We start from the raw sequence: 287,112 nt of genomic DNA on the forward strand, positions 1-287,112 counted from the left end.
GCTGCACGTTACCTTTCCATGGGGTGCGTATTGTCCTGACTTAGTGCAGAGCCTTACTCAGAGCATTTGGAAGTGTGTGTGGCATTGTTCGGTGGATGTGAGATTATATAATACCCAGGCTCCCTTCTGCCATGGGGGAGAGCCCGCACACTGACTGTTCACTGATTTTTTTAGTTTAATTTCCCTCCCGAAATGCAACTGACTTGTGGAATAAGCCAAATTCCGTTCTTAAGCATGGTTTCCTCAGTGGGCTTTACGAAACAGGTTTGATTGTTTCATGCACACTTTTACTACCTCTAAGTCCTCCATCAGCTAGTGCGGCAGTGGGTGCACCTCAAAGATTTTACGTGTAAGGGCAGTGGCTTGGAAAGTTGGAGCCTTTCCTCCAAGCGGGCATGCATTCTGCATCTCAGAGGCAGCATCCACAGTGTGACTGAAGTACCCCCTGTACAATGTTCCTCCATATTTTCTTAGCATCTGATGTTCTGACGCAGAATCCGCTCCCTGGCCCCCATCCTTGGCATTTTCTGCTTGAAGCTCAGCTGATTTTCTTGTAATCTGCAGCAGGATGCTTTCAGCAGCAGCCCCTTGAGATTTGTCTAAGCCGTTTGAGAACGAGAGGGCAAGAACTATAAACACTCATTAACTCTTCCAGTGGTTTCCCCAGGGCCAAGCTATGGCCATCTGTGTTCAATGAGCATTCCCTTTAAAAGGAATTCAGATTTATTGTCAGTTACGATTTCAGTTGGTGTTTCCAATAGCAAAGAAAACAGACTGCTTTGATCAACCCCAGTGCTCAAGCAGCCTTTCTTTCTTAGTCTAAAAATCAAAACATAAAAATAAATAAATAAAAATCGGAACATAAAAAAGCATAATGTAACATACAAATTGTTCTTATCTGTTAATTAAAACAGGTCCTTCAGCACCTTAGTGTTAAGTGCTGTGGAGTCATGATCCTGTGTACTCATTAGGTTCCAAAGTTCAGAGTGTGCCCTAAAGGAAGAATCAAGCAGAATCAAAATCACCCTTGAAAAATCCTTTAGAGCACCTGTAAACGACAGTGTCCTTGTTTGTTTTTGGACTCATCACAACCAGTTTCCTTAGAAGTGGGAACTGATCGCCCTTTTTCCATTTGCTCCAGATCAAGTAATTGGCTTGCCTTAAGTTTTTTGTGTGTTTTAAACCAGTGCATATAGTTAGTTTGCATTTGTTAAATGTCAGTTAGAAGCAACTTTATTGTGACTTATCTCTTCAAAGGTATCAAGCCTCATAGAATTCATGCTTTTATTGTAGCTGTTGTCAACGCAGTCTGCCTTCTCTCTCTCTGAGATTTTATTATGCAAATAATTTATGTTCCCTGACCACCTGTCTCGTTTCTTAGTTATACGCCAATGCTTTCCTCTAATACAGAGATCAGCAACTCTTTTGTAAGTCCTGTAGGCTCTGCAGGCCACATGATCTCTGTTGCAGCTACTCAGCCTCGCTGTTATAATGCAGAAACACTCATGAACAATACCTAAACGAATGAGTGCAGCTGGTGTTCCAATAAAACTTTATTGACAAAAACAGCCTGCCTTGGGGTATAGTTAGCTGACCGCTGCTTTAATCCTGACTAAGAGCTACTGTACTAAACCCTGAGGGCAAGAGTATCTCAATTTTTTTGGTCTTCAGTGCTTAAAAACAATGCCTTGGCACAGAGTAGGCACTCAAATTCATAAACAGTGAGAACCAGCACTCTTTGTGACTCTAGTTCCTCCATCCAATTAATGATTCATTGTCTGTATCGAGCAGTCACCACTCACCCACATGGCCTCAGTGTCAGCAGGCAGTCCCCGTCTCCTGCAGGAGGCTGGGATGGCCTGGATAGCTAAGCAAATGCTTCTGTAAGGACCACAGAGCAAAATGATCTATAAGATACTGAGATTCTTCTGAGTCAGCAGAACCTCAAAAGCTAGTTCTGGGCCTTCTAAACCTGGTTAGGGCATCTTTTTCCTCCACAAATGCTGGGTGTGTTACAAAGAAAACCAAAAAGCAACAAACAAACAAAAACCCCCAGGATGTTCCAGTCCAACTGGGAAGACATCAGAGACAATCTTCAAATGCAAGAAGCAGATGAGGGTCCAGGAGATTAGCAGAGTTGAAGATATAATTGGTACCTTCAGTCACAGATGGGGAATCCAAGGTTCTGAAAGGGAGACTCTTTCCAAGTACCCTGCTGGTTAGAGGCAAAGCTGGAGCTAGGATTTGAGAGTTGCTCTTACTTAGAGGATCCTAGGAATAAAATTTAAAGTTAACTGGAGTGTAATATCTCTCAATTTTGTTATAGATTTTTTTTTAAAGCAGGCTTTATGGATGTAAATAGGAAAAAAAAAATTCCTAACCCCGGTGTGCCTGAACATCCTCGGCCCCTCTTCCTCACCTGAGGCTCTGTGGGAATTTATCATCAGATGCAACCCTGATGAACCAAACCAGGTAGTCTATGGTTGTTGCTATTTTCGTGGCTTCTGACTTCCTTTCCTTTCGTCCCAGCACATTTGTCTTCAGTACTAGCCATGTTTTACAAATCAACAAATGTTTACACAAGTATATGCAGCTTGTATGGGGGGGAAGGTGACAAAATATGCATATTCTCTAGATTTGTGCCTGTTACTTATCTAGTCTCTGAGGTAACCATTTAACCTAGAGGTGGACACTGGGTGGGACCCAGAGAATGGCTTGCTTTATAGATTTATTTTTGCATATGTATTAAGTTCCATTTTGCCTTTCCAAATAAGGTGGGGTTTTTTTTTCTTTCTTTCCAGTCTCAAATTCACATGTTTCCTGATAACACACAGTGAGGTTGCTGGGTGGAGGCAGGCGAATTAGAGGGCTCAGCCCCACCTGAAAGAGGCAGCCAAGATTCAGCTCTGAATGGTGATCACCTTGGGGAGTGTGGGCCCAATGCTGCCCCATTTTCTGATTTTTCAAGATGCTGAAAATTGGATTTTTTAATGCAAAATTTCTTAATTTTTAACATTTCTAGTACTTATTTTAAAAAACCCTTCTAGATATGGTGCATATGTTATCTATTTGCTTTAAATAAAGGATGTGCACCTGTCTTTTTTCTTCTTTTCTCATGTATTGAACAATAATCTTTACTGTTAAGAGTTGTCATCCGTTTCAAAGCAGATAGTATAAGGGGTAGGATATAGCTTAAGTGGTAGAGTGCATGCTTAGCATGTACAAGGTCCTGAGTTCAATCCCCAGTACCTCCCCCCAAATAAGTAAACCTAATTACCACCCCCCAAAAAGAAAATAATGCATGTTAAAGATGCTTTATGATCTAAAGCTTAAGAAAATTTTGGTTACTGGTTCCAAGGTGATGGCCTTTTATTTTTAAGAAATTCAAAGGAGAATCAGTATAACTGCATGGTATACTGAACACACATATTTAGGTCCATTTACTCCTAGGTCTACACTAAAATGACAAGAAAGATTTTCCTAATGGCATAAAGCCATGAGGATGAAGAGGAAGAGGTATCAATAGCAACAAAGTTTTGGGTGCTGGAAAGCAGGCGAACTGTGTTTGAATCAGCAGACCTAAGAAGGCTGGATCCTAGGTCAACAATAGGAAAGTCTGAGAATCCAATTTTCCCCATCAAAGAACCCTCAAAAGGCTGAGGGATTGGCACAAGGAATCTCTGGAAGGAGGAGTGAAATGAGGCTAAAAATGTAGGTTCCATTGAAGGACATCAGCCCACTAGCTCCACTTAACTGCCCTGTGTATCCAGCCAGCTGCCCTGCGGAAGCCTGGGACGCCAGGTGCAGTAGAGAGTGAGGCTACTCTATTGAAAGGAGGGTTAGTGGCAGTTTCTGTGTTGGAGTCTCCACCAGCCTTTTCCCCTGTCCTCCCAGGAACTGGCAGCTGATTGTCCTTCCTGGGAGAATGCAGGCAATTGGAGAATCTAGAGAATCTGACCAGCCTAAGATGAAAGACAAAAGGTACTTCCCCTAATGGAACAGGCTGGCCAGAGCACCTCACAAAAAAAAGCCTCAGCCACCAGGTCCCAACCATGTGCATAGAAATTCCCAGGCAACGTATTAGAGCCTCGTTCTTAAACTTGGTCAGCCAAAGATCCACAGGAAGGCATTCCATGTAACAGACAGAGTGAACTAACAGGAGAAAGCATCTTGGAGGAAACAATTGGCTGGGAGAAGAAAACTTTAAATAAACAAAAAGCTATCAATATCTTTAGATAAAATATTGCATCCATGAAAGAACGAGATGTGATTCTAAGAATTTACACAGCAAAGAGCGCTTGTAAATTGACTATACCCTTATAAAAATGAGTAACTTAATAGAATGATTGGAAAGTGAAGTTGAGGAAATCCCCCAGGAAATGGAACAACAACAACAAGAAGTTGAAAAATAGGAGAGGAAATTCTCCTAGGAACCAGTGGAGCAGGCAAACTTGACTGCACAACTGACCCACAGTGGAGTTACAACTGTTAACCAGTTTTGCTTTGCAGAGAAATGAGCTAAGAACAGCCTAAGATTGTGTATGTATAGCTTTTTAATGATCTTTCCTTAGCCTTTTAAAATTTGGGACCAGAATTTTAAGATCTTAGTTTGATAGTCAAAGTTTTCCTATAGCCTTTTAATAAAAATTGAACTTGCCTGTAGATAGATCATTTTTACTAAATTATATTCATCATATACTGATTAAAATGTAAAGAAATGTAGTTCAGTTCTATAAGTATGCAAATCATTTAGAAGAAAGCAAATGCTTTTTCTTGTAATACAATGAGGGTTCTAAAAATATTTGGTTTATTTTCTTCAACCTTGACATACATACCAGTATTTAAGATCACCGAAAAGAACTCTTAAGTCTGATTAGGACTAAGTTTGCTTTTTTCCCTTTTATGAGCCATTTGAGGTATTCACTTGTTTTTCTTCCTACATACTTGTATTTCTGACTTCATGCAGAATTTTAGTTTTCCCAGTCATACACTGAATTCCAAAGAATTAAAATTCTTAATACGAATCTACTGGAAAAAAATAAGTGTAATGGTCTCAATTAAAACAAAAGAAAATAGGTTTTTTGTTTGTTTGTTTTTTTAAGTCTAGGAGCCTAACTTAGGAATATGAGAAAGAACAGAAAAAGTATAGGGAAGAAATCTTTTTAAAAATTTGAGAACATTTCTCAGGACTGAAGGATGTTCCAGAACAATAGGGTCCATTAAGTATTTAGCATAGAGTTAGACCTATGCCAAGCTTCATCTTCATGAAATTTCAGAACATTGAAGACAAGGAAAAGATCCTGGTAATTTTCAGAGGGAAAGAACGAATTTCATCTAAAAGACTGAGAATCAGAATGACATCAGACAACTCAACAGTAACTCTGGAATTTGGAAGATGATGCCTCCTAAATTCTGGGAAAATACTCTTTAACCTAGAATCATATGCCCAGACTATTAATCACATTTTAAGAGTGGAATAAAGACAATCTCAGATATGTAAATTCTCGAAAAAGTAATCTCTCATGTACTCTTTCTCCAGAAGACACTGGAGGAGTTGCTCTATCAAAAGTGGGCCAGTGTAGGGGGTACTAACAAGAAATGTATGGGGTCCAGTGTAAGCGTCAGGCCAAGTCATTCCCCGGATAAGGGTGAAGGGCCATAGACCTAGAGTTCAGAGCCTCTGTCGGGAGGCAGTGGGAGAAATGTCTTCAAGAAGCGGAAGCAGAATGCCTCATGTTTTTGTGTGGCAACTGAAGTTGAATTAGGGATGAGTTCATAGAAACGAGGTCAAAAAAAATTTTTAAGGCAATTACTAAGTAAAATAAAAAGCAAACAGGAGCTCAGTGGGTAAGTGTGTGCTTAGCATGCATGGGGTCTTGGGTTCAATCCCCAGTACCTCCCTTAAAAAAACAAAGAAAAAAATCTAGTTACCTCTCCCCAGCCACCGCCCTCCCAAATTTAAAGTAAATAGTATTTTCTAGAAAAGGAAAATCAATCATAGTTGAGTGCATAGCTAAGCTCAAGCTTAGTGAGTAGCATTTACTAATTGCTCGAGAGAAACTACAATATCACGCTATTTGGAGGGTTGGGGTGTTGTCATGGTAGAGGTGGGGTACTTAGAGTTAAATTCTTATCTTCCTTAGTGGAACTGAACTAGAACTGAAAGGCAAAAAGGAGCAATATAAGCATATTGTTTAGACATGGAGATAAACACGAGAATCATTTCAAAAGGAGAGGGTATAATTCCATGGGTAGAGTGCTTGTTTAGCGTGCATGAGGCCCAGGGTTCAATACTCACTCCCTGCACCAAAGCTGAAAGAGGTCCTCTTCGGCAGTGAGGGCCAGGTATACCATACTGCTCACCTTGATAAGAAGCCCTGTAGAATTTATATTACACACATATATAACCTTGATGACTTTCAAAGTAAGAATTTAAAATGTTTACTAGGCTAAAAATACTAGATTAAATTTGCTAAGTTAAAAATTCATAATACTCATTAATGTTTTTAGCATCTGCTACTGTGTTTTGTTGAATCTAAGACACCATTGATCTTAAGATGCATCACTATTCTATGTATTAATAAGGAAAAAAATAGTAAAAATAAACTATATGCCACTGATCATAATAAGATGCAGGTCAATTTAAAATGTGAAGAAAATGTGTCAGACATTTGGCTGGGCAGTTACCTCTAGCCCTGCAACAGGCCTCATATTATTGTGACCATTTTACAGATGAGAAAAGTGAGACTTACAGGTGTCCTATTACTCAAGCATTTGCTAAAAATGTTTTCATTAATGAAGAAGGTGAGCTGGAGGTTCAAAGATCAGATACCATCATAGTTCAACACAAATGATGCCAACTGCTGCTACTGCTGCATTATTCCCATTGTTGCAGAAAAACGTGTTACAACTCAGTGTTACAACTCAGTTGTGACAGCAACCTGGATCCAGGGGAGAGACCAAGCAGCACTCAGAGAGTTGGAGAATTCAGGTTTATTACGCCAGCAGGCCTACAGGACTTAACACTCCAAGCTCTGGACCCGGTCTGTAGGTTTACACAGGCTTTTATAGGCTGCCAGTTTACACTTTACAACATCATATGCAAATAAGGTATAACAAAAGTTGACTAATTAGGAACAAGCTTTGTAGAAATGGACCAATTAGGAGGGAGAGAAATAACCAATCAGGAGTGAACCCACTTTCCTAGAAGTTAGCTGTTTCAGAGGCAAAAAGTGAGATAAAGCTGCTGGGCCAGGAAACCAGATGGTGCTGGCAGGAGAGTAGTGGCCCTGCCTGGGGGGTCCTGCCGGTCTTTTTTTATGGGGCTTCCCACCTCACCATGACCTATTAGCAACTTCCCAGGACACAGAAGTGTGTTTGCAGAGCAGAAACTGAAAGGTATTGAGGGAAGAGTGCCACCAGTAGTGGAGGCTGCACCTTAACCTGACTCAAAACAAGGAAATCTCACTCAGGTCTGTCGATTTGGGTGGATCTTTGAGGGTCAAGATGTAAGCTGAGAGAGTCCCAGTTCACCCTATGTCCCAGTTCTTCCACTTAAGCATTTGTTCCAGACAGAAGTGCCCTGGTCACCCAGCTGAGGGTGTATGCTCTGCACATAACTTAAGTGTGTCTCCTCTGCAGGAGCAAGGTTCCTTTGGGGGAGGTCTAGGTGATCAGGGCGGGGGGGGGGGGTTCCCTGGTTGTAGGTAACAAAAATTAGCGTAGAGTAACATTAGCAAAGAAGCAATTTTTTGAGCAGTAGCTTACATATTGAAAAGTAAAAGGGAAAGAATCAGGCCTCAGAAAGGGAGGTCCCTCCGAGGGCAAGTGTGGAGATATAGCAGAAGGTAATATCTGGAAATTCCCCTCCCAGCCCCACTAGTGAGCTAAATCATTATATCTGGTATCCAAATTCAGATTCCCAAAATAAAGCACCTGATTGGCCTAATTTAGACCTTGTGCCCGCCCCCTTAGTGCTTTGAGTGACAGTTTCTCCAAGACCACAGGGAGGAGTGTTTCCCTGAAGGAAAATCAGTATTGGAACCAGAAAATGGGGGAAAGAATTCTGGGAAGGCAAAAACAACAGATTCTCACCCAGAGAGAATATTCCCTTTGGGGAGGAAGAGGAAAGGGGCCCTGAAGGGAAGCGTTAAAGAAAACTTTTCATATGTTTTTGTTGCAAGCCTGTGCCAAAATTTTATTACAGTCTTCCTGTAAGTGTGAACCTTCAGGAAGGCAAGTTCAAAGATCCATACTTGGTAGGGACTTTTTTTTTTTAATTTACTTTTTATTACAGAATCACCTACATAAACTGCACAGTCTTAAGTGTACAGCCTGATGAATTTTAGAACATTTACAGCACCCCAGAAATCTTTCTCAGGCCCTCCAGACAGTACACCTCATCCTACCCTGCACAAGGGTGACCATTCTTCTGACCTCTATTTTGGGACAGACATTTTATAGGACAGGAGAATGATTAAACAATCACTGTTAGGTAAGAGAGAAAAGAAAAAAGAATGTTGGGTTAAAGTTCACTACTCTCTTGATGACAGTCAACTGGCTGGGTAGAAAACTAGTTTCCTAGGACAAATTTCAATGCTAGTAAATTTCATAAGAAAAATTGTTAAGCATATCAGGAATGTTAATTTTTTTTCCAGGAGATTCATGCAGTATGATTTGGTCTTAGGCCAGGTTTGAGATAATTTTCCTTTTGCAGGGGCAAGGGAGTGAAGATTGGAGGGGATCCAGGACTGAGCCCCCGTCTCCATCCCTGCTGCCCACTGAAGGGTTATAGCTGGAGACCGACACCCTTCACCTGATGGCTTCTAGGTTGGGAGTAGGGGACAGATGGGTAGTGTTTGATCTATAGTCCTTGCCTTTCCCCCCTCCACCTGCCCCATGAGCCATACCAAGAGGCAGAGTAGACAAGCCAAGGGACAGAGTTTCAGTCCTTCCTTCTCTCACCCTAGATAAAGCTGTGTGTCCAGGAGTTCTGCTTCTCCTACTTGTTAGTGTCACATCTGATTGTCACAAGACAGCTGTGTAATGGGCTGCAGTTCTGCAAGAAATGCCCAAAAGGAGGTCCTGGGTTCGTCCTTCCGGGATCAGCCAGCATCCTTGCAGCTTCTTGTTAAGCATTGCATCCTGTTCAATATGTATTGATAGGGACAGCCATGAATTGCTCCAGAAAGTTCTGACAGAAATGTCTTTAGTTTTCTTTGAGCCCTTACCATGCAAGGGGGTTCACTGGTTGCAAGTGATAGCTATGAGGTAGGGCTAGCTTTCGCAGAACAGAGGAATTCATTACAACGATAAAAGAGATGTCTCCAAGAATGAATTCCACTGGGCCCCAGAAAACCATCAGGATTTTTTTTATGACTCTCTGCTCTTCTCATTTTATCATTAAAAGAATGTTTCCATACAGTGGCTTTCTCTACTTGTCCAGCCCATCTCATAGAATATGGTCACCCCAAATTCCACTTTCTCCCTAGTTCCAGTCTCAGAGTAACTCCAGTACTTAACACAGTCAAGATAACAAATCAGGGACTCACTATGTCTCTGTTTAGATTCTCAAGAGAACCTAAAGGGTCCCACCTGCATCCTACGGTTATCACAGAGCCCACTGGCCATGGTCGGGGGGCAGGGATGCATAGCACAAAGGTGGCTGCCAGGGACCCACTCTCTGGGCTGTCAGGCAATTCCTAGAAAAGTGAGATTAGGCAGAGATTCCAGCAATTATCCTCCACCATGGGGATATTTCCTTTTGGAAAACCCAGCACACAACTCACAAACAAAGTCCTTACTGTTACTAAAACACCATGACTACATCAATGCCTCTATTGGTCTCAAGGACTATTCATCACTTCACTTAAAAAAAAATTAATTGATTATTTTAACTGAAGTATAGTTGATTTACAATGTTGTGTTAGTTTCAGGTGTACAGCAAAGTGATTCAGTTATATGTATACATGGATATATATTCTTTTTCAGATTCTTTTCCATTATAGGTTATTACAGATATTGAATATAGTTCTGTGTGCTATATAATAGGTCCCTGTTGTTTATTTTATATATAGTAGTGTGTATATGTTAATCCCAAACTACTAAATTATTCCTCCCCCTGACCTTTTCCCCTTGGTAACCATAGTTTGTTTTCTACGTCTGTGAGTCTATTTCCAATTTGTAAATAAGTTTATTTGTATCATGTTTTAGATTCCACATATAAGTGATATCATATGGTATTTGTCTTTCTCTGTCTGACTTCACTTAGTATGATAATCTCTAGGTCCATTCATGTTGCTACAAATGGCATTATTTCATTCTTTTTTATGGCTGAGTAATATTCCATTGTATAAATATACCATATCTTCTTTATTCATTCATCTGTCGATGGACATTTAAGCTGCTTCTCTCATTTAGCTTTGAACCCCACACAATGCTTGGCCCGGTCTCAAAAGATAACTGCTTCCGTATTCTAAAAAAAAAAAAATTCCTTTAAAAGTAACAAACTCTCCCAGTACAATGGAATCTTTGCATATCAATACTTATGTTAAAGATGAATGGAGGGAAAAAATAGGTTAAGGAGGAATTGAAGAGGAGGAATATGGAACGTCCAAATGTTAGTTTGTGGGCCAATTGGATATTAACCAGACACGTGCATATAACAATTTAATACAAACAGCTTAAATGTCCAGGTTCATAGCATGGAATAAATTAGATCTATATGTATCACAATAGCCCCCAAACAGAATGTTGGAGTAGAATAGCAAGTTGCAGAATGGTATTGGTATAATGTAGTAGTTCGTGTAAATGAAAAACAAACAGAAGACCATACTATATATTGCTCATGCGTGTTTGCACACACACACACACAGGGATAGATAGATAGATAGACAGATATAGATGTGAAAGTATAAGAAATGAATTGAAAGGATACATATCAGATTTATGATAATAATTATTGTCAAGGGAGGATGTTTGGGAAGGGGCTTTATTTTTATTTGTAATGGTCTGCTATATTTTAATGACTTTTTAAAAGGACAACATATTCATACTTTTAATAAAAAGCATATACGTAGGAATAGAATTGGAAGTGAAATGCCACAATATTAACTGGTGTGAATATGGATGATTGTTTTTTCTTTGCACTGTTTCTGTATTTTTAAATGTCTACCTGCATCAACATGGATAGATGTTTAAAAAATGGCTGGGTGAAAAAACAGTTGCTGATAAATACTAATAGTATGATAATATTTATATTTATGTAAAAACCCATAGCAATAAAAACAAAACATCTGTTTTCTATGGATATTATGTACTCACGTGAATATGTAAACAGCTTTTGGCAGGAAAGAGCTCTCTGCAGGAGGCCCCTTTTGTCTTGTCACCAACCTTACACCAGGAACCCCAAATGTTCTACTCATCTCTGGTTTAACAAACCTTTGAAATGTTTTGATCACACAATACCTTGTCTAACATGTTGGTTCTTTCCATAGATCAAATAGGTAGAAATGAAGAGTAAGTAATTAACAGATGACTGGATCTCTTCCCTAGCTTCCCCTTCAGTAAGCTGGCCAACGAACTTTGTAAACAAGATAGCATCTAAAGAAAGATCAGGAGAAGCCGGCAAGCCTGCGTGCAGTGGGGGTTGGCAACGACTCTGACCCTTATCTCAATGATTAACTAAGATTACTTCCCTTTTTCCCTTTAAGAACTTTCATGGCCAAGCAGACTCTTCGGAGATTGTTTTTGGGGGACCCAGAGTCCACCATCTCCCCAGATTGCCCGCATTCTGATTAAAAGCAACCTTCCTTTCTACCAACAGTTGCCTCTCTCTCAGGTATTGATTTTTGAGCAGCAAGCAGCTGGACCTGATTTCGGTAACAAATAGATCTCTAAACATCCGTATAAATTCACAGAAGATCCAGAAGGATATGCAATTTACTATGCTGATAATAAATGATTACCTCCCCAGAGGAGACTTAGGATGGGGGCCAAGGGTAAAAGAACATTTGTACTTAATCTGCGAAGTTTTTATATTTTGCAATAATTCACATATTATTTATATAACTGAAAATTAAGACGTTAATTTCTTTAGAGAAACCTGCCCACACCAGTTCCCCTGGTTTGGTCTTTGGATCCTCTGGTGAGGGTTACTGCTAAAATTTCTGCCGTGTCTTAACTTGAAGTCTTCGGGTTAACGCCCGACTCGGAATACAGATTATTAAACTGCTTTTCACTCTAAGATTTGTTTGGAATAAGTATGGGTCTAAATATTGGAGTGAACATTTTCTTTTCAGTACATGGCATGTTCTAAATAGTTCTATCAGGATGAGGTGAAGCACATACTAGGCAAAGAAATTCTGAAGCATTGTACTGCAATTGCATATAAAACTATTTAAGTAGCTTCTTGGAGGAAGTTGCTGGCATCCAGGTAGCGTGGCCGAGCGGTCTAAGGCGCTGGATTAAGGCTCCAGTCTCTTCGGGGGCGTGGGTTCGAATCCCACCGCTGCCAGAAGTTGTCTTTTGTCCCTCCTGCCTCAGCGCCCAGCTCTGTTTTCAGCTGTTTTTGCGGCCTCATCAGCGCCCCCTGCCGCCGGCTGGGCTGGCGTCCCGCATGAATGGAGCGGCGGAGGGGGCGGGTCGCGCGCGCCGGGGCGGGGCATTGTGGGTAAAAGGAAGCGCGAGGGCTGGCCCCGCTCCCCCCACGTGTCCGCTGGAGTTTCTCTACCAGCAACATGGCCGCTGCCTGAGAGGAGAGCCGGGCCGCCGCCGCCTCTGCAGCCTGCGGGTACCTGGGCCGTTGCCGCCGCCCGCGCTCGGGCCTCGCGGAGAGGTGAGTGCTGGATTGGCAGCGCCCACCGGGGTGGAGCCTGGCCCCACTCATAAGGTGGGCGCCTGGGCTGGGCTGCAGGGTAGGCCGGGAGGCCCGCGCCGCACAGTCCCCAAGGGCTGGGGGCCTCCCGAGACTCGGCGGGAAGGACGGGCAGCCTGCCCCAGTAGACCCGGGCCTGCCCTGGGGTCCCGACCCCGACCGGGCCCGGGAGTCGGGAAGGCCGCGGCCGGGGTTGCCGGCGGTGACTCAGGGTCCAGCCGCCTTGCCCCGCCCGTCCCAGGCGGGCCTCCTACGGGAGCACCTGTCCGAAGGCAGCCGGTGTCCTGCCGGCGTGGCGGCTTTTGGCGATGGCTGCGTGGTGGGCGTGAGAAGGGGGCCTGACCACCCGCGAGGGAGGCGAAAGCCATTGGACAGTGTGGCTCGGGGCCGGCGGCCCGCCCTGATGGGCAGTGGGAGGGTGCCCGGGCCCCCGCCTCGTTGCTCTACCAGATCAGCCTCCGCCCGGCCAGGTCCGGAATTCTTCATTCATTTATTCCGCCACCATTCAGTGTTAATTGGGAGCCAGCTACGTGCCGCAGATACGGCCCTGACCATTTGGTCAGAGGAGGTGTCAGTAAGCACATAAGCTAAACCAGTAAATAAACAAGGGCCTTCCATTATGATCGCTTTAGAATCGTTGGGCTTGCGGGCAGAAAGAGATCTTAGCAGTCGCTACAGTTTCTTCATCTGTGAAATGGGGATAATAGAATTTCCTATCTCATAGGATCGTGGTGAGGGCTAAATAGGGTTAGACGGGAGAAGCCCCAGTTTGCAGCGTTTGATTGGTGACTGGGTCTCCTACCCTCTTATACTGGAAGAAAACATGTTGCTAAGGAGTAACAAACCTTCCTATGGGTTGCACTTAGACTTTATTTAATCCTCACCACAGTTCTTTGGAGGTCGGTAGTTTTATTATCCCCACTTTAAGGATGAAAATAGTGCACTATATCAAGATCAAGCAACTCCAGGTGGGCGCTGCGTAGGAAGTAGCAGACCTGGGATTTGAACCTATGTAGTTCTGCTCCGTAGTGCGAGCTCTTACCCACTATACTATACTGCCTTTTATTAAGGGAGCTTGCAGCATATTCGTTAAGAATGAGAATAAGGATCTTTGACACCAACTAGACAAGACTTCTGTCCTAGCTCTGCCATTCTCCAGCACTGTGACCTTGGGCAAGTTACTTTCTCAAGTTGTTTCCTCACTTCTTAATTGGGGATGATAACTGTTGATTTTTAGGGCTATTGAGCAGATTAAATGAGAATGCATGTTAAGTCCCTACAGAAGGGAGGATCTGACTCTTGAGAGTTAATCCTTCTTGCCCCTAGGCCATCTCTGCCTTTAACTTAGATGAACACTGAGGTGATCCAGAGAGGTAAAATGCCTTGTCTAGGGGGCACACAGCCAGTAAGAGTACAGACTTTGAGACTGTTTGCCGTGGGGCACTCTCCCCTTACGCCCATTATATTTTGTCCTCACCCTCTCTAACTCCCTCCTGTATCTGAAGATTATTTGGAGTTGCCTCTGCTTTCTGACTGGCTGACAGGTTAGGTTCTTGGATGTAGCAAAGATGCACCTAGCTGTGGCCTTCAGAAACCACCTTAGATTCTCCTGGTTTCCTTGTCCCCTACCCATTTGTTGAACAGCCACCCTTTGGAGGATGTTTTCTGTGCCCAATGCCATGGAGCCACTGCCACAGAGTACTCTTGTGGTCACAGGACATCCTATAGAGGCCAAAGTAGTCATTGCTGCTGGGGAAGTTTGGCTAGTGGTGGCTGGGAGGCCTGTACCTGCCTGTAGGCCGCACCCCTCTCCGTTGTCAGGTGTCCAAGAGGCCCAAACCATGAGGCCGGCAGGCTCACTGGGTTAAAGTCTGTAACCGCCTGATTTCATGCACTCGTTCGCTCATCTATCCTTTGTATTGAGTGTTTACTTCACGCCAGGCACTGATCTAGCTATTGAGAAAATAGCATGGATTTTTTTAAAAGGTAATAATCCCCATATCAACTTTACGAAGTAAATATAATCATCTCCATTTTATGGTTGAAGCACTGAGAGGCCCTCATGAGGCTTCCATTCCAGTGCAGAAGACAGACAACACATAAGCAGATAGACTAGGTCGGTCCTGATTGTGATAAGAACCACGAAGGAAATAAAATGGCATGTGGTAGTGACTGGAAACAGGTTTGGGGTGACCTGTCTACTCCTGGAGGGGGTGAGGGTGTTGATATCCAATGAACAGGAGCCAGCCTTGAAAACCCTGAGGACAACAGATGGTGTGCAGAGGTCCTGAGACAGGCTGGGGCTCAGCTTGTTGGAGGCCCAACAAGATCATACAGGACCTTGGGGCCATGCAGAGGAATTTGAGTTTTATTCTATGTGGCAGTGGAAGGATTTTGAACAAGGAAATGATGTGACTTACTTTTCTGCAAGGACAATTCTGGCTATTTCTGGGAGGACTGGAGGTAGGAAAGACTTGTTGGAGCAGGACTTTTCAAATTACAGGTCAAGAAATAAATTATTAAAAAAAACAAATTACAGATCAGGATTTATTCGTGGGATGTGAAATCAACTTAGGGGGATTGTAACCAGTATTTTCAATTTTAATGAGTGAGAGTGAAAAACATCACAGATAGTAGTGGCAGTTGCTGGTTACGAGAAACCTGGTTTTAGTTAGGTCATTGTCTGTATATTCTGGGTCATTTATATGGAATTGATTTCTTACTGTGGGTCTTAGGCTGAAAAACGTGAAAGCCACTGAGTTGGGTGATGTTGGCTGGGACGGTGAGGGTTCCTGAAGCCCTCCCTGACTGAGGAGAGGCCAACAGGGAATGGCCGAGAAAGCCTATCTGTCAGGGATGATTGTGTCTTGGGATCCTCCCAGGCCACACCCTCTTAGTACTTCTGGTCTGTTCCCTGGCTCACCTGGAAGTCCCCAGTCTCCCACTTGTCCACAGAGCCAGCTGCAGAGAAGGCAGGTTCCTAACATACAATTCTGGCCCTGGGCAGCTGGTGCAGATGGGGTGGGGTCCCTCTGGGCAGTAGCCGGCACCTAAAAACTGCCGACTTGGGGCTTGTGATTTTCATCCAGTCTTCTCACCCCTGACTGTCGGAGGTAGCCTGCTTCCCTCCGCTCTCTTCCTCTGCTCCGAGTGCTTTGGTAGCTCCCTAAAAACGGCACTCGTATATTCAGTCTACATACACGTACTGAGTGCCTGCTGTGTGCTAGGCACTGGGGGGTACAGCAAGGGACAAAATAGACGAAAGTGTCTGCCCTCATGTAGCTTACCGCTTAGTGGGGGTGGGGACAAATACTAAACACAGAGCTATGTAAACTGCCACGTGGTCATAGTGCTGTGGAGAAAACCAGAGCGGGGAGGAGCTGGCAGGGAGGAGCTGGCAGGGAGGGATGCTGCAGTTCTGAACTGGGGGCACGGGGAGGGTCTTAGCCATCAAGTAACACCTGAGCAGAGGCCTGAAAGAGGTGAAGGAGGGAGCCATGAGGTGATGGGGGTAGAGCAGCTTCAAAGGCCCAGAGGAGAGGCGGGAGGGTGGCCTGTGGGAGAGGCAGTCTGAGAGGAAAGGGGCAGGAGAGGGTTGTTGAGGGCCTCACGTGGGATGGAAAAGACTTGAGCTTTCGTTCTGAGTGCGATGGGAGGACTTTGGAGTGACATGACCTGACGTGGCTTTCAAAAGAACGGCTGGCTGTGGGGTGAGCAGAGACCTTAAGGGGCACAGGTGGGAGCAGGGAGACCAGTTAGGAAGCCGCTGCTGGAAGGTGGGCGGAGATGGAGCTGGCTGGACTGGGGCGCTGGCGCTGGGGGCAGCCGGATTCCTGACATACTTTGAAGGCAGAACTGACAGGATTTGCGGCTTGGCGTGAGAGGAAGAGAGGTATGGAAGATGACGCCCATGCTTTGGCCTGAGCCATCTCAGAGTCTGGAAAGTGTGTCTGGAACAAGAGCGATGACTGCACCTTGTGGCTGGGGCGGTGTGGGGGGAGCTCACAGGATATTGAGTCCCCTGGCGGAAGTATTACGCTCGTTTAAGTATTAAACCATTCAGATGGTGAGTACATAAGACAAAAATCCAGCTGGTCTTACCCAAAAGGAGAGGTCTGGGAAGAACTGCTGAGATCTGAGGTGCCCAGGTGCCCTTCCAGCTGTGACCATCCCCTCCCTGACGTGGAGGGTCGGCCCAGCTGAGCTGCAGTCAGCCCTCCGTCTCCATGGGTCCAGCCAACCTCGGAAAGTTCCAAAAAGCAAAACTCGACTTTGCTCTGTGCCTGGCAACTATTTACATAGCATTTACGTTGTATTTCTACATGTAACTATCTACATAACACTTACATTATATTAGGTATTGTAGATATTCTAGAGATGATTTAAAGTATGGGATGTGTGGGCAAGTACGCAAGTACTGCGCCATTTTATACAAGAGACTTGAGCATCCATAGAATTTAGTATCCCCGAGGATCTTGGAACCAGTCTCGCCCGCCCCTTCCCCACAGGGACAGTGTGCTCACCCTCTGTCACGGAGACCTGCAGCGTTCCCTCCTCCAGGCACTTGAAGTGCTTCCTGTTGTTCCTGGAATCCCTCCTCCCCTCTGCAGTCCTGGCTTGTCCAAATCTTTCTGTCCTTCAGGGCCCAGCCCGAACGCCCCTCTTCTCTCCTCTCAGCTTCCCTACCTCTAGCTGTGACCTGAAGTTGGATGGCCTGGCGTTGACGTCCAGTGGGTCCTCTTGCTGTGGGGATTTGAGTAAGACACAACAAAAGTGTCTCCGAATCCCAGTCTCCTTGTTATAAAACAGGGGCAATTAAGAGGAAAGTATGTGAAGAGGGTCATTTTTAGACATGAACACACACACAAAACCACAGAAAGGAGGTCATCTCACTCAGGGTTGGGGTTAAAGTCAGCTTCAAAATCAAACATAAGAGGTGGAGTCACCTGGGAACCCAAGCCTTGGGACTGTCTGCTCATCCTGCTGCGCCTCAGACTCTTGAAAGCTTCCCTGTTACTTCTCCAGTGTATTCATCATGGTTGTGGACTAGCCAGCCTCCATCCTCCTGCCTGGCAGTGAATTCTTCGTGAGTGATCAGAAAACCCCTAAAACCAATCACATATTCTTTCCCGTGGGTGTAGCTGACATGTGATGACTTGGATTTACCTGTTTGCACCCATTGCGTAGTTGCTTCTGCCCCTTTTTGGGGGGGCCAGTGGGGTATACAGTGGGCTGCCCACTTTTGACTGTGTGATAGATGTAGAAATAAGATCAGTTTATGTTTGTCTTAAGCACCTCCCTCCCAGAGCAGGGCTGGTTGCAGAACAGGTGCCCAGGTTACATGGCTGACTGACTGACATCCAGGCCTCTTGCTCTCCTTGCAGATTGAGTCCGAGGACTGCGCGGCTGGCTCCGCCCTAGTATGGCCAATGAAGAAGATGACCCAGTCGTGCAGGAGGTAACTGCTGTTCCCATCTTCTGCCAGGGTGGGGTCCCTCCCATCCATCCATCCTCAGGCCAGCCTGGGACCTGTGGGCATCCGCCATGCCTAGAACCTTCTTCCCCATGTACCTCCCTGGTTGACCCTTCACTTCCTTCAGGTGTCTGATCCAGTATCACCTCATCGGAGGATTCCCTGACCACCCTGCCTCGTGTGACCTTCTCCTACATACCTTTCCTAGCCCCTTGCTTTGGCCATGCCTTGCACTTGACCATAGCACTTCTCAGCCCCCAAACATAAGTCTCCTTCCACTAGAGTATAAGCTTCATGAGGGTGGCGATTTTGTTTTGTTCACCACTGTTTTTGCAAAGCCTAGCACTTAATAGATCACTCAGTGACTATTTGTTGAATGAATGAGCATTCATTCTTTCTGGGCTTACCCAGGTTTAGTCATTTGGCAGTTCTCTGGATCCATTGTGTGCTGGGGGCTGTGAGCAGTGAGCCAGGCAGTATCCCTGCCCTTAGGAAGCTTAGGATCTGTGGATTGAAACTGACAAAGAACGAGTCTTAGGATGCAGACACTGGGGAGGTATGTTCCAGAGTCAGCCCAGACAGGAACACACCCTGGAGCCTCCATGCCTTTGCACATGCTGTTCCCTCCACCTAGAATTCCCTTCACACATGCCTCCCATGTGGCTGATGAGCCTTCTCTCATCCTTGAAGCCTGGAGGTGGGAGAGGGCATGGTTCAGAGGAAGAGCTAGGAAGCTGGAAGGTAAACTGCAGTGGGGCGGGGGCAGTAAGGGTTGAGAAGAAAGCAAGTAGGGCCATGAGAAGAAAGCAAGTAGGGCCAGGTCGGTGCACCTTAAGACAGATGACAGGCTGATCCAAGACAGGTGATGGAGGCCCAGGGAGGAAGCCCTCCCCTGCCCCGTCCTCATCAGATAAGCCTTTAATCAGGCTCTAGGGTGCATCCTGATCTGGGCAGCCCCAGGGAATGCATTTTTTATTGGATTACAGTGAACCTGGGCTGGTGACCCTGGACATACCTAGATTGGAGACTCAGTTTCCTCTGTTTTTAGCATCAGCAGATTGATTTCCTCCTCCCCGAAACTGCCTCTAGGGGCCACTACCCCTTACCTGAAATTTGAGGAGCATGCGCATGCCTGGGGCAGATCAGGCACTGGTTTCTGTCTCCTGGTTAAGTCTTCTTCCCTTGTTCCAGATCGACGTGTACTTGGCCAAAAGTCTGGCAGAGAAGCTCTATCTGTTTCAGGTAATTATGGGACATAAAGGTAAAGGGGGGAGAAAGCAAGTGTTGGTGGGTGGTGGAGACTTAGTAAGCGATGGGCGAGGAACAGTGGGAGTTCTTGGCGCAGAGGTTGTGATAAGACAGTCTGTTTGCTTTTACGGGCAGGTCGATAGTAGTCTCTCATTTTTAAAGTGGGAAAGCCAAGGCAACTCTGAGAGGCAGACCGCGTAGTGGATGAACTTGGGCTTGCCAGCACCGAGGCCCAGCTCCAATGCGACTTAGCTGCAGGCCCTTGCCCGGGGAAGTTCTTTAAAAAAAAGCCTCCCTGTGTCTTAGTTTTTTTGTCTGCAAAATAGTGATAGTAGCAATACCCGATGACAGGGTCCCCTTGGGGATTGGATGAATCAATTTTTTGTTCGTTTTATGATGAGTAGATGATTAGGTTTATTTGTTTATTTGTAACAGAGGGGCTGGGGATTGAACCCAGGACCTCGCACATGCTAAGCATGCTCTCTACCATTTGAGCTATACCTTCTTCCCTGGATAAGTCTATCTTGAAGTGCTTTGAATGCTGCTTGAGAATGAGGACCACCGCTGTTATTGAGGCTCAAGGAGGGGCTTTCAGGGGCAGCCTCTGGGCAGCATGGGTGACCCTTGATTTCCAGCTGTGAGTCCCCCCAGTTTTTACGCCCGCCCCCTCCCCTGGGCTGGGCCAGTAGTTCATCATGCTCACGAGTATCACTCACAGACTGTATGCAGGCACTTGTTTAAGCATTTTACGTATGTTAACTCACTTCATCCCACAATACCCCTGTGGTGGTGATTATTATTGTAATTTTATAACAGCTTCATTGAGATCTAATCCACACCATGCAAGTTCCCCACTTAAGTGTAAATGCAATGGATTTTAGTCTAGTCACAGGGGGTGTGACCAGCACCAGTCTATTTTAAGAAGTGTTTGCAGCTGCCGCCTGGACCCCCTTCCCTACCTGCGGTCCTAGGCAACCGTTAACCTATTTTCTGTCTCTGTGGATTTGCCTGTTGTGGACATTTCACAGAAGTGGAGTCGTATAATATGTGGCCTTTCTTGCCTGGCTTTTTTATGTAGCATGTTTTCAAGGTTCACCCATGTTATATCGTGGATCAGTCCCTCACTCCTGTTTATGGATGAGTATACTCCAGTGTGTGGATATATACACACCACATTTTGTTTACCTGTGCATCAGTTGATGGATATTTGGGTTGTTTCCATGGCTGGGCTATTATGGATAATGCTGCTGTGAACATTCCTGTCCAAGTGTTTGTGTGGGGATGTTCTCATTTCTCTTGGGCATATACCTGGGAGTGGAATTCCTGGGTCCTATAGAAACAGTGTTTAATATTTTGAGGAACTATTATGCACCACTTTACATTCCCAGCAGTCAGGTTATTAAGTGTTTTTGTCCCCATGTTGCATATGAGAAAACGAGGCACAGGGAGGCTAGTAACCTGCACAGGGGGCCTGGGACAGGGTGGCAGGAGCCGCCGTGTGTGCTGGGGAGAGGCCTGGCACCCGTCCCCAGGCGTCTGTCTTCACAGGCTTTGGGGCTGGGGCCTGGCTGGCCTCGTGCACCTGCTTCCTTGGCCAACAGCAGAGTGATGGTGGAAAGGGTGGTGGTGACAGTGGACCCGTGTGTGTTCATGGGGTGCCGGGCCCCGTGCCGGATGTCAGCTCCATTTGCCTCTTTCCCTGCTCCTAGTGGCCTTGGGAGGCGAGGACACCCATGCTTGGGGAGGCGAGGAGCTTGCCTGAGTACCCAAGGAGCAAGTGGCAGTTAGGGCTGGAACCCAGACTGGTCTGATTCCAGAACCTGTGTCCCTCCCTACCATTCTTCCCAGAGACCGGGAAATTGCATAGCTGCCCCGGACCTTGGCAGACCAGGGGCCTCCCGGGCTGTCATGGGCCAGCCTGTCCCAGCCTAGGGCTCAGTCCAGACCAGCTGTGCCTCAGGCCATTCCTGGACCTAAGCTCCAAGTTCCTGCCCCAAGCTCCAGCCCAGGAAGCAGGAAGGAGTCACTGTGTTGCTATTTAAGTGAGCTTTTAGGAAACAGCCATTTCCGTGAGATGCAATGTAGCTGATCTCAAGCAGCCCCCACAAAGGAGGGCGTGCTTTACACACTGCCACCCCTCCACCAGGCTCATTCTGAAGGCTATCGTGGTGGCAGCAGTGACAGCCACAGCTTTTTGAAAGTAGCCCCAAACCATGAGTCATCCACGCACCCAGTAGTGTATGTGCAGCACGAGAGAAAGAAAGGAAAAGTGTGTCTGTGGGTACTGATGTGGAAGGATGTCCCCAGTGTGTTCAGAGCAGAGAAGCGATTTTCAAGCAGTATGTTCAGGTGTGACATAAAATAACCTCACCCCTAATGACGCTGTGTCTCAGAGAGGGCTGTCTGAGCAGGTCAGTTGTAGACCAGCTCCCTTTCTGTCTTCAAATTGTTATTACGGAAAAGCCCACACACCAGCAACAGGAGAGAGACCTTCCTCTGCCCACCCACTTCTGCCCGGGGGTCCCGTTCATCCAGCGGGGCTTCGCGAGAACCCCACCCCTGCCCTTACAGTAGAGTGTAGAGCCCCCTCCCTCTTGGCTGGTGTAGAATAGCCAATATTGTATGTAGTGCGGCGTGCTTTTCCGTGATGGCGAGTGGGTAGGGGGTGGCAGGCTTCGCGCAGCCGTCTGTCCCCAAATCTGCCTGCGGCGGCCCGTGCTGTGTTTCGTGCTGTGTCACGCGCTGCGGCGACCCCCTCCCGCGTACTGACTCCTATAAGCGCTTCTCTTTGCATAGTCACGTAGCTCCCCACCCCCCTTCCTGTATCTCACGCAAGTTTTATACTCTAATATAAATTAGAGAGAGAATGAGATGGTGGTTCTCACAGATCCGTCGCCCGGCGTCAGTAGTGAGTGGCGTTTGGGCCTTGTTTTCCCTCTTGGCTTCCTGTGGTCTCCTGTCACTGGTCCTTCTCTACCTGCATGGCCTGTAAACTGGCAGTTAGACCTCACCCTCTTACCCTGACTCGCCCAGCGGTGCTCTGGGGCCACGTGCGCCGGGGCCTGCTTGGGTTCCTGATGCCTAGGCGTATCCCTCTGAAGCCAAAGACATCTGACAGCCGCCCTTTGGAAGGAAGCTAGGTGGAGCTAGGGAGAAGGGGGTGCAGATGGAAACCAGCAGGGGCCTCTGGGCTCAGGTGTGGGGTCGGGGTGAAAGGTAGCTATTGATTCTTGGCCAGAGGCCCAGAGCCCAGCTCTGGTCAGGCAGACTGACGACTCCCTTCCCCTCCCCAGTACCCTGTGCGTCCAGCCTCGATGACCTACGATGACATTCCTCACCTCTCAGCCAAGATCAAGCCCAAGCAGCAGAAGGTGGGGCTGCCTGTTTGATTGGGCGGGTGGGGGGCCAACAGGGTGGGAGCTGGAAGAAGCCAGGAGACAGGCCTTTGGGGACTGGAAGCCCAGAGGAGTGATTGGAGAGATAGGAAGAAAAAGCAGCCGCTTACAGGGCCTTGAAAGCTGAGGAAGGAAGGAATTCCAGAAAGAAAGGGAGTGGGCAGCCCTAGAGAGGCCAGGGAGGAGTGAGGCTTCAGATGAATTAGAGAACGAGATGGCGTGGACAGAATAAGGCCTGATGGGGGATCTCCTGCTTCTGGGCAGGGTCAGGATTGGCAGGGGCTGGGGTTAGGAGGTGGCCATGGCGGGGCTGGGGGATCCCCTGAGGACTGTGCCTTGGGGTCCTCATAGCTGGTGGGGTGCGTGGTGCCTCCAGGTGGAGCTTGAGATGGCCATCGACACCCTGAATCCCAACTATTGCCGCAGCAAAGGGGAGCAGATCGCGCTGAACGTGGATGGCGCCTGCGCCGACGAGACCAGCACATACTCCTCGTGAGTTCCCTGGGCCTCAGGCCTCCGAGCTCCCCTTTCTTCAAGTATGAGCCTTCCAAAGCCCTTGGAGACATCTAGGCCCTGTGCCCCATTGCTGGTCTCCCCACCAGCATCCCACCTTTGCACAACTGGACCTGGCTCAGACCCGTCCCCGTGGGAAACTTCTTCTCTCCTGAGATGGCTCCCCTGACCAAGGTCTTCCTGGGCCGAGCAGAAACCTGGGAGTGGGAGCTGCCACCCACTGCTTGTCTCTTGGGCCACAGACAAGGTTTCCTCATCCCCAGCTTCCCTCCTGCAGCACGTGTAGCCTGTCCTGTGGTCTTGGTCCCTGGCTTTTGGATTTTAGGGTTGGGGTGGAGGGGGCTGTGCCTGCCAGGCCTGAGCCTGGAGCTTCCTTCCTCGCGACATCCGTTCTCACTGTGCTTCTAGGAAGCTGATGGACAAGCAGACATTCTGCTCCTCCCAGACCACCAGTAACACGTCCCGTTACGCTGCTGCGCTGTACAGGCAAGGTACCCACGCTGGGCATCCCGGGCTGCTGGGGTCGTGGCTGGGAATGGTTCTTGGCCTGGTCTGGTGGTCCTATGGCTCTGGGATTGGGGGCTAGAGCAGAGATAGGAGGTAGTTCGGCCGTGGGCTGAAGCCTTCAGGGGAGTCCGAGGCCCTTGGTGACTCCCTTGAGTCAAGCTGGGTGGGTCAGCCTCAGCTCCTAGAGTCAGGTCCAAGCCCATCTTCCTCTGCCAGGTGAGCTCCACCTGACACCTTTACACGGCATCCTGCAGCTGCGGCCCAGCTTCTCCTACCTGGATAAAGCTGACGCCAAGCACCGTGAGAGGGAGGCAGCCAATGAGGGTGAGCCCCCCAGCCCCCAGGTCTGTCTGCATCTTGGTGGGATGGGTGGGTCACGGGGAGAAGTACTGAAGGGATGGACTGCAGGATCCTTAGCAGCACCCCTGGCCTCTGCCCACTGGGTGCCAGTAGCACCCAACCCCACAGCTTTGACAACCAAACACGTCACCATTTATGTCCAATTGAGAACCACTGACTTACACAACTACCTCTGTCTAGAAGGAGAAGTCACAGACACCGCTGCTTGAGCCTGCTTGGTGGTGAGGCAGAGAGCGGGGAGCTGGGAGCTCCTCCAGAGGCTGCAAGCAGGGTTTTTTCTTTTAGCTGGAGACTCTTCGCAGGACGAAGCAGAAGAAGATGTGAAGCAGATCACGGTGAGTTCTGGCCCACAGAGAGAGTGGCCTGGGAGGCAGCAGGGCCAATGGTGTAGCTCAGCTGTCTGGAGGCAGCGAGGGGTGGGAAGGTCTGCACGGAATGTGGGCTCTGGGGTGAAACAGATACAGAAACAGCGTCCATCCTTAGAGCCCTGTTGCTGGGCTACCTGGAGGGATAAGCTAACCTCTTCCCAGCCTCAGCTGTCCCAGCTGTAAACTGGATTGCGGCCCTGGGTGTGTATAAGAAGGGGGGTATCCTGAGGCTTGGTTGGAATTGCCTGGTTAGAGGAAACCAGGGCCCCAGTGAACCCACAGACGTAGTCTGTGCCATAAAGCCTATGTCTTAATGGAGCCAAAACCTTGTTAATTAATTGTATAAGTCTATTATTTCAGGGTGCACAGATAGAAGTTTCTATCTTAACAGTTATTTGTGTGTTCTAAAGCGTCTTAGAAGAATATTGACCTTCCATTTATGGTTAAAATGAGTGTTTAAAGAAAAGTACTGCACATATAATGATACAAATGGTACACCAGTGTGGCTGATTGTGGTGAGTGTGTGCAGGTCCTTGGAGATGGGTAGGCATTGGCTTAACCAACACGGGGCTCATCCTGTTCTCGGGATAGCTTGTTGGATGACCTCAGATGCCTTCTTCCCTTCTCGGGGACCCACTGACGCTTGTTTAAAAAGACGTTCTTAGGCCTGTGTGCTTTAAAGGCTCCGCATAGAATCCCAGGAGTCTGTCAGCTAGCCAGCGCCCCTGCACAGGTGCCTATCACAAGAGGGGGGAGTCAGGGCTTGGCTCCATCTGGTCTCTAAGCAACAGAAACCCAGATCTACCTGGTGTGAGCCAAAAATGGCTGGTCCCTGTTACTGAAAAATGGAACTTTCCAGGGTAGCTTCAGCTATGGCTGGATTCAGGTGCCCAGAATCTGTCATCGAAGCCTGGTTTCTCCATCACTAGGTTCTGCCTTCCTCTTTTGGCCTCTTTCTTAGGCAGTGTGCCTGCCTCCAGCAGTAGAAAGAGTTGTCCTAGCTCACATCCTCCCAGCTTCCAAGACCCCAGAGGAAAAGAAACTGTTCTCTCATTACTTCTCATTGAAGTGCCAGACTGGACTCTTTGACTTGGCCAGCCCTGAACCACCCCTGTGACTAAGAGGATTCGGTGCTCAGACTGAGTCACGTGTCTGCTCCCTGCTGGAGCTGGGAGCACGTGTGGGTGGGACTTGGGGGAGGGATATTAGCGCTCCTGAACTGAAGGGGAAGGGAGTTTTCTAACAAAAAACTGGGAGTGGGGATGGACTGGGTGCTGGGCAGGCAGAAGCCAGAGGACACCACTCCCTGGCTGTGTCGCACGTCACAGAGAAGCACATGGTTGGAAATGAATTCAAAGACCTGTGCCAGAGGTGGAGGGTGGGGTGGGAGCGGGAAATGCCTCAGGCGTGGAGTTCTCTGGCCGCCTGGCGGGCGCTGGACTGGCAGCCCAGGAAGTGTCCCAGGCCTGCAGTCGTGACCCCTCTCCCCGCTCCCAGGTGCGGTTCTCCCGGCCTGAGTCCGAGCAGGCCCGCCAGCGCCGCGTGCAGTCCTACGAGTTCCTGCAGAAGAAGCACGCGGAGGAGCCCTGGGTCCACCTGCACTACTACGGCCTGAGGGTGAGCCGGGGAGGGGTCCTGGGAGACAGGCCCCAGCGCCCAGGATGTGCTACCTGGTGGCCTCGTTGTTCCACCTCTGATTTACTTCAGATGCAGTTGTAGCCACGGGAGAGAGGTTAACTCCTGTGGGTAGCTTGTGCTCGTTCCCACCTTCCCACCTAGCGTGTGCCCCACGGGAGTGAGTCTGCTTTTCCCCTCTTGGGGGTTGTGGCCCCCTGGGCTCTCCCTACGGGTGAGCATCTTGCTGGGCTTGGAGTGGGGCTAGTGTTTGGCTACGTTTTTTTGTGCATCATGGGCCCTGAACAAAGGCTAGACGCTTCATGGGATGCTCCGTGGATAACTGGCCATCTGTACCATGGCCGAGTTCTCTGTGAACCGGACAGCAGTGATTTTTACTATGCTTGACTTAGAACCCAGTCCTTGAAACTATATATTGAGCAAGGGAAGCAATTGAATATTAGCTCACAAAGACACCATAGGCGAAGGCTCCCCAACATATTTCTGGGGGAGGAACAACTCCTGATCTCTCTGGAACCTTCCTGAAAGAGACTTGTGTTGACAGAGCCTTGGACTTTGGGTCAGACTTCCAGAAGCTCTGCTGTTTCCTACTGTGTGGCCTTAGGCTGGTTCCTTACCCTCTCTAAGCCTCAGTTTCCTTATCTGTAAGGTGGAATTAATAGCAGTACCTAGCATCATAGTTCTTGGGGGAATTGGGGGATGAGATGAGTTGGTGTATACACAGCTGTTGGAACAGAGCCTGGCACGTAGAAGGGGCTCAGTGAATGTTAGCTGTTTTGGTCATTGCTCTCAGTGTTCTCGTACCAAGGACAGGGCACTGAGGCACAGATGCTGGGGCTGTGCATTGTAAAGGCAGGAAGGTGGCTGGTGGAGGCCTCATCGCAGAGGCCTTGAATGCCATGCTCAGGAAGTTGGATGTGATCCTGTGGCCAGCCTTGGAGCAGGACAGTGGGTGGCTGGAGCGGAAGGTGACTGAGGGGTGAGACCTGTGAATGGCAGAGCTCTGGCCCCGCAGGCCTGGACTGTTGGCTGAGGTCCCTCCCGCTCCCTGTTCCTCCCACAGGACAGCCGCTCTGAGCACGAGCGCCAGTACCTGCTGTGCCAGGGCTCCAGCGGGGTTGAGAACACGGAGCTCGTCAAGTCGCCCAGGTGGGGTTGGCTGGGCCAGGGTGTTATGTCCTAAGGGCTGCTGAGCCTGACACTGGCCCCAGGAGGGTCCTTCTGGCGTGGGTCCTTCCTTGGGACTGTGGTCCCTTCTGTAGGGTCGGATGGGGCCAGGAGAGGGGGGAAGTGGGAAGACATGGTCCTCCTTTCTCTGTGAATTTGGGGAAGGGTGGGGGGATCTTTGTCCCCCTCCCCCCTAGGCTGGATACAGCCTGGTTCAAGGGCAGGGGTGGGACAAGGACAGCCCTGGGAGCCGCTAACGCTGCCCCCTCTCCCCACAGTGAGTACCTCATGATGCTGATGCCTCCCAGCCAGGAGGAGGAGGAGTGAGTAGAGGCGGGCTGGATGCTCCCCCTTCCCCACCCCGAACCCCCCACCCCGGTCTCCTCTAACCCTTCCCCTTTGTTTTCAACAGAGACAAACCAGTGGCCCCCAGCAATGTCCTGTCCATGGCCCAGCTGCGCACCCTGCCCCTGGCTGACCAGATCAAGATCCTGATGAAGAATGGTGGGTGGGCACCCCTATCCTCCAGGGCACCCCAGCTCTGCCACCTCCTGGGGAAATAGAGTCAGGGACAGACTTCAGGACCAAGGGGCCAGAGGCCCCCAATACCCCGAGCCCACCCAGCTGTACAGCTGTCCTTGAGTGGGTGGTGGGCCGCTCCAGGTCCTTGCCACTCCCCTGCTGAGTGAGCTTGGACAGGTCACTGACCTGCTGAGCCTTAGACTATTTTTCTGTAGAAGGGGTCTAAGATAGCTCCTAGGGCTGAGGCCAGGCTTCTGAAGGGCTTACACAGAGCCTTGCATGTGAACAAATGTGCGCTACGTTCATTTTCATAATGAAGCGTGTTTACTTGCACTGTTTGTGGTACCCTCACCCGGCTTCACACAGTTGGGACTCTGAAGGCCAGAACCTTTGGGGTGGATGTGAGCCTTGAACCTCAGAGCTGAGTCCCAGGCTCTGGGCTCTTCTGAGATGCCAGCAGGAGGGTCTCCTGGGGCCCGAGCAGAGAGGGGTGCTCCCAGGGGGCCAGGCTGCTTGCCTTCCTACAGAAAACGTGGGGCCTTCCCCAGGCCCTGCCCCTGCTCACTTGGCTGGGGATGCAGTGGGTGGGGGTGAGCAGGACACAGTGGCTGAGTGCATGAACTATGGAACCAGACAGCTTGGGTTCATATCCTGACCCTGCCACTCACATCCTGACCCTGACCCTGACCCTAGCCACTTCAGCCATGGGTGTGTTTTGAAACCTTCCTGGGCTGAGCAGTGAGAGTCTTCCTCACAAGACACTCCTCAGTCTTCATGGGTGTCTGCTCCAGGGCTGGTGAGATGCAGGTGCCCACAGGCAATAAACTGCCAGTGAATGTCAGCTGTTCCTGGTGCCAGTGTCATCCTTAGTGTTCACGGGCTGGGCTTGTTCTGTGAGCTTGAAGCTCTAGAGACGTGCTGGGGAGAGGGACGGTCCAGGCCCTTCCCTCTTGTCTGATGTCTCCTGCGTCCTCCTCAGTGAAGGTCATGCCTTTTGCCAACTTGATGAGCCTCCTGGGCCCCTCCATCGATTCCATGGCTGTTCTGCGTGGCATCCAGAAGGTGGCGATGTTAGTCCAAGGAAACTGGGTGGTGAAGAGGTAAGTTCATCCTTAACAGGAGCTCTTAATCCGTTTAAATTTCATGCCGTTACTGATGTTTCGGGTTTAAATCTACCATGACACTTTCTGTTTGTCCTGCCTACATTGCATTTTATATTCATTCTTCTACTGAATTCTTTCCTTATTCAATTTCCCCTCCACTAATGTGGAAGGTACCCTTGATTCTTGGTGATTACCCTACGTACATTTGTAACTTAAAGTTTAATATTAATTGCTGCTTTCTACTCTCATCCATGATAATTCAGTGACCTTAGAATATATATATTTTAAATTTTATTCATTTATTTATTGTATTATTTTATTTTGGCAGGGTGGGTAATTAATTTTTTTTTTTTTAAGAGGAGGTGCTGGGGATTGAACCCAGGACCTTGTACATGCTAAGCATGTGCTCTACCACTTGAGCTATACCCTCCCCTAGAATATTTTATATTTATCTTCCTCCCAAGTCATGTGTCGTTGTATTTGTATATTTTAATTCTGTTTTAAATCCCACGAGACATTATATTATCCACTCACATCTTTGCCTTTTATTTTGCTCATCATTTGTTTCTGCATCTCTGACTTCCTGTCTGGGATAATTTCCTGCTGCTAAGGAATGCTGTGGGAGTTCTTTTAGTGCAGGTCTGCGGGTGATGAACTTCTTTGGTTTTTCTTCACTTAGAAATGGCTATTTCACCCGTATTCTTGAAGGATATTTTTACAGACTTTAGAAAATCTAGGTTGATTGTTTTCCTTCCACACACAGGTATAGTTTCATAGGAACTTGACTTCCATTGTCTCTCTTGTCGGTCTAGTCCATGACCCACCGTCTGATACCTATTCCTTTATTTTTTCTCTGGCCACTTTTAAGATTTTCTCTTGTTTTGGCTTTCCAAGCTCATTAACATGTGCCTAAGTGTGAATTTCTTTTTATTTATCCTGTTGGGGATTCATAGGCCTTGGGTTTGTGGCTTGCTGTCTTTTGGCAGTTTGTCTTCTGTGATTCCTTCTCTAGACTATCTGCCTTCTCCACTAGAGTGTCATTTTCAAGGGGGCAGGGACTGAATGTTTTGACTCTCTCTCTATCCGTGGTACTTAGTATAATGGCTGGCACATGGTAGTCCCTTGGTAAGTACAGTGTGGCTACATTTTATGACCCTTGAATTATACTCATTTTAAATGGTAGAATATAAAGTACATTAATATTCACTTTTTAGAAAGTACGATGTAAAATAAAGTCTTTCAAATATGAGTTATTTTAAATTTTCAAAAAAGTAATTCATTGCAGAAAAGTATCATTCCACAGTTGGTTGGCCAAGTAAACTGCTGAGTATGTTCATGTTACTGCCACATGGTGATGCCTGGGCTTCCACTCGGAGCCTGAGGGAGGGGAGGCAGAGGAACTGAGCCCGGGGACTGACGTGCCACCCCCATGCCGTTGGCAGCGACATCCTGTACCCCAAGGACTCCTCCAGCCCTCACAGCGGCGTGCCTGCCGAGGTGCTCTGCAGAGGCCGGGACTTTGTTGTAAGTGCCCGGGCTCTCTGGCCTCCTGGGGGGTGGTCGTGGGAGGGGGATAGGGGGCAGCACAGGGCATCCAGGACCTTGGCCCAGCCATGGAACAGAGGGCAGGTAAGTGTGATCTGGGGTGAGGGTGGGTGGGGCAGGCGGCACAGAGGTCGGGGCGGACGGCTCTGCCTTTCTCCTTCCTCTCGGATCCTGGAGTCTCCGCCTTCATCGAAAGCTTTGAGTTGAGTTCCTCTAGCCTGGAGGTTGCAAACTGAAGGCCCATAGCCATTTGAGCTGAGTGATTTTATTTTATTTTATTTTGTTTTATTTTACTTTATTTTATTTTTAATTGAAATATAGTTGATTTACAATGTTGTGTTAGTTTCTGATGTACAGCAAAATGATTCAGTTATACATATATATGTTCTTTTTCATTATAGGTTATTATAATCTATCAAATAGAGTTCCCTCTGCTACACAGGAGGACCTTGTTGTTTATCTATTTTATATACAGTAGTTTATATCTGCTAACTCCAAACTCCTAACTTATCCCTTCCTCCCTCTTCCCCTTTGGTAACCATAGCTTGTTTTCTGTGTTAATGGGTCAGTTTCTATTTTGTAAATAAGTTCATTAGTGTCATTTTTTTTAGATTCCACACATAGGTGATATCATATGATATTTTTCTTTTTCTGTCTGGTTTGCTTCACTAAGTATGATAATCTCTAGGTCTGTCCATGTTGTTGCAAACGGCGTTATTTTATTCTTTATGGCTGAATAATATTCGTGTGTGTGTGTGTGTGTGTGTGTACACACCACATCTTTATCCAGTCATCTGTTGATGGACATTGAGGTTGCTTCCATGTCTTGGTTATTGTAAATAGTGCTGCTGTGAGCATTGAGGGGCATGCATCTTTTTGAATTAGAATTTTCTCTGGATATATGCCCATGAGTGGGATTGCTGGATCATAGGGCAACTCTGTTTTTAATTTTTTAAGGAATCTCCATACTGTTTTCCATAGTGCCTATACCAAATTAAGTTCCCACCAACAGTGTAGGAGTGTTCCTATGGGCTGTTTGTCTTCATTGGAGAAATGTCTGTTTATGTCTTCTGCCCATTTTTTGAATGGGTTGTTTGTGTTTTTGTTACTGAGTTGTATGTGCTGTTTGTATATTCTGGAACTTTAAGTCCTTGTCATTGCTTCTTTGCAAGTATTTTCTCCTAGTATGTAAGTTGTCTTTCATTTTGTTTATGATTTTCTTTGCTGTGCAAAAGCTTGTAAGTTTAATTAGGTCCCATTTATTTATTTTTGCTTTTATTTCTGTTGCCTGGGTAGACTGACTTAGGGAAAGATTGCTACGCTTTATGTGAGAATGTTTTGCCTGTGTTCTCGAGTGGTGCTTTTAAAGTGCTGACTTGGTTGTCTGTTTTTACAAATCACAATCATGATAGTCCTGTCTTGTTGTGAATAACTGGACAGCCTGGCATCCCTGGACCCACACCCCCAAACAGCACCGACTTTGATCGGGCCGATGATCCCCAGCTCACCACAGTCCCGGGCGCGTCTGTTTCCCTCGGGCGTGTTCCCTGCACTTGTTGCTGTGGGCTTCTGCAGCTCCTGAGCTGGCTTGTGCCTTCACCCCATGACCCCACCCTGCCTCCCGCCTTCATCTCGAACTGAAGTCCCAGCCAAGGCATCCCTCCCAAGGGCTTGAAGCCTGAGCTGCTGGGACCTGCAGTGCCTCCCTTGACCTCGGCAGTGTGCTTTGTTTGCTGAGATCTGTCTCCTTGGAGCTGTCTGCGGTAACCTTGGTTAGCTCATGTCCAGGACCCATCACACTGGGCGGCCCTTAAGCTGTTTAATAAAAGAGTGTCTGCATGTTCTCTCTTCTCAGCTGGGTGTCCCAGCTCTTTTGGGCACTCAGCATCTACTTGCCTTTGTGGTATTTCTGTCTCTGGAGGGTCAGGGAGCAGTAGAATTGACTCCCAGCCTTGCTAACCACACACATGTGCTGTTCACGCTTAGCTGCCTGTCAGCCCTGCTCTGTTCGTGTAGACACTGTCACATCTAGGGGTCTGGGAGAGGGTCTAGTCAAATCTGCATTGTTGTAGGTGACAGAGGGGGCAAGACATCCCACACCCCAGGGAGCTTTTGTGGTGTGGATGAGGTGGGGTGGGTCCAGCTACCCTCCTGGAGGTTGTTTACAGAGGAGGAAGCGGAGGCTCAGAGTTGAAGTGACTGCCCACAGCCACACAGCCAGGACCCAGACCCAGGCTGGGAGCCGCTACTCTGGAGCCTCATCTTGGGCTCCCAGGACAGTCTGAGGTGCGTTTGTTTCTGCGTCCTGGAAACAGGCTTCTTTTTCTCCCTCAGATGTGGAAGTTCACGCAGAGCCGGTGGGTGGTAAGGAAAGAGGTGGCCACGGTGACTAAAGTAAGTGATGTTCTTGATCTGAGGCCCAGGCCTCACCACTGGAGGGATGTGGGCTGAGCGGGGTGTTTGACCTGGTCATGTCTCACCTTTGCCCCCCTCACCCCAGCTCTGTGCTGAAGACGTGAAGGACTTTCTGGAGCACATGGCCGTAGTGAGGATCAACAAAGGCTGGGAGTTCATACTGCCTTATGACGGGGAGTTCATCAAGAAGCATCCAGATGTGGTCCAGCGGCAGCACATGCTGTGGACAGGCATCCAGGCCAAGTACGAGCTTGCTGGGCGGGGTGAGGGGCAGCCAGGCAGAGGGACACTGGGTTGTGCCCCCAGCCTCCCTGCCTCCAGGGGCAGTGAATGCAAATTTGGGGCTCTGTGCACCCCTCCTCCACTCAGGTGGATGCTTGCTGATCCCAGAACCCCCGGCAGAGCTACTTCCTGCTGATCAGAGCTGACGCGTGTTCTGAGGGGGTTGGGGAGGAGAGGAAACCCTCAGGCGCAAGAGCCCGGGCTCGGGTGGGCCAAGGCATGCTGGCCAGGGACCAGCTGAGGGAGGGAGGGATAGGCTGCCACTCCCCACCCTGGCCCCAGGGAGGCTGTGGGGAGAGACAGTTGGAGCTCTAAGCATGTGGCGTCTGCAGTAACCAGGATGTCCGGGGCTTAAGGGGGTATTTCTGTTGGGAAGCAGATGACGGGAAACAAGGTTTAAAGTTAAGAGGGTTTACTCTTCTTTTCAGGTTAGAAAAAGTTTATAATCTTGTGAAGGAAGCCATGCCAAAGAAGCCAGATGGACAATCAGGTGCAGAGGGGTGTCGGCTGGGTGGGCCCCTAACCCCGGCACTGCCTCCAGCAGGGCTCGGTCTGGAGCGGGGCTGAGGGGGTAGCGGGTGTGTGACTCACCGTTGGCCGCCCTTCTGTACCCGCCTCCCCTGCCCCGCAGGCCACCACCTCAGGGACTGAAGCCGCTGTGCTCCGGGGCTGGGGCTGGGCTCTAGGCCCCTGAGACTTCTCACCCTTTTGGGTTTCCAGAGGTGGTGGGACAGGAGGAGCTGCTGGCAGTAACCCACCTGGCTTGGGCCTCCAATTTCCCCAGTTCTATTCTTCCTTATTTTTGGCCTAGCCAAATTCCTCCTGGGTGGGGTGGCGTGACAGGTGGGCTGGGCCACTTGCTTCTGCTTCCCTCCTGTCCCTCCCTCTGGTCAGCAGGGTGTCCCCTGTTGGGATGGAAGGGCAGAAGGGCCGTGGGTCTTCCCGGCACTTTCTGAACCCTCCTGAGCAGCCCTGCCTCTCCCCACAGGGTCTGCTGGGCTGGTCTCCGGGGACCAGCGGGTCCAAGTCGCCAAAAGACAGGCCCAGCAGAACCACGTGCTGCTGGAGCGGGAGCTGCAGCGGAGGAAGGAGCAGCTGCGGGCGTCCACGGTCCTGCCCGGGGTGCGGATCAAGGAGGAGCCCATGAGCGAGGAGGGGGAGGAGGAGGAGGAGCGGGCGGCGGAGGAGGACGAGGAGCCCATGGACACCTCGCCCAGCGCGGGCCTCCACAGCAGGCTGGCCAACGGGCTGCCGGGCGGGCGGCCGGCCGGCGGGGACAGCTTCAACGGGCACCCGCCCCCGGGCTGTGCCGGCACCCCCGTGGCCCGGGAACTGAGGGCCTTCGTGGAGGCCACCTTCCAGAGACAGTTTGTGCTCACGCTGAGCGAACTCAAGCGCCTCTTCAACCTGCACTTGGCCAGCCTGCCCCCGGGCCACACGCTGTTCAGCGGCATCTCGGACCGCATGCTGCAGGACACGGTGCTGGCCGCCGGCTGCAAGCAGATACTGGTGCCTGTAAGTAGCGCCTGCGGGACCGGCGGCAGACGAGGCCCCCCGGCTCCTCAAAGGGCTTCTAGGCAGGCCCTGGAGAGAAGTCTGGTCACCCGAGTGGCCTGAGCCCTGCCGGCTTTGGGGTAACAGCTGTTTGGGGGGGAATGGCTTGGGGACTTGGGAGACTGTCAGCTTCGGTTTGAATCTTGGCTCCCATGTGGTTGTGTGTGTGAGCTTGGGCTAGACAACCCCTCGGCTCTGCGCCCTCCTCTGACGTGGGTGAGTGTGCGTTGCTGTGTCCCGGGGCTTTGGTCAGGGCTCAGTGAGAGTCTGAAGGCCGGCGCCCGTTGCTCAGTACACAGCAGGGCCTCGGTCAAGCCGGCTCGGCGTCCTGGGTTCTAGTCCCCTCCCCTGCCGGCACCTCACTCACTCCTGTCAGCTTTGCCATTTTTCGGGATGATTTCACTTCTAGTGTCATTTGATCTTCCTTGCAATCGCAGGTGGAGAAACTGAATTCCAAAGAAGTGAAGTGAACTTGTGTAAATGTCACGTACCCAGGAAGTGGCAGAGCTGGAGTTTGAACCCCAGTATAGTGGCTCCAAGTCTTAAATCCTTTCTGCTTCAAGTCAGATGAGCAACCCTCTCACCAGGGCTCCTCCTGTGCCCGGGTCCCAGCAGGCCTCCCTGTCTGTAGAGGCTAGCTGGCCAGTGTGGGCTCTGGCCTTTCGGTTAGCGTTTCTGGTGCCAGGCCTGTGGGTGCAGGGCACGCGACCCCACCCCAGGCTTCTTGTCTCCTTGTCCTGCCATTGGAAGGGGCCTCACAGGGGAGGAAACGTAAGAGCAGAGGGACTACTGGAGACCGTCTCCCTGAGCTGTGAGTGAAGGGAGCCTGGCTGTGGCCCTGGGGGGGCTGTGCCAGTCACTCTCTGCCCAGGCTCTGTCCAGACCTGCAGCAGGCAGAGTGAGGCGGGTCTGTGTCTGCCTCTTAACAAGGGAGCGCTGACATTTGCAGTCCAAGGTCAGAAGCACCTGCAGCCTTGGGTGACCTGAGGCAAAGGCCCATCCCTGAGTATGTGAGGAGCAGAAACTAGGTAGGACAAGAGGCCCCGGGTCTCAGGCTGGCTGGGCTGCCCTGAGGGATCTGGCCCTCATGACAGGGAGCCTCCTTGCTGAGGTCTCTGCAGAAGGTACTAGAGTACTGGAGGCCTTGCCCTATTTGGAGCCACAGTGTCCACCCAGCAAATGGGTCCATTTATCTGCAGACCTGCCTTTCGCTGACTGAGCCGGGCAAGGGAGGGGTGTCTGCCTCATGTGAGCGAGGCCGTCTTGGGCAGCGGGAGTGGACGGAAGGCCCATGCAGTGGGCCGGCCCCGCAACCTGCTCTTGTTGCCGCTTCTCGGTAGGACTGGCAGCTGCAGGAGGCCCTGGCCCTCTCTATAGCTCTCTCACCAATGTCCCTTCTCGTGATCCTGATGTGGGGACCATGTCATAGTCATGTCCAGGTGGAAGATCGCTCAGACCTGTCCAGCCTCGTTTTTTTCACATGAGGGAGCTGAGGCCTAGGGAGAGCGAGTACACAGACAAAGACTTAACTCTTGGTTCTGCTACTTGTTAGCTGTGTGACCATGGACAGTGAGTAAACCTCTCTGAACTGGACTTTCCTCTTGGAGAGTAGAGGGCAGCAGCACCTTGCTACCTCTCTGGTTTCTAATGAGCAAATGAGATTGTAAATTTACAGTCCCACCTGGGGCTTTATGTGGTAGTAACCGCTGCTGTTACTTGTGTTGTGGCACCAAGACCAGGTGCCCCCTTCCTCCAACCCTCTTCTCCGGGTGCCACGAGCCTGGGCCACCCTTTCCTTGGTCCACCTTTGGACCCTGGTGAACGGAGTCAGGCAGGGCCTTTAACCCATTCTGATGTGGCCCTTGTGAGAAGGGATTGAAAGAAATCCCCGGGATATTCCTAAGGAGTTTCGGGGGGCGGGAGTGCTTCTCGGGACACATCTGAGGGTTGGTTTTTAGGGCAGGACGACACTGGATGTTAAAGCAGGGAGGTGAGCTAATGCCAGGCTAATGGGAAAAACAGAAGCACCCGCTCCTCCACCTTATCCAGCTCATCTGTGGGCTTCGGGCCAGGTAGGGTGTGGCTGGCCTCCTCCCTGTGGTGAGGATGAGAAGCAGACGCAGGTGCAATTGCCCACCGCCCACAGCTAGTGAGTGGCAGGAGCTGGGACTGGAACTCCTGTTCCCAGAACTGGGCCGGTACAGACTGGGAGGGCCCGGGGGAGGTGGAGCTGTGTGGGAAGGACAAACGACCAGCTCACACCTGGGCCTTGGTTAGTTTCCCCCGCAGACTGCTGCTTCCCCGGATGAGCAGAAGGTGTTCGCCCTCTGGGAGTCTGGAGACATGAGCGACCAGGTGAGGTGACCTTGGCCGCCATCTTCCCCAGGAGCGGGGAGGTGTTCCTGCAGGGGGTCAGGGCTTTGGAGAGACCCAGAGTGCAGTCGTATACGTTTCAGACGTCCCAGCTACTCCCAATTTTAAACATTCTGGCTCCCTGTCTTCAGAATATGCTGGCTGTGCCAATACTTTGTGCCAAAACCGGTGGTTCCCAAATGCTAATCTGGACCGGCTGCATCAGAATCACCTTTTAAAAAATAGAGAGATTCCCAGGACTGACCTCAGAGACTCAGTTCAGTTCAGCAGAATGGGGCAGGGTCCAGATTCTGATGCCCAGCCAGCCTTGCAAACCCCTGATGGACCACAGTTCTCAGGTGGCTGACAGCCGGAGGAATCAAAAGGATTCCTTATCAGATCTTGGGTGCCGGATCAGATCTGAGGTTAGGGAAACTGGCCGTTCTGCCTCTAGTGACACCCTGTCTAGTGAACAGAGTATGAATTCAGCAAGCAGCGCCCCGAGGCCCAGAAGTTTTCCTTAAATCATGAACTTGCCTGAACTTTAAATTTAGATTAAGATTTAATTGCTAAGACTCCAGCTGGTCTGTCCTTTTCCAGATCCTGTTCTTCTGGTGCAAGAAGAGGAGGGGGCAAAAGCCCCCACTGAGTTCTTTGTTCCCTTTTGCCTCTTAGAAGTGGACTGACCGGCAGGCTGGGAACATCAAAGGGACGGGGCCTCTGCTGCCCCTGGACCTGTGGCGGTGCCAGGGATGGAGAGCAGGCTGGAGCAGGTCTCCCTCACGAGCCTGTGCACTATTGGCCAGAATAGGTGGCATCTGGGTTTCCTGCTCCTAACGTGCTCCAATAATTGAAAGGAATAAGTAGTACAGTGCATATTCTTAAAAATAAATTGTGGGAAGCCATGTCCTTCCCTGCCTGACCTGGTTCCCACTCCTCAGAGGCAAGCTGCTTTTTAACTACACAATAGCACCCAAAGGGTTACCTCCATTTTTTTTTTTAATGTATATACAAACTGAGCTTATACTGCTGTTTGATGTATCAGCTTGTTGTTGTCAGTGGGCTTCCTGTTGCCATGGATGAGGATTTAGTTCTCAGCCTTTGTGAGAATTTTTTAGTTAAATCAGATATTAATGCTTCTAGCATCATGACTGGAAATTTATTCGTTGTAGGGCCAAGTATCAGTAGTAAACTGTGATTTCATTTCTTTTTTGTACTACTTCCTGTTTTCACTTGTATTATTTTCTGGACACCCAGATACCAGCCGTAGTACTGTTCTTGGGTCTGACTCCCTGGACGCCTCCCACCGCCTCTCCGGCGGGGCCGGCTCTGTGTCTGTTGCTGGCTTGTAGAATCTCGTGTCTAACTTTTTGCTTAATTTTAGCTTCTAAGAGGGCAGAGGAGTTGTCTGCATTTTTTCATGTCTTAAAATGGCTTTCTTTTGTCCTTAAGTATCATTGTTTGCCTGGGGCTAGAATTTTAGAGGGCAAATCATTTTTCCTATGGATTTAAGATAGTTTTCTGTTACATTCAAGCTGAGTTGTCACTCAGTGACTTTCTGCTTCTTGGTCTTTTCAGTTTGATCCACATCCTCCCCTTTAAACCAAACTTAGGTTTTTTCTTACCCTGAATATAACACATCAGTGCAATTCCAGACGTACTGTGGTGTGGGACATCCCTGTACTAGACGGTTGAGTCATTCTTAGGAAATTCTGATAGATTTGATAATTCCTTTTCTGTTCTTTCAGAATTCTTAGGTCATATATTATAAATCAGAGCTTTTCTTTGTCATTTGACACCTTTTATACTACTGGGGGATTTTTACTTTCTTCTGTTTAATTTTGGGGGGACGTCCTGCTTTTTGTAGCATTCTGTTTCACGGATGCAACACTCTGTGTGTCAGGACAGCCGCTCACTCTTCGTCCTGGTCTTTGTCTTCACGCAGTGTAGATTGTGGCTTCCCCTGCCTGCGAAATCAGTTATCACTCCTGTTTTTTGTCATCCAAAATTATGTCTGAACTGTTCATCCTGTGCTGATGCTTCACTGGCACTTTTGTTCTTGGCACATACCTTTATTTCTGGTCTTCATTTTATTGGGGTCTCAAAAGATGACAAATTAGCCACATGAGTTTGTCTTTAACCAGAAGTCCTGGGTAGGGACTTTGATCACAGACTGCAGTGTGGAGTTTGGTGCATAGTTTGGGATTTCATATTTGGGGCTGTTTCTCTTTTAGGCGATTGTTTCCCATAATAACATGTTTTTGCTACTAAAGCATCGACAGGTTTTGCTTGAAATTTTTTCCAAAAATTACCGTGTACGCCGGAACATGATCCAGTCTCGGCTGACTCAAGAGTGTGGAGAGGACCTGAGTAAACAGGAGGTGGATAAAGTGCTAAAGGTACATCCGTTTGGCGTATAATCACATCAGAGTCCGGGCTTCTGCACTGACCGTGAGTTTAAGAACAAGGGAGATCACAACAGGCTCTTCCCTGTCTTAGTTGGAGGCTGACAGTGTGTGGAAAGGGATCAGTCAGGGTTTTTCCTGTTACTGTGTTTGTTAAATCAGACTCCTCTGGACCCTTCCCCAGCCAGTTGGATCTTCAGCAACAGATAATAGTTGGCACTTGTGTGGTGGGTATGTGCTAAACTGAATAAAATGTAGGCTCTATCCTGAAAAAATACAGTCTGGTTGGGGTCATCATCCTTGAAAGCGACAAGGCCTATGGTATAGCCCTTGCCTTACTCCTCCTCTGAATCTTGGTACCACTTTTGTGGTTTTTGCCATAGCCACATCTAATTAAATTTAGCTTTAAAAAGGAATATATCATTTGTCTAGTATGTGAAAATACTTAATTCCTACTGGGCATTACTTACAATGCTTTTACGAAATGCCTGTGGTGCAGATACCATGTTTGCAGAAACATGGAATGCTGAAAGCTGCTGACAGATTCCCAGTATTCTAGAATTCTTACGGCCTCTGTTAAGGATCCAGGGCCATAGATACTGACGTTATTTGTGAAGCACCTCTGTTCTGGCCATCTTATTCGGTTTTTCTATTCTGTGTTTATAGAGCACGTTCACTTATAGTTCCTCAGTCTTAAGACTCTTGGAGGAGAGGAAGGGGCCCAAGGCCCATACGTGGCTGACCACATCATGTGCAGGCAGAGCTTGATCTACTTTTTGTGTTCTCGCCATTAATTATAAATCAAGTTCTGAGATGCTGCATAAAATGTAGCAGCTTGCTCTCCTGCTGAAGTCCGCCCTTAACGTGTGTCTCTGTTCCCAGGACTGCTGTGTCAGCTATGGTGGCATGTGGTACCTTAAAGGGACGGTACAGTCTTGACGATAGTTGCAGACCACTAACCAGTGAGTCCAAGCCCAAGGAAGGACGGCAGCGCCGGCAGAGGTGGAAGTGGTCTCAGTTGCTTCAGAAGACACGGAGCAAGAGGAACTGACCATCTCGTGGCCTGTGGCATCGCACTGTCCAGTGGACAGAGGGGATCATACTCAGCCAGTGGCAGGGTCAGCTTAAGTTAGATCGCTCCCAGAAGAAACCAGCCACGACCTTCTTTGCAGTACAGTTTGAAATTCCTGATGTATTTTGCTTATTATTTGGTTTCATTCTCATAATAAAAGAGAGTGTTTACTGACACAGGCAGGATGATGAAAATCATGGTTTAATATTTTACTTTCAAACTTAATGCCAATAAGGTCTAATAAGTTATGTTTACAAGATGAAGAAAACCTCAAGGTTTTTAATATTTAAAATGCCTAGAAGCCAGTTTAGTCTTTGATTATCTATCTGCTAAGACTTCTGCCAATTTCATCAAACAAACCAAATTGAATTGTTTTACTGTTGGGTTTCTGTGGCCATTTCACCTTTTAAAACAACCTACTTTATGTAGCAGTTTCAACTGTTTACATGAACCATAGCAAAAAAATCAGAATCAAATCCATCTGTTCTTAAACGTTTGCACCAGGATGCAAACAAAACCAGGTAAGTATGGAACAATGTGTAAGTGAGGTCATCACGCTTTGATGTAAAAATTTCTATTTTGTGTATTTTTAAAATAAATGCTAACACTAACCTGGCATCATGGTGCTGCTGTCTTCTAATGGTTACAAGAAGGCAATGCCGTCTGCTCTCAAAGCCTTGTATGTGCATCAGAGGGAAGGGCGCTGACAGCCCTGCTCAGTAGAACTGTGCCATTTAAAAAGTTGCTAGTAGACATATTAGGGTAGTAAAAATAAACTGGTTAAATTTTAATATATTTAGTCCAATATCGTTAAAACATCAACATGTAATAAAAAATGTTAATATTTTACCTCTTTTTTGGTACAAAGTGTTCAAGATACACTTACAACACTCTCAGTTTGAACTAGTTACAGTTTAAGCGCTCAGTTGCCACACGTGGCTGGTGGGGACTGGTGGACAGTGCAGCCCTTGGAGGACTATGAACAAAACAAGAGCCAGGCCGCTGTGGTGAGGCTTTTGTTGTGGGCTGCTTTGGGCAATAGAGCCACTGCCGTCTGAGGGTTTAGATGATGGTCTGTGTGTCCTTATGTGCCCCCAAATCCCTCCCCCCATCAAATATCAAAACTAATATTTGGTAATGTAGTTTAACAGGTAGATTGTATATTATGTTCTTGCTTCTAATTGTTAACATACATGAGTCTTAAAAGTAAAAAAGTTTCCAGAGTTTATCGAGTGTGTCCAGCTACCATGTAACTACATTACCAAGGAGAGACCCCCTTGTACGGCAGAGACTGAGCCGACCAAAACTGGGTGTGGGGTGGGGCGGGGTGTGTGCTCAGCTGGGAGCTGTAGCCTTAGACACACTGACAGAGATGAGTTAAACACTGAATTCAAGTAGCTAGGGAAATAACAACATAGGAGGAAATAATTACAAAAATTAAGGAGGTAAAAATTCATGTAAAGTAAGATATACCAGCAGTTACTGATAAAGGAAAATGGCACAAGCCTGAATAGATAGTGAGATGGGGAGAGAGACAGGAATTAGATGATTTATAAGGAAAATACAAATTATTTAAAGTGGTTGGAAAGAAATTGCAACGGATCAATTATTAGAGAAGAAAAGGCCCAGAGATGATGACAGTTGAATTATATCAAATCTTTGTGACATAAACACAAGGGTAAACTCCAGCGTGTAATAAGCCCCCAGATTCTTAACAAAGCATTGATTTAAGAACCTGACAAAGATAGCATGATGTGAATAAAAATCCTAAGTAGTGGATTCCAATGGCATGTTAAAGAAATGATCATAATATATTTATGCAAGGTTGATGACACTAGGAATAACTATTGTAACAAATGCAAGGTTGGAATCAAGACTTTCCCTGTAAGACCAGGAACAAGGCAAGGATGCCTACCTTAACTACTATTTAACACAGTACTGGAAGTTATAGCTAAAGCAATTAGGCAAGAAAAAAAATGAGAACAAAGTACAGTTATCTCTGCAGATGATATATGTAGAAAACTAAAGATTTCACAAAAAGCTTGTTAGAATAAATGAGTTCAACAAAGTAGCAGGACACAAAAGTCAGCACACAAAAGTTAGTTGCATTATCTATGCACTAATAAGGAACCATTTGAAAAGGAAATTACAAAAGCAATTCCATTTATAATGGCATCAAGAAGAATAAAATATTTAGTAATTAACCAAGGAGGTGAAAGAAAGATTTGCATGACGAAAACTACAAAACACTGCTGAAAGACATAAATAAATGGGACATCACATGTTCATGGGTTGCAAGAGTGAATATTGCTAAAATATCAGTATTACCCAAAGTAATCTATAGATTCAATGCAATCCCTATCAAAGTCCCAACAATTTTTTTTTTTTTTGCAGAAATAGAAAAACCCATCCTATAAGCCATATGAATCTCAGGGGACCCTGAATAGCCAAAACAATCTTGAAATAGAACAAAACGGTAGGACTCATACTTCCTCACTTTGAAACTTACTACAAAGTTACACTGATCAAAGCAGTGTGGTACTGGAATAAAGAGAAATAGACTGATGGAATAGAGAACCCCGAAGTAAACCTTCATTGTTGTCAAGTGATTTTTGACAAGAGTTCCCAAGACCATTCAGTGGGGAAAAGATAGTCTTTCCAACAAACAGTGCTGGGAAAACTGGACATCCATGTGCTAGAGAGTTTGGACCCTAACTCAACACCACAGAAAAACACTCAAAGTGGATCAAGGACCTCAATGCAAGACCTGAAACAAAACTTTAAGAACAACAAAAGTTGTCACGATATTGGATTTGGCAATCATTTATTGGTATGACAACAAAGGCACAGGTAACAAAAGAGAAAAGACAAATTGGACTTTACGGAAAAGAAAAATTTTATGTAACAAAAAGAGTATCAACAGTAAAAAGGCAACCCACAGAATGGGAGAAAGACTTGCAAATCATTTTACCTGCTGAGGGAGTAATATCTAGATTATATAGAGAACTCCTAAAAGGCAACAAGAGATTCTCAAAAAGGATGAAAAATGCTGGTTAAGATAGCATAGTAGTAGGGCCACAAGCTTGCGTCGCATCACGGCTACAACAAAACCACAAGTGACTGCTAAACAACTATCAAAAAAAAAAGCTTGGAACCTAGCAAAAAAGATCAATGGGAAACGTAGAGGGAACCACAGCAGGACGGTAGGAGGGGCCCCACACCCCCCGGGTGGGTGATCCACAAACTGAAGAGTAAGTCGCAGAGGCCCTCCCACAGGAGTGAGAGCTCTGAGCCCCACGTCAGGCTCCCCAGGCTGGGGCTCTTGCGCTAGGAGGAGGAGACCCCAGGACATCTGGTTTTGAAGGCCAGGGGGGCTTAACTTCAGGAGCCCCATGGGACTAGGGGAGGCAGAGACTTCATTCTCTAGGGAAGCATACACAGAATCTCACGTGCGCCAGGTCCAAGGGCAGAGGCAGTGATTTCGTAGGAACCTGGGTCAGAGCTGCCTGCTGGTTTTGGAAGGTCTCCTTGGGGAGGTAGGGGACGTCTGCGGCTCCCCCTGAGGACATAAAAGCTGAGGGCGGGCATTCTGGGAGTGTTCATCTACGTGAACTTTCCTGGAGGCTGAAATCTTGACTGGATCATTAGCAGCAAGACCTAGCGCCACCCATCAGCAGACTTCCTGAGTCACAGATGCCTCTGGATGTGCCCCAAGACACAGCTCTACCCACCAGAGGGCCAGGATCAAGCTTCACCCAACAGTGGGGCAGGCACTGACTCCTTCCGCCAGGAAACCCGCATAAGCCTCTTGTCCAGCCTCATCCACGGAGTTGGGAGAATCATGCTCCCTGACTTCAGACTGTACTACAAAGTGACAGTAATCACAACAGTCTGGCACAAAAAACAGACACATAGTTCAATGGAACAGGATAGAAAATGCAAAAATAAACTCACACACTTACAGTCAATTAATCTATGACAAAGGAGGCAAGAATATACAATGGAGAGAAGAGAGTCTCTTCAGTAAGTGATGCTGGGAAAACTGGACAGCTGCCTGTTAAAAACTGAAATTAGAACATTCTCTAATACCATATGCAAAAATAAACTCAAAATGGATTAAAGATTTAAATTTAAGACCAGATATTATAAAACTCCTAGAGGAAAACATAGGCAGAACATTCTTGGACATAAATCACAGTAATATATTTTTTGAACCAGCTCCTGGAGTAATGGAAATAAGAGCAAAAATAAACAAATTGGACCTAATTAAGCTTAAAAAGCTTTTGCAAAGCTAAGGATACCATCAACAAAATGAAAAGACAATGGGAGAAAATATTTGCAAATGATGCACCCAATAAGGGACTAATTTCCAAAATATACAAATAGCTCATACACTTTAATACCTAAACAGACATCTCTCCACAGACATACAGATGGCCAACAAGCACATGGAAAGGTGATCAACATCACTACTTCTCAGAGAAAAGCAAATCAAAACTACAATGAGGAATCACCCCACACCTGTCAGAATGGCTATCATTAAAAAGTCTACAAACAGTAAATGCTGGAGAGGATGTGGAGAAAAAGGATCTCTCCTACACTTGGTGGGAATGTAAACTGGTGCAGCCACTATGGAGGACAATAGGGAGGTTCCTCAGAAAGCTAAAAATAGACTTACCATACGATCTAGCAATCCCACTCCTGGGCATATATCCAGAGAAAAATATAATTCAAAAAGACACATGTACCCCAGTGTTCATGGCAGCACTATTTACAATAGCCAAGACATAGAAACAACCCAAATGTCCATCAACAGATGACTGGATAAAGAAGATGTAGTATACATATACAGTGGAATACTCAGCCAGAAAAAGAATAAAATTACGCCATTTGCAGCAACATGGATGCCATATGGTATCACTTATATGTGGCATCTAGAAAAAAGGACACAAATGAACTTACCTACAAAACAGAAACAGACTCACAAACATAGAGAACAAACTTATGGTTACCAGAGGGTAAAGAGGGTGGGAAGGGATAAACTGGGAATTCAAAAATCGCACCTCTTGGGGACTGATGGAAATGTTAGCTATCTTGATTGTGGTAGTGGTTTCACTGGTGATTACATGTATCAAAATTCATCAAATTGTTAATCTGAAATATGTGTAGTTTACTGGACAGGAACCGTACCACAATAAAGGTGTTAAAAAAAAAAAGAAGAAAGCCATTAAGGGGAAAAACACACAAGAAAAAAAGGCAAAGGACAATGCAAATGACTTTTAACAGATTAAAAAAATTCAACCTTATTAATAAAAGACATGCAAATTTAAACTACAAGGGAACATCATTTTTCTCCTATTAGTTTGGCAAGGGTCAGCAAGTTTACCAGCCTGAGTGTGAGAAGATAGGCATCCTCACATATTTGTGGGAGTTGATGGAAGTGTCTATCAGGAAACTTCTGGAAGATGGTAAATAGCAAAAGGCTCATCTCTTTTACTTCACTTATAATTTATCTTCATAAATATCCAAAGATATATATCCAAGTATCTACCTTATCTATTTACCTATCTATATAAAGCTGTTCACTATAGACTTTTTTGGTAGTAGCAAAAGACTAGAAACAATCTACTCACCAGGGACTACTTGAATATACAGACTGGAATACTATACAACTATCATAAAGAATGTAGATGGTCAGAGAAAAACACATGGTTTCAAAGACACATGGATCAGTGAAAATGGAAGCTACAGTATGTATTTTTGTTTAAAAATATGGGGTGATATAAGCATACACATGTACTAGTACAAGCAGAGTATTTTGGTAGGACATGCCAACAAACTCGTAACTAGTTGATTCTGGGGAGAAGAGTTGAGAGGTCAGGAGAAGGAGAGATGACTTACTCTGCAAACTTTTTGTACTGTCTGAAAAAATAATGTTTTACCCATTTTTAAAAACTTAATCCAAGAGCAAAATTAGATTCAATGCTCATTTTAATGTTTGAATGTTGCAGAATGTTTTTCCTATGACTGAATGATCAAATGTTTTGAGAATCAACTCATCAAATGCTATTAATTCAGAACCAAGTTCAACATTTCTAAAATAGTGAAAATTGTATAAAGCATATAAATTGCAAATGTTTTCCAGCCATATCATAATTTTAATGAACACTCATCAATGTAAGCAGAATTTGCGCTATTCCACAATCCGAAGGAATGGGAAAAAAATCACTATCAATTCTCCTTAGGGATACGTGTTGGAAGAAGAAAAGTGAACAGTTGGTTTTAACGGTCAAATGGTTTAAACTTAAAATAATAAGCAGTCGATCCATTTGTTCATTTCACAGGTTGTTTTATTTGGTTCTTAGAAAAATATATACAATAACTGGAACCCCAGTTCTCTTAAATAGTTTTAAATTAAAAATATGCAGGTGAGAGGATGAGTGTATTTCCAGTCAGAACATGAACACTGTTTAATAAAGTGGCAGATGGGGATTTCTGCAGCCAGTCAGAAACACGTACAGGAATGGCCGGAAGTGACGAGAGCAACCTGACGCCGGCAGGTTCACCAGCTCAGACAACACAGCAGGGCGAAGGGGTTTCATCTCGCCCCTTTAGTTTGAATTTACAAAAAGAGTGAAAGATGTACACATTTGCCTATCGTAACCACTACAGCTTTTTGAGTAAGAACTTTTGAATGTGGGGAGGAGGCCCTCTAGCGCTACGTTCACAAGCTAGCTGGGCAAACCAGAGCTTGCCCTCTCAGTCTGGTATTCCGCTGGATTTACATGTATTAGGATTATCTGTCAGTCACAATTCAACTGGTAGCAGATGTACAAACTCAAAGGTCTGGAATATTTGTTAATGCTATTTATTTTGGATTAGACCCCTGCTTTCTCCTGAACATTCTTCTTAATGAATTCACAGTATCCAACAGTGTTTGCGAAAGGTATTTTCATTTGGCAGCCGTCCGACTTCTACGTAGTTTTGAGAAGTTAAGCAAAGAGGCAGCAGGAATTGCCTTTGCTTTGTTTCAACTCTGCCCTTTCCCCTGTATAACATATCCTATGTACCAACTACACAGCACCGTAATTCCAGGCCTATTCTCCAGGAGCACAGATCTTCCCTCCACTGGTTCCGGGGCTTTTCAAGGAATCGCACCTAAGCATTGCACCAGCCAGAGGCCAGTTTGTCATGGGGTTTCCTGAGGAGCTTAAACGGAACTAGATTTTAGAACTGACCACCTTCCTTCCTCGCTGTATGCATTTGCTCAAAAAGCAAAGCAGTGAGGCAAATGTCAGGAGCCAACATCAGGCTTCGTGGTCTACAAACGCTTGTCTGAGTGGGAGAGAGGTGACAGGAAACACGCCAATCAGTAGTGGAGCTGGAGGTTCACTTAGGAATGGGAAGAGAGAGCTCGGTATTTTGTTCTCTGCTCATCTATTTCCTGTTTAGTTTTCTTGATGCAGCTAAAGATTTCCTTAAAAAGCGCTTTGTATTCGGGAGGCGTCGTGGTGGTGGGGGAGCCAATGGGCTCTGGGGTGACGCAGGCCGGTTCCCAGCCGCTGGTGCCAGGCGTGGACTGGGTGCTCACTGCGGCCGGGTCCTTGGCCAGAGCCCTGGAGGTCTGCACGGCCTTGTGGGACAGGGAGTCCTCCTCCTGCTGGCACTTCTTCAGCAGCTCCTCGTACTTCACCTTCAGGGCGCTGTACTGCGTGTCCACCTCGTGCAGAAGGGAGACGCCCCTCTGCCTCACCGCCTTGGCCCTCCGAATGCAGGTCTCCTCGTGGCCCTTCACGATGTCGCCCCCCAGCAGGCTGCTCAGCACCGTCTCACTGCTGCTGCGCTTGAGAGGCTTTCTGTGTGCTTCGGGCGCCGTCAGGAGCATCTCCTCCAGCAGGCTCTGGCTGGGCTCCTTGAATGGGACAAACAGAGAGTCCGGCACCAGCTTCTCAACCCCATTCATGAAAGGATGCTCCGACTGCAGCATCTGCCGCATCTCCGCCACCTCGGCCTCCAGCTCCTGCGCACGGGCTCGGTAGGCATCCGTGGCCCCCAGCTGCTGCTCCAGTTCACTGTTCTCCTTCAGCACCAGCCCGTACTCCTCCTCCATGGTCACCCGCTTCTGCCGCTCCAGGCTCAGCTGGGCCTGCAACATTGTCACTGTTTTCTTCAGATGCTCGTTTTCTTCTTCGTCAGGGCTTTGCTGACTCTGCAGGGAAGTGATCTTCTCCGCGAACACGTGGTCATACACGAAGTGCCTGGGGAAAACATCAAAAGAATCTATTACACAGGTCCACTGAGAACGCAGAGGGAGACGTGATTTTTTTCAACTACATATTTTTGAGGAGCTGTGACGACCAGTTTTTTGCCTACTTCGCACCAGAGCAGTGGCTAAGATGAATGTGCGAGGCTGGCAAATAAACACATGTAAGAAAACTTAATTTTTCTGACTAGTTTTTTTTTTTTAACATTAACAGTACTACAGAACACGCATTCCCAGAGACCAGCAGTATGACTGATACCGTTCAAGGAAACAGAACGGCCCCGTGGTTCCCAGCCTTGGCTGTAGAGCAGAATCCCGTGGGTAGTCTTAAAATACACTGATGCCTGGGTTCTACCCCCATTGATTCTGACCTCGCTGGTCTGCCACCCGGACTTGGGTTTTGTTTTGTTTTCTTTTTGAGCTCTTCACGTGATTCGTAATATGCAGCCAAGTTTGAGGAAGCATTGTTGCAGTGATTTTTAAACCAGGAATGCACATCAGAATCACCCAGGCAACTTTTATTCACACCTAGAGGTTCTTTAGGCCTGCAGGAGTCACCGGTATCATAGTCACCTTACTTCATACTGACCCAAACTACGATACAGGTGACTTGATCAACAGTCAGGACTGAGACCCACCCAGTGCACGAGCTGGTCTCTCTCCTGTTCAGAGCCCTCAGCAACTTGTAACTGTGTTTATTTGTGATTATCGTTTATCTGCCTCTCCGTGAGGCTGAGAGCTCCATGAACTGTATCTATTTTTCTCACCACTCATCGTGCCTGGCTTAACACCTGCCTACAAATGCTCAAGAAATAGTTCTTAAAGATTCAGTCTCATTAAGTCTAAACTGTCTTTACATTTTTCTCCAGGGTAAAAAAAAAAAAAAAAAAAAACCACCTTGTTTGCCTGGATTTTTGTTTTACTAAAGTTTCACTTTTTTTCCTTCGCAGTCATGTGAAATACAACCCCCAAGTCTGTAGTCTATCGGACTATTATTTTAAACTAAGACTTAACACATTAAAAGCACTAAGTACTCCCAAGACTTTACAGAACAAGTTTTCACAGAATTACTAATACCCAAGAACTCTATCATTTGTATGTTTGAATTAAGTGGTTTTGTTCAAACCACTGGTGGTCTAATAGCCAAGTGGTGTTTCCTAAAAGGGTACTTTTAGTCTCCTGGAGTCCAGAACGTGGCAGTGATAAGGGATGCTCCCCTGCTCGCAAATGCCACGGAAAAGCAGGCTCTTACTGGCGGAGGTCATACAGCTCTTTCAGACACGAGAAGCTGGGTGCCGACTTCTCCTGGTCAAGTTTCCCCTGGCTCCTTCTCCCTTGGCCAGATGCCTTCAACTCCTCCACTTGGCTCTGGAGGTGATCAATGTTGGTTTGCAGGCATTCAATTGTTTCAGTCAGACTGCAAGGAACAGACAGAAGCCAATTGCTGCTTGTCATATTAAATAAGGGGCATAAGCAGTCAGGAGAGAGATTAGTTGCCAGCCACTCAAACTGGGCTTTCTTAATTGGAAAAGACTTCTATTTAATCTCTGTTCTCCACAGAGAATTAAATTAAACCTTACTTCATACTGACCCAAACCCACTACAGCCATGTTCTATTCTGGTTTATACTAAATGACATTTCCCTAGGGCTTCTTCAATGGATTCTAGAAAATTTACCTCAGAATCTTTTGCTGTGAGGCCTTGCTGTCAGCAACAAGCTTATGATTTGTTTCCTCCAGTTCCCTTGCTGTGACATCTAACTGCTCATAAACCTTTGCATGCTGTTCATTCATCTGCCGTAGAAGCTCCACCTGCTTGGTCAGATACTGGAAGAGAAGATGATGGTGACGTGGTTACACATTAAATAGACAAGACACCTGCAGCATTCCAGCACCAAGTCTCTAATTCTCCAACACCAACATCAACTGTATCTTACAATTCAATTCAGTTCTGACACTAACTACCTGGAGTTATAAGGGCTCAGTAACACAAAACTGCCCCCAGTTCAGATGCTAGTGGCAAGTCCCAGGGGCCGCCCGTACTTTTGACCAATCAGCCAGAGATCTGGGAGTTCCCATGACCTCTCAGTTCAATAATTTGCTAGAGCAACTCATGGAATTCAGGAAAGGGCTTTACTTACATTAACTGCTTTATTATAAAGAATACAACTAAGGAACAGCCAAAAGGCAGAGATGCACAGGGCAAAGGCTGGGGATGGGGAGTGGGCGGGGCTTCCCTGCCCTCTGCAGGTGCACCACCCTTCCAGCACATCCAGGTGTTCACCAAACTGGAAACTCCCTTGGCCTCAGAGGTTTATTGACACTTCACTGCGCAGGCGCACTGATGAAAGCACTGGCCATTGGTGAACCAGCTCGATCTCCAGCCCCTGTCTCCGCTCCAGAGGTTGGGGGTTGGGCTGAAAGTTCTAACCCTCTAATTATGTGGCTGGTTCCGCTGGCAACCAGTCCCCATCCTATCACTCAGGAAATTCCAAGGGATTTAGGAGCGCTACACCAGGAACCAGGGACAAAGGTCCAATATATAATTTTCATTATACCACAATACCACAGGTTTATTTTATGAAAAGAAGAACTTTAAATCCCTACTTGTCTTAATAGGAAATGAGTACAGGCTATCCTTTATATGCTTAGTTCCCCTAACGCTTACCAACGTCTTGTGTGTCATGGGGCTGGTCCACTCTTACAAAGCATATAACACACATAAAATTAATACTCAACAGGAAAATCTAAATGAGACATGATAATCCCACAAGAGAAAAAGCATGGAACACACATCAACGTTTAAGCAAAAATACCACGTTTTACAGAAATAAGAAAAGCCTAAAGGGGAGGACTTTAGAAGATTTTTGCTTGAAAAAAATCAGAATTTTTTTCGTCTGAGTGAGACATTCTGGACAAAGAACAGGGGAAAAAAATATTGATTTAGCCAGAAAAAGATATTTTAACTCAATATCATTCAGAGATTCTCATTATTTTTAATTCTTTGGGAATGTCATCACCATAATCCTTATTCATGAGAAATTTCGCAGATTCAGATTATTATTTTGGTACTAAGACTGCTTTCTAGATGGCCAAGCAGAAAGGGGAACAGTCACAACCTTAATGCCTCAGTGTTACGTTATCTTCATTCCTCTTCCTACTCAATTCTACCTGAAGATGCAGAAACACTGTATACATTCCAAATAAAGTAATATTTCTCTGGGGCACACCCAGAAAGAGGAGCAAGGTAGGTCTGAAGCTCTACCAATGACCAAATGGTAATAGACCAAAGACATAACTTTAAAGCACTTTCCTCGAGGCTTCTTCCACACTTATACAAGTATTTGCAAAGCTAACAGACTCCTTTCAAATAAGTAAATGACTTTCAATGTCCTCTTTAAATGGCAGTGTGGCAGAGTTGAAAAAAAGCACACAAGGCCTTTTCCAAGTCTAGAGACACAGCTCACTAGCAACATGCTGAGAAAATACTTAACTCTCATACCTTCTCACCTGAAACTCCTGGGGTCAAGAGTGTTTTGAAAAATTCCTTAGATTTTAGAACAACAACATAGAACACACACCACACACTTTATAACATCCCCAGTGAGGGCTGGGCAGCACCCTGGGATCAAGCACTAATATTCTCATCAAAGAATATGAATAAACGTTATAAACAGCCCCACATAAGCTGAGGTCAGGGTTTGCTTCCGCTGCCAAGTGAATTTGTTGCACACTGAAAATACTGTTTTTTTGAGCTTTGAGGGTTCGGAACTGAAAATACGGAGTTGTGGATCTGTTAGAACCTACCTTGTAGGACTGAAAGTATAAAACGACATGAAAGAGCACACAGCATGGCCCCTTTGAAAGCCCGTGTTTATTCTGTCCTCCCTCAAGCCCCACCAGCTTCTCCTAGGAGTGTGCCCTAAATCCTGCTCTCTGGCTGGCAAAGTCCTGGTAGGTTTCCGTCACTGATGGAAATGTATTCAATCTCTTAGGAATACGGGAGCAGAAAAAAGGTTTAGAATATAGGAATATTTATAACAGCTGCAGAAATTTTACAAGCCAGTTTATTTCAAGTATAAGGTCTCAAGTATTCTTTGGGACTGATTCACAACAACCTAAAAAAAAAAATGGGCTAATGCATAGACCAGACACTAATTATTAATTTACAGCAGGAGCTGTCCCTGCCTAGGGACTGGAACAGTCACATCCTCTGTAGGACACACCCGCCCCATGAGGGTGGGGTAGGCGGGCACAGGATCAGAGAAGAGAGGCGGCCCGATGGAGGCAGCAGGGTAGTAGCCACGAGCACGGGCTGTGGGGTCGGAGTTTGGTCTGAAATCCCACTTTGCCATTTCTAACTGGGTGACCTCCAGCAAGTAACTTAATTTTTCTAAGGTGAGATTTCCTCACCACCCTCAGGGTTGCTGTGAGGTGGATATGTGTGAAGGTTCAGCATGGTATCTGGCAGATGGTAAAACTGCTCAGTAACAGGTAGCTATTTCATTCTCCTCTATAGTTTTTGAACTTCACATGTGCTAAAATTCATCTGGGGGATTTATTAAAAGTATAGGAACCTGGGCTCCTTTCCCCTAAAATTCTGAGTCAATGAGACGGGGGTGGAGCAAGGATTCTGCATTTTTAGTAAAAACCCCAGGTGAACATTAGTACAAGTAGTCCATGGATCACACTTATTAGAGACATGTTGATCTCGGACATGAAAAATCCTGGAAGTCTCTCCCACCCCGCTCCCCCCCAGCCAGTGGTCTCTCTCTTGGGTCTGGGAGCCATGAACATTCATTTGGATCAACAATGACTCTTAAGCTTAATGCTTACCATTTCCCCTCTCAGAACTCAGTTATTCACTAAAATGAGACTATATTTTAACTATATCACAGCAGCATTCTTTACCATGCTGTATTGTGACACATTCTTACAATCATAATTCCTTGAAATTATATACTACGTACCTTAATCTTGAGTGCTCCTTCCTAAATTCTCAAGTCCAAAAACTGACTCTCTGCAGATGGCTAATTTTATCTACTACACTTGAAAAACTTTGTAAATGGATAATTTCAAACATATATAAATGCAGAAAAAATGGTTTAATGAGCCCCATCTACCCATCACCCAGTCTCAACAACTACCAATATACATTCAGTCTTGTTTCATCTGTACTCCTCCACTCTCCTAATCCCCAGTCATTTAAAAGCAAATCCAAGATACCTTGATTCAAGTATACATATTTGTTTCTATGTGATAAAACTTCATTTTAACCACAATTCCAAACATACCTTAAAAAACCCTAATAATTCCTTAATATCATCTATTATGTTTCAGTGTTAACATTTTCCCAACTATCTCTTAAATGGTTTTTCCAGCTTCATCTGTGGTCCTTATTTCAAACTCAGGGGGTACCTTTATCTTGAAATTGTGGACTTGCCTCACTCTTAAGGCAAGCTCCCCCTTTCTTTTAGGGCCTTGATTACCCGAATCCTTCCTCTCCCAGGGGCTGCACTTTCCCTGGCTGCTCCATCTAATCCAGCAGTTCTTAACCTGAGGTCCATGGGAAGAATTGAGAGGGTCCATAAACTTGGATGGAGGAAAAGTTACATCGTCATTTTCACTGACTTCTAACTGAAATTTAGCATTTCCTTCGATTATGAATGGAGGTAGCAAACCACCAGTAGTGTGGGGAGTACTTAGGACTTTATCACCAACAGAAATCACAGTTGTTTCATATCACATGATGGTGGGTGCAGAAATCTTGATTTATTGGTTATACTCATCACTATTTGAAACTACAGCTTTTAGACTGCCATTAGGTCTTGGTATTTAATATATTAATAAAACATATTAATAGATCACAAATTTATTTTTTCAATACTTTAATAGTCGTTTCCATATAACCAATTCCCTTTGTAATTCTACGTATTTTGTGTATTAAGAGGATCATCATAGACTGACTAGACAGCCAAAGGGATCCACAGCACAAAAATGGGTAAAGAACTCAGATTATCCTTTACGCCTCCTTGTGAACATCAAGGCTTCAGAAGCCTTTCCAGATCACCCTGTTTTTAAAGCAGCACCACTCCCAAGGCACTCTATTAATTTCTCCCAAAACACTTAACACTTCATAATAACAATCAAATTGCTCACTTGTTAATGTCGTAGTCTTTCTAGCCCTCTTCTGTGAAAGAAAAATATTGCCAGCCACATCAGTAAACAAAGTATGCTGTGGCCATCAAGTCATTGGTCGCTACCACCCCCCACCCACAGTGAGCAGAGGAAACTCAGGAGGCAGACAGGCAGGCAGCCCCGCCTCTGCAGCCACCCCTAGTGGCACACCCTGAGGGAACTCAGGATGGGAAAGAACAGGACACTGGCCCTAGGTAGCTAGGTGCGTATCAAAGGAATGATTTCGATGAGCCCAGATCTCTCCTTGAGATGTCTGGTTTTCTTTAACAGTAATCTTTTAATGTTCTGACTGCCTGGTCTTTGTTGCGAAACTCATATACCCTGGCTTCTACCTTGCTGCTTTGTAGCAGACCCTCAGAGCAATCTGAGAGGCTGTCAGCCTGGGCTTAAGTCCTCAGAAATGTTCGCGGAACAAAGCACAACTCTCAAGTTTTAGGTTGTGCATTTTATTTCAGTTGACACCTTGAAGAAGGGATGACTTTTACATATTTAGTCCATTTAGCACAATTCCTGGCACATAGTAGGGACTAAAAAATATTGGCTAAACGGCAATTTCTAGACCTCTATCACAACAGCTTCTCATGCTCAGTACACAACTCAGGCTGCTGCAATGTCGAGAGACTTAACTGAAAGAGTTTGAGAAGGGCTTTGGTTATAGCCCTCTTGGGAAAAGGCCCTAGAAGCCACTATTTCTTTCTCCTCTTGCTCCACTTACAGACTATTTCTTTGGGTTTATTACCATGGCACAGGTATACTCAAGCAATCTGAAATAGTTTTTTTTTTTTTTTACCAGCCTCTGTTACATGGGCCCCAAGATGTTGCCCCTTTTAAAGACATAATATTCAAACTGTAGCCAATATAAAGGAAATAAGTCAATATGGAAATAAGTACAAAAAGGCTGTTCAGAGAACTACAGTAGGTCCCCCTCATTTGATATATAAAAACCTGTGTGTGGGGGGAAACACAAGGAAGCCATTTAGGAAGAATTTGTGATATTTTAGTCTTGGAGGACTTGCTTTAAGGACAATCTAAAGAATGGCAGGGAGCTTGTTTTCACCTTGCAGGAGTTTAATCTTATTATTATTAAATCAAAACTAATCAGAAAAGCCCTTCACTTCTCCAAGAATCTATGATAGGCTGCTCAAGAAAGGAATCGGACTAAATTGGCCAGCAATTTAAAAGAAAAATTATTAGCTCTCTCAGCAAGTACTGATAGGAGGCCAGAGTCAGAATCCACACAGTTGGACACTGTTTTAAAGCTTGGCCTCTATAACTTTAAATTAGTATTCATCTTTTTTTTTTTTCTAATTCTAGAAGGAAATGGGTTAGCTTATTTCCTACCCTCCCTTGAAAGGTATGGCCCTGCTTCTCATGTTCTGGTTTTCTCAGTTCAGAGTCTGTGACACAAGGCCTCAAATGATTCTGACTGGGCTGCTGGGACCCTAAAATTCAAGTGCCAACAAAGAGCTCAAGTTCAAAAGTATTCCGCGTATTAAACAGGGGTGGAGGTGAGGGGATATTTAAGCAAAACAGTGGAGGGATGGGAACGTGGGGGTAGCAAAAATGTCAATTTATAGCCAAGAGTATCAAAGTTTAAATTCCATGTGTTATCTGACACGCGTCTTGGAATTTGTACAGAATGTCACCTCAACTAGGCGTACAAGGTTCAGGCTATATGAAAAAAGCTATAAATAGGCCACTTTTACAATTGAGGCAAACCTTTGAAAAAGGCCAGCAGGATTATATTAACACCTATTGGCAATTGTAGAACCTTGACCTGGAATGCAGGAAAAAACAGACACAGCCAAACTAAAAACGCAAAAGGAATGGAATGGAAATTTGGCTTTTATGCAGTGTTGGGATTATCCTTATATTAAGGATTACGGTCCAAATCCTCTGAATTTAGTAACAAAAGGACCTTCCACAATATTGAAGAAATATTTCCCATTGCCTTTGAAAAACCTCCTTTCCCTGGTTAAAGTATTATATTTCTTCTGAAGGGGTTTTAGGAAAAAGTAAAAAAGCATGAATATGAAAATAAAAACCACCTATAATCTCACTATTAAAAGCTTGGCTTGTTCTTAAGATCTATTTTCCAGTAACTGAAAAGGATTTATTTTTTTCAGAATTAAGATCCTTTCATTACTAAAATTCTTAGAACATGGATAAACTGTGCTACAATTTAAACTATCCAAAATATACACTTACATAATCTCATCACCTCAGAACAACCCTGCGCCAATGTCATGCAAGCGTTCTTATCACCAGTACACAGCAGAGCAAACAAGATCTGAGAGGAGGCCTGAAGTCTAGCTATTTGCTATAGAATTCCTTTCAAAATCTCCAGAGGTGGAAACACACAGTTTAGGAATTATTGGAAGTACTTTGTAAACTGCATATCTGTTCTCTGTGAAGATACTGATTTGAACAAGTATTCACTGATTATCTACTATTTTTTTTATTTTTATTTTTTGGTGGGAGGAGGTAATTAGGTTTATTTTCTAATTTATTTTTAGAGGAGGTCCTGGGGATTGAACCCAGGACGTGGTGCATGCTAAGGATATGCTCTACTGCTTGAGTTATACCCTTCTCCCCCACCCATTATCTACTATGCTTGAAAGACCATGAATAAACACTGTAACAGCCTTCAATGTTGCAACAGGAAGTAGGGGGGAGGGGAGGAGAATAAAATAAATCAAGAAATAAGGATAATATACAGAATATTGAAAAGTGTAGCAAAGGAAATGGGTTAATTTATTTCCTACCCTCCCTTGAAAGGTATGGCCCTGCTTCTCATGTTCTGGTTTTCTCAGTCCAGAGTCTGTGATACAAGGCCTCAAATGAATCCGACTGGGCTGCCGGGACCCTAAGATTCAAGTGCCAACAAAGAGCTCAAGTTCAAAAGTACTCCGCATATTAAACAGGGGTGGAGGTGAGGGGATATTTAAGCAAAACAGTGGAGGGATGGGCACAAAATACTTAAAAATTTCCAAGGAAGACATGAGCTCTTCAAAGAAGGGACACCCTAAGGCCTACTTTGACTTCTGTGGGGATAATGCAGGTTTCCAAGCAGAGAAGCAACAGAAAACACAAGGCTGCTTACATGACTATAGGAAATTTTTAAGAGAATCTGATTGTGTTTGATGGTGTCAGATCTCATTACTCTCCAAAGCTTCTCTCCTCCCCATTATCCAGGATAGAAAAACTTGCTCTGCAATCTTGAAAAATGAGATGCTCAGATTAACACTGAGTGAAAGCTACACAGGCTATGGCTATACCTTTATTTAATCTTTTTTTTTTACATTAAAAATGATGCCTAACAAAATACTGATCAATTTTTATGAGGACTGTTCGAAATCCACTGACCGTCTTTGAAAGCATACTTGTAGTTCTACTGACAAAACATCCTTTGACAGTTTCCTAGCTGTCTATTCCCATAATGAGTCACAGTTCTGGGGATTTGATCCTAGCACTTCCACCAGTTCTGCACTATTCTTTTTCTATTGTGAGGGGTTTGTTCCAGGACCATTTTCTGGCTGATTTAAAACTTCTCTGGGTTGGTGGGATAAGAGCTTACTTTTTGATTTTTAAGTATATTTTGCTAAATTTAAAACAATGACGATGTATTACTTTTCTAAGCAGGAAAATTCCCAATAAATATTCTTAAAAATTAGTTTAAAACTGGTACAAGTGATTCCATTCATGTAAAGTTAAAAAAAAAACAGGCTAAATTAATCTAGGGTGTTAGAGTGCTGGTTACTTCGGGTGGTGACTGGAAGGGCTGATGATGCTTGCATTTCTTAGCTGGGTGCTGGCTGCATGTGTATGTTTATGAAAATTCTTTGAACTGTATAGTTGGTATTTGTGTTTTCTCTGTATGTATATTTAAAAAAAAAGTTTACTTAAAAGAGAAAAAAAAAAGACATAAGGTTTTAATCAAGGAAAGAGCCCTCAAGTTTAGGGGGCTCCAGAAGGGCATGATAAGAGGCAGATGTTGCAAGGGTCATCTTTTAGAAGAGCATCGGGCTCTTTGGCTGTCTGGTTACTTCTTCAAGAGCATCCGCACTTCCTTTAGACTATTGGAGAGAGACCCTGGAAGTCTCTGTTGTGCCCTGCAAGTCTGCCCAGGCACAGATGTGAACCGAGCAGGCTGTAAGGCTGATATGTGGGAGTCCTCTGGCTGGTAAGTGGGCTTAGCCAGAACTGCCATTTCGTCTCCCCATTTCACCCCGTTCGTACTAGCCTTCAGGGAGTGATTTATAAAAAGAAAGAAAGAAGAAAGCCAACCATAATAGCAAGACAGTGTTGTTCTTAGTCAAAAAACAGCTTGGGTAAGGAATACAATGTTGAAGGCTACAATGCTTGGATCTATGAACCAGTGGGCCACACAGAAACAAGAGATCCATGGAAATGTCTCTGGAAGTACCCGAGGCTAAATTTGGTTGATTAGATGTATACATATATTTAATCTTATATTTATGTAATCATTAAGGTCAGACCTGGATACTTCATTTCTATTATGCGTTGCATATAAGACACTAGATGGTGGAACGTTATGTGTAGGTTTGGAGAATCTCAAAGATCTTTGGATTTTTTTCAGAATGTCAGTGATCTGTTTTAACTGTTTAATCATCCTCAATACCACAGAAAAGAAAACAAAGGTAGAAAGACAAGTAACTTAGATCATAAAGTATTTGTTTGTTATCTCCTACAGTAAAAAAATAGGCGTTGTCCTCCAATCTAAATATTTGGACTTTTTCATCTATACTTGGGAGATATGCTAAAATAAGTATTCATTATAACATTCAGTTATAGTGATTTATAGGTGCTTTCATAGAAAACATCAATACAATGTATTAAGACTGTTTCTATGTTTCAAAAACAAATAAATACACCTCACAGTATATGAGCGTCTTCATGTATATGCCCTAGGAGCACTCTGAAATCTTCTAATGAGTTGAAAAACAAAGTCTATGAAACAAACAGGAAGAGTTCCTTGACCATGTATTACATTTGCCTAGTTCAGCAGTTTAAAAATGCCTGGCTTCCTGCATTTTTAAGTTTCTGACAAATTTTACAAATAATAAATTCAATTTGGATATAGCATGTTCTAAGCTCTTTTGATATAGAAGGCACTAAAAAGTGACAGCTGGTGACTTAAATATCATTATAAGATACACACTCCTACAATTATAAAAGTGTATTTCAGTCACATCATTGGCTTAATTCATAAATCCTGATGGGGGGATCTAAGTATGCACCTTAATTATGGCTATGTAAAATTAAGGATATTGAAATGATAAATTTGTGTTAGTTTTGATGATAGGTTAATTTGTATTCAAAAATTGAACTCTGTGTAATTTTGATTGACATAGAAGACTGTGTTACTCTGCTCTTCCATGTTTTTAGCACCTGGTTCAGATTATAATCAGAGCTCAGTTAAGTTCTCATCATGATGAATGGCTTCAGTGTTCTAAGGTCTCTTTATATATTTCTGCACATAGACATAAGAGCCCTGGTTCTACTGTGCCAATCTGAAAGGAAACAGTTATAATTTAAGGGCAAGGCTTTTTTGGGGCTGTGAGGGGAGTATGGGGCATGAGGTGTTCTAATGGGAAAATTGTCTGGTTAATATCCACAATCATCATCTTCACAGTCATGTGGCCTCTACACGTAACTGGGGTACTTTAATGGGACCATTTACAGCACCTTCCATTTCAAAACCTTAATCTAGCGTCTTTCATTTTAGTTTGTTAGACTAGGAAAAAATAGTGTTTTAATGTTTAAAATCTACTAAAAATGTAAATAAATCAAGATCACAGCAGGGAGAAAGAAACATCTATTTTATGATTAATTCTTTGAATGGCATAAGGAATTTAAACACATTGTGAAATCAGGTATTACAATTAAAATTTTTTTCATTTAAAACCAAATTTAGGATGGTGTTTGGTAAGGGGAGGGGATGCAACCAAGAGGGGGTTATAGAGGGAGCCTCAACAGTGTGGATCGTTTCCTTTCTTAGCTGGGTGGTGGGTACATAGTTGCTCACTGTATTATTCTTGTTGTACCTGTTTGCATAACTCAAATATTGCACAATTCATTTTTTAAAAGAAAAAAATGAAAAACTAAGTATAATATTCACAGCTTTATTTTGCTACACATAATGGCAAACAATGGACCATTTTCTACGAGCACACGTCACCAAGGGCAGACTTACGTGTTAGGAAAGCTTAGAAAAAGTTAGAAATCAGCCTCTACACCCTTTCCAGTGGTTATTTTCAAAAAAGTCTGTATTAGAAACTAAACATTGCTTTGAATTGCAAGTGTTATTCCAGCAGAATGATTGGTACAACAGCAGCGACACGCCACACCTCAAAGGTTCCTCTCCCACTGAGTAAATTACCTCGATTTCCTGTAACTGCTCCTGATTGGTCGTGTACATCTGCTGAAGAGAATCCTCCAACTCTGTGTTCCGATCCAGTAGTGTCTTCCCAAGCTCAGCAGCAAGCTGGAGATCTAGCACAATAAATAAATCTTAGAATAGTGCGAATGATCTCATGCCAACATTTTATATAACCTAGTCCTTAAAATAAGAATTAACCAAGACTCAACCCAACATATAAAGTTTAAGTCAGATCACACTGGGATGTGGAATGGCACAGAAGGAAACCTGGGTTCTACTGAAAATTCAGTTGGATTGGTGCCTTTTACCAGGTAACATACATGCTTTTATGTACCCTTACTTGTAAGACGTGAAGAACAGTGATCTATTTTATGGAGGTGTATCCATTAGGTCAGGAATGATCATTCAACATTGTGACATCTGAGATCATAATTACTTGCTAACGGACTGACTGGACTTATTCATATCCTGATTGTCTACTTTTCTGGATGGACTGTTAAGCCAAAGTACAGGCAAATCCTTCAACAGTCTCTGAAGTTCCCCTGAATCCGGCTGCTGTGAATGCAACTGTCAAAGCAAAGTGTGCTGTTACAGATTCTGGCCTCCTAAGGGGACTAAACACTAAGTCAAGAAAAGGAAAACTACATCAGTGATAAGAACATGGACCCGGCGCTCTCTCATTTTTCTTACTTGTCTTCATCAAGTCCTTCTCCAACATGAGCAAATCAGATAAGTAAAGCAGCAGGATGGTTTGTGTGGTAACTCACACCATAGCTTATACTTTCGTTTAGCACAGAGCCGTAGTTCTATCTTAAACCTCACTTTTCAACGCTCTCTCTTCTTAGGCATATATGCACTTAAGACAGGATTTGTTTGTGTTATTCACAATCCCAGAAATAAAAATTTAGTGATACAAAAGAGGACAATAGTTTTAAGAACACAGGTAACTGAAACACTTATCTGCATAGTAAATTTCATGGGGGATCTTTCGATATAGTGGGAAATGCACTGAACTGAGTAGGAAGGTCTGGGGTTCAGTTTTGCTGGCATTCACCAGGTTAACACTTTCAATATAGTGACTTTAAAAGTCCCTACACTTAGCATTCTTGTCTAGAGAGATGACTATCCTTGTCAATATAAGACCGTGAAAATCAAATTAAATAATACATAAGGAAGTACTTTACAAACTAAGCTGCCATATACGGGCAAAGTTATTATTAGTATTCACTGATTCACAAATGGAATGATTTTGTTGTTAGGCACCATGCTAAGATTTGGCTACGGAATGGTGAACTAAATGGATAAAGATTGCCTGCTTTCCTGACACTCCCAGACTATTGGGGGAAACCAGATATCAAATGAGCAAATAAACTTGCAAACTGTGATAAATACTATGCATCCGTACATGTATGCATACATTTGATCATACCAGACACTGTTCTGGGCACTGGGGATACAAGAATAAACTCAGCTAAAAAATTCCCTGCCCCCAGGGAGTTTATACTCCATTGGGAGAAACAGCATGATAAAATATGTACTAGTTAGCAAAAAGTGCTAAAGAGGAAAAAATAAAGCAAGGAGTGGGCAGAAAGAGTGTGGATGTGGGAGGCTGAAATTTAAGAACATGCGATGAGGGTGACATTAGAATCAAGATGTGAAGGAACTGAGTAAGTGACCCACGAAAATCTGTATTCAGGGGAACAACATTCCAGGCAGAGGCCAACAAGAGCAAAGACCCTGGGAGGAAGCATGGCTAGAGCAGGGAGAAAGAAACATACAGACAGAGATACAGAGAGAGAGAGAGAGAGAGAGAGAGAGAGAGAGAGAGAGAGAGAGAGTGTGTGTGCATGTGTTTCTGTACTAAGGAGGTTAAGATTCTGGTTTTCACTCTGAGTAAAATGGAATCCAGTGAAGGCTTCTGACAGGATCACTCTGGTGGCTGTACAAACAGACTGAAAGGGACAAAGGGGGAGGCAGGGTGACAGGGATACTGTAATCATCTGGGTGAGAGATGACAGTGGCTTAGACTAGAGTGGCAGAGGTGGAGAATTCTGGCTGCTGTGCAAGTAGAACTAAAAGGATTTGTTAATCAATTGGATGTGGTTTATGAAACAGAAAAGAAACAAAGCTCTGGATTCGGTGATAATGAACAAAGGATCTACTTTAGAAGGGAGGTCACAAGGAAACGCTCTCTGAGGAGACGTTTTAGCTAAAGCTTGATGGATGAGGACCTCACCATGTATCAGCCAGGCAGAGGCCCTGAGACGGAAGAGAACCCGGCAGGCTCAACAACCCAACAAAACGTGGTGTATTAGGCACCCCGGGGGGAGAGTGGCCTGAGATGAAGCTGGAGAAGTTAGGCAGGGGTCAGATCTTACAAAACTGTATCAGCCATGGTAAAGGAAGCTTACATTTCATTCTGCATATGATGGGGAGTCATTTCATTAAGTGTCAAAAAATTTATTATGAAAACAGGGAACCTCACTACATAAGACTTTTAAACTTCATTTTTAGAGGTTGATAAATAAAGTTTAATATTTATTCATTACTATGGATATTAAAACTTAACCTAGAATAAGTGATAACAGAAGAGCAACTTTTGTTCCCTGGTACTGTCCATTTGAGTGCATAATAAACATTCCATTTGGTTAGTTTTCCCTCATCAGGAAAAAACAAAGCAGCCAAACCCACCACACAACACTCTAGCTCATTTTAAAACATTTTATACCTACTTAAAATAAAACAGCATATTGTTGGTAGATAGGTGTCAAAATACACTCTCCTGTGAATTAAATATTGTCTGTTAACTACTTAAGACTTCAGATACCAAGTCTGTGAAATAACATCTTGTACTCACAAGAAACGGAATCATTACAAACCACTCAAAGCATTTAAGACACATTTTACTATCTTTTCAAGGTTGTTAGCCCAGATTTTCAAGTGAGACAACCTGAAGCACAAAGATGCGAAGTGACCTGACCAAATCTACGTGGTGCAGCACACGCAAAAAGACAAACAAACCATCAATAGATTCTTGCATTCTCGTCACGATTCTCTATTATCCACATCCACACCGGTTTAGTTTGCAGACTTTCCTAGTTGAGGTACTTAAGTCTTTTCACCTGTTTTTACAGATGGCAATGAGAAACTAGAGTTGAGCTTTTGGCTTTTTTTGCCTACACTGCCAGTGAAGGCACATACAACCACAGGCAAGTTAATACCTTGTCTTCACTAAAGTGAGAAAGGAACTACATACGGCTGAGATGTTCCAGAAGTACTTATTTCGTGTTCATAGGGTGTGTCACGTATATATATCCCCCCACATAGGGAGCCACCTCACTGAATTATTAAAGACAAAGCATGTAAACATTACCTAGACATTACTTAAGACTCTCCTGGCTGCAAGTGGTGAGTAATTCCTCACTGGAAGGACAAGAAACTCACCAAAGATGTTCTTAACCAGCAATCAAAACCTGAGCCAAAACCTTACCACCTGCTCAGAATCAAAACTGACTTGAGCCCACCTTCTACTCCTTTCACTCAGTCAGGAAACTACCTATGTGACTTAATACACAGCCAGGGGCAGCGCTCCTGCTGCTGCAGGAAGAGATGCCAAGGGTAGCACTCTTCCTTGTAAATAGCAAATAGAGAAGAACTTGAGACTTGTCCTTATCTCAATCCTCATTTTCAGTTAAACAAAGCCCCAACCTGGCTCAGTAACCTGAAGTCTCAGTCTCCTAAATATTTCATCGGATGTTTAGGATAGAATTCTGGCAAAACAAGTCTCAATTACACGAGAGCGTCTGTGGAGTCACACTGTATAATAGGATATTACTTCATCTGTTAGTTTAAAGGCTAGAGTCTTTTTTGGTCTTAAAAAAAAAAGAGTTCATATCCTGTTGTGTAGCATCTGGCTTCCATAACCAAAAGAAGCCAAAAGCTGGCAGTAAGCCCAAGAAGGTTTTCTAAATAATTAGTGGGGCAAATGGGAGAATACTCAATGTCCTTTATTTATATTTTTAATTAAGGCACAAAAGAAAAGGAAACAATATAGTTTTGAAGCCTTATGCAGCTGTTCATCTGTTATACAATAAGCATCTTCATTAAGGGATTATCTTTTCTAAATCCTATTGAACTGGCGTAGGCAGCCACTAAAAACAGCACAGATTTACGGCGGGCTTGAGAACTGCAACCTATCAATACCTTCATGTTTAATAGTCACTAATCCATCTTTGCAAGTGATAATAATCTAGTTTAACAGTGGAAACTGTTAGCTTTAAACAGATATTCTACTCAGCCCTATTCCTTGGGTAAAAAATTAGCTGTAGCAGTCAAATGATTTTCTTTTAAAAAGATCCTCCTTCCAGAATTCTGAAAGCTTTAAATCCCACTGCTATTCCATTTTTCTTATTTTACTTCAGTTTTTTTCAAAACTACGAGGAACATATTCCCATGTTAGCTGTAGTCTCTAGCAGTAATTCAGTAACGTTAAGGCTGAAAGCTTTTCCTATTACAAAACCAAATGCGTCATTTGGTGATGCTTCTGCGTGGCTCCTGTTGTCAACGTTACTATAATTGGGAAAGCAAAAGACCTGAACATAAACATCAAGAAAAATGACGGTGTCAAGTTTTCATGACCCTCCAAAGAGTGATTCAGCAAATTAGTTGCTCACATGAAGAATGCACTCATCTTGAAAGGAAGCAGAAATCTTAGGATTCCCTTAAACTAAGATTTCATTGGCTGATCCACATAGTAGAAACCCGAATCCTTATTCTAAGCTTGCACAGCTCACCAAAGAACAATTATAATAGCAGCTGGTCTAAAAGAAAACCCAGTCTCTGAAGTCTTTCCACCTTGTTCTCAGGGGCACATTTCAAAGCAAGCACCATCATTACCTGCATAGAAGGCTCCTGCTGTCCCAGAAAGGATCTTACCCACAAGAGATCACTGTCAGTATTCTTACCCGTGCCAACTTGTCCCTCTGACAAAAGACAGTCTCTCCATTAAAGTGTTTCGTAAAAAGCAAAGGGTTTTCTCCTTCTGCCTCCACACAGCTTTACACGTTTCTAACAAGGTATGAATAGTAGACCAGAGCTTTTCAAGGTTAGAAGCTATCAGAAATTTTAATTAAAAAAAGAATGCCCCAGCAAACTTTGGTACAAAGATTCAGTCTACTTAAGTAATGCTTCTGTTGCTAAAGGAGAAAAATGTGTAGTTCTACAGCTGTGAGAACAGTCTTTGAAAGTTCTTTTAGCAGCTCTCTCCAAATAAGGCTTTCTCGGTAAAGCTAATAGTGAGGATGTTAAAAAATGAACAGACAGATGTCTGCACTTGATAAAATCCCACCAGATGAGCTTATCAATCTGTTTAAGAGAACAGACCTGCTCCCTAACTTTACTCAGCAGCAAATATCTACTGAGGGCCCACCCTGTGCCATGCACTGTGGTGGGCACACACCAGGAGGCGGCATCTCCAGACTTCTCAAGCCAGCAGATTCCTAGACGGTCAACTCCATGAGCTGATTCCTGCCTATCTTATCTTGTGGACATGCACTGTGGCCCCAGTGCCTAGATGAACACCTGGCACAGCGCAGGTAACAAAATTTTTGAGGAAGTAACAAATTAAACATCCATGAAAATTTTAGGATTTCTTTAACATAATTTAGCGAAACTGGGACGAAGATACCCTTCTTTTCACCCTGCAGTCTTCATTCTTTTACAGGCCACATCCACAGTTGTGACTGTTGGAATTTCACATCTATTCCTATCCCCCACACTTGGTTATGACTTTGACAGGGTTATGTCAAAGTCCACTGTGACAACAGATGCAAAAGTCCTTTGAGAAGCATCGAACAAATTCCAAATGCAAACTGGCATTAAGGAGGTTTGGACCTGTGCTCTTTCAAGGTTTCATTAAAGTGGAACATCTGATGATTTCATTTTGATCAGAGGTCAAAGAGTTCCACATCTAATTCCAACATGTTGCATTTGCATCTCAGTGGACTGAAATATTGCAATCGGTTGTTCTTAACAAACTCCCACGGGGGAAAGTGCAGTGTGGACTAGGGCACCTGATGGAAGAGAGCCATGCAAACAGTAATTCTGTGTGAGTGCCTCAGTCAGTTCAACAAATGCTAAAATCGAGCTTCTATTATGTGCTAAGTATTATGCTAGACTTAAAAAAAAAAGCCTGTACAAATCTACACTTTCTATAAATATAGTAAAGAAAAATATTTAGCTTCGATTATAGGACAAACTGCTTAATTTATTATAGGGAAATGTGGCAACAGCACAGTGGTTGCCTCATATATCCTGGAGAAAGTATCAAACTAGGCCATCAATCCATAGGGGGAATTCTGAAAACAGGTTAACCCGTAAGACAAATTTGCCGTGTGGACGTTGTGAACATGATGGCAAATACTGCAGTGCAGCCACTGAATAGCTTAGACTACAGAAGCAGAACGGTGGACTACTTTGGTTTAAGTGTTAATTTTTCCAGCAAGTTTAGAGCTAACAAAGTTGACTTACACAGAATTGCAGAAACTGAAGACGCCTGAAAAAAATTCCTGAGGATTATTCAGTATTCAGTACAGTGGGTAGGAAAGTTTGTTCTGCAGTTTGGAGTGGAATCCCTAGCTCCCCCAGTAAGAGTACCTACTGCTACCTCTAAAGCATGGTTGGATTAAATAAGCATCTGTGTGAAGGGCCCATTAGCTTCTCGCACACAAACAGCAAGTTCCTGCTACTAATAGGCAACTCTAACTCCAACTGAGGGCCACTCTAAGATTTTTCTCTGGAGACACCATCTGCAAGAAATCCAAGACAGGCCAAGATACGAATGCCCGTTTTTAACTTAAAGGCTGGGTTGCAAAGTCAAAGAAGTGACAGAGTTAGAAGTGCCCTCAAGTCATCTCATTTGGCATCTGGTGAATTACAACGCGTAAGCAATCCCCCCACCCCACCCCCCCGACAGTCTGACACTAACCGAAAAGCTGTAAACTGAGTCTGTGAAGAAGAGAGAGGCTTTGGGCAGTGGCCGTGACTCCTCATTCTGGGTGTGTGGGTTCAAATAACTGCTCCCACACTTAACTGTAAGGAAGTCACTTGGACGCCTTTGCCTCCGCTTTCCCCATCTGGAAAATGGGGCTAACACAAGCTACTCTCTCAGAGTTACCAAATGTGTGCAAAGGGCTCCGTTGCTGCCACCCAGCAGTGCCATCCAGGGACGACCACCTGCAGCAGCTCACATTCGGCGCCGGGCCGGCGGCGGTTCCTCCCGGAGGCAGAGAGGCAGCGGGCCCGAGCCCAGTAAGGGGCCACCCCGCTCTGCTCCGAGGAAGGCCATGGGGATTAAATCAACTAATCCAGGGAACGCGCTTCAAACAGCGCCTGGAGCCCCGTTAGCATTCCACACGCACTGGTGACGGTGATGGTGGTGATTACTGCTTAGAAGCCCCGGCCCCGCGCAGCGGAGTCCTCCCGGGCGGGATGGGCAGGCGCGAGAGTCCCAACGCCAGGTGATCGTCAGACCTTTCCCGCCTCTGGTATCTGTTGGCCACGAGCAAAAGCAACTTTTTATCAGTTTGGCGGCCGGGAGGAGAAGCCGCGAGCCGGCAGCCTTCCCGCCCAGGCCCCGCCGGGCGACCGCGCCCTCACCTTGCTGGAGATCCTGCTGGTCGTACCACGGCTCGTCCTCCTTCATCTCAAACTCCTCCACCAGGTTCTCCGCCAGCATCTCGGCCGGCTCTTCCGGGGGCAGCGGCCCCCACCGCCGCCGGCCCGCCTCAGCCGCTGCCCCGGGCTCTCCGCCGGCCCCTCCGCCCTCAGCCAGAGCCGCCCTCGGGCGGGACGCGCCGCCGCCGCCGCCGCCCAGGCTCCGCCGCGCCCCCGGATCACAGCTACCCGCTGCCGCCGCCACGGGGCGGCCGGCAGCGCACGTCGCGAACCCGCTTCGCGACTCGCCTCACACCCCCCAACGGATCGAACGGCCGGCAACCCGCCGCGAGCGCCCCGGCCGGCGCCCCGAGCCTGCTCCTCACGCAGCAGCCGGGCCCAACGTGGCACTTTGGCAGAATCCTCCCCGACCGGGGCTGCGATTCAAACCCCCGGTGGCTCCTCAACCAATCGCGAGTGGGCTTCCGGCCGAGCGGCGGCGAGGTTGTCCAATCGTGTCTCTCCGAAGGCCCGCGGTTCGCCCGGTCTCAAGGGCAAGTAGCCAATAGCGACTCCGGAAGAAACAAAGGAGGCGGGGAAAAGGCGAAGAGGTGCGGCCGAAGGCCCCGCCCTCTCTCGGGCGTTAGATTGCTTCTGGGCTTGCATTCAGGGTGCTGGGGGTGTCGGGGTGGCCGCCGCCGCAGCGCGTTTGGTGGGTGTCCGGCGGTGCTGACCTGCTGCGTGGGCATGAGGGGCTGGAGTCTGGCCTCCCAGCAGCAGGCGGTTGCAGGCGCGGGGCGCGGAGGGTACCAGGACTCCAAGGACCGCTGCCCTGCCTGTCCCCGCTGGTCTTTTGAGTCCCAGATTTGCTTTCCTTGGTGCAGGGTAATTAAGAGACGGTCGGAAGTTTAGGGTGTTTTCTCCTTGGTATCTGAACCCCCACCTCCAACCTACTGAGCGTTGTACACACTCCCCGTGAAACGGTGGGCCTCAGGCCCACCTGGGTATCTGGGTCCTGAAGGGGTGCAGTTGACGCTAACTCCTCAGAAAAAAATTGCAAGCATTTTCGCATGCGATTTTGAAAAGATTCACACATCACAAGTTAAACATCTGGAGTAATTAAGACCTGACACCTGGAGAGAAGAGACTGCAGCCCTAGCACTCGACGGCCAGCAGGGCAGTGAACGTTGTCTTCCACAGACAATAACAAAATAAATGCTCCTCGTGACGTTTACCATCACCGTGCAGTCAAAACATAGAAAGTTTAAAATATAGTGACAGGACAAAAGGTCAGTGTCCTCAACCTTGATGTAATGATACAGCTGGCAGAAGACAGCGGTGCCCTCTCATAGTAGAATGCCAACCAGTAAACGTAGAAGGAATAATGGTGTTAGAAGTGATACAAGAGGCGTGGTAAACTCGCAAATCCTTTTCTCCCGAATCCAGGTATACTAGAAGGCGGAGTGTTACTGACCCACTTTTTATTGCTAGGTTAGGAAAGAAGCTAGGTCCCCTGTTTAACCTGTACTGCCCTAGTTGTGGATATTCTGGTAGAGCCCAGAGCCAAAAGAAAACAACAAAAACCAGCTATCTTAATTTAAAAGTCAGTCATTACAGATAGAGCTCTTTGAAAGGAAAGATGACTGGCTTTAGGGTTTGCTGAAGGTGATTTGTGGAAACTGAAGGGCTAGAATCCTGCATCTACCTTCAAGAGACTCATCTTCCATAGCCACTAATCTGCAAGATTGAAAGTGCTGACTTTTTTCTCCATGGCAAATAGCTCATTTTGACTACAAATCAAATGGGAAAATGTATAAACGTTCTTTAACATTCACTGTCAAAAAACAAAAACAAAAAATAATGAAAAAGAACAATCTGGAGAATTAAAGTTATCAATGATTTAAAATGGCAAAAAACAAACTAAAAAAAACCCCCAAACACCAGAATTTGTGACTTTCGGTACTAGTGGGTTTTTTAAAGGACACTATTTGGGGAAACTTTTTTTTTTAACCCTAGCTTGAACAAAAATTGCATTGAAAAATACATGTTGGCTTTCAGTGCTAAAAGCCCTGCTCTAGGGGGTGGTCTCCATCATTCTTTTAGAGGCTACATAGTCATAGCTGAGAAGCAATTATAAGCAGCCTCTTTAGTGACATTATTATTTAATAGTAGGTTAGTGAATAACAAAAAAGTTGATTCTAAAAGGAGGGTTTTGGGTTTTCATTTAAGAATGCACCAGTATTTAGTGCACCTGCCCAGCCAAATCATTACACCTTTTTGCGACTTTTTTTAAACTCTTATTATGCAACATTTTGTAGTGAAGAAGAACAAGTTTCAGAAGTCTTTTGTTCCTGGTTGTAAAAGTGTGCATTCTTGTTTTTTGGTGTTTTGTTGCTATAGTAAAATCAGGTAAGGAGCATTTTTATATAGTAGTGGTGGCTTTGAAAAAAATTGTTAAGTGGTGATTTTCAGTTTGATGCTTACTGAAATAAGTGTTTGTTATGATGAAAATAATCTAAAGCAAAATATTGATAGTTCCTTTTTTACAGATGGAAATAAGGAAGATTTTTACTTCCTCCTTTTAATAAATATAAACAAAGAGAAGTTTGGGGTATGGAGTGTTTAATAATGTTATTAAAACCTTATATTCGCCTTATATACTGTGTGCATATTACATAAACCTTATATTTTAGATACAATGGGTGCTTAACTCAAAATCTTTTAAAAAAAATTTGTACTCAACTAAGCAAGCTTATGATCCTTTGCAAAATTCTGAGTTTATAAATACCTGCCTTCTGAGTTAATGATAGATCAGTTCAGAAGGTGTGCCATGCTTCTAATTTTAGCATGCCAGAAATAAAGCTAGGAAAAAGAAGTGTGCCTAGATTTTTGTGGGCTAAATTTGTAACTTGGCTTTTGGTTCTACTGACTCCCTTGTTTTTGGCCCTTTTAGTAACCCTAGCTTCCATCTTCATTCTCACTTGTGCCAAAAGTAACTACCTGGAATGAGGTCTTCAACAGTAGTTTCCAACTTTTCCAAACCTGCTTTAAAGCCAAAAATGTTAGCTGACCTCCACATAATAGTATTTGGATTTTTCAGGTGTTTGACCACTGCATAATGACAAAATAGTTCATATATTTGTATTTTATCCTTACAGCAGAATTTACAAACATTCAGAGAAAACTAGTACACATATGGGCAAAGTATTCTTTATTCTGTTCATTTTTTAAATATTAAAAAAAATTTTTTTGACGGAGGTACTGAGGATTGAACCCATGACCTTGTGCATACTAAGCATACACTCTCCCACTGAGTATACCCCTTTCCCCCCTCTTTAGTCTGTTGACAGACAATGCTTGGTCTGTATATGGGTTTAATAACCGCTTTTGATAATTCTAGGGCCCTATGTCCCATAGAATTAAAATCATTCTTATAACTACCTGATGCAAAGTGAAGCTCAGGGACTTAGGTAATTTGATCATTTGAGCCAAATGCCCACTCCTCCCTTCTAACTTGCCCTCACCTTCCCTAAGAATTTGAATAATGTAGCATCAGGTGACTGCTTAATTCCAAAGGCTTATTTAAGCAAGTAACATCTCTTGAATTATCTGAATATTTGTCTGTTTTTTGCTTCAGTAAGATTTTTGGAGACCTGCCCAATATTCTAGTAAGCCAGGGATAAAACAGGAAAATCAAGACTAAAAGGAAGATGAGTCTATCCCTACCTCTTGCTTAGTTAACCTTTTCCCATTTTCCAGTTGGATAAATCAAATCACTGAAAGGATGAGACAATAGGCCAGATTTAAGAGGGACACCTACATCGGAGCAAGGTCCAAACTGTGCCACTTCTATATCCATGTTAAGTATGTTCTTTGGGCCAAAGTTACAGTCTGTCAGAAGTTCAAGAATAAATCTTCCAATGCAAGTCTGTACTACTGAATGGACAACTTTATACTCAGATGAAATGCTTCCTTCTATTCTTTCTCTCTGATGTTAGCTAAAGGTGTCACTTTGTTGTCCTCTTCTTTCTCACCCTTCTGAGTAGGGAGGATAATAATGCCATAAACACATCTCCCTGGCCACTAGTTAAATATATTCAGACTCTTGGATGAATCTCCTTTTTATAAGTTAGAAGAGATATTCAAGTAGAGGCACACTCTAAGCAAATTAGCATTTCTGGCAACAACTCAAAAACTGTTGAGTAAATGGATAAGAAAGTTAAGTGTTAAGTCCAGTTGCATATTCACAGTTAGTGGCTTTGGACTTTTGTTTAAAATTAACTGGTGTCCAGTGTCCATGGAATTTTTGCCATTTGTCAGCGATTGTATGCAAGTAGTGAATTGTAACCATTTCCTTTTCTTCTTACACTAAAGGAAGAAGAATTTCTCTGCATGGAAAATGACACTTTTAAATATCAAACCCAGTGCTTGGGCATTTTCTATGATAACATTAGGGACTGAAATGCTAAATTCTGTCTTCAGTTTCTATTATGTAAAGCTGTTTTTACATCTGTACAAGATTTCAGAAGTGGCCTTTTACCAAGCCCAGGTGAGGCAGATCCCTGTTGTCCTTTCCCCTAGGACCGAGTTTCTCCTTCCTTCCTTGTGATTTTCCAAAGAGCTGATCCTTCACAAGCTAAAAGTTATCAAGAAAGGGTTATCCATGTCCAAGATCCTCTGTTTGAGGGCAGAGAGTTTTAAAAGATTGTCACTTACAACATAACAGCTTTAGAGTTTAAAGGGTAAGCTTTTGTTATCTGGAAAATTCACTTATGTGGACAAATTAGAATTATTACCAAGATATTCTGTGTTTTGAAATGGCCTATGATATTCACAAATTGTACTGTAACTCATTACCAATTAGACAATCAGCATGGATGCAGTTCATGGTCTTAAGACCCCTTATGTTTTATACTGTCACTCGTTTATTACCAACAACAACATCCTTGATCTAATAAATACTTCTGCCATTTTGAGATGGCAGACACTGATATTTTAACCTTTTCTAATGAAATTATGTAAAACTGTGCCGTGGTCTGTAAATAGGCCATCACTCTCTGCAGAGGCATGGATGTGGCTTGTGGAGAGTCAGTTTAGCACCACGATTGAAAGGCAGACTCTGGGGTCCTCTGCTTTGCTCAGACTCTGCCTCTGTCATTTATTAACTAAGCAAGTTGCTTAAGCTTCTCTAGCCCTCAATTTCCTTGTAAGACAGGGATTAATAATAGTACCTGCTTCATAGGATTATTTTAAGGATTTCATGAAATAATTCATGTAACAGTTTGTACAATGCCTAAACACAAAGTGAATGCACACTGGCTTTTTGGTTAGTATTAACTATTATTATTATTAATATTTCAGCACATATGCCCCTGCTGGTCTGAAAGCAATGAGCTTTTTTTTTTTTTCCCAATCAACTTTGGTTACTTCACTTCACATTAAGTAAAAACACAGGGGTCATTTTCATCAGTATAAACTGCACTAAAAGAATCCTGTGTTTTCTTCTAGGTGATTTTAATGATCTGGAACGCTCTTAATGACCTGACGGGGTATTTTCACAACAACTCGAAGGCCGACTGCTGTTCCAACCATCATACTTCTGTTTCGTATGGCGCCCCTTTATATGCGATAGCCTTTCTGCTTCCTTGGTTCCCTTGGAAAGACTATCGCGAAGGTGACTGGCTCAGTGGGCTTCACCTGGTGGTATCCTTATGTGCTTTTGATAGCACGCTTACCTTCATTCAGCAAGCCCAGTGTGTGCTGTTTGCAGAAATTTTCACTCGCTATGAAAGTCGGCTCCAGCTTATTAAAATGAACCAAGTGGCGTCCCTGGTAGGATCTACCAGTATCCTGTTCTGTGGCCTCATCTCTGATAACATGGAAATTCTGCTCAATTTTCAGGCCACCGCCATTGTCATTGCCATTCTTGCTACTGTCAGCCTCTATACCGGCATGTGCCACATGAGTCGCTTAGAACCTAAAAGAAGCCTTGAGGAAAACCTTTTCTCAGAAAGTGACCAGGATCTCCCCTGGACCTCCGTTGTCTCACTGATGAGACAAATCTTAACCCAGAAAAACTTTTGCCTTTTTCTGATAATGAATTTCTTCCAAGTCTTCCTTTTAACCTTCTTCAATAACTTCATGATGATCTTTGCTGATAATCTCATTCCCAAGGATGTTCTTCCTTCTTCTGTAAGTAGCGTCATGTACGGGGCAGGCTTTATCTACCCACAGGTACGTGGTCATTCTTCATGTATCTTCCTTCAGGGATACCTGTTTAACTCTTACCTGGCTGAGGAAATTAAAAACCTAACTATATCAGTAGTTTGAAAAAAAATGAGTCACAGTTGTTGAGAGACCCAGTGATTATACAAGAGCCCTAGGCATTATACAAGATTTAGTAGGAACATAATAGAAACGAGAGATGAAAGGAAAAAAAGCAAGGGGAACCCAATGCAAACTGAGCATCGTGGTGTTTTAAACATTTTAGTTTTTGAATTTTGTTCTCTGAGCTGCCTCACTTACACCTACACAGAGCTATGGAAAAAAAGCAGATGGCTTCCTGTGAGTGTGTCATTTCGCTTTATCCTGGCATTTAAGATTCCAGGGACTATTTCAAGGGAGGAGAGTTCCTTGATCCTGAATTCCTGAAGCCAGGTTTCAAAACACTTGGCTAAAAGACTGAGTCCTGGAATTTCAGAGCGTCAGTAAAATTCCATGGTCATGACCATTAGTGCAGAGGGTATGTCCATCTTCAAGAAAAATACCAGCCTATTGTTTATTACACCATTTGGAGAGTTGACGAATCAAATTGCTCCCCTTAACCTAAATGCATCCTCCAAAAATATGACTTAACGTAGCCTACAATACAGGCTTTTTCCTGTTTTTTACAATTAAAATCTGTTATCTGTGCTCCTCAGAGAATGAGTTATTCTAGATAAGTTTTTACTATTTACTAACTTTCAAAAATATTTAAACCAGGTTGGGTAGAAATAGTTCTAAAATGTTGTATGTGTTGTCATACTTTCTTAAGCAAAGTATGCAGGATAGATTTTGCCTTTCTGCCATTAGCTCAAGGCCTTTATCATAGTTTGGTTACTGTATATACCCTAATAATGAGAACTCACATTTATTGAGTGCTTACCACATGCCAAGCGCCTTGTACACATTATCACACGTAATTCTCACAATCACCTGCAAGAAAGACTCTTCCTACCCTTACAAGAGAGAAGAGGGAAGCTCAGAAGCCTTACAGTCTTGCGCTCTAGGATCATCTCTAAAGGGTACTGTGTTCATGTGGTCTGTTTAGCAGAGTTTACCAAATAGAGTATCATTTTTGGCTTATCAGTATAATCCCAGGTACTGTGTGTGCATAAGAAAATGAGACTCTCCCTTCTGGGCAGTTTGCAGTTTTTCCAGTTGTTTGCTCCTGGGTTCAACGACCCAGAATGGGGAGCTGTTCTGAGTTCTTTTCTCTGCTTGTTATAATCAGATTCTAGGCTGTACATAAATTCCCAATTTTAATCACGTACTTGCCTATAGGATCTCCTCTTCTCTAGGTTAAAACAAGTTTGTTAAACACTTATGTAAAAAATTGTTTTAAAGGGCAGATAGATATTTTTAAACGGCTGGTATTTCATTGAGATATAACTCACATACCATACAATTAATTTACCCATTTATTTATTTATTTAAACTTTTTTGGCAGGAGTGGTGGTGGTAATTAATTACTTGTTTATTTTTAAAGGCGGTACTGGGGATTGAACGCAGTACCTTGTGCATACTAAGCATACACTCTACCATTTGAGCTATAGTCTCCACCCACTAATTCACCCATTTAAAATGTCCAGTTCAGTAGTTTTTAGCATACTCACACATGTGCAACCATTACTGCAGTCAATTTTAGAACACTTCATCATCTCAAAAAAGTAAGAGTTGAAATAAAGACAGTTTTTTGGTTACAGTTTTATTGAGATATGTTTGACTCTCAATAAACTATACATATTTGAACGGTATAACTTAGTACATTTTGACCTATGTATGCACCATGAAACCATCACCACAATCAAAATGGCAGACATGCTCATCACTCCCCAAAGTGTCCATGTGCCTCTTCGTAATCCCTCTCTGAACCCTTCTTACCCTCTCTCGTCCCCAGGTCACCACCCACCTGCTTTTAGTCACTATAGACTGGTTTGCATTGTCAAGATTTTTATGTAAATGGAATATTACAATACATACTATTTTTTGGTCCAGACTCTTCAGCCATGTTGTTGTGTATATCAGTATTTCATTCCTTTTTGTTGCCAAATAGTATTCCATTCGGTATATCAAATTTATTTACCTGTTCACTTTTTGATGGGGCTTTGGATTGTTCCCAGTTTTTGGCTATTACAAATAAAACTGCTATGAACGTTTGTGTCTTTTTGTGGACGGATGCTTTCCTTTCCTTTGGGTAAACCCCTGGGAGTGGAATGGCTGGACCACATGGTAGGTGTATGTTTAACTTTTAAAGACACTGCCAAACTGTTCTCCAAAGTGGTTGTACCATTTTACATTCCTCCTGATCATGTGTAAGTTTTCCAGTTTTTCCACATTCTCATCAATACTTATAGCAGACTTTTTAGTTTTGGCCTTACTAGTAGGTGTGTGGTAGTATCTTCTTATGGTTTTGATTTGCATTTTCCTCATGACTATTAATGATGTTGAGCATCTTTTCATTTGTTTACTTGCCATCCATTTTTTTTTTGGTGAATTATTTTTCAAATCTTTATTTTTTTAAAGAGTTGTATATTACTGAATTGTAAGGGTTCTTTGTATATTTAATATGTTACAGATTCTAGATATAAGTCCTTTGTTGAATATATGTTCAGCAATATTTTCTCCCAGGCTCTCTTGGCTATTAAATTTTAAGAGAAATATGACCAAAAGATTTCGACAGTCCTTTTACTCAAGCCTTCACACTAACATATGAATTTCTGTTGATCTCTATAAAAAATCATTGTCAACTGGAAATCCAAAGTTGCTTTAAATTTATTCTTAATTTCTAGAGAAGTGACATATAAGTTATTGGGGTCAAAGAATGACAACTCATTGGAATTTGTTGTTATTTATTTATATAAATCTACCTGTTGGGTATGGTAATGAAGGCTAAGCACTGTGTTTTTATTTTCTCAGGCTGTCTTCTCAGTGGCTTTCTTTTTGAGGAGTTGAATAAATGAAAGGAGAAAAGAATGAGCAAGTGCTCTTTCTCTCCAGTAACTGTTTTAATAGGTCTGTGACTCTTCCACATCCCACTCCCCTCAGAGAGGCACAGTAGTAAATGGGTGAGCAGCATGGAGGCTGCCGGGGAGGAGTCTGGCTTCCCACTTATTAGCTGTGTGACCATGGGTAAGTTACCCAAGCTCTCTGTGTCTCAGTTTCCTCATCTGTAAAGTGAGAATAAAAATGGTATCTAAGTAATGGAATTATTATGAGGATTAAATGAATTAAAACATACAAAGTACTTAAAAGGATTCCTGGCACAAAATAGACACTCTAGGAATGTTAGTTTTTATTATTAAGGCTCAGTGCAGCAAATTTATTAGACTTCCACTGTAGACGCAGCACTGGCTTTATCTCTGTTTTGATTTAGGCTTCTTTGGCATGGGTTTGCCAACACGTGTGCCGAGACACACTAGTCACAAACTCCTACTCAATGAACGTATGAATGGAGAGCCAAAACCCTCAGTTTATTGAAGGCTTTAATTTAGTGGAAGAAAAAGTAGTTGCTCTCTCTTTTTTGTTGTTGTTGAGTTACTCATCATCGGCTCATATCTTTTCACCGATTTGACGCGTTAATAATAACTAACAATTTTGAGTACCTTATACTGAGTGTGCCGCAGGTGGGAGAGACAGAGGGAGAGGCAGATGGAGGCACAGAGGGTGGGGTAGTGCTAGCTGGAGGAAATGCCTCTCAGGTACAGTAACTCATCTGCGAATACACAGCTCAAAGTGGCAAAGCTGGAATTCAAACCTAGGGACATCTGATTTCAAAATTTTTCACTTTCCACTTAGCCACATATTTCTTCCATGATTACCTTCTTGCAGTTTGCATAGTATTTATGTATTGGAGATTGAGAACAAGACGCTTCGTTTCAATATGTAGACCTGTGTAATTTTACAATATCATTATTAAAATATAGAAATATAAGGGGACTCTCTGCGGTGTTTTCCGTACTTTATCTCACAGACCTCTAAGAAATGCCTTGGATCACATCAACCACTGAGCCACTGTTTTTAGTTTTCAAAAGAAGTGCTCTTGTTCCTTGAAAGTAGAGAAGTAAACCAAAAAAATCACTCGGGGGAAAAAAACCTTTGTGTTTATTAAAGAACATTTGAATCACACTTAACATCATACAAAATTGTCTTCTAATTGTAATGTATACACATTAAGTTAGTGAAACCGTTTCAGGGCTAAACAATGTACTTCTTAATTGAAAACAAAGCATATCTTTTCGTCTTTGTTAATATACATATATATATTTAGCCCCAAAGTTTCAGTCTAGAGCAATGAACTTTTTAATTGGTAGCAAGAAATGCAGGAAAAAAAATGTGACTCTGAGCTTTCAACATGAATCTATTAGAATTATGAAAATATATAAGATTAGGCAGGAAACAACCAGAAGAAATGTGGAATCACAAACTATTATTTATCTGTGGTTCTTAGTTTTATTATTATAATACATTTCAGACATATTACTATAAGAAGAATAGTGAACTATTTATTCATCTATTCAGTAAATATTTGTTTCAACTCCTATTTCAACTCCTATGTGTTAGGTGAATTCTGGGCTCTAATCCTAAATTTTAAAATCTGGATTTATTTTAGATTTGAGTTGGCTTTTTCACATTACAGTTCAGCAATGCTGATTTTTTCGAAGTGATGTTTTGTTCATGTTTGTGTGAAGATAAAAATGTAGGAAACCATGTCCCAGTTTGTTCATTTTGCAGGAAGTAATTGCTGTTACTTTGTTATTTATAAAATATTACTGTCCTCAGTCAATTTTTATGGATATAAACAGATTGTAACATTTCTAATCATGATAGATAATATTAGTCGTGTGTTTCAACTGGTATTATAATTCAGCAGCAAATGTTTGCTGAGAATGTTTATTTCGTTGTCAGCAAGATCAAGCATGATTCCGGGGGTTCCATCTTAACACGATGCCAATCTGTTTCCATTTCAGTGCCTTGTACTTATCAGCCAGTCCTGGCTGAAGAAGTTTGGTTACTATAAAATTATCTTATTTTCATTCTACCTAGAAGGAACAGCCTACATTGTCATGTTACTTCTTGGACAGCAGTGCTATTACTTTTTGGCTCTTTATCTGACTATCATCATGTAAGTAAATGTCAATGCCAATTCCCAAATTATAGGAGGTCTTGCCTATTCCTTTCAAGCAGTGAAAGATCTCTGATCTAAAATGTGTTTAATATTCATTTCTAGGAAGAGTCATTATGACTTTATGTCAAATTGAATGTTAACTGCTTCTTTTTTGAAGAGATTACAATATGCTAAATTTTGTGGTAAAATTTAAGTTCCTTTTTCTAACCTGTTACAGTGCATCATTTAGTAAATGCTGCTGCCAAATAAGAATCTTGCTCCCAAAACATGGTCTTTGCCTTTGTTTGCCATCAATGTCTCTACCATCTATCTAGTTGCCCAAGTCAGAGACTGTGAAGTTGTGTTTGCCTTCTCTTTCTTGTCTCTTGCATCCAGTAATTATTAGCAGCTTTAGCTCCCTAATATGTCCTGAATCCACCCGTTCTCTGTCCCCGTTGCCATTCCTCTAGCTCAGGTCCTCATCAGCTCTTACGTGGATTTCCATATAGCCTCCCATGTGGTCTCCTTGCCTCTAGTCCCCAGTCCCTCCAACTCCTTCTTCCATATTGCTTCTGGAATAACATGTTATTTCTTTGCTTAACAATCCTAAGTGTCTTCTCATTGCTTTCAGGATATAATCCAAATGATGACATGTGAGATCCTTTGTTATCAGGCCCTGTTTACCTCCTCATCTTTATTTCTTGTTACTCTTCCACTTAGAATGAACTCTCTGCCAGAGAGAAACACTCTGCAGTGCCGGATTCAAACACCTCCGTGCCCTAATGTGCAGCACACTGTGCCTGGAAAGCTCTTCACCATTTCTTATGTGACTCTCTCCTAAGTGTTCCATTAGGCGGCAGCTCAGGGAAGGATGTGCTTTCCGGAAAGCCTTCCTTGATTTCCTCACCTGGAATATGTGTTCCTCCTACATGACTGAAATGGCCGACACTTATTTCTGTGTAGCATTTGTCCTCCTGCCTGTGACTGTCTGTGGCCCCCACTGGACTAAGCTTGTTACGAACAGGGTCCAGTTTCTTATTACTGTGGCCCCATCATCTTATACAGTTCCTGCAAATATTTGGTCCTTAGAAAATGTACATTGGGTGAATGAATGAATAAATCCTACACCAGGTCCCTGCTGGAACAATTTGAGAAAATTTCCAGGAAGACTTAATTGCATTTTGAATAAACTGGTAGTGAAGGGTATAGTAATTAACCCAAAGTATTGAAACTTCAAGATATTAGAACCCCATATAGATGATTCTTCTGTCTGCCTATAATTGTGACCCTTGGCTATATCATATTTAAAATGACATTTTTATAGTGATTTTTAGAGTGAAAAATTTTTGTTTGCTTTTTTTTTGCTTAAATCACTCCCATTTTCATTCTCTTATAAATTAAAATGTTATATGACCTTTTACAGTTTTTTTTTGTTACAGTTCTTAATTTATCCTATCTTGATATTAAGAGACTTACGCATTGGATGTGATGTTGGGCTAGAAGACTTCTAAATGCCCTTCCAGTTAAAATATATTAGAATTTATGTTGTTAAATACTACATATATGATATTTTACTTAGCTTATTTTTTTTTTGCATCGGATAAAGATTGTACAAAAGAACTATAAGAAGATAATATACCTTTCATTAACTTATGATAAAGAATTAGCAAATATAAGTAGTGGATTATAAATTTAAACTGAAAAGAAGTTTCAAAATCTGCTATTCTTGGCTTCTCTTACCAAAGATAATTTTTAAAAATTATATATTTATGTGAATGAGGGAGAATGGATTCTCCTTTCTTCTGTTTGATTGTGCTTTTTACAAAATATTGATTCTATTTAAAATATATACCAAAATCCCATGTCATTATTATCCTGCTCATAAAACTAGAAAGTTCATTTTAATTAAGACAATGATCAAGTATAAAAAAAAAATGGAGAGAAAAATGTCTGATGAATTTCCCTGGCATGTTTTGTTCTTTAGAATCTATCCATAATTTAAGCAGATTTAATGAGCAGGTAGTCATTGGGGAGTGAGGAAAAAGCATAAAAAACATTTTTAAAATGTAGTTATTTTATTTTTAAAAGAAAATTATATATTTATAGCTATATAATAAATATTTGGGGAGGATAGAAGTGTATGCCTAATGTATCTTTACTTTTATAGTATATTATTTCACTTTTCCTTCTTTCAAACCAAATGTCAACTTTTATTTGATGTTTGTTTTTTAAACAAAATCTGTGCCTCCTAGTTATAGAATTTTCATATGTGTATTTCAAAATTGTTTCTAGGATGATCGTGCAAGCTTCTTTTTGCTTATTTAACCTGCCACTAGCTGACATGGTCGATGCAGATTTACTGAAGTTCAATCAGCAGTAAGTATATTTTTTCAAAAATTAGTTTTAAGAAATATCACGTGGAGGCGAGACTTACCAGAGTCTCCATATTTCAGTTATATTGCTGCTATGAATCACACAACTGAGAGGCGACCACTAGGGGCCTCACTGGGAATCAGCAAGCCGAACATAATAGGATATTCATAACTGTTTGCCCAGGGCAACTGTTCCCTGCTTCTGAAAGACATCATGATTTTTTATTCCTCAGCCTCACACAGCCAATGCTTCAATAAGGTTAAATCTCAGAAACCAATATGAAATCTCAGGTAGCTTAATGTTTTACATACTGCAATGTGCATTATTGCACTGGATGATAAGGCAAAATGACCTTTGCTCTATGACATCACGAAAAATAAAAATAAAAATCAAGGACTATCTTATCTTATTTTTACTCAAAAAAGTATATGGTGAGAGGTTTTGTTCTTCCATGTGGTTATTAAGAGCATTTTAGATCAGCTGTAAAATTGACTTGATTGGCAAATATTTTCTAATACATGCCCTGTTTTATGGATTAGAGAGGAATGTGTTATTTTGAGACAAGTACATTCTTTATTAGCTCTGTAGAAACATTTAGACTGCACAGCCTCTTTTTTTTTTCCAAGGGAACTTAAATTGAAGGAATCTTTGCCAATCCAGCTCAGTGATTTCTTCTTTATATAATTCCTTTCCTGTTTCAGACTTCTGTTGCTAAGTCAGGTTTGGAATGATGAGCAGGATGGTGAGCTCTTTATGGTTTGGGACCATGTCCTTAGTGCCTAGGAAAATAACCTGGCTCAAATCACTTTTTAAAAAATGAATAAATTAACAAGAAGAAACGTCAGTAAACATCTCATAACTCTCACATTCTTTTTGAATGAGACTGGGTACAAATGAATAAAATGTCTCAAAACAGTTGGCAAGCGAAGGGCAGCGACCTTTACCAAATGCCAATGTGTGCAAGCACTTACGGCTTTGGCTCATTCAAGTCTCACAGCAGCCTTGTGTGGTAGACATTATTGGCTCAACCAATATTTATTAATTACCTCTTATGTGTCAGGCTCCGTGGTAAGCGCTGGGGGTACCATATGACAGGTCTTGTGACAGATCCCTTCTAAAATGTAGTCTTATGCACCTGCTGTATGCTTCTGACCAAATGACTACTCTTGAAGACTCATGTGCTTTTCTGCTCCCATAAGTTGTATCCTTACCAAGAGTCAGTACTTTTTGTTTCAAATCAGTTAATGTCCAATGCAATTGCTGTTATAATTACATTTCATTACACTTATGGTTTATACATTTAAGAAATAAAAGTGTGAAATGAAAGTTATTTCTATGAAAACTAAGTTGGATGCTTTAGAAAGAATTGAAAAAGATTAAGTGTAAAAAAATTTACCATCAAATCTGATTTGATGAGAACTGTAAATGTTTGGGGAGAAAAATCATAAAAATCTAAAGACATTCTGTACTCAGATTGCCTTGTATACAGCTTTAGATGCTCTCTGTAACTGACAGTAGAAACTGCAGATCGTGTAATAAGGAAACGGTACATGCCGGAAAGATGGCCCAGCAGTTTCATCAGTGGACCTGTCCTCAAAGAAAATACCCAAAGAAAAGATTGATGAATGTATTGCTAAGTTAAAACAGAATGGTTAATGCCTCTTCTTCTGAAAAGGACTTTTTTGCTTTAGCTGTCGTCCTGGTCATGTCAGATCAGAACTTAATACAGGGGGCCAAAACTGAGGTGGCCCTTGCCCTTGTAGCACTGATAGTCTAGTAGGGGAAACAGAAAGAAGTTGTATTATTATATTATTGTGCAATCATAATTATCCCCACTTTCAAGAAACTAAGACTCTTGAGGGGAGAATTTCCCAAGGTAAGAGAAATAACAGGTTACAGAACTGGGAATGAAACTCAAGCTTTTACCATCAAATTAAACTTCTTCAAGTCTCTGAACTCCCCTTTCCTTTCATTTCCTTTCCTTTTTCTTCCCTTTCTTCACCTCCCTTTATTCTTCTCCTCTTCCTTTGCCTTAGTTGCAAACTTTCCATTATTAGCTGAGATATGACAAAATTTCAATTTATTCAGTCAATGCACTTGATTTATTTTTATATGACATAACTTAATTATCAAAAAATGATCTGTCAGGATTCTTACTGAGAACACATTAAAGTAATCCTTTACAAAATCTGGACGATTTAGGTATGAAAGACTTAGGTATGAATCCCAGTTTTACTAGTTGCTAGCTGGGTGACTGTGAACAAGTTAATCTGTCCTCCCATCCCTAAAATAGGAGTGCAAATATCTCCCTCATGGGATTGTTGTGGAGCTTAAATGAAATAATACATGTAGATATTATGGGTTTGGTTCCAGATCCCACTGGAATAAAGCAAATATCACAATAAAGTGAGTTACACAATTTCTTGGTTTTTCCAGTGCACATAAAAGTATTTTTATATTATGCTGTAGTCCATTAAGTGTACAGTAGCATTATGTCAAAAAAAAGTACCCACCTTAATTTAAAAACACTTTATTACTAAAAAATGGTATGTCCAAACAACTATTACAGTAACATCAAAGATCATTGATCACACATCACCATAACAAATATAATAATAATGATCAAGTTTGAAATATTGGGAGAATTACCAAAATGTGACACAGAGACACAAAATGAGCAAATTCTTTTGGAAAAACGATGCAGGTTTGTGGCAGCTTTGTGTTGTCAGATGATGGTTAGTATTTTTTAGCAATGAAGTTTTTTTTGAAATTAAAGTATGTACAGATTTTTTAGACACAATGTATTGCACACTTAATAGACTGTACTCTATTGTGTGAATGTAATTTTTGTGTGCACAAGGAAACAAAAAAACATTCCTGTGGCTAGCTTTATCACAATATTTGCTTTATTGAAGTGGTCTGGAGCTAAACCCACAATGTCTCTGAGGTACGCCTGTACAATTTCTACTGTAGTCTATTTGGGCTTAAGGAGGACTTAATAGACAAAAGGACCTTGATACAGATGGACATATACATATATATGTATATACGCAGACATATATGCACACGTGGAATTTGTACGTGATGTCGATCCATGCTACTTTTTTCTGTTCCAGGTCACCCGTTTCCTCAATGATTTTTGGCATCAATGCTTTGTTTACCAAACCTGCTCAGTCTATAGCTCCCGTGGTGATACTCTCTAGACTAAACCAGTATGGATATGGAAACCCAAACAAAAGGTAGCTTTAAAGAAAACCCAAAACCTTTGAAATACTGTAATAGAAATATGAAAGCAGACTCGGCCTTTTACATTGATTAGTAAGTAGGCAGTTATCTTAGACTTTGAACATGATTAGTCATTGACTTATAGATCTTGAATAAATTACAATAAAAAGTATTATGTCAAAGGAACTTCAATAGGAATATCTTTAAGGGTCTTTAAATTCTGTATGCTACAAAAGTCTATAGAAGTCACACTAAGCTACATATGGATTGCTTTATCTAAGTTATTCATTCATTTATTATTTTTGGAGGGGAAGTAATTAGGTTCATTTATTTGTTTATTTTGGGGGGGGTAATTAGGTTTATTTATTTATTTTACTTTAATGGAGGTACTGGGGATTGAACCCATGACCTCATGCATGCTCAGCACATACTCCACCACTGAGCTATGCCCTCCTCTCTGTTTATTTGGTTTTTATAACGGAGGTACTGGGTATTGAACCCAAGACCTTGCGCATGCTAAGCGTGTACTCTACCACTGAGTCGCACCTTCCCTCCTCCATTTATTATTACATTCCACAGATGTTTCTGAGGGCCTGCTGTTATCTGCCAGGTTCAAAGGTGCTGGGGATACAAGATGAACAAGGAGCCTCAGGGAGCCCCATCGATTGTAAAACACTGCGATAAGGCCCCACCGGCCCTTGGTGATGCATGGGGCACTGTGGTAATACAGAGAAAAGAGTCTCCCCTCGGTCTGCCTAGAGTCAGGGAGTGCTTCACAAAAGAGGGGGTTCTTGAGCTGAGTTTCGGAGGCTGAGTTGGAGTTCCCCTCCTGAATGCAGAGGCAGGTCATTCCTGGCAGAGGAAACAGCCAGACCAATGTCTGGAACCACGAGAGAACTCTCAGTAAGCTCTTCATTTATTCACTCGACAAACATGGTTGAGAGTCTACCACATCCGGGGCTCCGTGATGAGGGCAATGAACAAAACAACAGAAACCTCTGCCCTCACAGAGCTTACACTCTAGTGGGAGGGAGGCAGGCAAGGAGTCAACTAAGTAAAATACACGGTGTTAGTTGGTGAGAAGACCTTCCATGAAAAATAAAACAAGGAGCACAGGAAGTCCTGGGGAAAGCTGGATTTTTAAATAGGGTGATGGGGAGGCCTTACTGCCAAATGACTCACATTTGAATAAAGATGAACCAAGATGGGCGGGGACCAGGGCGGCCCCCCAGGGGAAGAGTGTTCCTGGCAGAAAGCACAGCGAGTGCACTGAGGTGCAGCGTGCCTGGCGCTGGGTCTGACAAGGAGGCTGCCAGAGTGGCTGGAGCAGTGTTAGCAGGAGGGGGCCAGACCCCATCAGTCCTTGCAGCCCTCCTTTGTTACTTCGGTTTCACTGGGAGGTAAGTGGTGATGGTGAGGCAGTGGAGGATTTACTCATTTACTTGTTTATTCGATTTTATTTTTTTGAGCAGTTTTAGGGTCATGACAAAACTGGGCAGAATGTGCACAGAATTCTTATACATTCTCTGCCTTCCCACACGGACAGCTTCCTCCACCATCAACATCCTCCTCCACAGTGGTACATGTCTTACAATGAATGATCCTACATCCTTATCAGCAAAGCCCGTAGTCTACATCAGGGTTCAGCTTGGCGTTATACATTCTATGGGTTTTGACAAATGTACAATGACACGTGTCCACCGTTACAGTGTTACACAGAATAATTTCACTGCCCTGAAATTCCTGTGTTCTGCCTATCTATCCCTTCTTCCCCCTAACCCTGACAACTATTGATCTTTTTACTGTCTCCATAGTTTTACCTTTTGCAGAATGTCATATAATTGGAATCATAAAGTATAAAGCCTTTTCAGATTGGCTTCTTTCACGTAGTAATATGCATTTAAGATTCCTTCATTTTTTTTCATGCCTTGATAGCTCATTTCTTTTTAGCGATGAATAATATTCCATTGTTTGAATGTATCACAGTTTGTTTATTCATTTACCTTCTGAAGGACATCTTGTCTGCTTCCAGGTTTTGGCAATTGTAAATAAAGCTGCTATAAACATCCATGTGCAGGTTTTTGTGTGGACGTAAGTTTTCAGCTCCGTTGGGTAAATACCAAGGAGCACAAAATTGCTGGATCATTTTGTAAGAAGCCAGCCTTTTCTGTAAGAACCATTTTGTAAGAAGTCAACTTTTGTAAGAAGCCAAAGGGACCATACCATTTTGAATTCTTACCAGCAAGGAAATAGGAGTTCTTGTTTCTCCACATCCTCATCAGCTTTTGGTGTTGTTGGTGTTCTGGATTTTGGCCATTCCAATAGGTGTGTAGTGGTATCTCATTTTAATTTGCAATTCCCTAAGGACATATGATATGGAACATCTTTCCATATGCTTATTTGCCATCTGTATGTCTTTGGTGAGGTGTCTCTCCAGGTCTTTTGCTCATACTTTAATCAGGTTGTTAGTATCCTTTTTTGGCAGGTAAATGTCTAGTTGTTCCAGCATCAATTGTTGAAAAGACTGTCTTTTCACCATTTTATTGCCTTGCTCCTTTGTCAAAGATCAGCTGACTGTATTTATGTAAACTATTTCTGGCTTCTCCATTCTGCTCCATTTATCTATTTGTCTATTCCTTTGCCAGTGTCACCCTGTATTTTTATCTTTTCCAGTTTTATTGAGATGTAATTGATATACAGCACTGTACAAGTTTAGGGTGTAGAGCATAATGATTTGACCTACATACAACATAAAATGATGATCACAGTAAGTTTAGTGAACATCCATCCTCTCATACAGATACAAGACGATGTCTTGTTTCTGTAGCTCTATAGTAAGCCTTGATGTCAGGTAATATCCGTCCATTGACTTTGTTCTTTTTCAATATTCTGTTGGCTATTTTTGACCTTTTTCTCTTCCACATAAAATTTAAGATGAGTTTGTTGATATCCATGAAATAATCTTCTGGAATTTTGTTTGGGCTTATGTTGAATCTACAGATCAAGTTAGGAAGAACTAACATCTTGACAATATTGAATTTTCCTACCCATGAACATGGAACAGATGCTTTACTATGGGAAAGACTACTGTAGGTAAAGGAAGTCATTGAAGATTTTTAAGCCTGGGAAAGATATAATCTGAATTTTGTTTTAGAATATTCTGACAGTGGTATAAAATAAGGATTGGAGGGGAGAAAAATGAAAACCTAGTTACTAGTTGCCTTCTATAGAGAAAGAGCTCGTAATACAAAGATAAACAAAATAGGTTGCTGCCACTAAGAAGACTGCAATCTAGTAAGGGTGACAGACACGAGGACAGGTAATTGCAGCACAGAGTGGTAGGTACTATGATTAGAAGTAGATGCAACCTATAGCAGTGGCTACAAGGTGGGTGTGATAGACACTGCCCGGGAAGACTGTACACGGGAAAAGATGCTTCAGCCGTTTCAGTGGAGGAACAGTATCGCAAAGCCTGGACACGGGAAATGACAGGGCATTCATTCAACAAATATTTACTGAACACACAACGATATACCAGGTCCTGTGCTGAGCCCAAAGAACAAAGAGACAAAAGATGCTCTCCCCAATCTGAATAAGTTCACAGTCGATTATAGTGAAAATTGTAACGCTGTGTGTGAGATGTTACTGATACACGTAAGTGTGGGATACTGTGGGAGTACACGCTGGCTGAGCACGTAACTCAGACTGGGTAGCGAAGAAATGATCTCTCAGATTGAATTGTGAAGACATAGTAGGAGTCTGTGCAAGTACAGAGAGATGTGTGATCATGTGCCATGCTGGGAGGAACCGCAAATAATTTAGTGGGGTTTGAGAAGTGTGAATTTAATCCTAAGAGGAATTGACTATTATTGTTAATAAGTCAGGGCTAATAATATCAGATTTGTCTTTGAATAGATCACCCTGTAGTGTGGAGAATGGTTTGAAGGGAGGCCAGCTGAATCACAGAGAGAGAACAGTATGAAGGCCAATGAGTTGGTTTTATATGAGAAGTGCTGCTGTGCACCTGAGCCAAAGCAGTGAGGAGGTCAACGTGAGAGAGACAGAGGCATTAGAGTCAACAGAACTTGCTGGTGGAAGTTATAACTCAGTGGTAGAGTGCATGCTTAGTGTGCACGAGGTCCTAGGTTCAATCCCTGGTAACTCCATTAAAGAAGTAAATAAACCTAATTACCTACCCCTTCCACCAAGAAAAAACAAAGCAGAAGTGGAGGATTAAAAAAAAAAATTGAGGTCTCTAAATAAAGGGAAAAAAGAATCAACGGGACTTGGTGACCTTTCGTTTTGGAAGCCTGATTGACAATTGGGTAATTGCGTATTAAATGAGTTGAGTATATGAAAGAAGTGAATGTGGACTGTTCTTGAACTCATTTTTCTGTTGAATTTGAAGGAACCCTTTCTCAGTCTTAGCTTATCCATCTCCTAAATGAATTATTTTCTGCCTGCAATGGGGAAGTTGCTAGAAATTCAAGCAGTGTGAAAAGCCTCAAGCAGTCTTATAGAAGAAAACTATGGTGGCTGAGAGGGGAGAGGAACAGAATCTGGAGCAGAAAGGACCCAAGGCTCATTGGCTGATAGATATGAGAACAATGGAGGAAGAAAGGGTACACTTAGCTTGTGCCTCTGTCAATTTTCTTTGGGAAACAGAAGCCCTAGAGTAATGGTTCTCCACCATGTTGCACACGGGAATCCCCTGGAGCTTGGAAAAGTCCTGATACCCAGGCCTGCCCCTCGACCTGTTGAATCGGAATCTCCGGGGGTGACAGCCAGGTGTTAGTATTTTTTAAAGCTCCCTAGTTTATTCCAGCGTACAGCCAATGTGGAGAACCTGGAGATTTACTTCCTTGGAAACGGAAGCCCTAGAGACTAATTCCTGTTGACTCAGGCATAGATAGGTTGTCAACCAGACACGTCAGCAGTCTTGTCTCATGACATTGTAAGCATTTTTAGAGGTATAAACCTATTCAGGGCACTCAAGTATCATTTATCTCTGATAATTTCATGTTTGACATCTGGTGGCCTCACATAGCTAATGCTAATCTGAAAGCGTCTGACTGAAGTCCAGAGGCTAACTGTATACTTAGCAGGATACGGTTCGATGATCAGAGAAGCTTTGAGATTCACCAGTATGACGAATTTAACAAAAACATCTATTTGATATAAATTTTATACTTGCAAGAGTGTTTTCTAATATCTGATTAACATTATAATTACTATTGCAATACTGTAATAGACAGTATTGTAACATTATACTTAGTATTATAATATACTGAAATGTGTATTTCAGGGGTGTTATTCTCTCCCTTGCCATTTTTCAAGGATGGTCCGTGATTCCTTGATAGAGCTAGAGAAATGTTTGTTCTGCAGGGGAGATTGTTTTACTTAGTAGTTCTACTCAGCAGCCTGTAAACATAACGGTTATACTTACTGTTAATGGAGATTCCAAGTGAGGTACTTGGGCAAGAGAACCAACATATAATCTCTTCTAATGATAGGGGATAAGGTGTTTTATGGAGTAATATTAGAAATTAATTATCTAAATTAGTTTATACATGTACTTTCTATTAAAAAATTGCAACAAAGTCCACACTTCCCATACAAAATAAACACAATGAAATTTTAGTATATTATAGAAAAAGGACTGCTCTGTCTGGTCAATTAAGCATGCTTGCATGCTTTAGTCAGCAAACATTTCTGGAGTACCTATTGGGTGTTAGCACTGAGCTGGGAACTGTGATAAAGAGTCATACGACATGATGCCTTTTTGCCTTCGGGAGTTCACGTGGCAGGAGTGGGTGAGGCAGACAGGAAAGTCGGGTACAATGAGCCAAGTCCAGGGTTGAGATGAGCACATAGTGCAAGAGGAGCCCAGACCTGGCCCTTGGCGGCTTGGCATTGCGCTGACTCCTCCTTGTGGAAGCCCTGTCTTTTAGCCCTGGCCAAACTCCTGCTGCTTGCTGCATATTCCTGAATAGAAAGATACATTTTCTCAGTGGTCCAAGTCTGCCAATTTATTTGTTGAATTATAGTGTCATCTGTGAATACCTTGCAGGAAACCTAAATAAAATCCATCACTAAAAAAAAGTCTTTTATATATACACACTATATATGCACTATAATATATATATGCTATACTGTATATACAAGTGTGTTTTAAAATATTATATATATGCAGCTTTCCCTTTTCTTTAGTCTGGAAGCCTCACAATAGATACTTCCAAAATTATACTTGCAACAAAAGTTTCAGAAATGACTTTTCTCTTAATGACAGAGTAAACAATACTGTCTTTAACTCCAGCAAAGAAGCAGATCCAAAATGAGTTGCTTCAGGGTGAATAATTGACAAAAACAACCTCAAGCCTTTGTCTCTTAAATAATGAAGACATTCTTGCTGTTTAATTATTTGTAGTTAATCATTAAAATCAATTTTAAAACTGCTTTTTGAAAACAAATTATTTTCCATCAAGATTTACTAAAGCAGCAGTCTGGAAATCCTTAGGCAAGGATCTCTCCTGCTTTTTTAATGACTTCTGTTTCATGTGAGGAAGAAATTAGTGGTTTTATGCAGTGTTAAAGATTAAGTTACCTAGACTAGAAATGAGCTAGTCTTAGGTATTGGTGCTGGTGGATTTTATTCTTTCAAAGTATCAATTCTAAATAATATAGCTGATTCTGCTATAGTTATGAAACGCTTATTGTATCTTTATCAAAATTTTGTGTATTCTTGCTCTATGTGGCAACTCATGAAGCACAGAGACTCAAAATGAAAAAAAATAGCCTCTCTGAGGAGCTCATGCATTCTACTGTAGGCTCACTAGGAGAGCTAGAGATAGTCAGTGGTTAGAGCATGCCATGTATTCAGAGCCTCTAATTTTGTACTTTGGTGAGACATAACTTTTCCCTCCCCCATCTCTGTCTATCTGGGAACAAAAGTTGAAAAATATATACACAATCGTACAGTTGCTTATATGAACTGTGTACATATAAGCATATACATTTGTTGGGGTTGCTAGACTGAATATTGGGATAATTGGTTAGTCTTTAATAAGGTTCTTATAAGTCCATCTGCTAACTATGATGAACATGAGCACTTGTAGCATCTAAATTATTAAGAATATTTGGCCCAAAAGATTCTGACTGAAGCTGAATCAATCACACTATTATTCCTAACAGTGGGTCAGAAATGGGGCTGCAATGTGAAATTTTGTGTAGGGAATTCTATCCGGAATTTCACAGGACCACAGTAATATATAGCCCGTGTTTTGCCACAAAATTATCAATGATGTGTTGATGTCTTCCCCAGAGCTCACTTCTCTTTCTCTGTAAATAAGCATCATGATGTTACATTGCAAAGGGACCACCTGAGGACAAGATTATGTCCAAAGAAGGGGATAAGCAACAATAGTGGGTTTTTTTTTTTTGAGAAATATTTATGCTCTTGCTTTTTTCTATTAAGTCTTTATAGTTGGAAACATTAACAATAGCCTCCAACCTCTGGCAAAGAAAAACAGGTATGTGGAGGGTTAAATCCTTGAGGTTTTTTTGGGGGGGGAGATAACTAGGTTTACTTATTTATTTTTAGAGGAGGAACTGGGGATCAAACCCAGAACCTCCTGCATGCTAAGCATGTGCTCTATCACTTGAGCTACACCCTCCCCCTAAGGGTTAAATCCTTGTATTTCCACATCGGCAGTGTCACCTATCAAGCCATTCTTGTTCTTGATATTTGTTATAAGCCATTGCCTCTCCACAAGAGTCTCTGAATTCATTTCTGCAGAAAGCATATGACTTTCTTTTTAAAAAATGAGGGTTTTTTTTCCTTCTGATAAATTTGTATTATAAATACCTTTTTTTTTTTTCTTGGAGAGATTTTTAGTTTAGATCTCAGTAAAAATCTCAGCTCCCAACTTACTAGCTGTGGAACATGGAGCAATTTAATTAAGCTGGTTAAGCCTCAGTGTCTTCTTCAGGGTTATTGTAAAAACCAGGAGCAATGACAGAAAAGTGTCAAACAGGGCCAGGCATGTAGGAGGCCTGCAAGACATGTTACATGGGGCTAATCAGGCTGACCAGAGAAAGAAGGTTCTTCTTCAGGTAGCAACTGCTTCTGTGGGCTCAGGCTTTCCTGAGTCTATTTTATGGTGTGTGTGTTGGGGGGGGGTAATTGGGTTTATTTATTTTTAGAGGAGGTACTGGGGATTGAACCCAGGACCTCATGCATGCTAAGCATGTGCTCTAGCACTTGACCTATATCCTCCCTGGCTTCTCTGACTCTAATTCAAAGGAGACTATATGGCCATGGAAACCACATTTAGGTGTCTGCCCTTTTTCATCATGGTCTTCTTCTCTTCCATCTCTGCTCCTTTTTCATTGATACTGATTTTGACGGTGACTCCTTTGACAAGATTTGTCTGTTTTTATACTAATGACCATAAACATTTTTCACTGATCCCATCAGGAAGCATCTTTATTAATTTTATACTTTTTGGGGGAGCAATTAAGTTTATTTATTTATTTTTAATGGAGGTACTGGGGATTGAACCCAGGCATGCACTCTACCACTGAGCTATACCCTCCCCCTTATACTTTTTTTTGAGTTTATATTGATAGCAGTAAAGGAAAGTGGAAAGGAGGCAGACTTGGCTTTAGTTTTGAGATGTGAAAGATCCCCAACATGACAGGATTAGAGGTGAGAGGGTGATGATTTATATGACCCTTTTTACCTCACAGAGCTAAATTTACAAATGGTTTAGCAAGTGTACGCTAAGACAAGAAAATGAGGGAAAAGGGCCAGAAAGTAATATTTTAGAATGTAATAACCTATAGGTAGATATTGTTTCTTTTGAAAGTAGCACATTGTGAGAGAAAATTGGGAGTAACATTTTTTTCCATAAGCAGAGGTTTTTATTATAAGATAAAATTAAATATATTTTTGTTATTATCTCTTTGCCTCCACTAGAGTGTAAGGTTTGTTGAGAATAAGGATCATTGTTGATTTATTTACTCTATATCATAAGCACCTAAAGCAGTAAGTATGCAATAAATATGAGTGAACAAAATTATAAGCAGGGCTTAGGAATTATTATTATTATTTTTTTTACCAGAGATTCATTTTAAAATGTTAAGGCTGGAATTGACATTCTGAAAGCATAAAAACCCAGCAGGTCACGAGGTTCATCCATCCCAGTAGAGGGAAAGTAATGTGAGAGAGGAAAAGAAATTCTCTAAATCATGGGCATCTCTCCCAGATTAGAGTAATGTCTTAAAAGAAAGAAGAAATTTTAAGAAAGGATCAGAAGGACCAAGGACGTTTTTGAAGAGCATGAAGTGATTCATGAAATAGTAGGGAAATGAACATGGTTGCAGCTTCAGTAATAACTGTGTAAGCCTGACGGGGGGTTAGACCACAACGTGGTAGTTATCAAGTGGCCTTAATCACTTACATGTTCATTCCCCTGCCTTCCCTTGAACTTCCAGCCTAAGGCTCTCTCTCTGCAGTGTTGTCAGCATGCTCACACCAGGCTTTGCCTCTGCAGATTACCATAGGTGCTCCCCTGCCTCCTGTCACCATGGAAAAAAGAGAAAAAGACAGCTCTGTCTTGGAGATCGAAAATCTCCCAGAGAGAACCCCTGCCAGCTGGAATCCAATTTCTTGATGTTTCTGAAACAGGGATCTGCTATAACTAGAGAACGCCAAAGGATAATGGGCTCCTGCTGCTAGTTAAACACTCAGATAAAAAGCACACAGGTGCCTCAGCCAAGCAGAAAATAGTCTTTTCATAAAACACAGGGCCTTGAGCACATACTTTAGTAATTCCTTGACTGGCAGCTCGTGGTCATGGCTCTGCATTCTTTTTCTCTTTTAAAGCTCTTGGGTTTTTTGTTGTTGTTGTTAGTGGAGGTACTGGGGGTTGAACCCTGGACCTCATGGATACTAAGCATGTGCTCTACCACCAAGCTACCCTCACCCTTCTTCTTCTCCTTTAAAGGCCTTGATTAGGCCGCTTCCTTTCTTCTTTGCATTTGACAAGTGTGTGGTTTAGGCTGCTGCTAAGTGGAACTTGGGTTTCCCTTACCTCTTTGGCATCTTGCAAGGGTGACTGGTCCAGTTTTCCTGTCTGGTCTGTCTTGTGGTTCCAATCAGTGAACAGTCACAGGTGGTGAGAGAAGCATCATGCTTCTGTGCACTTAGAACATCAAGTTCAAAAGTAGTCATGACCTTGTCTTCTCATTCTCGAAATCTGTGCTCAGCTGTTTCAAACCTCCTATGTGTCCTTGTTAGCAGTGGCCAGTTAGAAATCACTGACTTCTTTCCCTGTAGTGGTCAGGGACAGCCAATTTATGGTTGCTGGGACATAAGTGCCAACAGCAAAGGTACATCATTCAGGCCACTTTGGCTACAAGTGACAGAAACCCAGCACAGGCTGGCTTAAACAGAAAAGGAGCTTATGAGCTCATCTAACTAAAAAGTCAGGCAGCGCTGGATCTAGGTAGGTGGTACTCAAATGATGTCAGGAAGCCGTTTCTCTGTCCCTGACTTTCCCTCTGTGTTTAGTGCAAACTTTATTACATGGCAGGCAGCAAGATACCTCCAGGTTTACATAGGCCTTACAGTCTCAGATCCTACAGGAAATGTGTACATTTGTCCCAGTAGCACAGCAAAAGTTCCCAGGTGGACCCTGAAAGGCTTTGCATGAGTCACATGTCCATTCCTGAGGCAGTAGTGGTAGCCTGGGGCTTGGAGTACTATGACCAGGTCCGGGCACGTGCCTGTCCTTGGGGGTGGGAGCAGGGTAGTCAAACCCCCTGCGTCTTTAGCACTGAGACAGGCTTAACTGTGGAAGAAGGGAGAGGATTTCTCTGAAAGGAAAGAATGCGAGGGAGACAAAACACCATGTGCACCCAGAAATGTGGTTTTCCGTAGATAGTTTGGGTGGAGCAGAAGTGAAGCCACATCCTGCCAGCATTCTCGGTTCCTCTGTTACTTCTGGAGACTACGCGTTGGGTGGTCTAGTCGATGGCCCAAGCCTTTGTGGTTGTCTCAGAAAGTAGCAGCAGAAGAACAGAGAATGGGCAGGTCGGAATCAACCACTTCCTGGACTGAGCAGGACTCAAGGTGGAGGGTGGTTTTGTGGAGCAGTAGTTGGAAGGGATGGTCATACCTGGTAAACACAATCCAGTCCAGAGCACTAAAGACTTTCTCAGACTGGCCTTTACAGGTGGAGGTAGTGATGGTTGGAGGTTTTGCACATGATTCTAGGCAGAGGCCTTCTAGTTAACACCTACTTATCCATCCTTCAGAACTCAGCTCAAATCCCACTTTCCCAGGGGTGGGTGGAGCCTTCTCTGGACTCTACTTGCCAAGGGTAGACCAGACATCCTGACTGTGAGCTCCCATCTAGTCCTTTGTTTTTTTTTTTTTTTCCATCTCAGCACTTTTCCTTCCTATGTAATTAAATGGAACTCAATCTTCTTTATGATTACTTGGTTAAGATCTGTCTCCTGTGCTGGGAGGTAAACTCCATGAGGGTAAACTCTTATCAGTTTTTGCTACCATTGGATAACTTGTACTTAACCCAGTGCCTAGCACTTCAGTAATCACACAGTGCTTTTTTTTTTTTTTTAAGATGAGTGAATGATGCATAGGTTCTGGTAATAGCAACTGGTTTTAGTATGAAAATGTAACAAACTGCCCCCCATCTTTATGGTACAGCTTGACCTTTCCGCTTAACTCCTCAGTTGGCTGAATTAATGAGGTGCTTTTCAGATAGCCCAAGTAACCAAAAAGAAGCTGCAGACCAGACAATTGGCCCTCAGATAGTCAGGAGCCTCCTTTTACTGTGTATAATTTAAATGAGAAAATATGATCTACCAAATATAATGGAGAACCAAAGGCATCTTTGGGCTTCACTGAAGTTCTTGGCAGAAAATCAGGCCATGTCACTTCTGAATATTATTATTAACTCTGGTTTCTTCTTGTAACCTCTAATTGTATTGAATGGAAGTAGGTTTAGTAACAAAAATGAATGCCCAGCTCCTACCACTTGGTTTGACACCCACTGGGTGGTCATTTTAATACTAAAGCATTATGGGTATGTACTATCAGGGTTTTAAACTTTTTTCTTAGAGCAGGGAGGTAACTAGGTTTATTTATTTTTTCAAATGGAGGTACTGGGGATTGAACCCAGGACCTCATGCACGCTAGGCATGCGCTCTACCACTGAACTGTACCCTCCTCCCGAAAGTATTTTGAGTATGTAGATGCATATGTGTATGCCCTGCGCCCATCTCCGCCTCTCTCCTCCCATGCCCTGTGTGTATGGTCCTTCACTGTGACCACAGCACTTCTCACCAGGTATGGTGATCAACGGTTTACATGTCAGCCTCTTCTTGTATAAGCAACTAGAAGGTAGAGATTTTTCATTTTTTCAGTTATTTGAAAGACTCAAAGTTGTTTGATAAAATTTTTTACCTTTTTAATGGGTCCAAAAGATATCAAAACTTGTCTGAAACATTTCACTGTATAGCTTTGAATTAATAAGAAAAGAAGCCACTGGAGAAACTAACCAGGTTTTAAATCTTTTTTTCTCTCCCAGTACCGTCTTAGATCTTCATGATGCTATGTTTAATTTGATTTGCCTGGTCCCACTGGGCATTGCAGGAATTCAGATTCTGGTTTGGAGCCCATTCTCCATCAGGAACAAGACAGACTACACAGGGACACTCTAAGGTGGACGCCAAGCCATCATAGGATTCAAGTGAAACTTCAGTTGTTTGTTCTTATAGAGCTTATATTATACCAGAGGGCAAAACTGTTCTTTCTAATCACTAATCTGTTTAGAAAACAAAATAAATAAAACAAAAAATCCAGCAGGTTTTAGAGATTTTTGACTACATAATAAGAAGGTTAAATACGAGTTAAGTTGGCTGTTTCCTAGTGGTCTCATAGCCTGGACACAACCTGTCACTCCTCATCCTTAAATTGCTATGTGGGTCGCTTTGGGGTTCCTGAAGCCCCCCTGACTAGGCATGCCACTTCCTTTTATTATATTTTTTCAGCCTTGTATTGTTTCTTTGACTGATTTTATTAGTGAGATGGCCTTTTTTTTTTCTTTTCCTCTTTTCATTCAGTAATACCGCATCATCATCAGCTGTAGATTCCCTGTGATTAATATAGTGTTCAGACTTGGGAAATTCAGGGACCAGAGTAAGAGGACTCATGAAATCCAAATTTATGTGGCTCATTGTCTTGGTTGCAGACCTTTTGGTTGTGAAGAAACAGGAATTCAACTTTTAGCTATCTTCAACAGAGAGAGGTTTCTTATAAGGGTGGAGTAGGCAAATTCACAGGCACCGGGGACAGGAAATCAAACAGGGCTAGAGCGAGAGAGGAAGGGCCTGCGGTGGCCTTCTCTGTTTCTGTCACCTTTACTTCGTTGTTTTCTCCCTGATCGTCTCTCTCTGTGACACAGATGCGCAACCCCCTCCTCCCCCAGGCACACTCTCTGTTGGTTGAGCAACAGACCTTTCAGTCCAGTCACTGGCCTTCATCTAACTGACTCAGACTCTGTGCCTGTTCAAATTCTCTTCCCCAGGAGTGGTATTGGTCCAGCAAGAGACGTTGGTACACACTCTGCTGTGATAGAAATGCTCAACAACTCGTTCTCTGAAAAAAGAGAAGTATGCAACCAGAAATTGGCACAACATTGTAAACTGATTATAACTCAATTAAAAAAAAGAAGAAAAGAAGTATGCATATATATACATACATACACATATGTAACTTTATTATAAATTTTACTGGTAAAAAGCTGTGTAGCACATGATTTACAAATAATAAAATATTTCTACTCCATATTATGATTCCATATACCTATAATTTCAGTGTGACTTGCTATTTCTTACAAATTCCGCATTCCATTGTAAGTTTTTGTAATTTGCAACAACAGTCATGAAGTCAAGACTGTAAATAAATGCTGGATTACTATTTGGTTCCACAAAGAAGTCACTCAGGTCATCGACCAAGGACTGTACTTCCAATCTAAATACTGTTTTTTAAAAATTTTTGTTTATGTTAACAAGAGAAAACACAAACAATGAAGACACCCTTCGGAACTGCACTCTGTCAGCAATGATGTGAGCAACCTTTGATTAATTGAATGATAGGGTTTGAATACCGGAAAGAATATGACCTGAATTTCTCTGTGTGCTTTTCACAGTGTAACAGCTATAGACATGACAGTTTTGAGTTTAAATAGCATTGTTAACATTTTATTACTTTCTTAAGTCTAGACTGGAGTTGACAAACTATCACTATTGGGCTAAATCCAACCTGTAGCCTGTTTGTGTGCAGTCTGAAATTTAAGCATAATTTTTACATTTTAAAAGGCTTATAACACAAACAAACAGGACTATGCAACAGAAACTGCATGTGGTTTTACAAATATTAACTGGCTCTTTAAGGGAAAAATTTGCTGACCCCTGGACTAGACAATCAATAAAACAAAGCAACAATTTGTACTGATTTCCATGGTGTAAATACATTCAACGTGGCTAATTTCAAGTTACAAAAGTGGTATCACTGAACACAGATTTTTTTTTCATTGAGTTATAGTCATTTTACAATGTTGTGTCAAATGAACACAGATTTAAGAAGAAATGCTCAGTAGCTTACCATTATAATATTGGAACACAAAACAAATAATCATAACCCCATATGCAATATTGTGTCACAATTAAAGGATAAAAATAGCAAAGTGTAGTCATTTTCTAACATTAGAAAGTAATGTTTTGAGTATTTATCACCTTTGTTTTTAATATAATTTATTTAATTATAAACATACATATGCATATTAATTTTTAATAATGGCTGTGTTTAAAAACCAGCTTGAGAAATTCCTATAAAGTTAACAATGGCTCTCATCAGCCAGCTTGCCACTGGATATATTTCACAAGAGTACTCACTGTTGGGGGAGGGTATATACTGGGAGAGCGTGTGCTTAGCATACATGAGGTCCTAGGTACAATCCCCAGTACCTCCATTACAAATAAATAAATAAATAAGCAAGCAAGCAAGCAAGCAAGCTAATTACCCCCCACCCTCCGTCCCAGCCAAAAAAGGGCTTTGAAAAAATAAAAGAGTGCTCACTGTGTTGCTGCTACCTGGTCTGTGGGTGGGCACGTTCAGTAGCAGGTGTAAGGACACTACTATATATAAAACAGATAAACAACAAGGACCAGCTGTAGAGCACAGGGAACTATATTCAATATCCTGTAATAACCTATAATGGAAAAGAATCTGAAAAAAAAATCACTGAATTTCTTTGTCTTACACATGAAACTAACATAATATTGTAAATCAACTATACTTCAAAAAAAAAAAAAGGTAACACATTAGGAGTGTGCTGGCTCAGGGAGGCAATGAGAGATGTGTATTTCCTCAAAACAGGGAAGCCATGGAGAGAATGATTAAAAAATCCACGTGTGTATGTTCATGTGTGACTGAAGCATTATGCTGTACACCAGAAACTGACATATTGTGAACTGACTATACTTCAATAAAAAAAATGTATACAATAAAATAAAAATATCCATGTGGCATATGTAGAGAAGGCAAAGATGTGCTAATTTGTGAAATATTCGACTGCAGTGCATCAGCAATAAATGAATGAGAGCTGATTCCCAAAACCGTGGCACAGACTATCACCTGTTCTTTGACAATTGAATTGAATACAAGGTTCAGTTCATGATTCTACCCTGCTACTAGGATATTTACAATCCCAAGGTATCTATATTATTGTGGAGACAAAGTAGGAAAACCGAAACAGAAGGAAAAAAACCCTGGAGGAGTTCTACCACAAATCGAAAATAACTCTAATGGAAAACTTACGTTTTAATCTTGCTTATGTTTTCGTGATCACTACAAGATTTTCAAATTTTATGAAAATTACAATGAAAGCAAAGTGTGATATCTCTTGCCAAACAATTTTCATAGTCTTATGTCCTCATTTTCTTTGCTGACAGGTGTAGGAAAAAGGCGTAGAATATAATCACTTTTTCACAGTTAGGCCCTTGAAAATGTCAGCTGACGGAAAACAAAATATTTTAAACCTGTAATTCAGAACCACTCAAACTCAGTCTGTTCTCTCTTCTTGTTTTGTTGGGGGAGATAATTAAGTATATTTATTTATTTATTTATTTATTTATTTTTAGTGGAGGTATTGGGGATTGAACCCAGAACCTCGTATATGCTAAGCAGGCACTCTACCACTGTGCTATAACCTGCCCCCCTGTCCTCTTTCTTAATGAGATCAGCTTGTTTGTACATTAGCAGAGAAAGAGGAAAGAATTTTCCACTTTGAGTACGTTTAAGAATAACTGGAGGGGGAGGGTATAGCTAAGTGGTAAACATACTTGTATATTGACTGGGAAACCAGAACATTTGTGTGACTCACTTTATTGTGATAATCCACTTTATTATGGTGGTCTGGAACCAAACCCACAGTATCTTCAAGGTGTGCCTGTATTCAGGCTGAAATACACACATACACACACATGCACACACACGCACAGAAAGAGAGAGAGAGGAGAATAGAATACCCAAGAGATTTGAGGCAATATGGAACAATCAAACACACATTTTAATGAAATGCCAAAACAAAAAGAAGAAAAAGGTTAGAAGAAATATTTGAAGAGACAATAGCTAAGTATTTTTTAAAATAATGAAAGACATCAAACCAAGGGGCTTAAGATCCAAGTAGCTCAGAGAAGCAGGATAAATATCAAAACAAAATACAACACAAAACGCATCATATGATGGACACACCATATTCAAACTGATGAAAACCAAAATTAAGGATGAACTATTGAAGGCAGCCAAAGAAATAAGACACGTTACATAGAGAGGAACAAAAATCAGAATTAATAACAGCAGACTAAATCGGAAACTATGTGATACATAAGACAGTGAAATGACATCTTGCAAATTTTCGAAAGAAAAATACCTGTCAACCTAGAATGTTATACACAGTGCAAAATCTTTAAAAATTAAGGTGAAATAAAGACTTTTCAGTTGAACAAAGGCTGAAAGAATTCAATACCAACAGACCCGTGTTACGTGAAATGTTCAAGGAAGTTAACAGATAGAAACTTGGATCTCCACCAAGAAATGAAGCCCTCTGGAAATAGTTAAAATGAAGATAAATATAAAAGACTTTTTTTTCTTATTTTTAACCATTTTAAAAGATGATTGAGGATCCCTCACATGTTTCTGGTGGGAATGAACTCAAATGTTCTTCAGTCGCTTAATTGGTAAACAAAGTGTGGTACACCTACACTGTAGACTGCTACACGGCAGTAGAAAAAATAGATACCACTGATACAATAGCATGAATGAATGCCCAATATGTTATGCTAAGTGAAAGAAGCCAGCCCTAAAAGGTTGTCTACTATATGATTCCATTTATCTGATATTCTTGAAAAGACAAAACTATCAGGGCAGCAAACCCATTAGTAGTTGCCAGGGCCTGAGGTAGGGAGAGCAGTTGACCACAAAAGGACACAGGGATTCTTTTTAGGTAACAGGAATATTCTGTATTTTGATTGTGATGATGGTTACATAGTTGCATGCACCGTCAAAACTCAAATTGTACATTACATAGGGTGAATTACCTGACTTGAAAAAACTTACAGACCATAGAACTTGTTTTCGTTTTATTTTTGGAAGATTGTCCTGAAATGATTACACAAATGCCATCTGACTTGCTATTTAGAAATGTCATTTTCTTCTTATAGGTTATCTGCACACTTGAAAATAATTACTTCATTAAGACGTAATTTCATGACTTTTGAATACTTTTAATTAAAGTACATATTGCTTCTGCTAAGGACCCTGTCTCTGTCTTCTCCTTGGTGAGCCGTGTTGAAAACTCCTTATTTATGGCAGGATTCTGAATCAGTACACCTGAGGTGGCCCGAGAAACTGCATCTTAACCAGCACCACTGGGGATTCTGATTAACAAACACCAGGAGGCAGTAGAGCTTTGTGTGAAGAATGTGGGTTCTGCAATCAGACTGCCTGCTTTCAAGTCTTTCTTCAACCACTCATTTGCTGTGCAGTGGAAGCTTTCTGTGCTTAGATTCTTCTGTTAAAAAAAAAAAAAGTCATAACAACAGTATCAACCGTATTAGATTGTAATGAGAATTAAAATAGATGACACTTGTAATACACCACAATGTCTGGCATCTAGGACCTGCTGTCCTTGTTGTCAGTTGCATGTGTGATAGATAGTCTTGCAGTGCTGCTGTAGGAAGCTCTTTTTCTTGAAGAGTGAGCCTGTGGTCCAGACTAAGAATTTCATGGGGTAGAAATACACCTATTTTCATTTCTAAAGTATTTTTCCTCCCAGGTGCTTCCCAGGGGACTAGGCAAGCCTCACACAATGAAAGAGCAGGTGGAGGTAAAGGACGGGGTGATGAATATGGAGAATTAAAAAAAATGCAAAGATTTTGGTTTCAGTTCATAAGGAGCTGACAATTTGTCAAGCACATAGCTCTCAAAACAAAACAAAACAAAACAAAACAAAAAAATGTCTCCACTTAGAACTTTGTTGCAGGTATGGACTATATACAGTAAATTGTTTCCCCATTTATTTTATGAACTGTTATGGAACTCTGAATATATGAGGTTCTAAAGTGTGTGGAAAAACAGAAAATTACACCACTTCTCTTGCATACTATGTAGGTACCGATGACTAGCATCTGGGGAAATCATCCACAGACTTTATAATTCACACACACAAAAAAGTAAGCAGGTGAAAAAACAGATCCTGTAACTGGAAGGGACTTTAAGAGTCGCTGATCCAGATCCACGACTTTATGCACAGGTGGTCTTTATTAATAACCGTTTGTACAGACAAAATGATTAAGGTTATGTGATTTTACAAGGTCACATGGAAAATATCAGGGTTCTAACTAGAATTCGAGATTTTCTGCCTCCTGGTGTAATGCTCTTTCTGTTTTTGATGATAAAAATGAGGGCTGGGTAAACTGATGGGGGATTAGGGACTGTGAGTGTGTGGTAGGACGGATCAGACCTTGCACGAGAGCCACAGCCAACCTGGAAAGCCTCATTCCTATATATTGGGTGTTCATTCCTATACATAGTGTGTTTCAGGCAAGCGAGGTTTGATATCTGTTGGGTGAGGGAAGACTGGCTCGTCATCCTTTGTTCCCATAAGGAGTATGATGTAGGTAAATGCATCACTATCTGGGTTTTGCTGCTACGGAAACTTAATATGTTGGTACATTGAGAATCCAGTCATCTCCTTCAGGCACATTAGCATAGATCAAACTCACAAACCAATGCAAAAAAATAAAGCCCCAAACCTATTTATTCCTTTATACTGAGACAGTAACTATCCATGAGAGAGTCGGCTGTGTTCCCTGATCAGCACATTCCCACCCTATATAAGGGATAAGGTGGGCATGGGATGGGGACATGGCAATTCAGGATGATGTTAATGGATGATGTTAGGGACTTGATAAAATGGATGCATCACACAGACGGGCACCTGCCTCAAAGAACAAAGTGGACCAGGGTACTCTCTGGGGCTGGTGATGGAGATCTGCTGCAAATCAGCCTGACTTTCCATTTCCTAAGGCTGACCCAACTCCTCCCCATCCTCCACCTCCAATGAGCTGGTAATTCTAAGAATATGTTATTATGTTTCTTCAATCAAGTTGCAGCCAAGTCTTGGCTTGGGGACCCGCCTTTTTTAAAGGTGACTTTGCATCTCTTTGCTCTAATCCATTATATGCATGCTTTCAAGAAGTGTGATTCTCAGCAATTTTATTTCCCTATTACCAGAATTTTTTTGAGGGCAATTTTATGATGGACTCCATGACCTACCATGTCAAAAACACCTGACTTAAAGTTTTTTTTTTCCTTGAAACATCCTTAAACACATATTTCAAAAATATAATGTATTCCTGATGCTTCTGTCCAGATATAAGTTCTAAATTGGGTAAAAGAACTAATAAATATTAGATGTTCTCAAATATGATGTGAGTTACCACGTGCCAAGATGAAAAGTATGCCCATGTATATGCTGCTAATTATAGACAATAATGGAGAAATTCCAGTCCATGAATCAAATGGGGCTGGAGAGTCTAAAAATGAATTCACTGTATCATCAAAATTTACAGGAATAACTTAGATTTATTTTCCTGAAGACTTATTCCATTGAATAATCATGATGAGCATTGTAGATGTGGTAAAATGATCTATAAATATGTTTTTTTATAAAAGCAAAAAAAGTGCGTGTAACTAACCTAAAGCAATTTGTAAGATGTCTGAAAAACAGCAAATTTGGCTCCACTGTCATTTATAATTTTGGTTATAAAATGGTTCACAAACACCAAACTTCATTTTATTGAGTTTCTTGAGTAAAGCTGACTTCCCCCCACCTGCACCCCTAGGGCTGGTGTGGGAGGCAGGAGGGGAAGGTGGAATCTGAGATCTGTTGGCCAAGAATAAAAGCCTTTGTGGTGGAGGAAGGGCTTCTGGCCTCTGATGGCCGCCCCATCATATCTAAAACTTTTGCTGAAAGACTTAAGCATAGAAAACTAACGAACTTAGAAAAAAAGTTTCTATTGTAGAAGAGTTTAATAGCTGCTTTCAGTACTGACTGTGTCAAATTTAGGAAACTGTATGGAATAATTGTAGGGTTCTCACAACGCTAAGGTTTTGGTTATCTAATAACCAAATGCTCTGCCTCTGGATTTAATGATTTGTTCACACAGCAAGTTCAAGGAAGATCCTGGACTAAGTTGTGACACAAACTCATTAGTTGTGGCTCTTAAAAAAATCAATCACAGTTTCCACCAGAGAAGGGAGATAGTTATGTCTGATTTTCAGGTTGATTGATTGCTCAAGTATCCTCTTTCATAAACGTATTCTTCCTCATTTTCAGACCAGTCTGCAGTTGTGCAAAAATAAAATAGTGGTCTTCTCTATGCCAGCAGAGATGTGGTTCTGTGGTATGTCACGCAAACTATTTAAGATCACTTATGTTTATGTGCATACATACATACTTTGTCTACCATAAAATATTTAGATTTAAAGTTTTAAAAGCTTTCTCATTGTACCATGCAATTTTTTCATGTATTTCATATAAACTGTAAGTTTGAATGTTTTAGAGTCACAATATAATATGAAGGCTTTATAGTTTCAAAGTAAGTATATGAAAACACAGCGGCATGAAGTTACATGGTGAGCTGGGTGGAGAGGAAGCAGCCATTCATAGGACCAAACCCACATGCATGCAAGAGACAGCAATTAAGAGGCCAAGGATAGGGATGTTTTGAAAATACACTTAAAACAAGATGAAAGAAGATCTTTGGGCCTTTGAAAATGCCCCAGAGAGTGAATGAAGACGACAGCCTTCTCTTTTATCAGAGTTCTGCCTTAGACCTGCTAACTAGAAAGACCTCGCTGAGTTGAAATATCTATTTTAAAAAATATATGTTCCTTTAAGTGGCTTAAACTATTTTATGTGCAGATTTCTTTTAGGGATCCTAGGAGCAATTGCATTAAGTGGCCTACTGTGATTCTTCATAGCCCAGAAGGCTCTGAGGGGCACCTCATTTCTTCTCCCACAATTACTGGGTGCACCTGTAATCCAGAGGAACTTGGGCAACTCGGAAGCGCTCCAGCTTAGCAAGGAGGTGTCAAAATGAGGGCTGCAATACTACACTTCCTCAGTCAGCTTTCCCTGCACCCCTCTGCCCCCCAGTGATGTCAGGTCTCTCTGCTGTAAGTTCTAACAATGTACACGTCTTTTCTAGCACTCAGCAGTCTGTATTAACTGTTCATTTTGTGATTACTTGGACAGGTCTGCCTTCCTGCTAAACAGTAAGCTCTATGAGGGTAAGTTATTGTGTTTATTTTGCTTTCCTCTCCATTTAGTCTGGTGCTTGGTGTCTTGCATGTACTCAGTAAGTCTTCATGCCTATGTGAAAGTGGTAGTTTTTTGTCTTTCCAGTGTTATTCCCGACATAAATTGAAACAGGTATGAGATTGTCATGGGAGGGAAGCTGTGGGATTCAAAAGGTTCTAAGCAGGTGAAGTGCCGGTGGCTGGCACAGAGGTATGCAGATGAGCCAGCTGGGAGGAGTTTTGGACAGAAGCAGGGAAAGGCTTTCCTACTAAGACAGGTATCCCTGACAAGTACATGAACTTGAGTGTGCTGCCTGAGTCTGTGGTTCTAGGTTTGGATGTTATACAGTTTTGTGTTTCATATTCCTTCCCTCCACTTTCATTCTCATTTCCTTAGTTGGTTCAAAGTCTCAGGAAGGGGTCTGGGAATAGACACATTATGAGGAGGAGCTCATGGGCTTGTCATGGGCTTTAAGGGAGTGTTTTATGGAGGGGAGCTTAGCAGAGACCAGGCACAATAGGGATGAGCATCATTTTTTATGATAACCTTGGTTGAGTTTTTAGTTTATGAGGCTTTCAGATCATCTGATTCTCACAGATGTATTATCAAGTCAGCAGCTCAGAATCATGGCCCACAGTTTATAGATGAGGAAAGGGAGGTTCAGAAGAGGCTGAATTCTCCAAGTTACAGTGAAAGCAAGAGCAAATTAACACTTTAGGAGAATTTACTACGTGCTGTGGCACTGCACCTAGCCCTTGATATTTAGAATATATAATTTAATCCTCACCACATCCCCATGATGTGATAGGTAACCATTATTAATATCTCCACTTTACAGATGAGGAGACTGATCCCTAAAGAGGTTAAGTGATTTGCCACAAATTGCAAAATCAAGAAATGTAGAACCAGGCCTCAAACCCAAGTGGTCTCTGTTGGGCCAACTAACATCCTTCAGAGTCTGATGACCCCCATTCCTGGGCTCTCAGATGTCTGCCTGCGATCCCTCAGTACATAAAGTACATTCTTTACTGGGTGTGTTTCCTCGAACAACCTAACAGCCCTAGATAATGCCTAATTTCACAATAGCCCAGGCTGGCTTGTTTCAGCCCACTTTATCAGAGTCAAATCCTATCGCTCTTCATAGACCCTAAACCTCTTACCTCACCTACAACCAATCAGAGCCTGAGGACAACCTGATCAGGCACCTTGTGACCCTACCTAATAAAAGGCCCCAACAACTGGCCCTCAGGGATCACACAGACACTTCTTGTGTCTATGACAGTGTACCCCAATAAGCTCCTTTCTATTCTTACACTTAACCTCTGGTAAATTCTTCTACCAAACCTACAGATCACTATGTCACCAATGGGCTGCCATGTTGTGCCCCACAACAGTCTCTTTCAGAACTCAGAGGATAAACCACTATGCTAATACACAGCACTGGGACATCACCAGCAGAGCACATTTCATTATTTGTACTTGCTACTATAGGTCTTCTGACTCCTGGCTCAATTCTACTACTTTATGTTGCCAGGTTTTTTTAACCTGTTTGCAGTTTTACTTTAGCTTAGAATTTATTAGAGACCATAGTGATGTCATTACATATGAGCTGGGTGGAGAGGAACTCACTGAGATTGTATCAACCAAGTTCAGATAAAAAACCTTTACATTTACTAAGTAAAAAAAACAATGTTGCTACTATAGTTAAAATAGATAAACAACAAGGTCCTACTGTAGAGCAGAGGGTATTATACATACAATACCTTGTAATGGCCTATAATGAAAAAGAATATGAAAAGGAATATATATTGTATATATGTATAAATGAATGAATCACTATGCTGTACACCAGAAATTAACACATTGTAAATCAACTATACTTCAATTAAAAAAAAACCCACTGTTGAATACATTTACTAATTTCCTTTTTTAGAGGTGCTCATTGCTTAATAACCACAAGGCACATCTATTGAATACATTGGGGAAAATGTGCACCTTTTTCTGAAACTCTACAAAATATTAAGAAGCATATAAAAATCTAAGTCCATGAAAACATACGATTGTATGAGTTTTTTTTAGACCATTATCTCTTCAAAGAGATGACAGTGAACACCAGTGACGGCATATATAGTGTTTTCTACAGATCAGCTCTCTCTCCCTGCAGGTTCTCTTTGTAATTGAAAACAGAACATGAGAATGCTGTAATTTGTAAATGATAAGATCAATTACAATAAAAAGTGTCCTTGCCTAGAGTTCTAGATAGGAAAGTGTCAAGATTTTGGGCCTGTGCACAGAGGTGTGACCCAAGCTAGCTGGGCCCTGGTCAGGAATGCAACGAGCAGAGCCCAGCACAGAGGGTGTCATTTGTGTGTCTTTTGAACATCACTGCATTTCAAAGCTATAGTAGAAAGAACACTGGCTCCTATTTGGCTTTTTGTGTTATCTGTGCCTCTACCCCTCTCTGTGATGGATAATATAGTAGTGACATTCTAGTAGATGAAGGAAGGAGGCAGTCCCTGAGGGCAATCTGAACTTCTGCTTAGTATATTTACTCTTGCTGTTTTCCTTCCTCCTCATTTGTAATTCAGGAGGCTCTCTGAGAGGAGAGAGACAGCAAGGCTTCTTAGATGGATCGAAGGACCACGAGCTGGGACACCAGGTTCTATGAAAAGGTCTGCTATTGAATTTGTTCTGCTACTTTTAGGCAAATCATTTGATCACACTGTGCTTTGGTTTCTTCCTGTGCTTGCTAAGTGCAAATAACAGGTACTTGAGTATTTTGTGATTATTATAGAGCATTTTAAATGTGTGAGTTTTATTTTTCCAGGCCAGCTGCTCAGGTATCAAGTGAAAATCTGCTCCTCTGAGTTGTTCGGCTTTGTAGCAGTCACCTGACCCCAAATCCTTTAGATGATTGAAGCCATCTCATTGCTTCTTGTTCATCAGTCTCTGAGATGCAGCTCATCAGGCCTACTCTATAGCTGAGGGGCTTACCTTTTGGTCTCCTTTGTAGAAATGAAATATGTCATTTTATATACTCATATACTAATGCTGCTTTCATTCCTCCCAACCCCCCTCCTCTCAAAAGATGAAGGCTTTCTTTGGCACAGAGTTGCTTTATCTGTGACACTGATCCCAAGAGACAGTGGTAAACAAACTGAATTATATGGGCGTGCTACTATTGTTCTTTTTTGATGATTTGGGTCAGTACAACAAGAGGTTTGAACTAGATTAAGTAAGATGCAAGCTCTTTGGGGTTTTGGCAAGAAACGGTCAGGGAGTATTTGGGAAGAGAACACAAGGTATTGTCTCCCTTTCCCTGCCCAGGCTTTTTTTTTTTTTTTTTCTTTTGATATATTAAAAAAAAATTTTTTTTTCTTTCTTGGTGGGGAGGTAATTAGGTTTATTTATTTAGTGGAGGTAGTCGGGACTGAACCTAGGACCTTGTGCATGCTAAGCAGATACACTACCATTGAGCTATAACCTCCCCCCACCTGGTACACTTGTTACAGCCTGTGTCCCATTAGGCAACAAGATGTCCCTGCTAGTGAAAAGTGCTGAGATTTTTCGAAGCTTAGAAAAATGTCTGTGGGCAACGAACCGTTTTGTTCCTCATCAGTATATTATCACGCCATTATTAAATGACAATCTTAGAATTGCACTAATGGAGTTAATGGAAGGGTTTCTTTCTTTTGTCTTGAAGTAAAATAAAATGTATTTATGTTATTTCTAGTGCAGTTAAATTAAAAGCATTTTCTAAACAAATCTAGGAAGGTGTTAAAGCTAGCAGACCCATGAGATATGTTACTCCTTCGTTGTAGTTTGGGTGGCAGCAGGAAGAACTTCAGACACTGGAACACAGTGTAACTTCAGTTCTGAAACGTTGCTAGTCTTCCCGTGCTATTAATGATCAAAGAAACATCCGGATAAATATTGCTCCCAAAGCTTAGTTCGTTTTAAGAGTGTTGGGTCCAACTTCCGTTTGTTAGTTCAAGGATACAAGCAGCCAGGGACTCTAATCTGGGGTCTTCTTTCTTGGACAGGGTCATCAACATCAAAACATTACTTGAAGTTGCCCCAGCTGCAAGTGGCTTCCCACAAAGGCAGAGCTTTCACCGATGCCTCTTAGAAATATGCAGCCAGTAACTTACCAGGCTTGGGGAATGGGGAGCGGGTAGGTGGGGAGGAGTTGGTGGCATGCTTTCCCCGCTAGATTCCTGTCGGCTTTGCAGCTCCTGCAAAGCAGAGTGGAGGACCTTGGGGTGGGGGTTTGGCTCGTCAGCGCTAAATATAAATAGGACGTTACGCAGCTGAGCCTGTAACAGTTAAGAACTGGCAATAACCGTCTCTGGCAAGGACTTGGTCCGAGTGTCTGGACTACGAAAGGGATGAGGGTCACCCTTGGGTCAATCGGCACAATCAGGTGAAAATCCCGCCGGTGGTGGGGTGGATGACGGGCCCAGTAGCAACGACTAAAGCGAATAAAGACCAGTAGTCCTGCGGACACTACCTTGGAGGGACGAGGCGGCTTCAGTTACCGACTTCGGAATTGATCTTCCCTGACTTAAAAACATTAAAATCATTTCGGCCATTAAAGGAGGCGGGGGCGCCAGGCGGGAGGCGGGGACGCGCTCCTGGCGGATGCGCGCTCCCTTTGTCCCGCCTCCCGGCCGGCCGACTCTTTGGTCGGGGGGAGCGCGCCCGGGAGGGAGCGCGCCGCAGCCGCGCGTACGTGTTCCGGCTGGAAACTGGCGCCCGCGGAGGCGGCGTTCCGCGGGCGGAGAGGAAGAGGGAGGCGGGAAGGCTGCGCGCCGCCCGCTCCGCCCCACCCCCCCGCCTCGGCCCTGAAGGGCTGGATGGGCAAGTTGGGCGCGATGGCTCGAGCCCGGGTGGCGGCGGCGGCGGCGGTGGCTGGGGGCGGCGGCGCTTCCTCCTCCTCGCTCCGGCGCCGGCGGTGATCCGAGCGAGCGGCCGCGGCGCCCGATGAGACTGTTCGCGGGCTGGCTGTGCCTGAGCCTGGCGTCCGTGTGGCTGGCGCGGAGGATGTGGACGCTGCGGAGCCCGCTCACCCGCTCCCTGTACGTGAACATGACGAGCGGCCCCGGCGGGCCGGCGGCGGCCGCGGGCGGCCGGAAGGAGAACCACCAGGTACGGGGCCGAACTCCGGCCCGGCGTGGCGGGGGCGTGGCGGCCGGCCTTCCCGCGCTCGGCCCGGCTATTGTGCGGGGCGTCGCGGCGACGGTGCCCCCGGGCCTCGCCCCGCCGCCCCCGCTTCTCACAAAGTTTCCCCCTCGTCTTCCCCGCCGGGCGCCCGGTTCGGACGCCCGGCGCCTTTTGTTCCGCGATGCAAACGGATGACGGCCTCCTCTTCCCCCTCCCGGGCCCCGGCTTAGGCGCCCCGGAGCCCCGCATTGTTCCCGGGTTCCGGGCGGTGATTGCAGGCGCTCGGTCACCTCGGCGTCCGCTCGCGACGCCAGGACCGAGGAACTTTGGGGCCGGTGCGTGGCGACCGGGACCCGTCTGGCACCGGGGCCTGAGACCTAAATGACCAGACCAATCCCACTATCCCGGACAACCGTCATCACCCTTGAGAATCAGAACCGAAAGCCGGTCCCTCTTTTTGTCTGGTTGAATCTCTGAACGTACAAAGGGTCATAAAGAAATACAACTGTGCATCGTGAGCCATTTAACTCTGGGCTCGTTCGGGTGACATTTTCCCTAAGCACTTAAAAAATGTGTTTGACAGGTTATCATTCCCATCCTATGGAACCTTCCCCTCCTATCTAATAGAAATCTCCTTTAAACTTTGGTGTTAGTGTCTGACCCGAGAGATGTAATGAGGAAGATGATGCAAGCTTTTACTGGAAGGGTTGTAAAAACAGAACTGGGAAGGAATGAATTATTTTAAGAGTTGTAGCTGTGGATTGTGAACGATCCAATGTGGCCGGCTGGATAGTCCTTTCATGAGCTTAGTTTTGTGCCACTTAAGTGTGTGCAGGTCAGTTGTAGAATTAAGTGAAATATTTCATATTTGACCGTAATGTAGTTTGCGGTTAACATTGCATTCATTGAAAACAGGCTTTTGAATTCTGCCCGAGTGTTGACTTACATAATAGCTAGTATTTATGGTACATTTTGCCTTTCCAGAGAGCAGTAATTAATTACTCCCCATCTTATGTCTAGTCATTTTTATAGATTTCTCATTTTCCTGTGTTACTTTTCTTATTATGCCAGCTGTTTAGAGAGGTTGCACCCAGGTTGATCTTCTGTGTTTTAATGAAACCAAAGAATTATCTAAGGTGATAAAGCAGTTCATTCAGAGAAGTAGTATTTACTTTTTATAGCAAATATTTGTAGTGGTCCTTTTTCTGTTTTTAAAGGAAATCATAAATTTCCATTTTTTTGTAATCCCACAGCTGTTGTAATTTGTTAGGTAATCACTGAGTGGACATAAAGTTAGTAGGTGATCTTGAAAAAACCAGATTCTTTGCTATGGATTAATTAGTCATTTTTAGAGTTGTAGTGGTACTGTACAGTTACCAAAATGTTACATATCCATAAGGAACATGGATAATGGTGTAAAATAATGAATAGAAATGTCATGTTCAGCAATTGGTAGAAATAAGTTTCTGAGTAGAATGAAAAAGAGGCTTATTTCCATCGACATTGAATTACGGGAGTTTCTTGGCTGTAGGTGTTTGTTACACTTGTGATTACCTTTACTGCAGTAGACTTGATCTGTTTTAAGTGCTCATGAAAGAAATGGGTGTGTTTTAAAAAACTGAAAAACTGTTCAACTTGATTTTTATGAATTCTAGGTAGAATTACAGCTGTAGACATAGCCTCAGAATATCTCCTAACAGAGGATACTTTCTAATTGTGTACCTTTGAAAGCCCAATCTGTTAGGTTCTAAGGAAAACTAATCCTGGTTTCAGATATCTCATTTATTACTTTGTTATGCTCCTGAGATACCGAAGTGTATATGTACGTTAAAACGTGTGTGTTTTAACCATTTGCCCTTAACAACTTGGCAACTAGTTTCTCCAAAGTGAAGACTAATCAGGTGCTTCCTGAATATTGGGCTGGAGATTGGCTCTTTTCCTTAGAATAATCAATCCAAACATTGTTTTGAGTTGATACTTTTGCATTATGAAAGTATTGTCCATGAATAAAGATTAAAATGAGCAAAAGAAAGCATGTGTATAGAAATCACAGTGACATAAAGGGAAATAGGAGACTGTTCCCCCTGCAAGGTGGCTGAGTTGATGATTTGTTATCTGCTTTATAGTCCAGGATCCTGAGTTCGCCTTATAAACTTTGTTGCTTGTGAAGTAACTTAACTCTAATGCGCCCCCCGCCCACCACCCAGCTTCAAATTAATAGTTTATACAAGGTCTTCTGGTGTTCATTTGGGTGTGTGGGTTCCAAGCCAGCCACATCTGGTTCTTTTGAGTTGCATGAAAGTAGGGTTATGGATTTGATTGAACCATACTTAGCACAAGTTTTCCTTATGCTTATTTGATTAAGAAATTATGGTGGTGGATCCTGTGTTTAAAAGAGAGATCCTGGGCAGTGTTTATTCATTAAAAATAGCTATTTAGTTACTAAAGCTTGGAGAGGCACAAAGGGTCCTTTGAGCTAAAACAGCTCTAAAACCATAGTGGTGGCACTATTTTAATGACTTGATCTGGCATGTTAGCTTCAAAACCGGGATTATGTTTCCACTTTGGGCAAGCGGGAAGCAAGGAAGGGCTTCTCTCAGCTTGCAGGCCAAACTGGGCTCACTGACTATTTTGTACAGACTGTGAAGTAAGACTAGTTTTACCCTTTTATATGGTTGCAAAAAGATATATACTATTTTTTAACATGTGAAAATTTCTTCCATGAAATTCAAATTTCAGTATCCACAAAGAAAGTTTTGCTGGAACAGAGCCACCAAATTCATTTACCTTTGGTCTGTGAGCGCTTCCAGCTACGATGGCAGAGTTGCATAGTTGCTGCTTTATGACCTGCAAGCCTAGAATATTTACTATCTGGCTCTTTACAGAAAAAAAGAACTTTCTCCAGCGAAAATTTCCAGCTTCCTTAATCAGCAGCACATTCTTAGTCACAGGTTGCAAGGTGAGTTTGATTTGTTGGGAAGAAATAGAGCCAAGGCAGTGAGAAACTAGGTATGTGACTTTTCGATATTGGCTGACCTGGAACTTACAAAGAAAATAACAACAAAAGCTTTGGATCTAGTCTTTTTGAGGCATTGCATCTAGAAACTTGAAAGGACTCTTAGGCTAAACTAACCAGGTTCTTGATAATAGCAGTCATTCAACAGCTTCTCAGTTGATGGGAGTGAAAAAAGAATTGTTATAGAACTTTCTGGAACCAAGCCAGGACCGTTTCTCCAGGTGACATACTGCAGAGTATTTTTTTTTCCCTAAAGCGCAGGTAACATTTGATATCAGGAATTAGTAAACTGTAACTTAAAATTGCAAATATATGTATATCTGACTTATTTTTTTCACCTTATATAAATTCAGAACTATGCTTTGCTACAAGCAATGATGGATTTAGGATAGAATTTGGGTTTTTTTCCAAATGAACAAATACTTGGATATCACAGTCGGAAGTCAAAAGTTGTGCCAGAGGACAGATTTGGTCTCCTGTTCCTCACTTACCATGTACCTTGTGGAGGTAGACCGAAGCCAGGCATGAGTTAACAGTGCTCAGGGGGATCAGCCAGCCAGCCAGCCAGACACTGATGGATAGGTTCGTGTCCTCCTCTGAACTGCCTTTGAGTCTGGAGGCCTTTGCAGCCGAATACCAAGGAGATTTTGAAAAGAGTTTCTTTCCTTCCTTATAACCTGTGTTGAAACCCTAAACAAGTGTTTGCTTCAGTTTTGCAGAACACTGGGATGCTCTCTTCTGCTTAGTGTCCCAGAAGCCTTTACCTTCTTCTCTGAAGGTGCCTTAGGGGACCCTGGTACTTCCAGTAAAAGACAATTTTTGACAGCATCTGAAGCTTTGTGAAAGTCATAGGATTATAAAGTACTAACAGTGAGTGAGTGTTTGAAATGGAGATTGCCAGTAATTTATTTATTAAATCAAAGCTGAAGCAATTTAATCTGTATAAGTTGTTTCCCTGCACGGACATAAGGGTGCCTTTGTTACTCTGCATGTGGAAGTCTCACATAAAGTGGTTGTTGGTTTAGGTTTGTATCATTTATAGAAAAAGAATGAAGATTTGAATGTTTACTCCTATGCTGTGTTTAGACGCGAGAGGGTGTCAGTAATTATGTGTCCGGATGATATGATCGCACTGGAGAACTCAGAATGTGATTTTTGAATCCTTAGTTGTGGAGGTCAGTGTTGTTAGGCTTGGCCTTACCACCCCCTGTAGCAGGAAAGTTTCTGCTGGGCCCCCTCAGTGGAACCTTTCTGGTTGTTTTTAGTGGTACTGAATGCTTTGGTTACTCATTTCTTTTGAGAGTGGCTGGGTGCCCAGACCTACAGTGTGGTTTTTAGGCATTCCCTTGAACTTCAGTTCTCTGACTGGCTTTTGTGGACCTTGGTCAGGAAGGGGAAGAAAATCAAGTTATTCTGCTTCTATTAAGTGACAGGCACTTTAAATATATTATCCTCTCTAATCCTTATAACAACTCTTGGAGGTAGGTGGTGCACCCCCATTTTACAGAGAGAAGATTGAGGCTAAAAGAGATGAAACTTGCTCATGAGCACAGTTGATGGATGGCAGAGTTGGGTTTGGAACCCCACACTTTCTGGTTTCAAGGCCCAGCTTTTCCCACTGTTTCATGACCTCCCTCCTAGAAGACCTTTTGTTGTCTGAGAGACGGTGAGAGTAGGCAGCCCTTTTTTTTTTTTTTCAGGCTGCCTTCTTAATAGCATACTGTCCCCATTCTGAGGGACCTTTGCATAGACACTGAAATTATATAGCTGAGTGCAAAAAACCCAGTTGGAGTTTTTGCAGTTTGTGAGTTAGATAAAGATGGGACAGAGTCTCGAAGTTCTGACCTTCATCCAGTTTGTGCTTGCTTTGGTTAAGTTTAATGTTGAAAAAAATAATCTTACTCATGCTGCTTCTGACACCAACCAATTCTCTGACACAAACTAGATGTCATACGATTCATTTCTGTTCTGACACTACCTGGAGTAAACCCAGAGATTTAGGGTTCCCTCCTACAAGATTGCCCTCACTCCACATACCAGCTCCAGGTTGGGGGTCCACAGTCTACCCACGCTTCTGTCTGACTTGGTTACAAATTCTGGGGTTTCTGCAGCCCCCCATCAGGTTAGATAACTTGCTGGAACAACTCACAGAGCCCAGGAAAACACTTCACTTACGTTTACTGGTTTACTATAAAGGGTATAACTCAGGAACAGCCAAATGGAACAGATGGATAGGGCAAGGTGTGGGGGGCAGAGGGTGATACAGAGCTTCCATGCCTTGTCCAGGTAAGCCACCCTCCCAGCACATCGATGTGTTCAGACACCTGGAAGCACCCAGAACCCTGTCTTTTAGGGATTTTATGGCAGTTTCATTACCAGGGTGTGATTTATTAAATCTTTGGCCATTGGTGGTTGAACTCAATCTCTAGCTTCTCTCCCCTCCTTGGATGTTACAGGTGGAGCTGAAAGTTCCACCCTGCCCTCCTGGTTATCTCTGGAGCACACAAAAGGTGCTTTTATCACTCTGGAGTTTCCCCAAGCTTTTTAGGAGCTCTGTGCTGGGAACTGGGGATAAAGAACAAATATTAATTTTTTTTATAATACCACATTACCTAAAATGAGGAAGTTGTTTTTAAAAATAACTTTCTAGTTCCGATTCTACTAATGTGCTCAAGTCCTTTGTATTTTGGGAGAAAAGACTGTTACATGGTATGTGTTTAACTAGTTGAGGAACTCAGCTAATTTCAGAAAAACTTTTAACTCTATTCCTCAATCTGATAAGCAAATATAATTTTATAGGAAAAATGCATTTCTACTTTAAAGGAATGATCCATCAAACAAGGTTATGTAAAGATTAGGCGATGTTCATGCGTTTAATGAAATCTATAAGACGTGACCTAATACTTCATTATTTTGGTTAATTGATACTGCCAGATACACATTCAAAACTCATGTCTACCTGATTTGGCTGTTTATTATTTGGCTAATTATTAGTATCTTTACAGTCTTGTTGAAAGTAGAGGGAACAGTGCTTTTACTGTAACATCTTTTAGAAGAGGTTATGCTTAGTTATCACATCCTACTTCACCATTAGCATCAGCGGATGACTGCATGGCATAACTCTGGCTTGATGACACTGTTATTTAAAAGATTTCCCTACTGTGCTCGCTTTGGCAGCACATATACAAAATCGAAACAGTACAGAGAAGGTTAGCATGGCCCCTGCACAAGGATGACACGCAAATTTGTGAAGCATTCCATATTAAAAAAAAAAAAGATTTCCTTGCTTATTTAGATTGAGCAAAATTCAAGTGAACTTTAAAGGAAGATGCTAATAAGATGCTTTTACAGACTCTGTGATCTCCAGCTGAGGAGTCTAGCCCTGCAGTAGGGCTGGCACCCGGTTCTTTAATGTGAACATTTAACGGGCATGATGCTTTGTTCTTGCCCACGCACCTTTGTCTCTGTAGTCTTTGCAGAGCCCACGTTCAAAGAACACCCCTGTTTGAACCCATGTGGGAGCCTACAGACAGCCACCTAGTGTGAGCTCATTACAGCTTTTCACTTAAGCTGGGTTGTCTAGAGAGAGAGGTAACTCCAGGGGGATGGCCAAATGTTGCAGGGGCTCCTACGCTGATTTTCTGTCAACGTCTGAAGGGCAAGGTGACTACTTATTTAAGGCCCGAAGATCCTGGCCAATATCATGACGATATTACTTATTTCTCTTGGTTCTGATTTTTCCCCTTCTCTGGAATGTAAGTTCCTGGAGGCCATTGAGTCCATTGTTAATTTTCCCTAGACCACTGTTGAGCTGGGATGGTTAGGAAGCACTTATGAAATTTCCTGGGTAAGCTCACGTAGGGGTTCTAAGCAGTGCCGACTTTGCACCCCAGGGCAGTGTCTGGGATGTTTAGGGTTGTCATAACTGGGGGTGGGGGAGTGCTTCTGGCATCTGATGGGGAGTGGCTGGGGATGCCGCTGAACGTCCTCCAGTGCACAAGACAGCCCCCGGATTATGTGCTCCAAATGTCAGTAATTCTGAGGTTGAGAAACCCTGCCCTAAAGTAATTTAGTTGTTTTCTAGATCAGATTGTCTTTAGACATATCCAGTCCGGTCTAATTGCGCAGAATAGTCCTGCTTTCTTTTCTAAAAGTGACCCTCAGAGAGACATACTGGGTATAGAGTGAAGCAAAGAGAATCTTCTTTGAGAGAAACTCTTATAAAATCATATGAACCTTAAACAGGAGCTTAAATGAGCTGGAAGTGCTCAGAAACGCCAGGTTTCACATTTATTCAGAAGTGATGAGGTGGGAAATGAAAGGTGAGGCACTTGGCTAGGTGCCTGGTACGGGTAGGTGCCCAGTCCATGTCTTCCTTCATTGCTTGCTGTGCTGATGCAGTTGTGTGGTGGGTGGGTAGCTTAACCACTGTTTGCAGAATTGAGTTTAAGCTAGGCCTTGCAAAAACTTTGGAGTTTTAGAAATTGATGGAAACCTGGTGACAGCTGTCCCCATGGTTATCCTTGTGTTCCCGTTAGGATTTTGCTAGAAACTCTGAATTTTATCTGTTAGACTGCCTTTGATTTTTAAGAATAATTTATTGTTAGACAGATAAACATTTATTGTTCATCTGTGTGTGTGCCTGACACTGAAGTCAGTCATTGTCCCTCACCTTTTATGGAGCTTCCCGTCTACCTGGGAAGATACAGACACTGAACACGCAATTACATACCAGTTTTCAGTTCAGTGGTTATGAATGTTACTGAGGAGACATTAACCAGGTAAACAAGGAGTGGGTTCGGGTGATGGGAAATGTAGGAGACAGAGCAAATACCATGTGAAACAGCCTTGAGAAAGAGCCTTCCAGAAAAAGAAGAGTAAAGTGTGACATGGTGAGTGGCTGGGTGTAATGCATTGGTAGGGAGTGTCATGAGATGAGGCTGTGGACACAGAATGGACAAACCATGTAGGGCCTTGTAAGCCATATTGATTATTTTGTATATCAGGACTTCTGTGAAGCAGGGTGGCGACACGATTAGATTTGCATTTAAAAGTTGGCATTTTTAAAGAGGTTTACTTGGTCACTTAAATTTTCAAACCACTTTTAATTTCTGGAAGATCAAAATACGAACTACATTAAGATGTGTGTATATATTTTTTTTAAATAACAACTTTATCAAGACAAAATTCATGACCATAAAATTGACCATAAAATTCATCTCTTTTTTTGGGAAAATTATCTGTCTTTTTTTATTGTTTAAGAGAGTCACATAGCAACATAATCTCATTGGATCTTTTTAAAAAATTTATATTCACAAAGTTGCATAACCATTGCCACTCTAATTTTAGAACATTTTCATCACTTGATAAATAAACCCCATATCCATTAGCAGACACTCCCATTTGCCTCATCTCCCCACACCCTTGGCAACCACAGTCTGCCCTCTGTCTCTGGATCTTCCTATTCTGGACAGTGCATGGAAATGAAATTGTACAATTTGTGGCATTTTGTGATTGCCTTATTTTACTTGGCATAGTATTTTCAAAGTTCATCCCCGTTGTCTCATGAATCAATACCTCATTCCATTTTATGGTTGAATAATATTCTGTTGTATGGATCAACTACATCTTGTTTATCCATACATCAGTTGACGGACATCGGGGTTGTTTCCACTCTTTGGTAGTTATGGATAGTGCTGCTATGGAGTTGACATTTGTATCATGTAAATGGCAGGAGGAACATGGATTCTAACCTTTACCTTTAAAGAGAAGGGCATTGCGCCTTTTTATTCTTAGCACATTCTGTTCAGTAAGCATTTTCTTTCTGAAAGACTTGTATGGTAGTAAAGGTTCAACCACATGTGTTAATGTTGATGAATTGAGAGAAACGCTATTAAAAAACTTGAGTTTTCCTTTTGGCACTTAAAAGCGTTATTTGCAGTTAACGGTGCCAGTTCTTGCTTAGTTCTGGAAGTCTGAGTCCGTTATTGTTCTGGTTGTCCATTTACAAGTGGATGCCAACAAATTCTTTGCTTCTGTGTTCCACTTGAATGACTTCTTGTCCACATTAATAGAATGTACCTGATTGCCTATTACCAAGGTGATGGCTTTCATCTTGATTAGTCATTTCAGAGAATTAAAAAAAAAAAGTTAGAATGGCCTCTTATTACAGAGTTCAGAATGTGAACCAGGAGGTCAGGAGTATAATAAAAAATGGTTTATGACCTGCACTGGGGCATAACTTCAGGCACAATGAGTAGTAAGAATTAGTTAATGATTAAGCATGAACATTTTCAGACTAAGAAAATTGTAGGCAATGAATGTAAGAAGCTTCGTAGCTTGTCAAGTAGAGTGGGAAAAATAAAAATAGTTTCAAGTTCAAGCAGTTTTAATAACAGTGTTTAATGGTAGATTAACACAGATCAGCCAACAATTGGAAAGATTTAGTTTATTCAGTTCAGGGCACAGGGTTTGTAAAAAGGTTGGTTAATCTTTAAAATTTTAATGTGCCTGTTTGCTTCTTTGTGTTGGTTTATAACTGGTTCCTTTCAGTGTTAATGTCAGGAATGTTACCCAAGATTTCATTCAGTATTTAGCAAGTTTAGGATGACTGTAAAATTGGTCCACCAGTTGTGCAAGCAATTACGGGACACCTATGGTGAATAGTCATATTTGCCGGGGGAAGCAGGTTACTTTTGGCTCCTTATTGGGAGAAATTGATTGTCTCTTAGTAGCTAATAGATTAATAGTAACTAATCTACTCTACAGTTTCATTATGGTACGTAATGGACTTACTTTTATTTATCAGGTCGTGTTAGGGGACTTTATATCATTGCTCTTATTATTATAGGAGTCTCTTGTGTGTCTGGTCCTATATTGAGGATTTGCCTGTGTTATCTTGTTTAATCCTCTCAGTAACCTACCAGAATAGAAACCAGTGACATCTCTGGTCTACAGATGAATTTACAGAGGCTCAGAGATTAAGTGTCTTGTGTGAGCCTACATAAGGAATGGCTGAGCCAGGACTTGGTATGGCTGACTCTAAAGCTGATGCACCCTGCAGTCCGCCTCCCCGCTTCTCTAGTGTACTAACTCTGACTGAAAGTGGGAAACATTTATTATAGAAGATTACATTTCATCTACAGTTGAGGCTCTTGAATTTTGGTTTCAAAAAGTGTGTTCTGTTTAGAGCCTATTCCTGGAAATCTGGTTCTTAGCATGTTACTACTTTGTCTTCTCATTGATTGCAGTATGACCTTAAGTAACTGCTTAATCTTTTTCAAGCACATTTGGCTCCTGTCTGTTAGAATGTTTTATGACCTGGTAAAGCACACCTCAATATTTCTAAAGGGCAGCTTACTCTGGTCACTGGAGTGTTTAATTCTGCTGCTCACTCTGCCATTGATTTGTTTGGGGGTTTTGAGTCAAATCATTGCATTGAATGACCTTTCTTATTTTAAAACAAAGTTGATGTTGGTAGTTACTGCCTTCTTATGTTGAATCTCAGTGAGAGAGATGCCATCCGAGCTTTCCTAGATCTCAGGTTGCAGGGGGTATAGTGACAGAAGTGTTGGGCCTGGAGGCGGAGCTCATGGACTGTGGCCTGGCTCTGTCACTACTGAGCTGCATAACTGCCAGCCTTTCCCTCCTCCCTCACTCTCTCCCTACCCTGAGGGTTATGAGAATTAAAGGAGAAATTGTGTGTGAGGAAGTATGTTGTACCTTATAGGTGGCATATGAATATAAGAGATGATGGTTATCCTCAGAGTGCCAGGAGATTATAGAATTTGGAAATCTTAGGTTTAATTTAATCTTTTGTTTTTTGTTTTGGACTTCTTAGACGATGCTTCAGTTACATGTTTTCATTCTTCTTCTTTTTCTTCTTTTTTTAGTGGTATGTGTGCAACAGAGAGAAATTATGCGAATCACTCCAGGCTGTCTTTGTTCAGAGTTACCTTGATCAAGGAACACAGATCTTCTTAAACAACAGCATTGAGAAATCGGGCTGGCTATTTATCCAATTATATCACTCCTTTGTGTCATCTGTTTTTAGCCTGTTTATGTCTAGAACATCTATCAATGGGTAAGTGAATCTTGGATTTTTTTTCTTTATCCTTAGGTCTAAAAAAAGAAAAGGAAAAAGAAAAGTGACCTTGTTGAAATGTTGACTGCCTCTACAGCTACAGCACTTGTAGTCAGAATCCTTGGTCCAGTGTCTCAGCCTGTGCAGTTATGCTTTTTAAATTCACCATAACTTGATAAATAGCCTCATTGGTGTGTATTTCTGTGATGGGAATTACAATGCTTCCCAACTTTGACATGCACAGGTATCACCTGGGGATCTGGTTAAAATGCACATTCTGAGTTAGAAGGTCTGGGGTGGGACCTGCGATTCTGCATTTTGAGCAAGTTCCCAGGTGGTGTCTATGCTGCTGCTGACCTATCAGAAAGAAGCAGGGTACTTGGAACCAAGCCCTTAACACAGGCTGAAGAGTGAGATATTTGCTTTAAGCACACCTCCCTGGAGCAAGTCTTTTTGGGAGGGATCTGATTCAGCCCAGCAGTGGATGGTGGCTTGTTCAAGGGTCCTCCATCTGTTCTTACATAATTCTGGGCTCACTAGAATTTTGTGAATGTATTGTGGAATTCTCTATCCCTAGAGTGGTTGATTCTCTCATATAAATTTATGGAAAAAGCTCTAGGAATATTTTTATCCTTTCTTGGCCAGATTTTCTAACATCCCCAAAGCCCAAAAATCCAGAACATCAAAGAAAAGCAGCAGGGCTCAGTCCTTCAAAAGCCTGTTGGACTGCTTAATACCACTGGCTTGGCCCACTTTTTCTTCCCTTGAGGTTTGGAGCCAGCATCTAATGAGTGTCTGGATCCTCAGTCTATCATCTGGTCCTTAAATATGTTTTCAAGCACCCTGAGCCATTTCTCAGGGTATCTTACTTGATTTTCTTCATTGTTGATACGAAATTGCCTTAAATTTGCTTCAGCAAACAGTTGTTATTTTTGTATTGATAGTTGAGTTTATACAACTTGGTCTGACATTTTGTTTCTAAAATTGGCTGCATTGAATTTCTATTCTATACCATGTATATTTTTGTTGGGAGAGCAGACAAGTCGCCATAGCAGTGACTTTTAACCTTTTTGAGTCCTGTACCTCTTTGAAAGTGGTAAAAGGTAGAAATCCTCTCTTCAGATAGTCCTTACATTCAACATTTTGCATATAATTTGGGGGAGATTTCAAACTCTGAACCACTTAACCCCTACCTCTACCCCACTGGCTCCTGGTTAAAATTCTCTGCTCTGGGATTTCACAGTTTTGTCAAAGAGAGGCAATATAATTAATAAATCCCTTTTATTTTAACTTCCCTTATCTACAGCTCTTCTGCTTTTTTTTCCCTTTTGAATAACCCTCATCCTCCCCACCCCCAAACAAAACAAAAATATCTCTTGCCCTGTGTCCGGGCCTCAACTGAAAGCTTAATTTTGAGCTCATTGGTATTTTCCATCCCTGGCAATGGTAGCTTATTACCATGAGTGGCTGTCTCTTATAGGAATAATTACTATGGTAACCTTCTTCAATTAAGAAGATAAGATACTTAATCAGACTTTTATGTGGGAAAGGGGAGGGCCAAGTAGAGAGAGGCTTGACAGGTATTTTCAGAGTTTATTTTATAAGGAAGATATTTGTAAGGAGGTGTGCCTCCTCTGTGGACTCTAAATCTAGAGGGAACTTAGACTGTGGCCAGGGAACCTAGGATGGTTATTGCACACCAAAAACACATGGACTGCCCTACACATTGCAGGAAGTCTAACTTTTCTGACCTTGCCTACTAAATGACAGTAGCACCCCCAAGTCATTGTGACAACCCAGAACTCTCCCCACCTATTCTCAGTGCCCCTTAGAGGGCAGAGTCCATCCTGGTTGAGAAATGCTGGGCTCGATGAATTTTGATTTCCTTTTTTTGACAGTTTAAATCTTTTTGTGTAGCCTCTGTTGTTCATGATCTTTGGAAATAGGACAGTACTTCTCTGCCTGGTGCCTTTACACCTGAGCTCTGACCTCAGATGACCTGTAGCTCTAGAATGTTATGATTATCATGTCAAAGGTCGTTAGATTCCAAAGAGATAGCTGAGGGGGCATGTTATGTTGTAATTGGGAAAGTTTAAGTCATTAACTATTTTGCAACGTACTTTTGGTCCTATGGCAGATCAGCACCAGCATTTGAAGTATGCATTCCCCCAAGCCTGTGACCTCCGACCTCTGTCACTTTTCCTTGCTCTGACTCTGGCTTCTGTGTGAAATTTTAAATAGCCGTCTCACTAAGTTCAGATCCTTTTCTCAGATCTTTCTGCAGCCTGTTTTCCTACTAGAAGATAGGAACTACTGAGCTGTAAAACACCTTGTCTTTTAGGAGGTGTGGTTTTCTTGGGGAGGCAGTTGTAGTGGGTAAAAGTCCCTTTGGCCTTCCCCGCTCCCATTTTAGCATTTTTGTGGGGCAGAAGATTTACTGCAGATACATTGGTAGATTTGGTTGACCTTCTCCTAAGGCCTTAATGGGAGAGGGGATGGGGAGTTTTATGTGAACTCTGTAATTCTAATTTTTTCCTGAAACTGGTCTCACCAGCTGGGCGCACCAAGTTACACATGTCTTTCCAGTCACTGTGTAACAAACATACTGTGCTTTATGATTATTTCCAGAAAGCAGCAGTACAATGAAGACCTCCCTGCCATTTCCTAGACCAGTGGTTCTCAGACTTTTTCAGGATCTGAAAAGGAAGCGCCCCAGGAGCTGCTTCAGGCTGCAAAGAAGAGCCTAGGGGTGGGCTGGCAGTGGCTCTGACCTCATTTCAGCAGTACTCTCATTTTACATTATCTATTAAGTAATGTCCACTTCATATAAAGAAAGGGGTCTGCTGCTTAAAGGAAGTCTGAGAACGCCTGCCATATATAAACAAGGGTTTGAGAGCTAGAAAACAAGCCCTAAACAGCGAGTGCATTTTATTTCCTAAGATGGTGCTTCCTGAGACTCGGTTTGATCTGCAGCTGCTTTTCTGAGAGCTCTCTTTCATCTCCATTTTAACCCCTCTCTTTTCAAAGGCATTACTATGTTTTGGATTTTTTTTTGTAGGATTTTAGGAATAATAGGACAAACTGACACAAGTATGAATCTGCTTTCTTAATGCAAATTGACTGATATCACAAGGACCTCTCTTCCTCTTTTCTCTAGTGTCTCTTAAAAAATTATCTAGAGCTATTTTTTCTCACTCATTTTTCAGTTTCATACTCTAATGGCTTTTTTTTTTTCTATTTGCTTTTTCTGCTTAGTTTTATTGGCTAGTGTTATGGTCTGATTCTGTGGGTCTGTCGTTTTTTTAAACCGATAAACATATTTTCTATTACTCTTTCCATCTCCTTCCTTTGTTGGCTTCAATTCTTCACATTCATCTTTGAATTTCTTGCATATTCTTCCCTTCCCACCTTTTATTCCTCTCCTTTCCCTACTCTTTTTGGGGTATTATTTGCAACCTCAAAGACAGATGATGATATCTGGAGATGTTTTCTTATTTTACTAACTTTACTTTTTAATCATAAATCATATAAACTATATATTTTGGTCATATAATTTATAAAATAAACATTTTGTAGATTCAAAGGGCTGTTGAACTACTTCAGCAGGTTCCAAAGGCTGAGTCACTACTTCGTGTGTATGTTGTGGGGGAGTGCTTATGTTGTATAGAGTCATCCATTGTGCTTTTTTCTTTTCCAGGTTGCTAGGAAGAGGCTCAATGTTTGTGTTTTCCCCAGATCAGTTTCAGAGACTGCTTAAAATTAATCCAGACTGGAAAACCCATAGACTTCTTGATTTAGGTGCTGGAGATGGAGAAGTCACAAAAATCATGAGCCCTCATTTTGAAGAAATTTATGCCACTGAGCTGTCTGAAACTATGATATGGCAGCTTCAGAAGAAGAAATACAGGTATAATTTGTAGACATGGTTTGGGGTATATTTCTTGGTTTTAGATGTATTTTTTTTTTTGAAATTATTTAAAGGATATAAAACAGAAACTGTTTTCCATGACGAAGCATTAAAAGAAAATCTTCCTATGTTTTCATAGGAAAAAATTTTGGCAGCATGTTTACCTTCCTCCGTCTGCTTTTACCAAAAAATTAATGTGAAAATTAGTTTACATGATCTGAATGGTAGTTTGTAGATGGTGGAGGAAACAAGGGTGGTGGGGATGGGTTTGGAATGAAATCCACACATACAATTCACATGTGGGTGATCAAATAGAAATTGTGTATGCATTTTTGACACCAGAGAACCACAATCATTAATATAAATTTGAAAGATGCTTGACTTTAATCCATTATCTGTAGGTATGGGATCTTTCTTAAAAAGAAAAGAAAATATTGTAGTTAAGAATTCTATTTCTCATGTTAATATCCTCTTTATTTTATTTTTTGAATGAAAAAATACTGGAGACCGAAGTGATGACCATTTACTCTCAATCCATCACGGTGGAGCATTTGTTCAAAGACTGATTGTCAGATTCTTTGTCACTATACATGGAAGGAGCAAGTTCATTGACCTGAATAACATATTAGGAGAGTTTCCAAGGTGTAATTTCTAGTCTGCCAGTGATTTACAGTGTGACCTTGGACAAGTCACTTCTTTCATTTTTCTCATAAGAAGAGGAAAATTCTAATGCCTTGTTAGGATTCCTGGGCTAATGCCTAGTTTGAGTGGGGCCGATAAATTTGTCTTATCGTGGAATGGAGTTTACAAGTAGAAATCACAAAACAGAAGTTAAGGTGAAGTTGGACTTCTGTAGGTATAGTTTTAACTGTCCCGGTACTAAAGCTGTAATTTTCTGTTATGAGCATGTGTTTCTGTCTTTCAAAATTACCAGCATGGAAACTACCTATCTGTGAATAACTCTGAGATGGATTTAGTAAGATTATTCTAGATGAAAACATGCTGATGATGTTTGACTTCTGCTTCGTTGTACATAGGCCTAAGATTTTGTTGTTTTTTAAAATCAGGTATGTAATTTGTCTTTTGTAAATTTATGAATTTAAATTGGCTGTTTGGCTGAGGCATTAATATACAAATAGTCTTTCTTTAGTTGTTCATTTCAGTTTTTAAAAAGGAAATTGATGACTCTTTTATCCAGAAAGTAGAATCTTCTCTCTAGTTTGAGCTAAATCAGTTTCTAAAATCATCACTGCAGTCGTCATGTCAGTTCAACAGAGTGATTTAGGAGCCCTAATGCCCTACTTATTTCAAGCAACAAAGAAGTCTGACTAGACCCTTGAAGTTTGTCAGAGTGTTGTTTTGGAGGAAGGCTTTAGTTTTTAAAAAATCTAGATTGAAAAGAAGATACAGCTGGGTGGTTTGTGTTCCTTTTTACTCTGCTATACAAAAATGCTCTAAGATGTCATCATACTAATGAGTTTTCCTAAACAGCTCTCATTATGCTTTTAGAATTTTCTAAGATACCTCTACTGTATCTGCTCAGCATGATCAAAGAGTTGTTTACCAAAGGTGCTTTTTCCGGTTTCCTCTTCCTCCTGTCTATCATAACATGCCTCACCTACCACATTCTGACTGGTATAACCAAGCAGGAGTGAGTAATTTATAGAATTGCCTTAAAGGCGTGGCTAACAAAGACTCTTGATATAAGCACTCCTCCCCTCTGTGAGTAAAACTTCCTAGAAATGTTCTTAGGGAGAGAGAAGAGGGGAAGGAATGAGGAAGAGAGAGTGTGTGTGAGTGCGATATTGAGGGCTCAGAATGGTGTGTTAACAATGCTCTCCACTTACTGTTTTAATAGGATGTCCTGTGCTTTATCTTTTTCTATATAATTATTTAGATATGAAGACTCAAGAGTATGAAATAGTATCTCTCTCCTGGGAACAGAGATTTGCTCAAGAGATCATTGTTTGTAAATGGAAATTATCTTACACCACTCCTAGCCAGTCTTAAAAATAGGACCCTAGGAATAGAAAACATGAATATATGATGTATTCTGTGATTACATTCCAATGAGTGTAGAAAGTAGGATTCTTTGTTCAAGAATTTGATGCCCTAGTTTCATAAGCATTTTTATCACCTTAGATCTTCACGCTTATTAAACATGTTCGTTCTTATAAAGGAAATTTTATATGTTTTGAGGTTTGGAAATAGATGAAATGCTAAATTTAAAGAAATAAGTTGCTTACTTCTGCCTTGCCATTTTATTACTGCAAATATAAATTATAAATGAAGATTTTGAACTTACTTTGATTTAGAAGACAAAATTAGAACCTTTACTGGCATCTAATTATTTTAAAAGATGTCTTTAAGGGGGTTTGTATCTTTCTGGTTTTTCCAGAGTACTTGGCATAAATGAATGGCAGAATACGGGGTTCCAGTATGATGTCATCAGCTGCTTGAATTTGCTGGACCGCTGCGATCAGCCCCTGACTTTGTTAAAAGATATCAGAAGTGTCTTGGAACCAACTAGAGGCAGGGTCATCCTTGCCCTGGTCTTACCCTTTCATCCCTACGTGGAAAACGGTAAGTGTGGTCACCAACTTACTGGCCTGTTACCCAGCATTGACATTTATTGGTATTTGTGATTCTGGGCTGTGCACAATTAGACGTGGTCTTGTATTTCTCAGAATAGCCTGGAATTTAACAGAATACAGTTAACCCCTGTAAAGTATCGCCTTGGTTAATGTTCATCTCAGTGTGGCTTTATAGAACTCTAGTACACCCTTTGCAGTGGTAATAATTAATACTCAGCTGAATCTGTCTGCTGGAGATTGAAAACCTAAAATGTGTCCATATTTCCTGCTTTTAAATGGAGCCTGAACCATTAATTTTTTAGCTTATGAGCTGAGTCAAGGAATAAATGATGTCTTTTAATCTATCTGTGTATACCTGCCAAATGTCATAGCTGTTAAGTATTTTACATCTCTTGTCCCAGACTCTAAAATGATAAATGCTGTTGTTACCCGTTTTTTCCTTTTGAAGACCATTTATATCCCAGCATGTATCATTTCTTTGTGTGACATGTGGTTTCTTGATTCCATGTCTTGCTCTTCAGCAATACTGAATGAAGAATATCTCAGAAGAAATGGTTTGATTTCATATTGCTTCATATTTACTGTGACTTTAGGCCAAAAGTCACATTTATTCATGCTTGGTTTTAGTTTATGTGGTTTGCAATTTAGGTCACGTTGAAAGTTACGACTTTAAGCCTCTTTTGCATTTTCGTAAGTTATTGTACAGTAATGTAAAAATTATTTGTTATATAAATAATACACGTTAATACTTTAGAATCTTTACTTTTTCTCTTTTACTGCCTTGTTCAGTTTGGGTTCAGAAACTGTAAGAGCTTGCAGACATTTTTGAGAAATCCACTAATGTTTTGCAAGTATCATAGTTATCAGGTATCTGTGAAAATCTGTGTCTTAAGGACTAATGCTCATGTTTGCTTATAACCCGGGGTTTATGTCGCCACTCACTTGCTCCTTCATTTCTTCTTGTCCTTATTTTTTCCCCCTCAGGTTTTGGTCTGTTCTGATTTAATGCTTAACATTTACCAAATGGTTTTAGATTTGTGTTGATGGTGGGGAAAATGAATTCTTTAGACATAGGTGGGTGGGAAGGAGAACAGATAAGCAGATGTCCCCTCCCCCATCTGTTTACATTCCTGTGTTGAATCCTTTGTCATGGTAAAGAGCGAAACTGCTTTTTGTGTGAGTGCCCATATAGCACATACATATGTTGTACAGGGAAAAACCTAGTAAATGTCGTCCTTGATAATTCAGCAGCCCGACCTTGTTTCGGTGCTGCTCCCTGTGTAATTAAACCTCGGCTCTGTCTCGCTGCATTGCAATCACTAGTCATCAGGTTGTAAGGCCCAGGCTTCCTGCGTCCTGTTGGGCAACCACACGATGGAACTTTAATGCTGCTTCCTGGCATAGCAGGAGGTGGAAGAGCAAGAGAAGAAATGTCAGTCTAACCACGATTTTATTTCCTTGTGTTGCTGACATAAAAATTGAGAGGAAGTTAAACTGGACAAGAGGGCAATCGCCAGTAAAGACTGAAAACAAGCTCCTTGATTGTGGATGCACAGAGTTGACTGTTGAATCCAAGGAGGCTGATGTTTGACATACAGCAAACCTGAGACATGAAACCTTGTTGCTGTGGGTGACCTCTAGTGACCTTTAAGTTTTGTAGACTGCTTGTGGCACTCTATTTGTGCGTCCCTTGTCTGAGTCGTTAATTAGATCCTGATGATTTCCATGTGACACTGTGTAAGGGCTATGAGGGGCAGAGTGATCTTGCTGTGTGAGGTCATGAATACCGGGCTGTTTTAAGGCTTTCTGAGTATACTTTGCATACTTGGCTCAATTAATTTTTTTTAACCAAAGCAGTTGTAGATGAAATAATTACTTGTGTAATTTTTTTGATTCGTCTTGAAATTGAACCACAGTGATTTTGTTGGCATAGGTTAAATTGGGGAAAAAAATGCAAAATATATCTTTCTAATTTCAGTCTGCTTGGTTTACTGACCAAGTTCTGGTGAGGGGCTATTAAATCTAGTGAGAATTGTTTTAAGTATCAAAGAAGGGGAAAGTATGTAATGAAGAAAAGAAGAATTATGTTGCAGTAATGGAAACAGTGATGTTTAATTTTTTTAAATTGTAATTTTTATAAAAAGGTAACTCATGGTTCAAAAGAAAAAGAGCTCAGCTTGCAAGAGAATATATAATGAGACGTTTCTCGTCTACTCCAGTTCCACAGTCTTGTTCAGGTTTCTTGAAAATTCTTCTAAAGATCGTCTATGCAAATACAATTATACCTAGGAAATTATTCCTTACCAGCACGTAAGTATCTACGCCCTTGTCTGGACGTAAGTGGTGTGTTGGAGCTGGTTTTACTGGCTCGTGACAGCTGATTGTTAATTATATTGGGAGGAACTTAGTGAACTGGTTGTTAAACTTGGCCATTATTGAAATTGACCACGATGAGTACCTACACCACGGAAACTGGCAGACTCCACAAATAGCCGCTCCCTTCTGGCTGGTTGGTAAACATTTACCAGCACACTGCGGGACATACGGTAACTTGACTTGAGGAGGCCCCTGTTGACATACTTTTAGATACTGGCAGTTTGCTTTATAAATAATAGTGAAATGAAAACTGTTAGGCAAGTCTTTACACACCTGCAAGTAGGTAGTAGGATGCTCTTTCAAGAAACAGAAGGAGCAACTAAAAGTAACTTTTGAAAATTAAGAGTTTATTTTAGAAAAACGATTCCAAGTTTGGTGAATTCAGTAATGGAAGTGTCCACTGAAGTTTGAGGCTTGCTTTCGTTTCTTCCCCTTCTGTGTGCTGACATTCCCCTCACAATTACGGAACGGCTGATGCAGTGCCAGCGTCATGTGCAGGCATGACAAAGTCTTGGAAAGAAAGGGGCATTTTTCTCCTATACATTTTTCTAAGTGAGGGAAACCTATCCCAGAATCTCCCTGGCACATCACACTTCAGATGCAAGGACTGAGGCTTGTGCCCCTGCCCAGCCTTAGGACCATTGTGATGCGGGTCCCGGGAGGGAGTCTGCCCTGATGCTTGTGCACTGTGGGACTGAGCTCACAGTGAAGGTGGAAGGGATACTCCTATGTCACAGAATAGCTCTGTTCATTTAAAGAGCGTTTACTGAGTGATGCTCGAGATAAGTGAGCAGAAAACATACAAATACCCTTGTCCTTGTGGCGTTTACTTTCTACTAAGAAAGACAGCAAACATATGACGTATTGATGGTGATAAGTGCTATGGAGAAAAATAAACAATAAAAGCAAGAAAGGGGCCTCGTGGAGTTAGGGTTGGGTTTAGGTGCTGTAATTTTAAAGGGAAGGGCCTCACCTAGAGGGTGACGTAGGGAAAAGAGTGAAGGAAATAAGGTTTCAGGTTATCTGTGTGATGCATTTCTAGGAGTGAAGCTGCTTGTTAAAGAGTGAGTTTTCCAAATAGCTACACTGTGATCCTAACACCATTTATTGAATAATTATCTTTTCCCCAGTGCTTTGAATGTCACTTTTATCATAAAGTCCTGTATGTGTTTGGTTCTGTTCTATTAAGATTTGTCCCTCTGTGTGTGTGTCAGTACCAAACTACGTTAATTACTGTAGCTTTGTCATACATTTTAATATCATAACACTAGTCCTCCTTAATCAGTTCCTTTTAGATTTTTCTTGGCTTATTTATTTAACAGATCAGCTTTAGCACTAGCTTGCCTAATTCCCCTGTGTTAAGTTTACAGGTTAATTTCGGGAGTATTTCCTGGCAAATTATAGGATGTACCTTTCAATTTACTCAGTTATGTTCTTTAGTAACAAAATTTTCTTCTGAAGGGTCCTGCATAAGTCTTGTTAGATTTATTCTAATGGTGTGTGATATTAAATTTTTTTCATCATATTTAAAAAAATTTATTTCTCAGCTTCATATAATTGGCAAGTAAAAGTTTGTTGTATTTTAAGTGTACAGAGTGGCAATTTAATATACATATATATACATTGTGAAATGATTACTACAGTTAAGTTAATCAGCACACCCATTACCTCATATAGTTACCTTTTGTGTGTGTGTGAGATGAGAACACTTACGATCTGTTCTCTTAGCAAATTTAAAGTATATAGTTCAGTATTATTAACTATAGATCCCCAGAACTTATTTCTTACAACTGAAAGTTTGTACCCTTTGACCAACATCTTTTTTCTCCCCACCCACCAGTTCCTGGCAACCACCATTCTGTTCTCTGGTCCTACAAGTTTGACTTGTTTCAATTCTACACATGGGTGAGATCATATAGTATTTATCTTTCGATGTCTACCTTATTTCACTTAGCATAGTGTCCTACAGGTTCAAACATGCTGTCTCAAATGGCTCTTGCATCATATATTAGGGTGGATATTATGCATACATACGGAAGCAATTTTTTGTGTGTGTACCCATTTTGAAACCTTGTTTATTACCTTATGGGATTATTTTAGTGTTTCCAGTAGTTTCCACCATTGATTTCTCTTGGGCTTTTTAAAATACAGTTATAACATCTTCAAATGGTTTTGCTATTTTCTTCTCATTTTTAGACTTTCTTTTTGGTCCAAGTGAATTTGTAGTTACTTCCAGAATATGTTAAAAAGAAAAGAGTGGTGGGCATTTTTGTTTTGATTTTCATGAAAAATGTTTTAAATATGATGGCTGTCTTTGGCCTGAGATTGCTGTTTGGCTTGAAATATATATTTTCAAAAACTCCTGTTTTATTAAGAGCTTAAAAAAAATCGGGCATGAGTGTGGAATTTTGTCACCTGTGTTTTGAACACCTGTCTAGATAGTCATCCTGTTTTTTCTCTGTTGGCTTATTAAATTAATAGTACTAATGCATATCTGCTCCTGAATCTCTGGGCTCAAGCGGATAGTCTTTTTGTAACACATCACTAGATTAAATTTATAATAACTCTGAATAAAAGCATTGCCATTAGTATTATTGATAAATGATACTTGGTCTGATTCTAGTCTTTTGTTTATTTGGAGGATGTTAACTTTATCATGTTCTGGTATTTGTGTTCTGCTGGCTTTGTAAAAAGTAATTTCTAAGTTCTTTACTGTGCTTTTTAAGAAGTAGCCCTTGGCAGCCTTCTCACTTTCTTCCAGGGTCATCGTTCGGGTTAAATTAGACATCTTCAGTCTTAAAGCTCCCATCAGTCTAAATAGAAATAAAGAAGACTCTGGCAGGACTGCTTTGTGCAAAGACTATGGGCTTTGAGGGCTGAGCTGTATTTGAAATATGGGTCAGCCCTTATTACCTGAGCCTCCCATTAAGCTTGGTGTTTCATCCGTAAAGATGGGGCTAATACCTACCTTGAGGTTTGTTGTGAGGATTAAATAATGTAATTTAGAAAGTAGTGCCCAGTCACGTCCGGATCAGTATTGGTGGTTGATACATGTTAGATTGATTTCATTGCACCTTATTTTGTTACTTTGGCTTTATTTGTGGCTTCATTGATTATATTTGTTCACAGTTCTTCACTTTGCAGTATTTGTCAATGTTTTTGCATTTTAACTTGGTCTCAAAATCTGAGCCTTCTCCATCGATTTATGTGACTTGACTCCACAGAGGCTTAACTATATGCCCAGGGTTTTAAACTCTCTCAGGTCTTACATATTGGAGAGAAAGAAATTACTTACTCTGAAAATGTTAACACCTTTTGGTATGTGGTTTAAGTGCTCTTGTCTAGAATGGAGGGTGTGTATACACTAGAATTATGTCTTTGTCTGTTTTTCTCCTCAGGTTGTTCATTGTCTTGGGAAATGCAAATCTAAACAGAAAGCTATAGCTTAATCCTTTCCAGTGAAAATTCTAGATGCTCAGATAGCAGAAAAATTAATATGTTAGGGATTCAGTGAACAGTCCTTATGAAGAAGGGTGAGGGTCAATGTCCAGGGAGTGAAGTGTGCTTCATTATATCAGTTGAAATGCTGAAAAAATATTTTTCTATAGAAACATTGTTCAGTTGCATTCATATAAAGACATTTAAGAGCCTACTATGTACCAGGCAGTGCTAGGCAGTAGAAATACAAAGATAAATGAGACTTGTGCTTCCTGTTTTAAAATACAGAATTCCAGAAATTAAACAACATTGTGTATCAACTATACTCCAATTAAAAAAAATACAGAATAGTTCAGAAACTGTAAACAAACAGTGGTAGGATAGTCTGATAAGAAACATGACAAAGTAGTCTGGGTTTAGAGAAGGAATGATCCGTTAGTTGCTGGAGGAGTTAAGGAAGTGTTCAGGTGGGATGTGACATTTGAACTGTGTTTGTATCTGTGGGGCATTTTACCAGGCAGGGGGAACAACATAAGCAAAAGCATGAAGGTGTCAACAAGGGGAGGTTCCCAGGCAAGGATAAGTTCAGTGAAACCCAAGGATAGCATGCAAAAGAGGCCTTTGATTATATAACGGTATAGCTCTCAATAAATATTGTTGGCTGGACGGATGAATAAAAGAATGAATATTATATATACATCAGGCACTCATATATAACCTGAGGGAATATAACTACTTGGGAGAGTGTATTCCAAGTTTCAGCTTAAAAATCAGTCTTTGAAACAGAGTCCTTGATTGTATTGGGAGAGGTTTATTTTGAATCAAATATGAGTTTATCTTAGGGATTTTGTTTCCTTGTTAGCTACACAAAGAGCAGTATATTTTCAGCCCTGGAAGTACCAAAATGAAGCAACTCTCAGAAATGAAGAGGGAATGAGCAAAGCCGACACTTCTATTCACCTGGATGCTGTTAAGTGCTTTATCTTGTTTTGCCATGTGGTTTAGAAGTTCTTTGATTTCAGCCAGGCCAGTGGTCTGGAAGTGGAGGGAGTACACCAGACAATTTGTTTTGGGATACAGAAAGAAAATGGTAGCAGTTTTATTCCTTTTTATGCCAATTGTTTAATGTCTGTTTTTGTGTATACACATATACTCACATACATATATGCATACACTATGCAAAACACACACATATGCATGTGCACTCAAACATACATACATCATACACGCAAATAAAATGAGGTTAGTGCTCCCCCCACTTCCCTTCCCATTTTTCCTGGTACATGTGATTAGAAAGATTAGAGATCACTGATTTAAACCGTCAGTACAAAAGACTTTCAAAGGGATCTTAAAATATTTTAAATTTGATCTGGCTTTTAAAAATAAGAATACACCTCATTTTATACTGGTATAAGAGAAACGCTTTAATGAAATAAACATAGTAGATTTAATAATGAACGTATACTTGTGGCACTTTAAATAGATTTTTTTTTACACAGAAGTAATTTTCAGAGAACAGTCCATAACATGTTTTCTTAGTGAAGGGTAATGAATTCCATAAACATTCTTGCTGTACCCAGCCCTTAACTGTTATTTCCCTCCTAAGTTGGTTAAAAATCAGTATTGCAAAGGCATTGTCAAGTACAGTGCATTGCTGAATCCTTCCCTGGTGCTGTTATTTGGCACAAGACTGACACCTAGGGTCTGTTGTGGCTTATTTGTTCTGAGGTTTTCTCTGTTTAACCTTCTGCGTTGGATTTTCTATACTTCAGTCATTGTATTCTGACTCTAGTCTCGAGTCTCTTCTAGTCTCACTTTTTTTGGCAGCATGATGTAAGTTATTTTGCATATCCTCGCAGGAAAATGTGCTTTAAACCATTGCCCCAGTGCAGTACCCGACGAAAGAAGTTTGCTCCAAAATACTTTTCAAGATGATTTCTCTCTAACTCAAATTCTGGCACTTTCCTTTCTCCCTCCATTCCTCCTTCCTTTCCAACTTAGTCTAATTGGCCTATCCCTTCTACAAACAATGAAGACAGTTCTTCCACTTAAGACTGAGGCACACAGTATGACTTCAGATCTTCTTCAGGTATCAGGCATCAAGTGATGCATCTCGTATGTTGAATGAAACAAATCTAGGACATATGACATAAATTAAAAGTTTTTGAAGATGTTTGCTTAGAATTCTCTTAGCAAATTAGGAAAATACTTTTCAGTTACATTCGGCTTTAAAGTATTTTGGTGATTATTGTCACCAATAGTTTCCTATATTATGGCATCCTTCTTTTAGCCATTGGTCTTTTCCATTTACCTTAAATTGTTTTTTTAAAGCCCTGATGGGTGTATGTCCATTAACGCTTCCATAACTTCTGGAGTTGGATTTTCAGTGACTTAATTGAAAATTAAAAGATTTCTATGGTATCTCATAGTTAGAAAGTCCTCTTCTGTTTTCGTAAGTATTGTCTTTCTCCTGCAATAGTAAATAACAAGCCATATTTAAGGTTACATAACCAATGACACCATGCTGCAAGCAATGTACAAACCACAGCGCCATCTTGTGTCCTGGGTTGTAAGTCCCCTTCCTTTACCTTAAAGGTCCAGTTGCCGTTTTCTCTTTATTTGGAGTAAGATTTGGGAACTGAAAAATAATTTTCTTGTTCAGATGCCATTGTCAAAGCCCTGACTTAGAACTTTAAAATTCCCACCTCCAGCCCTTTCTTCAGACCTTAACTTGGCCTCCTTGCTGAAAAAGATGCCCCAGCGTCAATATGAATAGAGTATGAGCAGGCACTTCTAATTATTCAGAGTGGCGTCTTAGGTAATTAAACCACTTGCTTATGTGTTGTATATACATTGAAGGATGAAGTGGCTACTTAAGACAATATTCTTTCCAGCAAGAAAATCCTTTTTAAAAATTGGATTTTAAAGAACACCTCATATCAGAATTCTGTTTCATCTGGCCTCGTGGCTGCTTTTTAATAGAAAAATATCTCTACTAGTATGTAAGTTCATTATTTTGTATACATTTTAATTTAAATCTGAGCAGTTTGATCATGTGTTATGGAAACCATCTGCACTTCTAGCTCTAAAACAACATCTTCTTTGAAAAACCTGTTTCTATAGGACTTTAAAGAAACACCATCAGAACATGTTATAGTCAATATTAAATTATTTCCCCCATCATTCCAACCCCAAAGACTGAAGAAATGCTCATTTTAAATTTTCATTAGTTGCATCTTTTCTAATGTGAATTTTTCTGCCTTATTAGCAACAAGTGGTTTTTCTGTATAATTTGATCCACAAATGTTTGCAGCATCTCCTTAATACTTAGTACTGCATGCAAGATACTGTGCAAAGTAGCTTTCAATCCACAAAAGCATCCTTGTCTGTATTAAAAACACTGCCTGTATCCAGTGTTTCTGAAAGATTCCATGTCACTAAGATGCCAGCCTGGTGTCTACTTAATGCATCAGATAACCTCTGTTATGTAGTTATCAAAGCAGGTTCTATATAAAAATGCCTTTGTGAAAGTCCTCTTTCAGACTCTTCTAAAGGAAAATTTGACTTATCGACAGCTTATTGGCAGCTTAGGTTTTTTTTTTTTTAAGTTAAACATGCTTTATATCTGTATTACATCTTTTGGATATTTTTACACTTACAGGCTGTTGGCTTCTTTCCGCGTGTCTCTTATTGTATAGTTCTTGAGCAATTTCCTGAAAAATACGCCGAGCACTCTTTTTCTGTAAATACAAATAAGGAAAAAATGTGTCTCTCTCAGGACTAAAAGCAGCTGATTCCTGCACATCATCTGAGACCTCTTCTTTCTTTACTACCACCAGTTACAGAAACTAGCCCCCAGCCAGCACATCTGTACCTGCAGTTAACTCTTGTATTTTGAGTATATCAAGTAGAATTTATGATTGGAAACTGTTTACATCATATTTTACCACTTGAGTTGATCATTTTTCTCAACAGTAGGAAACAGTATCTGTGGTTGAAAGTGACCATGATGTTCGATGTTTCTTAAATTATTTTGGATTTGAAATAGTTACAGTGAACCAGTTTGAAAGATATTTTACAAATATTAGTCTGTACCTTTTGTGAATTCTCTGTTTCTTTCTTTCTTAGAGTGTTAGATTTTGACTGTCAGGAAGAAAAAAAAAGTCTTATAAGACATATTATACACTCACAAACATTATGGCAGGTATCACATAGCATAATAAGGTAAAACTAACTTAATATTTAAATAATATTCATTACTAGTTAATTTTTGTGTCATTTCTGAGATGCTTTTATTAATAAAATTGTTCAAACTGTTACTGATTGTAGGATTCATAGTAATCCTAATATAACATATAGCATGCCCCCTCTCATAGCATGTGAACAGCCACAAGATATTCTTTTTCAAGACCTTTAGGCCTTTTAAAAATCTTTTAAGGCAGTTTCTGACCTCTTTGTTAACCACTTTTTCTCTTAAAGACTGTCCTTAGGCCTTTCATGGATGACAGTAACCCTCCTCCCCTTCCAGCAGAAAGATACCATGAAAGATGGTTATTAAGAAGGATCTCTTATTCTCATATTACTGGGTTTTGAAAAGAAAACCCTGTGAATCATGTACTCTGGTTAATAATAATCTCAGTGAAGAAAATTTGTGCTTTCTTCTGTAGACCTCTTCTGCAGATGCAAAGGAGGGTGTTAATTAGGTGAGCTCATTTCCAAGACTCCCAGTGTGTGGAGGGATGGAAATTATTTCCTTATGATAATATTCAAGGCCATAGGGACACCCAGTGCAAGCAATTTGACTTACTTTGGCGAGGACGATGAAGACCCCGAATACACCAGTGACGTAGACACACAGCAGCGATAAGAGAACCGTCGGTGCTAAGAGTTCCTTGCTGAGAACCTTTGTATCTTTGTTAATTACAGGCACAGAAAGAGCCACAGTCAATATTGAAACGTACTATTGCAAATAACACATGTAAAGTATAACTGAAACTACATGTTAGAGGAGAAACATAAACTTACTCTATGTGGCTATTCATGTAAAAATTTACCCAGGGTCTGTTAATTCAGAAAACACTCAAGTATATGATATGGTTAAAGCCAGTTCCTTAAGCCTTTAAATGTATTATGCCGAAAATGTTGTTTGTTTTTAAAACTAAAAATTTTTAACAATTGAGTTAATTATTTGTCATAACGCTAAGAATCCTTTTTTATATAAGGTGTTGCTTAAAGTTAAACAGTTCAAGACAGTTTGTTCAAGAGTGTTTAAAATTTCTTTGAGTAGATATGATGTACAAATGTCACCAAGAGTCTCTTTATGGAGTTAAGATCCTCTCCCACGTGAATCTCTAACCTTGAACTGTTTCGTACACATGGCTGAATAGTGCCGTCTGTGAAAGAACCTGAGAAGGTGCGCGCTGAGGATCTTAGTGCTCGCTGCACACTTACAGGGCAGGCATTGCTACATGTGCCCCTTCTTTCTAAGGAGGTTCTGGAAGTGGCATTATTGAATCCACTTGCACGTTCTGAATTTCCCCCTCCTTGCAGGGAGTGTCCTGCGCTCCATGTAGGGATGAAGTAACACCGCGTTTTCAAGTACCTGATTATTTGAAGTACAAATTCCAATTAGATTTGTAATCATTATCTGAATAATTTGTACTTTTCAACTAAATATCCCATAGGTGCTTATCCTGTGAGCTCAATTTATACAACATACATTTTTGTTGTGAAACCAACAAAAATGTATTTGTAAAACTAAAAAAAAAGTTTCAAGTGTGAAATTAGGAGCTCTGTAGAAAAGGCAGGAAATTACCTTGTCTTTTTAGCAGTGAGCTCATTTCCACTCCTGGAGTAGAATGTCTGTTCATGTGAGCTTGCAGGTTAGAGACCGTCTTCTCTTTACCGAACATTTTTTCTTTTGGCTAATATTTTTTATAGAAGACTAATGCATACTAATCTCCAGAGTTGTCATGTGTTTGTTTTAATATCTGTGGCTAACATTTATTGAGTACTTGCTGTAAGCCAGGCACCATTAAAAGTGCTTTATGTGCATTAGGTCATTTATAATGTACCTTACAGGTAAGAATAAACTAAGGTTAAATGACAATGGAGTATCAAAAGCCCATTAGAACACTAAAATAAGGATTACAAGACAGGACGATCCAGGCTCCTTAAAATCCTATTTTAAAACCAAAAGGTGGTTAACTTGAGTTTATGTTTTAATGATCTCAGGGCTTATCATACTAGAGTTTTTTTTTTTTTTAAAGAAAAGAGATCCAAACAAAGCACGGAGTACTGCCCTTCTCATCTTTCTCCCAAAATCATGTGAAGCTTTTTTTCTTGAAATTTGTTAATTTCTTACTTTATAGAACTTAGCTGAAGTTCAGTATCCTCATGAAAGTGTCATGGATTTTAGTAAATCTCAAGAAGCCAGAGCCACACCGACCCCCTTTTTGTTCTCTGTCCATGCGGAGGGAGTAGGGTCAGGGATCCCCCAGTGGCTTCTCCTAAAATTTGTGTTTATTCTCCCGAATGCATATTTATTTCTGGGTCCAGTTGACGGATAACTTACGCCTCTCAACTGCTCTGTTCTAGATGGCGCAGTGCCAGATCAGTTCCTGGCAAGGCTGATAGTTAATCATCACATTTCAATCAGTGTGATAAACAGAAAGGAGGATATAGTTGGTCAGCCTTCAGTACTAAAGTCTGGGCGTTGCAAGAGAATATAGCACCTGCCTTAACCCTGACTCTGTGTCTGTGGAGGCTGGGAGATGGGGTCGGAGTAGCTCTTTAATCCAAATTTCACGTTGGCTTGTGTGCAGATCATGTGCTTCACTGACTCCGGTATTAAGGTTAGCAAATTGATCTCATCATCTCTGCATTAGAAGCAGGTAATGCGTTTGAGGGCTGAGCAGAATGCTGTGTACGGGAGTAAAACCTTGACTGACCTCTTACCACCAGCACCGTCCCTCCTCCGGTCCCCTTAGCTCTCGGTCCCGCTGAGCTGGGAAACGCTACTCCGCAGATGTAGATGGCACTGTCATCGAAAGCCACCCTGTTTATAGTGAGGGAAACCTTGTCCTGTGCCAAATTCACAACTGTGAATTTGTCTGTCTCCTTTGTGCATCCATCCAAGCACAGGTTCTCAGGCTGGTGAGCGCCGTAGCGAAACCACAGGATTGTTGGTTGCTCTGCAGGGCACCCCGCTGTGGAGAAGGAGCACTGCATGGTCACGGGCTTTTGGGTGTAGTTCACGTCCAGATAAGGCGGTTGGTAGATTGAGACGATACAGTCGCCTGCAGCACCTGTGGGAGGAAGCGGATGATCCATGTCAAGTGGCTTCTGCTTTATCACCGTTTTGGAGCAGAGGAACCTATTGAAACCCATTGCTTGCTTTTTTTTTTCACCTCACTCCCAGCACAAACAAGACTGTAAAAGTAGACAATGGTGCCAGTGTTTTATATTAACCATAAATGGAGTATAACCTTAAAAAATTACGAATCACTATATTGTACACCTAAAACTTGTGTTGTACATCAACTTTACTTCAATAAAAAAAAATTTGTATAGAAAGAAGTAGACACTTGTGTTCCTCACTTTTCCTGACCGCAGCCTGCTGGTGTGCTGTGATGTCTGGTCCTTGAAGGCAGCCCCAGAGAGGTCCTGGGAATCAGCATCGTCACGAGCAGAGTTGGCAGCAGATCCAGAGTCAGCAGTTCGGGGTCCATGTGTGCACTTTGATGTACTTACGGGCTTTCCTTTGATCTCCCTGTGCAGATCACTTGCCCTGTCAGAGCCTGTTTCCTCATCTGTACCCCTGGCCTCATAGGAGTGTTGTATTTGATGTGGTAACAGGTACCAGAGCCCCTCATGCAGATGTCATGGCAGGTGATTGAGCACGTGAGCAGCAGAGGTTTTTTTGTTTTGCTTTTTATGCCTTGTGGAGATTGTGATTGTTAGGGACTCATGGCAGTTCACAATTGTTCCTTTGTGGTTGTCCCAGTGGGAAGCATTGTAAAAGGCAAGGTGTATATCTGGGAAAAGACAGCCCTGGCTTAACCTACAGCATCTTCGGTTGCTGGTTACTGAGCAGAGGCCTAAAGGTGGTGGTGCTGGGGCCCAGCAGTCTGGATTTCTTCCTGGCATTTGCACACTACTTTGTAGTCACTTGTAGGTTTCATCTTACTTGATAAGCAGTATTGTGAGCATGAAAACACACTTGAGTTTAAATCTTAACTCTGCCAGTTCCTAGTTCCCTGGTCTGTAGCAAAATGGGCATAGTGTTGGGCACCTCGTTGGTTTAGCAAGAAGTTTAAGTGAGGCCATCGATGCATATGAAGCATTTACTTACCTGAATCTTAGTATTTAATAAAAGTTAGCTGTTTCTGCTCCCACCACTATTCCTGTTCCCACTGTGCCACATGCCCATTTTAGAGATAAGTGTGGGCATCTCAGCAAGCTGTTGGCAGGGCTGGAACTAGACACTCAAGCCAGTGCTCTCTCCACTACATGCTGCGTCCATGTCATAGCGGTGGGTCCCCACCTTGGCCTTCTGATTCCAGGCATGTGAAGCTGGAAAGCCATTCAGGTGTTTATAAATTGAAAGGCCTGCCCTCAGCCCTCTTTGGGGCAAGGGAAGCTCTATGTGAAATAGAATTGCTTGAGACAAATCAGAATTTTTGAGTGTTTTCAGTCTGACTCTGCCTAGTTATATGTTTCCAAGTGGTCTTATTTGTCTGAGTTTGTCCTTTGCTCCTGCAAGTGAAATTGAAAAGTACTGCCAGGGGTCTGATGCTTAAGTTTCAGATGGGCTTTTTGTCGCTTAACATTTTTCTTACCTATCCAGAGGAGAAGAAAAGTTAAAACTAGAATCATAGCATTTGTAGTGCAAATTTGTTCCCACCGTGTTTTAATTTTAATATTTGTACAATTGAAGATGAGCTGGGAGCTGTTTGGTGACCTGATAAATATCAACCAGATGAGAGGGTAGAGGCCCCTGAAGACCAGGCTTCTCACTCCTAAGTCTGATAAATACAGCTGCATGTCTCCTACCCAGACTCAGTCACCTTAGAAGCAGAGAAGCACTTTAAAGGTGTAGTGATCACTGTGCATGGGAAATGTGAAATGGAGGTGGGCCTGCCAAGAACGTCACAGTTGACCAGCAGTGTCCCCCGTCCCAGGTTCTCTGTCAGAGCCTTTAAGAGGCAGTGTTAAACTGCCTTTAACTCTTCTCTTGGAGAACTAACGCTCCGGCGGGTAAAATCCGTATTTGCAACTTAGGAGTTTCACATTCCGCTCATTTCTGACTTCCCCTCCGTTAGCCCCAGTAGGAGAAAACCAGTTGCAGTGGTTTCCTGTGATAGCCAGGCTGAGGACACTGTGAGCCAAACCTCCCGCCCCCAGCCACTTTCGCAATGTCTTAGCGGAAAAAGAGGTGTAGATAACATGTCACACCACAGCCCACTCCCCTGAAAAGTTTCTCTTAAAGAATCACATTCCGTAGGATTGTTTTTTTGTTTTTGTTTTTAAAGCACAGCACCTTCTGAAAACCTTCAAAGTTTATCTCGTTGCTGGAGGGAATAAAAAAAGATTACTATTGTTGAAGACCAAGGTAGAAAATATGTAGAAAACTAATTTTTGATACTTAAAAAAATCTTTATGGAAAATTCTGAACATATGTTGAAGCAGCCGCCAGCACAGCAAGTTCCCCGCGGTCACCCGGCTGCCGCCCAGTCTGGTTCCAGCCCTCTGCCCTGCTTGTTCCTTCACTCCCAGACTATTTGGAGCAAATTCCGGCTACATTATCTGCACATCTTTTAGAATATATCTTTCAAAGATAATGATTCTTCTTTAAAATCATATTAATTCAAACAGTCTATAAGAGTAATATGTACTTATTGGGGAAAAAATTGACTATTACTGAAAGTAGGACAAAAAATATCACCCATAGTTTTTTCGCACCGCCCCCATCACTGTTAACATTTTGATCTATTTCTTTACAGATGGGAAAAAATAATTTTAAGAGCTCTTGCTCCCTTTCCTGCCCTATGACCCAAACTTTGTGAGCAAATCTGAAATTGTTAAATTTATGAGAACTGTGATGAACTGTGATGTAGGAAACATTTTCTCTTTCATAGAGAAAAAACAAGTATAGGCAGAATTTAAAAAATAGGTATGTTATGGAATGGTTATTCTCCAAGGAGGGAGCCATTGCAGTTTTTTTTTTTTTAATGACAAGCACTTTAATTTGTAGAAATTCCGCTTTTCAGAAATGCTGTGCTTTAAAAATATTCATCAAGTATTATTTTGTACAGAGCGAATCTGTCTGAACGGGCTCTAAATTGTTGATGACTAGCACGTGATTTTATGAATATTTTCAGCCCTTTGTTTAGTGAGATGCTCTTCTCCAAAGCAGCATAATAGCAAAGAGAATTTTCAATGTTCATCTGAAATTTTTCTCAGTTATTTATTACCTCTTTGTCTGAGGAAAAAGGAAATTTATCACCTTAGACAATGTCTATAATGTTATGCATTTAAAAATTAATCCACTGGGGCTTAAAATATAAATGAATCAGGCAAAAAATAGCAATTGATTTAAATAAAGTGGAGGAGAAAAAAAGAACCTTACCGACAGAAAATAGAATCAGATTGATTCCCAGGCTGAGAATGATCTTGCCTCCGTTCACAGCCTCCATTTCTGTGTGTATGTGTGACGTGGGGGGAGTGTGCGTTTGAAAAGAGTTGGCTTTTTTTTTTCCCCTTTTTTTAGAAAGGAAGAACTAAAGAGAGGAACTCTTATTAAGGAACCATAATCGAGAACGTTTTGAAATTGTGTAAAGATTGTTTGTAACCCAGTTTCACCATTTAAAGTTGAGATTTTTAACCTAGAGCACATTTCTAAATGTTCATATGATACATTTTTCTTGGATTTTACAAATCCTCAAAGATCTAAGATGTTTTGATGTTGATTTACATGTGGTGCATATTCTCAGGAAGTGTTTTTTCTAGTTGTCCTTGAAACTGCATTCCTTCCCCGCCCCCCCCCCATTTTCTTTATTGACGTATAGTCAGCTTACAATGTTGTGTAATTTCTGGTGTTTGTCATACATACATACATACATATATTCCTTTTCATATTCTTTTTCATTATAGACTACTACAAGATACTGAATATAGTTCCCTGTGCTGTACAGAGTAAATTTGTTGTTCATCTATTTTATATAGAGTAGTTAGTATCTGCTGACTAGTAGTTCAGATCAGGAACTTCCAATTTATCCCTTCCCACCCCTTTTCCTCCCTGGTAACCACAAGTTTGTTTTCCGTGTCTGTGAGTCTATTTCTGTTTTGTAAGTAAGTTTTTTTGTGTGTCTTTTTTTAAGATTCCACATATAAGTGATATACGGTATTTTTTTTCTCTTTCTGACCTATCTCACTTAGAATGATGATCTCCAAGTCCATCCATGTTGCTGCAAATGGTATTATTTTTTATGGCTGAGTAGTGTTCCATTGTATATGTATACCACAATGTCTTTATCCAGTCATCTGTCAATGGGCATTTAGATTGTTTCCATGTTTAGGTTGTCTTGGCTATTGTAAATAGGGCTGCAGTAAACACTGGGGTTACATATATCTTTTCCAATTAGAGTTCCCCCAGGAAGTACTGTTTGACAGATAATTCATACTTTAAATTTCCAGAGCAGTTCAGTCGCTGGTCTTGGGGCACCTACTGTGTGCTTAGTGCTGAGCCAGTAACTGCTGGAGATTGAGAAGCAGAAGGAAGGGTCATCAAATAGAGACGAGAGTAATTTGTGAACAGTACATCATGGTGCAATGAAGAAATAAGTTGTGTGTCATTAACTAGTTGTGCCCCAGTTTTGTGTGACCTCTTTTATTTTATTGTGCTGTGAAACAAATGTGTGGAATCTGTCATCCCCAGTCCCTCACCCCAGCCCTGGCTCCCTCTGCTCTTGGAGGCTTCATCTTCATTCTTTGTAAGCAGCGGAAACTGACTCCGCCTGACTTAAGCAAAAAGGGAATTTATTGAAAGGATTTTGGGGTAGCTGAAGAGAGTCACTGGGAGGACTGGGGAATCGTGTATCAGGTCTACAGCCAAGAAAAATGCCCCCAGACACACTGTAAAACCGATCTGAAGATCACACTGCCACCGCCAAGCACTAGCTGTGCCCTGGACCAAAGTCTGTCCTTAGTACCGCTCAACACTGCCCCTGCCGCTTGGTCTCACGCCTCCCCAGAGAACAAGCCTCACGTCCTCACTTCTCTGGGTCACTAGCTCCGCATTCCAGGTCTCAAGGTAGTGTGTCTGAGCGTAGGTCATGTGCCCGTGCCTTAGCTTCAAGAAAGGCGGGAAAGCTGCTTCCCCAGGCTTTGCCTCCCACCTGGACTCTTATCTAGGAAGAGGGGTGCTGGACCCCCAAAAAGAATGAAAAATCTTTCCACTGTAGTGTTTGTACTCTTGACACCTGTTGATTATATATTTTCTCATTTGCAGAAAGTTACTCTCAATCTGAATTTAGTAACACTTTTAATCTTATTGTGTAATTTTTTTTACATCACCATAACATCTAAAAGCACCCCCAAATTTACATATACCATTATGTATGTGTGTTTGTCTGTAGTCGATTCTTGATGTTTCTATATGAACTTGAAGACCTTATCTAGCCCCCCAGTTCCTGGGCATCTGATGCTCATGGATTTGGAAATGACTAACATAGACCTGAGTTACTGTTGCAAGAAATGCTAGGTTGACTCTCCATTCTAGTGTTGTAACCCCCCTCTGGTTCTGGCGTTTGACTTTTATGAAATTGTTCTGAAAAGTTAGTGAGTACGTTAACCTCCCTTGAAAAACAGTGAATGGTCTGTTTTTAGAAGTTGAAATCCTTCATATCCTGTTTTTATTTTCAGCCTGGTAAGCCTCTCCAGTTAATATGGTGCCTAACTTTACTATATTAGTGGCATTTTCTTGCATTTATCCAAAACTCTCTTTCAGTTTTTATGTTTCTCTCTGCTTCAGTATTCCAGTAGTTAATGAGCAGTCTTCCAAATCTATTAACCATTCCACCTCAGTCAGTACAAGGGAGGGGGATATCTGAATGACAGTTTTAAAGAAAAGTGTAGTGTGGGCTTTGGATCCAGTTAAACCAAGGATTACATTGTGCTCCGATGTTCATTAACCTTGCAAGCTCCGGCCCGTTCTTCAGCCCTGCTAAGTCTGTACTCCTCTCTTTGCCCTCCAGCCTCCAGAGTATCTGGGAGCTGGTTCATCAAGGCACCCAGTGCTTGGCACGTACCAAGTCCTTGGCTAATATTGTTCTTCTCTTCTGTCTTTAAGTGATTTGTTTGTTCAAGAATTTAACTTAATATTTTTATTTGTTTTAGTAGGTGGCAAGTGGGATAAGCCGTCAGAAATTTTGGAAATCAAGGGACAGAATTGGGAAGAACAAGTGAACAGTCTGCCTGAAGTTTTCAGAAAAGCTGGTTTTGCTATCGAGGCTTTTACCAGACTGCCGTACCTGTGTGAAGGCGACATGTACAATGACTACTACGTTCTGGATGACGCCGTCTTTGTGCTGAAACCAGTGTAAGCACGAGGAGGTTGAAGTCCTCGGAGTCCACCCCAAGAATGTATGCTCTGGAAGAGGGTCTGCGTTCGCGATTATGTGAAGGGAGGACCTTTGGGGACTGCCATTCTCAATATCATGTAGGAATTTAAAAAGCCAAAATACTAATTATTTCTTTGTAGTGTGTAAAGGGATGTTTTTAAAAAACAAAAACCCCACTCTTTGAGGATTTTTATCAACTCTACCCGGCAATGCAGGTCACACTCCAATTATGGAAGATATTTTTTATACTTAATTGCAGTAGGGACTCATTCCCGGTCAAAGCAATAGTCATGACTTCACATGGAACCAGTAAATACGGATTGTTTTTAATAAAATGAAGAGACTGGCAATAAAACTGTCCATGCAATCGCAAATATTGGTTATAAGATGTAGCCTCTGATACTCTCTCATGTTTAGGAATTCTGTCATTATTCAAGAAAATGTTTTTAATCACGCTAATAAACTTTTTTGGAGATGACTTTGGCATTGTGTTTGAGTTACTGTAAGGCTCCCCTAGCATCTTTCACTGCTTTAGCTTCAGGAGTAACCAAGTATGGTAGCATCATGTGAAAGATGCAGTCGACTTGAGTATGTGGTGAAGGAAGGCTTTAGACTGGGGGTGGGGGCGTTATTGTAAATTGTGGTGAACACTGAGGCAATCTGGACCACCCTCAAAAGAATAACCTCATTCAGCTATAGTACTTCAGGGACCACCTCTACTTCCCCAATTCATGTTGTTTTGGGAAACACAGGACCCTGGGTTCTGACTTTGTGATAGGGTGCATGCTACACTCAGAATTTTGCTGTCCTGGACAGTCTCAGGTTCTCAGAATTGAAACACCCAGTTTTGTCTGCTGACAAAATGCAACTTAAAGATGTTTTAATTCAACTTCTTACTCTACACTTGTATACCTCTTTCCCAGAACTTGGCTCTTCTCGAAATCCTTCACTGAGTTTATTATTTGCCAAGAACATGGTTTGAGGAAACCATGTCAGACTCATGCATCCTAGAATCCACGAGTGCCTCCAACCGTGCATCCAGAAATGTTGCTGTGAGGAACTCATTAGCAAGATCAATAGCCATTGTGAATGTTCCAAAGAGCAGAGCACTTAACCCAGAATCTAAAATCTGAGTAATAAAAGAGATGCCAATTCGAGATTGTGGCTATTAACAATATGTTATTCTCACAACTTTATTTCTTTTTTCAGCCAGGTGTTTCATTAAATATTCTCATTTATGTGCTCGTAGAAGTCATCAAATCAACACATTTACTGCAACACCTGGGTATAAAGGAGAATTAAAGCCTTGAGAAGAATGACTTTATTATTCATTAAGAACAGCATTCCCATATCCTCACACCAATATCTTCCACTGTTATTGTGTAGTCATGATAAGAGTTGGGTTATGTGATTTATGCAAAAGTGTTAACTGATGCGTTCTAATGCTTTTTGCCAGGAATTCAAGTAAGTGAAGCGCAATACTTAGCACCTTAGATTGTAAAAATAGAGGAAATGAGTAAACTTGATGTAGTTCTTGTACAGTTGAGTTTTGCTTCTTTATAAACTGTCATAATCAGGGGTTGCTGTTTTAGATTGTCCAACAAGAGTGCAAGAATGATGGGTGTTCAAAGAGGCGGGTTGTTCCAAAATGTTTCATAACTTTGAAATCAAGAATGGATTTCATGGTCTGTTAAAAAAAAAACCTCATTCTTTACCCCCCCAAAATCAGAAAAAGCACATTCATTTATGCATTTCAAAGATAAAAACAGTTTCTCCAAATCTGAGATTCTCTGAAAACCAAATTCTTAAAAGTGCCGGCTTTTGGTGAAAATTTAAACCAGCAAATCCACTCACATTTCCTTCCTGGTCTTGAAAGTCTTGGTGGTGTGTCACAATTCCACTAGATGGCAGTGTTGCTGAGTGTCAATGGCTCTTTTTTTTTTTTTTTCCCTAAATGGAATCATGTTTTTCCCCTCCAAAGTACAATAAACTGCCTTCTTGTCTGCACCATTTCTTGTGTTTAAGTGCTTCATATCAAGTTAAGGTTGTGCTGGAGAAATTAAGAAGAGCTGTATTTGTGGTCAAAGCAAGCGAACCATTTGACCTGAAAGGTCACAGAGAAAGGAAATGCAAGCTGCACCTGTGATTCAGGGCGTTTTGCACCTGCAGTTGTCAGCCCCTCAAGTGCTTAGACCACTGATTTCAGAGAAGGGAAGGGAAGAAGACACAATGGCCTCAGTCATTTCTCCCTTGTGCAGAATAGGTAAGAGGGACTGTGTATTTTCTACCCTTCTCAATGTCATATCAGATATTACATAAAAGTTGACCTTTAACAGAAAAAGAAGCTGGACTGGGAAAATAAAGTAAAACTTAGTTGTTTCAAGTCATCTTTCTGTGTAGAGCTTTGTTTTCACTGAGTTCCGAGGATAGTGTTTAAATCGACTTGTAATGAAGCAAGATGTTTTCATTAACTGTTTCCCACTGCGTGGTTACTGATAAAAGTATTTCATGATCCTTTTTCTCAAACAGCTATAGCATCTTCAACACGGGCTTCCAGTAGCTAAAGTGACTTACCACGTTTGTGCAGATGCCTAAGTGCCCCACAAAGAAGCTTTTATCCAGTGCACCCATGTTGCAGCTGGAAGATAGTGTGCTGAACCAGGGCTGTCTGGGCTGAGCTGTGCTGCCTAGGAGTGCCCTGAGCACAAACTGGGCTCATAATTGACTTGAAACAAGCAGGATCCTCCATAACTCACAACCAGCTTATCAGAGACACACAATCATGAACTGGTAGAAGGAAGTTCACCCTGTATCCATGCTAAGATCTAAGTGAAAAGATGCACCCAGAATCATTTAGGAGATATTACCACGATACAAAATTAAACAGCCTGCCTTTTTGCAGTTAGTAGATGGTGAGACAATAGCTAGACAGCAGTGAACAGTGCAATAAAAAATTTCATATCCCCTGTAGCTATTGGTATAGGTGCTTGTATTTTGCTGATTACTTTATCAGTTTTGATTGTGTTGTGTTTGTCTTCTATGAGGAATTGATTCTTTTTAGCTGTCACTTGCTTTTTAATTTAATTTTATTTTTTAAACAGTTTTTTACTGAGTTATAGTCATTTTACAATGTTGTGTCAAATTCCAGTGTAGAGCACTATTTTTCAGTTATACATGAACATACATATGTTCATTGTCACTTTTTTTATTTTCGCTGTGAGCTACCACAAGATCTTGTATATATTTACCTGTGCTATACAGTATAATCTTGTTTGTCTATTCCACATTTTGAAATCCCAGTCTGTCCCTTTCCCACCCCCCGCCCCCTTGGCAACCACAAGTTTGTATTCTATGTCTATGAGTCTGTTTCTGTTTTGTATTTATGTTTTTTTTCCTCTTTTTTTAGATTCCACATATGAGTGATCTCATATGGTATTTTTCTTTCTCTTTCTGGCTTACTTCACTTAGAATGACATTCTCCAGGAACATCCATGTTGCTGTAAATGGTGTTATGTTGTCGGTTTTTATGGCTGAGTAGTATTCCATTGTATAAGTATACCACATCTTCTTTATCCAGTTATCTGTGGATGGACATTTGGGCTGTTTCCATGTCTTAGCTATTGTAAATAGTGCTGCTATGAACATTGGGGTGCAGGTGTCTTTTTGAAGTAGGGTTCCTTCTGGATATATGCCCAGGAGCGGGATTCCTGGGTCATATGGTAAGTCTATTCCTAGTCTTTTGAGGAATCTCCATACTGTTTTCCACAGTGGCTGCACCAAACTGCATTCCCACCAGCATTGTAGGAGGGTTCCCTTTTCTCCACAGCCTCTCCAGCATTTGCCATTTGTGGGCTTTTGAATGATGGCCATTCTGGCTGGTGTGAGGTGATACCTCATTGTAGTTTTGATTTGCATTTCTCTGATAATTATGTCATTTGCTTTTTTAAAATTTACTTTCAAATAAATTTTATTTTGGAATAATGTTAGATTTGGAGAGATCTTGCAAAGATAGCGCAGAGAGTTCCCGTGTACCCTTTACCCCTCAACATTATCTTACATAACTGTGGTATATCTGTCAAAACTGAGAAATTAACATCGATACATTAATGTTAAATCAACTACAGACTACTGGAATTTTGCCCGTTTTTCCATTAATGACTTTTTTCTGTTCTAGGAATCAATTCAGCATACCACATCCCATTTAGTTGCTTATGTTTAAACTTGTTAGTGTTCCCTGACACAGTATGATTATTTATCTCTTTCTTCCAATTTTTAAATTGTAAAATCACATAAAATTTACCATCTTAGCCATTTTTAGGTCTACAGTTCAGTGGTATTTAGTACATTCATATTGTGCAACCATCACTGCCATCCATTTTTACTCTTTTTATCTTGCAAAACTGAAACTCTGTACCTATTAAACACTAACTCCCCATTCCCTCTCCCCACCTTGCCCCCCAGCCCCTGGCAATCCCTGTTACTACTTTCTATGAATTTGGCTATTCTACCTCATCATATAAGTGGAATCATACAGTATTTGTCTTTTTTGTGGCTGACTTATTTCACTTAGCATAATGTTCTCAAGATCCATCCATGTTGTAGCATATGTCAGAATTTCTTCCCTTTTTATGGCTGAATAATATTCCATTTTATGTTTTCTTGCTTATCATTCATCTGTCAATGGACACGGGTTACTTCCACCTTTTTGTCCTTGAGAATAATGCTGCTGGGAACATGGGGGTACAAATATGTTTGAGTTGCTGTTTTCGCTTTGGGTATACACTCAGAAGTGGGACTGCTGGATCATATGGTAGTTTTATGTTTAATTTTTTGAGGAATTGCCAAATTGGTTTCCACACTGGCTGCACCATTTTATATTCCCACTAACAATGTACAAATATTCCAATTTCTCCACATTCTCCCTAATAACTTGATATTTTGCATTTTTCTTAATAGTAGCCATTCTGATGGATGAGAAGTGGTATCTCCTGGTTTTGATTTGCATTTCCCTAATGATTTGTTTTTAAAGTATGACTTGTATGGTATTGAGTTTCACTTACTAGTAATTTATACTTTGTGGCTTGCTATCTATATTGATATCAATGAATTGGAAACAGTGTTCAGTGACACCAAAGTACTTCTTTTAGCTATGAAATTGTATACTTTTGGAGAATTAGGGGAATATTATTACATAACTAGAACTTAAGATTTCCCCCTGGATTTTAGAGTCAATATGCTGTATTCACATGAATTAGATACTGGTGTATTTTTGTTACAAGTCCATTTAAAAATTACTTTCAGTACATGTAGAATGAAAAGTAAAGATCCCCTCCCCCACCCCCAAATAAATGACCATGTGAAGTTGGAATGTCTTGTACACCTGCACTTCTTAAGTTCTGGAAAATAATTAAAAACACAATGCCTGAACGCTGTTTTCTTATATCCTATTCAAGAGTCAACACAGAATATTAGTTTTGCCTTTGAACCCTCAACACTTTTCAAATGGTAGAGTTGAGGTGTTTGAGAATAGATTGACAGTGCTTTTTATACTCAACAGAACAAAAATCTTTGCCTGCACTTGATTTTGCCACCTTGTTTTTATTATTGGTTATTTATAAAGTGGCTGTGACTGACCATAAAGCCCTAGTGGTTTTTGCATTATAAGTAGCACATTTGTTACAGAAAATGTAGAAAAATTACAAACAGGTGTAAGAAAAAAATGCAAATAAACTTTACCCATCCCATAACCCTGAGAGCACCACTATTAACATTTTGGTATATACCCTTCTGAACTTTTTTCTATGCATATATGTGCCCACACATACACATTTACAAATTTTCAACATCAAAAATTTTGAAAATAAAAAGATACTTTTATTCTTCCAAGATGAATCATGTGAGACTTGAAGACATCTATTTTCAAAATCAAAAATTGACAAAGGATGGTAGACATTTCCCATCATTAAGGGCTTGAGGGTAAGCTTCTAATTTAAAGGATAAGTTTGTTTAAAGCTTAGCGGTAGAGTGCATGCTTAACATGCACAAGATCCTGGGTTCAATCCCCAGTACCTCCATTAAAAGAATTAAACCAAGAGCCTAGGGACAGACAGGTGTTTTTGAGAATGCTGATAAATGTTATAACTATTTATAAATAATATAAATATTGTATAAATAACTACCAGAACAGTACAGTTGGCCATTTCTGAAGAGAATGTGTAATTTTGCCATTGACAAAATAATGTCAGCATTAGGCATTTCAGTGGTTACTTTAGAATTTTTCAGATCTTGAGATGTGTTTCATTAAATGTAAAGGGTTGTAAGGAAATCTCCAGAGTTCACAATTATGTTTTCAACAGAAAGGACGTAGAACAGTTATGCATATTTCCACCATGCAAACCTTACACTTCAATATATTCCTTTCTGTTTTAATAAAAAATGCATATACATTTATTACTTAATATTCGGCCTTTTCGCATATAAAATAATTTCCTTGTATTTCTATTACACACTCTTTGTTAATGCCCATTTAAATAGCTGTATCAACTATGAAGTTATATACCCACGAAGCTGATGGAGTATAGTTTATGTAACCATTTCCTTAATGGTGGACAGAAGTTGGTTTTTTTCCTACCACCTCTCCCTCTTTCTTAATATTTATATGTAACGCTGCTGCAGTAAATATTTTGGTGCACAAGCCTGCTTAACCTCTAAGGATTTTTTTTCCCGTTAGATACATGTGGTCACATTTACTAATCAAGGGGATCTGAATATCTTTACAATTCTTATTATTTTACAAAAAAGTTTTATTATGGAAAATTCTAAGCACATAAAAAAGATGAAACTAGGTAATACTGGTCCTTGCTCAGGCTGCCCCAAGTACCATCATATGGCCAGCTTTGTTTCACCCAGGCTCCTGCCACTCCTTGGTCCCTGTTATTTCCAAACCCCAGACATCATATTTGAGTTTTGTAAATACATATGTGAAAGATAAGAACTCTTAAAAGACACCACATTGCAATTGTCACACCTAAAAATAACCCCTAACTATTCAACATCCAGCGACCACATCGCTCCAATTGTCCTATCATTTTTTAAATAGTTTGAATCCGGATCCAAAGAGAGTCCCTACATTGCAATTGGTGGATGTGTCTGTAAAGCCCTTCAGCCTCTTCGTCCGCCGCTTGTCTGGGTGAGGGGAGAGGGGCGAGGGAGAGCGCGTTTTGTCTTGCGCGCTTCGGGACTGTGACCCCCGCGGCGCTCGGAGCCCGGGTGTCCCCTCCGCAGGTGCCACCGCAGGGAGGTGGGAGCCGTTCCCACCGCCCGCCCGCCCGCCGGACTCAGAGCAGCAGAGCCGGGCACCGCAGGTGAGGTGCGGGCAGCCGGGGAGGAGGACCCGGCGGGGCCAGGCGCACGGGACGCGGGCGGGAGCAGCTGGTGGCGCTGGGGTCGCCTGGGGGCCGGGGGTTGGTGGTTGGAGAGGGGGGTCGCCGCGGGGCCTCCCCAGGGAAGAGGCACAAGGTGGAGTGGGGCAGCTGGTGACAGAGAATGGAAGATCGGCGAAGGTTTTTAAGGGCCCATGGGCCGGGGGTGTCCGTGGGGTGGAGAGGGGAGGAGGTGATGAAATTTCCAAGAAACGGATCCGAACCCACTGGATGACAGTAATAAGAACAGCAGTGGTGACAACTTTGTAAGGATGTCAGCAGCAAAAACAACAGCGTCAGGACTAATAACAGCTCCTGTTCATTGAGTGTTTACATGTGCCAGTGCTGGGCTCAGTGTTTACATATTCTACATATAAGGAAAGCTTTTTATACATTTTACGTGTTTTATCTCATAGCTGTTGTGAGGAAGAAATGGGAATATACAGGTAGAGCAAATTGCACCAGCTATGCATCGGATAAATCGATGAACTTTACAAATGTTTGCAGCCTGTGTGAAGGAGGGGCCATGGCTGTCCCTCATGGTGCAGGAGAGGAAATGCAGGTGGTGCAGGTGGAGGAACTTGTTCAGGCGCTTGCAGCCAGTATGGGGTGCTTTAAATTAAACCCGGGGCTTCAATCCCCAACGTTGCCCTGACCACCTAGAGTTTTAGGTTCAGGGCTGCGGAGCAGAGGCTGGAGAGCAGAGCTGGTAAGTGTGTGGAGTCATTTATCTCTGCATTTGTGATTCACCTACTAGCTGTGTGACCTTGGGCAGTTCACTTGACCTTTTAGAACTTGTTTCCTAGTCTGTGAAAAAGAAATAATGGTAATGCTTGCCTCAAAGTTTCTGCAAGGACTGAGCAGGGCAATGCGTGTAGCAGGCATGTGCTTTGTTCTCTCTCATTCAACGGTTGCTACTGCCTCGGGTCCCCCTCTCTGCCATTTGCTTGCTCTGAGACCTCTGCATGTCCACTGAACTCATCTGTGACACTTAAGGGAAGTAGACCTTCAGGGCCGGTGGATCAGGTGAGTAAATGAAATGATCCAGTAGATGGAAGATGCTCAGTGAGACCAGTGTCCTCCTCTCGGAGTCTCCCCCTTTCATCACGGAATCCCAAGGCTTCCATTTTGCTCTTCTGAGATGAAAAGAGAGGAAGGGGGATGACTGTCCAGGGTCGCTCACTATCAGGGGCAGAGCTGGAACCAGTGCTCAGGCCTCCATGTGTCTGTTCCAGAAAGCACCCATTCCCTGAGTTCTACAGCACTTGTGAGCCGGGCTGTTCCAACACCACGGTTTGAAATGAAATCCAAACCCAGATCAGTCAGCCTGGTATCTACAAACCAGACAAGTTAGCCCAGTTTGCATTAATAGTAATGAAAATGGTCTTGTGTTTTTTTTTTTTTTGGTAAAAAATCTCCAAGTTAGTATCTATAGACCCGTATCCATATGTATGTATCCATAATACAGGCTTTTAATAGAGCTGCTTTGCAGACAGTAAAACTCCATGTAATTGTGAATTGTTGGTGTATGTCGGGCATGGCAATGCCCCAGCATCTTTGCAAGTTTCATAGAAGATGCTATGTTTCTCATCCTTTTGGTGACCAAATCGGTATCCTGGTTTGCCTGCAACTTTCCAGGTTTTAAAGCTGAACCCCTCAGTCCCAGAAACTGGGATGACTGGTCTCTCTGCTTATCCAAAAGCGTGAAGTTTTTCAGAAAAACATGTTCATTTCAAGATTGTGGTTATTGTTGCTGTTTTCATTCTAAGTTTCTTCAAAGTAATCCTTGCCTGCCTAATTTTCGCCCATCTGCAGGGAGAAGGCCTTTCGGTGAGGAAGGGGTGGGGTGCATGGAGAAAGCTATCCACCGCCAGATCGCCTTTGCCACAGCTCAGCCCTTTCAATCCTCTTGGCCAGTCTCCTGGAAGAGAGTGACCCGAAGGGCTTTTAATTAAAACCAAATCCCATCCTGGCAATTTCGTTGGAACGAAGACTTTGTGGGCAGCAGAAAGCAGGGCTTCTGTTTCAGTAATTGTAAACCTCTCGCAGAGTTAATAGGGAGGCTGCAGCGACAGGCACAAGAAGCCTCATTGTCTGGGAAACTGGAGAGTTGTGAATGAGACCAATGCCCCAGGGCAGCTGACCAAAGGGAAGGGAGGAAAAAGGGCCAGAGGTTCCCCAAAGCCCCAAAGCCAGTGAGCATTATTATGAGAGCTGACCGCACCAGCCTGCCGGGGTAGGACTGATGGAGCAGAACGCGTCTACAAAGTGCTTTGGGACCACGTTCGCTCGAAATCTGTTAGAATGCGCCAGTTTTGGTGTCTGGAGGTTTCAAAAGTTTCATTGGTTTTTGCCCTTGGGCAGTGAAATGAGCAAGTACAACTCTTTTCAAGGCTGGTTGTGAAAGTCCCCTGGGAGATAAAGAATCCGTTTGCATGACAAGCCAGACAATACCAGGGAACTCTGTATTAGAGGATGCTGGGGCACCCAGAAGGGAATCTCAAGAAACCCATGGCCTGCATTATGGGGTCCCTTCAAGTTTCTGTTAAGAGGGTGGCATTCTGTAACTGGGGTGTGGGCGGCCTGGGAGTCAGGGGATGCAAAGCGCAATCCCCAGTCTTCCCCTGACTTGACCCAGGAGCAGCGCTTAAGTGGTCCTCCCCTTTCTGCCTGTGACCTCCAGGACACCATCCACACCTGCTTTCCTCCCAGCTCTCTGGCCACCCCTCTCAGCCCCTTTTCCTGGTTCCTCCTCATCTCTCCACCCTCTTTTATGAAAAACACCGCCTCTGTTGTTTTGCTTTTTCTTTTTAAAAGTCAGTTGTGTGGAAAATTTCAAGCCCATGTAAAGGTAGACACTTGAATATAATGGACCTCGTGTACCTGTCACCCAGCTTCGGTGGTCAACTTGTTTCATCCATGTCTGTTTCCTCCCCTTAGATTATTTTGAAGCCATCTCAGACATCTCATTTCTTCTGTAAATATAAAAGAATGGAGTTCTAAAAGCAGGCTTGGCACACTTTTTCAGTAAAGGAGCAGAGAGTAAATATTTTCGCTTGGTGGACCACACTTCCTTAGTCACAACTTCCCAGCTCTGCCGTTGTAGCATGGAAACAGCCACAGACGATACTTAAATGAATGGAATGGCCGTATTCCAATAAAACTATATTTATGGACACTAACATTTAAATTTCATATGCAAAATTTTCATGTGTCAAGAAATATTGTTCTTTTGATTTTTAAAAACTGTTAAAAAGTATAAAAAACCATGTTTAGCTCATGAGCCACACAAAACCAGGCAGCCTTTGAATTTGGCCCTTGGGTTGTCGATTGCTAGCACCCTTGGAGAGGTCATTGAGAGGATGTGACCGCTGATTGACCCTCAAGCTGGACTTGGGGATCAGAGGCTCCTTACCTGCTCCTTACCCACTCCCCTGTCCTTGGAACGTACACTCTGCCCACCAGTCCCACAGTGGGAGCCCTTTTCAAGGATGCAGCCTTGAAAAGGCTGTGTTGGCCAACCTGGAAGCCCTCTGGGTCTCCTACTGTTGGGACTTTATGGAGGCTTCCTCACATAGGCATAATTTGTTATTAATTCCATTTTCAGCCCCTACCTTCTCCGGGAGATGGGAGGAGGGCTGAAGATTCCAAGTTTCTAATCATGGCTTCGTCTCTCTGGTGACCAGTCTCCCTTCAGGAGCCCCCCCGAGAGCTGCCTCAATAGAACCAAAAGTGCTCCTAGTGCTCTTATTATTTAGGAAATTATAAGGATTTTAGGAGCCGTGTGCCAGGAACTGGGGGCAAAATTAAATATGTATTTTCTCTTATCTCAGATTTTCCCTTCTTTCAGGGATCTCAGTCTTGTGCTATCCATTGACCAATGTCTGAAAACTTTTATTTTGTATATTTTGTTTGTTTTCTATTGTTTAAGGCAGGAGAGTTTATCTACCGCCGATTACTCCATCGCAGCTGGAAGCAGAAGTTCAACTCATTCCTTATTTACTGGTGAGTGATAGTCCATTGAATGGATAGTCCATATTTGTTTAATCTTGCGTCTATAGTTGAACATTTGCGTTGTTTCCAACTTTTGGCTATTATGAATGAAACTGTGCAAATCTTTGTATGGAAATATATTTTAATTTCTCTTGGGTAAATGCCCAGGGATAGAATTCCCGGATCATAGTGTATCCTTAACTTCGTAAGACACCACCAAACAGTATTCCAAAGGGGCTGTATCAGCAGGTGTAAGAGTTCATGTTGCTCCACATCATCGTCAACACTTGGTATTGTCTGTCTTGTAAACTTTTAGCCATTCTGGTGCGTATGTCGTGGTATATCTCATATGTGTTTAATGTACATGTTCCTGATAACTAATAACGTTGATAATCTTTTATGTACTACTGGTCATTTGCTTTTATTTTTTTAATGAAGTTTAAGTTTATATGTTTTTCCCATTGGCTTGTTTATCTTCTACTTACTGAATTGTAAGAGTTCTTTTTATATTCTAGATATAAGTCCCTTGTCAGATATGACAGAGTTCATGCTTTTAACCACCCGTCTTTGCTGGATTGAGGGGAATGGGTGGCGGATATAAGAATATAAGCAGGCTATTGTAGATTGAGGAGAGAGAGAATTGTGTCTTAGACTAGCATAAGTTTTTAGATGGAGCAAAGGAATTTAAAATTTAAGAAAAACCCTCAAGTGATTCTGGGTCTATCTGCTCCTCCCTTTTGTCTTCTGAATGTTCTTAAATATACTTAAAATGTACAAACCTGAATCACTTCTGTGCTTGAATTATCCACAGGAGAATGTCTCAGGAACCTAGGACACACTGTCTTTTGCTGTTCCTTTTTCTGAGCCATGAAGTGGCAAGTCGTAGAATTCAGGATTCCCAGCAGGGTAAGTCCTGGGGGAGGAATCATCTGTCATGGTTTCCACACATCTTAGGGAATGGAGTGGGGTTAGATCAACTTAGGCATGTGTTGCCGTAAAGAGTTTTAGGATGTGTGCCTGCCTGTGTGCGTGTGTACCCACGTATATGTAGAATTTTCAGGATTATTCTAAAAGGATTTCTCACACTGGTACATACAGGCAAAAATATCATTAAAATTTACTAAAATTATTTCCTTCATGAATGGCCTTTCTGTGGGGGGGGGGAATCTTTTCCTAAGCCATATTTGTATTTTTTTTCTATTGATACACTTAATGGCTTTGTTGCAGATTTGCATCCACTGTTGAAAAAAATGGCGGTGAGTATTACATTTTCTTTTAAACAACATCCCCTCTGCTCCAACGGCCAGCTTTTGGCTGCTATACTTGGTGTAATCTCTTTGCCTTTCAGGAAGAAATAATAGATGGAAGTTACCTGAATGGTAATGTCCCCACTGTCCCTCCCTTGTTGCTTCTAAGAATTTCAAGCAGAATGCACATATGATCCCTCTGGAATGATTCCTTTTTAAGTTGTCTTTTCATTTTATTTCCATTGTAGCATTGCTGGATCTCATACAGTTTCAAAGGTAACCCACCCTAAAGGGGAGGGGAAGGGATGGCATAGATTAAAAAAAAAGTTCCTAATGGAAGTCTCTTAATCATAAGAAGTAATATGTACTCATTATGAAAAATATCACCCAAAGCACAAGTGTTTTAAAATAGATACGTTTGTTCCACAAAAGTTCAGCCCTCTCTGCTCTAGCACAAGAGCTAACATTTACTGAGTACTTACTACATAGCAGGTGCCATTCTCTTATTTTTAGTTATTTATTTTTAGTGGAGGTACCGAGGATTGAACCCAGGACCTTGTGTGTGCTAAGCACATGCTCCACCACTGAGCTGTACCCTCCCCACATAGATACCATTCTAAGTGCTTTGTGCATAGAAACACGTGTAATCTTCACACCGTCCTCTTGTTATCACACTAGACAGAAGGAAACAGAAGCCTGGGGAGGTGAATTAAGGTCACACAGCTGGGAAGTGGTGGAGCCCAGAGTGTGTATCCAGCAGCCTGGCTCCAGGGCTCACTGTCACTCTATACGCTGCATACAGGCTGGCGTTAGATACTGAGGGTCTGGGGCACAGCACTAGACAGTGTTGTGGAAAGACAAATATTAACAGATAATTCGTATAGGACAAGGACTGTGAAGGAGAAATAGGAGCCTTGAAGCCCCACTGACAGGAGCGCTCAATTATTAAATTGAAAGACCCCAATAAACACTCTTCTCCCCCGGGTAACTCCAGTTGATAGTATTGGATATATTCTTTTAGGCTAAAATTTTTATCTATCTATTTATTTAGAACAGAAATGGAATTATAGAAGGCCTTCTAACTGTTTAAGGCAGGAGGATTTTTCTGGAGCCAATTACTCCATCACAGCTAGAAGCGAAAGTCCAACTCATTCCTTTTTCCTTGGTGAGCGGCGTTCCATCGAATGGACAGAGCATCTGTTTATCCTCTCACCTGTTGTTGGACGTTTGAGTTGTTTCCAATTTTTGGCTGTTATGAGGGAAAAATGCGCATTTTCTATGTGTTGGGCACTGTTGTAAGCACTTTACACGTGTGAAGAAATTTAATTCTCACAATTGTTAGCTGTACTGCATAGAAAGGGAAACCAAGGCACAGGAACATTCAGTTAACTGCCTCAGGCCACACAGTTAAGTGGTGGTGGAGCCAGGTCTCAAGTCCCGGCTTTGAGCCCACACTCTTGACTCTGCTATTCTGGCCTCTTATGGTTAAAAAAACAGCATCTGTTTTTTAAACTCAGTAGAGTAAGTACGCCTTTCCAAGCCAACCTGGATTGATTGCAGTTAATCTGAGAGGATTGTTGTGGGAATTATACTGTAGGTCACAGCTCCAAAAGCGATCATTGTCTTTGAGACGATGGTGTTCAGGCAGACCCCTCGAGTTGGAAACTCCCCCACACTGTGCAAGGCAATAAATCTCCTACCCTTAATTACAAAGTTCTTAGCATCCTGCCCGTTCCCACTACCCTCTTTGAACTTCGGTCCTCTGAGCACTCAGCTAGTCGGGGAACCACTCACCATTGGGGACCCTATCATCACGACCTTCTTCTGTCTTCTGCTGAAGCTCCCACATGTGGACGGCAGACCTTTCCCACAGAGTCCTGGCCTATCTGAACTCACGGAATGTTCCCTTCACCATCCTCAGCCTGCAGGTGTGTATCTGAGACCCAAGCCTATGTTTCCCCTCTCAGGGCACAGGGACTGCAAAGCCAGGGGCCAGGTAAGATGGAGAAGTGGGCTGGGTAGAGAGCTAGTCTTCACTTCCACAAAGAAACATGTTCTGTCCAGTTTTTCTTGCAACAGGATACAAGCTCTTTGGTCTGTCTTTCATTTTCCCACCTTGGATGGAGATGTGGTATATCAGGGTACAGGCTGAGCTGCTGTAACAAAGAGGCCCCAAATTACAGCAGCTCAAACAATTTAGTTTATTTTTATCTCATGTAATAGTCCAGAGCCAGGTGGGAGATCCAGAGAGTTAGTTAGTGGTAGCTGTATTTCAAAAGGCCACTGAGGGGCCCTGGTTCCTTCTATCTTGTTGCTTTGTCATCGTCTAGGGACGTCGTGCACATAGCTGAGACAGCACAGCCATTCTCCAACCCAGGGGAGGGTGCGGTGGGAAAGGGGAAGTGAAGGGCGAGCAGCTTCTCTTGAAGGCTGTGACCTGCAAGTTGCACATTTCCTCCTGTTTGTGTTTCGTTGGCTCGCAGTCCACAGTCACGGACTTTCCGAGAGGCCATGTACCTGGCTAAAACCTGGGAGATTCTATTGCTAAAAGGAATTACAGGAGAGTGGATTTTGGGGTATAATTATCAGTCTCTCAATCATGGCCCACCCCTAAATATTGCTCTTTCTTCCCTTTGAACTCTACTATAAGAAAAAAAGTAGCACAAGCATGTAAATAGATGGCAATGGCTATTTGCCATAGGGAGCAACAGGGCATGGTGGGGACTGCGGCAAACTGGGCGGCACGTGCCTCATCAGCATGCTTATCAGCCCCAAGTGCTATGTTGTGCCTTTACCAAGATACTGTGAATAGCACAGAAAGCGGAGAGAATATTCTTTCAGAATTCAAAGACCATTATCTAATGCAGCAAAGAAATCATGTCAATGATGAGTGAAGTTCTGACATACATCTCTGTTATTTCAGTTTTTATTTACTTTATAATGAAAATGAAAGTGTCAGCCAACACTCAGGCTGAGAACTGCACTCGGATTGCTGATTGTTAACCATTTACCAGGACACCCACTAGCTGGAGGTGGCTGTTGGCCTCACGGCATCTGCCTTCTTTGTCCTGTTCATCGGTCTGTGCAGCTTAGAAAGAAGTGAGGCTTGCTCCTTCTCTCGCGAGCTGTGGGGTTTCTCATGAAATGTGTATATTTTAACCTGATCAGAAGCTATACTACCTCTCTTTTTATTTGCATATTTATTTATTTAGTCAATATCTACTTATCCAGCCTCTATTCTCTGCTAGGCACAGTTCTAGACACTGGAGACTCAGAAGAGCAAGGCAGGTACCCACGTGGACCATTCATTCTAGGGGGAGAGACATTGAGTAAACAACTGTTCAACTCAGGACAGAGAATAATGGTTGGCACTTACTGACCACCTGCTGTGAGCTAGGCGCTGTTGAGAACGCCTTACTCATTCACTACTCACGACCCAGAATTCATCCTTACTTACCGAGTGAGTTTAATTATTGTTCTTATCTTTCAGCTGAGAAAACTAAGGCCCAGAGGTAGAGTTGTCCATTTAGCAAATGAAAATACAGGATGCCCAGTTAAATTTGACTTGCAGATGAACAACACATACTTTTTTTTCAGTGTAAGTATGTCCCACGCAATATTTGAGATGTACTTATGCTAAAAATTATCCATTGTTTATCTGCAATTCAAGTTTAACTGGGCATCCTGTGTTCTATCTAGCAATCCTAGTTAAGGGACTTGTCTTAGCCTGCACAGCTAGTAAGTGTCAAGGCGGGGATTTGCACATGGGTTGTCTCGCTCTAGAGCTCACCTTTTGTCCACAATGTCATGCTATTCTGCCTTTCTCGAGCACCTCTATTTAAGGAAGGTTTAGAAAAAGATCCCGCCAGAAGCAGAGGAAATCTCTCCTAGGAGAGGCTGCTGGCCTCTGCTCCTCACCCTGGAGCAGATGCCACGAGTTCATGCTGCCTAAGTTTTGGTCCTGTGATGGTGGTCTGGGGCATGGGAGAGGGTTTTTAAGCCGTGTGCATCTGAGTGTAGTAAACTTTCTGGGTAGAGCCCAGCTGCTCAGGACTTAAAACCTCAATCACCTGCAAGGATTATTACAAGGAAGGGGATGTGTGCTCAGTGGTGCCATGTCTTTGTGTTTTCCAAGAGAAGTTGGAAATCTGGATTTTTGGGAGGAATCCCCTGAATTATAAATGTTGACAGCAAATAAAAAACTCTGGAGCCAACTCAACCAAACAGGTGTGAAGGCTGCCAGCTTGCGGTCTCCACAGAGAATTGCTTGGCTGGGCTGCTGGCCGTGGTGCTGACCGCGTGCTCCTGTCCTCACTGACACCCAACATTCCATATCCAGGCAGCCATGGAAAATCACCTGAAGCAGCGTTTGTATGAGCCCCAGAAGCTACTGGAGGACCTGAGGCAAACAGATGCTCAGCAATTCCACACCGCCATGAAGTGCCTGTTAGAAGACAAGAAGGACCGCATGGTGAGGCAGTCTTGGCATCCCGGGAGTAGGGGGAGTCCAGGGCCACTTGGTGTTTGTTGAGTTGAATGGAACTGAGCCTGACTCAGGCCTGGGCGCTTCCTTATCTCTTCCTCCCTCCTTCGTCCTCTGCAAAGTCCCTGGGAGTTTTGGGACTTAGGTTTTCTCTCCTACTTTCTCCAAAGTTCAGTTGAACAGCCTTATTCTTGTGCGTACCAAGAAATGAGGGATGCTGCGGAGCTCCAATATTTGATTTGCTAAACATCCATAAGTGATTATTGTGCACCAGAGACACAAGACTGCCCCTGCCCTCGGGGATCTTATGGTCCAGAGGAGACAAAAAGCAGAAACAGGTAATTTCCACAAAATGAGGTTGATGATGTAAGAACAGAGTAAGGCCTCTGAGACCCGGAGAATCCTTGGAACCCATGCAGTTGAACCATTTAAATACTTTAATAATCACAGACTTATTTTAATGTCTGTTATTAAAATACACATCAAATCTGTGAGCTTGGTGGAGACGTAATGTTTCCTTTTGAAATGGATTTTTTTTTTAAAAAAAGGGGTTAGTTTAAAGTAAAAACATGAACTAAATAATCATAAAGGCAATGCAAAAATATGGCAAAAATGAGGATGATGGTCTATGAAAATGATACTGATTAATGTTTATTGAGGGTTTATTATGTGTCAGGTATTATTCTAAGGGAATAATCAGCAAGTGATTTCTGTAAAGGGCCCAACAGCAAATATTTGAGGCTTTGCAGGCCATACGATCTCTCATAGCTACTCTACTTGGCCATTGTAACGTCAAAGCAGCCATAGATGACTGGTAAATGAAAGAGTGTGGATGTGTTCCAATAAAACTTTATTCACAAAAACAGGCAGTGGGCCAGATTTGGCCTGTGGGTTAGATCTGCCAACTGTCCTAGGGTTTTAACATGCCAGGACATATCGGATTGTCTCCAGGACCTTCTGGAATAAGGATAATTAGAATCTTACCATTTCAACGTTCAGATGAGGAAACGGGCTTGGAGAGGCTGAGTGCATAACCTCGGGTTACACAGCTTGAAAGTGGCAAACCTGAGGGGGGAACCTAGGAGGAACCAGCTGTGAGCCCTCTGGCATCTTTGTGATGCCCATGGGCTCCTCAGAATAATGTTAAAATCTATTAAAATGAAATACAAAAGATGACAAAAGAAGCTGATTCTATTGGAAGACATTTATCAAAATACATAAGACAAAGTTGGGGTACAGTAATTTCTGTTTCTGTAACACATCCAATAACAAAATTTAGCAGTGGGTCTAATAACTTCTGTGTTTCTGAGGAAGTGTTGAGTGTGATTTCAAGACATTTGCAAGAACCGTAGTGTGTTATGAAAGTGCGTGATTTCTGGTGGCAACACATCAAAGGTTCTTCTGCCACCTGGCCAGCTTGCTGCCTATGTACGTTCATCCCTGAAGGAGATGCCAGGGGGCAGCTCCACAGCAGTGGGAAGGAGGATGCAGCTTCTCCCCAGTGCTCACAGATGCTCTAATGCTATTCATTGAGCCCCTAAGTTACACTTTTAGCCCCTGCGCTGTTGAGCCCTGAACGGAAATGGCTGAAGTCAGGAAACAGTTGGTCACGGCTGGAGGTGTGGGCTTGGACTTGTCAGACCCCAGCTCCGTGCAGGTCTGGGCAGGTTGCCATTCTCTCTCTTGTTCTCGTCCCCTGTGGCACTGAGTTAATTACACCATACGATGCTTGCTGAGTGTTCACTTGGTACCAGGCACTCTCCATTCATGACCTCATTCAATTCTGATAGAAATCTAAGAGGTAGGCACTGATTTGATCTCCATTCGAGAGGAAGAAACTGAGACTTAAAAAAGATGATTTACTCAAGGACCCACACATGTATAAGTGGAGGACCTGGGATTTGAACCTGGGGATGTCTGACCCTCCAGCTTACAGGGCTTAACCTATAGGACTGTTGTGACAATTATAGGAGTCGGTGCGTGTTCCCTCCATGCCTGGCACAGTGGCTCATGTGTAGTCCACACTCAGTAAATTGTGACTGTTATTTTCAAAGGATGTGTTGCTTGAAGGATGGAGTGTGTCAAGTCAGATTGTGCCTAAACCCTGTCAGCATTTGGGAATCTGTGGTTCACAGGATTCATTCATTCATTCATTCATTCATTCATTCTAACAGGCTATTTCTCAGTGTCTTCTAGGTACCAGGCATCCTCCTAGCACATGGCTTGGGCCTCAGGACTTTCCTGGCTCAACCCCAGCTGCACACTGTACTCACCAGAGACCAATTAAATCAGACTCTAAATGGTGGTGCAGGGGATCACCTCCTTAGCGGTTCTGATGTGCAGCCAGGGTCGAGATCCATTGGCTTGGAGGAAAGATAGGCCCATAAGCATCTCTAACGCATCATGGAGTTTGGTTCAAGATGCTCTTGGGAGCCCAGAGGGGAGGGAGATTTGACCTGACCAAAGTAAGAGGAATCAAAGAAGACCTCACCAATTAAAAGACAACTGAGCTTGGCCTTAAAAGGATCAGCTGGATTTTGCTGGGAGAAGGAGGTGGGGAGGGGACTCCAGCTAGGGCAAGGGCCTGAGGTGTGGTGGTCATGGTGTATCTGGAGAGAGAGAGAAGGTGCCTAGTGTGGGTGAAGCAGGTGGAGGCCTTGACTTTGTTCTGGAGGTGGTGGAAAGTTCTAGAAGTTTTGACATCACAGCATGGTATTTAATAGTGGTCCTGAATTTCACCACTGCTGCTAAGTGTGGTCCCTCCCAGGGCTTCCAAATCGAGAGGCAGCTCTCTAGACAACCCTAACTCCTATCCTCCCCTTAGGAGCTGGACGACATCGTTATTGACTTGGCAGAGGTTCAGAAACAAGCTTTGCAGAGCCCGGGGGTGAACCGCAGCCTATTTCTCATCACGCTGGAGAGGTGTTTCCAGGAGCTGAACCCCCTGGAGTGTGTGGAGATCCTGGGTAGGGTGCTGAGGGGGTCCTCAGGCTGCTTGCTGCAGCCGGACATCGTGGAGAGGCTCCCCCGAGACCTGCGTGAGGACGCCTTCAAGAACCTGTGAGTACCCGCCCCTGCCTCCCCCGCTTGGAGACATCATACCAATTGGAAGAGGCCAGGCACAAAGGTGACATACTATATGATGGCATTTATCTGAGCTATCCAGAAGAGGCAAATCCACGGAGATAGAAAGTAGATTAGTGGTTTCTAGGAGTTGGGGTGACAAGAAGTTCAGGGGTGATAGCTAAAAGGTATGGGTTTTTTTGAGGTACTGAAAGTGTTCTACAATTGATTGTGGTAATGGCTGCACACTTCTGTCATTATACTGAAAAGCATTGAATTGTACACTATTTTATTTTTATTTTTTTGGCTCCCAGGTCTTTAATAAGGGGCTTGGGAGGGGGCAGGCTGTCCACTGGAGGTGGCTGGGAGGAGAGGTCTCTGCAGCAGTGTACACTTCATTTTTATTTATTTAAAATTATTTTTTGGGGGAGGTAATTAGATTTATTTATTCACTTATTGTAATGGAGGTACTGGGGTTTGCACCCAGGACCTTTGCATGTGAAGCATGCACTCCACCACTGAACTATACCCTCCCCTCAAACTGTATGCCTTAATTGGGCAAATTTTATGGTATATGAATTATATCTGAATAAAGCTGTTACCAAAAAATAATAAAATAAAAAACTGACCAAGTGGTGAGGAGTGGGGATCACTCTTTGGAAGGTATTTAACCGTAATGAGAAGAGGAGAAATGGGAAAACAGATATATCCAGCAAGAGAGTGGGAAGGGCTTTTAACCGAAGACAGCTTTGTGTACCTTGGCTGTTTTGACCCAGCCTTGAGGCAGCTGTCATCTGTTCGTTCCCTAACTGATGCCATGTTTGTGTCATTCAGATCTGCGGTATTCAAAGATCTCTACGACCAAACCTCAGCCCATTCCCAGAAAGCTCTCTATTCCTGGATGACTGGGGTCTTGCAGACATCCTCCAACGTCACTGGTGAGCCCATGCTTTGAGTGGGGGACCCTTCTGAGGGGGAGTCCATCCTTCAGAGAGGTGCTTCATCTCAGAAGATACGGATTTGATTTAATTGTCCCTCATAATTTTTACCTCCCTCAACGTCTGAAAAGGATTTGATGTGGCTTGTGGAGTCAAACACACACCCCATTTCATCGATGCGTTTTTCATGCGCTGAAGTCTCTGCAGGAAGGATCATCTGTATCTCACCATCAATGTCCTAGTTTCTTAGTGGAAGGTAAATCATGACAGCATTCCTTCCAGGCAGAGGAAGCAGCAAATACAAAGGCCCTGAGGTGGGAATGAGCTTGGTGTGTGTGTGAAACTTAGAAAATGCCAGTGGGATTGGAGTGTAGCAGGTGCCAATCAATCCTTTTCCTGGAATTAAGCTCTGAGATTTGTATAGGAGAGGCATTAAACAACGGAATAATCAATGTCTTCAATGCCCAGCAGAACTCCCTCTGCCTGATGAATAATTAGGGCCTCCAGGAATCTGAATCTCACACTGTGTAACCCTGAGAAAGTCACCCAACCTCTAGAAGTCCTTACTGCCAGAATTTTTTTTTTTGGTGAAGGGGAGGTAGTTAGATTTATTTATTTACTTTAATGGAGGTATTAGGGATTGAACCCACACCCCCTGGAACCTCCTGCATGCTAAGTATGAGCTCTACCACTGAGCTATACCCTGCTCCCTTTTTAAAATAAAAAAGAAAAATTTCCCCCCTTAATGGAGGCACTGAAGATTGAACCCAGGACCTCCTGCATGCTAGACATGCATTCAACCACTGAGCTACACCCTCCCCACTGCCAGAATTTGGAGACAGATGCTCCTAAAATTCTTGTATGTTTCATTATTAAATCAAAGTGAATAAAGATAAATTTGGGCTTTAAACTTTTTTTTTTTCATGAAGTTCCTTGAGGTAGCTGGAAATACTTCGGACGTCAAAACTATCCCAAGTTTGAGGATGGTTGGTGACTACACCACAGGGTGACTGGGTCGCTGAACTCTACAGACGCTCCCCTGCTTCCTTCATTTTTCCAAAAATGCCACCAACACAGTGCTGTTGTGTGTAAAAGTCTTACTGAAGGATTGGGAGGTCATGGCTGCCAATTCTAGCTCAATGAAACTTGAAGTTGGATCCTGGTCATGACTGTTCTTGAAGCCCTGCTGACATTCACTGAATGGGAGTTTCAGATTTCCCAGAGAGCCCTCTGGGAATTCAGATAAGGGAGGCAGTCCTGCGGGCTAAAGAGATGAGAGAAGACTTTAGGGAAGAGAAAATATTTGAGCTCAATCTTTTTTTTTGAGCTCAATTTTTAAGGTAGGGTTTAGAAGCAGAAGGGTTAGGGGAAAGGCATCCAAGCTGATGAGAAGGACCCAGCCAAGAGAGCAAAGATTTGTACAACATCTGGGATGCCTACCAGGAAAGACGAATGGTTTGGTTTGGCTCATGTACAGACAGGAACATGGTGATAATCAATAAGGAAGATAATAATTGTTACTGGTAGTAATAAAAGAGTCCAATATATTTCAAGTTGGTAACTAAATAAACTAAAAATGAAACTACATTTAAGTATTAAAAATAATCTGAATTTCTAACAAGTTCCCAGGAGGCGCTGAGGCTGCCAGTCTAAGGGTCACGCCATGGAGTAACAAAGCGGTGGGCACCTGTCATTGCCTGTGTATAGCATAGCATCTCATAGGGAGAGGTTCTCAAAAAGTGGTTGTTGAATGAATTAATGAATGCAAAAAGGAGGTCCTGACGTCAAAGATGCTTTTGACTATCACATACCAGTGCACAAACTTTTATTTAATTATTTACTCATTTATCCATTCATTAATTTTTTTTTGCAGATGACTCTGTTTCATGGGTCAGTGCAGAAAACTTATGGATTCTGGGCAGATATATGGTTCACCTATCACTTGAAGAAATTAAGAAAATTTGTCCCAGAGAAGTAAGTTGGAAAAGTACATTTACATGTTCCCATCACAAATACATCTGGGGTAAGATGGGTTCTCTCATGTTCATCCAGCCAGTCAAGGTGCCCTGGAAATTGGACACCCCGCCTCAGCTAAATATATCTTGAACATCTAAAGGAAACACTTGGAATAAAGTCTCAAGCAGTCAGTCATCGGACTGCGTTCTAGTGTAGAAGAGCTAAGAAAAGAGAAAGAATTATGGACAACTAAGATAGCTCTGATGTGAAAAAACATGATCCAAAGAGAATGCTGGCTGTGAACGAAAAATCGTTTAAGGGTAATTTTGTGCTTCAGAAAGGGCTAGGACACTAGTTACAGAGTTTCTGGTCCTCGGAAGCTCGAACCCAAATGAGAAGCAACATGGATGAATAGCTACTCCTATTTATGGTTATGTTTATTGATAGCTACTTCAGCATGAGCAGTGATTGGATTTCAACTCGAGTTTACAGTGGAGAAATGTACATATTCAAGGTTACTGTCTCTCTCCTACTGACGCTGGCCCGGCGACACTAAAATCCCTTGAGTAGCATGGTTCTGGAATGCAGCCTCCTAAGAGTGTTGCCAACAGGGAGGCATTCATTAAGAGTTTGGGGCTTGCCTCCAGTTTTTATCATATGTGCCCTGACTTCCTCCTGGCCAGCTTGTGCGAGGACCGGTTGACCCAACAGTATCTGGCTGTTACGAAACCACAGAGGCAGACCTGGATTCCTCTTTTCACCTAGGAGGCTGGGACTGTTTCAGACGTCTCTCAATTTTATAATCCTCAATCATAAAATGGCTTAAACTTCCACTTTACTCTCCCAAAGTTGGGTGAATTTTAGGAAGTCAATAGAGTTTCAAATTTATTTTTAATAGTTTTAGACCAGTGTTTTTTTTGGGGGGTGGGGTGGGGGTAATTAAGTTCATTTATGTATTCACTTACGGAGGCAGTGGGGATTGAACCCAGGACCTTGTGCATGCTAGGCAAGCGCTCTACCACTGAGCTATACCCTCCCCTACATAGAGGTTCAATTCTTAGGAAACTGGGCCCCTTGTGGGGAATTTCTGAGATCAAGAGGCCATTAGCAACATTTCTTCATCTTCTAAAAATGTAGAGAAAGGAGGTAAAGCCACAGAGAACCAACACTAAGAGGGAATTTTATATTTATATGGACGAAGAGTACACTCCACGAGGGAGAGACAACTTTATGAGTCCTTTAAGCACAGAATACCAGTGCGTTGGAATACAGGAGACCTCGGTGTGACACTTTTGGACACACAGGCAAAAAGTGAAGAAGAGTAGAAAGAATTTGAATAGCATATTATATATGTTTACATAACCTAGGCATGTTATATATTATGTAAATATATTTCCATATATATTATATACATATATGCAATTTTGTTGTCTTACAAAGAGAACACACACTTTTTTTTTTATTACCTGAGGGTCATTTGTAAACTGATTCATCTATGAAAAAATTCTGATTCCCCAAAGCAAACAATTTGTGGGTCACATTCTCTGACCTCAATAAGACAAATCTAGAAATAAATGTACATATATTAGCTTTAAAAAAGTACAATTGCTCAGATACTAAAAAAAAAAAAAACTTTTCTAAATAACAGTTGGATCGAAGAAGAAACCCAAGCAGCAGTTAGAGGCTGTTAAGAAACCAATGGCGAGGAGAAATGGGCATCTCCAAGTGTCGGGGGCGGGGCAGCACAGGACCCCCCCCACCCCACCCCAGGGTGGAGTGGCAAGGGGCCACTGCAGCCTTCCTCACTGCTCTTCCTGTCCCTGTCCCCCAGATTGGGCTATTTATCAGCTATGACAACGCCACCAAGCAGCTGGACACAGTTTATGACATCACTCCTGAACTGGCCCAGGCGTTTCTGGAGAAAATCAGCTCCTCCAGCTTTGACATGAGGAACACCTCTACCATCCACAGGCAAGGAGCAGGGATCTCTGGGCCTTCGGAGCTGTTCCCCAAGATGTGATCTAAGCATCGGCTTCCTCTGAGCAGCAGGGGAAGGAGGTGGCTGGTCCACGTCCTATGTCTCTGTGTATGTGAGGGAGGTGTTTCCCCAAAGAGACCCCTTTAAAGAGGTTATGAAGTGAGGAAGAAAACAAATGCTTTTTTAAGCATCTCCTATGTGCCAGACACTTATGCAGTCTTAGCAAGTGCTAAGATTCTAGCTCTGAGCATGGAAATGGAGCGTTTTTAACACTCCTCCTTTCCAAGGTAAATGTGTAATTTCCATTGGGTTGGGTTGAGTATTGGAAATAGCTTGGGGGTCCCCGTATTTGTGAACCTCTTTTTATCTAGACTCTAGGTGGGGAACCCCGGGATGGGATCAGCTCTAGAATTTAGTGATTGTAACTTGATCCCCCTGGAACCGTTTTCAGCAGGGGAGGTGACCCCAGAAAGGGCTTGAATGTCAGAAGTTGGGATGTGCAGTAAGGAGGGGTGGTGAGCACTATTCACACACCTTCTCTCCATCTCCCAGGGCTTTATTGTCAAGGTGCTTCCTCTGATATCACCATATTACCTTACATTTTTTCAAAGTCATTTGCAGAGAATATTCTTATATAAAATGATTCCACCTTCCTCCTCCATCCTTAGTAATTTTCACCCATTAGCATGGGTCCCATTTTTTTACGGTTACACAAAAAATAGATCCGTGGTTAAGAACAGGTGACCTGGAGCCAGACTTCATTGGTCTAATCCTGGCTCTGCCACTTACAAGCTGTGTGATCTTGGCCGTGTTACTGCTCTTCTCTGTGCCTCCATTTCCCCATCTGTAAAATGGGAGATAATAAGGTGCCTACCTCATTAAGATCCTCGTAAAGATTAAGCACAACTGCAAGTAGCAAGTGCTTAAGAAATACTAGTTACTCTTAACATGGTTATTAACATTCAGTCTTTACTTCCTCCGAGTCTTCTTTTCTTATCAGACATGCTTTCAAAGTCTTTTCCAGACCTGGTTGCTCTCCTGTGGTCATGTCTGAGTGTGTCAGTGTCTGATCATGGTCAACCAGGGGGTCCAGCCTTGCTAAGTCAATTAGATTTCATGCCAATGCTAAGAGCATCCACTGATGAGTAAGTGCTTAGTATCCACCAAGAAGTATGCTAAACAGTTGTGTCTCTTCTCATTTAACCCTCACAGTACTCCTCATCCCTTCATTCATCGTATTAATTATGATGCGCTATGATGAACAAAGAAAATCTCCCCATTAAAAGCTTAGAGAGGCAGGGTGACCCTGTACAGTAGTACAGAGTGTGTACTGCACAACTGTGTGCCGCAAACTTGCAGAGAAATTAATAACTTGCTGGAGGTCAGACATCTCATAGAGCTGGGCTTCAAACTCCAGTTGGCCTGAAGCTATATTCTTAGCCATTAGGTGTTGTGCTTCCAGCTAGATCCAGGGTTCAAATCCCATCTCTGCTCCTACATTGTTTTGCCTCCTGTCTATGTTTTTTCCCTTTTGAAGTCATCATTACCTAGGGATATTGGTTGTAAAGCATCCTGGAAATAAATCTCTGCCTCAGAGAATCCATCAGGGTGGACAAACTCTTTATCTCTGTATGAAAAATGGAGGTTTTTCTCTGGCTAAGTGGGCAACATGCTTTCCTTGTGCCCCTTAATGGCCCAGGAAGAGATGGCATAGTTGGTTGGATCTAGATTTAAGGCCCAGCATCACTACGTGCCTTGGACAAGTCACCCTTGATCTCTTTGAGTCTCAGTTTGCCATTCTGTGAAATGGGGCTAATGAGAGCATCTACCTTGCAGGGTTGTTGTGATGAGATAATGCAGGTAAAGGGCTCAGCACAGTACCTGGTACGAGGCAGCTGCTTTGACTGTGACTCTCTTGGGTCTAACTGGGGTGGGGCTGTGGTTGTGGCCTCTGGGTCTGCGCCCTCCACCAGCATCCCTTATCTTCTCACACAGGCTGGGGCTGCTGGTGTGTTTCTACGATGATCTGGAGTTGCTGGACGCTGCCTTGGCCCAGGTCCTCCTTCACCAGATGATCAAGTGCAGCCACCTGAGGGGCTTCCAGGCTGGTGTTCAGAAGGTGCAGAAGGGCCCATAGCCTCGGCCTCAGTTTCACTAGCCGGAGAAATGGGGAGAACCATCCTGCCTGGCCTTTGAGAGGAAACACGCAGGGTTAATCAGGATCTAGGTCCAGCCACAGTAGATGGTATCCCAAATACTGGGATGAGCTTAAAATGGGAAGAAACAAGAAACTGTAGAAAAAAAAAACTTGCATAGATCAAAATTCAGTGAGATCAGCCACCTCAAACTTAAATGTGCATACGGTTGCTTGGGTCCAGATTTAAAGTCTGGTTGGGGCCCGAGACTCTGCATTTCTAGCAAGCTTCCAGGTGATACTGAGGCTGCTGGTCTGGTGACCATGCTTAGCATAGCAAGGAGTTAAAACAGTGGTTCTCAAACCTGGTTCTATGTGAGTAACACGCCCCTTCTCCCAGGCTCCAACCCTAGAGATTCTCGTGTTATTGGTCTGGGGTGTGGCCTGGGTGTAGTATGTTTTAAAAGCTCCTCTGATGATTCTAATGCAGTCAGAGTGGAGACTCCTGGATTAGGGTGTATTTATTGAGTTCCTGGACCAAAGGTTTGGACAAGTTGGTACATGTGAACTCTCATTTCCTTCCGCCATCCATCTCTCTCTCCTTTCTTCCCTTAAAGTCTTAATTCTGCCTGGCTTCTCTCATTTCGTTTTGTCTTTCTCAATTTTTGGCATGGGGTGGGGGTGGGAGAGGTGATTAGGTTTGTTTGTTTGTTTGTTTGTTTATTTATTTATTTATTTATTTATTTATTTAATGGAGGGACTGGGGATCGAACCCAGGAGCTCAGCTAAGCACCTGCTCTACCACTGAGCTATCCCCTGCTCCCCATCTTTCTAATTTTTTTTTTAAAATTAAGAAGATGACATGCAAGCAGTATTCAAGAACAATTTTGGTAACTCCATCAATAATTTCACTGCAGTTTTTCACACATAACCATAAAGTCGCCGGCCCCATTTGGCATTTGACATAATAATCATTGTTTTGGTCAGTGCATGTTTTTGTTTTCCAGGAAAAGAATCCCCTCCAAGCAAGCTCAAGCAAAAATAAGAAAATAAATGTATTTTTAAGGCCACAAGGGTAGCTGTGACCAACAAAAAAGCCAGATACAATTAGATATGAGAGAACCCTTTGGAATCATCTAGGTCAGTGTTTCTTGAACCTGAGGGTGCATCAGAATCGCCTGGAGGGCTTGTTAGAAGCAGCTTGGCAAAACACCCATGTCCTGAGTCTCTGATTCTGGAGGGCCAGGGTGGAGCCTGAGAACCTGCATTGCTAACAGCGTCCCAAGTGATGCTGATACTACTGGTGGAGGACCACACTTTGAGAACCACTGCTCTAGGCCTTTCGCAGATGTGGAAGGCGATCTCTACGGGAGAAACCCAGGAGCGGTGACAGCTGTTTCTTTCACTTTACTCTGCTGCCCCCCAGTGGCCATTTTGGTATCGTCTGGAACGCTTGCGTGTGCTGGTCTGACGTGAATGTGTATTGTTCATACAAATTCAGGTGTTTAAACGTGAACCGTTCTCGTATTTTTGGACAGAGGTTTTGTTACAACAAATGAGTTTATCACCTTTTTTTTTACTGGTAGCAGTTGGGAAACTCACTTGACTGTAACTGGACAGGAATATTATAAAAAAATAATTGAGGGGATCAACGATGTGTGAAAACGTGTCTGACATAATTTCAAATGAAAAATACAGAGCAAACAATTGCACTTCTGCTCATATCACAACTATGGAAATCTACATACTGTAGTTTATTTATAAAGTACATATTTATAAAGGCATAAGAAGTCTTAGAAACATACACACCCAATTACTAATCATAGTAATTTTTTTGAGGCAGGATTTTCAGGAGGCCTTCACTTTCTTGTTACTGTTGAGAATGATGTTTGCACAGATTATATATTATTATGAACCCCCCTGGATATTTCAGGAAAGAAAAATAGCCATAAAGACAGGATATAGAGTTCACGGTCACTGAAAGAAAGTAGATGCTCTGGGAGGGTGGTGGAGTCATGGGTGAAGAGGACACAGTTTCCTTCTGCCATGCTTTAAGGTTGATTTAATAACAAATTAATATTTAAATGAAGCACAAAGTGAATTCGTGCCCTATGAAGATCAAGGCTAGAGGAGGTGGCATTCTCAGTGGGGCGACTCATGGTCTGGGCTCGGCAGGAGTCCCTCTCCCTTTAATGGGGCGGGGTGGGGTGAGGGGGCACCCCAGGGTATAGCCTGCTTGCTGCAGACCCTCATCCCAGCTTGCTCCCTCCTAGCTCAAAGCTGACCTCCTGGAAATCGCCACGGAGAACCACACCCTCAACGAGACTCTGGGCTCTTTGTCGGATGCAGTCGTGGGCTTGACCCACAGTCAGCTGGACTCCCTCTCCCCCGAGGCTGTGCACAGCGCCATCTCCACCCTCAACCAGGTCTCGGGCTGGGCCAGGAGCCAGGTCATCATCTTGTCTGCCAAATACCTGGCCCAGGAGAAGGTCAGTTGGAGCTTTGAGCTCTATTTTAATGCCCTGAGACCCACGGGCCAGTTATACACACACACAGCAGGGGCTGCCAATCAGTAAGAGCACAGTGCCAAGGAGGTGGACCTAGATTCGAGCCCTTGGTCTGCCAGTGACTAGCTGTACGATACTGGAGAACTGACCTAACTTCTCTTTGCCTCAGTCCCCCTATTTGTAAGATGGGGATAACAGTAGCACCTATTTCGTAGGATTATGTGAGTCAGGACACAGGAAAAGATTGGAGCAGCCCGACCACCCATGGCGCAGATTACGCGCTCCGTGAGGGTTAGCTGTCGCTGAGTTAATCATTCCGTCTTCCCCCAGCAACCCTGTAGATCATTTTCCAGGTCATTCATGTGAGACACAGAGCACATAAGGGGATTATCAAGGCCACAAGAAAGGGTCAGAGCTGGGATTGAACCCGGGGCATCTGGCTTCAGAGCCTGCTTGCTTAACTCCCATGCTAACTACCTCCGTGACGGTGCAGTATCACTGCCCACCCATTCTTACTTTCTATCTCAAAGCCAAAGGAAGACCTTTCATCCTGTCCTTTCCAGACTTATGGTGACTTTATTTTGAAGGCTTTGCAGACCTTCTGTTTTGACTGGGGCCACCTGGGGCCACCCGGACATTTCTCTGTGAATTTGATTTTAGGGAGCTGTCTCGTTTCTCCCAGCCCTGGGCCACATGGCTCCTTCCTAGTGTCCCAAATCTTTCTACAAAGGGGTGGGGTGACTTTTACTAAGAAGCCAGAGCTCAAAAGGTCTTGCCTTCTTTGGGGACAGTAACAGACTGTCCATTCTACAGAGAATAACTAAAGGAAACTACTCAACTGTTTTTTTTTGTAGAACCAAAGAATGTCCCTGATTATATTACGTTTAGCATCTTCACTCCAGAGGCAGGCTGTCAGGGCTGATATCTGTTAGGGTGGCTAGCTGCAGTCATATTTATCATAAACTATCAGGCTCACATCCTGAAACACTTTATTTCAACTCAACGCTTCCGCATGAAGATAGATGAATGTGGGGCTTTGCTATGTCAGATGCCTGTCAGGTGACCTACTGAGGAAAGTGGGCTGTTTCAAGGCCCCGTGAGAGGGGGTGGGCTGGGTAAGCTGAGAGCCCCATGACCTACTCGAAGGTTCTTGCCTGTTGTTGCCAACGTGGGCCTGATGTGATGTTCAGGTTTTTTTTTTCAATAAAGCAGAAACTCTAACCTGGATTTTTGTGGGATTCCTCCAATATTTAAAAAAATAATTTTTCCAGCTTTTTTTTTTTTAAATTAATGGAGGTACTGGGGATTGAATGCAGGACCTCGTGCATGCTGAGCCATTTCCCTCCCCCGCAGGGGTTCCTTCCATTTTTAAATGTTGTCAGCTAGTTCAAATTAAACACAGAAAAGCCCACTGCCTCGTCAGCTGTGGCGCATGGGTCACCACTTTGGGATAGTTGTACTGTGGCCTCGGATAGCATGGTAATTCCCCCAGGGGAGCAGTTACTCAGTGTCTCATGTTTTGATACTTAACTCTCTTTCCTGATAGAGGGAGAAGGGGTCTGGGAGGGCAGCCTGTGCCTTGCTCACTGCGGTGCCCCAGCACCCATCCCGACACCCGGAATGCAGTGGGGCCTTGTAAATGTCCCAGAGGTGGAAGGCGGGAGCTGGGCCTCACCGTCTTCTCGGCCGGCGGCCCCCAGGTGCTGTCCTTCTACAACGTCAGCCAGATGGGCGTGCTGCTGGCCGGGGTCGGCACCCAGGCCTTCCACTCCATGGACCGCAGGGACCTCTCGCAGCTCCTGAGAAGCACCGTCTCCCTGCACATGTCCGACCTGTCGCCTGCCCAGCGGCAGGGTGTCCTGAGCAAGGTGAGAGGAAGACGTTTGGTCCTCAGCCACGTGGCTCACCCTGTGTGTGCTTTTGGGGTTTTGTGTGGGCTGTGACTGTGGGTGGGGTTGTTCTGAGCCTGGAGAATGCCTTCTCCTGATGCCCACCTTCCCTCCTGTCCTGAGAAAGCACCACGGGTCACGCTGTAGTTTTCCCAGACCCTAGTGCTCTCTTATCTCCCCAGCCAGTCGAATCTGGAAACCATTTTTTTTCAGTTAGGTTTCTTGCTATAATAATATTTTAGAAGTTTTGTTTTTCAAATGTTAAAGTGAATCCTGAAGTCCCCACAGGGCTTGTGAAAGCCCCTCCATCCATTCTCCAGAGCCATGTCCATGCTCTTCTTTCTCTCTTGGCAGTGGTCTTCTGGGCATCCTACTCTATCATACTCACCCTGTCCAACGGCAAAATCTGTTAAGAAACCAAACCTAGAGGGTTTGGCCTAAAATACCAACACCTTGCAGTTAGCTGTAGCACCTACGGTTAGATGAAAGAGTGTGGCTTTTGGAACAAGACACACTTGAGCTTGAATCTCGCGTATCAGCTCTCAGCCCATTACTCATTAAGCCTCAGTTTTCTTACCTATAAATTGGGAATAAGAAGAGCCCCACCCCCACCTCCCTGGGTTGCTGAGCAGACCCGGTGGATTTCATTGCCCATGAAGCACAGGACACAGTGCCCGGCTCTGACCCCCAGCTCAGTGCACCTTCTCCAAGGTTGTTGCTGTGTTTCTTCTCACTCTTGGCAGATGATTGAAGCGGGAGATACCGCCTCAGGTGTTGCGGAAATACAAGGGGCTTTCTTCAAGGAAGTATCTCTCTTCGATTTAGGGCGGGAACCCCAATTCAACTCCACAGTCCTGAAGGAAAAGCAGCTTCGGAGGAGTCAGGTACGACCTCGATGCCCGGAGATGGTGCCTGGATTTCTGACTGTCTTGTGGGAAAGGTCTGCTCTAAGGTTAATTTGGTAAAAGACACTGATTTGTGTGTGATTAAACCCAAGAGGCAGAATTGTGCAGTGTTAAGTTAGACGAAATCTGAGTGTGAATTCAGGGGCTGCCGTCTACTAACTGTGGGCTCACGGCTTCTCTTCCTGCGACCTCGGTTCTCTCATGTGCAGAATGGGGATCACGTCTCACGAGAACCACACGTAAGGGCAGTTGTGACCCGGGTTATAAAATGCGGCCAGTGCTGGGGCCGCGTGGGAAGAGTTGGCGCTGTGGACACCAGTGCGTGGCCTTGGAACTTGCCCCGAATTGCTTCTCCTTCATTCACTCATCAGTGGGGCACCTGCCCACCAGGTGCCTGGTGCTGCGCGTGGTGCTGGTAGCGTAGAAGTGAACCAAACAGCGGGAAACCCCTGCCCTCGGGGAGCTTCCATCCTAGCGAGGAAGACAGACAGCACGCAATTAGTGCTCTCTTAGACAGTAGATGACCCCTCCAGCCTGACCCACCCGTCTGCGCCTACCCTGACCCCATTTAAGGGACCAGCTCACCACCCTGCCCCACCTTGAGAGCTAGCAAGGGAACCTGTCACTTGTTTGAGCTCCCTTGTGCTGCATCACGGGTCCCAGCACAGCCCTGCCTGAATTTCTCATCTGGACTCTTATCAATTTCTATTGACTAAAGAGTCCAAGAACCCAGGTCAGTAACACAATTTGCCCCAACTGCGCATGCATGTAGTTATTTTTAGCTCTTTTTAGTTTTATTGTATTCTGTTGCTTGAGGAAGCATTTGTCGAGGCGTAAGCACTCCAGTAGAGGGTCCCAGGTCCCAGGTCCCAGTCTGTCCTCAGATCCTGTGCCCAAGGAAATCTCTGGGGCCATACAGAGAGCACCTGGAACTTGCCTCCCCTGCTGCTCCTTTCGTCTGGGCTCAGCTGCCACGTCACAGATGCCTCCGCCCAATGCCAGCTCGTAATCTATTCTGTTTGGGGAATTACGTTCGAAGTTTCAGAGTCTACATAAATAGATGAATGTTGTGCTTGATCACGTTTGCAAGTTAGGTGTTCTGTAAAGCTACATTCCTTGAAACAAACGACCCCCCTTCCTACCAAGTCTTGGTCTCCTGGAGTGCCCGCCTGGGAAGGCTGGAAGGGAGGCTGCTGTGAGCAGGAGTTACTTTACTGATAGAACTTTCTAGCCCGTCCTGGTCTATTCATCCCTCTATTTTGCTTCGTGGGGTGCTGTGTGTTCAAGGAACCAGCAGGTGGGCATGTAAATAGGGGCTATGGGGGGTCCTCAACTGAGCAGAGGGCCTCTTAGAGTGCAGGAAGTGGACCTCCAGCCCTGCTGGCCTGGCTTTGTTCCTTATCCACCTCCTGGAGCACTGGGATCACGTAGGGTGTGAGCCTGTGGGCTCTGCAAATACTGGACACCAGTTCAAATCCTAGCTCTGCCGCCTAGCAATTGTGTGGTCCTGGGGAAGTATCAAAGCCTCCATTTTTCCATCTGTAAAGTGGGAGCATGGTGTGCCTTCCCCACGGGACTCTTCTCGATGAGTCAGCGCTCCCTCAACGTGGCAATCATCCTCTTCCCTCAGGCCTTGTTCCTGTATGAGCTTCTGTCAAAGACGACTGGGAGGCCAGCGGAGCTCCTGAGGTAGGAGCCTGGGGCTGGCGAGCCCTTCGGAGTCTCCCTCCCGAGGAGCCTGATTTCCCTGGAGGGAGAGTTGGACGGTGGTCCTGCCTGCAGCCCGGGTCAGGCCAGATCTGCCTTCTCTTGCTCCTCCTTGCCTCCCTCTTCCCTGCCCTCGTTTTGTTTTCCAGTTCAGGGCAGCTGGTCAAAGGCGTGACGTGCTCCCACGTGGATGCCATGAGCGCAGACTCCTTTCTGGCTCATTTCCAGTATTTTGAGAACAACTTCTCTCTGCTCTCACCATATCAGGTACCATCGGAGCACTTCCCTGCTTCTAATTCTTTCTCCCTACCCCAGTTGCCGGGTGGATTAACTGCAGTGTCTTAAGAGATTCGAGCCAGGATTATCCCAATGCAAGTGATGACATGGGGCCAAAGATTGAGCCAGGTTTTCTCCAATTTCTTTTTTAAAAGCTCCACAACCCCACATCTCTGCAGACAGAGTTTCAGCAGATTGGTTATTCCGTATGCAGCTTTGAACCTCCAAATACGGTTGGAAGGTATACCATTTGCATGTTCACAATTATGCTCGCCTGGGACTGCAGGTCATACCCTCACCTAAACTTTCTGTCCTTCCCAGGCGTAGCTTGGAATGGAAGCAATTCTCTAGGAGCATTTGCTTTTCCATTTAAAACTTCATTTCTCAAACAGTGAAGGAGACTCTTTAACCCTGTGGGGAGACCAGGGGCAGTAAATGACTTTCACTGTATCTAAGTGAGTAAAAGCAGGCCTTGGAAATAGCGTTCGGACTACAGAGAAAGTCTGCTATCGACTTGGGGAGTTTTTGGTATAGATAAAACATCTACATGTAATTTAAAAAACACAAATGAGCTCACACTGTACACAGTATTCTGTTTAAATTTATGTCTCACACACACACACACACACACACACACACACACACAGAGTAAATCTTTCTTATGGAAACAAGATAGTTGCATAGTACTCAGTTGTATGAATATACCACGATTTACTTAACCAGTCCCCGAATGAGGGCCGTTGACTTTCTTGCAGTTATGAATAAGCCTTCTCAGACTTAGATTTGTGTGTGCATTTTGTTATTGCCTCAGTTTCCTCATCCATAAACTGGGTGCAATAGTGGTACTTATATCATAGGGTGTTCTCTTTAAGTGAACATATGTAAAGCACTCAGAACAGTGTCTGACACACAGCAAAGCACAATCTGTGTTTGCTCTTATTATTATTGGGCTAAATTCCTAGAACTGCTTTAATCTTTCAGATTAACTGTTTGGCGTGGAAATACTGGGAAGTTTCCAGGTCCTCTATGCCGCCCTTCCTCTTGGCTGCACTCCCGTAAGTGAATGTCAGTCCCCCTTTCTGGCTCAGCAATAAGATCAGCGAGTGTCACTGAAGCCAAAGTGACTCTCTCCACCTGGCTTTTGATGAAGAACCAGAGGCAGAGTGGAGCGTGCCTTCAACGGTTCAGTCCTTGAGAACCAGGATTTAAATTCTGAGCCCCACATCGATATTTCAGACAGATTTTTCTGGCTTTTTCTTGTTATTTAAAAGCCAAAGCCAAAGCCAAAGTAACCCCAGCCTGAATGAGCGAGTGCTGGTGAAGCAGGTCACATCTGGGCTCGCCTCACAGCTGTGCCCAGGCTCCAGGGGCATCAGAGCTGATGCGAGCAGTGAGGATTTCTTCTAGTGTGGGTTGGTGTTCAGCCCTGGGGGACAACCCTGCTTTTAAAATATGGTCTGGATACTGTTTTTCTCTTTTCCTCTTTATTTCCCTCTCCCTTCTCTTGCTGCCATTGTCTTCATTCAATTAAAAAATTATTTATTGAGCACTTACTATGTACTAAATTCTTCAAGTTAAGTAAATTTTCCCCTTATGAGAACTTACAATCTAATGGAGGGAAAATAGACAAGCATGAAGCCACTTACAATATCAAGTAGATATTTGGTTGAAAGTGACAGAAACTTAGCCTCAAACTAGCTTAGGCTCTAAAAGGTAATTCTGCGTTTGGGTAACTGGAAATTTCAGGGATGGACTTCAGGCATGTCTGGATCCAGGGGCTCAAATGAGAAGGCCAGAGACTTAAGGGATGGTCAGATCAGGGAGGGCTTGTGTGATGCCCTGGGGGTGTTTTGCTTGTATTCTGGGGACAGATTTTTTTGTTTCAGAGAGATCATCATTATTGCCTCCCAAAGGAGAAAAATTTAATTTCTCCCCAAGGAGAGAAATTACATGGAGTAAGATTTTGTTGAGTAGGATTGAGCTTTGGTGGATCACAAATCATTGTAATAACTCAGATGTTTTCCCTACTTTCTCCCTCTCCCTGAACCAAGTTTCTTCCCCTTGGGGGCGATGTTGCCCCTGCGGAGAATTTACAGTCAAGAGCTGAGAGGAGAGTTCTGGGCTGGAGTTGACGGAATTAAGAGTCATTTCTCTTGCTCTCTCCACTCTCTCCTTATTTTTTCCCTCCCACTTTCAATTTTATTCTCTCTCTTTGTCTCTTTCTTCTTCTACTTTTTTATTTCCTTTCTCCTCATCTCCGCTCAACCTGTCCATCAGTCAACTTCCGTTTATGGAGATCCTAGTCTCTGATCAGGCTGCTGGGGCAGAGAAGAGGAGCATGATGGGAAGTTTGTTTCCCACTAGTAGGAGAGGAGCATGATGGGAAGTTTGCTTCCCACTAGTAGGAGAGGAGCATGATGGGAAGTTTGTTTCCCACTAGTAGGAGAGGAGCATGATGGGAAGTTTGTTTCCCACTTGTAGGAGAGGAGCATGATGGGAAGTTTATTTCCCACTTGTAGAAGAGCATGGTGGGAAGTTTGTTTCCTGCCCTTAAAAGAGGAAAATGATGGGTAGGAGGTTTGCTACTTGCCCAAAGAAGTCAGAACATCCCAGGGGAGAACAGACATATAAGGAACACCCCTGTGATAAGCCCGTGGGCATGCATACCCTGATTTCGGGGACAAATGCAGAGCAGGCACTATTTTGCTTCCCTGGTTCTCTTCATCTCTCTCTCCAGGGCTCGCTACCTGGCTTCTGTCCCAGCCTCCCAGTGTGTGCCCTTTCTGATCAGCCTGGGGAAGAGTCAGCTGGACGCCTTGGTTTTAGATTCCCACAAAAAGAATTCTGTCCTCAGAAAAGTACAGCAGTGCCTGGTAAGGAAACTCTTCCTGGGGGACACTTTCACGGGTACCCCTTCCTCTCTGGGCATCTGTGGCCATCCTGGGGAGCCCCCGGGGGTCTGGCTGGGCCCTCGTGCCTGTGGTGATGGCCGGAAGTCTGAGCTGTGGGTCTCAAAGCTGGCTCTGAGGCCCGGGGTGGAAGAGTCTTGACCATTGGTTCTAGAGATTGCCATTCCGGGACCTGAATGAGGGGAGTCTGCTCTGGAGGGCTGGAATGAGCACAGTACACAGAGTCGGGGTTCTAGACGCATCTCTGGCAGTGATTGCTTATGTGGCTTTGGGCAAGTCACTTCCCCTCCCCAGGCCTCAGGCTCCTCAGCTGTAAGATGGGTGCAGTAGCACTTCCTTCATAGAATTATTGGGGACATGAAATAGGTCATCTATTGTTTACTGACAGGGCCCGAAGGGCAGGCTGCCTTGGCATTAGCTGGCAGTCTCTTTATCTCGAAAAAGTGGATGATATTAGTTCTTACCTCTTATAGTCACTTTGAAGGTGAATGGATTGAGGCCTGGGAACCCTTAGAACAGTGCCTGGCACATAGCAAGCATCCAATAAATGTTAGCTATCTGTGTCATTTTGAGAAAGAGCTTTGAAGGCTTTCAAGTGCCATACAAACTTTGAAGTGCTGTTTCTATCACTGCTGTACTAGTATTATAATGGCCACTGAACTCTGGGGTATCCTCAGAGCAACAACAGTGAGACCACAGCCTCAGTGACTGAGCGATCACGATGCACCAAATCTTCCATCCCCCCTCCCCGCCTGCTGCCTTGGGGTCTCCCAGACTTCAGAGGCCGGTGTCCCTGGGGTACAGTCTGGCCCTGCACTGTCTGTATGAATCCGTGGCAGGGTAGGTGATTCAGATCCTGGAACTTTTACAAGGTTTGGGGTCAGGAAGTGTTTTAAGGGATCACGATCTTGAGCCCTGCGGGATCCTTCCGTCAGCTCCGTATATCGGTTTCAGAACCACTCCGTTGCTGACGAATACACTGTGGACATCCTGGGGAACTTGCTCTGTCACCTGCCGGCCGCCGTCATCCACCGTGGGGTGTCCCCCAGGGCCTGGGCCACCGCCCTGCATGGCCTCAGAGACTGCCCAGACCTCAGTCCCAAGCAGAAGGCCGCGGTGAGGATCAGGCTCCTGGAAGAGCACGGGTGAGGTGGCCGGGGCTCGGCTCCGCGCGCTGGGTGGGCGGGTGTGCTGGCGAGGAGACCCAGCCCTGGCCCTCCTGCCTCAAAGCAGACAGTGTCTCCCACTTACGATGAAGTTAGACACTTCCGTTTATTCTGGAAACGTGACCTTTCTTCTTTTGGCCTCAAATTCCCCGTCAAATGAGAACAGCCGCTGCTCTGCAGGCCTCACGCGGTTGTGACCAGTACATCTTGGCATGTGGAAAGGGAAAGAGGCGTGAAAAAATGGTGCTTTGCAAATGCAAGGAGATACTATTTTTTGTTGTGAAACAGCACCGCCAATAATAATAATGCAAATAATCGCGGCACTGTCAGCTCTGGGCGAGTGAGAGCTCTCTGGGGGGAAAACAGAGCTGTTCTTTCCCGTGCAGAGTTTTCTAGAGTTAAGTCAGATATTTGAATAGGGTTTAGCCATCAGTCAACAGTTAGCCAACAAACGATTTGGGGGTAATTAATGTCCCAGGCACTTTCTATCACACAGAGTTGAAGAGCTGGGACTTGGGAGCCTGACTCTTTGGGTTAAAATTTTGTTTCTATCATCTGCTGTCTGTGTGATCTGGAAAAGCTACTCAGTCTTTTGCTCTTAACATTTGCATGTGTAGGAAGGGGGCAGTGACAGCCGGTAGGGCTGTTGTGAAGATCAGCTGAATTCATGCAGGCAGAGGACTTACAACAGTGCCCGGGACAGAAGTTCTGAGTACGTGACAACTGCTTTACGACCAGGAGGGAAGATGCAGTGGCTGTTGTTAAGTGTGACTCCTGCCCTCACGGAATTTAGAGTCTAGTGGGATAAACTGTTAATCAAAGAGATAAAGGGAGGCTTTTTGGCCAGGAGTGACTTGCCTTGGTCCTAGGAGAAGGGTTATCACTGCTAATTGGGCAGACCTCCTCTAGAGCTGTCACCAAATATAGTGTGACCACTTCCCAGTAGACACTTACGGTCCCTATGAAAACAACAGTGGATGCAGGGTGAGTGCTTTTATTATCCTGCCAAGTTCAAGAGGAAATTTCATCTTGCCGTAAGAGAAGACTGTTACAGTAATTCAAAAGGAACAAATACATCATCACCATTCTGTTGAGAAAAGGGAAGAAGGAAACACTCTGATGCAAATGACAGAAATTCAATAGTTCAATTCACACTAAAAAATGGGAGTTTATTGAGGTTAGAAATGGAACGTAATGGAAAATCCTGGTTCAGACTTCAGGCATGGCTAGATCCAGGTGCTCAAATGATGCTATCAGGAATATGTTCCTCCCATCCCTCAGCTCTGTGTTCTTGGGTGTGGCCTTTCGTTTTCTCCATTTGGTGATAGGAATGGCCTCCAATATCCTTTTTACTGCGAGAGATACCAGAAGAAAGAGAGAGCTTCTCTAGTCGGTCCATCAGAGTTCCCAGAGATGACTCTGGTTGGTCAGCCTGCATCACAGGCCTATTTGCTTGGTTTGGGAAGTGGGACCATGTGATTGGCAGCTACTCCAGGTAGAAATATAGTCTTTTCGAAAAGAAAAAGAAGCTGGGGGACAAAGGCAGCAGCACTGTGTTTCAGTTTACTGCTTGCTGTCTCTTCTTAGGCTCCCCCAGAACTGGACAGCCGAGACTACAAAAGACTTGGGATCCTTTCTGGCACTTTTCTCAGCAGATGAATTAAGCTCTGTTGTCACCAAGGTACCTCTGTGTTCCGTCTTTAGAATACTGAGGGAGTTTGGAGGGGAGAGAAGGTGTGGTTAGTGATATCCCCTTGGGTTTGCTGCCAGTTTGTTTTTCTGGAAACTTCCTCCCTATCTCAAAGAGCTCAGATGTTTCCAGGTCCGCTCCAAGATGTCCAAGGTTCAGGAAAAGGAAGTAAGGCAGAAGCTTAAAGTACTCTGGGCCTTTCCAGGCAGCTGTGCACAGCCTGGGAGCCGTCATTTAGCTGCCGCTCTGCTGTGTGCTTCCCACATGCGTGCCCGTTCGAGGGGTCCCACCCACCAGCACCACTGCGCGTGGCCATGTGATCACATGGGCAAACGTATTCAATCCAAAACCAGATCTTTACTGAGCATTGCCTTTAGGTCTAACATTCTACTTGGAGTAACTGTTCAAGAGTTAGACAAGGCCAAGGGGCACGCCAAGTGAGCACGGGCTAGTCATCTTCTGCTGTGTGACAAAGCCACACGATCTCCCTGGCATGCAGCAGAAAGCACTTATTTTTTGCTGACTGGTCTCTGGGTCACTGGGACACCTCTGTTTCCTGAGTCTGCCTCTGGGGCCCAAGCTACCTGGAGCTTGTTCTTCTTACCATTAAAGTCTGAAACTCCATAAGAGGGAGCACAAAGGGCAGCCCTCCTTAAGACCTGGGCTGGAGAATGGCCAGCTGTCACTTTCTAGTGGCCAAAGCAAGTCACATGACGAAGCCCATCTCAGTGGGGCAGGGGTCTCCTTCATGCAGGCAGAGGGTCAGGTAGGAGGTGGTGATGTTTGCTGAACAAGAGTCAGGTTGACCGCAAAGCACATCCACACACGCTCACCCCTGTACTCACACATGCAAGGACAGAGGCCAAGGGTGAGGGAAGGGGCTGTCAATTATATTTATGATGCTTTATTTCGTAAGCTGGGTGGTGGGCACATGGGTGTTTTGTTGTGTTATTCTCTCAACTTGTTGTTTTAATGACTGAAATGTTCAATAGACCAAGTAATACATGCTCCTGGTTAGAAAAATCCCAATTATACCAAAGACCGTAGGAGGAAGAGAAGTGTCCACCCACGCCACTAGGTCCTGAGATCCCCTAGGTCTCTCCTCAGGGGCGGTTGCTGTTCCCAGATTCTTCTGCATCCTTTCTGAAAAACCTTCCTCCTGCTTTACGTGTTCTCCCTTTAAAAATACAAAATGGAAAGTACTCTTCTGTGCAGTTTGCTCTTTAAGTTAACTATTGCTGGTGGGGTATGGCTTAAGTAGTAGAGCACATTCTTAGCGCGCACGAGGTCCTGGGCTCAATCCCCAGTACCTCCATTAAAAAATTAAATAAATGAACTTAATTACTCCCCTCACCAAAACAAACAAAAAAAAGTTAACTTTTTATCTGAGAGCAGTTGCTTGTGACCTTAGCTGCACATGAGAATCACTGGGGAGATTCTAAAATGGACGGATACACGGCCCCCACCCAAGACCAACTGGTCTCAGGATTTCTAGAACGAGGTCTGGGTATCTGTGGATTTCCTGGGTGCTTCTCACCTGCAGCCAGGCCTGGAAATGACTGGTTTCGACTGTGACTCTGATTCTGAAGATTAGAAGTATATATCCTGGGTGACTCTGGGGACATGCTCTTTGGGCAACTGGGACACAGTGACCCATAGTTGTAGGGGAGACTTTGATGAATTCTCTGGACTCATGGACAGATCTACCTTAAATATCCTGAGTCTTGACAAAGTGTATCAGTTCTGGATGAGAGATGGCACCTTCTCCAGGGCCACCAGAAGCCACCACATTGTTGGAACCCAGAGATAACTCTCTCCTCCTCCTTTTTATAATACATATAAATTAAATAAAAATTTAAAAGCAATATGGAGGGATAGTGTATAGCTCAGTGGTAGAGTGTGTGCTTAGCATGCACGAGGTCCTGGGTTCAATCCCTGGTACCTCCATTAAATGAATAAATACATAAATACATAAATAAACTTAATTATCTCCTTCCACCACCAAAAAATTTAAAAACACTATCAAACCAGAAAGGGGTAGGCACACCTACAATTACAATAGATATTACCAGATTGCCCTGGAAATGATGCACCATCTAACTAACATTCCCACAGAGAAACAAGTATGCCTGTCTGCTACATCTTGGCCAGCATTAGGTGTTATTATTTTATTTTATTTTTGACAATCTGGTGGGTGAAAAATAATATGTTTTTATGTTACTGAAGATATATTGAATTGTTATTGAGGTTGGGTATCATTTTATATGATTCTTTGTAGTGGCTAGGTTAGTTGGGCTGGGGATTAAATTTATATGAGAAGCTGCTACAGGCATACCTCGGAGATATTGTGGGTTGAGTTCCAGACCATTGCAATAAAGCGACTATTACAATAAAGCAATCACATGAATCTTTCTGGTCTCTCAGTGTGTATAAAAGTTATATTTACACTATACTATATAGTCTGTTAAGTGTGTATTAATGATTGTTCATTCCTCCTCTTTTGCCTTCTTTGCCCTGCAGTTCCCTGACATCCTTCAACAAATAGCTTCCAAGATGGCTGGGACCTTGCCCCCCAAAGAGTTCCTCTGGGCTGTCTTTGAATCTGTTCAGAACAGGAGTGGGGAGAGCCCCAGCTCTGACCCCAGCCCTGGTGAGTGTTTTGGGGGTATCTGGTCCCCTGCCCTGCGCAGGGCTTTGGCCGAGTCCCTGGTATCAAGAGGACACTGGATGTAGTGTTTGCAAAGCAACAGAATGGCAAAAATCCACAGGCCGTAGAGTTACATCTTTGTAAAGTGATTTGGAATCGCAAAATGCACTCCTTACCCAGGCCGAGAGGTTAAATGGGTGAATATGTACAATAGACATTTCAAAGCGATTGATTTAAGGGCCAAAATGGCTAAGTGTCTATGAATGGTGGTGTGGGGGCCAGGCTGGTCGGATATGAGTCCTGGGGTTACTGCTGGCGGACTGTGTGACTTTGGGTAAGCTCTTTAACCTCTCTGTGCCTTAGTTTTCATCCTCTGTAAAATGGGATAATGAAAGTCCCTACCTCACTAGATTATTGTGAAGATTAGTGGGTTTAAACCTATAAGCGTGTCCCCAGCAGTGCCTGGCATGCAGGAACTTCTCAGCAAGCATTAGCTATTATTGCAGTGATAGATGTGTACTTACTAAGTGCGGACTTGTGCCAGACAGGAGACAAAGTTAAGCAGACCCCAGAATAATTGTAGTCATAGGAGTTGACAGTCTGTGCGTACTTTCTTTCTTGCAACAAACAATTTCTGAGCACTGACTACGTGAGCCAAACGAAAATCCCTGCCCTCAAGGAGCTTTCTTTCAGATGGGGTGAAGGGTAGCTAGACAATAAATTACAGACATAAGTGGGGTCCAGTTTTGCCTCTTGATTGGAGTCCAGTGAATTTGCATTGAAGGTGCAGTGAGAGGGGCGTGGCCACAGGGTTTGGGAAATGCCCCACCCAGGTGTTGGCTGGCGAGTCTGTCAGCATCAGGGCTCATCAGCTGCTACACAAGAAATCCAGGATTGCTCTTAAGACAAAAAGCCTTGGGTTTTCTCTCAGGTTGGGCACATCTGGGCTGGCAAAGACAATATTTCGAGTGTAAGTTGGTCAGTAAGTTGTTTGACTAGTAACTAGGTTCAGCTTATTCAGGACTGAAATGGATGGGTCTCTCCCGTTGCCAAGGAAGGTGTAACCCATTTCTCCTCTTTCCTAGATGGGAAGACCACAGCATCCCCAAGATTTTCTTGGGAGGCAAATCACCTTCCTTTTAGATGGAAGTGACCTTTCCTCATAATTCAGGAAGCCTTAACTCTGGGTTGTAAACTCAAATGCATGGGGTGGCGGCGGCAGGTAGCATAAGTAATAAAAATGGCCAACGTGAATGTGAAGTAACATTCATAAATGAGTCCTTGCTGTATACCTGGCATTGTTCTAAGTGCTTTATATGTAACAATATATGTAGTCCTTATACAAATTCTAGGAGATAATTTTATCCTCATTCTATAGACTAGGAATTGAGGCACAGATGGGTTAAATGGCTTTGGACTTGAATCTAAAGCCAGAACAGAATTGTTCGCCACCAGCTCCTGCTGCCCTTAAGGCAATTTGGAGTCCAGTCATAATGTTGCAAAGCTCCTACTGTGTGCTTGTGGCTGTGCCAAAAGTTGGCATTTCCACGATTTTGTTGGCAAGAAATGGCAGAAGTGGGATTCATACTGGTCCCTGGGTCCCTGAGTCCCTAAACTCAGTTTCTACCCTACACTGCTTCCTGCGGATACATCCGACTGGAGAGGAATATTTCTCATTTCAATAAAGAAACAGACTAAACTGTCCTGAAATTCCCTGTCCCTTCCTTCGGCTCCATTCTTCAGGTTGCCATGGAGTCGCCGCTCCCTCTTCAGATGACATTATTAAGTTGGCTGAAGCCAATGCCTGCTGGGCTCCCGAGAGCCTGCTCTGCCTGGAGGAGGATGTGTTCAGCAGGAACGTGGAGCTGCTGGGGGCCGTCAGGGGCTTCAGCCCCACTCAGCTGAGGACCCTGAAGGAGAAGGCGGTACAGGTAAGCCTGCCTCAGGGAGGAAGCACTCAACAGAGGGAAAACCCAACACACGGTCCCAGCCCTGCGGTGCGTGGACCCCCTCCCTACCGAGGACCTTCCCCCTGGGTCATCTTGTTGAAATCCTACACCATCAGTTCAGAGTTATAGTCATTATCTCCGCAACGGAGAAATGTCTAGTTTCTGCCTCCCTTAGGGCTGTTTTGGCATCTAAGGGATGCTCAGCAGATCAGACTGTGGCTGTTCTGGTGCTTCTGACCGAGGTAGTTTCCAGGAGCTGGGCCTTTTCTTTCCCCACTCGGAGAACCCCACTACCGCGTGCAGGAGGTTTTCTCAGAATCTGTTGCAAATCCATCTGAAAACCTGACAGAAAAGGGACAGGGAGAACTGGAAGTAATTTGCCATCTTTACAAAGATCCCTTTGAGTGGCTAGTTTCAGCTGTTAGGATAGTTGTGGACTATGTAGTTACATTTGTGGAGTTTAGATATTAAATTCCTTAAAGTTAAAATTCTGATTTTATACGAGCAATCCAAGATTGTTGTAGGAGAGTCAAAAATAATAAAGAAGAAAATCGGTCATAATCTTTGACCCAGAGATACACCCTGTTAATATTTTGGTACGTTCACCCGAGGCTTCCCAGACTTCTGTATGTGTGTGTAAAATATATTTATATATTTCATATGTGTATTTCACATATACATGTTACAAAAATAGTGTCATATCCACTTACTATTCAATAACTTGCTGTCCACACCAACACTGTACAGTACATATTTTTTCCATATCAGAAATATAAATCTGTACTGGTATTTTAAATAGCTATATATTATTTCATTTTATGGCTGGTCCTTATTTACTGAGCTAGTTGTAGACTTTCAGATTGTTTATATTTGTTAAATGCCTCAGGGAACATATTTGTACATATTTCCTTGGGCACTTGTCTCATTATTTACTTAGGCTAAATGCCCAGAGATGAAATTTCTGAGTCAAACAGTATAAATATTTTAAAAGCTTTTGATACATATAGTCAAATTTCCCTCTGAAAAGCGTGTACCAGTTTACATTCTTAGCATCAACAAATGAGGGTATCCTTTACCCCTTATCTTTCCACTATCATTCTTTTTTACTCCTTGTCAATATGATCAGCCAGCTTAGTATTCTCTGATTGTTGTTAATGGACATTTCTTTAGTTACAACCAAGGCTGAACTTTCCTTGTATGTTTATTTCTTCTTTTGTGAATCTCCTGTTCATATCTTTTGTCTATTAAAAAAAAAGTAGTCATCTTTTTCTTATTGATTTTTAAGAGCACGTTATATATTAAAGAAACTTACCCTATGTCTGTTTTAAACACTGTTAGTAAGGGTCAGTCTAATCTGACTTTTTCTTCACCTGAAGGTTTGGGACTTGCCTTCTTACTGGAAAGGGTACCATATTGTCTCCCTGGGGCACATTGCTCTGGCTCTTAATGAGAGTGAATTGGAGCAGCTGGATCTCAGCTCCATCGACACTGTGGCTTCCCTCAGCCAGCAGACAGGATGGACCCCAGGGCAGGTAATCAGATGTTTCTGGATATATTAAATCTAGTCTATTTCTGTCTCAATTTTGTATACATTTTCCTTTAGATCCTAAAATGTACTTACGTGATTTATAATAGCAGCTTTAAAAATCTTTGCTGCTAATTCCATCATCACTGTCTGAGTCTGTTTCTGTTAGCTAATTTTTCTCCTAGTTATGGGCCATATTTTCTTATTTGCAAGCTTAGTAATTTAGCCTGGCTGACGGGCATCGTGACTTTTACATCTTTGAGCGCTTGATTTAGTTGTACTCCCTCGAAGAGTGTTGGGCTTTGTTCTGGCATGCACTTAAATTACTTTCCAATCAATTTGATCCCTTTGAGACTGCCCTTTGAGCCTTATAAGGGTGAGTCTGGAGTGACCTTTATTCTGTAGTAACTTTATCCCCATTACTGAGTCATGATTCTCCTGAGGACTCTATTGAATGCATTGTGCTTTGCAAGACCTCTCCTCTCTGGCTGGTGGGAAGGTGACCTCTTTCCAGCTCCATGTGAGCTCTGGGGATTGTTCAGCCTATGCTTTCCGATGCCTTTTCTGATATTCATGTGGCATTCTGCTCCTTGCACGTGGAGATCAGTAGTCAGCCAGATCTGAGAAGACCTCTCTGTAGATTTCTGGAACTCTCTCTGTCTCTGTGCAGTTTTTTCCTCTCCAGGAATTTGCCCCCCAAATTTGCCCCTGGCCTCTCTGAACCTGGATCCTCTGTATCCCCAGGCCTGGACACTGGGCTTATTTAGGTGCCCTTCCCTCCTCCATGGCTTGGAAACTGCCTCTGGGCAGTGAATGTGGGTAATTTGGGGGCTCACCTTACTAGCTTTCCTTCTTCCAGGATTATAGTTCTGTGCTCCCGGTGGTCCAATATATTTTGTTCAGTTTGCTCATTGTTTATGGTGAGAGAGGGATTCTGGTGTCAGTTAAACTTTCATGGGATAAAGAAGAAGTTCTCTCCAGAATTTAATTGTTTCAATTGGGAGGTAAGTGAACCCACCATACTGTTAGCTGAAAATGACACCTGAGGGAAGGCTGCCCGAGAATGAAGTTAACACAGAGCAGCTAAGACTCCCCTTTCTAGCAACCCCAGAAAAGAGTGCCCCTTTCTCATTAATTTTTGAACCAGTCCCAGCATTGACTCCAATCATGAAAGTGCCCACTCCTAACTGTCTGGTCAGGGGTAGGATATGTGGGTTGGCCCCGCACGCATCAGGGAGCAGAGCCCGTCTCACCATGACCATGTGGACCGAGAACGGGGAGTGCGTGCGTGGTAGGCTACACAAAGCCCCCAAAGATGTCCACATCCTAATCCCTGGAACCTGTGAGTTTGTTACCTGATGTGGCAAAAGGGGCTTTGCAGATGCGATTAAGGTAAACATCTTGAGATGAGGAGAGATCCTCTTGACCCATTTTAGGACTGGCAGGTGCAATGTAATAACAAAGGTCCTTAGAAGGGGGAGGAGGAAAAATATCATATAATATCACTTATATGTGGAATCTAAAAAAAAGGACACAAATGAACTTATTTACAAAACAGAAACAGACTCACAAACGTAGAGAACAGACTTATGGTTACCAGGGGGCAAAGGGGGTGGGAAGGAATAAATTGGGATTTCGAGACTTGCAAATACTAACTACTATATATAAAATAGATAAATAACAAGTTTATAACCCTATATTCAATCTCTTGTAGCAATCTATAATGAAAAAGAATATGAAAATGAATGTATGTATATGTATGACTGAAACACTATGCTGTACACCAGAAATTGACACATTGTAAATTGATTTACTTCAATAAAAAAGAATGAAAAAAAGAAGAGGGAGGCAGGAGGGCCACAGATACGGAAGGCAACATTACCATGGGAGCAGAGGACACATAGAGAGATCTGAAGGTGCAGTGTTGCTGGTTTTGATGCAGGATGGGGCTCCGGTCAAGGAATGCAGGCAGTCTTTAGAAGCTAAAACAGGCAAGGAAATGAATTCTCTCTAGAGCCTCCAGAAGGAAGATATCTTCTTGACCCATTTTATGACTTCAGACATCCAAAACTGTAAGAGAATAAATCTGTATTGTTTTAAGCCACTCAGTTTGTGGAAATTTGTTACAGCAGCAAGAGGAAGTGAATACAGGTGGTTCACCAAAGGAAAAGCATGGTGTTATCAACTAAAGGGAGAATGGGTGCTGGGCAGGGAAAATCAAGTCATGTCCCCTACTCTCGTGAGCGTCTCGTAATCAGGATTGCTGTATTACATAACTCAGAGTGGCACCATTCAAGTAGAACAGGGTGTGAATTGTGCCCCCGTGGAGCTGGGCGACATGGAGGTCCTGGCCATAAGGATTAAATGACTTAATATATGTAAAACATTTTGAACAATGCCATACAGGCAATGCCCATAGAAACAATGGGATGTAGGAGTCAAAAATTAGTTGTTTTCATTGTTGTTGTCATCGCTGTCATCATATCACCATCCTCTCTCTGGCAGTTTAATACTTTCCTCATTTGCAAGATGAGAGGATTAGACGCCCCCCTCCCCCGCCCCAATCTACAGTTCTTTCCACCCTGACATTCTGTAATCCTGGGCTTCTGTGACTCTAAAGCTGGGTTTGACTGATTTGAGAAGTGCGACAGCACACTTCCAATATTCAAATCATTCTATTCTCAGTCTGGAAGAAAACAGAAAAATATATCCAACTTAGAAACTAGGGTATCTCTTTCCCTTTGTACCATTTTTAATTCCCATGGGTGGCAGTGAGATTTATCAACATGTTTGAAGAGGATATGAAAACCTAACATTTGCATGTATCATTTGCAGTCAGTTCCTCAACTTCAGCTCCCAATCAAACCCTTAAATGCATGTTTCTAGATTAACAGTCAGACCTGGCGGAGCTACAATAACAGATAGTTCAGCTTAAAAACCAATATAAAGGAAAGAAAAAACTGTTATGGAAGCCAGAGGGATGAACAGAGAGATTGAAATCTTACAGCTATTCACTTTTCAGTGGTTAATACTGCCTAAAAGTGTTGGTATTAATTGTCTTGAGATCATTACAGATACGCCGGTCCAGTCATTCGAGGAAATATATTTTGGCTTATCACCTTGCAGGCTGAGCTTGCATTTTTTTCCAGGTTCCAGTGGCAAGGACAATTTAATGTCGCATCTTCAAAGTCATTTTATTTGAATTGTAGTTTTGCGCTTTCATTTTAAAATGGGCATGCCTGATGGTGGGGGAGCACAGATTGCTATGAGTCAATGAGTGAAACCTGACTGTGAAAACTTAATAAGAAAAGTTCAAAAGCTAACTTGAGTCTCCATCTGCAAACATCTTCACCAGCTAAGAGTGGAAACTCTGGAGTCAGATTGCCTGGGTTTTAATCCTAGAACCATTATCCACTAGCTGTGTAACCTTGGCAGAGTTACTTACCCTCTCTGTGCCTCAGTTTCCTCATCTGTGACAAAGAGATAATATTAATATTTACTTCCTAGGGTTGTTGTGAGGATCAGATGAGACAGTATGTGTAAAATGGTCAACACAGTGTAGGCATACAGTAAGCATTCAATAAATATTATTATTATATTAAAAATTATCGTATAATTATTTTGGATACACATTCACATTCAGTCAAAGATGTTTAAATCTAAACATGTTGCTACTGAAATTCCCTTATAGTACCTGTGAGCTTTGTAATCATTGAGGGAAACTTCATGAAGATACCGACCGGTCCGATGTGCAAGTTCCTCTGAAGCCAATCCATCATGCGATGGCGGTAATCTGATGTCATTTCAAAAGAGTACATATTGCCTACAATGTCTATAGATCACTCAGTCAGCTGTTCATTCATTCATTCATTTTTTTTCAAAAAGTACTTCCTGAACCCATGGGCCAGGCATTGTGCCAGGTGCCCGGGATAGAGTAGTAAACTAACTGGGTATGGTCATTGTCTTCGGAGATTCTGCTTGGTGATACAGATGAAAAAGTGAGCAATCAAGGGGAAGAATGTAAAACATTGTGATAAGCGATAAGCAGAAAATGGACAAGGTGCTCATGGAAATAATGGGGAGGGAGGTTACTTGAGATGGGGGGAAATCTAAGAAGTCTTCTCTGAAGAGGTAGCATTTAAACAGACCTGAGGGATAGAAAGGCAACAGCTGTGTGAAAAGTGGAATCCCAGTGCAACATTTCACAATCTTTGCCATCATTTTCATTCGACACTGGAGTGATCCATGCTGTGCCATGGGATGGGCTACGATGAAAGGGAGATGGGAAGAGTCATTGTATCCCTGTGATCCTCATTTCCACTCCGGAGCTGTTCATCCTTGGATGTCTCTCCCCCGTCTTTGCCTCATGAGCTCTTGTCCTTCTGTAATCTTCTGCATCTGACCCCCTCAGCACTGAGGGTCCAGACTTGGATCCTTCCTTAGGTTCAACATAGGTAGATCAGGGTTCATTTAATTATAAGTGACAGAGAACCTGACTCAAAATGGCTGGAGTAAAAAAGAAATTTATTGACTCCCATAACAAAAGGTCAAGGGTGGAATTCAGGTATGGCTGGATCCAGGTGCTTCAACACTACGGTCAGGAATCCATCTCTCACCATTTTTTGATGCTGATTTCCTTTGTGTTTGACTTTGTTCAGAGACAGTTTCTTTCCATGTGGTGAGTTCTAGCAGATTCAGATGTTTATCCTTCTAAGGTCCAGTCCAGAGTAAAGGAAGCTCTTCTCTTCTAATTGTTTTAGCCAAAGTCCTTGACTGGATCACATGCCCAGTCAAGGGCCAATCACAGCAGCCAAGCTAAGAGATAACCTAACTGGCCAGAACTAGGCCATAGCATCACCCCTGGACCTCAGAATACAGTTAGCTCCAACTGAACCACATGAAGTAAGAATTTCAGAGAGATGGTCCTCCAGGGAAAGGCATGAACAGCAATGGCCACTATACTAGAATTACAGGGACCATACAGTGCACATCAGCCCCTTAAATCAAAGCTCATTGAAGAGATTCTTATGTGGTTTTTAAAACCAAAGCATTTGATGTCCAAATCTCCAGAATTGAACAGTGAGAAGCAAACCTATTTCTATAGGAACTTAGAGAAAAAAGAAATCATTCTGGCTGAGGTAGTCAGGGAAGACTTCATGAAGGTGATACTTGACTTGAACCCCCAAATAAAAGGATGGTTGGATTTTAACAGTTGGGACTGCAGGAAGGGCATTTCAGATAGAGGTACTGATTTGAGCAAAGGCCCAAAGGCAGACCATTACAAAGTTTTGTCAGAAAGTTGAGGAAATCGATGCTGGAAAATTTGGATCCTGATGCAGAAGAACTTAAATGACCAAACTATCTGAAGGTCATGAGTGATTGAAGGAAATAAGCCAGCAGACACAGACACAGGGTACAGGTGTCTTTGATGTTGGTGAAGGACGTAAGAGCTTCATGGTCTAAAGACACCTCTGTAGATCAGAGGACACACTCAGTAGAAGCAGCACCTTCAGGAGGTTAACCTGGAAGAGTGGCTAGTATAGTTTGGAATGGGGAGTTCGTTCAGGGGAGTAGGGTGGGGGATCAGTCAGGAGGCCAGCTCCATTGTCCCCTCAAGCCCTGAGGTCTTGATCATCCCTGGATAGTTTATTTCCTATCCTTCCACATTTTTGTAGGCTAAATCCATTCTGCAAGGGTTCCTGGCGGATTCGGGCAGTAGTATCCAGGATCTGAAGAGTTTCCATTTAGTAGGACTTGGTGCAACCCTGTGTGCCATGAACATCACCGAAATCTCACTTATAAAGATCTCAGAATTCAGGTAAGCAAAACACTAGTGTGCAAGGTGGCCAATGATTGGTCCATTCGTTCATTCTTTCATTCAGCAAAATGTTCTCTACTTCCCGATGCTTTGCTACCTTTCTGGGCTAAAACAGGGAGTGAAGTTAGCTGGATCCTTCCTTGGTGCTGAGCCTACCTACCTTCTGCATATTATTTTTGGCTGGAGAATCTCCCAAGCTCACACTATATCCCTCCCTCATAACCAGGGTGGTGGTGGCCAGAATCGGGACCCTGCTGTGCAGTACCCAGGTCTTGGCGGAGTTTAAGAGGAAGGCAGAAGTTGTGTTTGGGGAGCCCACAGAGTGGCCCAGCTCTGTCTTGCAGGAACTTGGGACCATTGCAGGTAAGGGGCACCTTGAGCATGACTTTCTCTCCCTTTCCAACCTTAAATCTGAAGATAAAAACAAACAAACAGAAAGAATCTTTGGCCATGTGCGGTGACCATGTCTAGAGTTACCATAGAAGCTAGATTTCGTGGCTTGAAGTTGCAGAGGGCGGGGTCTGCAGATCTGACTTCTAAGCAGGCTCTCTTGGTGACTCTTGTGTAGCTAAACTGGTTTAGAATGTTACTTAATTGGCTGAAAAATGGATTTATACACAATTTGAAATTTGTGTAAAGTGAAGCTCCTTCTGGGCATACATTTCCTTGTAGGAGACCAATCAAGGCTAATGTGACCCACTTATTTTTTTATTATTTTTTTGAGTTGATTAAGGAACCGGATTCTCCAGTGTGGTTTTCAGGGCCTTTTGTAAAGCAATGATGCTTGCCTAGAACACACGGATGTGTACACCAGTGAGCACCACTAATAAGCGGGGTTCTGATGGCTCGAGCTAAACCCTCATGATTCCTTTTTCTCCCCAGCTGGATTATCTAAGGAAGAGCTCCGAATGCTCAACAAGGATTTGATGCCGTATTTCCAGCCATCAGCAATCAAATGCCTCCCTGATGAGATATTCAAAGTAGGTTCTCAGTTCCTCAGGGAAAGTGGGAACTTGACCCCATTTCAAATCACAACAGGGCAGCAGATGGCAGGCCTTGGATTCCAGGGACTTGTCACCAAGCTTCTGCTGATGGGGCCAGAGGAGAGCTGTGTGCCAGCAGTGGACGGATCATAAGATAATTTTAGGAGTCTTTGTTTTTTAAGTTTTTTCCTTCAGTTTTGAATGTAGCTTTTAATTGTGTCTATTTTTATGGTTTCCTTCTCTGCGTAGCCACTGGCTCTGATTTTCTATTTATGTTGGCATGACAGGTTCATATTGCCTTATCCAAAACCCTTGGGGGCAGATGTATTTCAGAATTTGGAATTTTCCATATTTTAGAAAGCTCACTGTGCATCTACATGATTGTTACTGAACACCTTCAACAGGATCTGAGGAAGCACCTTGTAAGCAAATGCATCAATATTTCCGTGAAAAAAATCTGTGACAAATCACACTAATTGGAATAAATAGAGACTATAAATGGTCTCACATCAGTTCAGGTCAGGTTCTGCTGGCAAATAAGTTTGTCTTTAACTTGGGGGAAAAACTTTCAGTTTTAGGCTCTTTTTGTACTTCAGAATTGCAGATGAGGGAATGTGGACCTGTGTAACATCTCCTTTTAAAATAAATTTAAGTAAAAATATTTTAATTGATTTAAAGAAAAGTGTTAAGGAAGCCAAAATAGGACAGGTGATAAATGGCTATGGAAAAAATTGAAAGGGTTGAACTGGGTCAACTGAAGTTAGGGAGGCAGAGTATCCACCGAAAGGTCCTTGCTTCCTGTCCATGTATAAGGTTAGGAGAGGGTTTGATGGGGACAGTCTGCTCTGATGAGCAGTGACCCTGATGTTTTTGCTTGCTGGGTAACTTGGAAACACATTCTGCCCACCAGAACTGGATAGGGCACCCACACAAGGCTAGACACACTCCCATGATGCCACATCATTGTTTCCTTTCAAGACATTTAGCAGACCTTGAACCACTCAGCACCCAGGACAGTTCCCAGCACAGATCAGGTGAGATAGCTGTTTAGGGGAAATTAGTAGAACTTCCCCTCTGGGGCAGGCAGATTGGTCCTGGATGCTAGCATGTTGCTGAGCACTTTCTTCTGGTCTTGTTTGGAATGCACTTTGTAGCTTACCTGTTCCAGAAATTTCCTAGTGACCACCCACATCATGGTAGACTCCAAGCTAGGTTCATCTGAGATGCGCTGATGAAGAGGTATAACACAGTGCCTTCAGGGGCTTGGAAGGTGACATAGAGGAGTGCAGTGGCCTGGGTAGGAACTGAGGTGAACTGGAGAGCCCTGTCGAAATAGAGAAGCCACTTCTTGTCTCTGGCACATTGATGCAGTGTAACAATGTGGGCCCAATATTGCTGGATCTTCCTTTTTTCTTTTTAATTTAAAAAAATTTAAAAAAAAGGTCCAGAAGCCTCATTTTCATGTGAAGTCTCCCAATAATTAAATGTTGGCAACCACTTTGGATTTATTTTTTAAAATACGATGCAGTAGGCCTTGATATTCAATCTGGCCTGTTGGTTGTGAGGCAGCAACATTGGAAAAATAGATAATTTTTATAGTGCAGACTCTGTGTCAATGGTAGATACAAGGTGTAAGCCAAAAGAGTGCATCTGCAGTGTGTTTGTGTGGGGGGAAGAGGGTAAAAAGGGAGGAGGTGATGCTGAATTTTGCAGGACAGGTTAGCTAGATGGAGAGGGAGGAACAGTGTTCCAAGGCAAAATGAAATGCTGCCTCCTGGGGGCTGCAGCAATGGATGTCCATTCTCCAGGAGTGAGGTGTGCCAGTGGGGAGGATGCTAGAGGTGGGCAGGACCCAGAGCTTGGAAGGTCTCATTACCATGTTCAGGAGCTTGTGCTGTGTCCTTGGGGGCAGGGAAGGGTTCTAAGCAGGGGAATGACATGATTCCAGGGAAACATTTGCCTGGACAGAAAAGAAGAAGGTGAAAGAGAGAAGAGGAAAGGGTGAGGGAGCAGGACCCCCCCTTCTCAGAAGCTTTGGGGCTCTTAGAAAATAAGTAGGATGACTTTAAAGGCCCCTGCCATCCCATCTCATTCCAGATCCACTAGAACTAGTCACCAGGTCCTCTAAGCTAGAAGTGACTTCAGAAAACATCTTGTTCAGGATTCTGAGTGCATGGCAGAATTTCCCACTTTCTGTGTCCATGGCAGACATTACTAATAGATTACCACACTTTCCCTTCACTGAGTCCTCACAGAACTTCTGTGACGTCAGGCAATCTTATCAAAGGATGGGAATCTGCATGGGAGATGAGTTCTCTGGGCCATCCCACATCTAGTCCAAAAACTCAGAGAGGCTATGTGACTTGCCCAAGGTCACACAGCTAGTATATGGCAGAGCTGGGACACAGATTCAGGTCTTTGCCCTTTAGGTGTGTGTTTTCTCCTCCATGCCAATGTTTTTCAGAGGGGACTTGAAGCATTGGGGGGGTGTACCTTGCAATGTATTAAACAACATTAAGTCACACAGTGAGAAAATCATGACTTCCTTTTCAGCTTTTACTACTGATTATTTCAAGGAAGAAGTCTCAATTTGGAGCTAAAATGTCTTGGACACCTCTATAGTACTTTTAAAATCCACCCCCATCCCTTTTATTTAAGGAGACCTCAGGTTCAGACACCATTGGCCAACAATAGCTAAAATTCAATAATGTTGTTTTATTTCTTTGGGCATATTTTATTTGTTTATTTATAAAAGAAACATTTTTGAAGAATGTGCATGTAAATTTATTTACCTTTATTGACGTACAGTCAATTTACAGTGCTGTGTTAATTTCTAGTGTACGGCATAGTGATTCATTTATACTCCTTTTCATATTCTTCTTCATTAGAGGCCATAACAAGGTATTGAATATAGTTCCCTGTGCTATACAGTAGGTCCTTGTTGTTTATCTATTTTGTACATCATAGTTGGTACCTACAAATACTGAACTCTCAATTTATCCCTCCACCCTCCCTTCCCCTCTGGTAACCATAAGTTTGTTTTCCTTGTCTGTGAGTCTGTTTCTGTTTCGTAAGCAAGTTAATTTGTGTCATTTTTAAAAGATCCTACATATAAGTGATATCATACGGTGTTTTTCTTTCTCTTTCTGGCTTACTTCACTTAGAATGACCGTCTCCAGGTCCATCCATGTTGCTGCAAATGGCATTATTGTTTTTTATGCCTGAGTAGTATTCCATTGTATGTATATGTGTATATACATGTGTATGTGTGTATACCCACCACAGCTTCTTTATCCAGTCATCTATAAATATTTGTGTTCTTTTGGCATATTTTAAAGGAGTACTTATTGCAAGTCATTCTGATCTTCCATTTTGGGAAATTTCCATGAAAAGTTTTCATTTTAAAATAAATTTGTTGTAGTAGTGAAAGAGTGATCTGATTTTAAGGAAAAATTCTGAAGAGGGGCACAAATTGTACCTGGGTGCGGCAAAATTGTGCAGCCCTGGGCGGGTGCCCGAGTTTTGGGAAACCCGCGGAGGGGCGCCTCTGACGGCGTTGCCCTCTCTCTCCCCGGCAGGAGCTGTCCGCGGAGCAGATCGCCTCCTTGGGCCCCGAGAACGCCGCGGCCGTGACCCCGGCCCAGCGCCGGCAGCTCAGCATGATGCAACTGCATAGCCTCCAACGGGCGCTAGATGGCGCCAAGACTCGCTCCTGGCTAGACGCGCCTCCGAGCGCCAGCCCCACCCGGACCCCCTCTTCTCTTTCTCCTCCAGGTGAGCCCACCACCCCGCCCCTCTGCTAATCCCCTTCCCGTCCCTAGGTCCGCCCTGCTTGACCTGGGGCGGGAAGTTTCCTAAAATTCAGGATGGGGTCTCTGGCAGTCATTGAGATTCTGCATTCAGAGAAAAATTCCTACCAAGCATATGTAAACGATTCTCAGTCCATCACTTTAAAGTCGCGGGGCGGGGCAGGGGGCGAGGGAGGGGAGGAGAGGGAGCTTAAAAAAAATAAAACAAAACCCCGCCAGTTCCGCGGACCCCATCCAGAACCCACTGAATCAGAATTTCTCAGGACTTGAAGTCCTTTCAGTGGTTCCTCTGCATCCTAAGTCCTTCTTACTGTCCAGTATTGATTAGTAAACTAATATGAACTGGGCATCTCCTCTGTGCCAAGCCCTTGGTAGGGGCTGGGAATACAGAGGTGAGTAAGGCAGGTAGGGCTCTCTTGTAAATGAGCACGACGATTTCAAATCTGATAAACCAGGGAAGGAAGGCAGCAGAGGAAGGCGGTGGTGACTAAGGGCTGAGCTGAGATGGAGGAATCCAGGGGGTGGCTTTCCTTCCTTTTTTTCTCCCTTCCTGTCCCACTCTCCTCCACCCCCTCACTCTCTCACTTCTTCGTGATTCCTTCTATCTTTAGTGAGCACCGTCTTTGGGCTAAGCATGGTGCTAGGCTCCCGGGAGGCAGCTGTGAACAAGCCAGATGTGTCCTCTGTCCCTGCTGAGCTCCCAGTAGAGTGTGGGGGTGAGGGAAGCCGTCAGCACCCAGGCGACCATGAGGCAGTATGACAGGTGCTTGTGAGGCCATCACAGGTACCCAGAGAACACACGGGAGAGACAGCTACCTACGCTTGGGGGAGCAGGGAGTGGCCGTGGTAACCTCCCGAAGACAGTGATTTCTAAGCTGCAGACCAAACTGGGGAGAAGATGGACCCAGCCAGGTGGAGAGTGTCGCAGGAAGAGGGGACAGCAGGTGGAAATACCCACAGAGCGAGGAGAGCTTGGTGCTTCGCTAAATTCTCCACCATAAACCTCTGCTTGACTTTTTTCTGACTCGAATATCTCCAGGTCTGCCCCAGCCTTCCTTGGGGATGGCAAATTGTGGGAGTCCCCATTTCTGCAGCCACAGGTGGCCAGAGGTGGCACTTGCAAACAGAAGCCATGCCCTTTGAGCCATGCCCTTTGATTTATTCTGATCATTTTCACACCTTTTCATTGAAATATGATACGCATACATTTAAAAGTTATTTTTAAATGTCACAGTGTTGTGTGTGTGTTATACAATGCACACAGCAGACAATGCACACGGTTCAGAACATGAAAGGTCTGAAAGGGTTTGCAGTGAAATGTCTTCAGTTCCCTTCCTCAGAGGCAACCGATGTTACCGGCTTGTGTATCCGTCCAGAGATATTCTATGCGCATCCATGATCTCTGCACTTTTACAAAAGCTTATTGTACACTTTGATCTGCGCCTTGCATGTTTCACCTGACGATATAACTTAGAGACAGTTCCGTATCCATGCATTGTTGGTTTTCTGGCTCCATACCGTATTTAACCAGATCTCTGAATAGGAACACCCAGTTCCGTTGTTACTATTTTTATTCTGTTACAAACAATGCTGCAGCAAATGGCCTTGTATACTTTGCATCTGCTCAAGTGTATCTGCAGGGCAAACTCTTCCAAGTGGGACTGCAGAGTCAGAGGGTATGTGCAATTTTGATGGATGCACAGCCAGGCAGGAGAAGCCTAGATCCCTTCTCCCATTTGCCCCACAGGCCTGAGCCGGGAGGTGGGGTGGGTGGGGGTCGGGGGCTGACAGTTGGGTGAATCCTTTCTGTGGGCCAGGCTCTTAATCTCCTGTTTCCTAAATTTGTTTCCTTATCCGAATCACCTGGGAGTGATGCTTGTAAAACCAAGATTGCTGGGCCTGGTCCCAGACTTGCTGAATCAGAATTTGCAGGGGGAGGATCTCAGAATTTGCATTTTTAACCATCTCCCCAGTTGACTCTTATGCTGAAGGCGTCTCTGGGACTCACTGATTCACACAGTCTTACTTAATTTGCCCCCTCCCCCCTCACAATCTGCGGGTCATTATTCCCATTTAGGAGATGAGCAAACCAAGGTTTGGTGAGATCTAGTGGGTGGTTCAGAGGGAGACGCTGGGGGCTGGCGTGAAGCGTCCATCCTCCGCTGGCTGCTAAGACCCCCTGTGCACGCTTGTCTTGTTTCCTTTTTAGGAGCCTCGGTCTCCCGGGGTCTGGGGCTGGGCTGCCTTCTGCTGGTTCTGATACCCAAGCTCGTGTGGTGAGTGGTGTTTGTGCTTCTCCCTGGGACCCAAGGAGCTGGCCCAAGGGCGTGGAGATGGTGGGTGTCCCCTACCCTGACTCAAAGCCTGAACAGAGGCAGGAAGACTCGGGGGCCGTGGAACTGAAGAGGCACCAAAAGGAAGAATAGTTATTAAAAATGCTCTTGCACATTCTTCCGCAGACTCATGTCCTCCTCAGAGGCATTCTCCGCCTCATTTCAGCCTCCCTTGTTCTCCGACTGGGAGACAGAGAAGCGGTGGGGAGGAAGGGTGTCTCTGTCAGTGGCACAAAGACCTTCCAGATGAGTTCCTGCCCTCTCTCCAGCGGGAGAGGCTGGAGAGCGGAGGGTGCAGGCCAAGGCACCGTTTTTTGCCAAGGCCTGATCTGGATTTTATTCTGGCTGAATTTCCCTTCCTCGGAGCTACCGGCTGCATTGGATTTCTCCGTCTTAGCTGCTGAAATAAATGATTCTCGCAACAGAAGCCGATACTCCTGCCTGATTGCTGGGACTAATTGATGTTTTGGTGGGCATTGCATTGCTCAGAAATGAAAACATTTAACATGGCTCAACGTTAAATCAATTTTTAAATACATTTTCCAGATGCCTCCCATTTCTTTGGGAGTCAGCTGAATGAATGGCTGTGGAAGTATCAGTTCAACTTTTAAAATACTCCTTTATTTTTTGATGGAGGTGGTGGCTCTTGTTTTGAGTTGCTCTGGGCTTTGGGGATGGGTTGAAATAAAAGAAAATACATTGTGTAAGTTGTGATTGTGGCACAGCAGAGCAAACGTGGCCCACTCGCCCAGTCCTTTAAAGGCTGGAATGGAGTTAGCTCTGGAAATTCCCAGGATGCTCTTGGCCTTTGGCTCAGGAAGGGCTGCTTAGCCACCCCTTCTGTTTTCACACCTTCTCAGAGTCAATCATTAAAGTTTTGCACACCATCCCTGGGGTGGCAAGTTAGCATCCTGAGTACTTCTGTGGTGCCACCAGCACATCCTGTGTCCTCTTCCTAGTCGCACATCCACAGGAGATGTCTCATCTGGAGACAAGAAGAAAAGCCTGCTTGAGTTTCCAAAAATCTCCGGTGTCCCATCAGAGGTGGATGGATCAAAAACAACATCATAGGTAGATGTTGTAGAGACTGGTGTGTTTTCAGGTGTGATGTGGTTATTACAGAAAATTAAAAGACCAGGGTGCAGAGGGTGTGGCCCTGCGGGTGTTACTTGGGGTCTGATCTGGCTTTCTTTCATCCTGGCGGGGAAGTGGCAGCTAATGCTGCTTCTCAAGCACAGATCGTTTATCTTGTCACAAACCCTGGCCCCAGGTGAGATGGGCCAGACCAGATGCTGGGAGAGGGACACCGGGTGAGAAGGTGTCTGCACAGGTTCCGATCAGAGAGGTCTTGGACATCGATCAGCATTCCCACTTTCTTCCAGCCTTGGATTACCCTGGCCAAAAGCAGTAACAGCTCTCCTTTGAGTCAGACTTCATGCTGCCAATGTCATGCAGGTCTGTGTGTCACTTCCCCGTCTTATTATTTGCTTTTGGTTTAATTCAAGGATTGGATGATGACGATAGCTCCTGTTCTGGAGGCTGACTCTTCATGCATCAGGCCCTGCTCTGAGGGCGTCACCTGTGTCATGAGTTAATGTCATCGTCATCACGACCCTGCCAGGCGGATGCTGTTGGTTTCCATTTTCCAGATGAGAGGACTGAGCCTGAGAGAGGTTAAGGAACCCGTGTCTAAGGCCTCTCAGATAGTGAGGGTTTGAATCCTGCCTGACTTTTTATTTTGCCCTGTGCTGCCTCCTGGACCAGTATTCTATAACTTCTCTAATAAGGTAGATCAGAGAGAGATTCTGTAGATCCCTTCACCTCCTCCTCTGGCGGGAGGCCAGCTTGCCTCGCAGCACATATAATTGGTGATTGCCTCAGGCAGGAAAGACAAATCTAGCTTATGCCCTGCAGGACCCCCGGGGTCTCAGGTTGAAATGTGCAGTCCTTTGCACGCAGGAAAGCAGCGGGTCACACTGCAGGTGCTGCTTCTGCTCACCTTTCAATGTCAACTGAATCACTGAATTGCCAGCCTCTGTCTTCTGCAACGTCCCCCAGCTGTTTGAGGGTATCATGGTCACTGGCACATGGGTCACAGGGTGCTGGCCATGGTGCTGACCAGTCAGGACCTGTGCCATACTGGTTATTAGAATTTTTGAATATCGCCCAGCTAGATCCTTTTACAGAACCCCCACCTTGAAAGTCTTTCTGCAACTTCAGCATGCCACCCAGTGTGTCTTAGAATTAAGCTATTCTCTCTAGTCTTGGTACCCGGGGGTTCAGCCACAGTGGCTGGGATGGGCTCCACTGCCAAAGAGAGGTGGCTGTGCATGTGTGTATATGTGTGTGTGCGTGTTTACCTGGCTTTCCTGAAGAAATGCCATTATGGAAGAGACAGTAAACAACTTAATATTAAATATTAAGTATTTCTTTGTCCTTAAAAATTCTTTGCCCATCCTTGTCCACTGAGGGCCTTTAAAAACATCTATATGCCCTGCCTATAAGAAAAATATATACGTAATGAACAGTTAAGCACAGCAGAATTGCCAGATCACACTTTGCCCACACAGCTGGGTAAGCAGTCAGCCTAGAATGAGTCCCTCTCTCACCATAGGTGGTATATAGGACCCTCAATTTATATGCCTTCTGAGAGCTAGGAAAGGCTCTGGATTCAGGCCTGGCTGGATCCAGTGGCTCTGACAACATCTCCAGGAGTTGATTCCCCTCTCACTATCTTTTTACTCTGCTTTTAGGTCTGGCTTCTTTGCTAGGCAGGCTCTCCTTTCCTTGTGGCCACCATCAGATTTAGACTCATAGCCTAGTATTTTAGCATTATTAAGGGAGAGAAATTGGTCTTTTCTGGTCATGTTAGCAAAAGTCCCTGGATTCGCTTTGATTGGGCTTACCTGGGGCAGGTGACATCTCTAAATGGACCACTCTGGTCAGGACAGTGGAGTATACAAACTGGCCAAGGCCAGGTCAGTGCTACCCCAAATCACACTGACTAAACAGGAAAGGGCTGATTCCAGAAGAGTTCAGTTACCTAACTATGGTAGGCAGACTTCTAAGGTGGCCCTGAACTTCCTGGTGTGCACACTCTGTGTAATCTTTTCCCCTTGAATGTAGGCAGAACCTGTGCGTGTGAGGGAATGTCACTCCCATGACCAGGTTACTAATCAGTTGACTGAGTTAATCAAAAGAGAGATCATCTGGGTGGGCCTGACTTGATCAGGTGCACCCTTAAAGGAACCAGGCTCTTCCTGATGACAGAGATGTTCAGAATGTGAGACAGCCTATAGGGAGACCACAAAGCAAGGTCCCAGAACGGACTTTAGGAGGCGAGAGAGGTCTCTGGCTAATACCAGCAAGAAAATGGAGACCTCAGTCATACAATCAGAAGGAACTGAAGTCTGCAAACAAGCAGCCATCTTGCAGGAGGACCCCAGCCCCAGATGAGACCCCAGCCCCGGCTGACATCGTGGTTTCAGCCCAGTGAGATGCTGAGCAGAGAATCCATTTGAGCCGCACTCAGCCTTCTGATCTACAGAACTGTGAGCTAATGAATGTGCGTTATTTAAGGCGCTACATTTCTATCAATCTGTTTTGCAGCAATGGAAAACTAATACACAGAATTAGGGGAAATGAGTGCGGGGGAGGCAAAGTGAATGAGGTATATGAGTTGCTGCGAGCCAGGCGGCCATCTTTGGTTGAAATAGACTAGCTCTGGAATATAAGCTTAGCCGGGAGACATGTGGAAGATCATGATCCCCTCTCTGGGAAAACATTTCCTTGGGTGGGCATCCTACTCCTCAGTCTCTCGCACTAGGGTCTTTTGCCTCTTGGCAGGAGGGAGGCCTGGTATGCTTGTTTATCTTTTGAATTTGTTACTTAAAGTGATTTAGCATCAGTTCCACCTTCCCCACAATCCTGTGAATTTCCTTTGGGGAAACATCCCTCTGGGACTTTTGTTCATGTGAATTAGGTGGTATTAACCCCACCTTCAGCTCCAGTGCTGGGCTCTGATTCACTTAAACCAACTGTCATATCTCATTCCCCAGGCCATAGTGGTTGATTCAGGGATGGGCCAATCACAGCTGTGGAGGAGAGAGAAAGAGACAGACAGACAGGCAGACAGACAGACTCTTTTTCTTTCTGGACGTGAACTGGCCAGCCATTTTCCAATGGTGAGAAGAGAAGCTTTATGAAGGCATGGAATTCAGAAATGGAAAGAGAAGAATGGAGTTAAGAGATGATGTGAGAAAAATTGGATTCTGTTAAGTTTTTGGAGCCTAGATCAAACCATACCTGCAGATCTGCCCCTGGACCATTCAGTTACATCAACAAAATTGAGTTGGATTTTATGATGCTTATAGCTGGTTGGAATGGCTTTCCTTCCCTTCCTTTTTCTTAATGTTTGGATACCTGTTAATTGTTTTTTTTATGGGTGCAGCTGATCAGGAAGTGTTATTTTTTCTATAATAAATAGGTTATGGATATCTTGGTTTCACAGGACCTCTAAGAGCACTAAATTTTACCCTGAATTTGGCTCAGAGGCACCTGAGTTCTGATGGGTCACAGGGACCCTGTTTGTGAAAACTTGTCTTTACATAGATGATAAAATAGCAAAATAGTATTCAAGGTTTTTGCCTTGAGCCCTGGGCTTGTTCTGGAGATGATGCTCATGGCAGGAGGAAAGTTTGCTCCTCTCATCCTCCAGGGGCCTTCCTTGTTGGGAATTTGGCCTCAGGTGGCTGAGTCACATCCGACTGACTCCAGGTACCCAAGTCTGGATCTGCTTGTCCAAACAGGGTGATGCCTCCTGTCCCCCCAGGGCAGCCAGTATCATCTCCTGCTTTTTTGATTCCTGATTCAGCATCATGCAGGGCATGGATTCTGGGGTGCAGGGGAGGGACCTTTACTTCTCCTGTATAGCTTGTGTTTGCAAGCACAGCAGCCTGCTCTTATCAAGTCTGGTTTTCTAACTAGCAGCATCTTGAATGACTTCCTGTAAAGGCACCCTTGGTCTTTGTACAGATGTGGGGGGCTTTTTTTTCTTGTTGTGTATAGTGCATGACTGTCCCCATAAACAAACACCCACTGAGCACTGGGCTCTAGCAATGAAAGGATGGAGTTTGGAGACAGCACGCAAGTAAAAGGGAGCAGGACCCTGTGGTACCTCACCACCTTCGTTTCCTGTTTATAGAAAAGCTGGAGTCTCCCAGGCCTCCCTGAGCCATAGAAGAGCAGGCTCAAGCAGTTGATCAGGACAAGCCTGCAGGCACTGGGGGATGGCAGGGACTCTGATCACCTAGCTTAATGATTAACTGAGATTACCCCCAACCCCCATTTTCCTTTAAAACTTTAATGGCTGAACAGACTCTTTGGAGATGTTTTTTGGTGGGGGATGCTGGGTCCACCAGATTGCAGGCATTCTGGTTAAAAGCAACTTTCTCTTTTGTTGCCAAGGCTGATGCCCCCAGGATCGTACCCCTGCCCCTCGCTCGACTAGAAACCAGTTACTCTTATCTAAGTCTCAGGAGGCGAGAACTGGTTAGAACCCAGTCCGAGATGGTGGAGGATTTGACTTCCAGTGGACCTTAAGCCTCATTATAGGCTCACTGTGATATATTAGTATGCTAAGCGACACACCCACCAGCGCCATGACAGTTGACGATTGCCATGACAACCACCGGAAAAGCCCATATAAGGACTGAAAAGCTCAAATAAGGACTGATTGGCTCCATCATACCTGGAAGGAGGACATGATGGTGGAAGTCTCCCTTAAAGGTCCACGTGGCCCGATCCAGGCGGGAGCTGTCCCTGCTGCCCGTCTGGGCTGACAGCTCCCTGCCTGAGTGCCTTTTCCTCACTTGAGTGCTTTTCTTCCCTTCTTCCTGCTCGAGCACTTTTCTTCCATGTCCCCTTCTGAGCAATAAAGCGGCTGTTCACTTCATCCTTCTGTCTCTGCCATGCAAATTCTTTCACAGCCGGTGGCGGCAAGGACCCACGCTTCTGTGGGCTTCCTGATTCAGGGGTCCCTGTACCCACTAACACAAGGATACTGGACACCAGTATGGATCCCTGTGACCACACTATTCTGGTTCTTCACTCTCCACCTCCCTGCAAGGCCCAGTAATCCTGCAGCATCCCATGGCGGGCTCAAAACTCTTCTCTCGGTGCCTGCACTGCTCTTCCCAATAATGTCTCTCACTCTGGGGAGTCCTCTCTGGGTAGATGTGTGTGTAAGGGCGGGTACTTTAATCCTTCTAAGCATCCTGCCAGACATACATACCTTTTCTCTTCCAGAGAAGACCTTTATTTTAAAAGCTAATTTGTGTTTCTCCACGCTGGTGGAAGTACTTGCTTTGGAGAGCTTACCGATGTCTGCTTGTTCCCAGGAGAATTGCTATGACTTCTGCACTTTTTAGGAGCTCAGCTCAGGCTGCCTGGTGTTTTGTTTCTGTTTGGATGTTTTTCCTGCTGGCACCTCCAGATCCAGTTCCAGGGTACTTTCATCCCTTATTTTCTCTTATCCCTGCCCACACCTCTGCAATAATCTCTTCATTAAACTCTCCTCAAATACCTCGTTTGAGTGTCCCATCCTTTTCCTGCCAGGACCAGACTGATCCACTTGGAACATGCAGGGTCAAAGAACGCACCCTCCAAAGGCTTCTCCAACGTCCCTCTCATTTGGGGTGGTTGTCCACCTCCAGCAGGGCCTGAATCAGGGCAATCAGTGCTGCCTTATTTTATCTGATCAAGTTCCTTATTGATCATGAAGATGCATCAGGAATAGCTAGGTGGGCACTGCACCTGGAGTTAATAACCCGGGATGCAATTCTCAAATGAATCTGGGGGTCATTCACCTGAGCCTTTCCAGCTGGTGAAGAGCCCCCAGTTCCTTGACCAAGGAAAACCAAAGCCTCAGCTGAGTTCCTGTGAATTCCTGGTGAATCACTGCCTCTGGGATCCTCCTAGTTGTACACTATTTATGCACCTCACAACCCTAGAAGTGAATCATCACAAATAATCCATTCACACACAAGCACTAGTGGGTAATTGTGATGGGCAGCTTCTAAGATGGCCCTCAATGATCTCTGCCTCTTAGTATTCACACCCTCCTTTCCTGAATGTGGGCTGGGTCCAGTGACATTTTTCATCAGTAGAATGTAGCAAGAAAGGATGAAACTTTGCCCCTGAGATAAAGTCTAAAAAGACTGGGATGTCCTTATTTCTGGCACATGTTCTCTCTTGCTCACTCTGATAAATTAAGCCACCATGTTGTAAACTGCCCTAGAGAGAAGCCCACATGGCAAGGATTTGATGGGAGCCTCTGCCAACAGCTCATGAAGAACTGACAACAAGCACACGAGTGAGTTTGAATTCTTCCCCAGTCTAGTCTTGAGAAGAAACCTGGCTGACACTGTCACTGCACCGTGGGAGAGGCGCTGAAGCAAAGGGCCTCATTAATCCAGGTTCAAATTCCTGACCCACAGAAACAGTGAGATAATAAATGTGAACTGTTTTAAGCTGTTCAGTTTCGGGGTGATTTGTTACACAGCAACATATAGCTAATACAGTGATCTGAACTTTACTGATGATTGCAAGGGGGAGAACAAAGTGGGATTTGCATTGCGTGTCTCACAATGAATAACCAACTAACCAGTCCATTAGGCATTTCTCTGCACCTTCAGCTCTCTCAGTGCTGAGCGGTCCTCTCTCGTCTCTCTAGATGTCACTTTTCCACTTGGCGGTACTCAGCTTCATTGGCCATTACCTTACTTAGGGTTTTCAGTTCTTTGTCCATTTGGCATAGAATTTGTTTTTTAGGTGGATTCTAAAAATTATAATCCTTTTACTAAGTAACAAGGTCTTCATATTACCCACATCCCATGACAACAATGCCTTTAACTGTAGAAACCAGTAACAAAAAAGATATTCTTACAGGCTTGAAGAAAAACAAAAACAAAAATAAACAAAAAAACTTTTAAAAACCTCAGAAGTCACTGAAGAAATTACAACAGAACTCAGAAAATATCTATAAGAAAACAGTAACAAAAACAACAAAAACCATACATTTCAAAACTTGTGAGATACAGCTAAGATAATACTTAGCGGACATTTAATGGCCTTAAATGCTTACAATAGGCTGAAAATTAATGAGAAAGCATCTAAGTTAAAGTTTTAAAAGTCAGCGTAATATATAATGAATAAAGCAAAATGAAAAAGTAGAAGGAAGAAAATAATATACATAGTTAAGGAAAAAAATTAAGTAGGAAACAAACATCTAACCGTATCATTATACCCAAAAACCAGTTCTTCAAAAAGATGAACAGAATCGATAATGCCATTTTAGGGTTAATCAAGAACAACATTAGAAGCGTAAATAAAAATGTTAGCTATGAAAAATGGAATATATAAGTAACGCATATGATTAAATAGATAAAAGAATATTAGAAACAACTTTATGCCAATAGGTGTGAATACATAAATGATGTAGGGGAAGTCCCAGAAAAATCCAATGTATTATTTAAGGAATAAACTAAGACCATAATAATTTTTTAACCACTTAAGTAATTATGTCAAAAGCTAAAAATCTTCTCATGAGAAGACAATGACTCTGAGGGGTTACAGGTGAATTTCACTATCATTTGGTGGAGAACTTTAGTTCTTTCTGTCTTCTACTGCCAAACTTGTTGATAAACTCCTCCGGGTGTCTGGGCAGAACAAGGTCTTCTCTTAACCCAGCCCAGCTTTCCTGGGAACAGTGCGGGTTATAGATCTATCCAATATGTCTTAAATCAAGTCTCTCAGCTTCTTCTTACATATATTGCTACTGAAGACTCAAAACTATTGAAAAATACTTGCAAATAAAATTTTAATCTAACAGAGAAAATGCCCTTATGACATTGTTTGAATCAAGTTCTCCTGTTGCACATGAAGGAGAAGTACCCGTTGCTGGAGAAAAGCTTTCTAAACCCTATGCTTTTTGACATTTCAGCTTGCACTGAATTGCAACAGGGAGCACTTCTGTACAGGTGAATTTTTTAAAAAGTTCCTCCTCGGGGTAGAGTGGACGAGTTCCCAAAAGGCATCCCTTTCTTTGGCTGATGCCCGTTGGACCAGGCCAGACGATTTAACTAGTGATCAGAGGGAGGGCTGGACTTCTGTCTCCACTCATCTCCTTGGCCGGGCGCCTTTGTGAAGTGCACACACCACACAGCCCAACTGTGCTTGAGGCCCTGAGGGTCCCCGCTATTGCTCCTCATTACGAAACTCAGCAACTCAGACAGCTGAGAGAGGCATTCTGAAATTTAAATGAAGTTCAAGTAAATTTGTGTGTAAGTTACCAAGAATGTCATCCCAGTGAAAGAGGCTTAGGTAGGACTGGTAACGTCTACCTGAATCAAGGTCTAGAAGCTATGCTGAGGTTTGCTTGTCTGACAACCTGGTTCTTTTCCTTAGAGAAGGAATTAAGTTGTTTATCTGATTGAACTGGGGCTTGTGTGATACTTCGGCAGAATTTGAAAGTAATGTGTATATTCTAAGGCTGATTTGAAAATGAACACTTGAATACTGTACATGTAAGAGGGGCCTGTTTGGTTGGTTTGAAAAAGTCTCTTTAATTCTTTTTGGTTTACTGGTAACTATGAGTGGATTTATCCCTAAATAGTTCAGAGCCTTTTCTGTTTTAGCTCTGGGAATAATGTTTTTCTTCTTTTCAAAGATGTAATATATCTGCTAACAGTACAGAAAGATGGCAAAGATAAGAACCTTCAGGGTTCTTTGAAGACAAAATAGTATTCTGAATTGGACATTCATTAGAGTGAGGGAATAAATCTCTAAATCTGTGCCTTATGATTGTAGATTTGTTTGTTTGATGGATTTCCTTGCTTAAACTTCAGGTGCCTGCGTGATAATTTTGGAGAGAAGGGAGACAGACAAATGCTATTAGATTGATAAATCTTTTCAACGACGTTTAAAATTTTTATCTCAGATTTGGTTAGGTTTATTTTTCATACTCTTAGTTGAAGGCAGGAGTGATTGTTCCCCTCCCTCCACATCTCAAAAGATGGGGTGATTTTTCACTTATAAATTCTTTGACCTTCGATCTTGGGGAGAAGGGGGGTCAAAGGTTTCCAGAAGGGTTAGAAATGAAGGTGGGGGTGGGGAGACAGATCCTAACTGCCACGGGAGCAGGAAGCCTCGCGGAAGAGTAGCTGGTTTAGGATTGCTACTTTAACGGTGGATTATTTTATCTAACTCTTGTGTTACGAGAATTAAGGCAATGGATGTGCCCAGTCGATGTTAGCTGCTGTTGCTATTCTCAGTCCCGCATGTGGGCTCACCTGGCATATTTGAGGACTTCTGTACCAAGGGTTATAGGAGAGTAAACGTGGGGTTGACCTTTTGGCCCAGTGAACTTTTCAGAGTTTAGGCTGAGGAAGGTGGGGAGGGCCCTGGGGCTGGCTGGGTTGGTGGAGGGCTCCTGCACTGAGGTCCTGAGAGCCCCAGGATAGGAGATAACCTTTGCCACAAGACCTGGGGACCACTGCTACCACTCAGGCTTCTGGGCTAATCAGCTCATGACTCGGACTCTGCCAGCGAGTTCTTTTTATAGCCTTGTGTCTACCTGGCTTTTCGTGTGGCTTCCATTCTACTTTTGCACCTTTGATGACTTATGAAGCATTTTGTTCCTCCTCAAAGCCCGTGGAAGTGCAATGGCAGAGTGCTTCAAAACTGGATTGCCATAACTAATTTTTAAATTGTATTTGATTTTTAAAATCCTCTTATTATTTTTTAAAAATTGAAGTATAGTCAGTTTACAATGTCATGCTATATTTCTGGTGTACACATAGTGATTCAGTTATACATATATAAATATATTCCTTTTCATATTCTTTTTCATTATAGGCTATTACAAGATATTGATTATAGTTCCCTGTGCTCTACAGTAGGACCTTGTTTCTTACCTATTTTATACATAGTAGTTTGTATCTGCAAATCCTGAACTCTCAGTTTATCCCTCATCACCCCTCCCTTCCCCACTGGTAACCATAAGTTTGTTTTTTATGTCTGTGTGTCTATTTCTGTTTTGTAAGATAGTTCATTTGTGTCATTTTTTTTTAGATTCCACATATAAGAGATATCACATGATATTTTTCTTTCTCTTTCTAGCTTATTTCACTTAGTGTAATAGTCTCCAGCTCCATCCATGTTGCTGTAAATGGCATTATTTTATTCCTTTTTATGGCTGAGTAGTATTCCATTATATATCTATATCTATATCCATATCTATCTATCTATCTATCTATCTATCTATCTATCTATCTATCTATCTACCTATTGATCTATCTATATCTATATATATTACATCTTGTTTATTCAATCATCTTTCAATGGGCATTTAAGTTGTTTCCATGTCTTGGCTATTGCACTATCCACAAGTAGCTACCACAAACTTTGGAATTTCAAGAAGTAGCAATTAAGCCCTATAAGAACAGCCAACAGCTTATAAGTTAGAAATTTCCATGATGACATACCCTTGTTGTGAGGGGGCCAATGTGATTTCATCGTGCTGACTCCCCCTTGAGAAACTTCTGGGGGCCACGTGCATCTCCAGAATACCTTGTTGGAGGCTATTTTATTCTTCATGTGTTTGAGTAAGTGCCTTAGCAACCCTGATGGGGACAAGGACAACCATGCCTAGCTGACTTGCTGGCCATCAAAAATAATAAACAATGAGGGACTGTTAAATAGACCATAGAACCTAAAGGACCTGCTGATAGTAGCAGAGAACCCAGCTCTTTGCTCAGCATCACAGAATAAATTGCCTTGGACATGAAAGCTGATGATGGGGGTTCTTATGGCTCAAGAGGGGATAGCCTCAGTCTTGCACACGAGGAACAGAGAGAGAAAATTTGAGTGGAGGTGAGTGGATGGGCAAAGAGAGGACAAAATCTAGCCAACCTGTCCTTATTGTTCACCATTGTTTTGCCAGGGCCCCACCCAGTGCCTGGCAGGTAAAGAGGCACTCTTTGTTGACTATTTGTCGAATAATGAATGAATGAATGAATGAATGAGTGAGTGAACAAATAATATGTAGGACTGTTGACAATTCTGGTTTGGGGGATTTTAGTATCATTTTTTAATTTACTTTCTTAAAGAGCAGTAAGTTTAGTTATACTTTCACCCAGGAGATATTAGAGTTTGAAGCAAAAACTTGAAATCAGTGACATGTGTCATGGAATGATGGATGTCCAGACAATCCAAAGTCTCTGTCTGGGATGTGGCGTTGCCTCAGAGTTTGCCAGTGAACTTGACCGCAAACATGCTGAGTGCACTGCCAGCCACAACCAGCAATCCAGTAGTGAGTGGTGGTGTCAATCTTAAAAGCATCAGATATTCTTAGATGCTTATTTTTATAATTGGTTTTATTATGGAGTCGCTAAAATGAGCCCAGACCATATGTCTCTCCATCGAGAAAAGTCTTGAGCACTGACTGCATGAAACAAAATCCTTGCAGAGACATTGAAAAACCACTTGTGTGACTTTGGAGGTAAAGCACTGGTGTTTTTTGCAACTCAAAAGCAAAGTCTTGGCTTAGAGCAGTACAATGAGAAGTACCATCAAACAGATAAAAATTGTTTGTCTCTTCGTTCAAGGTCAGTTTCGAATCACTGTGAAAGGTGTGTGTAATAATAGAAAACCTGGTGGAGCCTGGAGCTGTAGAAATGGTTGAAATTATTTTAGGTCCAAAAAAAAAGCAGCCAAGTTGAAAAAGGTGCCCTTACTGAGTGATACCATCAAATGGGTTCAAAAAACGCACGTGGGCAATTGGTGGAGAGACCCAGGGGCAGCCAGTCCTTTACATTGTGATGAAAGGCGAAATGTCAGTGGCTTAGCCGTTTTACCATCTTTAAAATAATGAAGGCCATGACAGTATGCTAATTTGCTCAGGGCTGAATGGGACAGCAGTTGGTGAACAATTTTCAGCAAGATATAATTTTTCTCCTTTCCCAGCAAGTATCAGTGTTGGCCATGGGGTTCAGAAATGTGTTGTGTCTGTGTTCCTGAAGTGACCCTGAGAGAAGGGACAGCACTGAACCTGACATGTGATGTCCGTGCACCTCGAGAGAGGCTGAATTTTCTGAAATTGAAAGATCAGTATAACAATGTCTTGCTAATAACAATCGTGCAGGGAATTTTTCATTGTTTTTTTTTCCTGATGGCAAGTAATTTATTCATTCATCAGAACAATTAAACAACCCCTTTAATGATGCTCTTTTTCAAGGGGGTGTAATTACATGCAATGGTAAAAATCTAAGCAGTACCAAGGGTGTTCAGTGAAAATTAAGTCTCTCTCTTCAGCATCAGTGTTTTGCGGCTCCTTCCAGAGATTTTCCACGCCTATCTGTGTGTGCATGCACATAAATGCATTTCCTTTTTTATTAACACAATAGTAGCACGCTGTGTTCTTTCTCTTTTTTAAAAAAAATCGAGGTGAAATTCACATAAAATTAACCATTTTAAAGTATACAATTCAGTGGCATTTAGTATGTTCACGTTGTCATTGCAACCACCGCCTCTGTCTAGTTCCAAAACATCCTGTTCTCTTTCGCTCTTGATTATTATGATTTTTTCACTTAATAATACCTCCTGGAGATTGTTCCATACCAGGAAATGTAAGTTTATCTCTCTTCTTTATTCTGTGGGTGATCCTTGTGCCAGACCTGGGGATGAGCAGCTCGTTGAGAAAGAGCTGGCTGCCCAGCTCCAAGGAGTTAAGCTGGGGCTTTTTCAGGGTCCCACTTGGCTGTCGAGATGGAGTCACACTCTTCTTAGAGCAGCCTCCTCCCCAGGACCGAGCAAGGCAGTGGTATGAGGGCCTCACTGCTTCTCTAACAGGCAGTCTTGGCTTCCCTCTGGGGTGGTGTTAGCTCTAAATTGAGCTCTAATGACACTCCTCCCCTCCCCCTCGCAATCCTAGTTCCTCTCCTTTCCCTTCATAAATGTTACTCCCTAATAAGTCTTCTACACTCTGTCTCGGCATCCGCTTCTCAGAGAACCCACCTGGAACCCATACACTGCATCTCGTGCATCCGGTCTTCTACTGATTGACACTGAGGCTGCTTCTGGTCTCCTGCTATCACAGGTAGTGCCGAATGCAGTCCTTGCACACGCGCCTTTGCACACATGTCCAAGACTATCTGGAGGACAAATTCCCAGAGGTTGAGTCTAAAGTTTGCATTTAATGCTGGAGAGGGTGTGGAGAAAAGGGAACCCTCCTACATTGTTGGCGGGAATGTAATTTGGTGCAGCCACTATGGAAAACAGTAGGGAGAATCCTTAAAAAACTAAAATTAGAGTTACCATATGATCCAGCAGTCCCACTCCTGGGCATAAATCTGGAGGAAACTCTAATTCAAAAAGATACATGCACTCCAATGTTCATAGCAGCACTATTTACAATAGGCAAGACATGGAAGCAAGCTGAATGTCCACTGAGAGGCGGCTGGATAAAGAAGATGTGGAATGGAATATTGGAATGGACATTGGAATATTGGAATGGAATATCACTCAGCCATAAAAAAGAATGAAACAATGCCATTTGCGGCAACGTGGATAGACCTAGAGATGATCGTACTAAGTGAAGTAAGTCAAAGATGAATATCATGATATCATTTATATGTGGAATCTAAAAACATACAAATAAACTTATCCACAAAATAGAAACAGACTCATAGATGTAGAAAACAAACTTATGGTTACCAAAGGGGAAAAAGGGTGGGGGAGGGATAAATTAGGAGTTTGGGATTAGCGGATACATGCTACTATACGTAAAACAGATAAACAACAAGGTCCTATTGTAGAGCACAGGGAACTATATTCAATATCTTATAGTAACTTATAATGAGAAAGAATATGAGAAATATATACGTGTGCGTGTGTGTGTTTGTGTGTAACTAAATCACTATACTGTACACCAGAAACTAACACAACATGGTAAATCAACTATACTTCAATAAAAAATTTTTTGCATTTAAACTTTTTTTTACCTTAAACTGAATATGTATATATATTCTTTTTTCATTTAAACTTTTGATGCCTATCATCCAACTACCCTCTCCTCCCAAGAGGCTGTACCAGTTTACAGTCCTACCAGGCAGAGAGGAGAGAATTGTTTTCTCACACCCTTGTCAACAGAGTGTATGATCATGTATAAAAATGTTCCCAATTTTATAGGTGACAAATATTATGTCATCATAGTTTTAATTTGCTTTTCGTTTTATTATGAGTGAGGTTGAGCAGATTTTTAACTGCTTACAAAAGACGGCCAGCAGATGAAAACATTGTTTCATGTTAAAACAAGCAGAGCATGTAAATAGTCTGCTTTGTAATTTTAAAGATAAAATATTATACTTGAAAGGAACCCCCTGCTTGTGAGGGCTACTTTGTGCTAAATCCCCAGACATCTTTGGGTACAAATTCTCCTTCTTATGTAGTTAAGTAAACTGTGATAGGAAAGTTTGAGAAGTCCTGTACATCAGTGTAAAGCAGATTTTCTTAAAGTTCAGGAGAGCAGGTGTCCACCTGTGTAAGGAATTTCCTGCATACCGAATCTGTTTAGTTTCAGACATGAGGTATGTTTTAATTTAAAATGTATATAATGAGTTAAATATTTTTTTGATATGAGTTGTCATGAGTTGGTGATTAGAATGTTCTAATTCCTACCATTGTAGGAATTACTCTGTCAGCCTCAGCAATATAAAGCGTTATACCAGAAATGATTGTGTGTCCTACTTTCCTGAGTGAATCTTAGGAGGACCCAGGGCAGTGAAGGCTAAGCTCCCATTTCTAATGTAAAATCTGTGAGGGAAAAGAACCAGTGGGGATTTATCCTGTCTGATGTCTAGGTAGGGGGATGTGGAGAAGGAGCAATGTAAGATTCTGAGCTCTGGTCACCAACCAAGGCTGGTGGACTTGATGCTCTTTCCTGACTCCCTCAGGAACAGGAGATGTAGTGTGGTGTATTGGTTAGACCACAGGCTGAGCTGCTGTAACAAAGAAGCCCTAAAACACAGTGCCTCAAAAACATGACTAAAGCTTATTTCTTTTCCATGCTCCAGTTCAGGTTAGTCCAAGGTCCAGGGCTGGGTAGGCAGCCTGGTTCCTTGAACTCACCCAGAGTCTTGGGTACCTTCTGTCTTATTGCTCTGTCACCCCCTGGGCTTTTACCTGTATTCATGAGATTAAAACGAACTCACCAGCACCACATCCTTGTTCCGGTTCATAGGAAGGGTGAAAGAAAGGAAACTGAGGATTAGCAATTTCTTTTTAAGAAAAGCAATGGAGATGCTGATACATCACTTGCACTCACATTCCTTTGGTGAGAATTTAGTCATGTGGTCATACCTCATTTCTGAGAGGGGAGATTCCAATAAGGTGGTCATGCACCTTGTTAAAACCCCATAGGAGAGTATAAAAGGTGTAAAATGAAGGAAGAAGGAAAGATGTTGGAGGCCAATTAGCCATCTCTGCTACATGGGTTCAGAACCCAGCAGAATTAAGGTCCAGGAAAGGCAATAATTCTGCATCTGTCATCAATCACATTAATCCAAGCATCCAGAACTGCTGCTGGGAAAGGGCAAAATAGTGAGGAAGAAGAGAAGGCACTACTTTCTTCTTTGATCTTCAAGATAGGCTTCTTTTTTTCCCTTCTGGTATTAAGGATGCCCAGTCATCTAAGTTGGAAGCCAGCAGTCATTCACCAGGTAATTGATGGAGTACCTGCTATGTGCCAGGTGTTGCCTAGGTGCTGGGTACAAATAGGTCCTCACAGAGCTTCCAGGAGACTGGAGGATGTAGACATCAAACAAAGAACCACAAAGCTAGATATTTAATTTCAAATTATGATGCATTCCTTGGAGGAAAAAGTAGAATATTATGTGTAAGAGTATAAGACATGGATCCAACTTATATTAGAGACTGAGGGAGGTCCAGGAGAAAGGAGTATTTAAGCTGAGACCTGAAAAATAGATATTTTGGAGTTGGCTGGTGGATAAGGGAGGGGAAAGAGTGGCCTAGGTAGAGGGATTAGAACAGTGAATGAAGGAGCGAGAAATGAAATTTGAGACTGGAGAGAGAAGCAAGGAAATTTCTCCTGCAACCTTGTCAGTCATGTGTAGCGGTTAGCTATGGCTGCGTATGGAATGACTCCAAAATGTAGTGGCTTAAAATGGCAGGAAATTATTAGCTCGCGACTCAGCAGGCTGGGCTCAGCTAGGTGGTTTTTGTGATCTAGGCTGAGGTCGCTTTTGCAGGTGCCTGTGCTTCTAGGGGTAGGTTGGCTGTTGGCTGGGGCACTGGGGCTCCCCTCCATCCGGTTTCTCATCTTCCACTAGGCTAGCTCAGGCGGGCTTGTTCGCATGGCGGCAGGGTTCTAAAGGAAAGTGGATGCACGTGAGACCGCTGGAGACTCATGTTCAGAACTGGCGCCCCATCATTTCTGCCGTAGTCTGTTGGCCAAAGCAAGTCCCGCAGCCAGCCCAAACAAAGGACGGGGAAATAAACCCCAACTCCTGATGGGAGGAGCTGCAAAGTCACATTGTAAAGGGCGGGGTGTAGGGTGGGGTGCACCGTGAAGGGCACTTTCGCAACCAAGTAAGGAATGCGTGTGTGAGTGGAAAGCACAGGAGATTTTAAAGCAGGGATGTTGCTTAATAACCGTGCACGTGGCCAAGGTGATTTGTGCTGTGCTGCGGTGGAGAATTTCGAGACTTCGTCTTACCTCACCATCTTGGTTGCGAGCTCTTTGGATGCAAGGTCTGTTGCAGCCTTTCCCAGGGCTGGATATAGTGCCCATCTGCCTCTTCAACCCTCGTGGCAGGAATCAGGAGTCAAAAGCTTTACATCTTCAGTACCTCCAGGCTTTCCAGCGCGGTGCTGTTGGGGGCGGTTCATACAGACAGTTTAGCTTGTTGGGAGTCGCGAAGCTAATATCCTCACCACAAGCTGAGCTGCGAAGAATCCCAGACTTTTCTAAATTGTAATTTGTTTGTTGGGCCTTGAGGGAGTCTGGAAAGCCTGTTCCAACTTCTCTCTCTCGCATACAACACATAAGCATATTGTCCAAACAGGCATTTCTCTTCCGAACATCCTGTGTGGAAGAATTTTGCCAAGTGTGGCGTGCTGCTTGTTAAGCTATTGTCTCTCAATTAAGCCATCCTTCTAGACTCCACTGTGCGCTGTCGGGGCTGGGCATCCGGGAGCCACATTTCTCCTTTGCCATCTGGATGCTCTGTGAGTAGGGAGGCTGAAAGGAAGGCGGAAGGAGAAAGGACGCCTTCCTTCTCATTTGTTTTCTTTTCTGGCCAGTGTCACTTCAGTGATGACCTTGACAGTGGCAGTTGATCACACCAGCAGGTGTTCCTGTCCCCAGAACCAGCCTCGGGGGGCCCTTCACACAGACCAGCACTGTCTGGGCATTACCTCCTCCCAGGTCTGAGTCCAGCTCCAAGGGGCTTTTCTTCTCAGCTTTTAGGTTTTAATAACCCCATGCACTTCCCTCTTTTTCTTCAGGATGGTAACTGCTTCATACAGTTACTATTTCTGTGTTAACTCGTGTCCCCTTTTTGCATTTTTAGTTCCTCTATACCATTTAAGAAATTCTGAGAAAATAATCTCGTGCAGTTTCTCTTGTCCTGCCTGAATCCTGGCTGTTACATATGGTATGAAGACTATTTTAAAGGATACAAAGTTGAACATTTTAAAAATATTTGAGTGGGCATTCAGTACAATATGCATTAAGAAAAGAAGAGCATAGCACACCAAACTCACTGGCCCCAAGACGTTATTGTTTAAGATTAAAAAAAGTATGAATGACTTAAGGAACGGTGTTAAGCAAATAATAGAATAGATGGTATACAGCCAAAATAGTGAAGGTGGTATGTAATGGAAGTTTGAAAGCACTGAATTAAGGCAAGTGCACCTTGCTCACTGTCCTAATAAAACGGCTCTTTAAACAGGAAAAGTACCTTGTTTCCAAAGAAGACTCAAGATAGAGGGGAGACTAGGAAAGCCATGAAGTCAGATTTCCTGCGTCTCTTGAATTTCCAGGATCATGTGTGTGTATCCCTAGAGTTCCTAAGGTAGCAGCCAAACCTGACCTTTCCCCGGAACCTGAAGGCCAGCCAATAGCTGACTTTTTGTTGGATTCGGAGGTTGAGGTTTACACATTCAGATCAACCAACAAGTGCGAAGGTTGGCTGCCATTTTAAAACGGCTTCCCTTCTTTATGTGGAAACAGAGCTGCACAAAAGAGACCAGCGGACTCACTAAAGTTGGGGGCCCAGAGTCTTGTGTTCTATCTTCACGAAGGTGCTGGGCTCAGGGTCCCCTTTCTGATGGCTCTCTGGAGGTCAGACAGCAGAGGGAGGGCCATGCCAGTGTCCCACCTGGAGCTAACAAGGGAGATCTTTTTGACATCCCGTTCTGAGAAATCAGACGTTATCTCCTCTTGCCTTCGTGACAAGGAGCTGAGGGAGTTATTTTTGTCCCAAGCAACCCAGATGGGGAGAAACTCAACCCACGCAGTCTAGAGAGCGGGACTAAGCCTTCCCATGAGAGACTTCCCAAAGAGTTACAGAGGTGGTCGGGCCTAATGAGGTTCCCCAGGGGCAGCTGTGTATCTGAAATGTGACTTTTGGATCATGTGAAAATGAATTGAAAAGAAACGCTGGCGACTTGGTGTGAGACAGGTGTCCCTGGAAACACTTCAGCCAAGGCAGACTCGGGCACCTGTCCCTTCATGACTGACACTCAGTGTCATGGACTTTAATTTTATTTCACTTCTGAGAGAGAACTTGACACAGGTGAACTCCAGACAGACAGGAAGGGGGCCTGAAGAACAATTTCCCTTATACCTGACAGCAAAACCTTTTCAATTCAGTCCTTCACGGAGACTTCTTAATCTTTAGAGAGATTCTGCCAGGCTAAAATTTTCCGGTTGAATGTTTTCCTTTAGGAAACAGTCCTTCAGGAACAGAGGTCCAGAGTGAGAGGCAAAAGCAATTCAGAACCACAATTTTTTTAAAACAGTGAACAGTTCCACTTGGAACGATCAATATGGTATGGAAAAAAAAATAGTTCCTTGGTTTCTGCCTGGATTTTAATCTTTTCGGAATTCTTTCTACAGTGTCTTAAAAAGGACCAGGCTTGCTATTTATTGATAGGTTTTTCCTGACTGTCTCATCCTCAAAACTTTAAAAAAAAAAAAAGCATTGTGTTCTTAATCACTCAAGTTTGCCAAGTGCAGGGATGAAGCACATGAGGACAACTTCTTATTCTTGATTTCAGAATTATTTTTGACTCAGTCCTTCTCTCTGCCTTTTATCGAAGCAGTTCTCAAATCCTACATACTGGGGCTGTTCATTCATTCCACAAATGTTTCTTGAACACCCAATATGTGCAACTTTTTCCCTCAATCTGGAGATATCGATCCTGTAAGTTTTCAGTCAGTGCTTTTTATTGTGGATTCTCAGCATTCTGTGACATCAGGCGTCTGCCACTGGCACAGGAATTCTCTGACATCTTTGGCATCAAGAGTCTCACTTAGATTAAGGCATCACCTCTCTCGTATCCAAGCATAAATATGATAACTATCAGGTTTACATATATCCATCAGCTTCAATGGAGAAACAAAAAGAACACTGATTTCTATTCATGAAACACATAATACGGCAGGTACTCCTGTGGTTACCCTGCAGAGATGACATGGACTCCCCCTCCTCCAGTTTAGTTCAGATGTCAAGGCTGACGATGCCACGCATGCACAAAGACAGTAGGAAAAAGGCTTACAGTTCACATAAAAGGAAGCCTTCTGGGGAGAGCAGGGCAGACTCCCAGGCAAGTCCAAAAATGGCTCAAGAGCAGCGAAAGGAGACTGACGGCATGCGTGGTATTGGGGCGGTAGGGCTGGAGGGAGGCGTCGTGTGCGAGGACTAAGGCTGTGAGCTACGTGCTGGCTCCGAGGGAGAGAGCATCTAGGCGTTCTTACCAGCTTGCTCAGATGTGGGCAGAAAGGGAAGAGGGAGGGTGGGTTTGGAAGATGTCAGCAATCAAACATCCCAAGTGGAGGCAGAGTGTTTGTTACAATTCCCCCTTGATGTTTAACTAATGACTGAAATGTGTTATCTTTCACTGAGTTGAGTTTGAACTTGTTTAATTAAGCCGTTGTGGTTGTCTGTGAGCCTGTGTCTTGAGATCAGTAAGGCAGGTGAAAGTTCCATTGACTGACTCATTCAGGAGCCCAGCGTTGTGTGTGTTGGGAAGTCAAATGAGAGTTTTGGTCAAAACCCTGAAGGAGATGAGAAGTGTCTTGGTGAGGCTTTGTACTGTGGCTTTAGTATGTACAGAGACATGTGTGACATATTTATATTTCTGGGATCTGTGAGGCAAGAGATTTTATGGAGTTTTTTTTTACCCCCAAGGGGGCAAACTTGGATAAGGAATTGTTGTTTCTGCCATCAGCAAGACCAGACGGCCAGACCACTGGCAGTGGTCCATGAGTCTGTAGATGGGGCTTCTGGTCCTGAGATGACTTCAGCCAATTGTACTGAGCCGTGGGTCCCTTCCTTTTTCAGGGAGATCTGGGTTAGGGGATGGAGACCAGCAGCTTTCTAGTATGTTCCATCACACTGGGTGTGATTATGACCTTGCCTACAAAGATTGTGCACAATGACTGGGCTTTGAGATACCCCGTGGGTAGCCAGGTGACGCTGTATTGTGTTCCTTTGATGGTGAAGACAAACTGTGACTAAGAGGCTGTTAAAATAGGCACTAAATAGAAGAGATTTAGCCTAGTCAATGACTGCAAAGCATTTACTAGCTACTGATTGGACAAAGCCAGTAATTCAAATAATACTAGGTGTGGGGTCCTGGGTGGGTAGGATCATGACATGAAGATTGCAATATCCATGGTGAGGTGGCTGCCATTCACTCCTTCCTGGGTTAAGAACAGCCCAAACTGGGCTATTAAATGGAGGAGTAGTGGGGATAATCACCCCCATCTCTAAATAGGTCTTGCATAATGGGTTTCAATCTCAAATGCCCTGTTTTGATTTATACTGGCTGGGTCTTGTTAAATATTTCAACCAGAGGCAGGGAGGGCCATGGAATCCCATATTTGTTAAGCTGATCGTATATGCTTGATTAAAGAAGAAGACTTAATTTAGCTTTATCGCACGTCGAGTCAGAACGTTCATGTCCACTAAGGGACATTTTAGGGCAGTGGCACTTTGACTATTGGGAACTTAGGCAAGGTGGTATTTCTGAGGCTGAGGAGAGGCACAGCTTTTTGGCTTCTATTTTATGTTTGGTAGCCACTTGAAGACTTTTGGGAGTACCTTGTTTAAAGTTAAGTGGGATTCTCAGGTCTAACTATAATTTGAGTCTCAGTATTGATTAAGGCCATGAAGGTTTGCCAACTGGTGTATCTCAGTAGATGTTAAAGTTATTTCAGAACCCGTGCTGTAGGGCTGCAAAACTCACCCTTTTATCTTTTCATTATACACATTCTTTCAGTAAATGTTGGGTTTCCAACGGAGCCAAATTGGGCATCTCTGTTTCAGGCATTATTGTTTTTGTTATTATGTGGTGGTTACTAGATCTACTTTGGGGAGGGGGTCCTCTCTATCCTGCTTATATTTAGAAATTTCTTCCTCCCGAGAGCCTCAAGTCAGTAGGATTAGGGGCTTCCCCCGTGGAAGTGTTTGCTTTATTGGATTTTAGGGCTCGTGACTTAAGTCACGTTTGAGTTAACACTTTGGCTGGGCCATGGGGGCACCATGAATATTTTTTTCCTATAATTCTGAGGATAAATATTTTTGCTGTGATGGAGGCATAGACAGCAACAAAGGCATTTGGGGAGGGCCCTAGTGACAACTATTTTTAGGAGTATGGCCATAACATGTTCTTCCTTGTGAGCGATCAGGCACCCAAAGGCATGCACATTGCATAGGGTACCAGTCTTCCCCCTGAGCCCTCCATGAAAGGGGGGGGCTAGAGCCTGGCTGAAACACACACAGTGGTCACAGGGTACGAGCCATCCCCCGAAGTCTAGTGGCAGTCTGCCTTATGCTGGAGCTGAGACATGCAGTTCCATCTGAGACACGTGACCCAGGGCTACTTTAAGGAGACCCCAATCCCATACTTCTTCTCCTAAATGCCAATTATTGGGACTTCTGACTTAGACTGGTTAAATGTAACAGAGGCTTGAAAGAACTCAGCAAATGCAGCACAGAGCAGCTCAGTTCAAAGTGCGAGCTAGCCGGCAGGCGGCAGCATGACTCAGAAGCATGCTAGCTGGGGGTGGCTCAAGACACACGCCCTCCAGCTGGCAGGAGAGCCAGCGAGCGAGCCAAAGTAGGCGAGGACAGTCCCTCAGTGGTGGTGCCATTGCCTAGGCACCCTGCTCACAGCGCCAACATTTGCAGTCACCCTGAAGAAGTGGGATGACCTCCATCACCCAAAAGATGGCTGATATGCCACGCACACACCAGTGGGTCTGAAAAGGTTTATTACTCACATTATGAGGCTTTCTAGGGAGCAGGGCAGGCTTCCCAAAGAGATGCTTGAGAGCAAGGAAAGGAGACTGGTTTGGTTTTACGGTAGATTGAGGGTGGTGCTGGGGTGAGGGTTCCTGCTCATGTGCCAGGGCTTGTGTGGTTTGAACCTCTTGCCATTGCCAAAGGAAGAAACACCTGGGCTTTTGTGTCAGCTCGCTCAGATGTGGGGCACAAGGGGAAGGGGCGAGCGTGGGGCTTGAAATCTTTTCACGGTCAAAAATCAAATCAGGAGTCAGACTCTTGATTACAGATACATCATCTCCTTTAGTTCCCATTTGACAGATGAAGTAAGAACCTGAGAAGGATTAAATGGCTCACACAGCTGTCAAAGAAATAAAGTGAAGAGTGGAAATACAGTGAAACCCAGGCCTTCCAAACCTGTTCACCTGACCACTAGGCTACACTGCCTCTCGGGAGGACAGTGAACGTTCCTCACTCTAACAACCTGGGCTTCTCAAATATCATAAAGGGAATTTCAGTTACCAACAGAGGGCCCTGTTGATAAATAGAGGGTTGGACAGCATTTGAGTATAAAAATGGTGGGAAGGCTGGGAAATACGGGCCAATTTGGGCTTGAAATGTATGTTGACTGTAGATCTCTGTCCCTTGGTCTGGTTGTCCAGAACAGCTCAGGGCAATTCCATTTGATTATCCCGACTTGAAGTGCATGTTCCTGTAGACTATTCAAGCATCCGTGGATTAGTCAAGGTTAACTGTCGAGTTTCTTAACCTGGGGTGGGGAACACTGGGTAAATATGGGACCAGTGGATGAGTGTCAAGTGGTCTGTGAATGAGTCACACACACACACAGGCGCACACACAGTATTTTTTTTTTTCAGCTTTCTTTCTGTTACTCTGAAGCAATTGACAATCTGTCTGAAAAAAAATTTTTGTTGTCAGACTGAAGTGTTGTTTCATTCCAAACAATTGTGCTGCGGAATGGGATACTCACTCCGCACGGTAATATACGAAGTTTATGGTTGTCACATGTCAATGCCTAGATTAATTTCTCATTGATAGAAATTAAAGAAGGTATACCTTGTCATAACGTTTAAGGAAATCTTAAGCTTAGCTGATTTGAGAAATTTCGAGAAATAAAAGCACGGAGCAATTTATGTATCCCTTGGTTTCACTTTCATTACTGAACACAATGGGTCACTAAAGCCTGAAACGGTCCTTGGAAAGCGAGTTACTTGCCAAGGAGCGTGTGAAACACACAACGCCGGAGGAGTACCTTCCAGCTCAGGATCCCCGCTTTGCACCTTGCAGTGCAGCTGTATTTCCTGAGAAGAAGGTTAGATTTGGGAAGGTCCCTGGAACTTGCCTTTGCCTCTGCCCCAAAGCCATTTCTTGGAACACCCCACAACTTCATCTCTCATGTTGCCAAACAACAGAGTATCTTTGCAAGAGGGGATGTCTTAGAGAAACCTGGTGCCCTAGCAATGACCAGGCTGGTTTACGACTTGGAGCAGAGCTGCCAATCAAATGCCTCTGTCATAACCTCACCTTCTCTAAGAGAAGCACATCTCTTCCTGGTATCTGACAGCAGGAGTTACAGTTACTCCTTTTGCCTTCATCCAGCAAATGAGTGAAACTGCCTATACGTTTCAGTGCGGAGCTACGACGCTTCTTCCGTTCCATGCATTCTGCAGCCATCAGAAGAAATGCTGTCTTTTAATGGGTCCCTTTGGAAACACGAATGGCTGAAAAGTTAATTTTTTTCAGACACGATGTTAACTGGAAAAAAACATCTGGGCATGGAAGGGAGCATCTGGCGTGCATGACAAGCCATGGCTTCCTTGCTTGGGTGGAGATGCTGCATACTTCATTGCTGTCTATGTTGGTATCAGAGATTTGGCCAAAATCTTGAAAGGAGTCCTGTCGAGTGCCATAAAAGTGGGTCTTTGGAGGAGTTTTTGTCACCAAATGGATGTATAATATTATGCTCCTTAAACACAAATGTGTTGCTGTTCCAGAAAACAAATCCCCACGCTCCTGATTGAACACTGGACAGGATTTTCACCTTTATAAGGGAAGGACCCCTTTGCAAAATAATTTAGCAGCAAATTCTTTCACCACTCGGACTTACCAGGAGGACCTGCTTAGCCATCAGAATGAAGCAGATGTTTCTATTCAAAGTCCTTCAGTTGCTGTGATGGATGTGCCAGAAAAACTGTGAGCTCTTTTGGCCAGTTACCCTGCAGGTGGACGACTCCAAATTTTTCAAGGCTGAAGAAAGTGCTTCTGCCGACTGGAGTTGAGAATGATAGAGCCTTATCCATATCTTGGTGGGTTAAAATCTGAAGACACTGAGGAACTTAATAGGTTCCGGTACCATTTCCAACGTGGGGTTGGGGGAGTGGATTCCCCACTCCAACCAGCGATTCTCCAGATACCAGCTGAGTGTCCTACAATGAATTCCGACACTATCCACCCGGAGACAGTATCAGATTCCACAAGTTAAGGCTTCAGTCCTACAAGACTCTCCCCAACCCAGTCACTCTAGATGCCAGTGGCAAGTCCAGGTTGTTACCTGGCTTTTGACCCATTAGCCGTAAATCAGAGGTTCCCAAGAACCCCTCCTTGGATTTGATTAATTTGGTAGAGTGGCTCACAGAACTCAGAGAAACATTTAGGAATGTTCATTTTTTTCTTTTCCTAAGCATTTTTTGGGGGGGGGGTTCAGGGTTTTTGACCATTCAGATGCCATTTAAATGAAAATTTGGAATTGATTTGGTATCTATGTCAAAGACCACTCCACAATTCCAACTTTTTATTCAAGCCAAGAAATCACAGCAATCTCATTAAAATGTGATTTGGAGAAGAATCGAAAATTTTTGTTTTATGTGCAATTTTAGATCTGTTCCCTCTACCACTCAAATAGACCTTGAATCTTAAAACAAGTTATAAAAAATGAGACCAAGACTTCAAAAAAAAGAAAAAGATTGCTTTTAACTTCTCTCCATGGGCAAGAAATACATTTCTGATGTAGAAAAAACTTAAATGCAAAAGTTTTGGTGTCTGTATTTCTGTGCATTTTTCTGAGAAGGAAGTGTATAGCTTTCTTCAGCTTTTCCAAAAAGTCTGTGACGCTGATCAAGGAAAGAACTGTAGCCCATGGCCGAGTTGGGTACTCTGATCTCTGTTCCAACTGGTTCCAATAACTTGCACCCATTGGTCAAGCTGGTGAGCTCTCAGCATGCCTTTGCCTCCCAGCCAAGCTATCCATTAAAACCCAAAAGCCCAGGAAGGTTAATCAGTCCGGTCCTGGGTCCTTAAATCAATCAGCGCATCACTGAAGTTATGCATGAATTTCCCAAAACTAAACACATTTCTATTCAAATGTTATTGCTCTCATTAGCATCAGCTGTTTTCATTATAAATGTGCTGAGATATTCTTTTCTAGTCTAGCTTATAAATTATGCTCATTCCTTTGAGCTTTTGAAAAGAATTTTTGTTGTTGTTGTTGCTCCCAGTGTCCTTTTTCCTTTGTCTGTATTTACTCTGTTCATTTGCGAGGAGCCTTCCCTACCTTTCTCAGTGGTCCCTTTGCCCATGTTGCCTCTGATTCTCTGCTCTTCTTAGTCCCGGATATCCTTCTGCCCAGAGTGTTTCTGCTCCGACTCCTTTGATGGCATGTTCTTCCTCCTTCCACATGATTACACAGGCATCTTTCAAGATTCAGTATTAACCCTTCTGCTTTTCTCTCTCTCTCTGTCTGTTCCTGTAGAGAACTCAGCTACCAAGTTTGCACCATCCGTCACCTCCACCCTGACCTAGGCGTCTGCTCTCTCCTGCTCTCTCCGCTACAGCCTGGCTCCCTGAGCTGTGGGAGGTACTTCAGTTGGTGTGTGGTTTACTTTAGTAGTTACATATTTATTTGATTGTTCCCATCCATCTATGGCCAGGAATACAGGTTTCCAGTCACATTAGTTGTATCAAGTTTCCTATTTAAAAATGCACTTAAATAAAAAACGAGTTGATTGGAAGCGGAGGTCGACAAACTCTCTCGGTAAAGGGCCGAATAGTCAATGTTGTCAGTTTTGTGGGCCCAATATGTCCATTGCAACTGCTTGTTTCTACTGTTGTCGCCTGAAAGCAGCCACTGACAATAGGTACCCAACTGAATGTGGCTAGACCTGGCCTGTAGACTTTGTTTGCTGGCACCTGACTGAAAGAAAATTTTTCTTGAAACAAGAATTCAGGGAGTGAGTGGATATAGTAAAAATCATAAAGCTGGAATGTAAATGCCTTCCAACTGAGATACTTCAGTTTAAGCCTCCACTTTGTTCAATGTGTGTTTTTTTAATCTCAAACTCCTAATCTAACAGAGACACACTATTATATATAAAACAGATAAACAACAAGGACCTACTGTACGGCACAGGAAACTATAATCAGTTTCTTGTAATGAGCCATAATGGAAAAGAAACTGAAAAAAAGTATGTATATTTATATATAACTGAATTGCTTTGCTGTGCACCTGAAACTAACACTGTAAATTGGCTACACTGCAATAAAAAAGAAGAATTAAAAATTAAAAAAAATTGTTCTTTTCTACAATTACTCTGGACATTTAGAATGCTGGGAATATACATCCCCTTTCTTTAAGGAGCTTTGCCTACACAGAGAGACAGACAAAAAGCCAATTACAGTAGGCTGTGAGAGTCACTGCAGAAGTGCCTACCAGATGTGTGTGTGTGCGCGCGTGTGTGTGCATAGGAGGAGGAAGAAGGGCTGTGTTGGTCCTGAAGAAACTGCCATTTCTCAGATACATTCACTCCAACGTTCATAGCAGCACTATATACAATAACCAAGACATGGAAACAACCTAAATGTTCATTGATAGATGACTTGATAAAGAAGCTGGAGTGTGTATATGTGTGTGTGTATATTTGTGTTTGTATTTGTGTGAATACACACACACACACACACAATGGAATACTACTCAGCCATAAAAAGAATAAAATAATGCCATTTGCAGCAACATAGATGGACCTGGAGATTGTCATTCTAAGTGAAGTAAGCCAGAAAGAGAAAGACAAATGCCATGTGATATCACTTATATGTGGAATCTAAAAAAAGAAAAAAAGAAGACACTAACGAACTTATCTACAAAACAGAAACAGACTCATAGACATAGTAAAAAAATCTTATGGTTACCGTGGGAGAGGGGGTGTGAAGGGATAAATAATGGAGTCTGAGATTTGTGAATATGAACTAGTATATATAAAATAGATAAACAAGAAGTTTCTTCTATATAGCATGGGGAAAACTATGCAATATCCTGTAGTAACCTATAATGAAAAAATATGAAAGTGAATATGTGTATGTATATGTATGATTGAAACATTTTGCAGTACACCAGAAGTAACTGACACATTGTAAACTGACTATACTTCGATTAAATAAAAAAGAAACTGCCCTTTCTCCCCTTCCCCAGACTATTTACTTGTATATTATTATATGTTTTATGTCAGCCTTTGCCCGTTTTATAGATGAGGAAACTGAGGTTTAGAGAGGTTAAAGAATTGCTGAAGGTCATAGAGCTGGTAAGGGGAGGGAGTGGGTTTGAACCAGACAGTCTGACTCCAGGACCCATGTGGTTAACCACAGTGCTACCCAGGCCCCAGTTGCCTTGACTAAGGAATTAATCTCTCCCCTCGGGATGCTGCAGTATAACAGAAACCACCTTTGGAAAGGTGTCAACCTACCCAAATGCCCTCAGTGCCCTCCTGCATCGAGGTGACTCAGGCAACGTGGACAGGAGAACTGGGTCTCTTCACCTGCACCAGAGATGGACACAGGACTTAACAACCAGAAGTTCCAGGTTCTTGTGAAGAAGGGAGGCACCAGTCTATCCATTTGTCAGCTGTTACTCAATACAATGAGGGATGCACGCCTGCTTATAGGACAAAGCAACCACAGCGATAATAATAATAATTAGTAATGACAATGATGCTGCACCTCTGTGTGACTTGCTAGACGTTAGACACTTTGCTAAGCACTTTGCGTGGATTGCATGTATAATTAATGGATCCTCATAACACTTTGAGGAGGCGTGTTAGCTTCCTGTGACTGCTGAAACAAATTTCCTCAAATTGGGTGGCTTAAAACAACAGATACTTGTTCTCTCATAGTTCTGGACATTAGAAGTCTGAAATCAAGGCATCAGCTGGACGTTCCCTCTGAAGTCTCTGGGGGAGAATCCTCTCTTGTCTCTTACATCTTCTGGTGGTTGTCCTTTTTTCTTGGCTTATAGTGGCATCACACGAATTTCTGCCTCTATCATCACATGGCATTCTTCCCCGTGAGTCTGTCTCCATGGCTCTAAATCTCTCTCTCTCATGAGGACACCAGTCATTGCATTTAAGGGCCACCCTAATTGAGCAGGACCTCATCTTAATCACATCTGCAATGGCCCTATTTCCAAATTAGGTCATATTCACAGGAACTAGGGGTTAGAGCTTCAACTTTTGGAGGATACAGTTCAACCCACAACAGCGAGGTACTATTATTTCTCTATTTCTCAATACAAGGATCCAAGGTACTGAGAGGTTAAGAACCTCCCCAAGGTCACACAGCCTTATTGGCGGAGGCAGGACTTGAACTCAGGTATTCCAGGAGATTGTGCTCAGAACCAGTGTCAACAACTGCTTTACCTACAGAGCTGCCTAACCTGGCACTTCAGACACGTGACTCTCCCGCAGCATCCGGTGACAACAAATACACACTGAATTCGCCGAGTGTGTGTGTCTGAAGCCCTGTGACTTCATCCGGGTGGCTCCCGGGGACAGGTGAAGGGCTTGGCTGTTCCAAGGGCTTCTTGTTTATCTCAACAGGGAATCAGGCTCCCAGTGTGGCTGGGTGGGCACATGACCAACTCCTGCTGCCACCTGGGTAATTGGTTTTCTGTGTTCACTTCAATAATGAACGATATTAAAGGAGGCTGGTGATGCAGTGGAGATACAAGCATTGTGGAAGGAACAAAGAGTTTCTAATGTGTTGAGTCGCGGTTCTGGGGAAGATGAAGGACATGATAATCGAGTATTAAAACAGAAGCGATTATGCGGCGGCCGTCACACCATCCATCATCACTCTCCGCCGGGGCTGGTGGCAGAGCCCGAGTCTGCCGAGATCCAGGTATTATCTCCGCTGTTTATTTACATCTCAAATCAGGTTGTACTGACAGGAGTGAGAGGAATTCCTGGGAAGAACTGTAACTACATGATATATTTCCTGCAGAAAGTGCAAACACAATACAGGCTATCTGGTTAAATACATCATCCCAGAAACGATCCAACTGCTGAATGCTCAAGTCTGCACTTTATATTACTTGCCATGAGACCATTACAGTGGTTCCCCCTTGGCTGCACTGGGTATGTCCCAAGACCCTCCATGGATGCCTGAAACCTCAGGTATATACCTGAGGTACCAAACCCTGTTATTTCCTATACATGCATACACGTCTATGATAGAGTTTAATTTATAAATTAGGCACAGTAAGAGATTAATGACAATAGCTAATAATAGAATAAAACAGTTATAGCAGTATACGGTAATGAAAAGTATGTGAATGTGCTCTTTCTTTCAAAATATCTTAACGTACAAATTAAGTGCCTTTTTCATCTTAACTAAGCATTTATCATGGGCTGTGGCTGTAACTTTTGCAGTTTGAGGTGCGACAGCAAAACTGGCAGGATTTCTTTCCCCTTCTCACCATTTCATGCAGAGAAGATTTGTTCTTATCGTAGATCTTAGCAAACTCAATATATGATTTTCCCCCCTTCCTTTTAAAGCCAAGATCTTTCACATTTTCACTTAAAGGAAGCACTTTACGGTTTCTCTCTGGCTTGTCTGAATTGCCAGCATCACTACTCTTGTACTTTGGGGCCATTATTAAGTAAAATAAGGGTTACTGGAAAGCCAGCACTGGGCTACCAAGACAGGCAACCTGATACCCAGGTGACTACATGGGTGGGACACGTTGGACAAAGGGATGTTTCACTGGACGGAGCGGGAAGGCATGAGATTTCATCATGCTACTTAGAACAGCCCACAATTTCAAATGTATGAATTGCTTATCTTTGGCATTTTCTATTTAATATTTTTGGACTTTGGTTGATCGCCAGTAACCGATACTGCAGAAAGTGAACCTACAGATATGCCAGGCCAACAGTATATACCTCTGAGTCCACCAGCCTCCCTGGTGGTCCTTCTGACTGCTCTGCACCGCCTCCCCTCCCGCACCCCAGTAATGGCGATGTTCCCAGGTCCGTGCTCCACATGGCATCCTTCTCTCCACACCTGCCTGGACAACCTCATCTTCTTCGTGGCCTGGACTCCTGGCTGGCTGTCCTGATGACTCCTGACTGTACCTTCCCAGGTGCCTGACACTTGTTCTTCCCTTCTCAGTTCCTTACAATCTTTATGAACAGGGGCTACATCTTCATAGTTAAGATCCAGATGATAGAAACAGAGCCAGTATCAATTCTCCCTCCCTTCTTGGTCTTGCATCTTCTCCTTGTAGGAGATCATTGCTGGTCTCTCAGGACTCCTTCCAGAGGTACACATGCACCAGAAAAGATAAACGGTCCATTTTCCTCATTTTCCCTTCAGATGTACCATGTTATGCACATATTCTGCATTTTTGCTTTTTTCGCTTTTGATCTGTCCATGACAGTATTTAGAGGATGTCTTCATTCTTTTTTTTCATTTACAATTGCAGTGTTCTGTTGTTTGACTTCCTATAAGTTATTTAACCAGTCATTTGCCGGTGGACATTTGAGTCGTTTCCAGTTACTTGATGTGATGCTTAATTTCGTGTGTCGACTGGGCCACAAGGTGCCAAATATTTGGTTAAACACGATTTCTGGATGTGTCTGGAGGGTGTTTCTGGATCAGATTAGCATTTGAATTAATAGACTGAGTAATACACTTTGCCCTCCCCAGTGTGGGCGGGCCTCAGCCAATTCCCTGGAGGCCTGAAGAGAATGAAAGGCTGAATAAGAAAGGATTTTCAGTGCAGAGGATATAGCTCAGTGGTAGAGCATATTCTTAGCATTCACAAAGTCCTGCGTTCAATCCTCACTATCTCTATTAAAAAATAAGGCAATCTAATTACTCCAAAAAAAAAAGGAATTTAAAAAAATGTGCAAAATCAATAAGACAGCTAGAAACAAAAGTTAAAAAAAAAAAAAGGAAGAATTCTCTCTCAGCCTGATGTTTGAGTGGTCTCCTTCTGCATTTAGACTCAGACTGGAACCATGCCATTGCCTCTCCTGGGTCTGGGCTGAGCTTCCATTGTGTAAGCCGATTCCTCATAATCTCTCTCGATAAATGTGCCTTTTTTAAATTTGAGGTACAGTCAGTTTACAATGTTGTGTCAATTTCTGGTGTACAGCATAATAGTTCAGTCATACAAATACATACACATATTCGTTTTCATATTCTTTTTCATTATGGATTACTGTAAGATATTGACTATTGTTCCCTGTGCTATACGATATAAACTTATTTCCCTATTTTATATACAGTAGTTAGTATCTCCAAATCTCGAACTCCCAATTTGTCTCTCCCCACCCACCTCACTGCTGATAGCCATAGGTTTGTTTTCTATGTCTGTGAGTCTGTTTCTGTTTTGTAAATAAGTTCATTTGCCTTTTCTTTAGATTCCACATATGAGTGATATCATATGGTATTTTTCTTTCTCTTTCTGGCTTCACTTAGAATCACAGTCTCCAGGTCCGTCCACGTTGCTGCAAATGGCATTATTTTATTCTTTTTTATGGCTGAGTAGTATTCCACTGTGTATATGTGTGTGTGTGTGTGTGTGTGTGTGTGTGTGTGTTTATACACCACAACTTCTGTATCCAGTCACCTGTTGATGGACATTTAGGTTGTTTCCATGTCTTGGCTATTGTATATAGAGCTGCTGTGAACATTGTGGTGCATGTATCTTTTTGAATTACAGTTCCCTCTGGATATATATGCCCAGGAATGGGATTGCTGGATCATAGGGTAAGTCTATTTCTAGTTTTTTGTCTCTCAATAACTATGGAGAGATAAAAAGATACAGATATGTGTCCCAAAGGGAATCTCTCAACACATGCCCTTCTAGCACCTCTGACAGGTAAGGAGGAATCCAGAGAGAGAGAGTGAGGTCGGGGGTGTGTGAAGACTTCTACCCAAGCAGAGCAACAGTGCTCCCTTAGGGAGAAGAACGTGCCTGAGATGGAGAAGGAGGAGAGCGAGCTAGGGGAGGAAGGGGTAACCGCTGACAAAGCCTCTTGATGTCAAGAACTATTGTGATCTTGACTGATTTCTCCTGGATTCTAGGAGGTGGAACCTGTGCGTATTAGAGGGTACAAGTCTTGACCCACTGTTATAACCTGAATTGTGTCCCCTTAAAATTCATATGTTGAAGGCCTAACCTAATGTGACTGCAGGTGCAGGTAGGGCCTCTAGGGGTTAAATGAGATTGTAAGGACGGAGCCCTGACCTGATAGAACTGATGTCCTTAGAGGAAGAGACACCAGGGAGCGCTTTCTCTCCATACACACAGAGGAGGGGCCACACGAGGACACAGCGAGGGGCAGCTGTCTGCAAGCCAGGAAGAGAGTCCTCCCCAGAAACCGACCCTGGCACCTTGGCCTTGGACTTCTAACTTCTAGAACCATGAGAAAATAAATGTTTGCTGTTTAAGCCACACGCTTTATGGTATTTTGTTATTGAGCCTGAGCAGACTAATGTATCACATTGTTTTAAGCTAACTTTAGTTCTATGAGTAAGAAATACTGCCATTCTCCTTGTGAAAAAAAATTAAACTGTCAAGAATCTTTAAGCAACACCTCCCATCTTGGTTTCCTAGACCAGGAACTGGCAATCTACGGCCCACAGGCCCAATCTGGCTCACTTGCTGTTTTTGAAACAAAGTGTTATTGGAACACAGCTCATTTATTTGTATATTGTCTGTGGCTGCATTTGGACCCCCTTTAGACGAGCTGATTAGTCACAACAGAGAACATAAGACAGAGAAGATAAGCCTAAAATATTAACTATCTGGCCCTTTGCAAAGGAATATTGCTGACCACTGCTCTAGACCATGTCCAGAAATAAGCATCACGACCAGTTGGTGTGAATTATTTCAGCTTATATAGCACTGTATTATTTGGTGTGTATGTTAGTTATGGCAATGATATCATCTCTTTCTGTACCTTTTTTTTTCAAACAACAATGAGTCTTGGAGATTTTTCCATGTTGGTAGACATAGATCTACTTCGTTGTTTTAACGGCTGCATGATATTCCAAAGTATCAACACCCTGCAGTTTATTCCGTGATTTTTATTAATGGACATTCTGGTTGTTTCCAGTTTTTTCCACAATAAACAACACTACAACAAATATATCTACCTCCTTAAACACATGTTTGAGTATTCTCTGTGACTGATATGAAGACTGGGATTGCTGGGCCATAAGGCAGGTACATTTTAAAATCTAGTCCTATTTTTTTGAATAGGATGTGCATTTGCATGATTCAGAAATGAAAAGTGATTTACAAGATATACATTGCAGAGGCTCACCTCTCCCTCTTTTTAAATCTATTTCACTATCTCCCAACCCTACAGTTATTAGTTTCCTATACATCCTTTTAGGATTTCTTTATGAAAACAAAACAAAGAAGAATATATATTCCTAGTTCCTCTTTCTTTCTCTTTCTTTCTTTCTTTCTTTCTTTCTTTCTTTCTTTCTTTCTTTCTTTCTTTCTTTCTTTCTTTCTTTCTTTCTTTCTTTTCTTTCTTTCTTTTTCTTTCTTTCCTCTCTCTCTCTCTTTCTCTCTCTCTCTCTCTCTTTCTTTCTTTTTCTTTCTTACCCAAAAGGTAGCATACTATATATATTATTCTTTATTTCACTATTTTTTCACTTAATAGTATATTCTAGAGCTCTCCTCATGACTAAATCTCATGTAAATGTATAGCGTGTGTACTCATGCCTTTTCTTAAACATAAGTTTGGTTCTTGTAATATTCCTTTTCGTTGATGCACCCTAGTTTATTTATCTAGCCTACCTTTCTTTTTCTATTACAATAAGATATGCATATTTCAAATGTCCATAGAGATAGCTGTGTTGCCCTTTAAAGGAGCTGTGCAGTTGGCAGTGCCCACCTGGGTGCATTTTTAAGGGCCCAACACAGAGCAGACAGTTGCTTGTACCCTATGCTCCAGCAGTTCCCAGAACACGACACGTTTTGTCTTCTGTCCTTGCTATTCTCTTTGTTGGAACCTCCCTTTCTACACCTTGTCTGTCTAGCCGACTCTGAAGTCTTCCTCTAAGTACTACCTTGAAAATCTGTGAAGCTGTCCACCCCAGCGGTAGAGTTGATCCTTCCCTCCCTGTATGACCACGGACACTTGCCCACACCTCTGCTTTTGCACCTCTGGTATTGTTCATTTTCTTTCTTTCCCAATCTTGTCTCCTTTTCCTTCATGGTGCTCTCCTTGAAGGACGAGACCACATCTTCATTCATCTTTTATTCCTAAAGACTAAGATGCTGCTTGTTGTGGAATAGCTGCTCAATAAAAGTTGGCTGAATGAATAAATTAACAAATAAATGATCGCTAAAAACAGATATGAACCCACAAAATTGAATTTGGACAATGACTCCAGGCGTGTGTTTATCCACTAGTCTGCCAGTCATGCAGATGAGTTTATCCGTGTCCGCTGATGGAATTTTGACATAATTTGCATGCTGGAGCGGGAGGCTGCCTGTTCACAGAGGATTCTTCTAGGCATTTGTCATTCATTATACAACATAAGCTTGCATTGGAGTTTGTGCAGCACAGCATCAGCCAATTAGAGGAGATTGCAGCCTTAGAAACAAACATCTGCTTGTGCTGGGTAAATAATAGTTAGAGTCTGGTGTTTTATGACTATGTGATTAATCTGAATCTCATATAATTTAGTATTTGTCTATGTGGGAATCTCAGAGATCATGCCCATAACCCAAATTACAGCTGCAGAAAAACATATTTGGGATTTCCCACCACTGCCTCAGGTACTAGGAGATCATTTCTGGTTCAGGTGATACCTGAGACTAGGGGTAAGAGTTTGGTTCATTGGTAACAAACGTACACAAATGATACTAGAGAGGGACACCTGTCTCCAAATTCTATCCTGGATAACCCTCCTGTAGACCAATCATGGAGTACCACGGAAATGTGAATGCATTCCATGGGCCTTTTGATGATCAGTTCTCCTTTTTCCAGGGAGAAGGGGGTTAAAAGAAATACAGTAAGGAAACTACCATCCATCAATTCCTTTTCTATGGCAGGTTCTTTTCCAGATGCTTTTCTTATCTTTTCCCCATTTGCAACTCATAACAATATGGGTCAGGATTACCAATTTTACAAATGAACAAACTGAGTTGGAGGGGCTTGTCCTGGGCTCCCAGCTAGCAGGTGGCTGTACTGGGGAGTCAAAGCTGATCTACCAAAATCCATGCTTCTCCCAGGAGACAGCCCTGCTTTCCCGGAGGATGCGGCCAGTGGAATTCCACGGAGCCACTGGCTGCGACATAGCTGTGATGCTTTGCAGATAGTGCTGGGCAGATTGGCTGTGAACGCTTCCTGCCTTGCTTCCAAATGACATAATCAGATGCATTGGCATCTTTGGCGATGAGATTCTGAAGAACATCATCCAAGTGCTTTGTGTGGAAAGACAAGGGCCCTGGTGAAAAGCCAGCTACTGGTGGACTTGAGCGTATAGCAAATGATAGTCAAGTGGTCAAGAATGCAGAATATTTGCTAATGTAATACAATAATACTGCCTAGCTCCGTAACCACAGAATTGGAAAAAAAAGCAACTAGGCCACTGGTTTTTAACAGAATCATCTATGGAGCTTTGAAAAATAAGCATGTCTGGTCACCACCCACAGATATTCTGATGCCAGGGGTATTTTAAACCAGCTTTTCATGCTATTCTGATGCTCAGCCAGATTTTGGAATCTATGATCTAGTCAAATGGATCATTTGAGTCATCAGAACTTGAATAAGGATTGCTTCCTTTGGATACATCTTTCCTTTATCACATTAAGTCAATCTCTCTCTGTGTCTCTTTCATATATATTTTTTTTTTCCAGCAGTCAGAAATTCTTAAAAGCTTTTTGCCACTAAACCATCTGCTGGCGAAATCTCCCACTAGGTTTCAAATGCCAAACTGTTCCCAGTAGCAATTTTCTTTATTATTTTGGGGAAAAGAATGAATTATATTTCTTCCCTCTGAACAAAAACACTTTAAATATAAACATATTCATTATGGACCAGTAGAAGTTGCTTACATTTTTAAAAGAAATAGCTTTATTAGACACGCGCTTTGTGGGTTTACTTCAGGCTTCCCTCATGGGTTTGATTCTTGCCTTGAGGACAGGAAGTGTGGATGATTCCAGGGCCAGGGTGCTCTGGCCAGCAGTGGTGATGGACAGAATAGAGACCAATTTGGCTCAACGAATTACAGGATGTTCTATTGAGTTCCTGGTGCCCACAAGCCTTAGGGAAGTAGGCCATATAATGCTAGAAGCCTGGTTTGAGGGTGTATGTGGATTTTATCCTTGTCACGTTGTGTAATCCCCTTCTGATTCAAAGCCTTCCCTCTTCACTATAGACACCACATCCTGGGACAGGTAAGTGGAGTGTTATAAAAAATCTTGGGAAAAATAAACCAGAAAATGCTTCCATTGTATCAATTTAGAGATGATTTTCCTTAAGAGTCTCATTCAATGATCTTCTAAGACTTTGAAATCCATTTGTTATGGCAGATGGCCAGTTATCCACCCAAACCTTGTGGTCCCCTTTCTATAGTAAGAAGTCTTACTGGGAGGCAACATCCCATCCAGGGACCACATGACCCTGCTCCTCTTGCCTCAGTGTGTGGCCATCTGATTAGTCCTGACCAATGGAAAGTGAGCAGAAGTGATGGGTGTCACTTTTTGAAAAAAGAAGTGGATGCTTTTTCCACTTCTCTTTTTCTATCAACTGAGTGCAGATAATTCCAGTCTTAGGGGAAAGTGGAATCATAATATGGAAAGAGACAGGAGACCTGAATCACTGCATGGAAGAAAGTTGTCTGCTGACCCACTGGGCTTTCAAGTGAATAAGAAACAAGTTCTCACTCTGCTGAGCTATGGGTGTTTGAGATTTGCTCATTAACTGTACACTGACTGATCAGCAGGGACCGAAGGTCTTCATCTGGTTTAAGGCGCTTTGACCTCCTGACACACGGATGCTGATAAGAGCAATGGCTCCTTCTAATGTCCAGCATGGAACATCTGGGATCAGTAAAGAACTTTTGTCCTATAACAACCATTCTAAAAGAAGCAAGGATGGTATTTGTTACCAGATAATGATGTGAATAGAAAAAGATATTAAAGATGGGAGAAGACTATAAAAGTGATACCCACTGGGACAGGCAGGCAGATGAATGATTTCTTCCCCTTAAGATGGAGGAGTATTTCCTACCCTCATCCTGTTTAAGCCTCTGATAACAGGCTCCACATCTTCCACGGCACTAACCCTGCATAGACAGTTCTGGCAATAACCAGGGAAGAGGATCACTTTGCAAATAACACATTTCAGTACCAATAGCAATAAATATCCTTGAAAGTCTTCACAAACTAGGCAGTAGGCTAGGTAGCGTGGGGACCAAAAAAAAAATCTGCCAAATTTTATGTCTTCAGAGTGCTTACAAAGCAGTCAGGCTGACAGAACAGAATAATAAGAAATATTAAGAAACAGAGGCCAAGTATAAAGTTAGCGGTAAGAATGGAGCTGACACAGGTCTTCAGGAAGAAGCAACCACACTCAAGTGTGTGACATCATCAGACAGAGAGTCCTGGGTGGGGATCTCTTTTCAGCAGCTTACATCCGGGCAAAATGCAAATAAGAGTAAAGAAGTTCTCTGCAGCACCATTTGCTTAAAAAAATTTAAAATAATTTTTAGAATTTGGGTAAGCCTGTGAAAGTGAGTCCTTTATGTAAATGTCATTTGACACATGAGTTGTGACCACAATAAAAACTGCAAACCAGTGTCCTAAAATTCTTCCAGCACGATAGTCATTGTGTAATTCTGATTGGTGCCAAAGCCATGCTTAAAAAAAAAAAAAGAATATAAAATTGGGGGGCAAACTAGATATTGCTAAAAATTAACGATTTGCCTAGCTTGCGAACTGCCCAATCAAAGTGGACACTGGCCTTAGAGGGGACCTGGAAGCTCCCAGCTGTCCGTGGTATTAACCCTTCACCTGCTTAATCATGGGTAGATTGAGGAAGATTCTTGTCAGGGCTTGGGAGGGTGGCTTCTCCTAGCCAACACAGAAGTATTCCATTATTTTAACAATCCTTACTGCTGCACTTGTGCATCCTGGCCAAACATCAACCCCGTATAGTATCATTATACAAAATGAAAACACTGCTGACAAAGTAGACTCTCGCTCTGTTCCCACCTCTCAGAAATGACTACCACTAACAATTTAGGGTATATCTTTCCAGACTTTAAATGTCTTCTGTGCAAACATAAACAAGGTCATACTATGCATTGTGTACCACACAACTGTTCTTTTCCCCCCTCTGGAAAAAGAGTATGTTGTGAATATTATGCCATATGAGCACACAAAGAATTACCTACACTCTTGCTTTTATCTCCTAATGAGAAGTTGAGGACCTGAATCAATACCATTACTGTTTTTAGGGACTGCCAAGCTGCAGCCTGACACTCACACAGCATTTTAAGTGCATGCTGTTCTTTGGTGTTGCTGGAAATTACATCAAGGTTCCCCTCCTGCAGCCACTCCCCACCTGCCGTTACCATTCCTGGTTGTTTTTCTGGTCTCTCTCATTCCATACCCTGCTGGGCTCACGCTGGTCTTGACCTCCTATGTGAACTTAAGTCTTTGGAAGGATCCACTGTGCACCATTAATTTCTTAGTCAGTTTCTTGTAACTTTCTCTCTCTTTTTGTGTTCCTCATCCTAGTGTTCTTTCTTCTGTACCCGTCAGATGCTGGAAGGACCTGCATGGATTTCTTGCCCCTACTTCTCCATTGGCCAGTCTCATGGCCTCTCCCTCAGGAGTCAGATGGTGGAAGAATTTAAATTCAAGACTGTGCTGCCTAGGGTCCAAGCTGTAAGTAAGGGGGGTAGATTGACCTACTGTATGTTCCCGAGGGACTCTTGTGCAACTTCCTGATATCCAGTGAGCTTATTCAAAGTTTATTTCTCTTGCAGATTTTGTTTCATGAGGGCAGAAGCTGCATCTTTCTTGTTCACCGTGGTATCACCCATAACCAGTCCTGGCACATCAGGTGTTGAGTAAACATTTGAATAAACAGCCAGGTGGAAAAGGACCCAGACTGGGTGAGAACTGAGCTGAATGCCCAAGGACTCAGGTTCCTGATTGTCCACAGGCTGAAGTGACCTGAGAGGCAAGAGTGACAAGTCGCCAGCAGCTGCACGCTGCCAAGGAAAGGCCCGCAGATGTTCCGATGCTTCTAGATGTTGCTCGTAGGCTGTGTCAGATGGAGCTGCCAGCCAGAACCTGCCATGTCTGGAGACCTTGGGGGAAGGAGCAGATCTCGAGCTGCGGCAGATGGTAAGTGCTGTCTTCAGTCTTTAACATTTAAGGAAAAGAACTGGGAATAGACACTCGGCTCAGTGGCAGTTACGATGCATTTAAATAAGCTTTGCAAATCATTTACAGAAATGCAGATGCCTCCAACATTCTTAATTGCCCGTGGATTTGGTGGGAGCTTCCTCTAGTCCACCTTTCTATCCTCAGTGTCTAGTATAGAGTGCGGGGTGGGGTGAACCCCTGCACACTGGGTGCTGGGGAGTGGGGGGCTGCCTGCTGAAAAAAATGCACATCCGGGGACTTAATGGCATTAACTGGCTGTGAGCAACTGATCATCTTCCCAGGGGAATCCCACCCACTAAGTGCAAAGACTGTCTCATGCCTCTTTATAGCCCCACAAGTGACTCAGTTTCTTGTTCTCTCCAAGCCAATCTTGGGGCAGATATGTAGATGTGACCTGTCCTATCATATTTTCCTGGAGAACAAAGATTTCTGAATAAGGGAAGTAGTGCTCGGGGAGCTATTTTTTCTGTTGGCTTCCACTCCCAAATGGAAACATGAACACCTACTTCATAATGTTGTTGTCAAGACTGAGTAAAATCACGTGTGTGAAACGGCCCAGCTCACTCCTGACACGGGAGGTAGTCGTAAAGCTGTAGACTTGAAGGAGCAGGGCGTCTGGTGATTATGGACCTTGTGGTCATGGCGCCCTGACTGTAAATCCACTCTGTCACTTACTAGCTTTGAGACCTTGACAACTAACTTAACTTTTCTGAACCTCAGTATCCTGATGGAGAAAATGGAGCTAAATCACAGTGTCTGAGTCACAGAGTTGATGTAGGATTAAATGCAATAATGCATAGAAAGTGGCCATAGAGTCAGAGCTCAATAAAAAGATAATACTTATCAATGTCACCATTGTTGTTGGACAGGGGGTGGTAAATGGGGGTATCTTGGCTGTTTGACATTATCTGGGAAAGTCTGGGGTGGATGGGTGTATATAGACGCTCCTGGTTCTGGAAGCAGTTGTTCAACCTAAAAAGCTTGGAATTGTTCTGGACTCTTCCCTCCTTCTTCCTCCCTACAACCAGTCCATCAGGTGTTCCTGTTGGCTCTACCTTCAAAATATAGCTAAAATCTAGCAACTTCTTACCTCCTCCTTTGCTACCACTCTTGTCTGAGCCACCATCTCCTCGCTCCTGGACACCGCCACAGCCTCCCAGCTGGGCTTCCTGCTTCCACCCTCCCCCTGCCCCAGTCTTTTCTCAAAGCAGCAGCCAGAGGGAGATAAATACGTACGTCAGTTCATGTCTCTTCTCTGCTCAGAACCCTCCCCTGATTCCCCATCTCCCCCAGAGCAAAAACCAAAGTCATTCCAATGACCCGTGAAGCCCCTAGGTCTCTCCCTATGTGATCGACTCCCTCCCCTGTTCCTCTCTCGCCTCACCTCCTACCACTCCCCTTCCCTCATTCCATTCCACCCATTTTTTTAAAATAAATTTTCTTTTTTTAAATAATGACAGTTACAAAGAAATTTTTTTAAAAATGGCGGTACTGGGAATTGAACCCAGGACCTCGTGCATGTGAAGCATGCACTCTACCACTGAGCTATACCTCACCATCACCCCCCACCCCCCATCACTCCCCCACCCCCCCCCATCAGTTTATATCTGGACACATCAGGCATATTCCTATTTGGGGCACTTTGCATGGGCTGTTCCTTCTTCCTGCAGTTCTCTTCCAGTTCATTCTCTCCTGTCCTTTAAGTCCCCGCTCAGAGGGCCCCCTCTCCATGAGAACTTCCTTGACCACCTGTCTAAATCAATAGGCAGGCCCCTGCAATTTTCAGTTCCCCTTCCTGCTGGGCCTTTTTTTTTTCCTTAACACATATCCCACCTAACATGCCATATACCTACTTACATGTTATATTTATTGCATGTTGTCAGTCTCCTCCTGCTAGAATATAAGCTCCTTAAGGACCTTTGTTTTGTTCATGGGTTTACTTCCAGTGCCTAGAACAGCCCCTGGAACACAGTAGGCATTCAATCCATGTTTGTAAAAGGAAAGAATGAACCAGAGGGAAAGAACAACTTTAAAGATCAAGAGACAACTTATAAATGAGAAATCACAGGGCCTGCAAGGTATTTAAACATTAAAAAAAATTGCTATCAACTTAAAAATCTGGCTTTATTTTTCAGATCACAATTCAGATTAAAAAATTCTAGCAAACAATAAGACGATCTGGTAACAAGGGCCCTGCATTCTGTAATGGAATCTAGGGGCAGAGTGGAGAAATGGTTGCCCTCTCTGGCTCAGCCAGACCCTCTCCAGTTTGCCCTGGTTCCAACATCACCCATTTTCTTCACTCAGGTTACCTTCCTGGACCCCGGAGGAGTCTGGATTTGTTTCCTTTGATTCGAGTTGCTCACTGCTAGAATGTCTGTGTTCTCATCTCTAGGGTGGGAGTTCCATTTCTGTGGGCTGGGTCTCCCCTCTTCTATTTATGTTTTAAGTAATTAGATACCGGAGTGATTGACCATGGAAGATCAGTTCTCCATCACTCCTGAACACATAAAATATTCGTGAATACACGAAATTAAAATGTTACCGTGCTGGGAACATCGATCAGCAGGGTGATGTTTATGTAGCATTGTTAATTGGATTTCTACAAGGAGCTCTTCCGTGGGCTGGGGTCTATCTGATGAAATGTGGCTGTGACAGCAGCTTGGCAATGACTCGGGGTGGCTTTGTGGTCAGGGAACTGGGCAGCCATCTGACCAACAGGCTGGGGAGAGGGAGGAGGGTTGAAGAGATCGCTGGGAGCTCTCGTGGTCCAAACTTCTTATCGGTGAGCTGTATGGAGTACTCCATCTCTCAGATTTATCAACAATTTTAATGAATGTCGTGTTTGAGATAATGACCCGTATCTGGGCTGGCACAAAGCCCTGAAAATACTTCTACGAATTGTGTTTTTTATCTCAAGGACTGCAGCGTGCGGCATCCAACATTACCATCGATATCATCTATTGAGAACTCTTTCCTGGGTTCTTTATTAAGGTTTAATTAAATTTTATGTGTTATCAATTAGGATTAATCTACTTTTAGTCTGAATTAGAGGGAGCCAATTATAAATAACACCACTTCTCATTTATTCCTGAATACAAAATGAAGGTCCTTAAACTTCCTTTGGAAAAAAATCCACAACCCTGCTGAACCAAATGTGCACTTTAAAGAGTTTTATGCCCAAGAGGCTAAAGAGTTCTATTAAAATAAACTGGAAAGATGAGAATTCCTGTAGAAAGGTGTTAGAGACAGAAAATGGGGGTATTGAGGGGAAGAAGAGGTAGCCCAAATTGTGAATAAAGCTGACATCTGGGAGGAGTTCCAAGAAACTTGTATTTGCTGTTTTCATACTTTTAGAAAAATACGGGGATCACATGTATTGCAACATTTTGTTACTAATAGACGTTTTGCTATAGTTCCCGGAATCCTTCAGACGCAAGCAATCTAAAGAATAATCCACCTTCCCACTTCTAACCGTGAGTTCTGCAGAACCTCTCCCCAAGGAGGTGCAAAGGACCTTCACTGGCAGAATGATTGTACTTGGTGGGAAAACATCGAAAGGTTTTCCTTCTGAAACTCTGTCTGGATGTAAATTTATCTAAGTGCCATTAGCCAAGATGGTGCAACCGCAACAGAGATGCAGTCATGCTGTGGATGCTCTGGCAGAGTCAGCGACTTTCAGCTTTAAAGCGTTAACCTGGCGCAATTGCAGAGAGAAACAGAATGCTCCACAATAGACCAAAGCATCTCTGCTTCTCGAAGAGGCCAGGCCAGCTGTGCTCAGTGTTTGTATTCAGTGAGACCAGTTCCGAGTAGCTCAAATATCTCCAGTTCTTTTCTTTCTGGGCACAAGTTAAAATTGTACCCCACCTCTCCCTCCACCTTGGATAAGAGCGTGAGATGTATTTGGTCAACAAAGTGCAAGAAGTGATGGGTATCAGTTCCGTGTAAGAGGCGGCACACGATTTGCCATGTTTTTTGCCTCCTGCTGCAGTAGTCATGGAAACACGGTTCTGATAGAGCACCCACTAGCCGAAGATGGGCAGGGTCCTCCCCACCAACCTGTGCTGGTCACGTAGCAGGAGCAAGAAGCAAGCTTTTACTGTGTCAGCCATTGGGATGTTGAGGGTTTCGCTATTTCAGTGTTAACATAGCTTATCCTGCCTGACAGAACCTCTGAAAGCTTTGATTTCTTCTAAGTTTTGGTATCTACCTCATTGGGTTGTTGTACGAGGGAAAAAAAGGGAAGCAATTCACAAAAAGTGTTTCACTCCACGTCTGGCACACGGCAGGTGCTTAATCAGTGTTTGTGTTTGCTATTATTGTTTGTAGTTGGGGATGCCCATGTATTAGGCCTAAGTGATCCCGTCTGTGACACTGTGATAGTAGGTTCAAGCTTTATTTAAACTCTTAACATTTCGGCATCTTGTCCTCCCATCTAACCAGAGATCCCACATTGGTACCCTTGATTCCCCTCCGTTAGGAGAGTTTCCAGAGTAGACAAAGCTTTATGATGCACAGTCCTATTCACTTCCTCCTCTCCCTCACAGCCCTATCTAATTATCCCATCGTATACAGTGTAAGAAAGTACAAAAATCAACCTTGTGATGACAGCCCATTAGGGAGGTGCTGTGTTTCCAGCGAGCAGCCGGAGCCCTAGCCTGGGCTGGCCTCCTGACACATCTGTGGATTCGAGGACTCCTTCCCACAAATATCCAGCAGTTGTGACTCACCTGGGACTTGTCTGACTCGGGCCTCTGCAGTTTTTTTCTGGCTGGGGTCTCATTGCAGTGCGTCCAGCCTACGTATAGGTGTAAACCAATTGAGCTGTAAAGACCTGAATTCCTTTGGTGACCAATAACAGGTGTGCACTGTGAACTCTTCCCTGGGCTGGGTGTGACGCTGTGCCCGAGGTTGCCATGTGGAGGGAAATCGGAGGGACATTCAGGAACAATGATGAGATAGTTCAGATATTACCTGGACCCGGAATTCACAATGTCCAGTTCTTTTGGGTGATAAGAACTTGTTCAGGAATCAGGGTGTGGTCCCAGCGTGTGCAAACTCAGAACAGTCAGGAAAGTTTTGGTTGCAAGTGAAAGAAACACAGCACAAACTAAAAAGGAAAGATACTGGCTGCCTTCACTGAGAAACTGCAGCGGCCAAACGCTTCCAGCTTCACGTCTGGCTGTATCTGGGTGTTCAGATGATGCCGCTGGCTGTTTCTCTGGTCCCACTCTGACTTGATTTTCTTTTCACCACTGTTCCACATCGTGGCAAAGATGGCATCAACACCTCTAGGTTTCCATTTCTCTTACACCAATGATCGCAGCAAAAAGACTACTTTTTGGTAGTTCCAGGAAAAGTACTGGGGAAGGCTCCAGGGTTAACTTTTCTAATCTACAAAGAACTTCTGCAGGTTGAAAAGATTTTAAAATTCCAATAAAGAAATAGATGAAGGATAAGAGTAGGCAATTTTCAGAAGAGGAAATGCAAATGGCCAATAAGCACATTAAATTACGCTCCTTCTTATGGGGGAAGGAAAATGTAAATAAAATGGTCATGTTAGGAATTCATCGGTTTGGCCCAAATTGAAATGATTCGTAATCCATGGCTTGTGATTTTATGGGGTAAATAAGGGCTCTCATAATTTGCTGGAATGAGTAAGATTACTTTAACCATTAAAAAAAAATCTGGAAGTAGTTACTGAAATTAAAAAGTATACATACTCTTCGACCCAGCCATTTCACTTTGGGTGGACAGAAATAAAAATACCAGATCGATAGAAAAACGTTTATTACAACATACCTGATTACTTGCAAAAATCTGGAGGCAGTCTGAATGTCCAATAATAGGAAATTATGCAATAAATTATATTATTTCATACCCTGGAGTTTTATACAGCTATTTAAAAACAGTATATGGAAGTAGACTTATAATCTCTTCTTAAGTAAAAACAGCAAATTAATATAGTATGATCCCATTTTTGAAAAAAAAGACAAAAGCTATTCAAGTGACTTTTTTTTACATTTTTTGTTGAGTTATAGTCATTTTACAATTTTGTGTCAAATTCCAGCATTCAAGTGACTTTTTAATGTATGAATGAGCCCAGGAAAACATGGAGAGAGACATACCACGTAGCTGACAGTAGTTACTCTGAAGAGAAGGGGTCTTGTGAGCACATACTGCTATTGTAGTTTGAAAAGAAATTCATTAAAGAATATATAAGAAAGGACAAAATGTCCCTGTGTCCCTGAAACACATTACAACAATGGACAGGTACAGAGTGGCATCCTGCATCTCAGGGAGTGCCTGTGGGGATACGCACGTCTTGTCGAGCGTCTGTTTCATGGGAAGTTGGTAGGAGCTCCTACGGGCCAGTCTTGGCTGTGACGTTTGTGCTATCACGCTCCGCCACGATGGGCTGGTGTCACATCTGTTTACTTTAGTCATGCAAGACCTTCCATCTGAAGAATGGGCACATTGGATGCATCTGACATTTCAGTAAATGTGATATATCCTGTGCCTGAAATTTGTGGGTTCTTTTGCAGAGGGGGAGAGGACGAGGTCAGGCCCTGGTTGCCATAAGGTCTTTGTTGTTCATTAGGTCTGAGCCTTGTGGTTTCATTCGTTTTTGCAAAGGCTGCTACTGTTGGTTAATGTTGTCCATAGATAACACATGGAGGCCTAATATTCAAACTGTGTAATGAACTAAAGGGCAGAGGACTTTTGACTCTGCTTGTGTTCCCTTTCATTTCATTTTGAGACACAACTAGGGAGTCGACATTATTCTTTGGTATTTATGTTTGTGTCACGACCAGTCAGCACATCCATCTAGCAAGTGTTGCTGGCGTGTCAGGCACTGTGCTAGGCACGTCATTGGCCTTGTGATCTGTGTTTTTCACATTAATACTGAACAGCTATTACTGAAATGGGGCAGAGGGGGAAGAACAATCTCCTAGGTAATTACTGAGTCAAAGGAGAAATAAAATATACAGTCAAAGACCATTTAGAGAGTAATGAGAATGTGAATAATACATATGAAAACTTACAGGATGTAGCCAAAGCCCTTAATTTGCTTTTTATTGTTGAAAATAAAAATGAATGAAGGTAGCTTTAAAATTGAGAAGTATGAAAATGAGCCCCAAAATTTAAGGAAGTAAGGAAAAATAAATCTTTTCAAGAACAAAGCAGAAATCCATGGATTTGAAAACACGCAAGCTCAAGGATAAATGCATCCAAGAGGTGACTCTTGGAAGAAAACCAATAATATAGATAAAACCTCTGGCAAGATGACACAAGAAGTGGAAAAACAAAACAAGTAAAATTAAAAATGATGAGGGAGTCTAAATGGTACATGAGAGACTTAAAAACCAAGACATTACTATGTACAGCTCTTTGTAAAGAAATGAAAAAAATCTCAGTGATGCAGATTCTTCTGTGAAATGTGAATGACAAAAATTTGATTCATGAGAAAGTAATGTCTAAAAGGGGAAAATTATATAAAGATAAAAAAGTTAAAGTGTTACTAAAAGGTAGCTCTAAAATAAACTCCTTGAACAGAAATTTTTCTAATGTGTTTCTTTCACATTTCCAGTAACAGGTTATTTCTACACTGGACGAACCGTTCCAGATTATTAAAAAGCATAGAAACTCTCTAGTTCATTTTATGAAGATAGAACAACCCTGAAATCCAATCTTGAAAAATATAGTGGGGGGGGGGGAGGAAGAGAGAGACCAGAAGACCAAGGCACTAGATGAAAAACTATAAATAAAATAATAGCAAACAGAATTCAATAATACATTCATAGAATCATTCACCATGACCAAGTTGGATTTAGCCCGGAATGCACAGACTTTTGTTTTTCAGGTCATTTTATTTAAAAAGAAATTAAAATCAAATCATAGAGATTAGCTGAGGTGTCCTTTCTCCTGCCCCTCCAGGACTCTGTCCCCTCTCTCCCTTCCTTCCTCCCTCTTTCCATTCCCCACCCCTTGCAAACGCCAGTAAAAGATAACATCTATCTTGAAGTTGGCATTTATCCTCCAATCTGTGTTTGGTATCTCTACAACTGTTGGAAGTGTCCCTAAATATTTAGCTACGTATTATTTTGTAGTCCTCAGAATTTCATAGCTGGTTTTATTCTAAATGTGTCCCTCTGGAACTTGCTTTGATTCTCTTAGCATTATGTTCTTGAGATTTATCTAGGTTGATACAAGCAGATCCATCTCATTCATTGTGTAAACGCACTATGTTCTATTTATCTACTATTTTTTTATATAGACATACATATATGTCTTTTTGAGGAAGACTAATCTGTTTTTTTATTTGTGTGAAAATCTCTATCTGTGGCCAGATACTCCCCTACTTCACTTGCGAGATTCATGTCTTTTTTACTCTCTCAATGGACACCCTTTTTCAGGAGTAGTGACCCATTTACTCTGCAAGAATATCCCCTAATTCTCTCACAAGGGTTTTTCCACATCTCGCGAGATTTGCTCGTGTTCTCGTGAGACTAGCCCATGTTTATAATAGCCTATTTTATAATAGGTGGCTATTGTAACCAATGTTACAACAAAGTGTATACCTTTCCCTGCTTCCCTGTGTGAATAAGTAGTTTTCTCTCCTGTCAGCAGGGTCTGAGCTCTGTCTTCCATATCCTGGCTAACCCTTTTGTGGGATGGGATTTTATTCCTGTTTTAATTTGCATCTGTCCAGATTATTAGCAAGGTGGAGATTTTTCCAATGTTCATTGATCAGAAGTGTATTCTTTTTTTTTTTCTGAATTGTCTGTTTATATCCTTTGTCTAACTTATACTAAATTAAACAAACATCTTTTTTCCTACTGATTTGGAGGATTTCTTTATGCATTCTAAATGCTGATCCAGAACTATTTAACAACAGGAAAACCATTAACATTACATAATAGGTAACATCACAGCAATAGGTAAAAAAAAAAATACCTTATATGGTATGTCGATAGAGGTCAAAAACACATTTCCAATAGAAATTGAGAATTATTCTTGATAAAAAGCTCATTGAAAACTCAGGAATAAAAGCATGATAAAAGCATTTCGTTTAAATAAGATGCACATCAGATTTGCTGATGAAACATTAGATGCATTCTCATTAGAGATAACGATGCTTACTGTTAGGGGCTGAGTAGCATCCTTCCAAATTCATATGTTGACGTTGTAAGCCCCAGTACCTCAGAATGTGATTGTACTTGGAGATTCAGTCTTTAAAGAGGTAATTATGTTAAAATGAGGTCACTAGGATCGGTCCTATATGACTGATGTTCTTATAAGAAGGGGAAATTAGGACACAGACGGGTGACTCCGTGAAGACACAGAGAGAAGACAGCCCTCTACAAGCCAAAGAAAGAGACCTGGACCAGATCCTTCATCACGGTCTTTGGAAGAAACCAACCCTGCTGACACCTTGATCTTGGACTGGTAGCCTCCAGAATCGTGAGAAAATTAATCTCTGTTGTTCAAGCCACCCAGTCTGTGGTGCTTTGTTATGGCACCAAGCAAACGAACACACTCACCTTTACCAATATTACATGAGTGTGTTGTGATATTTTTGACCAGTGACCATGCGGCTTAACAGAGAATTGAGACCCAACCATGAGAAAGAAAGAGACCAGTGCATCATTTTTAAATTATATATAATAAGAACGAGAAAAACCTCAGTAGGACTGTTCAGGAATGCGGTTGATATCAGATAAACACCTAAAACTCAAAAACCAGTTAGAAAAAAAAAAGCCAATTATTAAATGTCTTATTTGCAACAGCAACAAAAAATAAAATAACCAGACTGTTTGTAACAGAAGTTGTGCATGAAGAAAACAATAAAAATTTATTGAGCAATACATATGGTTAAAATAAATAAAGAAATGTATTAATTGCTTGTGTGGGAACCTAAAGCATTTAGAGATTTAAATTCTTCCAAAATTAGCTTATGGACTTAACCCGTGGAATGTACATTTTTTTAGTAGCTTAATAAAGAAATTCTATGGTTCAATTAGGACAGTGTGAGAAAGGAGTCATAACGGGGGACTTGAAACACCAGGAGTAATAACTTATCACAAAGGCTTAGTAATTATACGGGATGGCATGACTCAAGAATTCAGAATCAGGTACATGGATGGATACTTAACTGTGTATTACTTTAACAATCACCCAAAGTGGCAAGTGGAAAACAAATGATGTGAAGGGAATCTTTCAAAAATCAAAGAGGAGTGGAAGCCAGAGTGGAGCTAGTGGAGCAAGTAGGACCAGCAAGTGTCCAGAATAGGTTGTGGGCACAGCTGCCGGCCAGTCAGAGGCATCCCCAGTGCCTGACTCTGACCCCCATCCTCCCTGTGCATCTATTGCTGTTGGCCTTGGGGCAGGACTGCAAGATGGTCAGAATCCCTCTAGTCATCCTGTCCTTGTTTCCCCTCCCTCTGACTGTGTGGGGTTTCTGTGAGGGCCCCCCCCTCCTCTATGGGAAGGCTTCCTGTAACAGAAGTCATGCTTCAGTTCAGGTCAGGTCTTTGTGGTTGACTAGAAGGAGACATGCCTGGGGTGCGTGTTCCCCGGGTGAGTCTCTGGCTCATTCTGTCAGGGTAGGAGAGCTGGTCTTGGAGGCACAGGGCACTCTCTCCACGTCTCCACTCAACCAGAGAGCAGGCTGGGGAGGAAGGATGGCAGGGGTCTTACCAGGCCAACCATGGGAGTAGGAGGCATCTGGGAAGTGGGAGGAACCAGAGCATCTCAATCAATAATCTGGAACTGACTGTAGCTTGTGAGTGGAATGGATGGTGTGGAAGTGGCGTGAAAGAGTGAAGGAGCACGAGGGGGAGCCACGAAGAAATGCTCCCAGTGTAATGCGTTATCTAGGATAGGGACTGGCAAACTTGTTCTGTAAAGGGCCAGAGAGTAAATATTTTAGGCTCTGTGGGCCATACGGTTTCAACTGCTCAGCTCAGCTCTGTCCTTGGAGCGTGAAAGCAGACATACGAGGTAAGGAGACAAATGGGCGTGGCTGGGTTTCAATAAAACGTTATTTACAAAAACAAGTCGTCTGTGGGGTTTTGCCCCTGGGCCATAGTTTGCAGACCCCTGGTTTAGAACTTGATTTTGCTGTAGACCCTTCTCTGCAGCTTCCTTGTATGACATTAGCAAATTACGTTACTTCTTAACATTATTTCCTCATGTCTAGCATGGGGGTAACAATATGTCAATAGGATCGTTGTACACAGGAAGTGCTCAAGAAATGAGAGCTTTCTTGTTGCTTTGTTGTTAGCGTCATCATTAAAAATACTGTCTTTCGTGAGGAGCAGAAGGCACTCAGGAAGGTCTCCCCACGACAAACACTATCTCCCTCCTGGCTTAAAAATAACATCAGAACACTGATTCTATTTAACACTTCTGTCAGTAGGCATGAGTCTTTAACATTTTCAAAACTCTGTAACATCTGTTGGCAGGTCTTTGGATATACTTCACATCAAATCTGAATTCCGGAAGGATCCATGCTCATTTTTGTAACTTCAAATTGGAGGAAGAACTAAAGGTTTTCATGGAACTCAGACAGGTCAAGACTCCTTGGATGTTTAGGAGAGTAAGTCATCATCCCCATAAGTAACATTCTGACTTCTCAAGTGTCCATAAGGTGACCAGACCATCTTTCTGCACTTTGTCTAAATTTCCTTCTCTCTAGGTGGTCATTTGTTGCTGGACATTTAGGAAGACATACATTTTCCTTCTACCCCTCTTTGCTCTACCAGAGCATCCCCAAGTCCCTGCTCTGGGGACTCCTTCTATGGCAACGTTGTTTTGTCAGTGTCAGAAGCCAACATGTGGTCTCTGAAAAGCTGGCTCTAATTTGATCAAAGGGCCTCTGGCATTAAGACGTCCAGATTATTTTATTTGATTTTTTTTCAGAGCCAGTAAATCAGTGTCTGAAATAGGTTTTGCAGCCAACTCCTATCTGCATCCCCACTGCCTTGCTGGAGGCCATCACCATCTCACTCCTGGATTATTGGACCTGCCTGCAGACTGGTCTCTATGCTCTGTTCTTACTGGTCCTCACCGCAGCATCCCCATCCATTTCTCCACACCGCAGCTAGAGTGATCTTGGAAAAATGCAGATCAGATTATTTTAAATCTTTTTAATGGCTTCCCATAAATCTTAGAATGAAACCCAAACTTACAGTGGTCTACGAGGGCCCCCAGCATCTGGCCCCTGCCCACCTCTCACCTTATCACGGAGTCTGGCCCACTAGGTACCAGCCACGCTGGTCACTCTTGTATTTTCTCAGATACACTAAACCCCTCCTACCTCAGGGGTCGGTACACGTGTTCCCTCTGTGAGAATACTTGTACTAGTTTCTTCTTGCTGGTGTAACAAATTACCACAAACGTAGTGGCTTAAAACAACACACATTTCTTATGTGGAGGTCATGAGTCCAAAATAGGTCTCACCACAGGTTCTAAGTGGAGAATATGTTGCTTTGCCTTTTCCAGAAGGAGAAGCTGCCTGTTTTCCCCGGCTTGCGGCCACGTCACTCTGACCTCTGTTTCCATTGTCACATCACCTCTGGTTCTCCTGCCTCCCACTTTCCCTTATAAGGACAGGTGATTACAGTGAGCTCAGCTGAATATATGGGATAATCTCCTCAACTGACTGTCCCGAACTTAACCACATCGGCTAAGTGCCTTCTGCCATGGAAGGTAGCAGATTCATAGGGGCTGGGGATTGGGACCTGGATGTCTTTGTTATATTCTGCCAACCACGCCACCTTTCCTGATGGAACTGATCCCCTTCCATCCCTGGTCTTGAATTTAATGTACCTCCTCAGAGAGGCCTTTCTGCCCACCCCAGCTAGAGAGGATTCCCTAGATTTTGTCCCTCATAGCACCTTGTTACTCCTCTTTGTTGCAAATTCCTCAGTAAATATGCCCCTATTATTTATGCCTTTTAAAATTCAGTGTTCTGTTCCTTAAAGTGGAAGGCATTCTTACAGCACAGAACTTAACAGCCTGCACTGCGTCCCCCTAAGATCCTCCAGCCAGAGGCACCCCCTTCTTCCCACTCATAAGCCCGGTCTTGCCCTGTCCTGGCCTCAGCTGAAATCCTGGAGAAGGAACAGGTAGAGATGATCATGGCTTCCCCTCAAATCAGGCTTGCCAACAGGCTCCCGTGTCCAGTTTGGTTGGGATGCCAGGGGCCCAGCCTCCTGACCTCTTTCCAGGGGAGCTCATGGGGGTTAAGATTCCAACGTGGAGGAGGTTAGCTCTCCCCCCTCTGTGGACACGATCTCCTTCACCAGTTAGAGAGCTACTGGCAGGACCTGTCCTCGTGTGAACCAGCAAATGGTCTGTCTGGTTGGAACGCCTTCATGCACGAAAATTTATGATATTAATCACAGCTCAGCGAGAACCTTTTCCAGCAGAAGGCTCTCTGTTTTAGGATGGGTTTCCCAGAAACAGACCCTGAGATGAGGCTGTGTGGAAAAGTGATTTATTCAAAGGAGTTGTCAGGGAACACTGGTAGGAGTGGGGACATGGGATGGGGACTGGCAGAGGCCAGGAGTGTGTGGTGTCATCAAGCCAGGAGCCGTGGAGGGTCAGCAAGGTTCAGTCCCATAGGGGAGCCCTGGCAGCAGCAAGGTTACCCCTCAAAGTTGTTCCATCAAGACAAGAGATCTGGCCAATTTATGAGCCTGTACTTGGCACTAATTGCTTAAAGGCTTTCCCTTGACGAAAACAAATTCCACACACAGGCCAAGTGAGAGCAGTTCTTGACAATGAGATGCAGGTCCCTGGTTGAGTAAAAGCACACTTGGGGCTGCACACCTGTGCAGGTGTGTGGAAAAGGTGAAGGTATCTTAGGGCAGGTGGGTAGGGCACTGAGAGTCTGCTATGTTCTCCTGCTCCAAGTGGCCCCTTTAGTTTATTCAACACATGTTTATCCATCTTCCACCCTTGGCCAGGCTCTGGGGATGCAGGTGACGAAGACATGGTCCCAGCCCTCATGAAATTTACAGTCAAGAAGAGGAGACAGACATTAAGTTTTTAAAAGGCCTACATCAATAAGAAATTGCAGTTGTGTTTAGTGCTGTGGATAAAAGGATTGTGCTTCCACCAGAGTAGACCTGGTCTCGTGAATGGCCCGTGGAAGGCTTCTTTGAACAAGTAAGGTCAAGCTAAGAGCTGAAGGATGAAAAGATTGAGCCAGGCAAAAATGGGACAAAAGAACATTATAAGCCAAGGGAGCATGTGCAAGGGTCCTGAGGCAGGAAGCAGCAGGGGGAACTGAAAGAAAGCAAGTGTGGTGGGAGTTCCAAGAGCAAAAGAGAGAGTGGTAAGAGATGAGCCTATGGCCAATGGATGATCCTTTCCTGTTTATTTTCTTTTCAATTCTGTTCAATATCTTTCAGACTCTGATCTGTAGCCCATTCTATAGTATGTTCTCTGGAAGCCGAGGGGAAATGGGGACATAAAGAGGATGTTAGGTGGGAGAGTCTATTTTCAACTGTTCATCTTTTCCCCACTGAAGCTTATAGCTAAATTAATACATAAATTTACAGCCGCAAGTCAGTTGTGATAAATAATCCCAGAAGTGTTCCGATTATTTACATTTTTATGGAATCTTGCCTGAGCAAACCCAGAGAGCACACCAGGCACTTGAAGAATTATGTCTTGTTCAAAACCAATTTAATAGCAATGGAAAATAAAGCCATCTGTGGGAACTTGTAGAGCAGAGTAGTAATTCTCTGCCAGATGAGCAATATACAAAAAGCACCAAATCAGCCCAAGCACACCAGGCTCAAGGAAAAGTAACAACCACAACTTAAATGAACTGTCCGAGGATGTCATTTGGAGGCCTTGGAGTGTCTCTTGCTCCCAAGCTGTTTGCATGAGCATTCTGGTCACGTGGTGACGGGAGCGGAGTCCCTCATGATCGCCGCCTCTTTCGTGGGAGCCTGGACTCAAGACAGGTTGTGAGATAAGGGAAGAACGCTGGCTTAGCGGAGGGGTCAAGAGCATGAGTTTGGGGGCAGAGAGCTGAGGTTTGCAGGTGGGTTCTGCCACATCCTAGCTGTGCCATATCAGTCAAGTCAGGGTTCCTAATTTTCCTAACCAGATAATACATGTGTGTGTTTTGCTCTCCCACCCCCGGGGTCCTTTCCCTCCACATTGATTATATCTTCTTCCTTTTTTTTTCTCTCATAGTTTATCATTTTTTTAAAAGGCTTTATCGAGGTACTGTTTATAGACATTAAACTTCACCGATTTTATGGTAAATTTTATTGTACCTAAATGACAGTATTTTTTAATGAAAAAAATTATGAAGGATACAGACAAAAGTGTTATCTAAAACAACATGGATCCCATTTCCACAACTGGTTCTGTTATTTCACATGAATGGTCATCATTTTCTACATTTGCTTCAGTTTTGACTCTCTATTCCGTGTTCCATAATTACCCGATTTTTGTACGTGAAGATGGTTTTTGTGATATATCTATGTAATTATTTTTAGATATGACTTGACAAAAATTTATTAAAAATATTTTTACCATACTAAAAAGCATTTACCTATTTTAAACGTACAGTACGATGAGTTTTCAGCAAATTTATATAATTGTGCAATTATCTCCACAACCGAATTTTAGAATCTTTCCATCACTCCCCAGAGCTTCCTCATTCCCATTTATAATCGATCTCTGCTCCCACCTCCAGCTCTAAGTATCCACTGATAACGTTTTCCATCTCTATGGCTTGCCTTTTCTGGAAATTCCATGTAAATAGAATTGTATAATACGTATTCCATGTGTCTGGCTTTTTTTTTTTAACTTAGCATTATGTTTCTGAGATCTATCCATGTCATTGCATGTATCAATATTTTGTTCCTTTTTATTGCTGGAATATCGCATTTTGTTTGCCTATTCATAAGGAATAGCTATTTGGATTGTCCAGTTTGGGGCTATTATGAATTGCTATTGGCTGTTGGCTGTTTTTCAGCAATTACGTAGATGTCTTTATGTGGACACATAATTTCCATTTCTTGTGAGCAGGTATCCAGGAGTGGAACTGTTGGGTTGTAAGGTAAGTGACCTTTTAAGAAAAAACTACCAAATGGTTTTCCGAAGTGGTTGTACCGTCTTACATTCCCACCATCAATATGAGGATCGCAGTTGCTCTGTATTCTCACCAACGCTTGATTTGTCCGTCTTTTTTTTATTTAGCCATTCTATAGGGTATGTTGTAGCGTCTGGGGGTTAAAATGTGCATCTCTGTCACGGCTAATGGTGTTGAGCATCTTTCCATACACTGATCATCCATTGGTGTATCTTTTTTTGGTGGAGTGTTTATTCAAATCTTTTGCTCATTAAAAAAAAAATTGGATTGTCTTCGTCCTATTGAGTGGTATACATTCATTATTCTGGGTACAAGTCCTTTATCAGATGTGTCTTGCAAATATCTTCTTCTAGTCTGTGGCTTTTCTTTTCATTTTTTCTTAATGGTGTCTTTTAAAGAGCAAAAGTTTAAAATTTTGATGAAGTCTAATCTGTCAATTTTTTCCTTTATGACTTGTACTTTTAATGTCATATCTAAGAAATGTTTGCCTAGCCCAAGGTCACAAAAGCCATCTCTCACATTTTCTTCTAGAAATTTTAGCTCTTACGTTTAGATTATGATCCATCTTGAGTTCATGTTTGCGTGTGGTGTGAAGTAAAGGTCTAAGTTCATTTTTTAACATAAGGGTTTCCAATTGTTCTTGTACCATTTGTTGGAAAATTATCCTTTCCTCATTGAATTACTTTGGCCCCTTGTTGAAAATCATTTGACCGTTTCTATGTGGGTTTGTTTCTAGACTCTCTTAGTTTTCTTTTGAAGAATAACCTTTCTCCCATGGATGCAAGTTCATGAGACAGTAATGGAGAGGGCACAAGAACCAAGTGCTTTCTACCTAGGATATGAATGCTGAGCAGCAAGACAAAGTGACTGATAATGGGCGGGGTTAGATTTAGTTATAATGGTGGTTTCCTACCCAGACTCACTCCACAAAACTCTCAATAATAAGAACTAACACCCATGTAGCACTTACTAAGTGCCCAGCCCTGTGCTTAACTCTAATTATATAAACTCACATAATACAACAAAATCATCAGACACATGCTATTATTATACTCATTTTCTAGGTGAGAAGACCAAAGCATGCAGAATCTCAGAATCTCTAACTTACCCAACCTCAGACCTGGTAAGTAGCGGAGGTTATGACTGGAACCCCGGGAGTCTGATTCCAGAGACCAGATTTTAAAAATACATCAGGCTGTCCTCTCCTGGCTGTCCTTCCTCTTTTCTAGTCTGTCGAGGTGCCTTGGTCCCTGCCTCCTCCCAGGCCTGACTGTAGTCTGGAGGCTACCTTTGAGAGTCTGCTTCCCATTTCCTTCCAGGAAATTTTCTGTGGCTTAAGTTATCTACAGTCAGTTTCTATTTCTTGCAATCAAAGTTCCCTAACAAGCCCAATTCACAAGGTCATTGTGAGGACTGGAGGAAGATAATGCTATGTACCTAGCACATAGCACCTCAGCAGATCATAGAGATGATGATTAAGTTGGAGATGATGATGGAGAAAAGGATGACAGTATAAAAATCTATGTCTTGTCAAGCGCTAAGCCTAGGGAGCCAAACCCAGGGATGAAAAGCAAGAGAGAGGATGTCTTACTTGCACTTGCCCTTGTGGCGGGTCCATTTGGTGGCCTTTTTTCTGCGAGCACCCGCCACTGGAGTCTCTCTCCTTATAAGGACACCAGTCCTGTTGGATTAGAACCCCACCCTTATGACCTCATTTAACCTTAGTTACCTCTTTAAGGGCCCTATCTCCAACTACAGTCACATTGAGGGGGGTTAAATCTTCAACATATGAATTTTGGTGGGGACAAATTCAGTCCATGACAAATGGCTATCATTTTATGAAACTTATCTCCTGGGCCCTGTGCTAAGTAATTCCCATGCGATCTTTCATTTCATCCCCATACCATTTCAATCTTAGACGACTAACTTAACTGCTCTGTGCCTCAGTTTCCTCATCTGCAAAATGGGGATAATCACAGTACTTGCCTTACAGTGTGGTTATGAGTGTTAAATGAATTAATAGGTGAAAAGCATTTAGAAGAGTGTTTGGTATAGAGTGTTTGCTAAATATATAAGTAAACCCTCTGTATGATGTAGGTAGAATTCATACCCTTATTTTATAGATGAGAAAACCACGACCTCCCAGGAATAGAGGTTGGCTGGCAGAAATGCTTGAATTCAGTGCTGCTGTAATCGCAGCACTGTCACCTTGGGGGTCCTAGAGTTGTGGTAGATTTTGGTGTGTTTCTCAAGGGAAAAGAGCCTGGCCAGTCTCGCAGCTGGAGAGCAGGGCTTATCAAAAAGCAGTTGCTGGCTACCAGGCCTGTCTTCACCACAATGCGCTGCTTCCAATGCTCAGCAGGGAGTTTTTCAGGTGACACAAAGTGGGCGTACAGAACAGAGGTATACAGGGGTGCGATTGGAGAAAGCAGAAAGTCTAGTGGTGCTGAAGCAGAGGGGGCCTGGAGGGGACAAGGGGTGCATGAGTGCCGGACTAGAGGTTGCTGGGACTCGTATATCCTGTCTGTAGACACAGGGACATATGGGAGGTCTTTAAGCAGAATCTCTTCATCAGTATCAAGCCACAAAAATGGATTTTGGCCAACTTGGCCTAAAAAAATAAAAATCTATTAAAATAGAAACAGAGGTCAAATAATCATACCTTTGAAAGTTGCCCCAAAGGTCTAGGCAACAGGAGCCAACAGAAACCCCTCAAGACATTGTCATTATTTTTCCTTCTCTGTAGGACCCCTTCCAGGCACATTCCAGGGAGAAATAAACTGATTGGCTTAGCCTGGGTCACATGATTGACACCTGGAGGTGGGGGAAACCTCTTGATCGACAGTCCCAGCAGACCATCCCCAGTGTGGGAGTGGAGGGTCCCAAGTAAAAGTGGGTGCTGTTACCTCAGGGACTTGTTGAAAACATAAGAGGAGACGCTGGAAGCAAACTTCTACTGAGAGAACAGACCCGAGAACCAAACCAGAAAAGGGTGCTTTTGTTAATTTTTCCCCGGCTAATCTGCAATTCTGTGTGCAATGCAGCTGCGCTGAAAATCTGCCCCAAGCCTAATTTTAGGTTGCGATTTTAGGGATAAATATAGGTGTTTTTCAATAGTTAAAATAATTCTAATTGTAGGCAACCAGATACCTTTCTATCCACTATAGAAACAGAATGTGTTTTATGGAGAAATGTATTTACTGATTTTTTTCAAGTAGCTAATCCTTGAGTAATATTCCTATTGAGACAGGAGGGAAGGGGGCAGGGCTCAACTGTTAAAAGAATGAGACAGCTATTAGCAGCAAGATGGTGAAAGATTCAACTTCCAGTAAACCTTGAGCTCCAATATACACTCATTGAAATACAATGGGATGCTGAATGGTGCTCCCTCAGGCGCCAGGACAGTTTCAAGGCTGACCAGAAAAAGTCAAAGGGTGGGTCATGGTCCAGTTCCTGGGAATCCCAGCCCCTTCTCCAAAGTAGCTGGAATAATCCTCCTACTTGTTAGCATGTGAGGTTACGGAGCCCATAAAAAACTAGCAACACCTCGCCTCGGGGCTGCTCCCGCTTCGGAGTGAGACCGCCCGCGCTCTTGTCTGTGGAGTGTGTATCTGCTTCTGCTTTAAACTGAGCCCCCAGCCCTTATACCTTGTGGCCTTCCTCTTGCCTTCTAAAACACACTGCACTCTGTCTACGGAGTATGTATCTGTCTGAATAAACCTAGCTTTATTCAACGGTGGCTCGCTCCTGAATTCTTTCCTGTGTGAAGCCAAGGCCCCACACTTGGTGGCTGTGTCCCAGGGACTCAACCGAGACCTGGGACATGGCCACCTTCTCTCCCCACTTTCTTTTTCCTGTATCACTATGGTTCAAAAACCAGGATGACGTAAAAGTGCATACATGTGAAAGTCTCATTCTTACTCCCAGGCCTAGAGAAAAGCATTTATTTATTCCTTGTGTACCCTCTTTTTTTTTTTTAATTCTATTACAAATACAGATGAGTGTGTATGGGAAAGACTTGTCCTGGGTTTCCTTTCTGGAGGGTGTTGGGGGCCCCAGGAGGCCTGGGCAAGCTGGAGGTCTATGTTATCAGCCTGGCTCCAGCAGTGGGAGTCTCCCTCAACCTGAAGTTTTTTGTGGGGACCTGGGCTCCTAGGTCCTCTCTGCTCCCCTTCATTTCCCTGGGCAAGTCCAAGGTTTCTGTTATGGGCACAACGCGGTGGGCCACTGGCACCTGGTTGGTAAAGAATTACCAGAGACGAAGAAAAGTTTAGGAAAATGTAATAGGTACACTGCTACAGGGAGCAGCGGGCCACACAGGCGAGAGGTGCCTGCGTAAGCGCCGAGGGTGGGTGTGCAGGGTCTTTTACTGGGGGGAGGAGGCTGTGCACATAAGGAGGAGGGGCTGGTGATCAGTGCATGCACAGGTACCTGATTGGTTGTGAGATCTGTCGGGACTTCTCTGAACAACAGGATGTACGACTTTGATAAGGGCAGGATGTGAACCCTGTCCACCCAGGGTATTGTGAGCCGGGCTACCTCCTGGGGCAATCAGTTTTGTTAGGGTAAACACACATCTAGAGATTTTTTTATATCATGCAGAAATGCAGGGATGTGAAGGGCCCTGCAGTGGGGAGTAGGGGTTAAGGTATCTGTAGGCTCCAAACACGCAGAGAGCCCTGGGGCAGGGGGTTGAAAGTCCAGAGAATGCCAGCCGGCGCTGCAGTTTCCGGGCCTGGGGATGAACACCCTATTTCAGTGGAGCGCTCCAGCTCACTGGGACTGGGGAATCCCGGAGATCAGCCCAGTTTTCACATTCTTCCAGGTTCTCTCAGGCAGAGGTCAGCAAACTACAGCCTGAAGGCCAGTCCCATTGGCCATTTATTTTTGTAAATAAAGATTTACTGGGACACAGTCACACCCACTTGTTACGTATCATCTGTGGCTGATTTTGCTTTACAACAGCAGAGCTGAGTAACATAGGTGGGATGGCTTTCAAAGCCACACGTATTTTCTATCTGGTTCTTAACAGAAGACTTTTGCCAGCTGTGCTCTAGGAGCTGAAAAGGTCGTGAGTGGTGCCCGCAGTGCTTCCCAGGGGTTAGGGAAACTCTCAGTGGCCCCAGGTGAGGAGGCCACCACTTCAGAGAAGGAGCGGCTGCAGTCAAGAAGTCCGGGGGTCACCCTGGTCCCCACTTCCTCTCATCCTACCCCCACCGCACATTCAACTCCGTATCATGCCTGTTGATTTTCCCCTCAAAATGTTCCTTCATTCTGTCCACTCTCTCCATCTCCAGCAGCATCATTGCTTCATCTCCCGGCTGGACCACTGCATCCCCTCCTAAGGCTTCCTCTTCTTCCTGCTTTCACTGCAAAGCTGTTTCCATCTGTTCTTCCCAGAGCAGCCCAAGTGAGCTTTGTAACACGAAGATCTGATCAGGTCACTCTCCTGCTTAAAATCCTACAATGGCTTCCCGTCGTTCTTAGCATAATGACCCAAATCCACCGTCTGGCCTCTGCCTGCCTCTCCGCAGCCCTCTTGAGCCAGGCTCCCCACCTCTCTCTGCTCTCTGGTCACACAAGGCAGAGCCGTGCTCCCTCTAAGACAGGGGTTTCGCAGACACTACCTCTCTGCCCCAATGCTCCCAGCCTCCCTGCTTTTCCAAAGAACTCCTCATCCTTCAGGTGTTAACTTGATCATCGCTTCTTCAGAGCATCTCTTTTCACCTCTCTCACTGGGCAAAGCCCCTCATTACAGGCTCCTGCAGACCTGTCCTTACCCCCACATACCATTTTGTCTTGTGATAGCTGCAATTCTACATTTATCTGTGTGGAGTTCTGTTTTTGAGGGGTGGGGGGAGCTCTGCCTTTTCTATGAGAGGAGGGACCACATCTGACTTTGCTGACCACGGTGTCCCCAGTGCCTAGCACATAGTGCCTGGCACATGGTAGACCCTCAATAAATATTTAATCAAATAGATAAAGAATGAGTTTTATTCCATCCCAGCCACCTCTGGATGATGGGAGAGATTCTGCCCTGCAGCCTGTTGAGGTTTTTAGGTGCCAAAGTCTCAACTTCATCCCTTGAGAGCCACATTTAACGGAGTGAGTTGGCAGAGCCAACTTGGGCTGGTGCTGACTGAATGCCACTTTGAAGAAGCAACTGCTGAATTCCTTCCAATTGGTGTCTCCAGTCCCAGACAGGGTGTACACAGCACGCTCTCCTCCAGACTGTGTCTCAGAGATGGGTCATACCAGGAGGGCTGCTTGTCACACTTGCTCCCAGCTGCTCCATGCCTGGTCTCCCCAGAACCCAACCAGTGACCATGCTGAATAAGGAAAGATGGACAGGAGTATTGGCACCACCCCTCCCACTCCCTTCACTATCTGTTAAGTATTCCCTGGGATCCAGACACAGAATTTTATTTGTTTTTCTGGACTTAAGCTGCCCCTTGACACAGCCAGTGATTGCTTTTTTAAAACCATGAAGGGAAACTAGGCCCTTTCATCTACTGATAAGGTGCCAGGTGACAGAGAGATCAGCATCCCAACACATAAATCTGCAACTAATCCTTGGGAATCAATATTTTTCATTAAGAACCGGTGAGAGTTGGGCCATTATGGGGAAAATCTGTTTAGGTTGACACCTTGATGAAGTTATTCAGTTCAGGGGCTTAAGTCATTGAAAGGTAATAAAGAGCACAGAGCAATCTTGGGGCTGGTTAGGGGAGAAAACGATGGGAGTATTGAGCTTCAGTTCAGTGAAAAATGACCTGCTGATTTATTGGGGAATGATGGGGTGCTGGCCTCCCGAGCACACCAGGCCAGACACAATCAACATGGCAACACCTCACTCCCACTGCCTCTCACTCATCCGCAGTCACTGCTATTTATAATCTATCTGGCAGTAAGAAAGCAGTGGGGAAATATTTAGGGTCTTGGGATATTTCCAACATTTTCTGTGTCCCCACCTTCATAACACTCTTTCACATTTTGGACTTTCTCCTATAGGTCACGGGACATAAGGGCACTGAAGTAGTCTAAACAGTCATTAGTCTGCTTGACCCACATCTTGCTTGCCTGTCTTCGGGTTTCCCATCCCTGGTTCCCTGTGCTGGGAGGCTTCAACATTTGGGCAACTCATTTGCACCTTGCAGTTGATCTCTCTTAGTTACGCAAACCTTCCCCTTGGCTCCACATTCTCCCCCTTCCACTCTCGGCTCTGCATGCCACCTTAGTTTCTATTCAGGGGCAGCTCCATGACCTTGGACCCATTATGGACCTCACACCAACTGGACCATCTCTGGTTTTGCCCACATGGGAGATGGGCAGAGAGAGATGAGACACAGAGGTTGAGGGATACAGATATCAAGAAGTTTGTTGGTAGAATGGTAGAAGCTTTAAGCAATTCTTAAAGCTGCTGGCTGCAATATTCTAGAAGGAAGACATATGGTCTTAGGAACTGGCTTTGAAGATGTGGAAGAGGCTGCTGAAAAGGGACACTTTAAAGGATACCCTGGCAGGATGAGAGCCCTGCAGAAGGTAGAGGGTTTGCATGAGTCTAACCAGTCCACACCATGGTGTGATTTCCTCCACCCATGCTCAGCCTGCCCTGGGGTGGGAAGGAGAAGGCACGGCTGTGGGGAGACTCATTCATAACCATTCTTGTGTTATTCAGCTACGTGGTACCATTATTTACTTGTTGTCTTTCTACCTGATTAGTATGTTGGGGACATCAGAACCCACATCTTATTCATTCTCACATCCCCAGAGTCAGACACAGAGTCTGGTACCTGGGAAGGTGTTTACTGCACCTGAGGGTCTGATGACTATTTCCTTTCAGCTCTAAACCCTGATGGTTTTAATCTTTGTCCAGTGGATCTCAACCTTTTAAATTCTGGGTACTCCTTTCATGATTCATCTTCCATGCCGCCTTTGCTCCCCAATCCTCACTTAAAAGATTTAGTCTTTTAAAACCGTCTATTTATTAATAGCCATTAATCAATTCATTTAGCCGTTTAAAAATTAGGCATTCAATAAACCAATAAATCATAACATGAAATAGCAATAATGTAAAAAAAGAAAAACCTCAGCATTTACCTCTTTACTCAACCGGTCGATGTTTTTTGTCAGCCTATTGTAGTGTTATTGAAGCTAAATGTCCAAGTTGCATTGGGGATTTGTGATCCTTAGGAAATAGCTTGTGGGTTCCCCTCCCTCGTCCTCCAGGTGGCAGCATGGAGCAGTGGTTAAGCCCATGGATTTTGGAGTCAGGATTTTCTGGGCTCAAATCCCGGCAGTTTACTGGCTGTGTGACCTTGGGCCAGTTACTTAACCTTAGTCTCCCCGTCTATAAAATTGGGACGGATAATGAATACCCATCTCACAGAGTTGCTATGAGGTCTTTTTTTTACAAAGAGCCTAGAATATAATTGCTGCTTCATAAAGTCTGGGTGATGGAAAAATCACCCAGATAGCTATGCGCTGACCATCCAGTGGCTACTCCATAGACAGCAAGAAGCCCCCAGCCATCTAACCCCTCTGCGGAGAGAAAAGGAGTCTTGCTTTATAGTTTGACTCCCCGTGATTTCCGAAGGCAGCAAGCAGCATTTCCGAGGGAAGACGAGAGCCGGCCGGCTGCTCGCTGGTTCTGTGTGTATTGATTAGTGTGGCGGGGGTGAGAATGGAGGTACTGTTCTAGAAACACTCACTTTGATTCCTCAGATAAATCCCCACCGGGGTCCTGCTAGGAAACTAATTGGGAGTTGATTCTGATGAATAAATGTGCTGCCGCCACCCGAGGAACTGACCACGCCGGCAGATGGCTGGAGCATGAGAAACACTGTCGCGGCCTTCTAAGGGGCGCGTCAATAATAGAGCCGCTCCAGCCCTCCGAGGGGGAAGCATTTCTGCTGCAGGTATGAATTATGGATGCCGTTTAGGGTAATGCGGATCCATCTCAAAGGTTCCGCTCAGTTTATGTGCTAGTAAAAGCCGGCAATTTGCTTGTGTTCCAGCTACAATTTGCTCTACATTAAGGGACCCTCCTTTCCATAATGGATGTGCGGTTGAGCGCAGGCGCAGTCGGGCCTCGCGGCCAGGGCCCCACCCGGCCAGACGCCGAGCACAGCCAGGTGTGGTCGTGCGCAGCCAATCGCGGCGCCCGAGACCCGGCGCTGAGCCGGCAGATGGAGGCCCTAGCTCCTTCCCGAGGTCCAGCGAAGATGCTGCGCTTAAACCCAAAGCCCTTCTGCGAGTCGCCTGTCAGATGCAGTGGATGCTTGCACTGAGAGAAGGAGAAAAGAAAACGTATGGACTGATAATCTAGACAGAAAGACACCCAGTTTTTTTTTTTTTCCTTTTTTCTTTCCGTGGATGGAGGATTAGGTTATGTATTTATGTATGTATGTATGTATTTTTTAATGGAGGCACTGGGGATTGAACCCAGTACCTCGTGCATGCTAACCACAGGCTCTACCACTGAGCTATACCCACTATCCCAAAGACACCCACTTTTGCAAAAGGAGCAGCAGGTGAGATGGTGAGAAGCCCAAATTCTGAAGCCACATTGCCGGGTTTGAATTCTGGCCTTGCCTTTTCCAAGCTGTGCGGCTCTTCGCCAAATTACCCAGACTTTCTGTGCCTCTTCCCCCAGAATAAGTGTCGTAGTGCTGACCAGATACACGGTGAAGCCAGAGCCAGCTCATAAAAGGCAACTGTTTAATTAACAGGGATGTCGTGAGCTGGTTGTGAAAAACGGCCAGTATTAAAAATCAAATTTTATAAACTTGTAGTTAAATAAATTATATTCAAACCAGAGTAATAAGTACCCCAAACTCATCAATTCCTAATCATTTTGCTGTTATTCTGCTCTTGAGGCTACTTCTGTGTGTCGCATCCGTTTGGTGGCAGTGATAGGACGATGTGCTACGGGGCATCTCTTCCCAGCTTGAGGTCCATGACATCATACTGGTATCCTGAAACTGGCCGTGGGGGTGGAGTGGGGGGATATTTATACCAGGGACACGGGCAAACATTCCCCCTGGGAGCCAGCTGTTAAACTTTTCAGAGCACACCATTAGTATTGACCTAATAAAGTTGTTTGGAGGATTGAATAGTGAATACGTTGATGACTGCTTTGAACAGGGACTGGCGCATAGTAAGCACAGTATAAACATTTGCTATTATTTTTTCATAGATTTTTACAAGCATAGATCAGATGGTATAGGAGCGCAGCCCTCTGAGGACGCTCAAGCTTTTCTTCCTTTCCAGATCCCGTGATACACAGCAACCTAAGGAAAGGCTTATTAACTCTCCCCTAGGGGCGATGATCAACTCAAGTTTTGGAGAAAAATTAGGTTTAGGTTTGCAAGCTTTCCTTAGCTCTTCAAGCACTTTTCTTGAGTGTGGCCAGAGATTCTAGCAGGCTGACTCTGGTGAGGGGTGGATTTCCAGTTTTGCTACCTACTAATTTGAGGATGTTATCTCCCCTGTTTAACTCTTTGCTTGCTCAGCTGTAAAAAGAGGGTAATAACAGCTGCCTCGTGGATTCGGTTGTAAAGGTGCTATGAGAGCCAGGATAGTCTCTGGAATCTGACTGCCTGGGTTCACATCTCACCTTGAGCACTGGCTGGCTCCAATCTCACGGGGGGAAAAAAAAAAAAAACCCTTAATTTTAATTAGCTTTAGTTTTGTTATCTGCAAAACGGGGATAACAATACTTCCATTTCTGGGTTGTTGTGAGAGGAAATGGAGTAATATATTAGATGGTTTAGCACATTTACCTGTATAATAGGTGCTAAATAGATATTAACAATGACCATAGCTACTCCCTGGAAACGATGCCTCTCACCACCCCTGATAATCTGGGGGGTTTAGGCCGATTCTGGATGGCGCTGGGGAAGACCCCTCCCCTTCTCTCTTGCATGTATTTTCTTCTTAAAACTGTATCTGCCCCTAGCTGATGACCTTCCCGCATGGTGACCCTCCCACCCTGAGGACGAGCCCTCTTGGATAGTGTCTAGCAAAGCAGTGCGCCCCTGCTCAAACCTCCAGATAAGCTCCCGGAGCTGGTGTGAGGATTAAATGAGTTAATATAGGTGCAGCAGAGCAACTTGTTAGGGATCTAATATGCCAGAATAGCCTGTCCAAGAATGAACTGTGTCTTGTTTTCTTAGCTGAGGATTCATCAGAAAAGGATGGGAACTTCTTTTTTGTCTCTTGCCCGGGAGGATAAGTGGGTCTTTGTGTCCTTTAAGTTTATATAGGCAGACCTCATTTTACTGCTTTTCAATTTATTGCACTTTGTGGATACTGCATTTTTTTTTTTTTTAACAAACTGAAGGTTTGTGGCAACCTTGCATTGAGCAAGGCTATCGGCGCCATTTTCCCAACAGCATTTGCTCACTTCGTGTCTCTATGTCACATTTTGGTCATTCTTGCAATATTTCAAATTTTTAAATCATTATTACGTTTGTCATGGTGATCTGTGATCAGTGACCACACCTCTTTGAAAGTTTAGGTGATGGTTTGCATTTTCAGCAATAAAGCATTTTAAAATAAGGTATGTACATTGTTTCTTTAGACAGAACGCTACTGCGCAGTTAATAGGCTTCAGTATGTTGTAAATCTAACTTTTACAGGCACTGGGAAACCGAAAACATTGTGTAACTCGCTTTATCGTGATGTCTGCTTTATTGTAGCGGTCTGGGACCGAACCCACGATATCTCCAACCTAAGCCTGTGCTCGCTGGGAGGGAAGAGTTAGCAGATCTTTCCTTAGGCTGTCAGATCTCAGTTGTCTGGGAAGGCAATGTGGGTCCTCAGAGAGCTTTGCTCCCAAGCAGTTCCTGGAGGCTGTCTCTGAAGAGCAGGCACTCTGGGCAGGGCCTGAGAGTCACAGGGAGGCCAGTGCCCTCCTCCCCTGGGAAGCAGTGCAGATGGGACCACGGGATGCTCAGTGGGAGGCCAACCCCTGATGTGCCTTCAGGCTTTCCAGGACCCTAGAAAGAGGAGGGGCTGGAAAAGTAATGGAGGGGAGGGCCTAATCATGACTGCTACCTCAACTTCCTGATAATCCTGTATTCTTAGAGGGTGCAGTGGGGTTTGAACTGAATTATATTTGGTCTAGATAAATAACGAAACAGAATATTACTTTCACCTTTCAACCTGAGAGCAAATACGTATTTGTGATTTCTGTAAAGTGCTTGGCTCATAACCAAGGCTCAGTAAATGCTCCCTCTGATCTCCTGTGTATATTTTGTCACATTTAATCTGAGCCCCACAGCAGTTCAGAGGTTGAGACCTAGGGCTCTTGAGCTGGGGAGACCTAAGTTCAAATCCTCGATCCACCACTTACCCGGCAATATGAACCTTGGGTAAATTACTTAAACTCCATGCACCTTGATCACATCATCTGTAGACTGGGCATTAAAACAGTGCTGTTTGGAAAATGAAATGACTCTTAGCCCAGTGCTTCACATATAATAAGTCCTAACTAAGTAAATGGTGGCTGTTTTTATTGTGTGCTCTATGGGTTAAGTAGGACAAAAGAAATTTCATCAAACAAAGGAAGAAATAGAGGCACAGAGAGGCCAAATGTCTTCTTTTGGGTCAGGAAGGACTCAGAAACCCAGTGCTCATCTCAGGAGAGAGTGCTTTGCTCCCAGTACCCCTTAGAGCCAGGATTCCAACGACCTGAGTGTTCCATGTTCCCCAAAGCTTTCCAAAGCTATAAATATTTCTTTCTGAGATACGTGCTAGGTCAGGGCTTGTGTCTAAGTAGACCTTGGCCTTGGCCTCTTTCCCGATTGCCCTGTTCCATGAATCCATTGTTTCAGTTCACTCTGTGGTTTCTACTGGAATCTTCCAGAACCACTTTGAGCTTAAAGGGGAGAGGAAGGTGGAATGCCAAACTCCGGCACAACACAGACAGTAAAATGACCCAATCTAATTTGGCTGGACTTGCCAATGAATCTGATGGGGCTCTTGTCTTTAACATTTAAGTGATAGGTGTACTTACTCCTTTAGTTATTTTTAGAGCCAGTTTTCTGGTTATCAAATCATTATGTGGCAATTATGGCAAATTTGGAAGTCAAAGATCCTACACTTCAAAAAAAAATTTTTTTTGAAAGTAAGCAGTCTAGTAAAAAATCCAATTCCCCAAATCCACATCGGATTTTTAAAGCAATTCATACCTTATAGAATGTATAGCTTTTCCAATTAACTAATCAGTTAATCAATTAACCAGAAAATCTTTATCAGGTGCCTTTTTTGTGTTCTAAGGCTAGTCCTTGGACTGTGGTGAGACAAGGAAATGAAGAACTCTGGGCTAATAAGCTTGTTCGGTCCCAGAGGGGACTACTGATGCTGTAATTAGTGATCAAGGGTTTGGTCCTTAGGGGTGGCAGGAGTTGAGACAGACAATGTGGTATAAAAAGGGAGACAGATGAGCCCTCAATGGGACAGGAAAGCTTGTTGGAAAAAAAAAAGCTTGTTGGAAAAGCTTGGGGAACTGTCCTGTTTCTTAGGCAAGTGAAGGAAAGATGACTCCATTCATCTATCTAATTCTCACAACATCTTATGAGGTGGGTCCTATTATGATCCCCAATTTTACTGATGGGAAACTGAAGCAGAGAGAGGTCAGCAACTTGCTCAAAGTTGCATAGCAAATAAGTGGCAGAACTGAGATATGAACCAAGGGAGACTGGCCCGCTTTCTTACCCCCTACCCTATATGTATGCCTTATAATTTGTTGTTGTGTGTTTTTGGGGTAAGGATGAAATGAGATAACCTGGGGTACATGGAAGATGTCAGTAAGTGCTGCTTAAGTTTCCACAAGCTTTGCAAAACTCTGGAAGGAATACTTTTTCCAACACACTGATTATTTGCTTTTCTCTCAGCTTCCATCCCCAGTCCAGCTCAAATCCAGGGCTGACCCCAATTAAAAGAGGCTCTTTCCGCAGAGAGAACAAGCTCCAATCCCAAAAGAACTCTGACTCTCAAGGCTAGAAGACAATGCCAAGGTCCACTAGGCCCTTGCCACTCAAAGTGTGGTCCTTGGACCAGTAGCACCAGTATCATCTGGAAGCTTGTTAGACACGCATAATCTCAGGCTCCCCGAGACCTACTGAATCAGAATTTGTATTTTAACAAGACCCCAGGTGATTTATGTGCACATTTAAAAGTGTAGGAATAACAGTCTTAAATCAATACTTTGTCTGCTTGATCTTTCCAGGAGGCTGCTCAGTTGATGGGGTGATGGGGGTTCACCAACACATCTCCTGACAGCTGTGAGTTTTATACTGAGTACGCATTTATCTTCCCGGAGCAGGAGATGCAATGTTAAAGGTCTTCAGTGGGCCAGGTGGGAAACTGGGGTGTGTGAGCTCTGTCTGAAGGGGGCTGCTGCCACCGCACTCCAGCCAGTTGTCGTTACATGGGAATGAAAGCCTTCTGATATTTTAATAAAATTTGGATATATAGACGTTTATCTGAAATCTCTAATTTTTTTAAACAAATTTTATCATGTAACAAATTAACAATGAATTCAAACCTAAAATAACTTGGAGGACCAAACAGGCAGATGTGCTGGCCATACTCCCCATGGGATGTCACTCGTGACCTCCAACCTAAAAACGACTTCCAAACAGTCCAGATTCTTGAAGAAATCAAATACGCGTTATACATGATGATCTTTTGAACGTTCGTAAATTTTTTGCAAAGCACACAAGACTTCCGATGATTTAGTTGTCCCTAATGCCAGCCACACAAGTATTTATTTGCTGTTTCATCTTCTGAACTTGGCACATATCTGTTCTCTTTGTGTAAAACTATTCCTTCTTTACCTTGTCCATCTGACTAACTTAAATCATCCTTCAAGACCCAAATCCAGCTTCACCTCCTCTAAGAAGGTTTTCTGGTTCCCCCCAATAAGAGCTGGCTGCTTGTCCACCTGCCCCCATGCCTGGACCATGTTCTGCTGAGTCACTTGCTCACGTGCTTGCTTCCCCTATAAGAGCTCAGAAGCTGAGTCTCATGTAGTTCTGTATTCCCAGCCTCCACGAAGCATCAGGCACAGAGTAGATGCTTGTCCTCGTTACCTATTACAGCATGATAACTTACGCCAAAACTTCACAGCTTATAACAATGAAAATTTATTATCTCTCAGTTTCTGAGGGTCAGGAATCTGGGCATGGCTTTGCTGTGTGCCTCTGGCTCAAGGTCTCTCGTGAGGTTGTGGTTAGAGGATGGGCTGGGGCTGTGGTCTCACGTGAAGGCTCGACGGGGAAGAATCTCCTTCTAAGCTCCCTTACATGGTTGCTGGCAGGACTCAGTTATATGTAGGCTTGTGGAACTGGGGGTCTCAGTTCTCCGCTGGCTGTTGGCCAGAGGACTTCCTCAGTTCTTTACCACATGGATCTCTTACAGACAGCTCACAGCATGGCAGAGTGAGTGAGTGAGAGAGCACTCCAGACAGAAGACAGCCTCGTTGTAACCTAATCCCAGAAGCGACCTCTCCTCACCTCTGCTGCATTCTGTTTGCTAGAAGTCAGCCACTGAATACAGCCCACTTTCAAGGGGAAGGAATCATACAAGGTGAGACTACCAGGAGGCAGGGCTTTTTGGGGCCATCTTAGAGGCTGTCTGCCATGATGCTCAAGTTGGCAATACATGCTGTGGTTACTTGCTCAGCCTCGAGACTCAGATTATCCAGGTTCAAATCCCAGTTCTGCCACTTACTCTGAGCAAGTTTAATGAGAGGGAATGGGCATCCAAAGCTTTCTGATCCATAGACGTTTTATGGGGACTGTCCTTAACACAGCACCTGCCTGGCTCTAAAAATGTTAGTTATAATTAGCATTGTTATTTAGAGCTGATTGTTAAATGTATCAGAGGTACATAGGTAAGGGAGTGAACATAAGAGAAATAGAATAAACAACACAGACATGGAAGAAAAATGGCTGGGGAGATGCCCACGCCTCTGAATCGCTCCCTCTGATTCAAGTTACTCATTTCTAGACCTTCTTCATTCCTATCAGTTAGCTTGATCTTTGCCCTAGTCTGACCCCCACTTCCACAACTCTGCTTCATCCTCCAGGTCTAGTGGGATCTCCCTACTTTGCACAGATCCTGTCCCTTTCCCACACCAGAGTGTTTTAACCCTTGCCATTCCTCAAACCAGAATGCTCCCAACAATTCATTGGTTCCACTCCCACCCCACTGTTCAGTGGGGAGTGTTGTGGGGAAGACTGGCCTGACTGTGTGGATTGTTTGGATCTACTACAAGCTCATCTCAGCCTGCTTCAGTTGGCTCCTCGCTGCTCCCTGGTCATCTTTTTTTCTTTTTCTTTTTTTTTTTAAAGTATGGGCAGTGGTCTACTTAAATACACATAGCAGTTGTTTCTACTTTTACTCCTGCTTCCTGACTTTTCTCAGCAGATGATCTCACCTGTTTCTTTGAAATAACAATACCCCAAAGTAATTGACCACTTATGCCAGGTTAGGTACCATTAAAGCCCCTAAAATCAATTGTTGCAATTTTCACAATAACTCCTATGAAGCTGGTACTAGCATTATCCCTCTTTTACATATAATGAAAGTTAAGCACAGGGAGTTGCGATTTGAAACCATGTTAGTCTGACCCCCAAGTTTAAGCTCTTAGTCACTTTTATTAAAAAGTAGTTTAGATTATTGAGTCTACCTTCTCCTTATCTCTGCGTAACCAGCAGACTGCAAGATGATTCCTTCCATGTGGAGAAGAGGGAACACTCCTACATTGTTGGTGGGAATGTAATTTGGTGCAGCTATCATGGAAAACAGCATGGAGAGTCCTTAAAAAACTAAAAACAGAGTTACCACATGATCGAGCAATCCCACTCCTGGGCATATATCTGGAGGAAACTCTAATTCGAAAAGATACATGCACCCCAATGTTTATCACAGCACTATTTACAAGAGCCAAGACATGGAAACAACCTAAATGTCCATCGACAGATGACTGGATAAAGAATATGTAGGTATATATATGTACATTGGAATACTACTCGGCCATTAAAAAAGAATAGAATAATGCCATTTGCAGCAACATGGAGGGACCTGGAGACTGTCATTCTGAGTGAAGTAAGCCAGAATGAGAAAGAAAAATACCATATGATATCACTTATATGTGGAATCTAAAAAAAATTAAAAAGCCACAAATGAACTTACCTACAAAACAGAAAGAGACTCACAGACATAGAGAACAAAGTCATGGTTACCGGGGGGAAGGGGGTGGGAAGGGATGAAGTGAGAGTTTGAGTTTTGCAGATACTAACTACTATTTATAAAATAGATAAACAGCAAGTGTCTACTATATAGCACAGGGAACTCTATTCAATACCTTGTAGTAACCTATAATGAAAAAAATACGAAAAGGGATATATGTTTGTATATGTATGACTAAAACATTATGCTGTACACCAGAAATTGACACACTGGAAACTGACTATAATTCAATTAAACAAACAGAAAAAGAACGATGCTTCCTCTCAACCCCAGCACTTCATTGAGCTTGTTTTCCTCAAAGACCTGGAGGCGGCGTTGCTGACTGCTCCTCCTACGTGACCCTTCTTTGGCATTCCAGACTGCTGGCCATGTAATCCTTTTTGGAATTCTTCCCTGGCTTATGTGCTCTGCATACTCCTAGCTCTCCAACAGCTACTCAGGCTTCTTACTGACTTCTTGTCCTCTTTCCATGCCTTAAATGTCAGCATTCTGCAGTTCCGTCTTGGCCCCCCTTGCAGGCTACACATACTACCTAGGTGATCTCATTTATTCCTGTATCTCCAAATATCCTCTCTCCACGAATGATTTCTCTAGTAATGTTTTAGACTCTACATTTTACTTGAAGCTTCTGATCTGTATTTCCTACCACTTGGGCATTCTGGAAGTATTTCAAAATCATGTTGACTAAACTCAATGTCATGTTTCCCAAAAACTGCTATCACCCTTTGGTGCATAGCCTAGCAGTGTAACCATCTACCCACTACGGACTTTTGTTACCAGATTCTGTTGATTTCTCCAAAATATAACTAATAATTATTCCTCTGGAAAGACTCCTGTTCCAACTCAGTTTCTCATTACTTGTTGACTAGTAAGTTCCCTCTGACTTCAGTATCTCCATTACTACCCATCTCCACAAAAATTGGCCCATTTATGTTACCTTGCAACTTTAGTTTTCCCCACTGTATATTAACAAACACTAGATTTTGGTGGGCTAGCAGACCACGATCTTCTCATATTCCCCAAACTCACTTTTCTACGTTTTAAAAACTATTATTTAAAGAAATACTTGATAATTATTAGAATAGAAAAAAAACTCTTGATTTTTGTACATTTATCTTATAACCACACAGCATGCAAATTCCTCTTTAATTGGTTGATATAATGGATTACAGTATGTAGGTATTGTGATGTTAAGCCATTCTTGTGTTCCTAATGTATGTGTATTATTCTTACGATAAACCAATGGATTTAATTTTCTAATAATTCATTTAAAGTTGTGATATATATATATATATATATATTTATACACACACACACACACACATACAATGAAATGCTACTCAGCCATAAAAAAAAAGAATAAAATAATGCCATTTTCAGCAATATGGATGGACTTCGAGATCATCATTCAAAGTGAAGTAAGCCAGAAAGAGACAGAAAAATACCATATGATATCACTTATATGTGGAATCTTAAAAAAATGAGACAAATGAACTTATTTACAAAACAGAAATAGACTCATAGACATAGAAAACAAACTTGTGGTTACGGAGTGGGAGAAGATGGTGGAAAGGGATAAGCTGGGAGTTTGGGATTTGCAGATATTAACTATTATAGATAAACAGCAAGGTCCTACTGTATAACACAGGGAACTGTATTCAATACCTTGTAATAGCTTATAATGAAAAAGAATATGAAAAGAAATATATGTGTATAACTGAATCACTATGCTATACACCAGAAATTAACACATTGCAAACTGACTATACTTCAACTTGAAAAATTTAAAAATAAAATTGTAGATCTATTTTTTTAGTGAGTTTGTGCATTGCTTTTATGTTTTATGTTTCCTTTATTAGACTTAAATGTTAAAGTGATTCTAATTTCCTGAAAGTAATGATATCAAACACACCTAGGGGCCTGCTATGTACCAGCCATTGTTCTAAGCACTCTATACGTACACATTTACTTAAGCTTCACAACAGCTTCTCAAGACTGCCTACTTTCCTTGGCTCATGACCCTCTTCCTTTGTCTTCAAAGCCAGCAATGTGAGTCTTCCATGGCACCATCCAGCTGCTTCCCTGGTCAAATCTCCTTCTGCCTCTTTAAAAGGATGCTTGCAATTATGTTGGGTCCATCTGGATAATCAGGATGATCTTTTTATTTTAATTTTTAATCTTTTAAAAAAATATTCTTTATTTTTTTTTTGAGGGGGGAAGGTAATTAGGTTTATTTATTTTTTAACAGAGATGCTGGGGATACGCACTCTACCACTGAACTATACCCTTCTCCCGATCTTTTTATTTTAAATTCAGCTGATTAGCAGCCTTAATTTCACCTGCAACCTTAATTCCCCTTTGCCGTGTAACACAGCATATTCATAGGTTCTGGGGATGAGGATGTGGGCATCTTTGTAAGGGGGGTCATTATTCTGCCCACCACAATCCCCCAGCCTGTGTGCTCTTTCTAATTATCCTTGGTATTCAGATATTCTGAAAATTCACTTTACAGTTTATGCTGCTTCTGGTTCAGTGAGCCCTTTTGATCTGAAGACTCAGGGCTGGATTCAGTCTGGGAAATTTTCTTCTATAATGTTGATTATTGGCGTCATTCATTTCTCTCCGTTCTTCCCTCTGGGGCTCCCACTGGGTAGATTTTGT

The 287,112-nt window shown here is 43.1% G+C and overlaps 6 protein-coding genes, 2 long non-coding RNA genes and 3 other non-coding genes across 20 annotated transcripts; 6 read left to right on the forward strand and 5 right to left on the reverse strand.

The window, feature by feature from the left end:
- Positions 1-12,432: 12,432 nt before the first annotated feature.
- TRNAL-AAG (transfer RNA leucine (anticodon AAG)) lies at positions 12,433-12,514 on the forward strand. Its single transcript has one exon. It is a non-coding gene; the product is annotated as a tRNA-Leu (tRNA).
- A 174-nt stretch (positions 12,515-12,688) lies between these two features.
- Positions 12,689-41,406, forward strand: POLR3E (RNA polymerase III subunit E). 2 transcript variants are annotated; one of them, XM_006201193.4, is made up of 21 exons: positions 12,689-12,835; positions 18,259-18,332; positions 19,539-19,589; positions 22,889-22,966; positions 23,367-23,482; positions 23,912-23,994; positions 24,227-24,334; positions 24,656-24,705; positions 26,236-26,355; positions 27,437-27,522; positions 27,819-27,863; positions 27,953-28,044; positions 29,042-29,162; positions 30,608-30,689; positions 33,045-33,104; positions 33,211-33,368; positions 33,836-33,897; positions 34,396-34,922; positions 37,239-37,316; positions 39,587-39,712; positions 40,601-41,406. In XM_006201193.4, exons 2-21 carry the CDS (start codon positions 18,297-18,299, stop codon positions 40,655-40,657), a joined length of 2,136 nt encoding a protein of 711 aa, XP_006201255.3. In that variant the 5' UTR covers positions 12,689-12,835; positions 18,259-18,296; the 3' UTR covers positions 40,658-41,406. The 2 variants fall into 2 exon arrangements, with proteins under 2 accessions (XP_006201255.3, XP_072798845.1); XM_072942744.1 differs by having other exon boundaries at positions 23,417-23,482.
- Positions 41,407-47,118: 5,712 nt separating this feature from the next.
- On the reverse strand, positions 47,119-69,737 carry CDR2 (cerebellar degeneration related protein 2). Of its 3 annotated transcripts, none has more exons than XM_006201194.3 (5): positions 69,310-69,734; positions 61,654-61,766; positions 50,731-50,879; positions 50,306-50,470; positions 47,119-49,048 (listed from the first exon to the last, which is right to left on the reverse strand). In XM_006201194.3, exons 1-5 carry the CDS (start codon positions 69,386-69,388, stop codon positions 48,184-48,186), a joined length of 1,371 nt encoding a protein of 456 aa, XP_006201256.2. In that variant the 5' UTR covers positions 69,389-69,734; the 3' UTR covers positions 47,119-48,183. The 3 variants fall into 3 exon arrangements, with proteins under 3 accessions (XP_006201256.2, XP_072798846.1, XP_072798847.1); XM_072942745.1 differs by lacking the exon at positions 69,310-69,734 and adding an exon at positions 69,072-69,189; XM_072942746.1 differs by lacking the exon at positions 50,306-50,470 and having other exon boundaries at positions 69,310-69,737.
- Positions 69,738-69,764: 27 nt separating this feature from the next.
- LOC140687084 (transmembrane protein 180-like) lies at positions 69,765-99,157 on the forward strand. Of its 6 annotated transcripts, none has more exons than XM_072942752.1 (7): positions 69,765-69,917; positions 73,681-73,855; positions 74,815-75,540; positions 80,535-80,689; positions 82,964-83,047; positions 86,161-86,283; positions 98,884-99,157. In XM_072942752.1, the coding sequence occupies exons 2-7, from the start codon at positions 73,706-73,708 to the stop codon at positions 99,014-99,016; spliced, it is 1,371 nt and encodes a 456-aa protein (XP_072798853.1). In that variant the 5' UTR covers positions 69,765-69,917; positions 73,681-73,705; the 3' UTR covers positions 99,017-99,157. The 6 variants fall into 6 exon arrangements, with proteins under 6 accessions (XP_072798853.1, XP_072798849.1, XP_072798848.1 ...); XM_072942748.1 differs by lacking the exon at positions 69,765-69,917 and adding an exon at positions 69,980-70,752; XM_072942747.1 differs by lacking the exon at positions 69,765-69,917 and adding an exon at positions 69,980-70,595.
- A 4,825-nt stretch (positions 99,158-103,982) lies between these two features.
- On the reverse strand, positions 103,983-112,918 carry LOC140687085 (uncharacterized). The gene is made up of 2 exons (XR_012061160.1): positions 112,736-112,918; positions 103,983-104,430 (listed from the first exon to the last, which is right to left on the reverse strand). It is a non-coding gene; the product is annotated as an uncharacterized lncRNA (long non-coding RNA).
- Positions 112,919-113,029: 111 nt separating this feature from the next.
- Positions 113,030-150,902, forward strand: METTL9 (methyltransferase 9, His-X-His N1(pi)-histidine). 2 transcript variants are annotated; one of them, XM_072942754.1, is made up of 5 exons: positions 113,030-113,373; positions 124,297-124,487; positions 128,185-128,394; positions 130,793-130,977; positions 150,201-150,902. In XM_072942754.1, the coding sequence occupies exons 1-5, from the start codon at positions 113,209-113,211 to the stop codon at positions 150,404-150,406; spliced, it is 957 nt and encodes a 318-aa protein (XP_072798855.1). In that variant the 5' UTR covers positions 113,030-113,208; the 3' UTR covers positions 150,407-150,902. The 2 variants fall into 2 exon arrangements, with proteins under 2 accessions (XP_072798855.1, XP_072798856.1); XM_072942755.1 differs by having other exon boundaries at positions 113,033-113,373; positions 150,204-150,902.
- LOC116284270 (U6 spliceosomal RNA) lies at positions 119,566-119,671 on the forward strand. The gene has a single exon (XR_004194034.2). It is a non-coding gene; the product is annotated as a U6 spliceosomal RNA (small nuclear RNA).
- IGSF6 (immunoglobulin superfamily member 6) lies at positions 136,327-147,844 on the reverse strand. The gene is made up of 6 exons (XM_006201411.4): positions 147,433-147,844; positions 143,753-144,109; positions 141,610-141,713; positions 140,898-140,945; positions 140,462-140,542; positions 136,327-139,272 (listed from the first exon to the last, which is right to left on the reverse strand). Exons 1-6 carry the CDS (start codon positions 147,497-147,499, stop codon positions 139,216-139,218), a joined length of 714 nt encoding a protein of 237 aa, XP_006201473.1. The 5' UTR covers positions 147,500-147,844; the 3' UTR covers positions 136,327-139,215.
- An 11,751-nt stretch (positions 150,903-162,653) lies between the features above and the next one.
- On the forward strand, positions 162,654-209,697 carry OTOA (otoancorin). The gene is made up of 29 exons (XM_072942146.1): positions 162,654-162,744; positions 163,066-163,094; positions 163,187-163,217; positions 163,334-163,361; positions 164,926-165,013; positions 167,425-167,556; positions 170,393-170,628; positions 171,466-171,569; positions 173,443-173,543; positions 175,357-175,541; positions 177,499-177,622; positions 179,911-180,126; positions 181,845-182,012; positions 182,777-182,917; positions 184,569-184,627; positions 184,795-184,912; positions 185,903-185,976; positions 187,659-187,794; positions 188,785-188,975; positions 190,584-190,677; positions 193,207-193,336; positions 195,077-195,264; positions 196,659-196,814; positions 202,483-202,625; positions 202,852-202,988; positions 203,508-203,605; positions 207,187-207,382; positions 208,029-208,133; positions 209,627-209,697. The coding sequence occupies exons 1-29, from the start codon at positions 162,654-162,656 to the stop codon at positions 209,695-209,697; spliced, it is 3,570 nt and encodes a 1,189-aa protein (XP_072798247.1).
- Positions 209,698-252,540: 42,843 nt separating this feature from the next.
- On the reverse strand, positions 252,541-252,614 carry TRNAV-CAC (transfer RNA valine (anticodon CAC)). Its single transcript has one exon. It is a non-coding gene; the product is annotated as a tRNA-Val (tRNA).
- A 13,129-nt stretch (positions 252,615-265,743) lies between these two features.
- On the reverse strand, positions 265,744-268,810 carry LOC140686944 (uncharacterized). The gene is made up of 2 exons (XR_012060948.1): positions 268,778-268,810; positions 265,744-266,029 (listed from the first exon to the last, which is right to left on the reverse strand). It is a non-coding gene; the product is annotated as an uncharacterized lncRNA (long non-coding RNA).
- Between the last annotated feature and the right edge of the window lie 18,302 nt (positions 268,811-287,112).

The sequence above is a fragment of the Vicugna pacos genome, chromosome 18 (genome assembly GCF_048564905.1).
Source record: "Vicugna pacos chromosome 18, VicPac4, whole genome shotgun sequence".
NCBI lineage: Eukaryota > Metazoa > Chordata > Mammalia > Artiodactyla > Camelidae > Vicugna > Vicugna pacos.

What these genes read in the sequence shown, in the direction of transcription:
- OTOA (XM_072942146.1), top strand. Translation starts at nt 162,654, where the DNA reads ATGTCTCAGGAACCTAGGACACACTGTCTTTTGCTGTTCCTTTTTCTG. An exon ending in GGCAGGGTGTCCTGAGCAAG is followed by an intron (nt 182,013 to 182,776) that starts GTGAGAGGAAGA and finishes CACTCTTGGCAG; the next exon opens with ATGATTGAAGCGGGAGATAC. An exon ending in TGAAGGAGAAGGCGGTACAG is followed by an intron (nt 195,265 to 196,658) that starts GTAAGCCTGCCT and finishes CTTCACCTGAAG; the next exon opens with GTTTGGGACTTGCCTTCTTA.
- IGSF6 (XM_006201411.4), bottom strand. Translation starts at nt 147,499, where the DNA reads ATGGAGGCTGTGAACGGAGGCAAGATCATTCTCAGCCTGGGAATCAAT. An exon ending in GACGGTGCTGGTGGTAAGAG is followed by an intron (nt 141,714 to 143,752) that starts GTCAGTCAAGGT and finishes TAATTAACAAAG; the next exon opens with ATACAAAGGTTCTCAGCAAG. An exon ending in AAACAGAGAATTCACAAAAG is followed by an intron (nt 140,543 to 140,897) that starts GTACAGACTAAT and finishes TTGTATTTACAG; the next exon opens with AAAAAGAGTGCTCGGCGTAT.
- METTL9 (XM_072942754.1), top strand. Translation starts at nt 113,209, where the DNA reads ATGAGACTGTTCGCGGGCTGGCTGTGCCTGAGCCTGGCGTCCGTGTGG. An exon ending in TCTAGAACATCTATCAATGG is followed by an intron (nt 124,488 to 128,184) that starts GTAAGTGAATCT and finishes TTTCTTTTCCAG; the next exon opens with GTTGCTAGGAAGAGGCTCAA. An exon ending in TCATCCCTACGTGGAAAACG is followed by an intron (nt 130,978 to 150,200) that starts GTAAGTGTGGTC and finishes TATTTGTTTTAG; the next exon opens with TAGGTGGCAAGTGGGATAAG.
- POLR3E (XM_006201193.4), top strand. Translation starts at nt 18,297, where the DNA reads ATGGCCAATGAAGAAGATGACCCAGTCGTGCAGGAG. An exon ending in GAGACCAGCACATACTCCTC is followed by an intron (nt 23,483 to 23,911) that starts GTGAGTTCCCTG and finishes CTGTGCTTCTAG; the next exon opens with GAAGCTGATGGACAAGCAGA. An exon ending in TGCACTACTACGGCCTGAGG is followed by an intron (nt 26,356 to 27,436) that starts GTGAGCCGGGGA and finishes TTCCTCCCACAG; the next exon opens with GACAGCCGCTCTGAGCACGA.
- CDR2 (XM_006201194.3), bottom strand. Translation starts at nt 69,388, where the DNA reads ATGCTGGCGGAGAACCTGGTGGAGGAGTTTGAGATGAAGGAGGACGAG. An exon ending in TCACAGCAAAAGATTCTGAG is followed by an intron (nt 50,471 to 50,730) that starts GTAAATTTTCTA and finishes TGTTCCTTGCAG; the next exon opens with TCTGACTGAAACAATTGAAT. An exon ending in GAGCTGTATGACCTCCGCCA is followed by an intron (nt 49,049 to 50,305) that starts GTAAGAGCCTGC and finishes TGTTTTCCCCAG; the next exon opens with GCACTTCGTGTATGACCACG.
- LOC140687084 (XM_072942752.1), top strand. Translation starts at nt 73,706, where the DNA reads ATGACACTTTTAAATATCAAACCCAGTGCTTGGGCATTTTCTATGATA. An exon ending in TGGCCTTTTACCAAGCCCAG is followed by an intron (nt 73,856 to 74,814) that starts GTGAGGCAGATC and finishes GTTTTCTTCTAG; the next exon opens with GTGATTTTAATGATCTGGAA. An exon ending in TATGGAAACCCAAACAAAAG is followed by an intron (nt 86,284 to 98,883) that starts GTAGCTTTAAAG and finishes TTTCTCTCCCAG; the next exon opens with TACCGTCTTAGATCTTCATG.